Here is a 263,881-nt window from a genome sequence, read left to right as displayed (position 1 = left end):
GAGTTAATATCACTAAAATCACGCCACTAGAATGTATCCAGAGGTGCGGGCGCAGATTAATTTTGCTTTCATGTTTCGGTCGTTTTGGAGGTAGCAGGTACACTGTTATTCCCGAGAACGCTTCGTACATCCTCACATGCGTACATATCTATATTATCCGTAGTGTGCATCACTTTGAGCCGGTAATTTCAGTTATTTCATATTCCACAGCAAACGATACACGTCCAAGTCCGTACAGGAGCGAGCTCCCTCTTCATCGTCACGTAATAATAAACATTTCGTAATACTCCGCATTGGCTAGCTGTTAATTCGCTATTTAACTATTCACCCGGGCCATAATTAAGTTTTGTAAAGCATTCTTGATCCCCTGTCCGCGTCGGGCTATTTGATTCCCCTTTTATTCCCTTGCCACAATCGGAATATTTGATTGAGGAAATGCCTGCCGTACAATTATCTCATGAGTTATTTTCAGAGCAGCTTTTTTCCTCTGTCCATAGGGAGTCAAGAACAAAATCAAGAATGGTCTGTCGTTATTTCGACGTTGAGATTTGCACTGGTAACCGCAGTGATAAATTTGACGAATCCGTTATTTCAAATAAACTCCAAATGGACAGTAAGTTTTCAAATTTTCAACAGTTTTTTATGAGTTTAAATGTACTCAATTCGAAGGTCAAAATGGTCAAAATGTTTGCGGAGGCTGCCTCCGCGGCTGCTATCCTAAATAATGAATTTGAAGGGAGCAGCGTAAAAATGTTGAGCCGTTTCTGCGTGGTTAACGAGCTCCAGTTGAAGGCACGTTCTTTCATAATAATCGCTACAGCCGGGCTTTCGCGCACGGACTTTTAAATATTTAGTGTCGGAAGGTTAGAGGAGCGCTTTGTTGCAAAGAGCTGGCACTACCTTCCGAGAGAGCAGCAAGCATATTGCTTCTTTGGGATCATCAATTGGTCGAACATGATCGTGTTCTCTGGAACTTGGCTGTAACGTATTACCGGTGATTTCACGAAGCAGCATTTAGCCTCGCCGGTATTCGAACTATTTCTGTGAGCGTGGTATTTCTCGAAAGATATAATTTGTTCGAAAGCCTGAGACTTTGAGGGGTTCTTCGATACAACGAAGCAACAATTAACCACAAATTGGAAAGTCAAGTAACTCGCATCCGGATGGAGATATTGAATAGGAGAACGGAGAAGGGAACTCGCGAATTAAAAATGCGAAATATTTCATTGGTGTAAAATCGATCGAGTCTCTTTTTCTCTCTCTCTCTCTCTCTCTCCCGCAGTGATCGGTGAGCCACGCAGAAGAGCCCCACCCCGTAAAGAGCAACCCCACTCGATGCTCCAGGGTGGAGCGTGGAGCCGAGTAGTCCAGTGTGCTCGACGGAAGGAATAGGAAAAGCGAAAATACTGCGAGCGCCGTATAGATAGAACTACATTGTCCGCCCGGGGGTGAATCACGGATGAAAAGCCGCAGTGCGGCTTAGACCATAGTCCCGGTCGTCTATTTACCATGGATTCCGGACGTGAATTGCGGTCTCTCATACAATGATCGCGGTCCCGGTGGATTTTGGCCGATTCTTGGGTTCTCGCAATGGCCACGCGTGAACGGACTCCGAGAACGGTGAGAATAATGGATAGCATAATTCGAATGAGGCATGAATCGTTTGGTCATTGGCTCACTTGCCAGCAATTGATTTTTATACGTTTTCCCGCGCGATCACGAGAACGAGAACAAGACGAGTCGCGACTCGTCCTTAAGATCATCGCTCATCGTAAACGGGCGACGATTGAGATCCCGCGTCTTGGAACCGGCAACATCGAGCTGAGAAGGCACTTGGCCTAATTTCGGCAACTGCATTTCTGCCTGCCGAATGCTCTTGGATGAGCTCAAATGTCATCCAACATTCAGAATACTCTCCTTCTTGCCGGTTGAATCATCTCGGAGACAAGCAAGTCCGCGACCGTACAGTGCCAAGTTCGACGGCAAAAGCCATAGTCAAATATCAAGTTGGAGCGGAGACTTCGAATTGGCCTTCTCCCCTAGTGGTTTCATTGTGCCAGCCCATTCTCGAGAACCCGTCAAGCAGCATGTGTCGAGCTTGCGCTCTGTGTCCTATGTATATAGTAGCTGGAGATATAAGCGGGCGAGCTAGGAGCTAACAGGAAATCGATGATCCCTCACGAGCGACAAGCTGCCGAGATGTAGCCCTGTGCAACAGGCCGTATAAACGTAGGATTAGCCGGGTTTCGACGGAACCTGATATCGGTGCTGTGTATATCGACGCTGACGACATGCTTGCGATAAGGGGCTGCTTCCAACGCTCCCAGATACACACCGAATACGAGAATGATCTTAACTTGAGGGGGCCATCAGCGGTAGGGTTGCATCGTAGATTGATTAGGCGTGAAAGTTATTCCGGTCCGAAACGATTTAAGATTTAGGCACCTGCTGCGAGTTTCAGAGTAAGCCGAGACCCTGGCGAAGTTTGCCTTTCGAATTTCCAATTGATATTGCACTCGAATGATTTTGCGTTTTCAATAGACTCTTGTTCCTCTTGTCTCATTGCGTGCGGCTACTACACCTTCGAACGTACCTTCGAGCTTGAACCTTCACCGTCGCCTAAGCTTTCCTCGGATACTAAATTCCTACGGGCGCGTGTATCCCGCTAACATGATATTCAAATCTGGTTAAGACAGTGAATGAATTCGGACAGGTTTAGTATAGTGGGATCGCTCGCTTACACGACATTCGGACACGATAATCAATAACAATGATTAATTAAATAGCACAGCTGTCGTGGAATGTAAATGTTTACGGGGAACGGGGACGGAGCGATTGAAACGTGCATTATGCGGCTAACGCCGCGTCAGAAGCGATCAGACGTCGTTGATGCTTGCGGGCTTTGGAAAACCGTCAAGTGTCACACGAGAAAATTCCCTAGCGAAATTGGTTGCTCGGTCGAAGCAGCGATCGCGGTTTTCATTCAACAGCTACATAACCAACCCGGTGATTGAAATAACTGATCGCTGCTAGGGATACGCAGAGCCGTGCTTGCCTCCTCTCCATTCCTGGATACGGAATGGTCCAACCAAACGGTATTTCTGTTTCCGATATATCGGTGGTCAAGGGCCCTCGCCTCGATCAGACTGCGATATCACCGATGCTTTTCCAACACCAAAACCATTCGCTCGGTCCCTTCGGAGCCCGACTCTCGCTCTGCGGTCTCTCTCCCAACTCCCAACATATCCTCTTTTTCTTTCTGCCAACAGGATTTCCCCATAGTTCACCAATCTCAGAGACATGCCCATGCAACTGACCGGGACCAGCTCCCGTGGCAAATTCATGACCTTTCCCTTCTCCCGGTTCAATATATCAGCTCGCTGTATAAGACCTTGAACAATATTATTTCAGGTTCCGAAATCGATACGAAAAGCGAAGGCTCCTGCATGGTCCCATCGGTGATCCACCCTTCCTACGACCAATAGCTCCTGACATTGGGTCCATTTTGATCTGTATAACTCTTCAACCAGACTCGAGCGATGACTAATCGAGGCTTTCCGCAGCGACGAATTATTTGGTGGTAACTCGGGTCAAGCGCCAGAAAGAGAGATGAGATACAACACGCAGCTTTATTAGCTCTGTTTTCTGGCTGTGTGTCGGACTGTGAAACAGTTTTCGCTTGTTCACCCGTAGCAAATTCTCTCCCCTTCCCCTCCCCCCCCCCCCCCCGTCCTCCCCGCTCTTCGTCCTCTTTCTCGCTTCCGGTTCTCCTTCCTCTCTTTCCGCTCTCGCCGTTATACCGCAACTCCACAGTAGCGAGATGCCGCATGGGCGATTAACGAACAATCATTAAGCCAGACCCTTATCGTGGTAATTGCGCGGAATAAATCTACCACGAGCTCGGAAGCCCGGCCACCTCCGTATATAAATGTACCTTTGTGTATACATATAGAGACAGTTTCACCTCGGGTGAGAAAGAAGGATTGTACGGAATGAGAGCAGGGAGAAAAACGAAAGAAAATCCACACCGAATTAGCGAAGCAGCGATAGTGGCGAAAGCCGAAAAGTGGATCCGGCGAGTGAGTTGTACTATCCGGAGGTGGAGAGGGCTACGTCCCGCTAATTCGGGCCAGATTTTCGGGCGGAGCCGATACAAAATAAGAGAGAATCAAAGTAACCGGAAACAATTAGAACGCGAATTAGTGTGTATTTCGGAGGGATAAACTTTATGAAAAAGTTGCTTAACCCCGTTTCTGTATATAGTCAATAGGAAAAACTCGGATTTCCTCGGCGCTAACTCGATCTCCGCAAGCTCGAATACGAGAGCTAATCCCGATTCGGATCCCGACCGCGAGCTTCTATTCCATAGATTCTATGAAATAAGAGTTTATATAAGCTTTCTGCGAATTTGCCAAACATTCAACCGGAAATAAAAATACGAAAAGAATAACGTTGTCACAGCGATAAGTTTCAACTGCACACAGTGCTTTTCGATCAAAGAAAAACGAAACGCCCCAGGTTAATGGAGAGACCCTGCGCCGAGCTACCGTATAAATACCCTCAAGATCGAAGAATAGCGAAGTAATATTGCGAACAGGAAGACGCGACGAAAAGAGAAAAGAAGATGTGGAGATAGACAGATGCAGAGAAGGCTCAATTTTCCAAGCCGATGGAGTGACGACAATTCCGTTCGTTCGTCTCCTCTCTCCGAGGCCTCTGTGTGCTCACATTTCTCTTTCTCTTCAGCCATGAACGCTTTCGACATCCTGCTGCTGCTGCTGCTGCTGCTGCATGTGTAGTAGAATCCTTACCTACCCGGGTGGAGCCTAATCGACAATCGATGAGAACGTCGCCTTCAAAACGAAAGAAATAAAAAATATTTAAAAAACCTCAATGAATAAAGAACCCAGTGAGAAACCCCATGCTTCCTGCTAGTTAAGGTCGATCCCCTGCGACAGCCCCAACCAAAAATTATGTACCGTTTGCGTATTAAAAGGGTTGATAATTCGTTCGGATCGTAATCAATAACTTTGTAAAGAGCCTATATACGTACTCGGTGCCAGCAGATATAGTACAAATATCATTTGCTTTCGTAAAATTTATTCTAAAAGTATTTTTGATCTGACATCGCGAGTAAATTTTTTGACGGAACTATCCGGGCTACGCTTCAACATACAGAAAAGGTTTCCTATACAGACGACATTCGCTTGCTCGCTTGCAAAATATATCGTATGCAGCCTAAACCTTCGTACTTCTCGAGACTATATCTGTCAAACTAGATGGTCAATCACCTTGATTTTTTTTCACAATATCTGTGATATCCTGCTCTAGCTCCTCCTCGTTTTTTATAAACTTCCTAATTTTAGTACTAGCGGTAGAATTAATAATGTACTGTTTGCCTATGCATGGTCCATATGTTACGTGTTAATTGAGTCAACTTCAATTACATATATCTCGGGTTCGGGATGGTGAAGCTTGTTAAAATTTTATAGAGGTGTTGTTCATATGTTAAACAATACGTATGCCAAATTAAAAAAATTTCCTAATTTAACTGTCTCGTGGAGGAACCACCTTAAACAACAAAGGGAATCTTCCCTGGGCTCGGCGATTAATTAAAATAGAGCTTGAAGTTTGAACAAATTAAAGCTGTCAACACTTTTGACTACTTCGAACGATTTGAGCTCACTCCGGATCACCCTGGCAAAGTTAACTGCGGTGAAGAACTCCTCAGAAATTGCATAAAATTACTCGGAACCGTGCAAAACAGCTTTCTCGAGGATTCGGCATAACTTATTATCGCTCGTAACTAATATTCTCCAACACTTTAAACGACTTACAACTGCTTGCGGACACTTGCATTATAGACTACCGTGACACGTTCTCCACATTTTTAGATCAATGAATATTATTCAATGAATTCCCCACCGATTAGGTCACCGTAATGGTAATAATTCCCACTGGCTGTTCCTCCGACCACCGGATCATTCTCTCGAGGCCATCACGTACTACATCCGTGATACGCCCGCTTACCAACCCAATACCCAAATTGTCTTCCCCCCTCGCCTATTCTCTCTCTCTCTCTCTCTCTCTCTCTCTGTAATACTGTAAATTCCAATGGAATATGTTTCCGATCGTCGATTACCGGATTCGCGGTTCAATTCGTTCGCTTGGGCTCTCTCGGATTTGGTGTTTGCTCTCCTTCACCGTTGTTTGAATAATATAATTCAGCAACGTGCGTAAATAGATCGATTCGGGGCTCGTCATATTAGAAAAAATGTGAACTCTACGAAATTAGTGCACGACCTTTTGACCTTCAGCAATAAACTTGGGTTGACAATGGTGGAGAGATTGAAAAAAAAAACAATTTATTGCAATTTTTAAGCTCTGGTAAACAATGCATTTTCTAGGACTTACTTGGGGTTAAATAAGTTTTTTATGCCCACTCTTGTAGTTCAATTTTTCCGATTATTATTATTTTTGTTTTCTCATTTTACTTAACTTGCAATCTGACACACTTTTTTATCGTCAACGGTTAAAGTAAGAGAGTTTTTGCACCAAGTTTTTATGGTATACACGAAGGGTGCTGTTTTTATTGGTGGAAAAAAATGAAATTTATAACAGCTCCGCGGCTAACGTGACTCCGTTAATCTGATCGCTATCAACGATTATAGCAGCAAGCCTCGCACTAAAAGCTTCATGCCTCAGAAAAAAATGGTTATTATTACGAGCTCTATTACTCTCAAAATTTTCTTTCCATATGACACAGTTTTTAGTTCAACACCGATACCATTAAGATTCCAAACGCTAATAAATCAGAATTCTCTCAACCGATTTCGGTTTCATTGCCCGGTGCTTTCGCAAGCTCCGAGAGAGCTGACTTGGTAAATTCCTATTGATTTTTCAGGATTACGATTCTTGTATGGCTCGCACCGGGCTCCGCGAGTAACATCCACGAAAACTAATAATCGTTATAGTTCTTCCGAACGCTCCACTCGGGCATTCCCCCCCAATGAATATTATTGATCCCCATGAAACCACTTTCATTACGATCTTCTAAAAATCTCGAGCAACACGAGTTAAAAATTGACACTTTTTTCAAACCGGACAACCGGATCACAGCAGCGACTATTGATAATCATTTATTTTTAATTGACGTCGAAATTAATTCGAGTTCATTGGTTATTCAAAACGCGAGACGTTCCTTTTTGAAATTCGGAGTGCAGACGCTCTTGTCCCCGAGATTTAACGAAGAGGAAAGAATTATTGCCCGCTGCTCATCTCGTCGTTCATTCGACCGTCATCCCCGCTCCCAGTCTTGGCGTTTCAGGTATTTTTATTTTATTTTTCCAACCCTTCCACTTCTGATGATCTCGACAAAAAATACGTGCTTAACCCTCTCAGACCGAGACCTATTTCGCGTTGACGGAAAATGATTCCCTTTATAATTTTATCTCAAAATACTTTCTAGTTTCCGAATCCATTGTGACATTTCGGTTTTTTGTTGGGAAATATGAATTTTGGAATGTTCGCTGCGCGCAGCACCAGGTTCTTGGGGAGCAAAATCAGGAAAATTTACGAATGAATCTAGCACCGAATACCTTAAATACATCATATTAGCTTCTCTTTGAAAGGAAATAACGTTTGGAGTACGAAAAAAAATGTATACCCACTTTTCTTTTGCGATAACTAAAGCACCTTTTCACACAACGCCAGCTCAACATGAAACGCCGACTTCATATTGATATTTCGATGAGTTAAAGCAGTTTATCTCTTGGTTTAGGAGTATCTAAGGTGCAATCTAACCTTGCTTCATGGAAATAGGCAGTTAGAACCCCGACCTTACTGACCGATGCAGTTTTATTGGGCCTGGAAGCGCGTGTTGCGTAGAAGCAACATACGGTCCGAGAGGGTTAAAAATGCACAATCTATTTGGATCGAAAAGTTAAATAACGAATTTCTATTGCCAATCAAAATTGTCAATGTCATGGGAAAACGAATTTATCGTAAAAATAAACGCAGTTTTTCCATTTAAATATTTTTTTATTCACTTTATTCCCTTATCGATTTTATTTTATAGTACGTTTATTTCGACGTGAAACAATGTTTTACTGAAAAATTCAATTCAATTCTAATTGAGAGAAAAAAATGGTGAGCTTAAATTTTTTTAAAAGAACATATTTTATCGATACCCGTCCATTTTTATTGTCAGCGTGATTTTCACCCTTAACCTTCTTTTCACTCTGTCATCCTACTCGCTCGAACACCTATACAAACATCTCGTTTATCGGTGGCCTCGACATATTCTCGCCAAATTTCTAATACGATATAGAAGGAACGAAGGTATATATGGCGAGGGGTGAGCAGAGGTATAGACAGAGGGGTTTTTAGCAACGGATCGATGGGGTGACTGAACGGTGTATAAAGTCCCAACAACTGAGCAAAGTCTAAGGCCGTTGATTCCAAGTGTGCAGAAACGGACTCTACTCTTTTTTTTCACCAAGTTCAAATGATCTTCGCGAATTGTTTTTTAACCCAACGAAATGACAATTTTGGACACGAAAATTCAAGTACACAGTTTTGGCTGAGGAACAGAAGGAAAATTCTTCAAAATCTCATGTCGGGGGTTTCCGAGGGTGCTCTTTCAGAATTTGACATTTATTTTGTAAAATTAAATCAAAATCTCTATCGTGTTTGCGTTTTTAATTAAAAAGTCAAGAATTTTTGACGTTTTTTTCTTCCATATCGATTTTCGTTGTTGTTGCTGCATTTGAATAACCATATTATCGACAGAAACGGTGTTTCCAATGTCTGACCTTTCCAGAACACTGATTATGAACTCTTTTTCCCCCTCTCAGTTGTTCCAAAATAGTGCTTTTTGCAAAAAAGCATGATATAAATTTCCATGATTTTTTTTCTCAAAAAGTATCAACTTAAGGAAAAAATGTTTATGAACAAAAAGTGTTTAGAATCATCCAAGGAACACGTGTGATTTTTTTCAAAAATTTTGTAGCTATTTTTCAATTTTTTAGTTTCGAACAACTTTTTGAAAAATTTCAAAAAATCAAATCGTTAATCGACTCGAAGCCGTTCCCGATAAAGATGCGCAAAGCTGTCGAAAGGTGACTGAAAGGACATAAATTTATTGTCAACTCTCGAAAGTTAAATACCATGATGGAAATATGCTTAGTAAATTTGTACAACAAATGTTGAAACAATGGGTCCATCTTTCGAAAGTCAGCTTAACGCTTTCGGTGAGAGCTGGATAAACTTTCGTATACTTGAGGCTTGTTGGAAATGAATTTCCAAGAGAAGTTAAATTGATTGAAAAGTTATTCAGACTCAGACTTATTCATTCAAGTTAATAACAGTTTACGTCTCGAAGACGAACGGATTTACTCGAAAAGTAAATAAATAAACGAGTGCAAAATAAACTTTATTTTGTTCATGATTTTTCATGAAGAATTATCGATTAAAGATTTTCAATATAGCTTTCGAGATCGCTTACTTGCAGATTTCGATCCCATAATGGTTTCATCCCCCCCCCACGAATAAAGCTGAACACCTTTTTTTATCCATTTTCATCTTTTTGGTTTTTGTTGTTTTTGTTTCTTTAATATATTTTCTTGTATCACAAAAGACGTCGTGCAAGGTTTATAATACATATTATATATTTCATCATAATAACGTAAACAAGGTTATAAGTTTTTATACAAATAGAGCATTATATAAAAATGATGCTTGTTTCGCCAAGTTGACATTGTGGAATGGCATCACAGACTGTATGAAATATTTCGCAATTCTTTAACCTCAAAAATCAATGGTAATTAAGATGCTACACCTGCCCGAAGCAGGCAGGCTCTGCACAAGCAGTATCCGGGTTAAATTTCATTTCTGGGAGTCGTTCGGTCCAAAAGTTACACTTTTTTTAAACGTCAGATTACATATTTCGAGAACATTCAGAAAATCATCAAGAACCCTAGGGAGCAAGACAAACGTGGCATTTTTCGGAAAAAAAAAATACCGTTTTCGAAACAAATGGTCATAATTCCGTAAGGATCACTTGGTGGAATGTAACTAAATTTGAAGGAAGTAGGATGAGTTCTTTTTCTCAGAAACAATATTTATTCGGCGATTTTTTTCACAGATTTCACGTGCTCGAATCTCAGTTCGTCGGGACTTTGTTTCGTCAAGTGATTTTACGAATCGGCGATAATCAGCAGTTCGCGTTAATTGTTGACTGGGAAAGCTCGTTTGAGCCGCGTTCAATCGCCTACTGGCGGTTAACGCCGTTTTTCTATTTTCTTGTATTCCTTGGTAATTTTACATTCGAAGGCTTCCAAATTGCATCCTCTTCCCTTTAAAAATGTGTTTTATTTTTCCTGAACGTTTTCTAGAAAATAATTCGGAATTAGATCATTCTTTTCGAGACCTCGAGGCGAATACAGTATTTTGAGATACAAAAAATAAATAAATTCAAACATCTCTCATTTCCCTGATGAATATTCCTCAAACTGATTATACGTATTGACATGTTTAAAGAACTTGACTTATTTCGTGCAGCAGGACAATTTCTTTTTATAAAACTAACTGATTCAATAGAAAAAACTATTTGGAAAAATCGAAGGATCGATGAGAATTTGATAAATAATGAATTTACATTCAGGTCGTTACTGAATCACAATCGTACACAGCTCATTTATATCTTTTTATCAACGAAGAAATACGTCTAGTATATTTGAATGCAAAGAAATATTGGAATTCTCAAAATTTTACTATTTTTTTTCTCATCGAAAAATACCCGTAACATTTTAATAACTGATATCCACACATTTTTGTAACAGTTGCCCATCGTTGAATTTCAATGAAAAAAAAAAAATGTTCCAACAGTCTCTCCGCATCTCGAAATCACAAATTCAAATATCGCAAAGTCGGTGCACATTCGAAATTGGGCAAATCCATGAAAATCACCGCACCAAAATATTAGGAAACGATTTTCGTAATGAAATTTTTTGTTAAATTTTTCTTCCCCATTTGTATCATCACCGTTGATAAGTGGAAGTCTCCACTCATCGATCAGCCATTTTGTTTCCCATTTTCTTGCCTAAATATCCAAGAATCGTTATCGAGGATTTTGAGATTGCGTGTAAGTTTATGAGCTCAATTCCATCTGATACGAACTCGAACGACTGTAGCAACATAAAAAAAAACCTCTTATCCGACATTTATGTCCTTCCCTTATATTCCTGAGAAAATAACACATATATCTCACTTTATATCGTATTAAATCGTACAATTAGCTTTGCAACATTATTATTACGAGTCCCTTGTGCTTTGAAAAAGAATAAGAAGAAGAATGAGAATAATGTGAGCCAAGTGAGAGAATAAAAAGAGCATCAATAGGTTGAATTCCCTTGGTTTTCCTGTCGCATTGGAGTTTCATCCACGCCGAGCAACAGTGGCGCCAATTCCTCGTTCCGTCGTCGGGGACACTCTCTCAGCATCTTCTTTCTCCAATAACTCTCGGTTTAACTCCTGCCAGGAGACCGTACATTAAAACGAAAAAAAAAACGACACCTCATTTTTTCTCTTAATTTTACGTTTTATAGACTATAACAAATTTTTACGACATTATCATCGTCGTCGTTGCCCCTCCCCTCTCTTCCCCCTTGCCCCTTCCTATCTTCGGAATAACTCCGATACGATCTCACGTTTTCCTATTTTGACCGCGTCTCGACAAATTGTCTCATAACGAGAAAACTCAAGTATTTTTGGTTTTTTCTTCTTGTTCCTTTCCACATGGCATTGCGAACAAACTTTTTGTACTCGCAGAATGCGAGACAAGTATTTATTGTTTGTCATATAAAGAAGCGACGATGTCTTAGCCATAAAAAAATGCTATTCGATTATTCTCGCATCGTTGAATCTCATGAGAGTGATAGAACTTTTGAAATAAACGATCGCAAATATTACACTTAAATACGACAATGGCAATTATATTTTCCGATAACATGCCCGAAAAATGAATAAACTTAACGCCCAACAACTTGTAAACACAATATCTCTTTGCTTAATTTTATAATTAAAAAAAAAACGATTCCGATGGTTCGATTATTGCGTTGTTCTCGGTGAACTTTGCGAATCCGACCCTCCCGCCCCAACACATTGCACTCATTTGTTCAGAATCGGAAAAGAATGAAATACGAAACGGTTTTGTAAAAGAGGCAGATCATAAATTGTGCGCTGTCAATAATTAATTGCTATCTTTGGAAACAATAATTGGAAGAGCTCGTTGTGATAACGGTCGCTTTCAGGGTGATCGCGGATCTCGGAACTTCCCCGACGAGGTTCTGCTGGACATTGCAGCGAGCGACATCCAGTGGTAAAGCCTTCGGAGCTTTTCGCACTCGACGGTGCCGCCAAAGCGTGTGCAGCGCCAATGACGCCTTAGTGTGATACGGTTTCGAAGATTGTGCTCGAGCTGGCGCGTTCTCTGGACACTGATAACACTTCAAATAATCTTTGGTATTTTTATCGTTATCACGCGAATCTTTCATCGGCTGAACGCGTGTTTTCTTATTGTTCGTCGTTGTTAACAAGCACGTCGCATCCTCGTCGTTTTCGTCGTTGTCTTCGACCAACACTTTCCTCGGTGTACTCTGCTTTCTTGACCTTCTCCCCGAACTGCCGTTCCTGCAGTTTTTCGATTCTCGATCGTTGCACATCCACACCGGCTCACCATCGGCGAACCAATCGTCGTAACGCAGACTCGCCTTCGTCTCGCTCAAGCCAATTTTTCTATTCGAAACAAAAAACAAAAGATATTAAGATATTTCGAGGGTTTTGGAAAACATTTCGGAATTTACGAAAATTCCATTTTTCTACAACAATCAATGTTTGCTCCGTTAGTTCTTTCCAATCCCAAACTCAATTTCATCACAAGTCAAAAATTTTCGCAAACTTTTTTTTTTTTTTTTACTTTGATTAATAAAAATTGTTGATTCGTAATGGAGACACGAATTTGAAATGTCGAAACAATTTTCTCACCCAACGTTTGTTTTAGCTGGCTAGTCATAATCGTTGGCGTTATCGTTGCTGTTCTCACTTGTTGTTGTTAGTTCGAGGGAAATGGGGGAGGTGGACAGAGGACGGGAGAGTGGGGGCGTAGAGTAAGAGAGAGGGAGCTGCGGATGTTTACCATCTCGAGGTTGCGATCACCGCGGCTCTGCACTCACGAATTTTTAATTCTCATTAATGATCATTTTCATAAAAAAATGTCCCTTTTGGAACAAGAAGACACTGAATGTTTTTGCACTATTTACAAAGTGGAGAAAAGATTCCGATCGATCGCAAATGCTACAATTTTTTCAGAATCTCTTCTCAAAACGATGGACACAAAGAAACCACAGATTTAATCTCGTAATAGCGTGCAAAAAAATAAAATTCGAGGATCCGAGGACTGGAGTTAGTGGAAAAAGAATGAAAAAAATGGAAATAAATGGAAAATTGTTTGACGATTGTCAAAAAAATATAAAATTACGTCGCACACTTATTGCTACATAAAACGAAACACACACGGCGTAAATTTTTCATTCGCCCATAACAAATATAATGGAAAATATGTAAGAACAACAACGAAAAACATAACGAGTTAAAAAATAAAATTAACGAAACGATGAGAGCATGGGAGAAAGCGTGCGATAAATTGTACTGAAAATTGAAGATTATCACACGTGCTAAAAATTTTAACTGAAATCATTGGCGTTCAATAAACTATTTTTCCACTAATAATTTCAATAAAACTATTCACTTCTCATATCAATCTTTTAGGTATTATTATTCAATTCGTAATTGCTAGTTTGTTTTTTCTAAAATAACGAACACACGACCAAAACTCACCCAAGTATCGTCGTCGAGGGTATGACCGAAGTTGCCGGAGCAATCGTAGGTGAAGAGGCCGGAAATACAGGTGGTCCTGGGGGCGGTCGACCTCCTCCAGAGGGGCTGCAAATCAAAGCGAAATTTCATGTGAAAACTCATCATTTATCATTTGAAAAAAAAAAAAAAAAAAAAAAAAAAAACAAATTTCCATCGGTTATTCCATTAAAAATTTTTCTATAATCCTTCTTCAATTAATTACAAAACAAGATTGATCCTACTGTTTTTTCCTTTCAATTTGCCATACTAAATTTTCGAATATTTCTCCTTTGAACAATTTTATGAAAATAGTAAAATGAATATTTGAAAATTCGGCTTGAAAAAATCATGCTCTGAATGAATTCGCAATTGTTTCAGTCCTTATTTCGATAATTTTGAAAAGGCATAATTCACTGGCACAATTTTCTGATTTTTCTGACATCAAATAAAATAATTATTTAATAAAATTCTCACGTTTAATGTTTCGCTTGAATGACGTATTAAACTTACTGTACTGGCTGCTGTTGCTGCTGCTGCTGCTGCTGGTGTCGATTATTAGCAGTCGGTGTTTGTTGAGTGGTCGAAGCTGGCGCACTGGCGGTACTAACCCTATGCACGTGCAACTGATGTACCTGTAATTGCGCTGCGTCCTCGCCGAGGAAAGAGCACCTCGAGCACTGTCTCTTGTTGTGAACTTTGAATACATGAGTCGCGAGCCTCTCCGCTCTCGCCGCTTTGTACTCGCACAGTGCACATGCGAATGGTTTTAAATGGGTGTTTAAATGGCGCTTTAAGCACCAATTATCCACACCACTCCAGGAACAATAACAACAGGTGTACCTGAAAATTACAGGAACCAAACGGATTGTGAAATCTCAATATTCTATTTTCTTTTCATTAAATGATGAACTCAAAAGTTTATTCATTCCCGTTAAAATTGTTACATTTTTAGATTTTTTTTTCTTTTTCGCAACGATATTTTTCATTTCCATAATTCCGGTGAATCGATCGGATATTGATAAGAAAAAAAATGAGGAATTATAAAACAAGTTTGGCTTTCTAATTCAAAATCTCGTGTATATTTTTTTTTATAAATATTTCATTTTTTCCCTATTTTTTTGAGTCTTTCTTTTTGCCGATTCTCGGATTCTCTTTCTAAGAAAATTTAATACTTTTCATCACTTTTTCAATTGTTCTTGTGTCACTTTTGTAGCTTTTTGTGGAACATGATCCCATCTCGATTTTCAACTTCTATGGTTTAGTCCCTTAGATTTATACAATTTTCATGAATTGAAATATTTCAATAAAACATTAATGAAATTCCGTTTATTCGAAATATACATTCAATCGATAATTCATTGTATCTTTTTAATATGTATTTATAATTTTTTTAAAGTGATTTGTATTTTTAAAATTGTTTTATTACTTTTTTTTTCTTTTAAATAAATTCGAAGCTTTGATTTAAAAATTAAATAAAGACTGAAAGAAAGTACCTGCGTTCTTGCGCGCCTTTCGTGCCGCCTTTGACATGACTTTTACTGTTGCAACCGCCGTTCTGTATTCTCCTATTACCAGTGGAGCAATTGAGGTCATTTTGAGGGATGCCTGGAACGGGTAAGTTGGCAACTTGGTAGATGGCAGCAGAGGTGCCGTTCGAGTTTTGTCCCGTTTGAATTTGATAAGCTTTGTTATTGTTGAAGCTCGTAGCGTAATTATTGTGGGCTACAGCCGTGGAATTAGTGTTTTGATTGGTAACGCTGTTAGTGTCGGTTGGTAAGTTATTTTTTTGATTGGTATTTGGTGCTGGGGTTGAATTGGGATTGGGGACAGCAGCGCCACTTCCGCTGGTGTTGGTCGTTCGCCGTATTCTCGATAATTCGTAACCGTGTTCACGATGCATTCGCAAAAAGTGTTTTTTCACATGATCGGCCCGATTGAAAGGTTTGAAACAGACGTAACAATGGAACGGTTTTTCTTCTCGATGAATGTTCTCGTGGCGTGTGTAAAGGTCGCGCCTGTCAGTCCCGTATGGACAATTCGGGCACGTGTATCGTTTCCCGCTAGATGTCGTATTGTTTACCGTTGTTGCCGTCGTTGTCGTCATCGTCGCCGAGTTCTGTTGGCATCGTAACAATCCCATATTGTTATTATCAATGATTCGAGACGATTACCATTTTTGTTGACACTCGCAATAACAGAACACTATTTCATTAATATATTTTCTTTCTGATAGAGTTAACAACATTTTACAATTTCGATAATACAGCTTTGACGATGAAAACTTTTTATTCAAGATCAAAAGAAAAAGACGGAGCTCGACTCTTTTAACGCTAAAACTATGGGACCGTTTTCAACTAACCTTTGAACAGAGTGACATTTTGCTAGCTCTCGTTAAAAAGTAGCCGAGTACACTTTGTTTTCTTACGAACTCAAACGGAAGTACCATTCATATAATTGGAAGGGACGCCGAATAAGTTCCTTATAAAATGTAAGGAGAAAAATTTTCGCGAGTTAAAATATCGGCAACACGGGAGTTCCGGACGCTCCGGCGTTTCGGAAATAACTGAAGAGGGTGGAAAACGAGGAATATGTTGATTTTTACCTGCTGCAAGTGTTGCTGCCCCGTAGGGCTGACTGTCGGTAGTTCCTGAATGAGAAAGGTCGTCGTCACAGGTAGCAAAGCCGCCGGGACCGTTTGGGTCTCCTGTGTACGACGCGACGGTGGCGCTCCTCTTTCCGCTCGGTCTCGCACCCTTTCTAAATACGAGACAACCTCCTCCACTTTCAAATCACTCTGTAGATAATCTTTTCGCGGCGAATGGTGATGATGATGATGATTCCGCGCTCGAGAATCCTCCCCGATTATTCGCGACGAATGGAGCTCCACGAAGTGCTCAGCAACGTCCCTCGGCCCGCCGCCCATGCAATCACCTTTTGTTTCGTCGTTTTTCCATCAATTAAACGCTTGCATTTCATAACTTTCGTAAAAATCCTCAGAAACATTTATTTACAACGATAAACTGAAGATCTTCGTTTTTAAATCATTTTCACTATTTTGTGACGAACTAATTAAATATTCGTTTAAGAGGATGGATCAGTTGGTATATCGCAACCGTGAGTGCGAGAGAGATAGCTGCAAATTTCGAAATCGAGATTCTTTGACACAGTTTGACCGATTAAAAAAAAGGCTCTGTCAGTCGATTTTTGCCATCTTTCTGCGTAGACTGACACGCAGCCTTTTCTTAATTGATCAAACTGTGTCAAAGAATTTTGATTTCGAAAATTCCAAGTCAGATTAGTCGACTGATCCATACTCTTAAGGAGGGTGGATCGCGACGATACAATGTTGCCATGCTAAGTCATGTTAAAAATATTAAGAATTTCAAAATGATAAGAATTTCATAAAATTTGGTAAATTTGGTAAAAAATATATAAGTCGATATACATTTTTTTAGATTTTTCTACCACATAGCTCTCGAGTAATTGAACGCTAAAGTCCACGTGTATAAGCATACAGTTTACATACGTACAGTTATACATCTCGTGCATAAGAAGTTCGATTTAACGCTCAATTATGCGATAACCATGTGGTAAAAAAATTTGAAAAAAATTGTATTTGTATACTTGATGCCAAAGAATGTTGTCGCCAAATTTTATAAAATTCTGATTATTTTGATTTCGTGATCCACCCTCCTTAACAAAGAATAGGGCTTCGGTTGTACACAGTCTGATGTTTTCGATGGAAAATTTTGAAACGCGGATATACGTGGGTCATAATGACATTCACCGGAGATTCTTCGGCCCCCGATCTCTTAGAACGTTCAGTGAAAAATTCGAATTTCGCGAGGAACGAGATGACGATTCTTCATTTGAGAACCAAGCTTTGAGAAGTTTGAGATAAAAGGATAACTCACCACATTCGTAACATCGCCAGGTAGTTTTTCCTGCATGATAAGCAGCTATTCTGCTACCGTCTGTTCCCTTTAAGGGCTCGTCCTCGCAGGTCCAATTACCATCGTCACTCCCATCGGTACCATGATCTGTATCGTCTTCGGTTTTGTACGATACTGAAGTCTCGAATTCGTTCTGTACGCTCGAGGCTATTTGGCAAAAAAAGAAGCAGAGTTTTTCGCTTTAAAATAATGCGCTTAGCCATTCCAGACATGAACGGTTCGAGCTTGGCAATTCGGTGATGAAAAATATGGAGAAAAAACGAATATTATTCATCGGCACATCCATGAGTTATTGAGATTAAAGAGAATCGAATGAATCTTTTGAAAATCTTGATTGTCGTTCAGCCTTACTTCGATGATCCGGATCGTCGCCGTACAATTTTCTTGTTATTTCCTTGAACATGTCCTCGTAGCAGTCGAGCCTGCCGATCCCGGCACCGCTGCCTTCCATCTCTCCGAATTTTTCTTTTATTCACCGTCAGTACAAACGCTCTGAGGGATTTAAGACCCGAACTAAATCCTGCCACCCTCGGCGGGAGGGGCGGCAATTTTAGGGCCCTTCGCGTCCTCCTCCACGGAGCCTTCGACTCCACGTACCTGCGATATATATTGCCTCTCAATACCGAGAACTTTTTTCCTTGCAGTGACGTGGAAATTCTCATTTTCACATTATTTCCATAAACAAACTAACGTCGGCAACATTGCACTTTGTACTCCGCTCAATTTCTCATCTCATTAAAGTCTCTTATTAAATAAACAAGAGGAAATGAATTTGAAAATTCCCCTCGGGGAAGAAAACGGATTCGCACATTGCTGACAGCCATTTCCGCGCATATTTTCCACAAATAAAAATAACCAACACATCCTCGCTTAGAAAAGATAATATTGGATTTGGCAAAAAACTATAAAATAACTTGAGCTCTATCGAACTGTATGTGACAGAATATGAGAGTCTTCATCGTGTTTTATAAAATTCTCAAATGACGCACCATGATGGGAGGAAAAGAAATTTAATAAATCAAAAATACTCTAGCACCCAAAACAATTACCAAAGTTCCAAATGAAGATAAATTCGATACCGTAACGAGATACCGGGAATAAAAATGAAGAAGAAAAAAAAACCTAAGAGACAAAAATGTTTCATAATATCGTCGAGAGGAAATTAAACGACGATTTATTCGAAGGAAACATTGCATGAACATGACAAAGAGGCAACTAATTCCATCGTGATGTTCCGAGACGTTTAAAAACTTATTATTTTTTCGTCTTTATCGTTTAACCAGCGCCATGGTGAATACCTTCATATTTCCACTACTCTTGTTGGACGAATGGAGCGCAAGAGCACCCGTTGCAAAATTCAATATGATAAAATGCCTCGAATTTCGTCGGGAAGCACGATATTCTACAATAGGAAACTATGCATGGGACGTTATACCAACCGGCAAAATTTCCCCGGAGTATATTTGCCAGTTATCATCGAGCCAGGCTCTCGACTATCTATACCCTCAAATTAAATCCCTGGGATAAGGGGTTCGTCAGCTTATTTTACACAAAAAATGCTATGGCCTTTTTTAACCCTTGAGGGTGATATTTATTTTCGACGTTTTTTTTGCTTTCATTTTTCGGAAACAACTTTCGATCACGAATGATGAAAGTGCCACGCCATGGGAAGAATCGTGGCACTTCGAGAAATAGAAGAGAAATTTTATTATATTTGTGAGAGTTGCGTCGAAAATTGAAAAAAATTGATGGGCTTTGATCTCTACGCGCGTGTTTATCTATTTTTTTTCTCAAAGTCGCTAGTGAATATGTTAATTCTTCTTAAAAAAGTGATTATCTCAAAATTTGGGCCTTCCAAAACAATTTTTAAGAGATGTCACCAGCGACTTGGGAATTATTTATTCTGATATTTTCGTGAAAAATTGATGATGAAAAAATATCGATTTTTGGGTGTCACAACAAAAATAGTTAGCACTTAGTCAATAATTGATTCCTTCAAAATTTGAGCTTGGGAGAAAAAAATTTTTAACTCGTTCCAACGGCTTTTCTAAACGTTTTTTTTTTTTTTTAATTTCCAGTAAACATCTTAAACATCTTGATATGAAAAAAAATGATTCTTGTTATGTTGCAGGTCGATATGTTAGATTTTAGTAGGAAAGTCTTTCTGGCAAAATTTGAATATTCTTAAAAATTTCTAGAGGTGTCTCCAATGATGTTCAAATATTTTTTTTCACAATTTTAGGTAAAAATCAACACATTAAAAAGTAAATTCCCGTGTACGAAAGTGCACATGCCGAAATTTCATGGAAAATTAATTTCTCAAATTTTCAACCTGAAATAAATTTATTATAGGTCACACTTAACGTTATGATTTTCTCAATTCGATTAACTTCGGCGTAAAATTCTCGACAAATAAAATAAGAAATAATGAATTAAATATTTTTAATAATACACTGCCCAAATGAGAGGGAAAAAAGTATGAGAATTTAAAGAAATTCAGTGACAGTTTTATAAATTATGGCACAGCTTTCGTGTTGATAACACCATAATGCGTATAGCGTGGCGTAATAAATATTTGTTATTTTGTTGGTTAATTTTATTAATTATCTCGATTTGCAATCGGAATTAGAAAAAAATTAAACACGCACTAAGATATGCTTTGAAAATTTCTCAAGTAGTCTTAATTTTTTGGAGATATCATCCACGCGGTAGAGTGTTTACTCTATTGACTTGCGAAACTCAGAAATTCACTTCAGCCGAAGTTAGAAAAAAATATCTCAAAAATGATGAGATCCGCTATAAAAATTTTTTCAAAGGGGTAAAATTTTGTAAATGTTACTTTTTCACTCATTAGTACTAATATTTTTTAGTTGATCCGCAAATAAAACTAGATTATTAAATGTCATAATTTATGGCCGAAATTATAGAAAAATATGTGAGCTCCGCTGGCGGCATGGACCCTTAAAAAATTTTGCGGTGATTAAAACTTTGGGGAAATAATGTTTTCATGAAATGCTAACATATCAATCTGCTGCGACACAAGTAGAATCATCTTTTTATCTCGAAATGTTTACGCGAAATTGGAACAAAAAATTTTAAGCCATTGGAACGACTTCTTAATTTTTCCTTTTCAGCTCAAATTGTGAGGGAATCAACTCTTGACTGAGTGCTAACCATTTTTGTTGGGACACCGAAATATTAATATTTTTTCATCATAATTTATCACTAAAATAAAAAAAAATAAAAAAATAGTTTTCAAGTCGTTGATACCACCACTAATAAATTTTGTATAAGGCATAAATTTTAAGACAGTCACTTTTTCATGAAGCATTAACACTTGCGACTTTTGCAAAAGAATATATTTTTTTTTAATCAGCCTAATGTTTGTACTATATCGAAGGTACTTTCCTAACTTAATTAAATAGTTGCTCACTCCATTCACACATGCCTCACCCCATGATTATTTCATACTCTGCTTCTATCCTATTCACGATTCGTTTGCTCGTGCATTCATAAACACAAAATATTCCCAGTCTCGAAATCAGATCAAATGAAATGAATTTAACTAAACTCCATGAAGTCAAGCTTCATAGAAATTGATATTAAATATTTCGACATAAATCATTTTCGCTTTTTCCATATTTGTCTACACATTGAACTAATAAATTGTTTTGTATCGTTGCTTATCTGGTTTGAACGTAAATAAATTATTCGAATTGAATAAAAAATTTAATTTACGAATGTTCGTTTCGATTGAAATTCATTTTCGCCAAGTTTTCTAGTTAATCTTCATTTACGAATGTTGAAAATTTGGAGTAATTCATTGGAATTTATTAAATTCTCCTGAGACTTATCTAATTTGATGCTATTTATGTTGGGCCTTTGATTCGATTGGTGAACTCTGCTAAGAATTCTTATAACCACACACGAGGTTACAATCGGACATTGTAGCCAAGTCAAGATGAATCGTTGAATCCCACTACAGGACAAGGTAAAGTACCAGTACTATTGAACCTAATGCACTGTGCACAATAACGTCGATAATTTCTATTAGAATTTTTCGATATCTCACTAAATTTCTTGCCCCCACACTTCAATTCGTACGATATCGATCGTAAAATACACAGGGTGAATAATAATTTGTCCGAATTGAAACAGAGTTAGTTTGTACAAGTGAAGGTTTAGTTCAATTAATAGAAAGTTTGAAGATTACAATTCCATTGAATTAATGTTAATTTCATTAAATTTGATTTGATCCTACAAAATTCGATTAAATTTAAAATGAACTGAAATCGAATTCAAATGTTGAGAATTTAATTGAATTTTGAGTGAATTGGATTGAGTGTTAATTTAAATAAAAATAGCATTGAAATTCATTTCATTAAAAAATTTGAGATTATTAATTTAATTTTCAATTAAAGATAAAAATTCGATTAAAAAAAATCAATCGTGACGAGTAAACAAAAACGTGAAAAATTCGAGGAAAAATAATGTAGTTTTAAAAATTGCCTATTCCGCGCTGTTTTTGTCGAAGGTCCTATTTTTTTCTTCTTTTTATTAACGCAAATGGCTACTGAAGTATGAACAAAATGCATATTATGTTACGCTACATGAAGAGAGCTAGTAAATCATCCGAAGTACTTCACTGCGGATAAACTACGAACACAAATGCTCAACACTCGTCCGGTACATTTCCACCCCGACCCCCGCCCCTCCTGGCTCCCTCCCTCTTGCCGCCTTTTCATCCCTCGTAAAATAAAACTAACAGCCGACTATAACAGCTACTTCGAGAAAATAAATGTGAAAAAAGCCCGACAACGTTTTCTCCAATATTTTTCGTCCTTTCTACATTCCACTTCTGCCTCATTCGTTTCCCGTTACTTTGACGTCTTTGTTTTTTTGTGCTGTCGTTTCTTCGAAATTTCGATTTTTTTTCGACCAAATGGTGAATCAAAAGATTGATTGTTCATACGACTTTTCAGATCCAAGTACAATTTGCTATGATTTGTTTGTTTGATTTTTTTTTCATTAATTTCAAACAGTTTTAACGAAGCGTATGTATCATTATGCAAATAAACTCAGAACGATAAACTGTTGCACGCGAAAACAGGGAAAGTATAGAGGAACTAGAGAAACGACTCAAGGCGTTGGTGTATTGATCCGCAGCGACGTTAGCTCTCGTAAACTCTCGGGCGTACCAACCCCTACGAAATTGCGCACGCATTCCACCTCAGAACACAGCGATAATAAAAATATTGGATGAGAAATTTGTGTTATACAAAGACCGAACTAGGATACCGCCAATACTTGTTTTTACTTTATTTTCTCAACAGGGATTTCGCGCTCATACAAATGTTTTAACAGTATTATCATTTTGATCTTGGATTATGAAGGTACAAAAACGTATTTTCCACTGAAAACGGAGGAATCAAAGGTATAGATAGGCATAATAAAAAAGTGGAGCATTTAGAGATGGTAAAATGTTCTTGTTGAAGCAGCAGGAAACCCGAAGCGTCACGACGATTATTCGATCGTTTCCGTCAGGTGGGAGGAAAGCGGTCGAGAGTAGCAGAAAAGTGTGAGGGTCGGATGAAAGTCGTTTATGCGCTTAAGGAAGTACCCTCGGTAAATCAATTAACAAACAGAAAATTATAAAAATTTGTAAAGATGTCAAAGTCTTTCGAAAAATGACTCAGTTTTAAAATTTTGTGACCTTTGGTTTACTTTCAAAAGAGATATCAATGATTTAATTTGAAGCAGTTAACATGGAGTCTCATGCGAATCTGTGATTCAGACGCACTTTTTAATTTATAACGTTGAAGTTAACAAACAGATTTTGATAAAATTTGGAGAAGATATAAACGAATGTCCACTGAACATTTTTCTTTTTGGAAAACATGCAAAGCTTGCTTGTGTTCTAAGAAATGACTGGAAATAAGACAAGGTTTTTGAGCAACACGCAAATGTGGCAACACCGCAGAATTGTAGGTTATGACGCTTCATTCGAATATAAGTTACAGCAGTACTTTCGAAATCGTCTGAACATGCGCAAATTGAGTCAACGATAGAAACACAGTATTGCAAAAGAAATATTGTACATTTGTAGCGAACATTTTGTGTGTTTCATGCATCAATTATTTTCGGAAACAATAAGAAATAGAAAATATGAAACGAAGACACCGTCAATTTAATCATTTTTGAAGTCTTCTTTGAGGTTAGGGATGTTTCTTTTCTCGTACACACTTCGGATTTCTTTACCAACTGATGAAAAACGTAACACGCAGAAGCTGGGTTTCCTATACGCGACTATACGTAGATTCAATGCTTGTACGTGAGCACGTACACTAACCCAGGGGCTACGGTGTTGCCGAAATACATACTACGTTACCCATATTGAAGACTAAAACTCTCTGACTCACTATACGTACCGAGGGTACTTCGTGTAAAATTAATGTTCGAGAAAGAACATTAATTTTCCGACGTGAACAGAGGTTGAGCTACATCTTATCGCGTATTTAGATGACACATTGGAAAGAAATATAAACAATGCCAGTGTCCAAGAGAAGAACTTCTTTGCGGCTCTTCATTTTGATGATCCCGCTGAATTTCCTATGTCGTAAATCGGCTTAGAATCAGTAAAAGAATGGTAAATTGACCCGAGGGAGCCATACGTTTATTGTGCGGACCGAAATTTTTTCATTCCGTCCGCTGGTAAAGAAGAATCTGAAAGATTCCTTCGAGTTGGGACGGTTCGAGAGCGCTGGCGCGTTTGCGCCGCGTGAATAAACGAAAAGGAAAATAGCGAAGTGAGTCAGTCGGTAAAACAGAAGTCTTACAGCTGTAGAAAGTGATCAACCACGGGCTGGAAGAAGGAGAGGGAGGGGGAAAGATTTACGACGCGGTGGGAAGGGCAGAATAGTTGTCGGGGCGAGTGGATAAATCAATATTTTCCTCCACCGTGCCAGAAGAGAGTGGTGGTGGAAGAGGGTGTACGGTTAAAAGACGCTCTTTCCTCAACCCAAGTCGTTCGCTACACCGCCACCACCACCCCCTCCCCTCTCAGTCCCTCCCCCCAACGGTCGAACGACAGATGTTTCCAACTTACAGACATTCCGATTATCTCCACATTTGTCGCAAAAAATGTTCACGACGAACTTTTCGTGCGTCATGACACTTTTGTGGAAAGCTTAAAAACGAATGTTTGTTTGGAGAACGAAAAAGCATACTGTTTTGTGCAATATGGGATGGAAGTTTCCTTTTCGTAAGATTTAGATTGAGAACCCCTGGGAGGCTATTGGCGCCATTGAAATTCGTCAGAAAATCATATTAAGACAGGCTCAAGGACACCGCAGGCCCGCAGGTATCCTAAACCATCCCGAGAACCATGCGCGACTCTTCAGTTCGATCGGTCTCTTTGTTTTCCTGAAGCTTTTCCTCTCTGTCTCTCCGAGTCGTTGAGACGTCAGGAAGACGCTACGTAAATTTCTTTCTTCATGAACGACCATACGCCGTTGCTTTTCCCTCGATTTGACATTTTTTTGTTCAATTTTTTGCTCGTGCATGTTTTTTCTCTTTCACCCGTCCCCCGCCCCCCCCCCCCCCCCCGTCCGACCACTGACCGTTCTATTCTTCCGTTCCTCTCGCTTGTGTTTTGTCTCCGAAGTTTCGTCCCTCTGGACGAGCAAGGGTTGGGAGGAAAAGGGTGGAGATTATACACACAGAAGGAGAATCGTGTAGGAGAACTCGTCTCCTCACTCTCCCTTCGGGGCTTCCCCTTCTCCTTCTCCTTTACGAGCATCTCTTGTGTAGCTTGTAGGTACAGTAGGTACATAAATTCGCGTGAAAGACGGAGATGAAAAGTGCTAGGCAGAAGAGAAGCATAAAGTAATACACCGGGTTTATACCACGCAGAGATACAGTGCGGCAGATGCGCAGACGCACAAACCTACGCGTGCACACTCGGATCTTCGTGCTTCGTAAAATGTCGTTTCTGTGTGTGCATGTGTGCGCGCGTGTGTTGTGTGTGTGTGTGTGTGTGTGTGTGTGTGTGTGTGTGTGTGTGTGTGTGTGTGTGTGTGTGTGTGTGTGTGTGTGTGTGTGTGTGTGTGTGTGTGTGTGTGTGTGTGTGTGTGTGTGTGTGTGTGTGTGTGTGTGTGTGTGTGTGTGTGTGTGTGTGTGTGTGTGTGTGTGTGTGTGCGTGTGCGTTCGTGGGAGCACGAAAGAGGGGGGAGCAGTTGAACCATTGGCCAGTGAAACGAGACTTTCACGAAACTCATTCGATAGAAAATGACACGAGTATAACGGGGTACTGTATTTCCTTGTAAACGTCGAGCTGAAACATAATTATGACGGATACAAGATTCTTTACGCTCCATCTTGTACCAATTGCATATCTACAAGAGATACTATTTTTCACTTTGGGCATGTTTCAGACTCTCGTTTGTCAAAAATTGCTGAATCTCGGACGCGCGGTTAACGACTCATGTTTTCGCTTCGTCGTTGCATGTCGACTGACGAGAATTACAGCTGACGTTATAGTTCGGTCACAGTCTCCTTCAACGACATTCACGAGGAAATCGATATTTCATCATTTTTATGAACATTGAGAGTCGGACGTAAACGCTAAATTGGCAGAATGTCTGCTATTGTTCTTTTCGAACTGAACTCTTCAATAAGTCGAACGGCATCGTCATTCTGACCTCTTCTTCGAAAGGCGGTAAAACGACAATAAAATGTAAAACTGTAAAAAAAAAAAAAGAGAGAGAAACTCCCGGTTGACGCGCCATTCGTCCCGCGAAAGCGTTTCGATGAGAATTTATCAAATTCAACATGGTTCGGTGTTTCAGTGAGAGTGAAATTTCATCGTCATTCTCTCACTTTCCTTCGCGTATTCGCGAGAAGCCCTCTCCTCTCAGCGAACGATCGGAGTGTTGCCGACGTTGCCGACAACAGTATGTGTTCTTCTCGTCCCTTGTGACGCACACGAGGAAGAAGACGAAGCACTCGTACAAAGTGGGAAAGAGAGAAGAGAATAGCGGCTAAAGGCCTCCCTCGATACGACGAAAAACCTCACGCGAGTCGGGATCGAACACGCAAAGAGAAGGAGAGAAGGAGAGCAACACGAGCACGAGTCACATACAGGCAACACATACAGAGTGTGTGTGTGTGTGTGTGTGTTGCGAGCGTTGCGAGCAGCATAGCGTCGTCCGCCAACCCGCGCCACCCAAATCTACCGGCCGTAGAGAGGAGAAAAGCGAAGCGTTCACCACACTGTGCGTATTCGGCACGACGATGTAGCATCGAGAAGGCCTCGACACGTCGAATCATCAGAATATTCAACGCGAGGTTATTATTTTATCCACCGTATTAACCGCTCGAGTTAAACACGTGTACATTGATGTCGTAAAAACGAAGAGAAAGAACAAATAAATAATCGCGAGTGAGTAGATCGATATGAGAAACCGCGGGAAACGAAATAACCCGTCGACCGAGTTTATGTAATAAAAAACATCGTTCCGCACATCGAAAACAATAAAAACGACGGCCAATCGTGAAAAGTTGACAGAGAATGCGCGCTTCAAATCACAGCTGCTCGTTCGAGGGATGCGATTACGTATCGTCACCCCCTCGTCGTCCTTATGACCTTGTCTCGTTTCGAAAGAAAATGAAGAAGAAAAAAGAAAACAAAAAACAAAAACAAAGTACGACTTACCCGCGTTTATGGACGCTGATCAGTGCTGAGTCTTCCAAGATCGACGATCATGATTAAGAATCCTCTTTATGCGACGAAACGTCGATCCAACACTTGTAGGCAAACACATGCACAAGACACTTTAAGCACCAAAGGACGAGAATGCGAAGAGACTGAGAGAGCTCGCGTTGTGCTTCGGAAGAGTAACGGTAATCGCAAACCTCAAGTAATCCGGAACAAGTTATAACAAGACAGGGGATTTTAGTCGAAAAAGCGTTTTTGACGCGACACACAGGCTGATTCGGGTTGCAGGTTGTTTCCTCGACGGCAGCCGGGTGGCGAGTGGGTGGGCAGGCGGGGTGGAACTGTGGGTGGGTGGGTGGTGACCGTGTGGGTGGAGTGGGGTGAGAGGGATCCCCCAATATCCAACACCCCCACACACCCCCCACCTCTCGCCCATTCAATCCTCCGGCATTAGGGGAGACGAGGCAAAGAGAGAGAGCGAACGTTTACTTGACGCACACAACTCTCCTCGCTCAACCAGCAGGGCCCTTCGCAATCTGTCTCACTCGCCCGGTCTAGGGTTGTCATGCCTCTCCTTCTTATTCCCCGTTTTCTCTGGGTATCTGTGTGCAGTGCATGCGTGTGTGCGCGTGTAGGAGCTACCGGAGCCTATGCTCGCTCAACGCCTGTGTGTTTCAAGGGTCGTCCCGTCTTTGCGCGTATTTCGATCTCTCTGTGTGAGTCAGCAGGATCTGTAGGAAGAGCTCTCCTTCGTTCTACGCTCTTCCAAGGGCTCTCGCATCCTCTTCGTCGTTCCGTGTGCATTCGCTCGCTCGTTCCCGCGTACGTCTGCGTGTGCGTGAGGGTCTGCCGCCCCTCTGGTGCTGCTAGCTCTGTCCCGGTGCGTTTCGAATCCCCGTTCCTTCCTTTCTTCGCGTCCCTTTCGTGCGTGCGTCGAGTCCAACCGAGCCAAGACCGAGCACATACGTCCACTCCCACTCACGTGCAGCTATTTGGCTCGAGGACTCCTCTTAAATAGCTCAGATACGTGGCCAGGTTCTCGTCTTCTCTTCTGCTCTTTTTAAAACTCGTAAGAAACTAATGAAAACTAGTTCTAGCTGCTGCGAGGAGACACTCCGACTCGGACGAAATTTCCGGTGGCAGAACTATCCTTCGGAAGGTTATCGTCACTATGTTGCTGGAGCACTCTTGGGATAGCGAAGGATTTATGATTCTCGTGGTAAAAACATCACGAGATTTTGTTCCATTTTCGTCGCGACGATCCACCCAAATCCCTACAGTTCGAAATAAAAGAGGGAGAAAAATAGAAGTGGGAGGCTCTCCAGCAGGCTCGGTAAACGGCCGAGGGTCGACGGAACGAGGAAAATGTGTTTACGCAGGGGAAGCAAGTCCTGCTACGAGAGAAACACCCCACGATCTTAAGAACACGTTCGAGGGTCGAAAAATCGAGCTTGTACGAACACGTTCGCTCGAGAGAAAGAGTTGATGAAAAATATTGCCTAACGAATAGAGGGTTAAAGGAGAAATAAATATAACCCTAGGGAAAAAAGGGTTGGGACAAGTACATTGATGGTCCCTTGTTTCTAAATGGAATAGAAAAAAAATTCAAAACCAAGAAAAAATTTATCTAACTAAAAAACCCAAAAAAAAAAACAATCGGAAAAAATTCTATTAAAATATAAAAAAAGTAAAATAAAAAATTTTTAAAATCAATTGAAACGAATTTCCATCAAAGTTACGTCCAGCATTAAAACTTATGATATGAATTCGAGGCCAAGTATTTAATGATGATTCAGAATATTTATTCCTACGGGTACCATCAGGAACTTGAGAAAGTTCTTATGAATAAAAAAAGTTATCATTTGAGTTACGTGCGGCACTATAATTTATTATATTAATCGGAGTATAATAACAATCGTAATAAGATGGAAGAAAACATTTCTTTTGCCCCCTGAACAGCGCAATTACAAACATCGTTTGGTTTCTCACGTTTAGCCTTTTTTCAAACCGTTTTTATTATGTGTTGAGAATTGATCTCGCATTCTAGGTCAACGGGAAAAACACGGAAATATGGAAATATGATTGTATAAACGTATGTGTGAGTGTGAACGCTTGATTGTGATCGGGAATAATCGGAGATTACCGAAAGTAACGAGAGCAATTGAACAAGACACATGAACGTTAGTCCGATCCGAGTTACGAGAAGCAACACGTATATTTGTCAAGAGTTCCAAATTTTTCGTATCGCTGTGCAAAAGAAAATTTTCTTCTCCGACCTCCACATAATCTTTTCAACAATATCAGTACTTTTTCTTGTGTCGTTGATTAATGGCACTGGTCGAATAAAAACTACCTCTCCGCTGGTTCGCTCGAACTTTTTTAGGAATTTCAGCCCTTTTCGATTTCCGTAGAGTTCATCTTCCTCCCGAAATCTTCGTGCCTCTCGTTCAATATTTTCACAGAGTCATAGAAATTAGTCAGCGCTGATCTCGACAGGGCCAGGCGAAGTTTAGAGGGGTCGAACAAAGGCACGAGATTCCCCATTTTTTTTCTCCCATAAGTTTGTTTCACCTTCCTGTTTTTTCTCCTAGAAATAACGCTTACGAAAGTTTCGTTACTCCGCATTTTGCCCTACTCACCATACTCACACGAACGTGCAATTAAAAAACAGCTTTCAAATGATCCGCGCCATATTAAGCTTAAAACTAATTAGGAAAGTAACTTATTAATCGAACTTCATGACTCGATACTTTGAGCCGGGTTTTCAATTATCATTTATCCTCATGCAAGTGATGGCAACGTCAACCGGATGATAAACGAGCAATGAAGCATTGAACGAAGCGTTCGGTGCTCCCGTTTGGCAAGGTCGCCACCAAAATCCACGAGGGCAGCACTTTCTCGATCTCGCAAGAAAACTCTTCCTGGTTTCCCAAATTCAGCGGAAATTATAATTACCGCGGATATAAATTGAGACAAGTACATTTTCGTTAGCAAAAATTATTCGACATAAATTTACGATTCCTAATGTTTCTACGATTCCAAACGTTGAAATGGTGTTCCGAAAATTCCACGACATTCTGGAAGAATAAAGCCTTTTCTCTGAAATTCAGACTATTTTAAAAAGTATTTTTCGAAAGATTGATGTTTTCGGCTTGCACTTTTTTCAAAAAGTTTTCATTGCGAATGGAAAAGTGACAAATAGTTTTCCATGTCTTCGTGACGACATAGGTTGAAACATTCTTTGTTTGAGTTTTTTTTTCTTTTTTACAACAAAATGAAGTTTTAGTCAAAAAATTATGTCGAATGCCCTCAGAAAAAATTTCGTTCATCGAACAAAATGTCGTAATCGTTAGCCGAAAATATGATGGATTCAACGATTCCATCACCATTAAAAATAAAAAAAATATAAAAATTCTGACCTACTATTTTTCTAGTCTAAGTGAGTTGTTTAAGGAAGTTGAGGCTGTATAGTCATTTTTTTTACCCAAAAGTTATGACCTGTACCTTTCAAAAGTTAGGCCAGTTTACAGTTTGGCAATGTTACATACACTTTAAAGAAATGTTGGGAAAAAAAAGACGAAAAACTGGTGAAAGCTCAGTCGAAAACACGAACGGTGACGATCCTAGCCTCAAAAAACTGCGCGGGTAACAGATTATTATTAATATAATCTCAGCAAATCTCCTAATAAATCTGAAAAAAATTGACATTATTCAGCAAGCCTTGCTCATGTTGCCCAAAAAATCTCATATTTTTAGCATCATTTTTAACGGAGATATCACTGAATGTGTCTTGACTTCCATAAGATTACATGTTATTTGGCCCAAATTGTTATTGATTTTTCTCGGCAACGACGCTCCTAAACTGTCTGAAAATTTAACTGATTTTTTTTTACACTTCACTTTATAAGATGCAATCAGTTTAAAAGCGATGACACCATTTTCATTCTAATGCCTCAACTTCCTTAATGAATAAATGATTTCTTCAGTGTCAAATTCTTGCCCCGTTGAAATAATTCGGAATCGAATCGCTGCGATCAGTGGATGGGGGGATATTCCTTTATCAATAGTTTTCTCGAAAACGGTGATAATTGTCTTGACCAATTTTTTACATAACTTTCTATGTATGCCGGACAGTGTTCTTATTTGTAGTACGTCTTTTATGTTTATTTAACTTTAAGGTGGTTCCTCCGCGAGACAGTTAAATTAGGAAATTATTTAAATTTGGCATACGTATTGTTTAACATATGAACAACACCTCTATAAAATTTTAACAAGCTTCACCATCCCGAACCTGAGATATATGTAATTGAAGTTGACTCAATTAACACGTAACATATGGACCATGCATAGGCAAACAGTACATTATTAATTCTACCGCTAGTACTAAAATTAGGAAGTTTATAAAAAACGAGGAGGAGCTAGAGCAGGATATCACAGATATTGTGAAAAAAAATCAAGGTGATTGACCATCTAGTTTGACAGATATAGTTTCGAGAAGTACGAAGGTTTAGGCTGCATACGACATATTTTGCAAGCGAACAAGCGAATGTCGTCTGTATAGGCAATCATTTCTGTGTGTTGAAGCGTAGGCCGGACAATTCCGTCAAAAAATTTACTCGCGATGTCAGATCAAAAATACTTTTAGAATAAATTTTACGAAAGCAAATGATATTACATCTGCTGGCACCGAGTACGTATATAGGCTCTTTACAAAGTTATTGATTACGATCCGAACGAATTATCAACCCTTTTAATATGCAGACGGTACATAACTTTTGGTTGGGGCTGTCGCAGGGGATCGACCTTAACGTTACGCACCGTTTGAATATATCGCAAAATGACCATATCTCGATCATCGCCTACTTCACACCGTTGTATGTTGCTAGTTTCACTTCGAGCTATTGTTTTGAAGGTAAGGTTCCAACTCGACAGCGGCCAAGTGACAAAACGTGTCAAAACTGTCAACTCTACATTATAAAGATACGCGAACAATGCGGCGGTGATTTGTTTTAAAATATTTTCCTGTAGGTTTTTTAAAATTCATATCTCTTTAATGAAGCTCCTTGCTAGAGAGCAACCGCATTTTAACACCAAGTATTGAATAATAATTTTTTAAACGACGAAGAAAATTAGCGCCCCAGAACATTTCTTTTAGAAGATTTCTACTCAACCATTTATCTGGTAATCGGAGATCTTGAGATGATAAAACAGGCGATCTCCAGATAGACAGAAGCTGTATTATCTATCGCAGATTGTCCATAAGAATCTATCTCGATCGGTAAGGAATGATCGCAAGGGAAAAACTTTGCATGATAATGTAGATGACATGTGAACTTTGACCTTTTTAATAAATCCAATGTGACAAATTCATTTATCGAAGAAATTTTTTTTTTTTTTATTTAAAAATCACCGATTGAAAGTTTGGTTAAAAAAATGTGTGCCTGCCATTACCGATCGAGTACCGTGTACTGCACCGTACAAAAGCTCGAAGGCAGATGTCAGGAGTCTCATAGTTCCTTCCCTTGAGCGGCATACCCTTTGAAAAAGTCAATCATGTAATTAGGTCCTCGGAATGATAACGATTTTTCCAACGAGTGAAGGAAAGTGTGAGGCTCGATCAACGACGCTACCAGATGTTAGCACATGATTAATAAGAGGTAAAAAGCGTGTGTTTATTTTTTAAAGTCGCTTCGAATCCGATTTGCGAACGCCTAAGTGATTGTAAAGTCCGGTTGATTGTCATGAAAGTAGAAATGATACGGGGTTTGATGTTGCGCAAGTGTATACGAGAGTGAAAAACATCCAACAGCTTGTACTTCTTGAAAGTCTATTTTTAATCGAAGCATATTCTCTTCGCTGATTTTCAGCTCTCGGATATATCTCCACAGAGAATGGAATATGGAAGAATCTTAGGATTAGTCGACTTGAAAATTATTCTGCTGAGCGATTAAATAAAAAACATTTTTTTCTCGAGAAGTAAAAAAATTATTATTTGAATTAGAATGTTTTAAATCTGAAAACTGATAATAAATCATGTATTTACGTTGCAGTTGCATAGTCTACAAACACATCAATCTTCAAATGGGTTAAATAGTCGAAGCGCGCTGTATGAGTATTCATTAAAAACTGTTCAAAGGCCACTGTAGGAGAATTAGTAACTTCTGGGACGTGGGATAATTAAATTTCAAGGGGATAAGATGATGACGATAATGAAACTGCGAGGATGAGAGTTACGCGATAGAGAAAGAGGTGGCTGGTGATCGATTTACTCGAGTAACTCGAGTATATATCTCGGACGTGATTACGTCGTCGTACTTGTCGAGATAGCACGAGAACTTTTGTCGTCTCTGCGATCAAGCGACTGCTGCTTACATGCATAACTGACAGTGCTTCTTCCACGGAATTGGAGGTTTCATCGACATTCACATTTCTTCTCTCATTTAACGTCGACTATCCGCAGTGGAGGAGCTAAGAGTACAAAACAACGAGAGAGATGAAGACGCAGAGGAAAAAGGAAGAAAGACGAGAAAAGGACTAGAGAGGGAGAGAAGAGTCACAGGACGTGTCAAAAGCGTCGAGGATACGCAGCACCGGGGAGCAAACTTATTCGGGGTTGTCAGTGCTCCGAGGGTGGTCGAACCCTTAAGGCTCTTGGGTCCGTGACCTCCCGAACTCTCAACGGGTTTAGCCGTCTTCACGCAAATCCTCTTTATAACGTCGTTCTTTGACTAGCTTGTTTGCGATGAAATTAGAGGAAGACTGGCCGAGCAGTACCGGTCTTGAGGTCACGATTGAGTTTGTTTTATGATTTAATAACTTTGGAATAGTAACGAAAAGTAATCGTGAACGCTGATCCAGCACATGCAAATTAATCAGAATGTTTTAAGGAACAAGTGTGGTAAAGTGCTTTTGGACCAGACAAGGAAGAGTATAAGATTCGGTTGGTCAGTGATAGTGATGCTTCAACACCGATGAAAATATAATCCAGTGATGAATAAAGTTTAACTCGGGCCGAGGCGAAACGCCGAGGCTAAGAGCGCGTCTCTCTTGGCTTGCGAGGTCGGCCGCCCGCCAATCAATACGGCACGGCCCGACACTCGTTTCGCCTCGAAAGCCCCTTCGTACACTCCCGCAAGCTTCCTCCACTACCGCCATCACCACCGCTACCACCACCACTAGCATCACTGCCCGCCGCCACCCGCCATCATCAACAGGACCACTGCGCCCCCTTCGTTCGAAAGTCTATCAACGGCGGCGGCAGCCAGCCAGCCAGGCAGCACCAGCGCGCTTTTCGCCTCGTCGTGCTGTTCACACGTACACCGAGGTACCGCACAGTTAACCGCCCGAAACTCTATTTTTACTCGTCTCTTACTACGGTGGCTTCTTCTACTACTACTGCTGGTGCTATTGTCGCTGCTGCTGTTGCTGCTGCTGCTGCTGCTGCTGCTGGTGTTACAAGTTCGATGGATCGTTACCATCATCAACAAGCGTTCGGTTTCCAATGAGACCACGAAGAACGTGGCCAACTAGGCGCGAGAAGTGACTGCCATCCGAAGACGCTTGGCAAGACCCAATCGAATCTAACCTGAGGTCTACCCGAAGCTACAAACGACCGCGAATAGAGAGTGTTGGAACTTGAATGACCCCGAAGCAGTATAGCAGATCAGGTGGATGGTGATGGATCAGCCTTGGTCCAACTCAGAGCCAAGACGCCTACGAACCAAGTCTCATCAATTCCAATGACGGCCTTTGTCCAACCATAATGGGATTAAAGACCGTGGCGCCTCGATTTCATTCGATGAAAAACGTTGATAAAGGAACATGGACACTGAGGACAGCATAAAGGAACTGAGGTATGTGCAAGGATTTTGAAGGATAGGAATCCTGGGAGTTTCAGGCTGGGCCAATCAGTAGGGGTTGCTTCGAGGAAGAACCAAGTGTTGAAGGAAGAAATCGTTATTATAGTGGAAGGGAAGTGGATTGTTTGGCTGTCGTCGGGATTCAAATATTGAGGGAACGTCAGTTGAGGCCCTACGCGCTGCTGCGTTGCACTACATGGACGAATTGGGAATCCATAAACGCGGGAGCTTCGTATGATCGTAGATAGATAGTGTGGCCTTTCTCCGGTGTTTGTGAGCCTCAGTGCGAGTGTGGATAGGTGTCTCGCTGTCTCTTTTTCTGTTCAATGTGTCTGTGCTAGTGCGTGAAGCGTAGCGCGAGCAGTTGAAGGGCGAGTGTTTCTGCGGAGGGTGAAAATGGCACATGAGCGACACAGTGGAAGGCGGGAAATGAAGGAAGCATGCGCAAGTCCGGACATTTAACGGTAACGTCGAACGGGCTGTAGAGTAGGAAAAACGCAAGAATAAGCGCCCTCGCTCTCACTCTCCTCCCCCCCCCTCCCCCTATTTCCATCTCTTTCTCTGTCTTTACCTTTCTGTTTTTCCTTAGTGTGTGTTCCCATAAGTAGCAGAGGGTTATTTGACGTATAAGGGTGCAGGACGGTGTGTAGGGGGCGGGTGGGGGTGTTGGTGAGTCAGGAGGGTGAATCGCGTTCGGTGGCTCTTCGTGGTGTGTATTTTTTAGCGTCAGTGGTTGTGCAACGTGTGGATATAAGCTGAGGGGGTGCAGAGAGCATGCGGGCTTCGGGCGAGGCCCGGCGAGGTCGCCTCGGAGGACCAGGCTAAGGATCTTGAACGGTCTCTCACCACCTCTCCCACCTGCACCACCTGCTAATCCTGCTCCATAATCATCCTCGGGGAAAACTTCTTGGCACGTTTACGTGCGAACGTAAAGCGAGCCAGACTCGCTTACAATCGCATGGATCATGATAGAGGTGAGAATCATACAATTCCCAATCTCTAATTCAATACTCTCCCGGTCCAAATTCAATCCCCTCGTATCTTCGTCGTAAGTCGTACCAATTCGATGCCACTATTTTGCCTGGTAATGAGATTATGCTCCATCGGGTTGTCCAACTTCCTCAACAACTGTTGCTTCATGACGTCATATGAGTTTAATCCAAGTGGAATCACAGTGGCATCTCACGGACTGGTTTAACTGATCACGCTCGTAACGCCACCTCATTTAAATTCAACGACAGTTTGCTCATCAAAGCTCCTCTTTACTAGCTATCATTTCCGGATCTTTCAAAGCCTCATAATCCACTTGGAAGATCCTGTAAGCGCTCGAGTACTCAACCATTTTGGAAGTAGTAACAGCTAGTCGAGCACAGCCATTTCTAATTTCATCGAGGTTTACCGGGTAAACTCACACTCTGTTCTGCGGAAATTATCAAATATTCCAGTCACATTGAGGCCCCAAGGTCATTCCTGTAAAAAGATACCTCGGTCTATTATTGTAAAATTGGATATCGGATAATCCATGGAGCATTATTTCGTTTGAGGCAGCTGGCGTCATCGGTATTCTACATTCGTACAAACACGCCTCCGAAATTCAGTGGTGTGGAAAAATGAATATCAAGTGGTAGAACAAGCCCAAAAAATTCCTTTTCAGATGTCGAGTGGAATCGGTGCAACTGCAATGGGAATCGGCGTTAGTCACGGAGCCGAAAGTAACGAAGGTGGTGGCTGTAGACTGAGACAGAGTATGACTCAGGCTTCTAGCACGTCTCAACCGTCTCAACACACTGGCAATACTCAAACGCAACAGCAGACTTCGCAACAGCTTCAACAGGCCTCTCAACAGGAACAACAGCAACAACAACGACAATCCGGCATGGGTCTTGCTGGTCGTTCTAAGAAGGACAACTGTTGCCTCTGCTGGTGCTGTTGTTGCAGTTGCTCGTGGTATTGGCGTTTTTTTAAACCTCATTTTTATTCCATGCTGAAAAATTATTCACAATATTCGGTTTTCAAGCTGTTACCATCGACAGAGAGTTCTATGGCTTTGAATAAAATTAACGGAAATTAAGTGCTTCTGAACTGCTAAAGTTTGGTGTTGAAGAATCGAAAAGTTCTCTTTCTCCAAAATTCAATCATCTCTCTAGATTTTTAATGACAAAGACTTCTACTCACGAGTAGTTAGAAAAAGATTCGCCAACTTGTTGGTTTGCCTGAGGGAAATTTGCACTCGGAACTTTTTCTCTACAGAGTACACACTCTTTTTCTTTTGTTTCACTCTCTTCGTTCTCCTCTCCGCAGCGACTAGACGGAAACGCCCCCCCCCCCCCCCCCCAACTATTTTGACGATCAAACAAAAGTGACCACCTCCGACGACGTACTGTGGACTCGGATACTGCACTTTTTCGAGGTCGCGAAAGATCGTTGGGCAACCATTTGTATTTACAAACAATAAAGATTATAATTAAACGTTCAAGTGATTCATAGTCTGGTATGATAATTAAAAAAAAAACATTTTCTCCTTATCCGAGTTCAGTACACCAATAATTGATTATTTAGCTCCCCTCGGGCTCGAGGTTTTGAAAAAAATATCAATTCGACCCTTTATCAAGTTCAATTTGTTGGGCAATTGAAACTTTTCGAGTCGTTGAAGAATCTAGAAATCTTTTTTAAGGTCCACCAACTGGTTTTACAGGACTTTTCGGCAAGCGGTAGTTTTGCTATTAGAAATCTTTTTCGTAATCAGTTGACAGGAAGATGATAAATCTATCCGTTTAGCTTTTCTTCATAAACATGAACCGTGCTGACTAAATGGTAATTGAAGCTTCGCACGTGAATGGTCAAATCGACGACCACGAAATTTTATGATGAAAATGGGTTGAGGTCTAAGAAAATTGAGGACAGTGGGACAATAAATTTATCATAGAAGCACGAAGTTGAGGGATATATATTATGTGGCTCAAAGAACAATGCGATGAAAATTCCATAACGCATATGAGTAACGTTGAAAGTTGCACGACTAACTTTACGACCCATTTACACCAGGAAACGTGTCCAGGCACATGGGCACCAATATTTTCTATATGTACATATGCACTTCAAAGTAGGGGAGACCGGGACAAAACGTGATACCGGGACAAAACCGGGCGGGATTGAAATTCCGAATTGTGAGAAATCAGAAGGCTCTAAATTCCGAAAATCTAGCTGGGACTCGAAATATATAGATATATCGCACTAGCGAGATTTTCGGACTTTTGTGCCTTCTGATTTCTCACAGTTCCGAATTTCAACCCGGCCCCGAACATGAAACATATTTTTTCCAATCTATCTTGTTTATTTTGGATTTTAATTTTTTTTTCAAAAAATTCGTTTTTTTTTCAAATTCTCTTTTTTTACATCACTTCCAAAGTGAAAACGTTTTTGCACAGATATACAAAAAGTATTTGTATGTTTGCGGACCATCATGTGTGGTTACACCTACACATGAATCATGTGCCCACTCCGCACAATTTTGGCACTGAATCCGTGATTCAGTGGATAAAGAATACAATTTTTTACAAAATAAATATTGACAATCTTCGTTATTATTTATATCATTAATTTTTAATTGAATTACAGAGGGTGTTGTAAGCGTTGAGAGCGCTCACAGCGTGCGCTCGACTTACGTTTGAGCGCTGTAAGCGCTGAGATCGCTTTCAACGCTTACAGCGGTAAGTCGGAAGCACTCGGTTACGGGTGCAAAATACACCTAAGGTGCATTGAATTAAAATGATAGTAAAAAAAAATTCATGAGTTTTTGAGAGGTACCCCTTTTTGCCTCGGAATTTTCTTTTTTTTTTGAAAATTGAAAAGAATTCCATTACATTTCTTAGTTTTTGGGAGTAAAAAATAGACAGAGCTTCCCAAACTTCTGAAAAATTCAATATTTCCTCAGGTATCCCGTTTTGCCCCGGTCTCCCCTATAAGAAATTCCAGGCGAAATCGAACGATGCACGATCTCGGTTGCCTGTATTTTCATTACTTCACTTTAGGAGTATCGCCCTATTGGCTCAGATTGAGCAAAAGTTACTTGAGCTTCTTCAGGCTAATGGAAACGTTTGAGCACGTGTTTCATTGAGTTGAGATTTCACGTTATTGTCTTTTTGTTACACGCTGCAAAAGCAGGAATAAATGGTAAGGGGAAAGCGAAAATCAAGTCATTTCGTAGTCGTAGACACCAAAATTTAATCCTCCGCCTTAAATATCATGCATATTTTTCTACAATTCTTTTTTTCTCCACGTGTGCTTTTACATCTCATAATTTCATCTGGTATACGTGCACGCGTGTTTATTATCTCTCGTCTCTCGTGCTCTTTCACACATACATTATGAAACGTCCAATTCCTTCCCTGTTCGCGCACACCGCACGCTTAGATCTCGATGAAAACGAGGCTACTCGTATAACACGTGTTTCGAGTACCTCTCGTGCTCTTTCTACTAGCAATATTTACTTGGAAAAATTCATGGATTTTCTTGGACCGGTTTTCAATGATTTTTTATATTTTAATTTCACAGTTGTTTCTACCAGTCATTATTCTCATTACTTTGTGCATTTTATTCACCAATCCGATACGAAATTTCTTATTCACCTAGTGAATTAATGATTTTCATTATACACTGTATATTTATAGTTATTTATTGATGCATTTCGAATGAGTGTAGTAAAACTAATCTAGCAATCGAATTACGAAAAAGTAAATGAGTGTCTTCTTGAGATGATTTTCGAATGTTTGAATGGTAAGAGAATATGGGACAAAGTAGCCACTCACTTTTTTGGGGCACTTTTGAATTTTGGAGCATCGTGGCCACCCACGGAATTTCGATTTCTGGAGCACAAGACCAGCAAGAATCCTTTGTTTTCGAGAAACTTGTAGCTGTTTAAGACAAAGAGTTACAATCATTGTGCGAATTACTGATAAATGTCTATTTTATTTTGATTGACGAAAATCGCATTTATAACTGATGTCATCTTCATCAACACCTCTGCACGAGGAATGCGAATAAAGACGATGGCAAAAAATGCAAGCGACGTCCTTCGTAGACGAAAATTTTTCTGTTTTGGTGGTCTATTTTTTGTTTGCTCACTGAATTTGCGCAGTAATAAATTTGGCTTGAGAAGCCCAAAATAATTATTCGACCAGATTCGTGAATAAAAGAATGGACAAATAATTTTAGGACTCAACAAAAGTCAAAAGATCATTTTTTTCGATCAAGTGGAGCGAAAGTTCTATTTTCGCATGAAAAAAAAAAATTTATCGAAGGTTCTCCCTATGTCTTGTTTCTTTTCGTTTCATCGTAGCTTTCAATATTTTATGCGGGACTAGTAAATCACAACGTTTGTTTAGCGAGAATTGACAATTATAAATTTTTACTGAATTTCACAGGAGGTGGCCACTCTGATCCAAACATTTTTTTTTTACACAAATCGCGTTGAACTTTGACTTAGCAAAATATTCGTAAGCCACCCTCTTTTGTCCCTGGACCATTCTCGAAATGTTTTCTTTTTAAAAATTTCATATGATCCGGTGCCAAATCGTACATCGCGCGGTGGTTAAATGTTCAAATAATACAAGCTTCTCAAACTTGTAAAAAGAACAATATTTTCCTCAAAAATTTCCCTACAAAGTACAATATATCGATAAGTACTCCGTGTTGCCTCGGCTTTCCCCATTTGTGGATTCAATAAGGAAGGAAAGACGTTTGGTTAAAACATAATACATTGTTTTGAACGACTTTTTAAACACATGGATCCAAGAAGGGGAAAATTCTTCATATTTGAGTCCGGCGGGATCTAATATTTTTTATAATTTATGGTTTTTTAACGGCAGAATAACAACCGTCCTCTTTATGTCTCTATTCAAAAAGAACTCTGCTCTTAAAATTTTTACTCCGAAATTCATAACATCTCTACGTCTACTCATGTATAATCCATAATCTTTAATATCTTTACTCATGATGAGATACGTTCTGAAATCATCATGAGCAGAGATATTGGGAATTAAATATCACACCGGAGTGGATATGTTAAAGAGGGTAGACGTTCTCTACTCAGATCCGCAGTTGTTAAGGAGCGGAGTTGTTATCGATAATGGCTATCGGTAGCTTTGAGCAGGTATTTAGAGGAGAACTGTTATTGAATACATTACTGAGAGTAGAATTATTGTTGACTTGCTGCAACACAACTCGACTCTTACAAATCTACTCGATAACATTTCCACTCCGAAGAGGTTTATTTTATGTATCAATTACGTTTCTACTCTTTAACATTTCTAGGCGGATAACACAGAAAATTAATGACACAAGAGGAGACATATTGATTTTCAAATTTGAGAGCAGAGCTGTTAGGAGTAGCGTTGTTTTTGTGTAGAGCCCTAAAGAGGACGGTTGTTATTCTGCCTTTTTTTAACTAGTAAATGTAGAGAAGGTCAGGGGGTGCTACGAGAAAGTACGGATCGTACTGGCAAAGCGAGGATATAATTGGCGCAAGAAATCACCACAGATCTACTAGCTCGGGTTGAAGTAATAATAACAGGAATTGTATTTCTCGAAGATATATAATCGAGTTGAAATCGTATTGAAGAACGCCTTGCAATATTAAAATGAAGATCGTGTCAAATTTCAGATGATTATTCGATTGTTGCTTCAGCAGTACGCTTATTTTGTCTATTACTTAAGGAGGGTGGCTACCGACGATACAATGTTGCCATGCTAAACCATGTTAAATACATTAAAAATTTCAAAATGATAAGAATTTAATAAAATTTGGCGAACATATTCTTTAGGGCCAAATTTGACAATACAAATTCTTTAAGATTTTTCTTCTGTACAGTTAACGAGTAATTGATCACTAAAGTTCAAGTGTATAAGCATAGCGTTTCCATATATATAGGTATACATTTCGGGCATAAGAAATCTGCTTTAATGCGTAATTACTCGATAACTAAGCAGAAGAAAATTTTGAAAAAAATGGTGTCTTCGCACTTGACGTTGAAGAACATTATCACCAAATTTGATCAATTTCTTATCATTTTGACGAGTGTAGCCACCCTCCTTAAATATGTAATAAAAGTGGAAAGACAGAATATAAATAAATTAAAAATTTGGTACAGTTTGGCAGGAGTGGGTAGCGGAAACGGTGGTGGAACGGGAACCGGAAGTGAACAGGGAAGTCGCAAGGGCGGCGATGCCGGTGGCGGTGGTGGTTTAACCGGTGATCTGTTGACCGATAGTGCGGGTAACGGCCTCGACGGTCTTGACGGTCTCGACGTCGCTATAGAGTGTTGCAACCTCGAGGAGGTCAGGGCCTGGGGTACCTCGTTCGATCAACTCATGAGATCACCGGCTGGCAGAAAGCTCTTTCGTGAATTTCTCGTACGCGAATGGAGCGCCGAAAACATTGCATTTTGGCTTGCTTGCGAGCAGCTTAAGCACGAAAGCGATCCCGAAAAAATCGAGGAGAATGCTCGATTCATCTACGAGAACTACATATCGATACTATCCCCAAAAGAAGTGAGTAATACGAGAAAAAAATTATCACCTCATATTTTCAGTGCAATTCAACTATTTTTCATCGATTTGTCGGACCGGTTATGACTTCGCTATTATTCATTAGTCATTCAAAAACACCGAGATCAACATTTTTCTGCACAAAAAAAACAAATACTAGCTTATAGGCAAAAAAATGAAGTCGAGATAGAGGGGAAAGGTGGGAAGTGATTGATTCGGGAATCCCTAATTCAACGTTGCAGATGGTCTGAGGAAAAGTCATCCTATACATGATTTACAGTATATTTTTGTTTGTATACTCGGTCTCGGGACGTACGGTACAAGTTCCCGTTGTAGATACTCCGTATTATGTAATTCAGAAGATACGAAACGTTCCACGTTATTCCACTCAAACGGGACACTTATCATGTTTTAGATTTTTCATCTCACGTCTCTTAAAAAAAGAAAAAAAACAACTCGGAATTTGCGAGGTTCGAAAACATGCAATAAAAATTTTGATTATCCGAAGGAAAGTTCAATAAAAAAAAATATGGGCCCCTTTAATCATATCAGCATGAACAATCGCGAAATTGGCCATGCTATTGAATTTTAGAATTTTATAAAACTAGAATTTTTCGGAAAAAATTGCAATTATTCAAGTAAAGAAGAGAAAGGTTTATACTTCTGATGCCAAAAGAGCGTTGACAACGCCGGTCCATTCTGTTTCTTCTTTTCTTTTCTGAATATACAAATTATCATGAAAACAAATCGATGCGGTGAAAATTTTTGACAAGTCAATTGGAGAGTATTTTCTAGAAAAATTGTAAAAGAATTATAAATTGTCGAAGTCACGGCTGAACGAAATGACGTGGAATGCCTCGCATGTTGTATGTTAAACGTGTAAATCCGTCGAAGCACATTGAGCGAGAGCACGTCCACCAATCTCTTTCGCAAAGTAGGCCACACGGATGGCAAGAGCAAAGTTTTTATTTTGTAGATTTTTTTTTTTCATTTTCCATATTTTTTAGTTCACCCTACTGAGAGTCGCGTACAACCCTCGTCGATATTCCAATATCCCGATTTCTGTTGTCGTATACACTCACGTATATATATATACAATATAATATGAATATTTGTATACGTGTATTTTCAATTCTATTTCGAGTTCTCTTCACTCTCGCTTGGTTGTCCTTCCGCCTCCTTTCTCTTCATTCCACGGCTACTATAACATCCCGGCTTTCATTGCACATGCTGCAGTGCCCTCTTTAGTGCCGTGCTTCTAACGTTTCTTGTCCTCTACCACGAGCGTTTGCTCTCTTCTCTTTTTTGGATTCTACTCCTCCATTCCACAATCCGGACGTCAGATAAACGTCCTCGCAGCTTTTGTTGGCGATGACCCAAAATCTCTGCCACAAGTTCGGCCCGAACATACCTTCGCGATGAGTCTTGAATCTATCACCATTTTCTGCCCTGAATTTCCTTGCTCTGGCCTCGAATTCGTGATCAGGGACCTTGAAGATATCACCCTACGTTTGCATTTATCGAATCTTTGTGTATTCGACGATTAGTAGATACGGCAATTTTAAGTTTTGATGTTTAACCTTTGTATTCGCATTTTGTCAATACCGATTCTGTGAATTCTTGACAGAAAATCCTTGGATATTAGTATCCATCGTAACTGACATGAGAAGTTTAAAGAGAAAAGATGACTCTGCCATTTTGTTTTAGAGCACTAATTTTTCACTTTGTTGCTAATCGGTGCTCTCCGCCGACGTTCGTTTCCTAACCTCACACGACTGATGATTGTTCTGACCGTCAGGTGTCGCTGGATTCCCGAGTACGTGAGATCGTGAACAGGAACATGGTGGAGCCAACGCCTCACACGTTCGACGAGGCGCAATTGCAGATTTACACGTTGATGCATCGCGACTCCTACCCTCGATTCGTGAACAGCGAGCTTTATCGTAAGGTAGCGAGGTTGAGTAGCGATCCACCGAGTCCGACGAACGATGATCAACAGCAGCAACAGTTGGAGCAGCCGAACACAGTGTCAACGGGAAAAACTAAATCGAAGAGATCGACCACGAAATCGTTAAGTTAAAGAACCTCAAAAATAGCGAGTGGCCGTCGTTTCTTTCAGGGCGCAAAAATCCAAATACTACGTTATATTTATTTATTTTGCTTTTCTTCTTGTACGAAAACGAGGTCGCGAAGTGAACAAGTGTTATTTTATAACGGGAGTATGCGAGACACACTAAAAAAGACAATCTACGAAGCCGTTGAATAGAGCAAAAGAAGTAAATGCAATGCAGATTCACGAAAGCAATGGTGGTGAAAAGACCAGACGAAAGCACAACAAAAATAACAAAATAAACCGAATTAATGTCGTCTTGAACGCATGCGTGGTGTAAGAAGAAACGCGGCGTAGTCGATGCTCGAGCGTCAAACTTCTCTACATTATCGGCTGATGTGAGACTCGAAGGATTGAGCGGTTCAATCGAAAGACATGAGATGGTGTGCCATGATCGCGCCAAACCCGCGAAACTATTGTTCATTTCTCGCCATGGTACGCATTCCGTTCCAACGACGCAATCAAAGTCAGCACGGGGCCAGAACGCGCTTTGTTAAAAGCGATTTAACAGAAACCAGAAGAAAACATGACACCTAGATATTGAAAAAAAAACGTACAAGAAGCTGCGAAAGGAGCACAAAAAGAATCACGAACGAGGAGCTAGAAATATAATTGTCATCGGATTTATAATTATTTCGCACAGTCGCAAAAAATGCGTGAATATCAAAGGAGACACGACGAAGCGTGATGACAAGAAAATCAATAAAAATAGGCAGAAATAATAAAACGCAAGCTCTACGACGCGGCACAGTTGAAACTACAGTAGAGCGGTGAATGTCCGAGGGGAATCCCATTTTAATTAATAAAAAAGCCAACAATGGCATGAAGGAACACGCACGAGTTTCTTCTTTTAAAATAAAATAGGAAGGACTTTGACGTATCGATCGTTCAAAAAGTTACAAATACTCGCCCATTTATTCGCACAATTAGTGCGACACCTCGCTCGATAAAGTAGTAATCCAATTATCTCGCGAGTAGTAATAGTGCGAGACAGAATATTTTTTTCCTCCACCGGGGGGATGGTCGTCCATCGTACTTGAATTTTTATGGACCCCTTGACTGAGAAAGAGAAAAAAACGAGCTCAAAAGTATGTTCCAAGGCTCTCAACAAGAACAAACGATTATTACGTTCCATCGCTCTTTTTTATCACTCTCGCATGCATATGTATATTCATTCTCATTATTATTATTCGAATCGAACGGGAGGTTGTTTTTTTAAACTTTTTTGTTTTCTTTTCGTTCGCTTCATCGGTGCATCAGCGTGACCAACGAACCGTGTCTAGGAATTGAGCTCACGGAACCGGAAGACGGATGATGGAAGCGACTACGTTTTTTTTTTCAAATTTTCACCTCGCTGCATTTTAGTTTTCATTCCGTTTTTGTTCTTTCATTTTTCATATACTTTTTTCTATTCTCTCCTCATTCATCACACACGGTATCCAGCACCAACGAAAGAACTTTCTATGCAACAATACATATATATTTGTTTATATCCCAGTGAAAGAAATATACAAATGAATAATATATTAATTTACATCGCGTCAAATATTACATATATTGATAAATAAATATTGCATTTGTACGAATTTCTGAAATATTCTGAAAAAGTGTAACGGATACGTTTTTCGATTAAGTTAGATCCGTAAGACTTTTTGGGTTTTTTTTGACCCTTCAAAAACCGATACTGAAACCGAACTCTGAAATGATCTCGTTCTCGACCAATTTTTTATTGATATCTGAAATCCCTCGATTTCATTCTTCAGGGAAAGAAATTAACTCACTTACAGGTTTCGCTTTTTTACTCGTTTTGAGATTATAAATTAATGAAATAACAGTATATTATATATAATGCGACGACGCATCATGCTCTGGGTGAGATCCAGCAGAAGGAACAAGGGCTGATCCACCCTTCTGAACTGAATAATTCTCTTAGCGATTAAAAATTAATAAAATTTAAAAAAACCAAACAAACAAATTGAACTTAAAAAATTTTTGAAAAGGCCTAAGAGTCTCGAAATGATTTTGAGAGGATCCTCGAATTCGCGTACTCATTTTATTTAGCCCGTGGTCAAAAGGGTTACGCGGTCAAATTCGAATAGTGTTTGTTTCATTTTCAATGTCAAGCATTGCAAATAATTATTATTGATTCATATATTTATTTGAATAAATATGTGGAAAAAGATGGGCAAATTATTATTAGTTGATAAATATAAACGCGTTGAAATGAATGAATTTGATTAATTATTTATCATTGTTTAGAGTTGGAAAAAAAGTAACGGACGAATTGTCTCGAAATGACTTTTCTTTCGTCGCTCGATGATTAATGTTTCCCCGTAATGAATTCAATCGTATCGCAACTTCGTTGTTCCAATAAATGCCCATCTGTGATACGAGTTACCAATCGGGAATCAATCGACCCAATATATTTAAAAAAAATTTACTTCACGATTAAAAAAAAACCTTCGAGGTGGAATGTTATGTCGAAATATTTTGAGATTGTGAGCATTCGATTGGTGGATTGAGAGAGGCTGTTGAGTGCTTAGAAACGAGCAAAATTGAGGAGAAAGAAACGATGAATAAAGTGAGCGATCCAAAAATGAGGCAGAATAATATTAATAAGAATTGCCTGGGATTTTACAAAGATTCGACATAGGCGTGCAGGGTACGAATCGCTGGAGCGTTCCACGATACTACGACCCTTGAGCTCTTTTGTCACGGGGAAGAATCCAAAAATGCAAAAAAAAAAGCGTCACGAAATTATTTTCGATAAGTCAGTCACGGTTGGGAGAAAAATCCTACACGTCGATACTTTACCGGCCAAAAGTGACAAACGGATTCTCATGGTTGACAAGAGAAAGAGAGAGCAGAGAGAGAGAGAGAGAGAGAGAGTCGGAAAATAGGCGAATGGAAAATGAGGAGCAAAATTGTTTGAAAATGTGGGAATCGATACACTGCGGAAACAGCTCCTGCTACGACCTTTTTGAAAAGGAACAGTGAATTCAGAAATTGAACGAAACTTATACGGACTTGAAAATTCCGTAAAGCGAATGATATGAGAATTAGAAAGGAAAAAAGAATGATCAAGGGCAAAGGAAATAATGAGATGAGAAATGAAAAGTCGAGCGCAAATGGGAGAATATCGGATCGATAGCCACGATTGCATTTTTCGTTCATTTGAATAAACCAAAGAAACCAAAAACCGATGAATAAGAAGAGAAAAAACAAAACAAAAATACTAACCCTACGTCCTCGTTGAATAAACGCACAATTTTTCTCAACCTTCGACCCTATCGCTTCTTTAATTATTTATTCACCTCATGCATTCTCATATACGTGCGGTTTCGAATACACAAACAAATCTAAAACGTATGTTTATAAACTTGAAACTTTTTCGTTGCAAATTTTCGCAACAAAATGAATCGCAATTGTTTCTACGTACACCCTAAAGCGAAAGATCCTTGAGGAAAGAAAAAAGATTATTCCTACCAGTTGAAGAGGTCCAATTCTAAGATTTTCTACAAGAATCTTTATTTTTGAAAAAAATCTATCAAAAGTGTGACCCTCGCAGTGAATGCGCATACCCTTCAATTTTTAAAAAGTCCATTCCATCACGTGAAAGTGCCCATTTTGTGGAGTGCAGTCAATTCTACAGTAACAATTTTTTTGATCATTCACTTTCCGACAAAAAGCTTTCACCATGCAAATTAGTGGCAAATTCGAAGATTTTTTGTTCATAAGTTCTCATGAAAATGGGCGGTCGGCACTAAATCTAAGTCTATGCTAATAAAATAAAAGAATCGGCATTCCCGTCGCAAGGTAAGTGTCTATCCATTTTGATTGTTCCTCTGTTTGTCACATTCGTTGTACCCTGGCCACACACTTGACATTTGAACACAAATTTCCACCTCCTTGTCTCCGAAGGGCACTCGACTTTTCGACTCAAAGCTCAAAGAAGCTTCTCTTTTCAACAGAGTGTCTCGAACAAAAAATGCAATTGCAGACGACAAAAACGAGGGGAAAAACCACAAGGCTGATAATATTTCCTACAAATAGCCTCCGACTAAAATGTAAAGCCTATAGAAACATTCGTTCCAAACTTCCTCACTCCATTAAAAAACAAAATCATCAAGAGAGAAAAAAAATGTATCGCACGTATTGTAACGCAATATCATCAATCGGAACAAAAACAAATTCCGTTAAACAAGATAAGCCATCAATTAATTTTATATAATCAGTGGACATTGCTCGATCGGACATTCGAATTTAATATATGAGTAATTTTAATAGTAATCGATAAAACAAATAATACTAAATAAAAATAAACGATAAACACTACTTATCGTATTATGAATATGGATAGTCGAAAAAAATAAAATAAAAAACAAAATATGCTGTACACAGTATTTGAAATAATGTGACAGCCAGAATTTGTATATGTATATGTGGAAGTTGTATATGCATATATGAATTTGTTGTTGCGTGCACGCTCTTGTATACATACATATATATATATATATATATATATATTGATAATAGAATTATTGTATAATTCAAAATCGTATCCTATATCATTGATGTAGGTGGTATACGGGTAAGTGGGCCATGAAGAAGCGCCTACACTTTGTTCCAGTGAGAATAGCGTAAATAACGAACAATTAAATAAATTCAAATAAGAAAAAAGAGGAGAGAAAATATGGGGCAAAATGATGATAGGATGTCGAACGACGTTCCATTGCGAAAGACGTTTACACGCAAAAATTATTGTTAAATTGTTAAAAATTTGTTCTTAATTAGTTAATAATCGTTTTTCTTTCGCTAGTTCATTAATCTGATATACGTTTCCCAATTTTTATTTCTTACGTTTATGTTACAGCTAATTGACCCATGCATTAAAAATTATCGTATAAGTAATAAATGAATTGAAAAGAAAATGAAAAAAAGCAAACGGTGCGTACGCTGCAGGAATTGATACAATCGATTTAAATGGATGACGTGTACAGTAGAATAATCGAATATTTGTAAATATTCATAATTTTTCGAATGTAAAATGAAATTGCTTCGAAAAATTACTGATATTACAGATTCATATATAAATGTGTGTATATAAATATCTATATTCGAGGATGATAAGAACATGGGGTTTCTTATATTATTTGACCCTTCGAGATCGTTTTTTTAAGAAAATTTTGATTTTTTCTATACCAATCGATTTTTTCCCCTGAAATACTACCAGGCAAGCATTTCGTTGAACAATACAATTATCATAAATTTTGTTCTCTACCAACTCCAAATTATGTGAAATATTCATATTATTTATATATACGAATAAATAATATACGATACATATGAGTATAAATATTATAAATAATATTAGTATTGTGTAATTAAGTAAACCAATAAGATGACTCGATTTTCAATCATAACGCTACTCTTGCTGGCATTCATCTCATCAGGGATGACGTAAGATAGATGAAAAACGATCGATGCGACGGTCGGTATTCGTCTCGATACAATGGAGCAGAACAAATGCGAAATAGAAAAAAAAAACATTAAAAACAACGGGAACACCTAAATCTAATTTTAGTAAGCATTAGCAAAGGGGGTGAATGACGTTCTACGGTGAAATGAAGCGTAAATCGGTTATTCGTTGTTGATAAATATAATTAAATTTGAATAATTGTACGAAATGATCGATCGACTAATGAATTTCTTTTTGTAAGTATATATGTAAGGGGTATTAGAATAAATCGAATTTACGAGAGAGCACAACCGAAAAAAGCGACGTTTCAAAAGGAACGTAGACATTTAATGAATAAACAAATTATACATAGATATATATGGGGCATTTCAGGCCAAATCGACCACTTTTGAATCCGACCCCTTTCGATTTCGCGGAAACATTTGATCTTTTTCTACTCTACTAGAGAAATTTTTCAGAATTTATTCAAATTTTTTTTCCCGACCCAAAAATAGTTGTGAATTTAAAAAAAAAATGGCATTGTTTTTGTTCAAAGTGACATAACGCTTTCGAAAATTGACTTATCGGGACGTTTTTTTTTTAAGTTTTAGCTTTGAATCAACTTTTCAGAAAAAAATATCAGAAAGTCATAAAAATCCGTGTTCAACGTTTTTTTTTTGATAATTTAGCTAAAAAACGGAATTTCGGGATTTCCTGTTTTCTTTTCTCCATAAGAAACTTTTACATTTTCTACGAATTCTCTGAAATGTTCAAAGTGGAATCTTTTCGCTTTTTATTCTTTTGAAAATCACCACTTTGAAAATCTTCTACGATGTACCGAGGATCTTAAAAGTTAAAAAACAGTGATAATTATACAAATTAAAATCGGCAATCATTGGAAAAATTTCGAGTTAAAAAGAAAAATCATAAAAAATTTAAGACAGCTCTTAATATCTTTTGTATTTTGCTAAATTACATTTGAAAATAAAATAAAAAGAAATAAAATTTATGATTTGACCAATTTCTGGTCAAACTATAAGCTTTCAAAATTTTAGGAGTAGGTTAATCGTGATAAAATTCATTTACATTTTTCCCTGTTACACTCCACGCTTTTTTCTTTTATATCATAGATCCTGTAGTTAAAATTATTCAATCCCGAAATTTTTCCAGTGATTACCGGTTTCAATTTTTATAACAATCATTATTTTTCAACTTTTAAGGTTCTCGGTACATCCTAGAAAGAATAAAAAGCGAAAAGATCCCACTTTGAAAATTTCAAGGAACTCGTGGAAAATGTCAAAGTATCGTATGGAGAAAAGAAAAAAAATCCAAAAAAGGCAATCATTCCAAAATTTCCGTTTTTTATCTTAAATCTGAAAAAAAACGTCCCGATAATTCAATCTTCGAAAGCCACTTTGAACAAAAATAATGCAATTTTTTGAAAAATTCATAAATATTTTTGGGTCAGGAAAACAAATTTGAAAAAAATCTGAAAAAATTCTCTGGTAGAGTAGAAAAAGATAAAAAAGATTCTCCGAAATCGAAAGGTGTCGGGGGTTCAAAAGTGGTCGACTTGGCCTGGAATGCCCCATATGTATGCGAAAAAAAGTCCCATCGACGTTTATATTTATTTATAATAAAGTTTTTCACGAATATTCGCACAATCTTTGGCACGATAAGATCACCATGATTCGATTCAGGCTGATGATTGATTACTGTCGAATTGTGAGAGAAAAATCTACGTTATTGAGTGTTTTAAAAAACCTACAAAATACCACGAAAAGAATTGTATCTCCCTCGGATAAGCAAGCGAAAATCGTAAATTTAAGGATTCAAATCAATACGTATTAGTTGCGGGTGTGTCACTTCTATAAAAAAATGATTTGAAAAAAATAAAGAATGCAAAAAAATGATGAAATAATTATATAATTATAGAGTAAAGTTGAATGAAACCATAAAAAAAATGTTAATGACGTTCAAGACAAAATCGACAGATTCTGAGCCATCCAAATGATAGCACAGTTCTTGCTTTTTTGTCGGCCTTGAACGTTACACAGACCTTTCTTCAGTTATCATTCTATCCACCTGTAGAGAAAATCATCTTTTTCTCACATCCCTGTAATTGAAAAGGAGTCGGTAGATCGCAATCCCTTATATCGACGAATGATCAATCGTCGTTCTATCCTACACAGGCCCAAACATTGAAGATTCTACTTGAAGATGGCGCTGCGGAATTTTTCTCGATTCCACACAAACAGTGGATGGTAAATGGTAAGAAAACCATTCATCCCGGATCCGAATTGTAATCAACGAATTACTAACTGTTGGATTCCTCAAGTGTAACATTCGACCCGGCGCCAAAGACGATAAGGGAACAAAAACTAAGATGAATGAGTAAAAAAATATATGAATGAGTAATATATGAATATAAATATATGAAAATAAGATGAATGAGTAAAATAAATAATAAAAATGAAAGCCTCAAAACAAGGAATAGAAAGTGATTGCAAAACTCAAGAATGGTTATTAATATATTTAATTCGAAATAAAAAAGATTATCTTTATTTATTCAGGACTGCATAGATAAAAGTTCCAAATACGAAAAAGAGCGCAATGTATATTTGTCGTTTCGATTAAATTATTTAATTTCCACTGTTATTTGTAACTTTACATTGTATATCTCGCGTTCCTCAACGATCGAATATCTCGAGGTGGAGGGGAATGCTCTCGGTCATCATCTCATCACCGCGGGAAACAATACTCACGAGGTATTGGTGACATATAAAGGAGAGCAGGTAGTGAGAAGAAGAGGGCTTTTATTCTTACGCATGTGTGTTTGTGAATATATATTTATATACAAAGCGATATATATATGGGTCGTTCCACCAATTATGGAATTAATTTGCACCGGAGTTTCTGAATTATGGGTAATGGTCATTGCTTTTCAAAAGTACGAGTCACCGTGAGCTTTCATGATTTGTTTTCAAATTTTTCTGTCGAGCCGTTTCGAAGTTGTAGAGGTTTCGAAATTTGAAAATTTTTAATTCTTAACTTTTTGTGTTGGTAATGTCGAACCTTTGAATTACTTTTTGAAACATTAAACGTAGTGATTTTCATGTAAAAAATCTCAGCTTTTCGATGAAAATATTTTCAATATTCGCTGGTATTCCGAATTTTTGAAATTTTTAAAAATATTTTTTCCGAAATGTTTTTTATTTACATATTCAAGTAAATAGCCACTGAATATGATGTTATATATATCGAGATCTTTGAATTTCAACGAATAAATGACGCGAAGACCGTTGCGGCAGTATGGCACATACCGATATGATTCATGACACAACTTTCAACTTAATTGTTTTATGGTTGATTTTTGAAGAATCCCAAAAAAAAATAACCCTGTTCCTTTGTAAAAAAAAGTCTGAACTTTTTGAAAAAACTATTTCAAAAAAGTTTCAAAAGTGATGCATTATTAGAAAAAGCAATTTTAAAGTTATAATCGCTTTTTTCGGGATCTTCCTGATATCGGAGAAAATTGAAAATATTTTTATCGAAAAGCTGAGATTTTTTTACATAAAAATCACAACGTTCAATATTTCAAAAAATAATTCAAAGGTTCGATATTTCAAACACAAAAAGTCAACAGTCGCAAATTTTTTCATTTTCAAACCTCTGTATCTTCGAAACGGCTCGACAGAAAAATTTGAAAAAAATCATGAAAGCTCACGTTGACTCGTACTTTTGAAAGGAAATGACCATTGCCCATAATTCAGACACACCGGCACAAATTAATTCCATATTTGACGGAATGACCCATACATAGATGGAAAAGAGTCTCTTCTGTCGCGTTCGTAACCGTAACCGATAAGCCGTAACCATGTATCCATTCCCAGGGCGAACCGCACGCTCGAACCACCGGTGTGAAATTCGATGCGATATATATCGAGATACCGAGGGAAGCCGCGAAAGAAATTTTTTTATTCTCTATTTTCTCCCTCCCATTTTCCTCGCGTCGTTCTCGTGTTTATGTTTGGCATGAACTTTCTTCCATCGGCAGCCTCGATTATGTCTTCGTCCTCCAAGCGACCTCTGAAGGTTTTTTCGATATAAGTTTCTTCCCTGATAGCTTTGATTTTCGCTAATGCTCTTTTCATTTAGTTTGCTTCGTGTTGTAAGGATTGTGTTTTACGAGTAACTGCGAAGGGCTAATATATTTCTTGGTAATCCACAGCAACCGAAGAGGGAAAAAATTTTCTTTCGTTGGTCGGCAACGAAAGAATCGCTGTAAGTGAATACTCGAGAAATATGAACTTACGCTCTTTTCTCCGTGTCTTTTTTTTTTTCATTTATTTATCTCTTTCACTCAACACACGACCCGGGAACAAAGTACGTACACGCTGAAAACACGACCTTGCCTTGAAACATTATATGTATACATCTCAAGCAGAGATACAACTTGTACACTCGGTGCAATAACAGAGTTCCGAGTATCATGCGTGTGCTCTCTGAGTAATAAGAGCACGAGGACTTGATAATTTTTTATTTTTTATTTTTTTTTTTTTTTTCAATCCTCGTTCGATAAACAATTCCTTTTAGTTATTCTTATCAGTAGTATACAATTTCTACCGAACGGATACGATTTGCGGTATAGATATGTTTTAATAATAGAATTTGGAATCGCAGTTGAGAATAGGTTTGATTGATTTAGAAAAAACTAAGCCAATCTTCGTGACATTGGACCACGGGACTATTGTAAATTTAGCCTATTTTCATTGATGAAACAGAGGATCGTGTGAAAGTTCCTTGATTTTCAAAGTAATGGACAAACGCTGCAATAATAGTAGCCATTCGGTGATTTCAACACTGCAGAATGGATCTCAAGTAATTCCGTAAGTTTCGTTGATTCCGGTTAATCCTGGTTAAAAAGAATAGTCTGAAATTGGCGGACAACTCCATAGATGACTTTAATGGAAATAGGACTAAACGAAAATCAATGAAGTATCGAAAACTTCTCGTGATTTCGGAGCGTTTAATTAAACCGGCATCGAAGAGGGAGGTGAAAATCCGTGAACTTTGTGGATTGTCTGGGTTAACGTCTCCCACACGATAGCAAAGATTTATGCATACATTCATTCAGATTCTGTTGCGAAATTACGGCGTGAACGTAGACGAGATATACGATCCATATCTTGAGCAAACGTATATGGTTATCTTATGGAGCCACATGCATATCGATTGGAATGGAGTGCCCGTGCGTTTGTGGAGCATCGTGAATTCGTGATAAATGTCGTGAAAGCTTTAGCGAGAGGGTTATAAGCGATGGCCTCGCTCGTTTCTCCCGATGTAAAACACGTACAACGCCTTCTCCGCATCTCTATCTCTCTTCGTCGTCTTTCCCCTTCGCTAACTCTCCCGCTCTTTCGTTACTCACGTTCGATATACAGAGAATCACTGTAATTACAACTCTCTGTGTCTTGGGGGTCGTTTGCCAATAGATGACTTCGACGCTTTCTTCTTTTCAATTAAAATCAGCCGGTGGACGGATACAACAAGAATGACCAGGGTCGTTAACGATCATATACGAAAAATCATCCGCAGACACTGGCGATGATGATCGAAAAACTAAGAAAAAAAAACTGCAAGGCTACTTTACCGGTCGAAAAGTTAACGGCCCTCGTATCTCAATGAGTTCATTTTTCATAAATTTAACCTCCGTATAACTTGATCCTTAATAAATCAAATGCTTTCTCTCACTCTTTCAATACAATCTTAGAGTCATAAGTCCAGTTCGGCGTGATCTAATCAATGCTTATTTTTTGAAAAAGTACTGAAACATTCAAACTTCTGGGCAATAAGCGGTAAGCTTCCCCATTTCCATTCACTCATAATCACATGACGATGAAGATTTTTTTTCCAGTTTTCAATGTCACTGTGCTCAAAATGTCCTAACAATATTTTTTGGTACATTTTACCATAGAGGTGATAACCATACGTGTATAGTAGCAGTAACCACTGCGTTTTTTCTCAGTGAACGCGCGCGCGTGTGTGCGTGCGTGCGTGTGTGCGTGTGTGTGTGTGTGTGTTTATGGCACTGCAAAATTCAAACGTTTATAACTCGAAAACGATTTGAGATACAGGGCTACCGTTTTGCATAGATATTAATCTGAACAAGCTCTACATTCTCTGATAATTTTGGCAGAATTAAAAAAAAAATATGAATCCTACGATGTTTTGAAATTTTTTAAAAAAGGGTGTCGACGATCTAACTTCCGGAAATTTTAAGATTTATTATTAATTTTTTTTTTATAAATAGATTATCATAATAACAAAGGTGGTATTGAATTTGGAAAGTATCGGTTGAGTGGTTTAAATTTTATGAATTATGGAATTTTACGAAAATTTGAGTTTTTCGAAAAATCCGCTTTAATTTTTGGAAATTAATTTGGAAAAGTTAAAAGTCGATAAATAAGTTAAAATTTTATTTAAAAAAAAATTAAAAGTAACAAATTGCTTTCTCAAGCTTTTAGAACAATGCTTAAAGCTTCCTCTATGAGGAGGCCAAAATGAAAAATACAGCACCTCATAGAGTAAGCTTTGAGCATCGTGCGTCTTGAGCACCGTGCATATTGACCATCTTGATGAAGCAATTTGCAAATTTCAGTTTCCAGCATTTTTTTAAATTATTTTTCAAGCGCATTACAGACTGTGAAAAACGGAATATTTGTTGAATTAAAAAAAAAAACTTCACAAAATCAAGTGCAATCTCGTATACTATATATCTCTGAAGGAAGTGATTTTACGGGTTCCGTTCAAAGGACTTGTTTTTCGACAAAGTTATTGTATCAATGTTTTCTGAATAATCAATATTTTAGGCGGTAGACGAATTTGAATACAAATATTCATGTAAAATTGATTTTAATCATTGGTATCTACGAAATTATTTGATTTATAAACTCGATTTAATGGAATTTGTCGTGAAGCATCAACTCTGCTATGAGAAGTCGCTTGAAAAATATTACAGCATAGCAAATCGCAAGAAAGTAATAGAAATGATGAAAAAAAAAAACAATTTTCCAATGTTAATCAAATACAAAATTTCATTAGGAAAGCGCAATCTTTAAATGATTTTCAACGGGGGTCCCGTTTCGAATGTTTTTGTTTTTGGGTACCAATTGGTGATTTTTGGGGGGTTACCGTAAATTTAAACAAATGTCGCCCAGAAATGACACATCCTAAAAAATACATTACAACTTTGTATTTTTAAAAATATAATGCTTTTTCATGATTTGTGATTTTTTTTCGAATTGTTGTGTTGAAATTATTTACAGTTGGATTAATAATTTTTTTTTTTAATTTTTCTCGATATAATCAGAAAACAAAGGACTATCAATGTACTTGTCCCAACCTTTTTTCTCTAGGGGAATTTTTGCGATTTTATATCATGTGTTTTTTCTCAAAAGTTCTGCAATCCTGTTTTGCGGGTTAAATTGAGCTGAACTAACCACAATCACGCTGAGTTCAGAAAATAAAAATAAAAACTATATACTCTACGATTAGAAAATTAAAAATTCGATTGAAGCCATCTTTTAAGAACTGTTCACATACGAGTCAAAAGTACTCGTCACATCGATATATACTTGTACTTCCTTACCTATTTGTTTTGCAAAATTGAGAACAAAAATTGGCTATTTGTGGGCAAGAATTTCAACATTTTCAATAAAGTCGTAATAGTAAAAAATTCTTTTTTACCTCATGTAACTTGCTATTGATGATCTCAAGAACGAAAATCAACAGAGTGTGGAATGCGAAATTGAAAGATTGGTTGATCTATCGAGGATTACTCTGTCATATGCTGGAATGAAATTTTCGTAAATAATGTTGTTCTCATTTTCTTCAAATAAAAAATCGAAAGCCGTATAATGACAAATAATTATAGTCAATAATTTAAACCATGAATGTTTGTTTGCGTGTCCAATGTTTGAAATTTGATTTAAAACTCTTATTAGCGTTGAAAATACGGCATGATCGGTATATTAGAAGATAATATTATCCACTAATGTTGTAGGATTGTAATACACTACTGGAAACAACTAAAGGAACAAGAAATTTCCGTCAATTTTTTCCCAATTTTTGAAAGGCTGTATCTCAGTCAAAAATAGTCATATCACGATAAGTAAAAAAGCATTTTAAAGCTTTGTTCTTTGATTTTAAAGATATCTCGCCATTTTTTACTTAAATTATGAATACTCAGGAATTTCATAAAACAATACCTCGAGAGAAAAAATTTGCAAGTTTTTTTTTTCACGAGTGTGCACAATCTTGAGAAAATTTTTGCAACCCAAATCAATACAAGCACGGGTAGCTTATTCATTTATCTTCAATTTTGTTTTTTAGAATTCTCCATACGATTTTTTTTCCGGGGATATTGATGGTCGAATAAAAAAAGACGTTTTCGTATTCAATCATCGATATCTCAGCGAAAAATCATCGCACAGTCATTCCACGGACGGTTTTGAAAACGTAAATGGACGCACTATAAAATGCTCATCCTGTTTATGAGGAAATTTCTCTTGTTCCATTCTCAATATTCATTTGAAAAAAAGTGACAAAATGGCTTTTTACAGTTGTTCCGAAAATCGACTGCAAATTTACGAATATCAATGAAATCACTCATATGAAACATAACTTTTACAGCTCGATGTATCCACAATAACTCTACCAATTTGCAAGTTGATTGGGCGAACCGTTTTGCTGCCCCGAGAGATCAAAGTGTTGCAAAAAATTAAAGGAACACGATTACCGGGGGTGAAAATGACACAAGCATCATTAAAATGAAAAAGACGACATTTCGTTTACTTTTCATACAACTTCACATCAAATATCGCCCAAATTTAAAAAACAAAGAAACAAAAAAAAACCAAAATTTCCAAAAAAATTTCGATTTTTTTTTCAAGATTCCGTACATTTGAAAATGCACGTTTGGCCCGTTTTTCATACGATCTTAGGTCTTGTTGTTCCTACCGTTGGCATTTGCGTTACTCAAAGCGTACCGTGAGAGAACATGTCAAACAATTGCTCGATCACCCTGACGAGATTTTTAAGGATGTTTATCTCTCACACATGCACACACATGCATGCACGCACGCACGCACGAAGCGTAAATCCGACCGTGCAACCTCCTCGTGGTACAGGTAACGCAAAAGCCGGCGGTAGGGACAACAAGACCGAATATCGTATGAAGAACGGGCCAACCGTGCATTTTCAAATGTACGGAATCTTGAAAAAAAAATCGAAATTTTTTGGAAATTTTGGTTTTTTTTCTTTCTTTGTTTTTTTAATTTGGGCGATATTTGATGTGAAGTTGTAGGAAAAGTCAACGAAAAGTCGTCTTTTTCATTTTAATAATGTTTGTGTCATTTTCAGGCTCAGTAATCGTGTTCCTTTAAGGAGTTTCGGTACAGAAGTCTAAATATTAAAAAATTGATGAAATTTGGTGATAATGTTCTTCAACATCAAGTGCGAAAACACAAATTTTTTCAAAATTTTCTTCTACCTAGTTATCGAGTAATTACTCATTAAAGTAGATTTCTTATGCCCGGAATGTATACCTATATATATGGAAACGCTATGCTTATACACGTGAACTTTAGTGAACTCGATAACTGTGTAGAAGAAAAATCTTAAAAAATTCGTATTGTCAAATTTGGCCCTAAAGAATATGTTGACCAAATTTTATAAAATTCTGAACTTTTCGAAATTTTTTATGTTTTTAGCATGGTTTAGCATGGCAACATTGTATCGCCTGTACCGAAACTCCTTAATTTTTTGCACAACTTTGATCTCTCGGGGCAGAAAAACAGTTTGCCCAATCAACTTACAAATTGGTAGAGTTATTGTGGATACATCGAGCTGTAAAAGTTATGCTTCATATGAGTGATTTCATTGATATTCGTAAATTTGCAGTCGATTTTCGGAACAGCTATAAAAAGCCATTTTTTCACTTTTCTTTCAAATGAATATTGAGAATGGAACAAGAGAAATTTCCTCGTAAACAGGGTGAGCATGAAAAAAACTTGCATATTTTTTCTCTCGAGGTATTTTATGAAATTCCTCAGTATTCGTAATTTGTGAGTAAAAAATGACTAGATATCTTTAAAATCAAAGAACAAAGCTTTAAAATGCTTTTTTATTTATCGTGATATGACTATTTTTGACTTATATACCGCCTTTCAAAAATGGAGAAAATTTTGATTGTGAGGTGTGAGAATATTTTTTTAAATTTTTCGAGGTTTAATGCGAAAACGGGTAATCATCAATGTATTTGACCGAATTTTTTTTCTCCGAGAGAGGAATTTTGCAGCTTGATATCAAATCTTTTTTTTTTTGCGGTAGTTCTAAACGATACAAAATATTTTCAAATAAGGTTTTTAAAAGTTTTTGAATGTTTTTGTGTGATGTTTAAAAAAAAAATTCTTAAATGATCATGTGTAATACATTTTCATATTTAAACTGCTCTAATGTTTACGATTGTATTGAATCATTCCGGCGACATCAGAGTCTACTCCCTAATTAATTATACTCTTATTTTTCCATATATAGCTAGAAGAAAAAACACATTTTTATTTTTGTAAAATTTTTCGAACTTTTTGTGAAATGAAGCAGCGGGAAAAATGGGTAAGAGGGCAACGAAATTGATGGTTTGGTTTTTTCCACGTCACAAGGTAAGGAATCAGTTTGAGGGCTTGGGCAATATTTATCTATGTACATGTGTGGGTATGTGCACACCCGCGATTAGACCGTAATCAGGCAAGGCCGCTCTAATTTTCTTTGAAGCCGAAGGGAGAAGACGAGTATCTCGCATGCACGCATTCGTTAATTCGTTCGAGAAGATGAAAAAAAAGAGTGAACATTTTGCAATCAAGAGACTGCACTTATGTAGTCAGGATCGGAATGAATATTCTTGAATTACCTCGTGAACATTTTTTTCCAATGGCGGATGTTAATAAGAAACTTGGAAAAAATTACTTCCAATAAACTCAAAGTAATAAAAAATCAAATTCGGGGTATTTGAGAGAATAAAAAATAATAAAAAAAATATATAATAAAAGATGTTCGTAGAATGACGATGATGGCCATAATGACGGATAGGGAAGATAAGAGAATATCGATTCGCAAATACAGAATGGCCCGAAGGGGGATCTTCGGTATTTCTCAGTTCCCGAGGGCACTGAGTAAAAGGGAGGGGAGAATCTTTAAGGTTCGTGAATCGTTGCAATAGTACAAAGGAGCTTGATATTTTTCTCTTTCTCATTGTACCGTTTTTTATCATTATCTCTCTCTTTCTCTTCGAGTTTAACGAATACGAGAGACCTCTTTTTTCGTAGTTTCCGTTCTTACCTCGAATCGCGACGAGAGAACCGTAGCGCGTGACTGGACTACCGATTTCTCGTCGACACGGGCGAGCTCTGGCGGTGATCGAGAAAGATAGAGATCGAAATGGTGGTGGAAATCGCCCCGAACATTTTTATGAGGCGGTCATTTTTTTCATCTCATATATGATCTCGACTTCAGCTCGAGTTGACCAAAAAGTTTTCAAAGTTTCAGGTAGTTCTACAAAATAGAACGCTATTTTGCTATTAATCCGAATCCTATCAATCAAGTTGAAAAATAATCTGCCATTTAAATACGTTGCAACTTATCTAAAGCTATTAAAAGCCATTGGGAGGCATTCCAACAAAAGCAGAAGTAAGTAATAAATCAGAAGTATCGCTAATTACAGGAATCCCAGGGACAAGTAATTAACGGTGATGATGGTTATGGAGACTTGAAGGAAAATCGATTATCGCAGTCTCATAAGTATAAGGATATGCTACCACGACGAGAAAGGGAGAGTAAGAGAGAAAAAATGATAGCTAACTAAGAGCTAATCCTAGAGAGTCGTGTCGAGAGATATAAAGCACTGATATAACAGAAAATTGCTGCGATATCTACACTTTCGTATAATTCAACATTGTTTTATATTTTTCTTCAATTATTATTCTCCTATCAAAATTTAGGTCCAAGCAGCTTGTTGTTCAGAGGCGAGTGTTTTATATTTATAGTTATAATTTTTGGTTAAAAAAAAAAATCGACGAAAATCCGGAAATCTTATCATGTTACCAGGTTTTTTTTACTTTTTATTTTTTAGAATATGATTTTTTCTCCAAAATCGTCACGAAAAGAAATGACTACTGAACTCTCTAAATACGTCGATCCATCTTGCAAGTCCGTTCTACTCGGATATTACGGTTAAATTTCAGATTTACACTGCATATACATGTCTATTGAAAATGAAAGAGAAAAAGACGAGTTCGCATAGATTTCCGAAGCCTTCCATGCTCTCTGTTTTTCGTTTTACTTATCTCCGTCCTCTATTTTTGATGGGACCTCTTCAAGTGCATAAGACGGAGAGGGAGAACGAGAGAAGGAGAAAGAGGCAGAGAAAGAGAGATGGAGAAATCTCGTCGAGAATGGCGATCGCGTATCTCTCGGAGCTCGCGCACCATCGAGAGCTAATTGCCGTACGCGTGTCGTCTTTTTTCTTTTTTTTTCTCCATGCATACACACATACATACATGGAGAAATACACAAAGTATATACATATATATGTGTTTTCCTGGTCGCCATCGTGCAAATTTCTTTTTAATTGTCGTTCGAGATCGACAAGACCCGTGTGTAAGCGCATGCGCGCGCCACGCTTGTCAACTTCCACAGCGTCCCTTCAGACGGTGCTGCTGTCGCTCTTCACGGAAGTAGTGCCGTCGCAATTGATAAAAATGCTTCGTTTTTTCGGTTCTCTTTTTCTAGAATTCATAATGTATAGTAAATTATTTTATAAATAATCATTGCGTTGAAGTAAAAGGACCCGTTCTGCTGTGCAAACGTGACGTGAAATGGCTACTGCTTCTAAGCGAAATGAGACCAGGGTTTCGTGTCGAATATTCAAATACGAATTCTATTCCCTTCGGATGCGATTAGTTAACTGTATAATTATTTGGTGTGTTTTTAAGTGTTTTATTTTATTTGATTTTTTTTTTTTTTTCATTCCGCGTTCGTAAATGGGAAGAGGGAGGAGAATTCGCTGAACTGGTCGGACGCGAGTCTCCACGCACCTAAGATGATTCTTGATCGGGGAGGAGAAGAGATTCTCGAATGCCCCAGGTTGCTTGTGGTTTTTCCTCGCTGGAGAGCATCCAGCAGCGCGACAGAGTCAACAACCCCTCCCCCTGGTCCCTCGCCCCTTTCATTCCACCATTGCTGCTCATTACATGGATCGATTCTCACGTACAAATGGGCTCATGTTCTTAACAATTATGCAGTGCGGGATACGACGTTACGCCCTTCCGCGAGAGACAACTTTGTGTGTGCGGATCGATAGAAAGAAGACGGTTGCACGGACTCTCTCAGCAGGAGCACGTACATATCGTCCTGAGTATCATCGCGCACGCATGACCAGAGACCCCGCCCGAGACCATCAACGTCTCTAATCGGTTGTTAAACTCTGGAGAACCCCTCCGGACAGCCCTGAGTGAAGAATCAATGCACTGATACGACGAGTCGAGATTCTCGCGATGCCTAATAACGAGAGGTGTAAAAAAGTCGAGAACAACAAGCCTTGGAATAAATAAACAGCGAGCTGCTTAATGAACGAACAAAATGCTTCGAATATTCGTATCGAATTCTCGGTCCAACGGCTAATTTATTTCCTTATCATTCAAGCGACTATTGTCCAAGATCAATGTTCTCGAGTGTGCTCGCTGTCATGCACATGTTGCATAATTATTCGTTGGCCTGTCACGCTCTTGGCAACATGGATACGCGTTTGGATGTAAGAAAAATAAAATGGCTGCAATCGAAGCCTGGTCACGGGGTGATCGAACGAAAAGTCTAACAGTCGAGTGAGAGAGTGAGAGAGGGAGGGAGAGAGAAGGAACAGAACGATATATAAATGTCTGGGTAGCGGTATAGAAAATGTTCAAGCGATAGTGCGAGTCTAGTTGGTTCGATCGCATTGCGATACACGGGAACTACTTGTATTTTTCATCTATAAAACGCACGCCGTATACACATTGCTCGTACACATAGACACTTATGCACAGATAGGTGAGAATACATTTAACTATGATAATATCACGTTATTTGATTGGAGAGTGTGCGAGAAGCAATTATCTCTGGAGCAGCGAGTAGCTTCGTCGTGCGGTCGGCGTTGTCGTCGTCGTCGCGGTTCGCGACTCTTAAACGTACCTGCTTGCGTAACGAGATGACGAGGTGGCTTGCAGGGGAATGATAACGAGACAATGACGAGTATATACGTATATTATCACTCCCCTGTGCCCCCCTGCTGACTGCCACGAGCATTAACCGATGAAAACTGCGACTTACGATACTATATATTTCACACTTCCGGCATGGGTTCAAAAGTATTCATTTCAGTTTAGTTAAAAGTTAAGCAAACCGCAGATAGGATGGAATGAGGAATCTTGAAGAACTGTAAGATTGAAAGACTCGAATTGTATAGTGACAATTAGGCTGAAGTGAACCAGAAAGTTGCAGAACTCACTCAGTGTAACACAAATATTTTTTCATAGCTCAAGAGGAAACAATTGTTGCTAAAAACTTGCTTATTCAACGGAACAAACTGATTCAACGGCAATACAGCTCGTTAACGAAGGAATTAAGGTGGGACTATGTAAAATTGTGTTTCTGTTAATTCATATGAGGGCCAATTTCAAAGCCAACTTCTTAATTATTCCTTTATAATGAGGATCGTGTCAGTTAAAACGGCAGATGAATGAGGATTAGAGAAGAACTCTTCTAATTATGATATTCGGCGTTTTCGAAGGATCAAGGATCAGGTTGCATGATCTTTTACCAGCGATCAACACAGTGTACTGTACGGAAACTGTAAAGCTGGTACACCACCGTACATAGTTGGTGAAAGCGTTTGCGAAAAGAGACTTGGACGTTGTGACGTTTTGAAAGAAAATAGTCTTAGCTATTTAAAGGCAACATTCGGGTTCGAGTGACAGCGCAGAAGTTGGCGAATACATAGGATTCGCTTCATCCGTTGAAGCTTGAAGCTACTAGCGAGTATGAAGATCGAAGGAGAGGAAAAGAGAGAGCAGTGTGCCCGGTAGCTGTAGCGTCTTCTTCACGCGGTCTCGCATCAGTTAACTGCCACGCGCAAGTTTCCCCCACCTGGTAGGTAAGCCGCGTAGTCCTGAAGGGAGAAAGGCCAGGCTAATGTGGAGATGAGTACATGCTGGGAGCAAAGTAATATTGAAGGGAACGAAATACCTGGCGAGGCTAGAGCTCTGGAGTTGGACTATCATCTCAACTGGTTGGTGGCTCTTAAGGACTTGGTTATGTTGGTTATCGCGTCTGTGTGAATTCGTTAAGGGGCACGCGATGCACTCGTTTTCGTTTGCTGCTGATACCACTGGTAGGTGAACCGCGTTTCAGTATCAACAGATCCAACAAGAGTAAAAGATAGAGAGAGAGAGAGAGAGAGAGAGAGAGAGGATGAAAGAAAAGTCGCGTCAGAGCTCACGCGCCGCGAAAGAATGTTAAATGATGATTGGTCATCGCGGTGGCCAATGGGTCCCCGGCTCTTCGACAACCGCGGGACGGTAGGTAGGCACGGTGTATGAGACGGTGCCGCCTCCTGGAGATCTCACCAGCCTGAGGGGCCAGACGCCCGAACGTATATATAGCTTCTCTTCAAGACTTTTGATTATAGTCAACCACCTCTATGTATACGCATATGTATCGGTATATAGTGGGTATATTAGTGGGTACATGTACTCTGCGAACTTGGTGAACGCATCGGACGTGCGTCTCTTGCAGCCGAGAGCCTCTGGCATATCAAACGATAGACTATTCCAGTCTCGTGTTGTATTCCTTTCTCTCTTCTTATTTATTCCCCCGTCGAGTTTTCTTCTTTTTCTTCTTGCTCTTCTTCTACGATTCCAGCCTCCTCTTTGGTGCTTTGGTACTCGCGTTTCTGTTGCTTCGATGTACGGTAGTCAAGCATTTTCCAGACGTTATCGACCAGCACTAAATAGAATGCGTCGATGAACTCGAAAGGACTCCATTCGCAATCTTGTGTGCTCTTGGATTTTAACTGGAATCCACAGATTTGTTTGGTCATTTTTATGAGTGATTACCGGTTGGACTTCTGTTGATTAGTTCTTGTTAATGACGTGCCATTGGAAATCTTCAGATTTCATGACTTTTTTTTTTTTTTTCCATTCAATCTTCTTAGGCTTCTTTGGCTCTGCGAGTATTTATTTTTGGTATCCATTATTCGTTTCCGTATTATTTAACCCCAGTATTTTCACCGAGCCTCGCAACCTTAACTCAGAATCAAGGACATCGTGTATGTCTCTTTTTTCTCTTTATCTGGATCCTTTTGATCTCTCCATCTTGGTCCATCATTGTTTCTATTGCCCGTCCTATCTGTAGTTTCGATCATCCAAGGATGAGAGCTAGTTCCTATAGTGACCACTAGGATGATCCACGTGTGGCAAATAAATGGTGCACGATAATACGAGCTTAAGACGATTCAGGAGATTTTCTCGCGATCACAGTTCACCCGGAGAGTTAGTGAGCTTCCTCAATGTCATGTCTACGGAATGACAAAGTCCACTTTATTATTATGGGCTAGAGGAAAGGGATCACTCGTGATCTGGGTATGGGCATATGAGGAGATACACGAATCGTGTAATGCCTTTTGGTACGTAAGCAACTGGCCGAACGATCTCATGGCTAAACTCTCCCGTCGCGCGATGTATCAAGGAGAAATGCATGTAACTATGTGCTCCCATGTGATATTCACTCGTAGCGGGAACGATATAAGAAGATTAAATTCTTTGAGAGCCACACGCATGATTCTCAACTGTACAGAGTCGCCCAAAAGATTCGTTCGAGGCGTTTCGAGGCATTTTCCTTGGGGATAGACCGTTAACGAGATATCGATTCGCAAATGATAGCTCATCCAACGCTACGTGAAGCTGTAGGGAGCAAAACGTAGAGAAAACAACGTTCGCTGTTTGGCCACACCGGACCGTTGATAGTTGTTTTAAGATGGGTCGTAGAACGAAGTGGTAACGAATTGTTCTCCTCGGAAACTCTGAATACACATATGTTCTGCTTCTAGAGGCCAACTTTTGAAGCTTCGTGTATCGACAACCAAAGACATCTGCACGTGGGTAGTTTACCTCTCGTGTTCGAGACCACGGCTTTGCTCGCGTGTAGAAAGTACTCCCGTTGAGAAATGTATATCTGTATGGGTGTATTTTTGCTAGAGTGCTTGAGGGCCCTGATACTCTTGTGATACTCCGACCCCCCGATACACCCAGACTCGATCGACGCGGCTTCTCTTTCCAGGCCTCCTTCCTCTCGCCGTACGTGACGGTCATTCGGGATCGACCGATAAATAATTACCGATGGCTACCTCTTATGCCCTCCTCCACTTCCAATCCACCCTATCTCTCTCTCACTCTTTCTTTCTCGCTATTGCTTGGTTCGTTCCTCACCAAGAATGGGTCCTCTCTAACCAAGCCGCCGTCGATGAATCTCAAGACTCTCGCGTCCTTCGCATCCTCCTCTGAAACCACAGACTCTCCAGGGCCTCAAAAGCTATTATGCACATACACTTAGCTTCCATCTACACATATATGTGTATAATAACATTATACGATGCGTACATTGGGTCCGTGGACCACCCGAGACTCGAGAATGTGTGCTGCATACACCAAAGATTCTCCAGTTTTTTTCGGAACCAGTAGCAATCAGCAATCGAAGCTGTAGGCGAAGAAAGATAAGGAATATGAAGAAAAGTTTTGTAGAATGAAAGATTTGTCGTCCATCGATGGTCTCAAAAATTGAAGTTTTTTTTTTTTTATTATGTATCACGGTAACTCGAATAATCTTGACACCAAAAAATAAATTATTTTCGCGTTTAGTAGGGACAGTTTCTCAGTCGACGTATGAGGTCAAAAAGTTCAAATCCCAAAAAATCAAGCGATCTGAACGAGAACCGGTATTCCGAGAGAAATCTGACACTGCTTTTTGGTATTTTTATCCAATCTGACTCTTAATGAACACTACGAAACCACCCGAGACTTTTTAATTGGGCTCATTAAGAAGTGAACGATTTGGATGTTTAATAATCAGCTCGCCTCCAAGCTCATTCAACCGTTGTCTTTTCAAGGGTCAAATTATTTGGGCCCAACTCTTTCATGACTATAAATTACGAGGCAACAAAGCATAATTGTAACTGTCATTGAAGAAAAAACAGGATTTCGTCGCCATATTGAATTAAATGGCTAGACCCAGGGGCGAACACTTCGTTTGTGGAATCTCTTTCGTTTTGCCGGTTTTCGAATTTGAGCGTACCATAAGGTCAACTAACGATGAGGTAACGCCATAACCGCCGATATACACAAACATGCGTTCCTCGGAACGTAAATGCGAGCAAGTTTATTTAACGTTCGCATCCTGCAAAAAAAAAAATAGAAAGAAGCGAAGCTGGTTTTCAAGACAGAAAAAGAAGGATTCTTAAAGTTGTCCGTTGTGCTACGCAGCATTTTGCGAATAAATTAATAACTAGGAAGGAAAAGAAGTAACCGTTTTTCGGAGCGCATGCTATAGCTTTCATCAAAGTTCCGTTTGACCGGTATGTCCGGTAAATCTGGTTTCCCACGATCGTTGCGTCCAGAAAATAGTCTTATTGTCCGTGTTGGCCGATGAGAAACGAAGACTCGTTGTTCTCTGCTACGCATAATCTTGGAGCCAAACTGGAAATACAATTTGACGGTTTGGTCGCAAAGAGATAATGGTAACGACAGCAGGCATTGTCGTTAATAAATAGACAGCTGATCTTATGTAGCCATCAACAGCACGCAGTAGCTGAAAAAACGTTTGAAAGAGTGACCAATCGCCAAGAACTTTAACCAGATCCAGTGTTGTTGGACGAAAGTGCCCTCCCGAAGTGCGCGAAGGAGCCGTGCGAATACGTGCGAATAGACGCGACGGACACTCCATGCAGCTTCGTGAACTTTATATTCACCCCCAATCAGGTTTTCGTTCCCACAGTTTCACTCTTCTTGCCGGGAAAACAACTAGCAACCCCTGTTTTGGTGGTCATCCCGATGGTCATCGTTCTTCCCGGAACACATGACACAATACGACGAAACTCTTGTGAATCAAGACTCGGACAATCTCCGAATGAGGCGAGTCACCCCAAAAAACCTGTTCTCGTCTCCCCAGTTCAGATAGCCAACCCCTCGACCCTTCACCACTCGTAGAAGAGGATTCACCAACTTCGATTACCACTTGCGTGAAGCAACAAGTTCTTCGGCATTGCTCCAGAACATTTGGGGTGCAGGTGCTCCGAAAAGGAGGCTAAATTGAAATGGCTCGTTCAGTTTGGACACACCCGCGACCCTACCACTATAGAATTGGACTAGCGTTCCGTACGCGGAAGTCAAATTGCTAGCCCACTGAATATATCCATTGACAAATGTATGGTGTTTCACGTTCCGCTTTTCCCAAGCTCCTCGTCGCTTGGGTCATCGGTTCGTTTTATTGGAGAAACCGGATTTCAGGATCTCGTCATGGAGGATGCCAGCAGGTAATTTATGCGGATGGTGATCCGCGGAAGAGTCGGGGGAGATAGAGCAGCAAGGGGCCTAGGGGACGAAGAACCCCAACTTGCCGGTTTCACGTGTAAGAGAAGGATCGAACATGAGCAAAGGCTAAGTAGTCCAGTTGGTAGGGAGTCCTGTCATCAAGACCCGAACGCAACGCAAACAGGCCGCTGGCCTCTGCATTCTTCTACGGACATAGGTCGTAGCTCGTGAGCAAAGGATAGATTCCCCCGTCGAAGGGTGGAGAAAAAAGAGACAAACTACGGGTAGACCCAAGCAAGGAGCAAAGGGCATATGTAGGATGAGAAGGAAGAAGCAGGAGGTAGGAATTAGCCCGCAGGCTGGATGACCCCCGGAATCCGGAAACTTGCTAAACCGGATCTATTGGTCAGTTTCACGCGGTTAAGAACGGACAGTCCCGTTTTACACCCTTCGCTTTATTCCCGTGAGGTTTGGACCTCGTCTTCGTGCGTGCGTGCGCCTGTGCGTGCATGTGTGCGTGACTGCGCTACGTTGACAATCACAAGGGCTTCGTTCCAGGTTCGTCAGTCGTTTGAATTGCTACGTTGGGACCTTTTGGACCGACGGTTCAGTGGCATTCGTCTTGCTCGATGACTGCCACCCGAAGCGGATTGTACTGCTTCATTCTAGAGCCAAAAACACGAGACCCGAGCCCTTTTGCCGCTAGCGATCAATATCTAGGCTTCCCGGAGGCTTCATCAAATTTTCAGGACGAATTAAAAGCTCCATCGTTGTTGTCTTCTTCCTGTATGGAGCCCATGCACAGCCGACCAACTGAGATCGTACTGGTCAACCCCCGAGCCCTTGGTGAGAACTGGACAGTGACTGAACTCTCAGACTGCTATTGAGGGCTCGAGCAAAAAGAAGACTCGCCAGTGGAGAGGAGAGAAGGAAAGAGAAGAGTATAGCGGTGACCGTAAAGACGGACATGCACCTTTATGATATTGCAATAAGGAGACCAAGGAGGAGAGACGCGAAAAAATATCTCATTGTTGTTTTTTCAATCCACAACTTGTTTTGTAACGTATCAAGACTGAATTTGATGGTAGTATCATGTATCTCGACAGTTGAATCAACGGACGCGCTAGCGATTCGATGCCGAGTCCCAAAAAAAAAAACAAAAAATTCAAGGGAATATGCAGAAAAAATTATTCATCGTGCGCTGTCGCGTTCTTGGATCCAGCAATATGAGATTATTCCTATAAAATAGTAAAAATGACGGAGTCAAATGGTCCCCGATGAATTTTCCAACATGAATCATCGCTGGAACCTGAAGTCTTTTTTATGTAAAAAAATTGAATAATTATTATTACGGATGATGTGTTTAATAAAAGATTATTGATTGACTATTATTAAAATCGTTTTCTCGTGCATTTCGTTCAGTTTTTCTATTCTGTAACGTTTCTCCTCTTTCGTACGTATAGCACCATAACCACAACCAAACGCGTTTCGGGTAACACACGTGAACGATTATAATTCTCTTGACGATGTATAAATCGCGCAAGTTATAGTCTTTTAAAATTTATTGCTTTGTAGCAGACACTTGTGACTGAATCCTCGAACTTTTTACTACAAGCTAATTTCGAAATATCTACATGTATTCACGTATTAAAAAAAAAAAAATTATAAAATTATAACCAGTATTTACGTAGCATTTACGAGAAGAAAGATAAAATTAACTCAACAACACGGAAAAAGGAATAATTAATAAGATAAAGAATACTAAGAATTTAGGACAATGTGCGAAAATGAAAAAAGCAAAGTACGGGTGAATTGAAAAAACATGAGAAAAACAATGAAATAATATAAAAGTTTTCGTCGAAACTAAAGAGTGAGGGGGGAGAGATTTGGAGCCATCGCGTTAAGTCAGGTCATGTTATGGGCTTATCTTCGAGAGATACTCCGAGCACAAAACACTTTCGGTCCTATGAGAATAAGATTACCTGAGAGGTTGAAAGAAAGAGAAAAAAATAGTTTTTTTCAGATTTTTTTATCTCAAAAGATGCTGTCCCATTCAATTTTTTTTCTGCTTTTTTGTCTCTTCTGTTCCCGAAGTCTTTCCCATTTCTTTCTACATATTTGTATGTATATATTTTCAGTTTATTTTTTTTGTGGAAAGGGAAGCAACACGAAGGATTTAATTTATGGAACGATTTTAATGCCTAAAAATACAGCGCAACTCGACGAATACGACGACCACGAGAGATTCCAAAGTCGCCTCTGCCACGCACGACTCACCGTCTTCTTCTCTTCGTGTGATATAAAAAATCCAATTTAATCGAGGTCCCGGAGAATATAAACGCGAGTCCAACCAACGACACCCGGAATATCACTTATGGGGAATTCCATTTCGAATCCACGTGCCTATATACCCCATCCACATTTCATCTGATTTTTACCAAATTATCACAAAATATACGAAAAAAAAGTGGATTTTTTCGAAAATAGGGTTGAGAAAGGGATAGTAGCCAAGAATTTGAAGGAGCCTCGAATATCTGTATAACAACAACGAAGTACGAAAATAATCTCAACGGAAATGACGAAATTCCGATCTTCGTACTTCCGAATATCATTTAATTGTTAAATTTTTACATTTCCATTGAAACAACTATGGTGTATATGAAAGGCTTGATAAAGAAGAAAACTCGTAAACGATGATCTTAGAAAGCCTCGTATTTGTGCGACGTTGGTTAATTTTTGGTTTCGTACATCCACGAATCTCTTCATTATAATGTAGCTCGATATTGGCTCGGTCGTTCTCTCCATCGCAGTGGATAATCTTTTCGCCTCAAGGCTAAATTAAGAAAAAAAAACAAGAGGCAGAACGAAAAAAAGCCAACACACATCTCCTCACGAGACACTTTTCTCTCGTTCAAGATCGAGCTCGGGGCTCGCGACATCGGATTATAATTATCACCGGGAGGGACAGTTTCTTAAATCTATCCCGGAGATGTTTTTTTTTGTGTTTACGCCAATATTTTATTTATTATTATTGTGGTGTTTTTAAAACGATTATTTTTTAATTATCTACAGGATTTATATATACCTTATCGCGACCATAATTCATTGAGAAAATTTCTATGCACACATTTTTCTGTCATAATTCAAGAAGCAGAGCTAGTAGAATTATTGCGATTATTTCAATCTCAAATAGTATGGAATATAATAACTTCGAAAATTGTCGATTCCTCGATGAAATTTTACGTGAATTAACGAAAATCCCAATCAACTCGCTTCATTTTTTCGTTCCTATATATTATTTGTATTGATTGATTTTTTTTTTTAATTTCTTAACATAAATCGAAGAGCGACAAAGGAGCATTGAGATATTTGCATAGAATAATATAACTTATGGAAATAGTGGGGTTGATACGAGGCACTCGTAAAGTTGTCGACGGCTACATCGAATCGACGAGCATAGGACGACCAATCCGATAAATAATTGATTCGAAGTTGCTCTAGAAAGAATGAGCGAGAGGGAGCGAGAGCGAGTTGAAAGCGTGAAAAGAGAACTCGAGTAAATCGGCAGTACGCGCTCTCTTCTATATGAATATATAGCTTATCCGCGTTCTTACTTTTCTCTCCCTTGCCCCCTCCTTCTTCTTCTCTCTTTCCACCGATCTCAGTTCTACAGAATTGCTCTCGTTGTCCGGGGATTATACGGAGGCTTGGGTTGAAGATATGTGCAAAAGGCGCGACCGGACGTCGCCTCGATCGCATTTTACACCTATGGGACTTCTCATTAATAAAAACGTATAAATATGCACATCCATTTTGTCGATAAAAGGAGGAGAAAAAACAAGTCGAGCTCCGTACCGCACGAAGTTACTGTTCGATCAAAACGATCATTATTTTTATGAATCAACAGCACTTGGACTAATAATTATTTACGACACTCTGCCATCTATGTAACCGTTCACCGCGTTGGTTGCTAATTTTTTTACTACGCAGTCACACTCCGTAGTATTCTCATTTTTTATGTTATTTAATTTTCGTTTTTTCAACATCGTAGAGATCGATCCATGCAACAGATAAATTATTCGCGTACAGCACAACCCAACTTCGGTAAAATTTCGAAAAACTGAAGAAACCTTTCGTAAATAATGGTGAAATGTTAACGGATTCTCATAAAATATTTCAATATTTTATCGAATTTTTCATGAAACGTCCCATAGGTATATCCAAGATGTGGAGTGCGTGAGCGGAAAACGCTTGCACCTCTTAGGTGTAGGTGATAATAGTAACGGAGGACTCAAGAAGCTCGCCGCTCAACATATATCGGAAAGGTGGAGTCGAGAAAGAACGAGAGGACAGGAAAAAAGGAAAAGCGAGAGAAAGAAAGGGGGAGTGAGATGGAGAGAGAGAGAGAGAGAGAGAGAGATTGGAGCGCGGAACGGTTATGCTTTATGATTTACGCTCTCTCGCGGATTGGACACGGCGCGTCCCACCTGCGCATGCGCCCGGTAATACCGGCATCGTCGTCCGCAACCGATGGCAATTTGCAGCGCATATTCATACATAGATAATAATAAAATACAGCTACATTATAATATATAGTGTACGTGTACGAAGCCCATGCCCATTCCTCGTTTCCCTCGTGCCTCTTCTGCGCATATTATATCCTTTGGAATCTACTGCGAAAATCTGTTGCGGAGATCTACCGCACATGTCATGAAAGATTCAAACACTTATTTGAAAAAAAGCTACCTCTATTAACGACGATAAAAAATAATGATTCAAATGATTATCAGTTTTTAAATTTGGTGAAAGCTTTTGAGGTATAAACTACTTCTTCTTTTTTGACATTCCAATGAGCGAAATTGATACACAATATTTTAAAGATAAGTTGAAATATATTTAAGATTGGATAAGTACGTTTGAAAATTATCACGTTCAAACGATAGTCGTAACTTATCGATTCGGATCGTGATGTTCATTGGTCTCCGACACGATTTTCTGTATCCATGGGGCTCTCGGACTTCAGTAACGTCCATGAGATTGCGGTAAGTTGTCGCTGAACTGCGCTACCAGAACGAGCATAGCAAAAGGGCGAGAGACACAGGGAAAGAAAAATACAGTTGCAATCATGGTACACAGCTCGAGTTGTGTCCATATAATCTATATAAGTATTTACATACGAACAGTCTCAAAAGGCATATTTAAACTTCCCAGACTCGGATCATTCGATTTCGAGGAGAAAAGTCCTCAGGATTATTTTTCTATGCGATACACTGATAAGAAAATAATAAAGTGCTTGCATTGATCACTATGGTGCGGTGCTGCGGAAGGTAATGAAGTGGAAACGGGGCGCCTTGCTTTTCGATATGCGCGCAAAATAACGCTTCACATAATCTCCTCGATAGTCGGTGCTTCGGATTGGCTATCGATAATCGATTTACATCTCGTGAACGATTATTAATCGTGGAAAACATATATTGGTAAAAGACGTTAGAATTTTGAAACCTGCGTGTACCTCTAATTTTGAGTTGGACCTTCAGACAGCCTGTGCTTTTTTTAATTTCAACGTTTCGTGCTCTAAAAGTGGTGGTATAAAGGAGGAAAAAATAGTTATTGAATAGTTTATGGCAGGGTGGTGTCTCGGTCCATTAAATTCCCTCACTATCTCACTACCATTCTTAATCCAACTCGACGATGCTTACACCCATCTCTACTTTATCCTACAGTTTCAACCAAGTCGATTCTTCGGCAATTCATGCAAATCTGTCCGTATATAGCTGCTGTATAGGCGATACGTAGGTCAGCGTTGGGCCTAGGGCTCCGAATGAATTTTCTAATTTATTTCCCTCGGCACCACATATGAAACGTCGAGAAACACACGCCTCGGGGTTCCCGATCCCACCGGACGTTCCGGAGATAAGAATCGGAAAAACACACCGTTCCTAAGCCAGAGACATGCGTGCACAGTTTTCTTCCAAATGAGCTGAGCTGTCACTTTTTAAGAGGCACGAAAGTTATTGGCTTATCGCGATCGTTTGGGGCCCATTAAGATATTTTCGACTCTGCCAGCACTTTTCGGGTGTCATTAGAATATTTCATGCTTTATTAGCATCTTCCAGGTTCCATTGGTGATTTTCGAGTTCCGTTGAAAAACTTTTGGTTTACCCAAGATTTTTTGGGAACGTTTGCATTCTTCTATTACGATTTTCGCTTCCATGTTTTTATTCATATTTTTTGCTCATCCCAGCAGGTCTGCTCATTAATCTATAGCTGCTCTTGTTTACAAGCCTCACCGCTCAACAACCAATAAATCCCAGGAGGAGTCTCACCACGTGTGGGATTATTTTTCGTGCATACACACGCCACCATTTCATTTTGCTTCTCTTTCTTTCCTGTACTTTCCTCTCGTTCTGCTCTTTCTCCGGCCTTTCTGACAGTCCTGTTGGCTCGTATGCTCTCGACTCACGCTGCCGATATCTCGAAGTTCAGGAATTATGATCGGTAGCCCAAGACGAAGCTTCTCGGAAACGTGAACTCGAAGAGAAAGAGGAAGAGAGCAGAAAAACGGGGAGGGGAAAGAGAGACAGACGTAAATAGAAAACGAAGCAGAGGGGAGCTGTACTGAATCGTCTCGCATGCTTGATCATAATTAATATTGCGAGGGCGCCCACAAAGCTGTCACCCGTGCGCTCCCCCCTTCCTCTTTTCGTTTTGTCTCTTTTCTCAGTGGCAATTTGCCCTTCATGAGAAGCCCAAAGAGAATCATCACCACTTTCCGATGCTGCAGACTGAGATCGATTTTTGCTATTTCCTCTTTTCCTTGCTCTCTTTTACTTCATTTATTCATTTTTTCATTTATTTTTCATATCGAATAAGCAATGTAACCAGGCATTTGTAAACTGGAGACTTGCTCCTTATGTGTTCGTTTTAACGAGTGATAAACCAACTGCGCTACCACATGAAGCGATTACGCGCTCAGTAGCCATGAACAATTGTGCAAACGCACTCTCCTCACATTCAAACGTCCATAAATGTACAAATAAAATTTATTTGAAAAGATAATGCCACCGCGATTAATCGGAGTTGAGGCGAAATGATGATATATTAAGGAAGTTGAGGCTGTACAGTCATTTTTTTACTCAAAAGTGATGACCTGTACCTTTCAAAAGTTAGGCCAATTTACAGTTTGGCAATGTTGCATACACTTTAAAGAAAAGTTGGGGAAAAAAAGACGAAAAACTGGTGAAAGCTCAGTCGAAAACACGAACGGTGACGATCCTAGCCTCAAAAAACTGCACGGGGAAACAGATTATTATTAATATAATCTCAGCAAATCTCCTAATAAATCTGAAAAAAAATTGACATTATTCAGCAAGCCTTGCTCATGTTGCCCAAAAAATTTCATATTTTTAGCATCATTTTTAACGGAGATATCACTGAATGTGTCTTGACTTCCATAAGATTAAATATTATTTGGCCCAAATTGTTATTGATTTTTCTCAGCAACGACGCTTCTAAACTGTCTGAAAATTTAACTGATTTTTTTTTTACACTTCACTTTATAAGATGCAATCGGTTTAAAAGCAGTGACATCATTTTCATTCTAATGCCTCAACTTCCTTAAAAAATAGATGAATGAAATAAAGAGCAACGTAGTATTTCAAGGAGAACGGAAAACCGTCAAGACCATTGGGATTCAAGAAAACCTACTCAAGAGTCTAGATATTTTTCTTCATGCTAGAGAATTCAAGGTTGAAGGAAATCTTCGGGAAGAAAAAATTATAAAAAAGTTTTTCGATATCGAAATTGAAGCTCTTCGTGTGCTCTTTGTAAATTCCACATTAGTGAATTGTGAGAATGTTCGTGATACCACCAAGTATTTTTAGGTCAGCTTTTATTTTATGGGAAGCTGAAGAATAAAATTGGTATATGTAAATCAAGTAACTTATCTGGAAATGGAAATTCAAAAATAAATATTTCAAGCATAGATGTCAATTGTGATGTTGGAAATTCATTCCATCAGATGTCTACGAAGAAAATGTTGCAAATTAAAATTTGCAAATTGCTTCCTCAAGATGGTCAAGATGCACGATGCTCAAATCTTACTCTATGAGGTGCTATATTTTTCATTTTGGCTTCCTCATAGAGGAAGCTTTGAACATCGTGCATCTTGACCATCTTGAGGAAGCAATTTGCAAATTTCAATTTGCAACATTTTTTTTTGTATACAAGGAAATAATGTATTTTCTCTACCTTCTTTTACGAACTTTAATTTATCTCTTTGTTTAAATTCATAAAAACAACTGAATGACGAGCCATCTGAAAAAAAACAGTTTGCAACTTTCAATTTTCATCATTTTTCTATTTTTACATTGAAATTAAATAATTCCGACAACTTTGCTGGGAAATATAAAAACTCATATTTTCGTAAAATTCAAAATGTCATAAAATTTAAACCGCTCAACCGATATTCCCCAAATTCAATAGCAACCTTCCTATCATGATAACCTATTTATAAAAAAAAAAAATTATTAATAAATCTCTAAATTTTCGAAAGTTAGAGCGTCGACACCATTTTTATGAAAATTTCAAAACGTCGTCATATTGATATTTTTTTCAAATTCTGACAAAATTATCAGAGAATGACTTGTATAGATTAACATCTGTGCAAACCGGTAGCCCTGTATCTCAAACCGTTTCCGAGTTATAAACGTTTGAATTTTGCAGTTCCATGACACACACACACACACACACACACACACACACACACACACACACACACACACACACACACACACACACACACACACACACACACACACACACACACACACACACACACACACACACACACACACACACGCACGCACGCACGCACGCACACACACACACACACACACACACACACACACACACGCACACACAAACACACATTCTCACACATCCGGACATTTTTTCTAGATATGATTTTTCAATGTTTTGGAACATTTTGAGCACATTGATATTGAAAACTGCGGAAAAAAAATTTTTCATCGTCACAAAGCTTCCTCTATGAGGAAGCAATAATCAAAACATTACGATGATAAACTGGATTTGTGGGTTCAATAATACTCTTGTAAACTGTTGGCGATACTCGCAACATATTTGAAGAAAGAAAAGAGCATCGAGCCAGTATCTCTCAAAAATTAAACTTTTTGCAACTTAGATATGATTATAGTATTATTTCAGTTGTATCATTTTTTATTACTGTTTCATTCAAAATTAATTTTCATTTCAATTTTTCACTTGGCCTTAATCCTTAAAGTGATTCGAAGCGAATATTAGTAGATATTTTCTTTGTGATTTGTACAAACACTTTTTACAACGCGTGACAAATGACAATGATGTGCATTGGAAAATCATGTCCGATTTTATTATATTAAAAAATTAATGTTGGATGAAAAACAACGGAAGATTTTTTCTCCGTTGTTTTGAATTTGTTTTTTTTTTTTGTGAAAAGAGCTTTTCCAACAGAAAAACACCTGCATCCATTTTGACTAAACGCTTGAAATTTTTCACACGAGATTTTTTCAGATTTTTAAATTTGGGCTAAGAGTACATTTTTTAATGAAATTATCAGTGAATGAGATTGCACCAGAAAAATCTATAAAAAAAACCCTGCGTGCTTTCCAGAAGTAGCACATACCCATAAAAAATTGTGGGCGTAATTAGAGAGGTGAAGGGTCAGTCCCAGGTTAAATCCCCCATGCGAACAACCCCGTCCGGCTCACGAAAAATGCAAAAATAGATTTGTTTCAAAACACACTTATTTATATATGTATACAAGTATCGACGGAACTGATTCATAGACCGGCTTGGCTACTTTGCCAACGTGTCTGTCTGGTCTTGAGATGCACGCTTATCATTAAGTGTATTCGAGAATAAGCGAAAGAAATGAATGAAAACAAGACACTCAACCATTCATCTTTTTCTCCGATCAATGTATTGAATTCCTTTCGAGTTTTTCAAGTATTACTTGCATTGTAGAAACTACTTTTTGGACGAATGAAAAATTAACACAAATTTAAGCAATAGTAGTACGAAAGAATAAGAAACAATATTTGTTATAAGCCAAGCTAAAAACCGACACATCATTAACGAAAATCACTGTCAAGCAGATCCCATAGAATTGAACCTATAAAAATGTTGAAAATACCTTATAAATCTACTTTTCGAGATCGAATTTCATAGGTGACGTATAGATAGAAGGATTTAGAGAGGCTTTAAGAACCCTGGGGTGTAAAAATGAAAAGTCAAAGGAAAAGAAATCGTGGAGAAGACTGAAATTGGCCGGTGCCGTTATTTATAATGCCCGCACCATTGATGCACTTGCCGCAGGGATCGTAAAAGAGGAAGCGTGTGTGTGTGTGAGAGAGAGAGAGAGAAAGAAATGAAAAGGGAGAAGAGCTCAGTTGCGGTAGTTTATGGGGGTTGAATAGTGAGACACGAGGAAAATCCCTTTGAAGCCGGATTCTTTTGGATTTCCCTTCAGGTAGGGCCTTTAAACGTTCTGAAAAAAAAGGAACGAGAATCGACATTTTTTTCGAGGATTGCTCAACTCCAGTCCCAGATCACGAGAAAAAGAGACGAAATCTAAAAAAAGGGTGTGTTTTCTCAATAGGTGATTCCACCAAATCCGCTTTAGAAGGTCCTGACGCTCACGAAGACTTTTCGAAAATGCAGTCGTTTGACTAGAAAAAAAAACGCATTTCCCTATCGAGATAATTTAAAGAAATAAGCTAGCAATGTTCTTATAACATTCTTGGACACAAATTATTTCCGACCGCTTATAGAATTTTTAAAAATACGAACCTTTTATGCGAAACGTAATTATGATTGAAAAATAGTGTGCTCGGATAGTGTTTTCGAAAAAATTAATATTTCTTGGAACATGAAAAGTATACAGTAAAAAAGTTAATTGGAATCGTCCTGAGCCCAGGCTTTGGCCCAAGAATAATATAATTGCCATAGAAACTTCATTTTGTGTAAGATTCCTAAAAACGCGGTCCCTCTGACGATCGAATTATTTATGCTTCTGTAACTACGAGCCCTTAGGGACTTTAATGTGTGTATGTGCTGGGAAAACGGACTCCATATTTTTTCGTCTCAGAGCAGGTAGCGGCGGGAGTTGTGATATTTTATTAGATCTTACGCCCGAGGTCGGAGGACCACTGAAGAAAAAGGAGAGACATATTTTCCTTTGTCTCCTTGGCGACTTGTGACTAAAAATAATAGCATTTAAAAAATGAGCGTATTTTATAGTATTCGACAATAGAAAAGTACGGACGAATTCGAACCGATATGGAAACACGTAATAGAGTATAATAAAAGACTGGAAACAAATTTGAATCGATAAATAAAGTACGTAAAAAAAAATCAGAACAAATTTGCATCGACATAAAATACGGGGAAAAAAACCAGCACCGTCTCTCAAGAGAGAGTCTCACAAATCTCGTGTGTGTATTACATTTGCCTTTTTTCATTGAGCGTAGCACGAGAGAGGAGCGTACGTAAAGTGATCAATCCTCGCGTGCACACGAAGGGTCCTTGTAAACTCGCATGCATTGCATTGCTCCACCACGCGCTCCCCCTTTACTCGTACGACTTATGAACACACAATCACATTTATTTTTTCCCGTCTTCCTTTTTTATTTCACTTTTTCCCCTTGGGTTGCAATTCTCTCGCGACGTCAGAATTTTGTTTAATCACTTGCCCCTCTATAAGACACTAGAAATAAAAATATCATCGGTTATTGAAGGAAACAAAGATAAGCTGAAGAAGCAACGATAATGTTGAAAAAACATGGTATATTTTTTACATTCGAATAATAATAATAATCAAATAATGGTAACAGTTAAAATAATATTTAATAAATGATAATTATAGTAAGTAAATTGTTCGACGGATGAAAAAATGGGTGTATTCCACACCTTTTGGCAAACAGTCGGTGACTGTCCTTCATTCTCGCTTTGAGTTAACGGCCCTGCTGTAATGATTTTGCGATACAAATATGTATGTATATAAATACGTGTGGAGAGTGTAAGGGTATAAAGAAACCCGAGGGCACGACCTTAGATGGTCGAAACAGAAAACCTTCTTTGTCCAAAGACGGACAGACTCAACTAGGCGTGCCCCGAGACTGCCTCATTATTCTCCCAGGGGAAAAAGTTTTTTTCCTTCGCCCCTCCCAGACGATACACGACATCGATTCTCACTTATTCTCAATGGAAATGCAGCTTTTTCCTCATCGGAGTTCGATACGCTCGTCTCCTCAAGTGAAAAGCGCGACGATACAATGTTGCCATGCTAAACCATGTTAAAAATATTAACAATTTCAAAATGATAAGAATTTCATAAAATTTGGTAAATGTATTATTTAAAAATATATAAGACAATATACATTTTTTTAGATTTTTCTACCACATAGCTCTCGAATAATTGAACAGTAAAGTTCACGAGTATCAGCATAGAGTTTACATATATACAGTTATACATCTCGTGCATAAGACCTTGGATTTAACGCTCAATTACTCGATAATCATGTGGTAAAAAAATTTGAAAAAAATTGTATTTGATGTGTATACTTGATAAAATGTGTAAAATTGTATACTTGATGTCAAAGAATGTTATCACCAAATTTGATCGAATTCTGATTTGATTTCGTGATGCACTCTCCTTAAAAATAAATGAAAAACACTAACATGAGAAAGCCTCGTACGCTAAAACGTGAGCTGCGATCGAGCAATGGATTTTTCTCACGAATGTAACCGGATTTGATCATTTTTCATATTTTTCAAAAGAGAACGCTCGAAATAGCATCATGTGAACATTTTTAGGAAGATTGGAAACTGAAAAATGGAAACTGAACTCGACTTCAAACATTCGCGGTGTTTTTAAGTTCTTCATTTCATCATTTTGAACAGTTGCCGGTTGCAAAATGTCAGGCTTACAGTTGAGCGATACAAGACCAATTATTAATTCGGTATACCATTTCTCTGGCTCGATAAAACGGCTACCTTTTTACACTGATAAGAACAAATATCTTATGATATAATAGTAATTATAAAACTTGGGGTGATTACTTGAGAAACATGCTTGATAAATTGATTTTCCAATTGAGATTAAACTTTCACGGTTGTCACGCAATAGTATTTTATTTTTTCAATTATACTTAATTGGATAAACGTATTTTGAAAATCTTTGTATGCACGAACAAAATTAAAAATCATAATTTGAGAAAAAAAAATCGGCAAGTGCAACGGCCAATGTTTTTTTGTTTCAATTTTTTGTTTTACAATTGTTTTTTCGAAATTTCTGTGATCTTAATGTTTTTGATCGCCATTTGTTTTCGTAATGTTTTGTGTTTGTATTGTCTGTGGTTGTAATGTTGGTAATTATTTACAATACATACTTTTGCTAAAAAGCATGCCAAATTATTTTTTAATTAAGTATTATCACTGATAAAAAGTGATACCGCGATTAATTTTACGGATGGGGAGGTAAACATTTTATTAAAAAATATCTTTCTGAATCTGAAACAAATCACAAAGGGGAAGGTAGGAAAATCAAAATACGAATTAAGGAAGATGTTCCGAATCCACCCAACGATACCGCACACACATCGAAATCGTTCGTAATTAATGGTATCGAAATTTTCTTCTTTCGTGATTTTTTAAATTCGTAATCCGATGTGCTTGGCAACTTTTTATTTATTTAACGTTTTTTTTCTCGAGTTAAAAATCTTACAACCGCACTGATTTCCATGATTTTACATGTGTCTGCCCTAAGGGTATAAAAATGTACTCGCCTATAGTTTTCTTACACTATTCATGCTGTATTTTAGGTTTATTGGACGACTTTTTGTGCACTCTCAATCTGGAATTTTATGGGAAAATACAATACATTTTTATATACGGAAATCTGAGGATAACACTGGCACACAAAATAAAGCAGTCTACACATTCGTGTACACCCATCTTTCACGTTTTGTATTTTTCGAGGCGCGAAGTTCGAATCCAGAGAACGTTTGTTCCCCCTAAAACCCTCAAAACTTTGGGTAAGTTGCAGAAAACCACTAAAATGTGTACAAATTGTGCAAAATCGCCGTTGTGGATATGAGAATATCTTTTTTGATTAGTCCATGGATGTTTTGCATGTACCTCACGAAATCCGAATTGGGCGTCGGCTCATCTCAATAACGTATACGAGAGTGAAATTCAGCAGCGATAGAAATATCGTGAGAAAAGCACTTCATTGATCTTCTTTTCTTTTTCACACCGCTCTTCTTTTGTAACGCACTCTTTCATCTTCGAATGACTTATGCAGAGGATTCCTCAATCTCTTTCTCTTCTCTCTTTTAATATCTCTTTTGCTTCAACAATTTACCCAAACAATCAAGACATGAGTGAAATGGAGAGTCAGCATCAGGGAAAGTGGAATATCAGCATGACAGCTGATTCTGCTGGATGCTAAAAATAAGTATAGAGAGAAAATGGAAAGAGGTAGAGAAACCCGCTGCATAGGTCATTCGAAGCAAAAAGAATGCGTTACAAGTGAAGGACGGTGTGTGATTCATGAAGCTCTTTCCTCGCCTCATTTTTATCGCTACTATTGCATCACACTCTCGTATAAGTGACGAGGACTAACGGAATCCGAATCATATGCGACTAAATCCATGAAAAAACGCACTCGTAATCACGATTCTCCGAATTTTTCACCCATTTCCACCATTTGTTGAGATCTATTCAACTTTTTAAAGGTGTATGAACAATCTAATACTGGAATTAAATTCAGCGCGTCAGTATACACAGTATCGGCTCTAGTCAAATTTACGGACCTCTTTTTTTGTGTGACAATGTAACGATCCGAGTGAAAAATATACAAAATGGAAAGGAGTCTCAAATTTAACAGAAAAATGTTCAAAACCAAAAATCAACTTATTATCGAAATCATTCATGAAATTCTCTGAATAGTTTGCTCGTCTTAGTTCGTCGAAATAACTTCACTTGAAAATTTTGATTGGAATTAGGGAAACACTAATTGTCTGACAGCGTCTGGATTTGGCATCTAGGAAGTATTTATTGATACTTACTATGTTGCAAATAATTACGGTTATAATTCTAAAAATGACGACGGTATGAATTCATGAATAAACACGGTTTTTCCGGTTTTTTTTCTATCGATAATCAATCGCACGGAGAAAAATGGTTGGGTCAGAACAGCAAAACATCATTTGATAATGGTTTTTTAGTTACAGCAGCAATAACATTAGCACCAGTAGCATAATTTTCCTTACAACAGCATAAAGACACTTGCTCAGGAAACGAAAAATGCAAATCGGTGATAGATTTGTCGAAGTAGCAAATACTGTGCTGACGTAACAAAATATTTGCTACGGTTACATATAAATTTGGCTACGCGAGCACTCTTACGGATAGGCAGTTAACAAACTTAGTATAAGTGTCGATATGCTGTTGCTACAAAAGTAATTGTTGGCACAGCTACAAATGTTGTTCGCTGCAGTTACATTTTCTGCTACATTTTCGTTCGCGCTACGAATATCATTGGATGTAGGTAGAAAATTTTAATCGACGAAATCGGCTACCTGTTACTCAACAAGTATCAAAAACAGTCAATTGTATGATATACAGGTGAAAATAAATTTTTTGTCATTGTTTTGCAATTAAGAAGATATTTTCTATACATTTATTGTCTGACAAGCGTAGAAAAAAAAATCCTGAGTAGAAAAATTTCTTTGCTTATTCAGCAAAAATTCTATGCTCGCCCAACAAATGCGTGTGCGGTCATTACGCATCATTGTTGTTCGGGGAACAAACGTGTGCACTAGGGTGTGTCGAAAAAAATCGATATTTTTTTTTCGGGCTCCACAAGCATTTTTCTTCTTATTATGCCAGACGATGAAGCTAGCCGAAAGGACAGCCCGAAATAAAATTATTTCGGCCGGCCCACCGCATACTTCAATTTTCCATAAGAATAACCCATGAAAAAAAAACTTCGGTGAACATTGTTCCATATCATGTTTAAAAAAAAATGCACAGATATTCTACTTACGTATTTTTGTAGAGAATTAAATTCCCTACAAAAAAAGTCTTTAGAGTCATTGGCCTAGAACCAACCGTTCAATGGCTACAGCAATTTGAAGTTTCTAACGTCACCTAGCCAGATTTCGCATGTATCATTTCTTATTTTCGAGGTCGCTCCCTTTAACGGTGCTGTTTAAATTGGGCTAAAACCTATGTTTTTTTATATTTAAAAAAAATTAAGGCTGAAGCAGTTCGGCATTACGCCAACGTGTGCGCTTACAGCGCTCAAACGGTTCGATATTACGCCAACATGTAATTATAATAAGTTAATCAATTCAATTGTAAGCACGGGAAATAAATTGAACTGTTTTCTCTCTCTCTCTCTCTCTCTCTTTTCCTATGTATATTTGTATCTGTGCATTTGGTTTGGTTAATTGAATTTCATAATTTATTCAAACAAATAGTGGAAAGACAAACAATTTATGTCGTTCGTTCAAACAAATGAGAACAGTATGTACCCGATATTTTTGCCTAGATAACGATCCTAGAAGCTATTTTTGAAAAACTATACTTAAAAATAGTTTTCAGTCCAATTTACACAGTACCATTAAAAGGAGCGACCTCGAAAATAGGGAATGATACATGCGAAATCTGGCTAGGTGACGTTAGAAACTTCAAACTGCTGTAACCGTTGAACGATTGGTTCTAGGCTAATGACTCTAAGGACTTTTTTTGTAGGGAATTCAATTTTCTACAAAAATACGTAAGTAGAATATCTCTGCAATTTTTTTTACAGATGATATGGAACAATGTTCCCCGAAGTTTTTTTTTCACGTGTTATTCTTATGGAAAATTAAAGTATGCGGTGGGCCGGCCGAAATAATTTTATTTTGAGATGTCCTTTTGGCTAGCTTCATCGTTTGGCATAACAAGAAGAAAAATGCTTGTGGAGTCCAAAAAAAAAATATTGATTTTTTTCGACACACCCTAGTGTGCACGCTGCGAGGGCAAAAGTTCTTTGCTCATGCAGCAAATCACACGTCAACATAGAACTTTTGTCACAGTAGCAAATAAATTTGTCGTCACTATATTAACAAAAAAATTTGTTGCGGTAGCGTAGCGTACACTGTCCTGACGCAGAAATTTCTCTCGGCGCGATCAGGACGTTTCCGCGCTGATCCCCTCCGTGGAACGGAAAAAATGCGTTTACTTCCTTCATTAAAGAATGAAGTTCAAATTATATTCAATACACCACTGACACTGTAAGAAACGGGAATCCATGAACATATCGAGATATCTGTAGTCATAACTTCATCGCTACTATGGCTCTAGATCATTTTCTCCGTTGAATGGAAATAATGCGTTTTTCCACTAATCAAAAAGAAAAATTGAAAATTTGAGTTGAAATAACATACCGTGACTTCTTATCATTCTCTTCGTTAAATAAAAAAAAAAATGCTGCAAATTGGAATTTCCAAATTGCTTCCTCAAGATGGTCAAAATGTACGGTGCTCAAGATGCAAGATGCTCAAAGCTTACTCTATGAGGTGCTATATTTTTCATTTTGGCTTCCTTATAGAGGAAGCTTTGAACATCGTGCATCTTGACCATCTTGAGGAAGCAATTTGCAAATTTCAATTTGCAACATTTTTTTTGTATACAAGGAAATAATGTATTTTCTCTACCTTCTTTTACGAACTTTAATTTATCTCTTTGCTTAAATCCATAAAAAAAAACTGAATGACGAGCCATCAGAAAAAACAGTTTGCAACTTTCAATTTTAATCGTTTTTCTATTTACATTGAAATTAAATCATTCCGACAACTTTGCTGGAAAGTATAGAGAAAGTATAGACTTATACACAATATCTTACGAAATTTCCAAAAATTGAAACGGTTAGACGATTTTTTGAAACACTCATATTTTCGTAAAATTCAAAATCTCATAAAATGTAAACCGCTCAACCGATATTCCCCAAATTCCTCCTATTATCATAGTCTATTTATAAAAAAAAAATTATTAATAAATCTCTAAATTTTCGAAAGTTAGAGCGTCGACACCATTTTTATGAAAATTTCAAAACGTCGTCATATTCGTATTTTTTTCGAATTCTGACAAAATTATCAGAGAATGAAAAGCTTATATAGATTAACATCTGTGCAAAACGGTAGCCCTGTATCTCAAACCGTTTCCAAGTTATAAGCGTTTGAATTTTGCAGTGCCATAACATACACACATGCACGCGCACACACGGACACACACATCCAGACATTTTGAGCACATTGACATTGAAAACTGGAAAAAAAAAAATTTCATCATCACAAAGCTTCTTTTATAAGGTAGCAAAATACGTTTTTTCCACTGATTAAAAAACAAAATTCGAAATCTGTGTTCAAAACATCTGTAACACAGTAATAGATGCACTATGGGAATCGAAAAAACATATCGGTGAGCCCTCACATTACGATCAAGATATAGCGGTCGGAAAAAAAATATTAATTTTTCCTACAAACTTCCGACAATTCGTTTCACAAAACTTGAAATAATTTTTTTCGAATATAAATAAATTACAATCCATTGCTCAATTTGCATTTTACGTATGCTACGTTGGTAAAAAAAATACTTATGTATATTGCAGAATCAAACACAAAATATAAGCACTGAAAAAAATGAAATAAAATGAAAAGAAAAAAATGAAATAAATTAGCATAAATACGTAAAAAGGGCCAAGGCTAAATGGGATAGTTCAAAAATTGCGGACATAATTATTTTTTTTCTTACAATTTGGTACATTTTTCGAGAAAAGAATAAAAGGAATCGTTGCAAAATTAAAAAAAAAATTAAAACGGAAGAAAAAGAAGGTATTTTGAAAAAAAAATAAAAATTGCAAAAAAAAGATTAATTTTGCATTAATTATGATTGCCTTTCGACTACTTTGTAAAAAAACAGTGGTCAAAGTGCATTGGATTGAAAATTGTAGGAAAAAAAAAGTTTCACCAATTTTTGAGGACCCATTATTGTGCCCCGAGAAAAATGATTTTTTTTTTCGAAAATTTCAAAAACTTACGTTTCTCTAAAGATTCTTAAATCTTCAAAAGCGAACTTTTTCCACAAGCACCTCCTTTTGCCCCGATCTTCGTAACTTACCGCGGAAAGCACTCATTTGTTTTAGTGTTTCTGATATAAACTGCGGTAATGAATAAATAATACATTGGATATATACATTTATTTTATGAAAAAATCGGTTGGATGAATTTATATAAAACTTTGTACACAAATTTTGTATAGTAACAAGTTTCGAAAAAATAAAAAAAAAAAAAACATTTTTAATGATATATTTTTGCACAATGGTGTGTTTAAAATAACGCCCCTGAAATTTATTCTCAGTGACAGCAGTTGATTAACATGAAACATTCGAGGGGTAAAACCGAAAAAAATTCTTAAAATATGTATATGTTATTGGCTACAGTCCGAACGTGAAATTATATAGCCTAACGCATTGAAGATTTTAATAATTTATATTTTCGTTGCATAAAAAAATTATGTATTTTTCCCATATATTTTTTATGTTGATTTATTTATTTTTGTACTCTCAGTTCAGTGACACTAGTAGGGGAACATGGGGCAAAGTGGCCACATGGGGCAAAGTGGCCACCCACTTTTTTGGGGCATTTTTGAATTCTGGGGCAAAGTGGCTACTCACGCAATTCCGATTTCTGGCGGGGCACAGAATCAGTGAGAATTCTATGTTTTTTGAGAAATTGATAGCTATTTGAGGCAGAGGGTGAGAATCATTTTGTGAATTACTGATAAATGTCTATTTTATTTTAATTGACAAAAATCGTACTTATAATGGACTTCATCTTCATCAACACCTGCACACAAGGTGTGCGCCCATTTTAGGCATGTTTCGCAGCGAATTCAATCTTTGGAGGAATGCGAATAAAGTTGATCGCAGAAAATACACGCAACGTCCGCCGCAGACAAGAATTTTTCTTTTTTGATGATCTCTTTTTTTTTACTCACTAGATTTGCGCGATACGACAGACTCGTGATAATGGCGGTTTTCCCACGATTTGCCCCCGATAAGAACGGGCTTTTGCCACTGGTAATGGCAAAATTTATCGAAGTATTCCGACTAATTCTTTTTTCATCCCATCGAAGGAGGGTACCTACTATGCCTCGTTTCTTTTCGGTTTATCGCGGCCTTCAATGTTCCATGCGGGAACAGTCTATTACAACGTCTATTTAACGAGAAGTGACAATTATCGATTTTCACCGCATTCGAGGGGGTGGCCACTTTGCCCCAAAAATTTTTTTTTTCAAAATTCGAGCAATAAGGAGGTGGAATCAGTTTGGGGACATAAAAATAAGTAAATGACCATGTGCTACCCGACAAAACTCGTTAAATTCCTTAAGTGGGCCACTTTGCCCCATACTCCCCTAATTTTGGGTGATTCACAGGAATGACGAATAGACTCTGTACCTGTATATGGGGGTATTCCGTATCAAGTGGATCACCCAATTTCATTCACAGCTGAAAATTTGAGAGGTTTTCATTCTTCCTGTTTACAAACCACAAAAAAACTAGCGTGATCGCAAATCAGTATGTACAGTGTGTTTTTGTGGAATAAGCTTTTGATTTTTTTTAACCCTTGTAACTTTGGAAATAATGAATCAAAATAATTTTTTTTCTAAATCTTCGGTTTTTATAGCACTTTTCGAAAAAATGCATGAAAAAATAGATGATGTCCATCTTCTTGACTGTTCTTCAGCGTGAAGCAAAAAAATATCGATTTCAATGAGAGGGAGATTTTCAATTTGTTTAAAAAAATCGTCTAACAAACTTTGACCAATTTAACTATTTTTGAGACTAGTTCCATCATGGCAAAATTGTTTCGGTGACCGACCATGACGGAAAGGTTTAATCATAATTACATCTAAATCGGTTCGAAATACATAAAAAGTAATGCTGTAATTTTTCCGATTTTTAAAACAATGCTTAACCCTCGACTACGGGGGTTGATCACAAAAATGAAACTGATCGAATCCATGCTTATTTTATACCCATGACTTTTGGATGTAATTATTTTTACCGTCAAAATTTTTTTTAACGTTGAAGTATTTAGAACATTTGTGCGATTGGGAATCACTGCAAAATCGAAGTGGAATGCTTTCATCATTATGACTTGCGATAAAAATCCTTCATTCTTCCTTTTTACTCTTGAGAGTCGACTTGCAGTTGACAAATTCTCCCCACAAACTAACCCTTCTCAAGAACCAAAACACTCTCTTAATTCGAGCCTATAAAAACAATCCAAAGTTCAGTTAAAAACTTCACATGTCAGGGGAAATTGCTCGTTCTCGAGTATAGATACCTGCGCTTCCCGTCTTGACTTGCCTTGCCAAATTTTTTTTTTCAGTTGGGATCAATACCCTGCGGGGTCTCTAGGTCCTCGCAAAAGATTCCATTTTATAATAATATAAATTTTTCAAATGAACTATGGAAGCAGTCCGAGGGAAAAATTCGATGAGAAAAAGCTAACCAAGTACTTCATTCGGATTTTTCTCCAAACCTTTTTTTCGTATGAAATTTTACCCTGAATATTCGTATGAATATACCCTGAATTGATTGAAAGTTTTGTCAATAAAGAAATTCAATGTATTTGAAATACTTTCGACACGACTGTTTGAGAGAATAAATATACTTGTCTCACTTCTTTTCCCAGTCTTTTTGCTGGTTTGCCCCGTACCACAATAGCCGGATCTCTAAGGAAATTATTTTAAAAAATTGCTGATTCAAACGAGACTGAGTTGGGTTAACAAATTTTGTATCTGAGAGTATTTTTTCTCACGAAAAAATGTCAAAACTCGTTACATTTGGTCAAGTCGTGAATTGCTCTCTCTCTCTCTTTCTCTCTCTCTCTCTCTCTCTCTCTCTCTCTCTCTCTCTCTCTCTCTCTCTCTCTTTTTCTTTTTCCTTTGCTTAATGTCCTGCGAGACACCGGAATATCTGCACCCGTTTCTCAACGTTACGTAGTATTCCGGTTTCTCAACTGTTCGGGCGGGGGTGATGGAAGCTGTGCGCTCGCTGTATACTCATGAGTGTGTATTTAAATTTCGTGAAAGTCAAAGAAAGTAAAAAAATAAAGTGAGATGATTCTCAAATAATTTATAAAAACATATTTCGCAAATTCATTCACGCATATTTATCTATTTTTCCACTAATTTACATTCATATTTTTTTCGCATTATTTTTTCATCAACATACTTTCGTATATTCCCGAAGGTATGGAGAACTCGATGCTCTGAATGAGCACAAGCGCGATCGCCAACCCATCTTCTAGTGAGGGAGAAAGAGCGAGCGAGACGAGAAAGAGAGAAGGAGACTTTACGAGCTTAGCGCATAAATCTGAGAGATTTCAATGCTCCGTGTTGTTCCGAACTTCAATGCCAATCAGATCTTATTTAAAGATTCCTGTAGTCATTCTGACGGTCCTCAAATGAAATAAAATTTTATTCCTAAGGGTGGTGTCATGAAATAAGTTTACCATTTATAAAGAAACAAGTATAATATTAACAGAGTTCTGAGAAAACGTTCGCTGGATATATCTATTGTTTTTTTATTTTCTAGAATTCATTTTTCGTAAAAAACATATTTCGACATAATGATTTTTAATTTCTATAATTTTTTAATTTATAAATTGAGGCACTCACTGAAGCGACTAAGGTTTTCTGCTATATAACGAGCTGAAAAAAAAATAGTATATTTGACCTCAGTACACGAGTGCAGGGGTGATTATTTGAAGTCCGTATGAGCAGGGCCATGAACGAGCCGCCTCAAGATGACTAGGAATATGAGCTGAGCACCACAGCAGGAAGCGAGAGATGGGCCCATGAAAGTTAAGGACTTGCCTGGCGATTCGTTAAATCGAGAATCAAGTTGGAGAGACACTCTCGTATGGCGTCCGCGACTAATTAGTCGAAAAGCAGCGTCTGGTTGCTCAAGAAATTCACGGGAGATAAACACCTTCCCCTTCATTTGCCCTTCAAGGGTTTTTATAGTAGAAACACTCGAAAGTGACCGAAGATAGTGCATTGTTCTTGAATTTGTATTATCCTTATTTGCAGCTTGGAAGAAAAGGTCGATCCTGTAACATCGCCGGACATTAGAGCATAAAATGTAACGTCTCAAAAACTCAACGAGCGTATCGGTCGACTCGAGTCCGGAGATTAAATAATTAATGATAAATGAAAAATTGAAAGAGAAAAAAGATATTGGCTGTACGTAGACAAGTTTCATTGGAGTGTATTTTATAATGATTTCGATAAGGCGACGCAATCATTGAGCGGAACGCTAATCTAATGGACGATGATGACAGCCGGACTGTGTGGGTTACTCAACAAACGCGAACTTTCTCCAGGAATAGTCAGTGAGAAAAAAAAAATTGGTGAAACACAAGAATATATAAATCCACTCATAAATAGCTTATAAATTGAACACTTGCTGCGGACTCGATTCACCCACGCATCGAGGTCCACTTAATATGCAGAAGGAAATAAATCGACGTTAGATGACGTAGAGGAAGGAAAAAAGTGAAGTTAGGCAGCGCCCGTAACGACGCAGCGAGAGACAGTCCTCGTGGATGTGGAGAAAAAAATTAAAAGTCTGCTGGATTATGGACACGAAGTACGAAGCGATGGTATAAATTGCAAAGGTTATATTACGGTATGGAAGTTACGGTATGAACGACGTTAAGGCCGAAACACTTATTGATACGGGAATGGTCGATAATCGTTAGGTTTTTGTTGCGTCACATATACACACATTTCGCATACCGCGTATCTACCATTTGGAACACTCATTTTAGACGAGAAAACAGCGTGAATGATCTCTCTTTTCCATACGCCACCATCCATCTTGATTAGCTCATATATGACTCTCTCTTTTTCTCGGCATCGGATATTCGTCTCAAAAATTAATGTTCGCGAAACATAAATTACTTTCGCGTTCAGATCACCGCCATCATCTCTTTCGTACTGACCTCGCGTTGGCCAAAGTCCCATATAGTGGAACCCTAACACAGCTCATCTCGCAAGACTCAAAAAAGCAATAGTGAAACCTTGAGAGATCCACGATCATCTCGTCGATTTTCCCCGAGAGTGTAACCACAGAAGCAGGCGACAAAACCGCGCCATGCCTTGACCTTGAAAACTCATTTGCAGCGGTCATCAATCGAGATGTAACTGGATATCTTCATGAATGAGGAGGGAGAAAAGTACCAGAGCCATGTTCATGAAAAGAATATTTTCTTTTGGCTCAGTTGCTACAGTTTATGGTCTCTTGTGGCGAGGGGTTATCGTGAAATATCTTTGGGGGACGCGGATATAAAATTAGTTTAATTCCATAGGAATTCAAATTTTTTTGACTGTCTTTAATTACGACCGACTGGAATCGGACTCATCAGATCTGAAGGAACGAGAATCAGAACGGAGACTTGGCAGTTGCTATCACCTTCCTTCCAATTAAAAATTTTCCACGCTCTTCATGTCCGCGTTTTCATATGTAGGCTCTACGTCAGTTGGGTTTCGATGTAAGAGGGTCCACGTACAGTGGAGACATGTACCAAAGAAGCTGAGACCATGCGTGGTCGGGTTATATCGTTTGGATGCTTTTCTGAGGAGGGTCCGCATTAGGGCGGCATAACTCGAGGCTATCCGCTCTCTTTTTCTCTTTCTCTCTCCCTCTCTCACACGCACACACACGGATACCCATTTTTCACGAGTCCCTTCCTTCTTTCCCTCTCACTCTCATTCTCCTGCAGCTCTCGTCCAATCTCACTCCCGCTACCACTCCACCTTTCCCCCTTTCTTTTCGTCTTTTTTTGATTCCATCGGTGCTTCTTTCCCCGTCTTCTTTTTAATCTCCACGAGCTGTGGCTTCACGCACTGTCCGAGTAAGGCAGTCGCCCTCAGTCTTCCTCTTGGTCTTCTTCTTCATCATCATCTCCCTCTCCTTCTCCGTCATCATCTTCTTCTCCGTCGTCATCATCTCTTTCACGAGCCTCTCCAAGATCATTCCCTTTCTCCAACTTCCAGCTCACCTAGCACACAGAGTCTTGATGGTCCGACGCCACGTTTCCCGTCTATCTTAGCTCGGTTGCCCTCTCTTTCGCGCTCGAAAGACTCTTCGCTTGAGAGAAAAGAGACTTTAGTCAGAAGCAACAACAGGTAGAAATGAAGAAGACCTCGTGGCCGCTTCGGGAGAAAGAAGGATACACAATGACGGAACGATAATGCCGGGTGGCCAGGGTCCAGGACTCTCGAAGCTACGTTTGTATCGGTCCCTCTCACCGGACTCAATATTCTCCGTTCTTTTTCCGTGTCTACTGAGCCATCTCGCTCTCACATCCACTCATTCGCCTCGGATGTTGGTTTCTCCTTCTCGAACCCACTCGGCCGAACGATTCTTCTTTATCTTTATCGCTTCTGTCTCTTCTCTCAGTTTTCCAATGAACGCTCTCATTTCTACCAATCTTGTGGCTATACCTGTGTACACCTTCGTCTTTTCCATCCTCTTTGCTCCGCTATACCTGCGCTTCGTTGGTCGTCGCACTGGCGCGTATAAGAAGCTCCTTCTTCTTCTTCTTCTTCTTCTTCTTCTTCTTCTTCTTCTTCCTCCTCATCTTCGGCTTCTTCGCCGTATCAACGCAGCCTAAGAAGAGGCTTATCCAGAGGTTCTCAACGAAGAAGCATCGGTCTGCGCAGGCTTCGACCGACGCGCATGCCGGACCAGTGAACCAGAGGGGGTGTGCTATACAGAGAAAGATAGAAAAGCAAAGATAAGAATGGCGCGATGGAAATTCGCTTGTGTTGGACAAAGACGACTGTGTTCGCAGGCAAAATATAGCCGGTGTCGATATGTGGTTGGTCAAAATGAGACGGCAACTGTGTTGATAGAGCGAGCAAGAGGATGCGTAGTGGATGAGAGTGCGACGAACAAAGAGCAAGATCAAATGACATCCGCGTGGCCTGAGCCAAGAGTTCGCAGGTGCGAGTAGGAAGGAAAATACGTTGAAGTGTTCGCTAAAGTGATAGAAGCCGTAGAAGGATGGACGGATGGAATTATCCACAAGCGAGTCCAGGACGGAAGATTGGTGGCAGAAGAGTGAGACGAAGGAATGTACAATTGAGGGAGGTGAAGAGGGAGTAGTGATCGAACACCGTGAGTGGGACTGTGAGGCATGATAGACTCTGGCCAGAGATCAGTGTGGAGGAAGAAGGACAAAAGAGTGGTGGGAGAGTAAGAGAAAGCGGGAAAGAAAACGAGCGGTTTAAGGGGGCGTAAGAGAGATGACGGGTAAGCCAAGCGAAAGGGAGAGCGTGGTAGAGAAGGATGGAGGAAGATCTGAGTGGGGCAGTGAGAAGGAGAAGAGACTGGCGCGAGGGAGGCTGTAGGTGAGACGGAGATCAGGTACCCGGCGTTGGTGAGAAGGAGAGATCTCAGCGAAGCGAAGCAGTGCTGTACCTCGGCGAAGCACGAGATAGCGCTAAAGCAGGACCCCAACATCGACAAACTCCTAAGGAAGAAGAGAGATCGAGAATAAACGAGGAGACAGGTAAGCTCTTAGAGAGGAAGAAGGAGAAGATCTTTCGAAGGCCGAGCAGGAGGCGGAGTGGAGGAGAAAGAGAAAAAACCGAGAGAGAGAGCGAGAAAGAGCAAGAGATGGAGTAAGAGAGAAAGGGGGAGGCGGATTGCTGCTGGATGCTGGGAGGCGGCCATGTTGCCTCTATCTCGAGGAGAAGAGAACTTCGTGGTCCGTGAGACGAGAGGATTTCGTTTGTCCCCTTGCTCGCGCTCCTTAAAGCGCATGAAAACTTTTGGGTGAACAGTGCCCCGTAAATTCGGACTAAAAGCCGTGGATGAACATTAACTACGACGAAAGATAAACAATAGAAGTGCTGAGCTACTTTTGGACGCTTAACGGCCTGCTCGCTAACTCGGTCCGCGCACAAGAAGCATCGCTAGTGTTACCCGGTCAAGGTGTGCATGTGTGTGTTCGTGTATGTGTGTGAGAGTGCGCGCGCGCGCGGGCTCCGGCGAAAACAGAGCGTTCGCGAAAAACCGGTCGCCAACCGGGAACCGCATAAGTGTACCGGCGGAACAAGTACACAGGGAAAAACAACCGGTGGGGTACATCAAAATAAAGCGGAAAAAAGTGTCATTTTTTCATTGTAAACAAAATAGTGAGGCCTCGTATCAAGAATATTTGGCAGTCCTGTGTTATTCCGATCTTTACTACATTATTTCACTAGAAACGTGGCTTAGTTTGGGTTCGGACGCAAACCCCATCGAACCTTTCGCGAATCCGGGTTCGACGCTTCGCATTTTCGTTGGATCTTGTGCGGACGCGCCCCGTGAAATAAGAAACAGTGTTTTTCGGAGCTTCAATTTCTTCCCCGAGATCCAGAAACTCCTTATTACAGACGCTGGTTTTATTTGGGGCCCATACATTCGCGATCGGACTACGCAGTGCATTCCGTATCTGGCCAGTTGTTCTGCAGTCTATCGACATCGCCCGGAGTCCTCGCCACATTCCCTCAACCTGCCAGAAAAATAAGTTCAGTCCAAGACAAGTTCAGCGGTAGTCTACGCGGCATCGATGAAGTCGTCGGTCCAACGAATGACAAGAGAATCTAACGACCTCTGATTCAGCGTTTTTATCTCAACTCAAAGTACTTACGCGCCCTTAATCGATTTCCTGGCATCGATGATCACTCCCTGAAAGCTGGAACGTAGATTCCTTCATACAGGATCTTAATTGTGGTGAATTACCGCGTGGGACGTATTCGGAATAGTGATATAAGTGCGGAGGCCTCGGAGGTGGCCGATGGTGGCACCAGCCGCGGAAATGTGATTCGGAAGGACACTCAGGGTCCCTGGGTAGTTTGTAGTCATCCCTCCCTTTCCTCTTCCATCGCAACCGTAAAGTTACACCAACTGCCAAAACATTTGCGCTCACTCGCAATTGCCACGCGTGTCGTCCAACCAGAACGACCATCTTCGACGATATCGATCGCGATTGTAACCTGTCAATATCGCACCACTCTCCCGTATTTCCCGCCGGGCTCAATTCGAACATAATATTCATCCAACATCCTTTCCATTTTTCATAAATGTGATGAAATATCTATTATCTCGAAACACCAATCTCCTAATGCAACCACGCAAAGTAAGTGTGATATTTTTTATTTCTTTTCTAGTTTATTTCAAATGTAGTTATCAAAGATAAGGCCAATTCAGTTAATTATTTTACATACTTTTGTATCGTTCTTTTTGTTTTCTGCGTCGACAAACAATTGATGAACATACCATTTGGAACGAATTCTCATTCCCTAATCTGTTCATCATAATGCGATGAGGTCAGACTAAATTTGGTCGCTTTCTGATGCTTTATGTTACGGAATTGTTTTCAACGATCAATACAATATAAGCATATTGTATGTGTATTTTTTTTCCAATTTCACACGCATACGCTGCTCGACCTGTAACGTAGTGAGTTAGTTTTCTCCTTCTTTCATTCTATAGTATATTCCGGGATACCTGCTGGAGACTACGAGCTCGCGGCAGGTGGCGGCAGGTAGACGGGCCGTGTCTCTTGAAGCCTCGTTGCGAGGACGTTCCTCCTTTTTGAGATCCTGTCCGTTGATGTGTGCATGCGTGTATACATGTGTTATATACATGCACGCTTGTGCGCGCGGGTCGTCTGTGCGCATGTGTGCGTGTGTATGAATATTTTTCTCCTGGTCCTTATTCCCATCCCTGTCGACCGTTTAACATCGTTGAGAATCTCTCGAAATCGCAATAGGGTGCCTTCAATCTTCCCAACTTGACCGCAGGACTTATCTCACACACGTAGACTTTCACTAACCTCGAGAATAAATTTGCAGATTGTAATTCTGGTTCGAGAAATATATTTAGAGGCAGAATCCTTTGCGAGATTAAATTTCAGTAATCCTGATATTTCTGAACGACAGTTCGATTCTTCTTTAACTTGCCACGAAGATCAGTGCTCTCTCTCTCTCTCTCTCTCTCTCTTCGGCAGTACGTTAGTGCCGGCATCAATCGAGACCTCAAGGTCTCTACTTTTGAGACTCAGTTTCAGAGCGTGCGTGTCCTCAACTTGGAAAACATTTTGACTTGGCACTTTCACCGCGCGTTTCGTCATGAAGGCTACGGATCGAGACTTCAGGCTGTCGCAAAAAAAATTCGTCAGCGATGGAAAATGTTTGAACTTGCGGTCCCAATGAATATTCATCGTTCTTACGTCTCTCCGGAGTGCACGATGATGGATTAACCACTCATTCACGAATACCACTTAGATTCTACGGTACTGAGAGATGTGTGGAGACGGATATTTTTCCTATCGAGATTGATCTCTTCACCCGCTCCTCATCACTAATAGTCTCCACCTTGTCCTTTTTCGCCGTCCACCTCAGCGTTCTGACTCTCTCTCTCTCTCTCTCTCTCTCTCTCTTTCTCTCTTCCTCTCTGCGTACTAGTTCAGGTCTCACTTCTAACCGATTTCGTGTGGTCGTTACTTTCTTGCTGGTACATACAAACGAAACGCGGCGCTAATTGGCTTCCGCTGATAGTGAGCCCTCTTCTGACCTCACCTTCTCCTCAGCCATATCTCTCGCCTCTGTGTTTCTCGACGACTCTGTATACTTATATGTCCAATGAAATACGTATTTCTCGCAGCCTCCTTCGATCTTTTTGTTTGTATCAGCTTCAGACTCTTCGCGATGCACTATACTCACTCCTCACTCTCACTCTCACTCTCACAAATGTTCTTTTCTCTCGTTCACAAGAGAACATTCACATACACTCACAGAGCGCCACACTCGTTTCTAGAGAATCATATCCCTACGATTGGATATGCCGCGTGTCAAGTTCACATACTCTCTTCATTCGATGCTCTCCACGTGTCGTAGTTTCTTGTCCTCGTCGTTGCTTGCTCCTACGACCAAAATGTATTAGCACCCTTCTCGTTTTCTTAATCAGATATCTCCACGTTGTTTTGTCTGACCTTGGGACGTGGCGTGAGTTCCCAGAGTTCCTCTGCCCTTGTTCTTATTTGATAGGTTATAGATCAAGACGTTGCGATCAGCTTGGACGTCATCGAGAGTTGATTTTTGAAGGTTCTGGTTGAAGCCTCGGATCGGATGAACCTCACTTACCCGCAGATCAATCGCCCAAAACAACCGTTTTGTAATGTTACACGGACATCCGCGGAACTTGAACTCATTCTCGTCGAGCACACGAGAGCTCCGAAGCCCAGCAACCAGCGAGGGCGTTCAGCCAAGCTAAAGCCGACTCTCTCGGGGCACCACTCGGATCAACCGGGTACTTGAAATACAAACGGAGGTGGGTCCAATCTGATGCTGTGGGTTCCTTTGAGAATCAGGTTAGACCGGCCGAACCTGCTTCTCAGCTATGTCCTCCTCCGGCTCTCCGCGTGTGTACACAGACCCAGACCAGACACGAGGAGAAGTCTTGGGACTCCCCGGCAGACTCGTCCGGTAGTTGCCCGTTCAGCCGACTCACCTTGTCAACGTCTTACAACCACCAACAAAACACACCCTGTTCTTCCTTTCTTATACGGACCAACACGAACTTACGCTCGCCTTTAACCTTCTCTCGTCTCCTCACGCTTCCGCTTGTGGGCGGATTCGCTCTCCTCGTGCGACGTACCTAATACTCCTGCAACCTCAGAGTTTGCTCACGAACTTGCATTCTTGAATATCTCCAATGCACGCAGAGGTTGATCAGATTCGGTCCAGGGTCTGTTGCATCCCCCCTTTCCATCAACCGGCTAATCATCAACGCCATTACATGACAAGTGTCCCTGTCAGTTCAAGGCGATGGAAACCACATTGACGGTTTTTGACCGTCCGGCTCGCACATTGTCCTCGCAAAGTAATCATCAACACTATCCAGCATTTTTCTCAGTCACCTACAGGTCCATCATCACCCGAGTCTTCCTTGAAGCTCGGATTCTTGATTCCAGGCCATGCTGCCTCGGAAGCTGATTTCCCAGTCTCGGTTTCAGGTTCTCCGGACTCGTTCTCTTTTCCTGCGGCTGCTGCTGGTTCCGCGGATCTTCGTCCCGTTCACCGATCCCCCAGACAAGCCAGAGTCAAAGTACCCTCAAGATGGATGAATGTCCAACCAGTACAATGAGAGAGCGAGACGGAGAGTCGGTGAATGAGAAAGAAGTGGAGGAGAAGCTTGTGGAGGAGGAAAGAGAAGGATGTATAGAAAGAATGGGAAAGGGAGAGATGGTATAATACCTGGTCAGGACCAGCCGGACTCACGAGCCAAGCCGGAGCAGACTCCACTCTCGATCACTCCCGGCTTCCTCGTTACACGTCTATTATTACACCTGTCTGTTCGTTCCTGGCAATATGCCGTGTTGCTCTTCTGTTGTGGCGCCTTGGCCACAGCCAACTCAGCAACTGGTATTCTGGACTCCTCAATTCCAGTTACACCACCGCCATTCCGGAATCACTCTCTCACTCCCATAACAGCCTGTTATACGGGCTCCCATGGACTCTGGTTCCGGAATTTTTAACCCTGGCCTCCCCCCGTCTTCACCTCTGTTGCTCCTCCCGCAATACAGACTGGTTATTACCAAACACTGTGCCGCGACCTTCACCATCCAAAAGCCTCGTTTCCTCTTCACCCGAGACAGGATTTACTAGATCTGATCATCATCGACTCGTATCCATCTTTATCCGGTCGTTGAGCTGCTCTCGACGTCTCAGCACTTTCATTTTCCTTTGCTTTTGCTCCCGTCATCATCTGATTTATGATTTCTCGATTATCCCATACTCCAGGTCATGGTCATTGAATACAATTCAATTGTCCCACTAGATCGTCCCTTCAAGTTAGAATTCAGATTATTTTTTGCTGTAAAACAGGTCGAGCCACTTCTTGGCAGCTACAAATTTCACTGAGGATCGAATCAAGTGTCCTACCACTTTATTTTTTCTTCAACATTCATAAAAGCTCCGTTGTAACGAATGAAAACTACTAAAAGGCAGCTTCGCGACATTGATTATAAAGTCTTATAGAGGTCTTTCTTTTGCCTGTAACCGAGAAATAATTAATTTATGCAAAGTTTATATAAATAATGATAAACTTTTGGTTGTTTCGTGTTGTTTATCTATACTCTTATGAAACAAAGTGTTAGTACCAAGTTCATACATTCGAATAATATCATTATTTTAATTATAAATACCGTTAATATCAGATTTGCAATTCTGATTGCAATTTCAAAAAAGCGTGCGAAAAAAGAATTTTGTTCCCTCACTATAATCTATAAGAATATTTTTTCCTCAATTTACAGATACGACGTGCCATACTTCGAGCTCTCTGTGATAAATCGTCCCTCATCCACGCTCATACCTAATCACGTGGTGTACACGAGCAGTAAATTTTTTGCTAGTAAAAAGAAAGCGAACTTTTAATGCAGAAAATTGAAGAATAAATCAAAAGAATTGTCTGAAACGAAAGAAAGCAAGACGAGTAATCAGAACGTTACATGATATTGGGACATTTCCAAGAAGGACCAAATAAAGAAGACTTGTGACGAGAACGTCGGAAAAATGTCGACTTGCACGGACGAAGCTGACAACGCTGCAATGCACATGCAGGAGGCTCTCTCACCGGTCAGTCCAACATCTCATTTGCTTTTTTTCCTGTTTTTTTCTTTACCTTTCCCCCATCATTTCCCCTCTGCCCTCTCGGTTCATCCATCAATCGAGCCAACAAGATTGCAATTCGTTAAAAGCAATTCATCCTCCTTGATTCTCACGATTTCATCGGATGAATACATTTATATATATTTACGTTATTATTCTTATATATTTTTTAAGTATGCCTTTATTCATTTGTTTATTTACTATCATTGCGGTTATTCGTCGTCATAAAATATTGAAAATTGCATTATGTTTTTTTTTTTTTTTTCAATAAGGTTTATCAAAAAATGATAATAAAATCCAGCGATCTATCGGCATAGGAAAAAATTTGGATAACATTTTTTGAGGATGAACAAATACATAAACATGCATGAATTACAACTCTAAACGATGTTCGTAGTATAAATAATTAGCAATAAAATTGTGCGGCAACATAATCAGACTTGACCAATCCTCGCATCATGGGTTTATCAATCATTTTCAATGACTCTTAACGAATCATATGTCATTGTACAACGTGACAACGTTTATTATCGTGGTTTCGTAATCTCCCGAGAAACAAATCGTTGCAGTGCATTTCATTGAATAACGAATAATTTTCAAATTAATCTATCGTATAAGTGATTAAAAGTGAGAATTGATTTTTTTAGTTTACCACAATCTCTAGTATGGCAAGGTCAAATCATTCACACGTGTACAAAATTTTAGATATTGATCTATCTAATATTACGCCAATTTTGAATATGTTTTTTTTTCCTGGTTGAGCAAATTATTGAAAAATATCTGAACGGACGATTCACGCGAGACTTGGGTAAATCGGCAAATATAAAATATCCAAGACAGTTTTGCGATCACAAAGTGCAACGTGCCAAGACCTATGGAACTCTCACGGCCGCAGGGCAACTATCTGCTCTTCGAGAATGAACAATTAACTGTTATTACGAGAGATTTCTTGCCGTATAAACTGACCGTCTGCTCAACGACTGCTGACCGTTGTCTCGTCATTTTTTTTTCATTGTGAACATTTATCATTACTCGGTGAACGAAAAAAAATCTGTAGGCCCGTTCATATATTTATGTTGTACACAAATAATGGGGGATGCATAAAGAGTGGAATAACGTGTCCAGGTGTATTAGAAGTAAAAAGCGCAGAAGCGACATCGCGACTATTTTCCCCGTGACGTTTTCAATTACAGAAGTTAATGAAAGCCTCATTAAATTCTTACAGAATTTAATACGTTTACGAAAAGATAAAATGACTAAAAAATTAAGCGGAAGCAGATAAAAATATTCGCATTTCTGAGTAAAAAATAATGAATGAGATAATCGCTTTGATCGAGATTTCCGTTCTGTGATGACACCCGACGGATCGTAAAACGAGTCTCTCTTCAGTGACTTTCCGAAGTCCCGGTGGAACGAGTAATTAAAGGAAAGCCGACGGGATCTTTCAAGTTCATAAAAATTGGAAATACGTTTTTTCTGATTAATCGTTTTTTACGGGGAGACATTTTTTGAAAAAATGTTGGAAAATTCTGGTAAAAATTGCCAAATTCTTCAATGATGGGTGCACCGATTTGGAATGCGCATCGATATTGTGACAATAAAAAAAAACGATGCTTTAGTTTTGATGGACCAGGAAAAATCCGTAATCCATATCTCACCATTATTTTACAATCAAAAAGATAGCATGGTTCATGTTCCAATCGGTTTTTCGTCTGTAAATTATTCTTTACAATTTTCAGCAATAACACAAAACATAACCGACATCAAATGATGACGAGAATTAAAAAAAAAAACACTGCAAAAATTTTGTAGCAGGCGAAAGATATAGGGGAGACCGGGGCAAATCGAGATATCCGAAAAATGAGAGAAATTGTTTTTGTCTTTTTTTTTAATTTTTATTCTAGTCCGAAAAGAACATAAAACATATTTTTTCCAATAGTATATTACACACCTAGGGCAGGAAAATAAGGGGGCCGGGTTGAAATTCGGAAATGTGAGAAATCAGAAGGCACAAAAGTCCGAAAATCTCGCTAGTGCGATATATCTATATATTTCGAGTCCCAGCTAGATTTTCGGAATTTAGAGCCTTCTGATTTCTCACAATTCGGAATTTCAATCCCGCCCGAAAATAAGGAAAGTCTCAGATCACATGTAATTGTCGGCCGAGGCGAAGCCGAGGCTGACAAACATGTGGTCTGAGGCTTTACTTTTTCCTGCCCGAGGTGTGTATACGATTTTTCTGTCCGACGTAGGCGGAATGCGGCAACTTCGGCCCGCGCAGCGGGCCGAAAGTTGCCACTTTCGGCCCGGAGGACAGAAAAATATCTTGTTTTTTTTTGGATTTTCATTTTTTTTTCGAACAATTAGTTTTTTTCAAATTCTCTTTTTTTTACATCACTTTTAAAGTGAAAACGTTCTTGCACAGATATACAAAAAGTATTTGTAAATCTGCGATTACTGCCTCGCAAATTACTGTCTACGACAGTAATCACAGATATATGTGCCCACTCTGCACAATTTTGGCACTGAATCCATGATTCAGTGGATAAAGAATACAAATTTTTACAAAATAAATATTGGCATAAACATTGAATGACAGAGGGTGCGTTCGACGTACGTTAGAGTGCTGTAAGCGCTGAGATCGCTTTCAACGCTTACAGCGGTAAATCGGAAGCACTCGGTTACGGGTGTAAAATACACCCAAGATGCATTGAATTAAAATCATAGTAAAAAAAAATTCATGAGTTTTTGAGGAGTACCCCGTTTTCCCTCGGATTTTTTTTTTTTTTTTTTTTTTGAAAATTGAAAAGAATTCCAGTACATTTCTTAGTTTTTGGAAGTAAAAAATAAACAGAGCTTCCCAAACTTCTGAAACGTTCAATATTTCCTTAGGTATCCCGTTTTTTTTAAATATCTACAATGCAAATTTTGTATAACGTTTATATCAATGTCTCCAATTTCGCTTAATAACTTTTTCGGTAAATAGATTTTGCACCCTGTTTGCAGTACCCAGCATAGTTTTCATTTTTCGGTGGAATATTTCAGTTTTACCTAGAAGTGAGAAGGATTTTTTTTTATCGTAATTTATTACTGGTTATAGCCTTTTTATTGAGTTTGTTAGTTTTTAAAAAAAGGCTTTTAAGTTATTCATCGATGAATCTTTTCCGAACTCCTGAAATTTCAATCAATCCACTCAACTTTTTAATGGATAACCAAAAACTATTCATTTTATCCAATTGTGTAAATTTCCTTATTTTATTAGAAAAAAAATTTTTACTCAACTTTTGAAAGCAACAGTCGAAAATAGAAGCGCACGCGTTGGTAATAAAAAGGACTTGCAGGATCTTCGATGCTTCGCAACAGAATATCACAAGGCTCGCAATTACGAAACTGTCATCAATATTTATTATTATCGTCGTGTTACTCCGGTGCGAGCTCCTCACGAAGCTCATATTAGATGAATCAGATTTTTGCTTAACGCCTTATCTTGAGTAATGATCGAGAATATAACCCAACTATCGTGCCTCTCACTCAAGAAGTTGAACGTAAGCGAACAGCGTTTTACTATGATACGCATATCGTAACACACCTCGAATATTCCGATCAATTGACAGAACAAATATCTCTTCACACAAACTTACAATATTTTTCAACTAAATTCACCCTCGAGCTTTTCGGCGTTTTTTGTTAATCAATTAAATTAGCAATTAAATTTCTAATTACGAAATGAACGCGCGCCATTCATTCGTGTTTTTAAAAAATTTCGGATTTTCACGACTGACAAAAATTCAAATTGAATCTTTGAATGAAATGAGTATTATAATAACAAGAAGGATCGAAAATCTTGAGCCCATTGTACAAATTGTTTTTGAAAAATGTTCAATGAGAAATCTTGAAATTATAGATGACATTTCTCATACGTACGCTCACATTTTTCCTGTAATTTTATTTGAACACACATGAGCACGTGTATGAGTATCTGTGTGAATAATTAATTCAGAGCTCAGCAATAAACTCAATGCTAATGAAGATTTTTTTCCCGCAGCGATAATCGCTTGAGTGTCAAGTTTTCCGTACAATCGTTGTGAGCTTTGAGCGAGGCCGCGATAGAAGATCGATTTTTTGATAATTTTTTAAAATTCCTTGGAAGCGATCAAATTGAACGGTGAATAGAAAATATCAAATTAAATATTTTTCATATCATTCTTATGCGCCATCTTTTTCGGCTCAAGCTATCAAGGCTGCAATAGCAATGACAAAAAATCATAAAAGTAACGTCCTTGTGGCATGTGCTCATTATCGTTTCAATCTCAAAATTAATATCTTACCACATGTTGGAATTTAAAAGAAAAGTCTTAAATATGCAAGCGACGATCTATCTCACGATTATTTTGCGACGTATTCTCAAATAGATAAATACATTTAAATGCTGCAATTATTTAAACGGGAATACACGATATTTATCGTAATGGTCCCTTTGCCTTGATCAATTCAACGATTAAATGCGTTTATATGATGCGTAGGCGTAGGTGAGTTTGCAGCAGATCGTTTTTTTTTCACCGTCAACATATATTATAAGTCTAGCATTCCGTTATCCCGATAAGGTCGACCAGCATTCAGTAGCTCATCGATAAGCCTGCACTGATACTAATAATAGTAATAATAATAATAATAATAATTCAAATGAAATTCACACTGATATTAATAATCGAATACAAGTAATTACAAAATGAAAAGACAGTTTGAGTTTATTTGTGAAATAAACGAATTTCAAAAGAGGAAGCTGGCCTTAAATTTCTAGTCAATTTTTCGATCAATAGTCAATAAGGCGTATCCATAGATAAATAAATAAACAGCAAGGAGATGAAGATAGAAAGCAATATTCCGCGAGGCATCAATTCCAAAGTTCACGCATCGCTCGAATTTACGACCATGTTGCAAAAGTCATTTATATCTCGAACCTCCGGCATCATTGCACGTAACCTCAGAGAGTAGAATTAAAAAAAAAAAATATTACATGATACACAAAAATGTGTATATCTGTGAGTAATTTTTTTTATGGGCTATATATACGTCACTGTGGCGACAAGCTACGATTTCTTTGGCATACACACACACACACACACACACACACACACACACACACACACACACACACACACACACACACACACTCACCATGAAGATTTCCCTCCTTGCCTGGCAGCTAGAAAGTCAAATGAAGTAAGGTGCTTAAGACTCTTATCGATGCGTTTGATCTTTACCTATTGGAGGAATTGCTCGAAGTGTTCCTCAAAACTGTCGATTAATTATTACGAAGAAGTGCCCGACACAGTGTCTCTTACGCGTACAACCTCACTGTGAGGGTTTCACAGCATCCTATAGCGTGCGGAGAACAAAGCTTTAGCAGCTCTATTAACCTCCTGGTCGATTGTTCATTATGATACAATTTTTCTGAGCTTTGTAGCGACCATTAAGATTTTCGTCTGTGTGGAATCTGTAAATCTACTAAATATGCGAAAATAATGGATATGCGAAAACATGGGAAAAGGATGGCATCCAAGATGCTGCGCTTTCGCAGTTCGAATTTCAAAAACGTTCAGTTATAAAATCCAAAATCCGAAAAATTTCGAAAACGAAGCTAATTGGGTAAATGCTTATTCCCGAATCCTCACGAGTGTCGAATTTCAACACAAGCAAAATCAGATAAACAGCACATGTACATCTATATAGAAATCTGCTTGGATCGCTCATGGGTCAGTGAGTCATTCTCAATGTAACTTGAATAACTTTAACATGATTTCGAAGGATTAAAGAACAGAAAGGAGACTGAATGGTAAAAAATTTTTGTCGTCACGACCCCGCGTTTAACAGGTTGATCAGGGAATCTTCGCGATATTGCACACACTCGGCACAATATAAGAGCAAGCGGGCTCGCGATTAATGCGCGGTTCCTAACAGCATAATTACCATGCGACGCATAATTATAGGCCCTCAGGGTCTTTTCCCGGCAAAAGCTAAACGCCTCACACGTATGTACAACTATCGGGCACTCGCTGTTATACGCTCGATTATACCTCGCAAATCGTTGGTTTTTTTTCTTTCCTGCCATATACATGTTTCCCTCTCTCCTTCTTCTTCTTGGCTTTTCGTTGATTAATCAACGATAAAGCGCTTGAGCACGATGTATATTTTCAATGCATCTTCCGAGATCGAGTCTCATACGTGTGTCTACGCTAAGTTAAAGCCATCAGGTGTTTAGGGGGCTAGCGATGCGTAATTAATGCACTCGATGATTGAGATTCCTCGGACTATTCGCAAAGAGGCAAGCATCGACGAAATGAACATCGAAAGGCGGAAAAGAATTGAAATTTTTATTTTATTCTCATATTTTATTAATTATATATGCATCAATTAATGCAAGCGCAACGGCCATCGATAATACGGTTTATAACGGTTGATCAACCGGCACGAGCGAAGATATACTCGTAATACGAGTCTTGTATTAATTCTCCCAAAGACACGGAGGATCAATACGAGGATCCGTATTAATTTTGCTGGTGGAATTTTCCAGAAAAATTTACACCTCTTTCACTCTAGGCCCACGAACAATAAAGTTACGTCGACGTGTGATGCGCAAGCAGTTTACTCCTATAAAACTTCTTTCGAAAAAAAATGTTAATTGCCCAATGAATCAGCGGCGCGGATCATCAACGCGAGTTGTTGAATCTCAACATCGGTCGAGACGAGAGAAATACTTTTTGAATCATTCTTTTATATCACATACTAAGAAAATACGTCAAAGAACAATAAGAAATAAGAAAGAATCCTTAGAATGAAAATCCCGACGAATGATTTCTTCAATGCTGTTTTTACAAAAAGAACGCACTCGTTGTTTCGTAGGTGCAGGAGGATCCGATCTCACCCGCGTCTTCGTCACTGAGCAATCAGAATCAAAACGACAACGAGCAAGTGTTGCTGGCAACAATGCAGCCGGTAAACGTGCTTGACCTTCACGAACCCGGGGCGGCACCGAGTCTCCATCACAAGTACCACCACCACCATCACCATCGTCATCATCATCATCATCACCATCATCACAATAATCATCAAAACAGTCATCACCATCATCAGCAGCAACAGCACATCCAACAATCTGATCAGGATGAACAGAGAGTTCAGGAGGAACAAAACGGTCGAGTCTCACCGGAATCGGCGAACGGGAACCCCAACCTGGCCGTCGCAGGACACAAGATGATTGATCTCATATACAACGATGGCCAAAAGACCGTCATGTATACCCACGACAAGGAAATCATTTACGAGAGCGAGGCTGATCGAGTTCAAGTTGTAGAGTATCCTCCACCCCCGCCATCACCTTCACCACCACCGCCACAAAATTCCTCATCCAGATCTGAATTACTTGCGGGCAATTGCGTCTCCGGCCGGACGAACGCCTCGGTTCTTCATCTTCATCATTATCAACAACTTCATCTGCAACACGAGGATGAGCTGCCACGTGGCGTTGTCACGACAGCCGGTAATCCAGTAGCAAGCAACGCCACGGGTCCTATTATTGTCCTTTCGGAATTAGTGCCCGTCGATCCTGATGCCAGTGCCGTCACTGCAGAACAGCTCAGCCTGACCGCTGCCTCCCTACGTGCCGGGTGAGTACTCACTTTTTATTAACTTACCTGCTTTTACTATATATACCACTACCAAATATTCGAAATGTCACGGAGACCTTTCATTTTTCTTATTCTGAAAAATATCGCAGAACATTTTTTCGAATACTTGGTTGAAGCTCCCGGTGTCTTATTTGAGGATTTCACCGTTAAATTGTGAGATCACTTCAGTGCTCCCGAAGTTCGGCAAGAGTGAGCGGTAAATTTGTGAAGTAAGAATTGTAACAAACACTTAAAAGGAGGCTCGGTCGCGAATGTCTGCGCAACAGAAAAAAATAATTTTTTAATATCTCATAGTTAGATTATCAATAATGACATGTGCGAAATTTCAGATGGGGTCATCGACCGTTTAAGAACGAAAAAAATAGTGAAAGTTAGGATTTTTAACACGGGTCTTTATGGAAGAGTCACTCTCAAAACGCGTGTTCTAAGGGATATATATGCACTTACGCAACAGAAATAAACAAAAAAATAGAGTATTGTTCTCCAAATCGTAAGGATTCAGAATATATCAAAAAAGTTTGGAGTTATCGGCCTAACTAAAAAGATATTGACTGTTAAAATGTCTACAAACTCGATGTTCTGAGACGTTTCGTGACGGTGAGACGATTCCGCAACGTCGCAGAAATCAAATGTTCAGCACAGCGCTGAAGCGCATGCGCGATATTTGAAGTATCGACTGTCTAACCTGGAATTTGTAAAAAAATACACGCACGTCCGGGCGTGTGTATACGCGTACATAGAGGTTAAAAAAACGAATTAATTGTATAAAAACGACAAGTTTTAACGATTAACACAATTTATATACTTATTTTCCAACAATAATAGATAATGTTATATATCACAGGTAATGAGACCGAAAAAAAATCATAATAGATCGTTGAGTATTTCTGTATGAAATCAAGTCATTTTTAGCTGTTGAATTATTTTCTATATATTTCGATGTTGCCACTTTTTTGTGAGCAGGATCGTAACGTCAAACTGTACCTTTTTTTCTGATCTTTTTTTATTGATGTGTGACTGATTATTTTTGTTTTAAATGATTAATAATCGTTTTATAATGCATTCTGGTAATGCAAATATGCGCATTTAAAAAAAAACGGGGTGCCCCGTTCATGCACCCACAGAACCCGGCCCTACGCGACCGAGCTTCCTTAACATCCGTTATACCATGCATAGGATTAAAAGATGTCCGTCAGGTTAAGAACAATTAAGGGATAGTGATAGGTCCGATCAAAACTCCACTTTGTCAATGGGTTTTTTCCCTCAAAAATTAATGTCCCAGCAACAACGAAAACCATCGATGTGATAATCTCTGTAATCAGAAACTGTGAATGCTACATCGTTTTCTGGACCAATGTTTTTGGTGTGTACGTTTCATATTTATCATAATGTATCATTAGTCCTTCCATTTTCCAATCATTCGTTATGAAGGATTTATACAAAAAATAAGAAATTACTTTTTAGTCAATAATAAATAAGGGACGAAAAAAAGTCTAAACATGTGGAATGGTTTGATCGTTTATTGATATTTCTTCAGGCTGAGTATTTTATATATGATCAGTCCTCGTAGCTCTTCCATAGCAGTGTTAACAAAGAATAAAATGACAAGTTCCAGAACAAATCCTGCTTCACTTACGGTGCCTGTGACATCAATGTTATATTTCCGATATCCACATGCGTTCCATCTACGATATCCGTAAGCGGATCGTAAGGCACTTGCGAGCTTCTCATAGCTTCCTGAAACTTTTTAAGATTATTCTACAGGTACAAATGAAATTTTCCGGGCGACCTTCATCGGATGGTTCTAACCGAAGGTTCGGATGGCTCCGCCAAAACTGCGAGAGCCATTAGTTCCTAATTATCGAGAATTCCGTCGAAAACCTGTTCTTGCGAATGTCTGTTGACGAAAGCGGAAGGCTCAATTAGCGTTGCCACTTTTCACAAACTTTGCTTCTTCTCTCAAAAGCTTTATTATGGACTCGAATGAGCCAAACTTCGTCTCCCAGATGACCAAAATATCCGTCAATGAGTTTCCCAGTCTCGTATTTGCAGATTTAATTATAGCGTCCAACGTGTTTATTGGAGAATGAATCAGACAGTTTATTCAAGAAGATTCCGCACGCGGTGAAATAATGACATCTCGAACATTATATATGTCTATCTATACGTCATGCTCCTACATTCAACTGAAGAGTGTAAACGTGCTTGTAATACCCGGGGAAAGCGCCCACGCTGAATAAGTCAAGGGTGTGCTCGGTCTAAGGTCGTTCCCAAGAGCTAAACGAATGAGTGAAATGTCAGGCTCAATGGCAGCGACTCACATGAATGAAGATTTATTCTTTGCGCAAAGGCTGATTCGCTGCACATGCGTCGTGCTCTAGACTATCGAAGGGCATACTTACGGTAATGAAATAAAAATACCAAATACCGAAAAATGCAATCGAGCTTACATTCGCGGTACGAACATTCGTTAAATATATAAGTAGTACACTTTTGCTTCTCGACATCAACTTTGCCATTTTTTCGTCACTAAAAAGTGGTTTATTTTTCATCAAAAAATAAGAAATCAATCAGTATTCATTTGAGGCTTCCTTCACTTTATTCTGACGTAAAACAATTGAAGTTAAATAACCATTGCAAAAAAAAGATGGATCAATGATCAGCCACGTGGACCAAAGTATTTATAGAAAACGATTAAGTTCTAGTGAATCGTTGGATTTTCTGCAGTAACAATACTCGTGTCCAACGGAATCGTGGATGGGAATGGGTGGCGGGAGCAGGACGTGAAATCAGAAGATCAGTCTCGGAGCAACGAGAACAAACAGAAGGTGGATGAAGCGCAGACTCGCGTACACCTCGCCCTCGTTACTAACGGTATCGAGGGGAGACGAGATGCTCCAGACTTTAACGGTCCATCTTTCTCGCTCTTTCTCTTGCAGTCTGGAAGAGCCCGCTGGCAGAGTTCGCAGAAAACCGGGCAATCTCTCGTGTTTTATATAAACGTATATACAGCTATATAAAGGCGTGTATAAGTCCACTTGCCCCCCTCGGGAAATAGGAACAGTTATCAATTCATCAGGCTGATCTATGGATCAATTAGCGTCTTACAACTTCGATCGTACAGAAAATCTAAAATACAAAAAAGTCTTAAAGCCATTGGCATTCGATCTTGATAGAAAAGAAGACAAGGCTCATCGAAGAGGGGTGCGTGAAAAATCATTGAAAAATCGCTTTTCGAATCATCGTTGAAAGTCCTCGTGAGCTGTAATTGGAGTTTTATTATCTTAGAATTATTCCATTATTATTATCAATCCAAAACTTATTATTTGGTTATTTCTCATTCTTTTTTGCGTCGACAGTATTTTCCCATTTTGTTTCAACGAGTGGAACGATGAGGTTACTTGTTTCATTGAATGTTTGTGATACTTGTGCACGCATGAGATTATTTGCCATTGCCTTCAATAATAATCAACGCGTGCCCGTGCATTCTCGGGGAATAATAATCATAAAACTAATGATCGATTTATTGCTTTCATTTTGCTTACGTGAACTGTCGGCTATTGAGAATTACGGAATCACGTGACTTTAATTAATAAATCATGAGATAAAATAGAAAAAAATGTTCAAGAAACTTTTCTATTCGTACTGTTGACTTTATGGGGCAATAATAAGCGAAAAACGCTCGACAATTAGACTCCGGTACATTCATTTAATTACTTGTTATGAATAATATGCTTGTGAAAGCACAAAATAAGAAAATCGAAAGGGGAAGCTAAATAAGAACCGTAGATAATAAAAAGGTTGCGCTTCAAAACAGTGGAAGGTCGAAATTCAGTGGTTTTTTTTTTTTTTTTTTTAATTTATGTGCTCTGTAATAGCCCTCGGAAAAGAGACAGCTAACGAGGGGAGAAAAAATATGTGCATACATAGTCATATTTATATCACACAGTCTTAATTCAGAGGCTTTCTCAACGGATCTGAAGAACGGAGAACGTGAAGAATCAACGTCGAAGGAGAGTATAGGGACTACAAGTGCGGTCAGAGACGGCCCAATTCGATGGGATTCGATCAGGAGATTTTTTCTCTTTAATTACACATTTGAGGCGGAATAAAATTTATCGAAATTTTGTGTCTAGAATTTATCTTCTCAATCTTTATAGTGATAAATCACATTTTTTTCATTATATAAGAGAGAAAAAGCTCGTGAACTTTTCAGAAATAGATAAATTTTGAAAACATTAATTACATGATTTTTTTTATGAACCCCTATTTTCGAGGCGTTAACCAAAACGTCAGGTGACAAAAAAAAATAACGAGAGACGAAGGAAGAGAAGGACGTAGAAAAGAAAGAGGCGCAAGGAGGATTTATGTAGTTTTGATCGACACGCGTGAATCGTAAATCTCTCTGGCGTGTCTTTCGAGGTGAAATAAGTAGCTTATTTGAATGCACGACCCGATAGACAGCACGCATAGAATGCGCCAGACCGAACGTTTATCAGATGAAAAGGAAAATAGATTTACACGAAATAATGTATAGCGAAGCTTTAAAAAAGTTGAATTGTGAAATCTGATACTTCGATCTGTACAGTTAAAATGATGTCTCAGCAATAATAATCATGAATACATAACTTATTTAGAGCTTCAATTGAGTTGAACAATCGTTAATTATTCTAGGATTTAAAAATCAGTAAAAAATATTCGTTCCATAAGAAAAAATGGTTGATAGGATACATGTGAGAATGCAATGTATTGCGATTAGCTGAACTTAAGCTAGCGTAGCGAGCGAAACGATATTAGCATCCCGTCGTACCGTTGAATCGTAAAATAGATACATATATATATAAGGATACACAGACGCACAGGCCACTTGTGTACATTACGTTCGCGAAGTACTTATCAAAGACATGTTTAAAAGAGAAGAAAAAAAATGCGTAATACGCGAGAGCGAAGCGCCCTCTATGTGCACGCGTGTTGAACCTCGAGTTATTTACACGAGAATTTTAAGTCGCCGCGTCGAGAACGCGTGGATTATGTATATGCATGTGAGCAGACTATGTGCGAAGACTGTTGATATAAACATTCGGATTCAGGAGCAAGATAATCGGGAATTCCCAAAGACGATGAAAACTGCTTATTTGAGGTTATATTTATCGTAGGAAATAATTAACACGATTTTTTCGAGATTTAAAGGCCGAAAAAGCATCCACGGTTGTATTAGCCGCATGAGATAAAAAGCAGGCCTGGAATTGAGTCATGAAATTCGTCACTCTTTCTCACTCGGTTCATTCGATCCCAATTTTTTCGACTTTTTATGTCATTCGAATGCGCGTGACCTCTAAAGTCGAGCAACGGAAATACATGTATTTTTTCTTTTCAAGCCTTCAGCCGCTGCACCAAAGAATGCTTTTTTATTTGAAGTTGAGTTTCAAGTTTCAGTCAGAGAAATGTTAGAATTGCTTGGAATCGAAAATCTTGGGGCGAAGAAGAGAAAATCTTGAGCGTGCATGATACCTCGAGGCTTGCTCTTCTTTTGCGAGGAAACTCGAGAGCTCGAGGACAAAAACACGCGTAGGTGAAGACCATGATCCATACAAATATATAATAATATATATGTATAGGCAGCTGCTGGCAGTTTTCGAAAGGAAAGACGATACCGGCGTGTACACCTACACATTATAGTCCACGGACTGGACGGATTGGGCTCTTGCTCTCTTGCGGTGGTTCTCGGGCGATCCGTTGGTCGTCTCTGTTGAGGAATCAGCATTAAGACAAGATGGCCGCGGCGCGATGCTTCTCTCGAGAACTCTCGAACGCGATCGGTCCTACATGTGGAAAATGCCCACGGAGACCCTCGCTAAGGCACTCTCATTCTTTATCTGTTCGTTCGTGTTGCTTCTTTCCTTTTTCTCCGTTGTTGTTATTTTTATTTTTTTGTTATTTCCATTCTATCTCTCGCTCCTTTCCCTCTCACACAACCGCCATCTCCTTTTAATTCCCACACTGTACTTTCGTCTCTCGTTTCTTTCTTTTTTTTTCCATTCTCCGCAATCTCCTTCGTCCCCCCTCCGACTTCTCTCCTACGTCTTTTTCAACCTCGTCTCTTTCAGAATCTGCTCCCCACTTCGGCACTTCTTCCGCAGTGAAGCCCCAGCATCCTCTTTTATTTCTCACCATGAAGCTTCTCATTTTATTGACCAACAAACACCACACACACTGTTTCTCGGTGTCGAAATGGAACTCGCGCATCACCGGGGGTTTTCAGCCCATGCGTATATGCGACGGTATCACGGTGAACACACGCCTACGATATCGATCCAAATAATTCGCGATATATTTGAGTTTTTTTTCTCAAAAGTCTTTGGTGAACGGTGGCTAACGCATATATGCTTCGCTGTTGCACGCACGATCGACATTTTCCATCGCATTGCGCACTACTCAAGCGCGGATAGATCGTGAAATTTTGAAGAAAAATGCGTTGCTGTTTTTTTTTTTTTTTTTTTTTAACGCCTCATCGTTCACGAGATATCAATGGGGAATTTCGGTAGCGAATAAATCGCGAGCAGGTTTACCGATCGCGTGGAGTGAGAGGAGCGCGCTGGATTAGTCGTCGCGAATCGATTCGTATCTTGGGACTATATTAGTATCGTAGAGGAAAAGGATATGGTCAAGGACTTTTGTATTTAGAATTTTACAAGCTGAAGACCGATCGCAGTACCGGACGAGAGTTTTCAACCGTTTTATGAAATGAGCCCCCGCGCGCGCGCGGAGAATGTCCGCATGAAAAATGAATAGAAGTGCGAATAACGGCTGGACGTCAGTGACGTCGCGGAATCAAAGATTCGTAAATTTTTATCGAATTAAGCAGTGGCCTCTGAGGACTTCTCCCTGTCTCTATCTTTCTCCTTTACATGAGAAACCACAGTCCCGAAGCTGATAAAAGAAAAAAAAAATCATCGATGCGTACACGTAATGGCCGAGGGGCGTGCTCGTATCTGAGGCGCTCAGACTCAAATGGAAAATAAGAAAATAAAAAAAGTTGGGAGAGAAAAAAAATGACGCATCAAAGGTGGTAGGGGTAAGAGATCGCGGAGCCAAATGCCGCACACTTTTTTCCCCGTGCTGCGTTCTACGTTTCGCCCTCCGCAGCCTCTCTCACCGCGTGCGCATGTAAGAAAATTACAAGGCTCGCAATCGAGAACCCGAGACTTTTAACCGAGAAACTTGTGGCGAATGTGTATATGTACTCCTCTCGTCTCTCGTGCTGGAACATGAATACAAGGTAAGGAGGCAGCGAGAAAAAAAAATGAAAAAAATAAAGCAAGAAAGATGGGCGAAAGGGAGAAGAAAGGGAGAATGTAAACGAGGCGGTGAGGAAAGAAGTGTTTATAACTCAAATGGCGCAATGCCGTTTCACTTGATTCATCAATTCTCTTCTTTACTTTTTCAACAATAAAAAGTCGATTCGATCGTTCAATTAAATGTCTGATTTTTTTCATACTATTCTTGTTTATTCATTTCTGAAACAATTCCCCCCCAAAATATTGTTAGCTCCGTGAAGAAAAAAGTTGACAAAATTTCACCATATTTTGTATTGTCTTCCGGTTAGTCGCTACTGTTCGCGCTCGTTGCAGCGGTTGCAACAAATATTCCAACCGAAGGAAAACCTTTTTTTCATTGATAAAACGAGCATCAGGGGATAATGGCGCGCATTAATTTGTATCGATTCGCGCGACCTTAAGGGATATGTATAATTATATAGTCGACTGCCGCGGCGTTTATCTGGAGACTCGATCGACACTGGTACACGTCGCGAGCTCCTACCTTTCCTATAAGGAGTCTGGCTTCTCTCTTTCTCTTTTTTTATCATTCTTTCTTGAGTGTGGCGCGCGGGACGTTATTGCGATCGCGAAAGCTACCGCTTCTATCTTTTGCCTTTCTCCCTCTTTCTCGCGTGTGTTCACGCACGTAATAACACCTTTTAATGCGAAAAACGTATTCGAGCGTCGTTTTACGACGTTATTGCAAAAGATCGTGCATGCGTGTGTGTGTGCGTGCGCGCTCACTCGCAGCGTGGCGTCAGTGTGCACTTCGCGCACCTTTGGCGCCCGAATCGTATACACCGTCGGGTATGACTCGCCGCGGGTATACAGGCGCACTAAATACGCTTCGCGAACCGAGTTCATACCTCACTCCGCTGATAAAGGATTTCGATTCGGTTGACTAATCGTTCTAATCGATATACGAACTTTATATAATTGACAGTTCACATAGTGATGAATATCACTATTATTGATAATAACAACAACAACAACAACACCAAACATAGTAACAAAATGTCGAGTACAAAAACAATGGCAATGGTAATAAGGGGAAAAAAATATATTTTCACTAATGAAATACATAAAAATATTGATTTATAGAAAATATAGTTCGAAGCGTGGTAGATTGAATAATTATGGCAAAAGTCCATAATCGTGCGTGAAATCTTGGTCTCCGTATCGTGGAGAATCGCGTATAATGTTATATGTTAATATATCATGGATATACGTATAGATATTTAATAAACGTATCCGCATGCAAGTTTTCATATCTCCGGGTAAAAACATAAATATACATTAAGCGAGGGGAATATTGAATCGAATGTCCACCGCGATTAGTCAAGCGCGATAAGAGGTCGGGGGGAGCAGGCAGAAGGGGGAAGTGGAAAAATATAATTTGTTGCAGAAGCACTTTGTCATACCGTGTACGAATTGGACACGATAGTTCGATACCGACTCTATTTGCTTACGTGCGTCCGCGCGCGTGTGTGTGTGTGTGTGTGTGTGCGTGCGCGTGTAAGAGAATATTAGCGAAGGAGACGCCCGAAGGTTATTACGAATTGTTTATAAATTATACGTATTGGCATGATAAACGAATAAGAAAAAAAAAAGAAAATGGGAAAAAAATAAAAAGTTAACGCCATTTGGAATTTTATATCTTACAGAAGCAATAAATTAATCGTGAGACACTAACACGCGAGTTTATATCACCCAAGAGACGAGAGTCATATAGTAAATGTAAGGATAGTTCTCTGATCACTCATATATATGTATATGTCGAGGGGCAATCGGATCTTCATGTTCCAAGATATTTTGAAAAACCAAGAGAGTGTAGAAAAGAATAAAAAAGAATATTCGACACTCCGGGGAAGATGCAAAAGAGTGTATAAGAGCTAAAAAGAAAAATACGCTTATCGAATTCGCGAAGAAGTCCGAGCGATAAACTTCCATGCTTTCGCGAGCAGCGTTGTTGTAAATATTCGCAAAAAAAAAATAAAAATAAAAATAAAAATAAATGTATAAAAACTTAGTGGCAGGATCATGTCATGAGACAGTGTGGAGTGTAAAAGCGAGGGAGAAAGAGCTTGGTGACTCATCGTACCCCCTAAAATAGAAATGATGCGGGATTTGGCGACTAACCTTGAATAATCCAACGTTCCACACTGGTGAATATTGATTCTGGAAATGTTGGGGACGTTGAGCACCGCAAAAAACGGATCGTCAGAAGCAATGAGCCGAAGGCTTGTCAGCAGCAAACTGTCGGGGTGGAAAGTGATCCTAAAAAGGTTATTTCACGGTCAGATGGTCTCTGGAACCTTTAGATGATTTAAGAGCTGCGGCGCTTTCTACGAGTCCCCCGTAAGACTCTATTCAGCTTTGAACACTTTACGTGGAACAATGAATTAAAAAATGTTCAAGAAAAACATAAAAACTCCCGACTGAAACACTCGTGCACTTAAGAGAAGAGTAATAAACTTTAAAAAGTGGGAAATGAAATAGATGTCGGGATTTTCATCGAGCGATGTCTCTAATCGAATCATTGAATAAGAAGTAATGACATCTCTCGATGAAAATCCCGACATCTATTTTATTTCAGACTTTTTAAAGTTTATTACTCTTTTCTTGAATGAAGAAGTTTTTCAGTCGGGAGCCTTTATGTTTCAACATTTTTTTATTTCACACTTTTTAAAGCTCGTCATTTTTTTTATGAAAAAAATCCGGCAGGGTGTCAACTCGACGTATATCACTATATATATTGTAAAGTTGACACACTTGGCCGCTTGGGACCCTACCTTGAAAACAAAAGCTCGGAATGAAACTAGCAACATACAACGGTGTGAAGTAGTCGATGATCGAGATATATGGTCATGTTGCGATATGCTCAAACGATGTGTAAAGTTAAATAAACAAAAGAATTCGCGATGAATCTTGACATACCCTACATAGATAAGAACATTGTTCGGAATATATAGAAAGTTATGTAAAAAACTGTCGATGAAGGAATATCCTCCCCCACTCATTGATCGCAGTGAAACGCACAAGTTCCTTATTTTGGCCCTACGGACAGTCGGGAGTTAAAAATATCAACTGGCTGAATGTAATTTAGCCGCAACTATTTAACATCCCGTCGCCTCGTCTGAATAGCCTCTGGAACATTCACGATCCCCGGGTAACGCCTCCTTATTTACCAACTAATCAATTAGTTCGCTCATCGAGCTCTCGGCCGTGCCGTGAAAACAGCCACTTGACTACACCTTTGATTTATTTATTGAGCGTTCAATTGCACATTTGCCATGTGCAATAAGTCTCGAGATAAGGGCTTTCTTGACCTCGAGACTACCGAGGAGTCGGTAATCTCGAATGATCAACTCCGATGGAGACCGGCGTGGGTCACCTTAGAACGGATCCCATACCGTCCGAGCTCTTTTGCTAGCCTGGTCAGCACGTGATCTATTAACGATAACTCTCAGCTTCGGTATACCTTAAGTAATTCAGCCAGCTCTGGGTAATCAAGTCGAATCAACTTTACTATCATGAAAATACTCTCCCGATATCCTGCTACTAAGTGCTATTTACTTCATTTCATTTCTTTAGAGCTTAGTGCATTGAGCCAACGTTGATGATTAACTTTATTCTCTGCTTTGGATATCATCGCCGTCATCTAATTGCCCATCTAAGCGACTTTGAGGATATTGAGTGGTGAAACTTTACGCTAGAACTGCCCAAATTTCGATATCAATTATAGTCATAAGGATCCAAAGAGTTCGGTAGGACGTCCAAAATTGCTGATCCACTGTCAAGTAGTAGTGGAGTTATCAGGCAGCCCATCGCTTAGTACTACGTCGTCCGGAGCGCGGCTTTGGAAGAGTGGCTGATGAATGTCCGACCGATGAGGATACTCAAATTTTTCATGGGACAGTATCGATGACACTCGTAGTCACAACGACACGCTCATATGAGAATAATTCCTTTTCATATCCGGAACCAGACTGCCAGGATAGCTCAGGGGGCCACGTGCCTTCCGCGAGTGCGATGATTTCCCAGGCAGTCTGCGAGAGACGTGAACTAATGAGTCTCTTTCTCTCTCTTTCTCTCTCCGGTGGAACTGGCGTGTAAGCGAGCCTCGTATATAATCGTGAAGCAACGGAAAGACGACGACGACGACGACGAGTTTGGTTGATCTCGTGTGCATAAGTAAGCGAGATGCGGAGTATATTAGTGGAGTGGTGAGTGTTCGGTAGGATTACCTGTGTATGTATATGGAGTACATAGACATATGTACAGTTGGAGGTAACTCTCGCGGAGTTGGGACAGCACTGGCGTTGGAGAAGTGGTCCCCGGAGCTATGTTAGTCGAGTCTAAGCGCGCGCACGAGGCAGGACCCGCGGTAAGCAAAGCAAACGACCTTCCGTGGAATCTGGACAACCTGTCTGCCACGGTTTGTTCGTATGTATATGTATGTTTGTGTATTGCTGGTTGCTGGCGAGACCAGCAGCCGAAGAGCCAGAGCTTAGCAAACCGGCAGCATTACTTGTTCTCTTTTTTCTTATCTCTCCTTCAGCCTTCTTTCCATCTCTATCGCTCTCCTCATTCCGCATCTTGTTTCAATTCTCTATCCTTTCTTGATGTTCGTGATCTCCTTGTTCAATATCCACCTCCTCTCTCGCTAGTTCGAGCGAACCAATCTAGTCTCTCACTCACCTTCTTTCTCGCTCCTTCGCACTTCCTAGCTCTTGTTGCAGTACTTTCCCCGGATAACTTCTGTAGACGGGTCCAGTAGAGCCGGTACTTTAACGTCCTCGGTAATTCCACCAACAATGTAACGATCTTTGAGGTGGTCTTCCTGTGCCCAGTCCTCCACGGACGTATCAGAAGCGAGTTTCAAATTAACCCTAGAACGCATGACTGGGGTGTGAGCACACCCCACGCGAACTTCAAACTACGCTCCCGTCCTAACAAGCGACATTATCGACTGATTATCGACGGATTTTTTAATATATAAATTCAATTGAAATTAGTTTTATCGTACATCATTCTTTTCGTTATAAAAAAACGAAGAAAATGGTGTAGGATAAAGTCAGTTTAGCATCGTAGGACCGGATTTATAAGCAGAAAAAGAGTGGGGTGCGTTCAAACCCCGGTCATGAGGTTGAGGGTATGAAAAAAGGCACATGAGGTGTAGGGTTAAAGGATTGGCAGATCATTACGATAGCTCGAACCCAAACTGCGATTTCGTGTCATCGCGCGAGATGCCCCGCGATTGAAATCTACTTGAGGTAGATCTGCCGAGAGTTCTTTCGTCGCTCGCTTGTCACGTTTACCGGCTATTCCTTAAATTTCGATAATTCCTCGCTCGATTAATTCTTATTTGTAATAAGACTTGTGCCCTCTGTTGTTGATTTTCGAATTGAAGTAATTTCTAATGGTACAGCCCCTTCGTAAGATACTGCAATCAACATTCCACAGTTTGGGCATTAGAAAACCTTTCCGAGGAGACGCTACAACGATAACGAGCCTCCTATTAACCCAACCCAGATTTGCAGCATTTGTTGGTAGGTCACTGAGTCTGGTTCGAGTGAAACCGCAATCGTAAAGACGATTTTCCTCAGAATCAGGACAGTTTAGCCCTCGGCAATTATCCATTGCTTTTGCTAGCTCCTTTTTGCCTTCCATCGAGATAAACCTGTATCGACCCAGGTTTCTTTTACTAATGGATTACCCAGAGAGCGAAAGAGAGAGTCTTCGAAGACGTCGATGCATTTTACGTGCTCTCTAAAGATATATCTGGGTGTGGTGGCTGTTTACAATGGAACTGAGGAGCTCGTGGAGGGTTTAAGGAGAGACACCGGACGCCAAGTTTTCTACTTGGACTCCACTCGGGTCTTCAGCCTTTAAGGTATGCTGAAAAACGAACCTGAGCTCTCTGCCCACTGGAGAAAGCTTATTCTTCTCGCTCCAAGTGACATTTCGGATAATCCGTTTGATGATTTTCTACGATGGTAACTATACTATTTCTGATCGCTCTTGTCTCCGACGGGTATCAAAATAAACGTAAATTTCTCAGAATAAATACTCCAATCAAGCCTCAAAAACGGTCGGCATTTTTTTCTACGAATAACTCGTCAGTATCTCGTCGAGTTGCACAGTGTCCTTTCATTTTATTCATTTTCTTTCCTTCCGCGCCTCCGTTCGTTTTTTATTTTGTGACAAAACCGTCACAAATTTTATAAATATATCGTTACCCGGCAACCAAAGAGTCGTTTTTTCCTTGGAGAGGAAAGCAACAGGGAGAATTGAAGAGAAGAAAAGAAATCTGTATGGGAGCACAATCGTCTGAATTAGTGGGGTCTCGTGGCATCGTTACATTGTTCGCTACTTCACGTCTTCCAATGGCGGCCACACGTGGTTAACTCGACTGAAACATTACATATAAATCTGTATATATATTATTTTTATACATACGCGACCGACGAGTTTCGCTGAACAATGAATCAGAAAAAAACTTAAATAAATAAGTGACTCCGAATAGAAAAAAAAAAAAACAATTCTGCATTAATTATAATACGTAGGAACCAAAATGTCGAGAAAGTATTTTAGAAGTATCGATGCTTCGGATACCGATAAAAATCTTTCTCTTTTTGGGATCTTATTTTCAGCAGCTCCAAACTTTGTAAAAACAAGTACCGAGTATACCTTGGAATCGAAAAAAAAAATACGACAAAATCGACTCGATTCGAAAAGGAGGTTCGGTCACGAACCATTATATCTGCGCATGCAAAATTTCGAATGCGGTCTTCAATCACATGCAATAAAGCAAAAAAAAATGATTGGAGATGAAATGTTAAACACAGCTCTTACGAAGGAGTTACTTTCAAAACGCATGTCCCATAAGTGATATCTTCATACAATCGTGCAGCGAATACACTGCATCGATAACCGGAGTGAAGTTCCTCGGATTGTGGGAATTTAGAATCTGTCAATAAAGTTTTGAGTTATCGACCAATCTAAAAAAAATGTTAATTATTGGTGTCTGAACACTACTCGACGTTTCAGACGTTTTATGGCTACCATACGATTCTGCAGCATCGCAGAAATCGAATGTTCAGCAACAATCAATTATATTGTTGTAAATTAGTGTATAAAAAAAAAAAAAAAAACGAGGGGGCAACTCGCTTGTGCGCCCTCGTAACCTGGCCCTACACGATCGATTCTCCTTAATAAATAAAAGTGCATACACGTGTGTTGGATCGTATAAAAATGCGTACGTGTGTTTATAAATGAAAAGAGAGGAGATTTATGTATATGAAGCTTCTCTGAAGTCTCTGTGGCGAACAACCAGGAGGCAACTGTCTTTCTTACGTCAGTGGGTGGAACTGGCTTGATTTACGGCGCGTAAACGCTACTCGAGCCAATTGCACCTTTGCAACTTATCTCTCATGCTCTGCTCTTGCTCGCCAGCGAGCGCCCTCTCGCGACAGCTTATGTAACCTGCGTTTATGTGCGTAACTCTCTTCTTTCCTCTCTCTTTCTTTCTCATTTTTCTCTCCTTCCCCTTCGTTTCTCCCTTTCCCATATGAGCACACGTGGGTTACGTGAAAATGCAGCCAGGAATATTCCAATTTGAAATATACGAACGTATTCATATGCTTACGTAACGGAAGGTTTCCAGGGGAGTATTTTGTTGAAATACATAATAAACGAGAATTCGTAAAGGCGTTACAATTTTTTTTTCCCAAAAAACTCGTACATCTCGATGAGCCTCGTTCCATTTTGTTGTATTTAAATAAGCATCTATAAGAAAATTATTGAATCGAAATTATTTTTCACAAAAAAGTTAGCGTGCAACGTTTTGTGATAAATATAACTGAAATTATCGTCACTTATGATGCACTTCCTAGTAGATATTTAACTGTATACAAGCATGGAGAAGTGTTTTTATAGAAAATTGAAGACTTCGAAGCCTGTCAAATAACGCGACCATATCATCTTCGTGTTTTATATTAATTTTCACAGTTGACAAAAAAAAATTGAGCCTCGATCATAACCGCCCTCGCGAGATCTATCGACTAACGTTCATCCTCCATCTTTCACGCTAAATATACAGAGAATGTAACGGATTATAGTCGCTCGATTATTACAGCTCTTGAGCTTTTGCCTCATCTCGTGAGTTATTGAGGACGTAATCTTCCGGGCACGATCTCGTCTCCATTTTTTTTTCACTTCGTTTACATGCATAACAAATTCACATGCTCTCCATTCATTTTTATTTATTAATAATATTTATAATTCTTAAACTTCGTTTATTATTTATAATTTTTTTTTTTTTTTTTTTAAAGATATCCGTTATCGATAGAAAAAATGGACGTACAAGGTCATTGCCACGCCATCGCATTCGAGCCATTTCCGCCGTAACATATCGATCGATTCTTGTACGAAGCCTTTCGTATTAAGCAAATTGAGAGCCATCATGGCCGGCCTTATGCCCCGTAAAACGATATTTTAACTCGCACATTCAAGTCATTTTCATATATGAAAAAAATATTTTTCAGGATTGCAAGTATCGCGTAATTCGTTTATTGCATTGCGACATAAATTATCACTGATTATGTGGAAACGATTCTTCTCCAAGTTGAAATATTATTTAAATAAAATATAAGAGAGAACGATGGAGTTCACGCACTCCAAGGTGGAACCGAGATACTTTTTCTTCTTTTTCTTCCATATTTATTTATGATCTCGTCTAGGTGAAGAGGAAGTATGCCTTATAACCCAACCCAGACCATCCATCTCTTCGCCTTGTGAACTGGAAGAGCACGAGAGAGAAAACTCGAGCTCTCGAGAGGTCCATGAACGGCTCACAGCCATAAGAGCGTTGCTTGTCGTAACCATATCTGTACGACAAGCAGACTACAGAAAGCTTCAAATGTGATCCCATTCGAATTCAAAACAATAACATACTCCTTTTCAAGTATCGCTCCCCCCTCATCGAAATAATTTGCGACTTTTTTTTGAATTCGTCCTCACCGAAACCACTCAACAGTTTGATTATAGCGAAGAACATATGTTATGGGGAAACTATGGGGAAATATTTTTCAAATGTATTAAAATTCTCAAGGAAAATTCAAGACAAAAAAAAATTATTTAAAAATTTATCCAGTTTCCAATAAAAAAAGATTCACATTCAACGTCATGTTTACTTTTTGTCTAGTAAATATAATAACGAAAAAAAATCGATCCATTTTAAATAATTGTCTCGAAGATTTTTTGCAACAGCCTATAGATCGTATGTATATGTATTTATAAAGAGAGAGAAAGAGGATAGAGCGGAGACAGGGCGTGGTCCAGTCTCGCTCTTACTTATAATTATACTTATTCGCGCTTACTCAATGTATGTATGAACGTATATACGCTATACACGAATCGACTACCACATTATTCACGTAGCATGAACATAATACACACATTTTCTAATCATTCGGATAATAATAACAATTATTATTATTATTATTATTATTGTTGTTGTCAATTCTAACAGTACTGAAAATCGTTTGAAGAATGCAGTTTTCGTTAAAAATTCCATGATATTGAATATTATTTCCATTTTCTATAAAATGTATTACCACAAAACAATCAGGAGTTTAATAATATAATCGTAAAAAGTTGTAAATGGCCCGTTCGGGGAATGACTAACTTGTCGTCGAGTCTCGAAGATCAAATCAATATAAAATTTATTATCAACTAGGAATTATGTTAAAACACTCATTACGAACTCTCGGTTTGTCCCAGCCACAAAACTGCCCATACAGACGTCAGTAAAGTGTAAACGAAAACTCAAATAACCAATTCAAACGAAGTCCCGCATTTCGACCGCAAGTAAGCTTGAAATATGTATTCGCAATGGAATTATGAGAAATGAAAAGTAATTTGAAAAAGTGAACAAAAATATTTGCATAATTGTTTATATTCGATGCAACAAAATTTTATAGTTTATCATGACCTTGAATTTTTATCACCATTACTGATACAAAAATGATGTTTCCGATGGAATTGCATGGGTCAACGATAAGAAGTATGAATTTAAAAAAAAAGCCATGCCTCGCTTAATGGGTAACAAAAATTCAAAAATCCTTTCGGAAATCGCGGAGTCACGTTCGCGTATGGGTGAAATAACAATAAGAATACAGAGGGAAGATGCAGCGAAGAGCAGATCGAAGAATAGAAAATTTGAGCATACATAGAGACGCGGAAACGACCGAGGGATGGCCCTTTCAAAGGGTCATCGCCTCTCAACACTGGCCTGACCATCCAAGCCCAAACGAGCATCGATCCCAGCAACTTTCGTCCCTTTTTTTATCTCCAAATTTACGTTCTCTCTCAGTCTCGCTCCTCTTCTCAGAGCCCTTCGATTTTTTTAGGCCTCCGCTCTTCTTCCCTCGTCTCGGTTACCCTCGTAATCGAATGGGCGAGAAAGCGAGACGAACCCCATCGAGAGACGCGGTAGCGGCTCGACGCCGAATATTAGAAGAAAAAGCCATCGCGCGAGCCCTGCTCCACTCGTATACACGCCAATGTGCTGGATTTTTATGTGACGTCATATACACTTATACTTATATGCATGCAGGTATATAGAATCGTATGGGTTCGTAAATATGTATGTGTGTGTTGGATTTGTACCCGTGCCCATATGATTATACGATAGAAATTCACCCCTTGCACAAAATGGGGTACGTAAAATCGTTCACTACAGCTGGCACTCCCTGATACTCCAATGACGTTGTCCACGGCAATCGTTCATTTCTTCATGACTCTTTTCGTGAGTTTCGGACACGAGTCACGTCAGAATGCGTTTTTTTTACCGGCTCTTTCGAAGTATTTTGTCTGATGGAGCGACGTAAAGTTCCGGCAGCTAGCGTGCTTTGCACTCTTCATTGCTCGGAATATCACTTTTATTTGAGAACATTGAAAAAATTCATTTCGCTTATTCCGAAACGCTCATTTTTCTCAGAGAGCGAAAAAAGGAACGTTTACGTGGCTCGCATACGAGCAAATGTTTAGCTTCCGGTTTGGTTAGACCTCCGAGAACGACGTTTCACAGAAAAATCAAAAGACGATCATTTCCGCCTATCTTTGATACGCCTACAAGCGGAATGCTTGATTGATGCATTCGAATAAATTATTTTTTATAAATACTCATATCAAAGAAAAGTCGTGCTTTTTTTTAACTACGCACTCTCGAAAAAAGTGTTGCGCCTTTTAAATTTATTTCTTACGGAGTTGAAGCATCGATACTCTCCCCCGATAATTACGACGGTAGCTACAAGTTGTAGGTAATAGAGGATTTTAACAAGGTCATTGATTAGCACTCGTGATGTTAAATAACTGAAAAAAAGTTTACAATGTTGTGAAAAAAAAGGAACGAGTGAGCGAATCCCCGTATGAGACTCGTGGCATGAAAAATATTATCGTATTACCAAACATTCTTCCTTCCCTTTCTGCAACCCAGCATGCCCCATCGAGCTAACAACTCGCGCAATATTTTTTATTTTTATTTTTCATTCGGTTCTTTTTTTCATTCATTTCATTTTGTATCATATATAAGATGCACGATCATTTATTACGTGTGCTTACTGCATCGCTCATGGGAGTCTCATTAGCCTCGGTGTGTATCTCTGTCCGAAGGTTACGTGAGGTATTTAAATAAATTTTCTACACACGCACACAAGCGCGCGCGCGCATATTCAAATTTATATAAATATATATAGGTGTTATAAATGAATGTATATAAATGTGTTTATTTCTGTCTTGTATTACCGCCATCCTTTTTCCACTCGTATACATACACCATTCCCTCTGCTCATCGATAAGCAACGACAGAAATATCGTGCCAGGACTCTCGGGCACAAGAGTGATTGTATAATCACTAATTAGCCAATCACTCGATTCAGCCACCTCTGAATTTCATTAGAATACATTTTGAGAAGAATAAGAATTGGTTTCGAAATTCACGGGAAGACTGGCTGGCGGGATAGTAATTTTTCAATATTCACCATGCTGGTTTTATCATAATGATATTTGCGCGAGTACTTCAAAATTTTCTTTTTGATAAACAATAATTTAGCAAACTCCGCATTGACAAAAGATATTAGAAGGCGTAAATTGAGGAGAAATTGTAAGCTTCCCTATGATAACGGTCACTCACGAATGATCGAAATGATAATTAATGACATAAAAATAATGAAGCCCCAGCGTGTGCATAAGGAAACATTATGGGGACACACGTCGAGGGATAATTAAGTGGATGCCGGTTGACTCTCTGCTCGCGCGTTTTGCTTCCATCGTTGAGCTCGTTAAACTTCTCTCGTATTTGTGCTTTTTTTATTCGCGTTTTTTTCACTTACGTCTCAACTTCGTAACGTGTAAAAGAGTCTCGTTCACCAGAGTCGGTATTTGCTCTCGACTCTCTCGACTTTTCCGCGAGAAGTCGCGCGTACCATCGACACTTTTAGAAAACGCTCCTGCTCCGCCTTGTCCCATTGGCATGCGCGTATACGTGCCCGGATTAACTAAATGGGAAAATGATCTCGATATTCTACTGCGCTTTCTGTCGTTTTACTTTGACTATATTCGCGAAGAGACACTCATCGGACCGAGACTTCCGCGGATCATTAATCTTCGAGTGGAAGACGCTTTTCCGAAAGCAATCGTTGAAGCTCGCCTGGCATTCCAGGAACGTGCTAAATTTGTGTCTAAAATTCGGATCATCATTCGACTTGCCAGCATATCGAGGCCCCGCAAGCAGCAAATCCGAACTCTGCGGGAGCAGAATCGAATTCCGATTGAAGTTGAAGATTCGAGTCCACAGATACCTCGTTCAACCTTAAGGTGATTAATTGTGAGAGACAGAACAATAACGTAAACCTTTCTAAAAGTCCTTGTCTACTTATACCACGAGCCAGACAGTTTCTTCTAGAATTTGGCGAGAAGCATGCGCAGTAAAGGTCGTTCGCGAAATTGAAAAGCCAGTCTGTCCGCAATCGGACGACTTCGTTAATACGCGACGAGGAGACATTCATACCACACATCTTATCCGATATACACAAAGTGAAACTCCGGCCTCGCAAGATCATGGGTGGACAGGTTTCATGGGAAAACGAGATCACTCACAGAGACGCCGGGGATGTGAGACGCCCAGAGCAACAGAGATCGGGAGACGAGCCTCGCCCGTTTTCCACGCCCGAGGATCTCTCTCGTCATATACGAGGGACGATCGTCGTACTCGAATTCGATACGTTCGATATGGACACCTGTAGAATGATACGTAGGTGAGCGCGCGCGCGCGCGTGTGTACGTTACGAGTCGGAGCTCCGGGTTCGATATACCCATCCGTCCAACTCTCCCTTCGCATTTAGATGAATTCGTCGATGAGACTTTCTTGACGTCCTATCGCATAGAATCACGCACAGATCATTTGGTCTGGTTTACGGGATCGTGCGACGACGCTTTTGCATTATTTTTTTATGACTTCCAAGTTTCACCGCTACCGAAGCAATAACTAATGATGAAGCTCTTTCGAGCTCCACCACTCGGTGCCGCGCTGTTATTTTCTTCTCCGCTTTTCTAAACTCGCATTGACAAGCCATATTTAATAATTGATTATTATAAACTCGGCAGATTCGTCATTAGTAGTGAGTTGGTTATCGTTCGCCTCCGGTATGCTTCTGGCAATCCATAAATTTCAACTATAAACCAATCGGTGCAGCAGTTTCCACGATTTAGATCAAAACACGCAGCGATTGATTCTGAAGCTTTTTTATTCCAAATACTTGCGATGATACTCCAAAAGGTTCAAGACACCCCCGCATCTCGCCTTCGTGTCAATAACTTGAGCCCACCAACAATCGCATCCTAACAAGTTTCGCGGGGCCGGTTCACTTTCCATTGTGGCAAGTCCCGAAATGTATAGGAAACCCACCGCACCCTTCTGGGCGTCCGGAACGGGGCAGGCTGTACATACCGAAAACAACTGCAGGTCCTGCTCAATCATTAAATTATACTCCGACATTCCAGTCACTGCGCACCTTTAAAGAGATTCAACGTGAACTGGAAATCCAATTGAATGAAGCGTACCGTGTACTGCTGCTGGGCTCTTATTCCTGCGTTTACCAACTGCAACGGAGTAGTCTCACGAAAATAATTCGAAAAACCATCGGGCCTGCGTATATCGCGAAATGATCCATCCCCCCGCCGAGCGAATTCAGTCGAACCCGATAACTGGAATCGCTTTCTGGTATCGTGGCGTTTCGCGTATGCTGGAGATCGGAATTGCATTATTATAATGTTCGCCTCTTGTTCGCGCGACCTCCAACCTGCGAGACAAGCCACCCACCGGTGTCATCAGAAATTCAGATATCGTGAATCTGATTTGGAGAAGCCAGAAGACGTATATGTTGTGTTTATACACCGGAGTGAAATATCTAGCCCTCGCGGGGATAAAACGGCTATGCGAATATGCTTGCCCGAAAGCTTTGACGGACGGGCGAGTCCACGAGGATTGTGAGGCGCGAGAGCTTATCGCTACCGCGTATGGCTGCCGTCGGCTTTGAGAATGCGAGCTCCGAAGCGCAAGAGTAGGGGCCAGCAGCGCGCGGCAAGTTAAGGTAGAAGGGGGCACAGTAATGGGCGGGACAACGTTCGCGTTTGCCCCCGAAGAACCTCAAGGAACGGGGAACGCACGCACGCACGTACGCAGGAAAGAAGGGGGCCCCCTCACGCACCAACTCAACGGGAGAAAACGAGTGGTGGCACGCACAACTATATATCCTGTGTTTTACTTTTTTCTCTCTCTCCCTCCCTCCCTCGCTATCCCTTTTTTCTACACACATAGGAGAAACGGGAGGGAAGAGGGGGAGGGGCGCGTGCGACATCACGCACACCATTCCAGAGCCCGGCAAAACGATGAACGAAGTGACTACGAAAGACTACGATGAGGAGGACAACGACAACGACGGGTGGCAATACGCGTGGCGGGAACGGTGGCGGCGCTGGCAACTCTACGAAGCTCACACTTACCTGACAAGATGTAAGCTCGGAAAGTGGAAGGTGCCACTTCTGCACAGTCCAATACAAGACACCGAACCGGAAAGTTCGTTCGAAATAATACATTGTTAACCTTTATTACGTTCGGTTGTTCTATCTTAACCCGGGAATACCAAAAAGCCGCATTATCTGCTTGCCACTATTATTTTGAGACTCCTCGATCATCGGTATCAATAAGTTCCGGTGCTATCGGCACTCGCTCAAGTTCCAATAGCAGCGCTCTCCTCCTGGAACGCGTTCCGAGGATTTCATTCGACCACGAACCAAATGTAAGAGCGTCGATGATGTTAAGCTCCTCATGGAGGTCACTCGGAGGAGCGGAGGTCAAACGAGCCCTAATTATCGACGCCTAATTAAGTACCGCAACAGAGTGGTCGCGGTGATAAGTGATAAAAGCTCCGAACTATCGGAAGAGTAAACAAAACAGTGGGACGCACGAAACGAGAAATAGAAGGGAAGGTAGAGAAGGAGGTGACTGTCGATTGTCGTGGTGGAGGGAACGAAAAGGAAATAAGCGGAAAAAGAAGTGGGCAACGCACATACCGGCGGTAGAATTCGCACGGTGACTGTCACCGCTATTTCTTCGCACGTTTCTTGACGACAACTCACGCTGGAAGAACCACCGACCCTCGTTACTTGAAAACCACTTTCTTCGGACACGTCTGATCTTATTGGGTAACTTTCAGTGACATTGAAATCATGGAAAATCGTTTGGACCGTTGAAAGTGCAAGAAGGAACTGGATATTTGAAAAAAGTGCGGGAAACTCGAACAGAACATCGTAGAGTGATGAAATTCATTATCGCTACGGGTACGCAGACGTTAATCCGAAAAAAAACATCTTTCTCGCGAGCGGTCAAGTGTGTTTTATAGTGCGACATAATTTTAGACGTGATTTTTAACTTTGAAGTGTCCCTGACGGTGGCCGCATGAAAATCTACCGGGCGTGCTCAGTTTCTCCGTTTTATTACTTCTTCCCCTTTCATTCCACGGCCTCAAATCTTTTTCTCCGAATGAAAAAAAAATTCCGATGATACGAAGCTGCCTTGAGAAGCGAAAGAGACGAAAGAAAAAATATTTCCTAACTGGTTGAATCAACGAGGGGAGAGAATCAGGGAGAAGAAATAATAATTGATAATCCCCAGTGTAATAATTACCCAAAGTGCTCCAGCGGCAAGGACGCCAGACTTGATCACGTATCAATCAACATAAAACCTTGAGAGACCGAAAAAAAAAACATTGTAACAATAAAAAAGCAAAAGTATCGAGAAAAAAACACACCTCTAGAAAAATCATGCTCTCGTGCTGGGGAACTTTACGTCAGTAATTTGTCCGCCACCGGAATAACTATTAAGGCCTCGAGCATGATCCGTCCTGAAGATATCATTAACTTGTTGCCGACGAGCAGCCCTCCTGGAAACTCAAAAAAGCTTGGACCCTTACAGTAAACTAAACGAACAACTGAAAATCTGTGAAATTCGTGAGTTTCATTCTACTTTTTCTTTTTTTTTCACGCAATAATACCATTCAGAAATGTAGTATTTATTAATGGAAAAATTGATCACCGAAACGGACGAACTTTTTATTGATGGAAAAATTTTTCACGCATTACCTCGTACTTTATAAGAACGATCATTCTAAAAATATATGTTTTTTTTTTTTTTTTTTTTTCAATTATCCCGTATTCGTCGCAGACATTCACGCAGGGTCATGATTCGTGATTCGAAGATATTATCATAAAACGACATTTGTCATGTGACATTTGAATGACACCGATTTTGCAAACGTTCTGTTCAGTTCAATTTGAAAGTGAGTGCATTCCCCTTATTGATCATGGGAATTTTATGGAAACTCGATTTGAAATTCTGAATTAACCGAGTTCATAAAATTCATAGTTTCAAAAAAATACTTATTGCAAAATATAAGGTAACAACTTTTTCGAATGACAGACTATATTCGAAAAATCGTTCTCACCGAAGGAGACAGAAACGTTTGTTGGCTTCTCGTATAGTCTAAGGATCGAGTAGGTCCGGCGGTCATAGGTCCGGCTTACGTGAAGCCTCATTGAATATTTTTGAGGGTCCGAAATATTCCCATGACCCGATAGTCCGAGAGACAGCTAATTATGACCATGGGACACAAAACTCGTGCACATAATGGACATTTTTCCATTGGACATTAGCTAAGTTAACCCTCTTTTATGCTAAGTGAGAGAAAGAGAGAAAAAAAGGACAGTAAGAAAAACGTAAATGACCCTTCGAGGAGCAGAGCACTGAAGGTAGAAAAAAATGGCCGGACATCGTCACGTGACCCTCCGCAATATTTCCATGCGATTCAACCTCATCGGGGTTACCCCGCTCCGAAAACATTTTTACAACCACGATGCAAGGGGTGTCTCTCCGAAATTTCTTCTCGATCGTGTTTTAAACCAATTTCTACTCTTATGCCCTCATACAGATTGACCCGCAATCACGTGAACAACGTGGTAGAAACGATAAAAAAAAAAAAAAACAACAAATGGACAGTCACATTTTTTTGTATTCCGCAAATGAGTCTTGAACATCCGAAGAATATTTATTATTTTTTGGTCACCCTGTGTAGCAGTTTTGCGCTACACGGAATCCGTCAACATTCCTTTGAACAGTAACAAAGACAGAGAAAAAATTCTCAGAAATTCCGGAAGGGAAAAGGCAAAAAAATCACGTTTCCGGCACGATGAAAATCGATCAAAATTAGATTGATTATACGGAAAGAATTATATTTATCATTGTTGTTATTATTATACTGGGCTAAAGTGAGTGAAATAAAAAAATCTTTTTGAATTCGGTGCATACGCGCGAATGAATAATACGCGTCGCTTAATTGAAGTCTCAATAAAATGTTAAAGCTACCCCTAAATTTTGTGGGAAAATAGGCGTCAAATCTGTCAAAACGGTGAGAGCCACTGGAATCCAATTGTAATTGAAAATGAGCGGGATCGTTATTGGCGTAGAAAGTAGTATTGAATGAAAATAATAACAGTACGAATTCGTACGTGTTGACATTCAACCCCCTTGAATTTTACGGTGCACACGTCACAGCGGGATGAAAGAGAGTTACAATATGATAATTGCCACTCAATTTTTGTCGGCAAGCCATTTCCACTTAGGCTCATTCTCTACATGGGGCCAATCATGCGTGAGATAAAATTTCCAATTTGTCTCGAGATCCAACAACATTTGTTCATAGAGCTATTCACAATTTGTAAATAATGCAATGAGAATATTGATGGAGGAATCTGTTGATAAGTTGTAGAAAAGATTGATAATACTCAAAATTATTTTAAAGGTATAAATTGGAAAGAAAAAAGTGCACTGATTCATGAATTTCAATCATTTATTTTTTTTAGAAAAAAAGAGATAAAGAGGGACGAGCCTAAAGAGAAGAGTGAGGTGGGGGGAGCAGCGTTGAGTCTCGTTTTGAAATTTTCACGTGATTGTTCCATATTTTTTTTTTTTTTTTTTTTTCCCGAGACCTCTAGAATATTGTTCCTCGGAGTCTCGTTATCGTACAATGGCGATATAATGCTCCGAGGCTATTTCACATTGAATGCCCGTAAGCCAGGACGCTTTTATGCTCGAAAAAAGGGCTGCGAGGAAGACGGTTTGCTCAAGAGTGAAATAAAGGCTTCTTTCCCGCCGTGGTATTGTGCTCATTGCACACGTCTATATATTCGAACTATAGTGAAAATGACAGAGTAGACATACCGCTCTAATTATAATGGTACAACTTTCGAGTCGAAAAATGATATATGAAAAAAAAAAAGAAGTTGGGACGAGCATTGGCACTGGCAGGAGGGCGAAAATGCTGCAACATTGAAAATATTCTAAACTCGTCACAAACTAATTACGAAATGCGACATTATTGGATTGTTTATTATCGAGTATTTATTTAGTGTCAAGAGACATTTGAACGCGTGAAAAAAATGAGAAAGGTAAGAGCAATGAAATGTATGATTTACAAAGATCTCATGAGATTGCTGTATGAATATTCGCGCGTCAACAAAGTCGCGCGTAACTTCATCAAACGGAATAGAAATATATTACCGTTAATTGGACATAAAAATATCGTATACGAATTTACATTCATGACATTTCTTCGGATCTCATCTTTTACTCGTCCGATAGTGTAAATCGCAGTCATACGGAGTAGGTTACTTCACGTTCGGTTATAAATAGTAAGCTGTGTCTTTTCTTTTTTTAATTTATAATTCGAGATCTTCGCGACACTGGATTAAATAAAAATTTATTAAAAACCGGATTGAGCCTCATGATGACAGTGTTTTATACGTAGCTCAATCTTTTATTACTGCATCGAGCCCAGAGTTTCGTTTATTTTTTCTTTTCCGTCTAGGGAATCAATAGTGTTAAAATTTTCAAGTGGAAAATATCCATGTAAGACATTTTTTTCGGAAATTTTCTAAATTTTACAACCGCTGTTGAAAAAATCGTTTTTGATAATATTAAAAATGATTGAACAACCAATGAATTGAATGTTTGGTGCAATATTTCCATATCGAGGAGAAATAAATATAAAATGAATATACGTGTATATGAAAATACATATAAAGGTTCAGGTATTTACGACTAATGCGGAAGTAAATAAAGGTAAAACCTCCGTCACCACTTTTTTTTCAATATCATCGCATATAGGCGCGCGCGCGCGTGTGTGTGTGTGTGTGTGAGTGTGTGTGTAGAATACTCGACAAATCATTCCTTGTTAAGCTTCCTACGAGACATTTCGCCAAGGGCTTATTCGAATAACAATTTCTTTTACATATATGGATAAATATATGTATTTGTGTACGATAAATGAGCACTTCACCGCGAACTACGAGAAATACTCAGCGTCTGACAATTCCGGATAAATTTCTTTCTTCTTCCATGTCATTTGACACGGGAGAGGAAAAGAGATGGAAAAAGAAAGAGAGAGAAAAACGATTACTGATCATTTGCAAAATTTCCGTGGCATTAAAATTCGTGATTTAAAAAAATTATTGAGTCCCGTTTGATGTTAAAACACAAAAATTAAATAACTCAAAAGATTTTGGGACGATTCGTATTTTTTTTTTTTTGTTTTTGCAGTTATGTACAATTGCGCATCATTAGTAAGAAGCAAATGATCGTCGAATTCTCTCATAAATTTGGAGTTTTATTGATTTTTCAATATTTCGTTCGCCTTGATCGCCACAATACGTAACCGCGTTGTCACCAGCTCTGGAAATGAATATCGGAACATTCATATTTACAGTGTGCAAATAAACGTGAAAATAATAATAATAAAAAAAAAACAGATAATTCCTATACATGCAAATAAATGAAATGAAATATTCAGCAAAAGCATAATTTTCCTCACCACCTTTTGGATGTCTCGTACGTCACGCGGAGATGCGCAGGGGAATTTTTCCTCTCCTTGGATATCTAACCTCTCTCGCAACAAATCATTCCTCGTTAAATCCCCTGCAAGAGGTTTTCATTTCTGTTTTCTTCTTTTCCTGCAATTTCTTTTAGTTTTTTTTTCCCCACGTACAATTTTCCTGTGACGTCTCGGACTTTTGCCAATCGTATGAAATATCAATTTATTTGCCGGTTCCTGGTTATCCTTCTCGCCCTTCTCTCTCTCGAGAAGAAGAAGAAGAAGAAGAAGGTACGCGCCAAGAAAAATAACCGCATTAGTGTCCAGGACAAGAATATTCGCTTAATCCACCGAGTCTGCATCGAAAATATTCTCCTTCAGTCCTTTCAACATTTTTCTTACTTTTTTCCAACTTTTTTCGTTCTTCAACAAGTTATTATCGTTACAAACGATCGTGAAATTTATATTTCCCAATGGTTACTTCTATATAATACTTGAAAAAAAGTACACGAAAATGTGAAGAAATGAATCATCGAATTTGAGGAAATGAGAAAAAATGTATTAAACACGAAACAAACTGTACTAAATTATATCACTGGGTACTTAGATATTGAAAATAAAAACTGAAATCGCTCGAAAAATATACATCAGAAAGAAAAATCGGTGTAATATATTTACACTTAGATGCCCGGTTATGATAGTATGTTTCTATGACACCGAAGGGATTCTCTTTTTGATGATTCTTTGGGATAAAATTCTTCCTACGAGTATGTGGGATAAGAAGGCCTTAAAGCAACGGGGGGGCGGCACGGCTGTTGCTGCCGCCAAGATACAGACGAAACAATCTCAGTAAACGACTCTCTTCGAAACTCACGTAAAATATTTACGTTGTCCAGAGAAATTGATAGAGAGGGATTAAGAAAAACGTCCAGTTCCTGTGGCTCAGAGTTATTTTTATTTTTAGTTTTGTACTCGCATTTTTCATCCTAAACGAAAAGAAATAAGAATAGATAGCTCTCCGTATATAATAGATCCCTACACGAGGACTTTTAGGCTGTTTCGAATCCTTTAATGTATCACCCGTTTGACCACTTGAAAAAAAAAAACAAATACCAAATATTTTGACTCTATTTTGACATTCAAAAAAGTGATGTACTTCATATTTGTTCATTAAAGTAAAAGTTTTTATTGTGAATAAGAAAAATTAAAAAATCTCAAGTCCGATTCGATTACAACAATCGCTCGAACATTCGAAATCCAACTGATGAAAAATTAAAAAAAAAAAAATGGATATGACGTCGATGATGATACAAAATAAATGAAAATAAATTTAAAAAAAGGCTTAACGTTCGAAGATCAAAGTCTCACGACGTTTCGGTAAGTCGAGAGACGGGTAGACGATCCGAGAGACGATGAATTATGCGTGGAATCGGGCTAATGGAAGGTCGCCATACACCAGATTAGTTAAGAAGCGATTCGGATCGGGCTCATAATGGCTCGTCGAGATCAAACTGGTTTTGGCGCCTGGACCCACGGAAACACCTTTCTTTAGTAATATACTGAAATATACTGCATGAAGATATCGATAATTTTCCATTATTCTCGTAATCTGTAGCGCATAACTCACGAAGAGCAGATTTCGAGAAAAAAAGATATCACAATTCTTGGTAGGGATTTTTTTTCATTTTTTTTTCTTGATAAATAAACAATTTTTTAAATATTTGATCTGGTAAACAGTGAATCTCGATGCGAATTAATGAACAGTAGAAATTGAGGAATCTCGCTGGTTGACAAGAATAAACGACTAAACAGTATTCGGCTATATGTTTGTTTCTCGTTAAGTAAAATATCGCAATTTTTATTGATTGCTCAGAGCCTCGAACAAGCTTGGATTTATTCGAGATATCCTGTGGGAAATGTTTTGCTAAACGAGATCCCGATCCTTCGAGCTTATCAATAATTCCTAATTGGTATTATAATTGGAATTGTTCCAGGTCGGGAGTGAAGCTTAATTTATCGACTAAACTGGCGTTATCTATGATCGTAATTTAATTCGTGTAGCTCAGACTCCTCAGCAGACAGAAAAAAATGCCTCGTTCGCTCCTTTTTTTTCTCTCTTCTCCTCCTCGTTTCTTCATTTTTTTGGCCGATGAAATAACGCATAAAATAAAAATAAAATTGAAATTATTCTCAAGGATATTCCTGGGAATCTTGGGCTATACTAAACGGTCGTTATATTTCGTCACTGCAAGCCTGTGTCTCCCGATGTCCAACAAAAATTATAGTCCTCTCGAAATATTCAAGAATCACAAGTGTTTTTTTTTTTTTTTTTTTTCTTTTGGTTTTAATGAAATAAACGTTTTTTCGTAAATATTCGAACGCAATATTTGCGGATATATACGTTTTTGAAATGACGACGACCACATGATTTTCATTTAATTCAGTAATACGAATGAAAAAACAACGACCTGGATTTAAAAACGATCTTAACTTCGAGCTGCGATGACAGAGTCGAACACATTCGCAGGCTTCCAGAACCGCAACGAGTATACATTCGTATTTAAAGAGTTTCGGAAAATTTTCGTTTTTGCGGCGTCCAGATGAGCTCTCGGAAAAAATGAAGTAGCGTCGATACGAACCGTGAAAAATGTGATTTCCGCTCATATCTTTATCTGTGGTTGGGTAATAGCGAAACATTGTAGATCTGAAGGGGGAGATTCGAGTGAAAAGTCAACGAGCCGGGTAAACACCTGTGTCATGGTGGCCGACCTCGAGCCACGTGAATATGACTTTATCCCATAGTTGGTAAAGCGTTGCACTCGTCGCCGTTTCGAGTGCAGCTAAAGTGGCCCCGCGTGTGCACCTGATTAAAATGCCAAGTGATTCGAGTCGAGGGCGGCACGCGGGCTGCACGCTTGCTCTACATACACATGCGCGCGTATATGTGCATACACACGTATCCGCATATATGCATATGTGTCTTTCTTCATTGACCAAAACTCGTATTATGTCCACCGGGAAATGTTCTCACGATCAGTGCACTTATCTTCGAGTCCCCTCCATCTTGTTCTTCGGATCCATTCAATACAAAAAACATGATTCTCAGCTATTCAACGAGCATCCTATAAAATACCGGAACTTCCAAAGGGGCAAGAAAGTTAAGCCGAATTCATTGATTCGCGCGTTCACTCTTGTTTTCATTAATTCCAAATTATAATTCCAAATGTACATCAATGTCGTTCATTTCAACCGCACGCTTCTCGTCGTCGATCGAATCGAACTGAAAACACACGAACGAATATATCTAAATCCTCAAATACGTTTCGTGTACATACATTTGCCGATGTAAATTCTATACGAAAGAGGCGATCAACTGTTATACTCCACGGGTTTCTCTAATGGGTATGCAAGTTGCGAAGCAGGTTTCGTTCATTCATGTACAGAGTAGTTTCAACGGTTATACGCGTGTAAGCAAACTTATATACACATATATACATATGCGTCCGCGTTTCCTTTTGTCTCGTCTCTTTATTCCTGTTTTTCGTTTCAATATCAATTGTGGGTGGTAGCGAATGAAAGAAAACGCACGAAAACATCAATGAAAATCAGTTGATGATTAATGTATCAATTTTTTTTTAATTCTTCAATGAAGAACACACAACGCTCTCGTATTATTGAAGAGTACTATGTGGCAAAAGTATAAAAACAAAAAGTTTTATTACAAACACTAATCTTGAGCCGCTAGCTCATTATCAGAGTCATTCGGTTTTATTAAAAAGCGTAAATATATGCACGTAAATGCGTGAAATCGAAACCACCCTCGTTTTCCTTATTAGGAATATCACCCGATACCCAAAGACATTAGTTTTTATTATTATTATTTTCGTTAGATCTTTTCACCGATAGTTGGTTTTTTTTTTTTCTCTTTCTTTTCTTCCTTCCAAGTCCTCTCGCTTTTATCCAGAATCTTCGTTACGATCCTGTGAGGCAAATACATTGTAAACTTTCCTGGCCTCGTCGTCCTCATCAATTTTCTCCCCATATCTCAACTACCACGACACACGCCATATACAGTACATATTATACGGCCAATTTATGCATTATATTTGCAGCCAGATATATACGCGAGATACCGATACGCGCGAGACTGCATTATATCGAACGATTAAATTTCTCATTTAATAATAAAATCTTTGTTGTTCTTATTATCATAACGAGTATTGTTGATCTTATATTTTTTTATATTGGTAATACGAGAAAAAGTAGTTGAAATGTTTGCTTAGAAGTCAGATATTGATAGAATATTTTGAACGGAGAAATATAATGTCGAAAAAAATCAGCATAAATAAAATTTTTTGAAAGAAAAAAAAGAAGGTTCACGTAATTCGATACTATTAGGTAGGATGTGGATGTACCGGACACAGTTTATATCCAGCGGTTAACAGAATAATTCAAGGATCACGCGAGGGGGCGAAAGACTCTCAACAAGTACTCTCCTCCTGTCTCTTTCTCTTCCCCTCTCTCGCTCCATATTTCTTTACAGACTCGTGGGATTCTGTGGACCAGGATGGGAGTAAGAGAACACTCAGTCTGGTCGTTGCGATAACGTTCAACGACCAGCTACATTTACACGTTAACCACGAGCCATTAGATCGATCCGGACTAACGTCTCAATTTTCGCATCCAAAGCCCACGGTAAAACTCTGAACTGTGCTCATGTACGTAATTTATATTTGTTTTTATTCGCTTAGCGAATAAAAAAATGAAATTTCCATTTTTTTAGTCCGATCATAGCTGCCCTTTCTACTTGAATTTCTTATCTGTGAGTCGTACGAGCGAGGAAACTCGTCGTTCGAAATCTCAACGAGGCTCATAGCTCTTCCACAATTTTCTAAATGTTTCTTCGGATGCATATACATTTATTCTTGAATTTCTTTCTTACTTACTCTTTCGATACGTATGCATATATATTTGCAAGAAATTTGCAGTTTCGTGTGCAATATTGCAATCTTAACGCGACCAGTTCGTTCGTCCGCTCGTGTATGCATTAAATCTCCTTATCGTTCTTCTCTTGTCCTCTCTCTCTCTCTTTCCCACGATTCCCATAAAATCCTCACCGGTTTCTACCGATACATTGCTCCGTTACTTTTCGGCAAGGAGCCAATCGTATTTCGTTGCGATTAAGATTTCTTTTTCTCTTCTTCTTCCGTCTTCTTCATCCAAGAACTTGATACTCTTTAATAGACTCCACGTATATTCGCACTTAATATTCTTCCTTATTTCGTACTACGAACGCACCGTTATTCATTTTTTCGAAATATAATATTTTTACAGACTTTCTGACAATTTTATCATCTTGCTGCTGCTGCTGCTGCTGCAAAAAAAAAAACAAACAAATGTGAACAAATTCATAGGGAAAAGTATATCCGTAAAATCTCAAAAGTAGAAGTATTGATTTTTCATTTTTTTTCTTTTGAAGCCATCTGAAAACAATTAGCAAGATCAAGTGATGAAAACAGGAAAATTGATAAACTGGAGGTTCTACGAACACGTGGTTTGCCACAATCGACTAGCGCACCCTAATTATTGTCTTTTTCTTTTCATTCTTCGAGTGGAAAAAAAAGAATTATTAATAAAAAGAGCTGATTATAATATCAAAAATAATAATGCCCCCCGAGGTCACAAAAGCCTCCCGTGGCTTAAGAATCTCAAACAATAGTGTTTTCGTGTCGCTGCTGTACCAATTGTGTGATCTTTTCGCGTCCCAGAGAGCAAAATAAAAGAGAGACGCGAAATGGATCGTTCATAGAGGTGCACAGAGGTGTGAAAAAGGATAATAATATAGTGTTACTTACTCGGCTCTGTACCAGACACGCGCTGATTTAGCCTGTACACCGATATATGGGCCGTTTCGTCACAAACCTGCTTACACCTCAGTGTCGCTGCATTGCAATTCAAATCTCAATTTTTTTTATTCGAATCAACACCACACGAAAAATCCTCTTGATTTTACTTTTTCATTCGTGCGCCGTCAACAAAAATGTTAATTACAAAAAAAAAATGTTTTGTTCCTCCCTTTTTTCCACTTTTTTTGAGCAGTCCCAAAGAATTGGGTTTATTTTTCGTTTTGAGCGAGTACACACGAGAGTCGAATTTTGTATTTTTAGATTTTCTCCATTGCGGTATTTCCGCGCATGCCGTTTCAGAAAGCCCTAACAAAATCCATTATTGAAGAACATAAACCTAACTTTCTTGAAATCGGATGAATTATTTACGATAATGATAATTCTTATAATTTTGTGTAAAGATTTTCAAAATTGACTCCGGGCCTGTGGTATCGCTATCTTAAAGGCGGAACAGCTTGAAATTTTTAAACGCCCTATATGAAAAAAATGTTACGTCACCATTGCGCTGTAGTGCGAGCGTGACATTGTTGGAGAAAAGGTACGAGGTAACCTTCTCCTCGCCTCTTTTCTATATCCTCTTGTTCTCCATTCCACCAAACTTCATCTTCTCTTATTTCCTGCCTCGACCTATTCCTCCTTACAGAATCATCGCACGGTCCACCGCCCGCTTTATTCCCTTTGATGCGCGTATGCCCGCACGCATACAAGCACAAACACTCGTACAAGCAAGCCACATACGGGGCATTTAATTTAAAATGTATAAAAAATATATGTTCTTATCCAGCACTGCATAAATAATTATAAACTAAGAACGAACTCAAAAAATTCATACTATATTCGTAATTGAAACAATATTCATCAATATATTTCATTTGAACAAACTATTCCTATTCAAATTTTGAAAAATAAAATGGAAAACAAATGTTATATTAACTAGCAACAACGCTGGTGGTACGCCCCCGCTTTAAAGATGTAAAAGCAATTCGTACTAGTCTTTGACCATATTTTTTCAAAAAAATTATCACGGGCAATCATATACAGCACAATAACGTTATTAACAAATCTTGTAATCATTTTTTAATGGTAAATAATATTTAAGTTAATTTCATTACGAAAAGGATTTTATACAGAGTTGTTAACACCACTCGGTAGTGCAGTGTGAAAAGTTTACGTCTGACAACATCGGACGTAGTCAGTTGACAGCTGAGGTTAAAGCTTTTACCATAACGACAAAAAGTTCCATAGAGTATTGTACAAATGTTTACATTTATTGGTTGTGCGACGTTGCCACAAATTCAGGGGGTTACGAAATCCTGAGGTTTCGTGAGCATTTGTCGTCTTTAACTTTATATTTCTAATTCAGATGTCCGTTGACCTCCTTTTTTTAACGAACCGTTAAAATCCTCAGGGTTTAATGCATATAATAGACGTTTTTTATGACTGATATCTGATATAAAAATACATCAAATTTTGAGTTATACAGGCTTCGAAGTCATTGTGGCTGACAAGTAAAATTGTGTTCTTTTGACTAAAAGTATTTTGATTAAACAGTCGTTAAAGGAGCTTGAAATTTCACAGAAATTAAGTTTCAAGCTTGGGCTATAATATACAAAAAAATTAGAGTGCCATCTGAAATGGAGCCTAGTGCTTACACATCCTGAATTGTGACATCTCAATGATCGATGGTAAATCGCAACGAACAAACGAAACCATGCCAACGAAGGATACTCGCCTATTCACAACTGTCAAATTGACAGTACACAACTGACAACAGGACTCCGAATTTGAAAGCTCCAGCGACCAAACACAGTACGAATGAAACGACAACGATGACCCCCGTTGATGATTAACTTCGGACATTAGTCACCAACTTTTAGAAGGGGATAAAAACAAAAAGGATTTGAATAACATTTGTTTGGAAATTTTCAACTTTACTTCGACTGAAATAATCAATTGTGATGAATATTTATTTTCATCGATACAATTACTCGAATGGTCGCTTTGAATGATAAACCCCATACACGTGTATGCATATACTTTGCCAGAGTGTCTGATTCTGCACTCAAGCTCATCTCGCGCCACAGGGGTTCTTCTTTCTCCTCTGACTAAATATTCATTTGATGATGGTATATACGCATACATATTCGATTGGTCAGGTCTTATGGTGAATGTCGACACAGAGAAAATCAACTCATTATTATTGCTCACCGCGTGGCGCCCTCGTGTTAAATGTGTGAAAAGTCATTTAGCGCATGTAGTCATTCTTGTAGACCCGGAAGAAGGTTTCAACCATGGAATAAGTTTTCATCGACGTAACGCGAGATTTTATTGGTTTGTGTTCGTTTCTACCTGGCCGAGGATATAATTCGATTTTTTTTTTTTCAAGTCATGAACAAGAGTACGATGAATAAATCCGCTAAAAAGTGCTAATAATGGGTAATGAAAAAATGTATACACATTGGTTTCATGTCAGCAGTGATGGAATAATCTCGATCGAGCGGCAAGTGATCGCTCAATATTCAGCAACATTTGCAATCAATTAAAATATTCGTACAGCTAGTTTTGTGTGAAACCGAATGAACGAGCAAGCTCGAACGATTCTTTTTCGTTTCGCGAAATGACGCCGCCCAGCCGATTTATGAGATTTGACAGTTGAAAGAAGGAGTGACCGGTAGTTCGACTTTCTAATCGGCTACCAGTGTCCGGGAGAAATTTTAATCAACCCCCAGAAGAAAAAAAGAGTTCCCGAATGTTTTCGATTCGGAGTTAAGATTCGTGATTAGGAAGTGCGTGCAAACGACTCCCACGCCTGTGTTGGCTCGTTGTTGGTCGCTTTTATCGGCTCTTGTCTCGCAAAATCGAGCGTGCACGTTCGCGCGAGGGTGTTCCATTAACGGTTTTCCTAGCCGCTTAATCGCGTTAACAACCTTTTCAACCTAGCGGAATGTTTTTTTTTCTCCCCACACCGATACACTCGAAACTTGAACGCGCGTATGTCGATGCTCCACGCCGCTGTGCTTCGTAAACTCGAATGTTTCTGTATGCGATCGTCGATATACACGCCAATTTTCATATTTAAACGGTCTCATAGTTATATGCATGAAAGACCCACATATGTGTGCTGTATCTGCTTTTAAAACGCGATGTAGCAACTTCCTTATAGGCTGAGGCAGTATTTTTGTCTTATCCTATCGCTGTCATGGTCGGTAGTCCACGTCGTTCGAGCTTATTTCACGTTCACGTGAGTTCCCTCTTTGCCCAAGCGAGCGTACTACAACAAAAAGACCCGAACTCGCGTGTTACACATGGACACACACGCGCGCGCGCGCGCGCGCGCGCATTGCAATCTTCCACATTAACGACAATGACGAAACTATAAGCGTTTATGCATATCCTCGTGAGACTTACGTCGGAAGCTTGACAGATAAGCTACAGCTCGATGTTAACGCCATGCTTCGCCGGCTCGCACGGTTTATCGTTCGTTCCCGAGAATTCTCTCTCTCTCTCTCTCTCTCTCTCTCTCTCTCTCTCTCTCTCTCTCTCTCTCTCTCTCTCTCTCTCTCTCTCGAATGCCGTTTACGCTTTCGACAATCTACTCGGCCAAAATCTCCTCTCCTTTCCACCTTTCAACTTCGTTTGTCAGAACATGCGAGCATTTCTCATTGCAGACGTCGAATCAATTATTCCGTTGGTTCGATGACACATTTTCATTGCCAGTTACAAAATTTCGTTGTGGTACGATCGAATATTTACGGGTTTATGTGATTTCGGACTTGTTTAAATGAATATCGATTTGGAAAGCTTAACAATAAGTCGTTGGGCCCGAGATTCACTTATCCAATCGACAAATAACCTGTCTCGATTCGTATTTGAGCGAGTATATGAGCAAAATCTTTTCGACGGTTTGGGAATTATTTGAGAAAAAATTTGAAGCGCGCAAACATCAATTACAATTTCGGAATAACTTTAGACTTATGAATGGCAGTTTTTTGGGGTCCGCGACGAAAAACGTTTTGTTGTGAATAAGGAAATAATACCATGAACTATCGTCAGAATAAAATGAACACGTACAAGCTATTTGTAATTGCATGGATTACCCAATCCAAACCACTTCGGTGGAGATAAAAACGGCAAAATTTATATGAAAAATCAATTATGACGGAAATGAGTGGTGAAAATAAAGAATAATTCGATTAAAAATAACGGATAAGCGATACTCGGAGTGACAACTTCCCAAGCGTGAAGCTGGAAATTTCGATGTTTGCTATCGGACAGGTTGACAGATAAGACGGGAAATACGAGACGCGATAGTTGAGAGAATTATGTAAACTGTATTCGGCGTTAACCGGTTGTCCCGCGAAATTAATAAATTGTTTAATTTTTCGCGATAATGGAGAGACTGGGCGCAGCAAAGACCTTTCTAAATCCTGCTCAAACGGTCTGCTTAACGTTTTTATTTACGCAATTTTCCCTATCACGAAAATCAAGATTTCATTTGAACCATTCAGTTAAGATTCGATTTTACAACGAAATTACGATTCTAATTTAGCGGAACAAAATAACATTATTTATCTCACAACGAATCATAGTTTCAAATACGAATGCTTCAGTTACCCATGTGCTCTAAAATTCATTATGAAAAGAATTCAAATTCTCGCGTTGTCCTTCCAGTAATATGATTTTCAAACTATGTTAATTGATGGGACGGAAAATTGATCGAGCTCGACGAAAAACTTAATTATTATTATTATTATTATTATTATTATTTCGATCTGTTTGATAATGCACGCTCCGAAAGGGTCGTGTGTTGTTGATTTTAGTTTGGAATAAAGCCAAGCGTGAGAGAGTAACCTGTCAGATACGGAATTATCTTAAAAAAAATAAAACAAATACACATACACACGAGTCTATGTGTGTTTGTGTGCATATGAAAGGGATCGAGAGTGAGGTGAAGTGACGGGGCCCCCATGGAAAAAAGGTATGGCGGGTTGACGGGCTCTTCGATCCATCAAAGTCACTGGGTCGTCTTTTCTTCCCTCTCCTTATTGCTGCAGCCCTTCTATTTTTTTCTTCGCCCCTCTCTTTCTCGCTCGATCCCTTTCTGCCACTGGGCCGATTATATTTTTACAAGCGTGTCCAATGTCCTCGAAGAATATATTAGGCCTGCCAACGGTGAAATCTCGAGATTCTCCCGTACATATAAGAATAATAAGGAGAGAAGGAGCACGCTCGAAGCAATAAATTTATCATTGTATTATCGATGAGAGGACGCGCAACCTCATTCGAATCGAGAGAATTCGCGAAAACTCCATTATTAAGTTTTCTTTCCAAATCTCTCTCTCTCTCTTTCCATCTCGGAAATAGCGATAAAAAAATTCGAAAAAAGTATTTCCGAGGAGAGACGAGATCGAGTTATTTCTCGGCGTTTCGTCGCAAAAGACTTTTCTGAAAAAAATCTCCAAAACATCTGCATGAGTGTCTCATAAAAATGACGAACCAAGCAATACAGAAATAGTATTTTAAAAAAACGTGTGTTCAGCATTGATATTATTAGGACACACTTGAGGAAAATTTGTCGAAACCGCTGAATATCGAAAAGAGTTTGATGAAAGCCATACGGTACCCCTCGTCGGTAGAATTCTGCAAGCGTCCCAGCCGGAATCGCCCTTACAGAAGCAGCAGCATCAGCAGCCGCAGTGAAGACGTGAAAACGGGCTTATCATCTCTCGGTCGCGACGTGGTTAAAAGGTTTCCGCGTTCAGGGACGTCGTAGAAATTCATAGTAACCGCGCGAAGCGGAGAACAGAAAAGAAAAGAAAAAAGGTATGGTAGGACGAAGAGATAAGGACGGCAAGTTGGAGGGTACGTAGGCTGAATATTCCGCCGTCTCGCGGGACTTGAGAAAAGAGAGAAAGAGGCCCACGCCCTTGCGAGACCGGCTACCTCGTCCGTTACTACTTCGTCTCTAGTTTTCTCTCTTTTTTCTTCTTTCTCCCTTATTTTTTCCCTAGCAGCTCGCAATGCCTGTCGCCGGAAGTGAAGGATTATTTATGCACACGACTCGCTCGAGACGAGGAGGAGAGCACTCGGAATATACGGCAACGAACACGACGACCACGATCACGACGAGATCTCGGTTGTAATGTCTCCAGTGCGCTATATAACTCGAAGATTAATTAGCCCGCGTTATTACAAACTCCGATGGAGTTAAGGGATTATAAGTCGAAGAGGAGCAGATATAGATCCACTAGCGTTATATCACGTGATACCCAAGTAGCTTCTCCGCTATTTCCATCATTTTTCTCCTCAACGATATATTATCTCATTTGAGAGTATATATATAATAATATATACTTGAATATACATAACTATAATGTGCATTCGTTATACAGAATTGATCTAAATATCAATGATAATTATATGATAAAAAGAAAATAGTGATTGAAAATATTGAATAATTACGATAATCGTAATGAATCAGAGGTATTCACCGAGAGATATATATTTTTGTGGACCGATATCTCAAAGATGTCCCGGGCCCCTCGAATCGGCCACCGGATGAAGTAGGCGTTTGTCACTTTTTTACCCTCCTCTCTTTTATTTATCGTCCTTATTAACGTCTCTCGTGAGAATATTTTGTCAAACCCACTCTTGATATTGGTATCGGTATATGAATTGGAAAAAATGTTGTTACGCATACTCTACGCGATAATAAATCAATGAATTGAGAAACAACGTAATCGTAACGAGGTCCAAAAGACGAGGGAGGAGAGAAAAAGAGAACAAAATTGTTAATTAAAAATGCTTTATTCTAACCGCAGTAGGCGTCCGAGTGAATTCTCATACCAGATAATAATCAGACATGTATTTATCGTGGGACAAATTAATGATAATTATCCAGCACGACGTACAAACGTTATTTACGAGCGAGGAAGTCGTGCGAGTCTCCTCGGACGTTCGATATTCGTATTTTTTCCATTTTCTTTTTGGATACGTATTTCAATATACTTCTTTATTTATGTTTTTCCTTCGCTCTTCACTTGTTCCTTTTGACGATTGAGTAAATCGTGCGGTTTTGTAAATTCTCGTGTTACCGCAGAGATAACGATCTGACTAATGAATCGCATTTTGAATCTCCACAAGGGCTAATAATAATAATTGTGCCAATTAATTTGTTTCGCTTCTTATCGAAATGAGTCTTGCGAAGAAGCAACTGACACTTCTCATCACACCGCCATTAATTTTCTTGCTTCACGATTGTTTCGAAAAAATATTGAGCGTGTATTACAAACATTATTAGAATATCTAGGCACCGCTTGAAATAGCGATGAGATTGAACCACTGAAAGATACTGTTCCGACTGGGATTGAAAAAAAAAAAAAACATGTGACTATTGCGCCTAAATTTATTCACCAAAAGTTTCAATCGTTCACAATTTGGATGCTATCGAAAAATAACTATTCGAATAACGAAAAGTTGCGTGAATTAAGGAGTTTCGGTACAGGCGATACAATGTTGCCATGCTAAAAACCATGCTAAAAGCATAAAACATTTCAAAAAGTTCAGAATTTTATAAAATTTGGTGAACATATTCTTTAGTGCCAAATTTGACAATACAAATTTTTTAAGATTTTTCTTCTGTACAGTTATCGAGTTATTGATCACTAAAGTTCACGTGTATAAGCATAGCGTTTCCATATATATAGGTATACATTCCGGGCATAAGAAATCTGCTTTAATGCGTAATTACTCGATAACTAAGTAGAAGAAAATTTTGAAAAAATTTGCGTTTTCGCACTTGATGTTGAAGAACATTATCACCAAATTTGATCAATTTCTTAATATTTAGACTTTTGTACCGAAACTCCTTAATGTAGGAAAAAAATCTTTCTTTATCGCTTTTCTCCTCGATAAAAATAGCAATTTTTCAAACTGGTCCAGGCATTTCCGCGGTCTATAATCTCCCGAGATTCTGTACGAGGGGAAAAAAAAAAAAAATAGCGGAGTGAAAAAGAAGAAAAAGGGAAAACGAGGAGGCGAGAAGCGCGAGGACACGAAGAGGCGGCTTTATTCAAATGGCCAGTTAACTCAAGGGACTAGAGCGAACGGGTGGGGGAGAGGGGTAAATCGCGATGAGTATACAGCCTGTATGTATATATGCAAGCTATACGGTCGCGTGGACGACACTTCCATGGAATATTAAACGTACGGTGCATACTTTTCCTTGACTCGTGTACTTATACACAATTATACACGAAAGCAGTACTGAATTTTTTCGTTCTTCAAAGACGGAAAGAGTTCTTTGCGTCTGGACATATACGCGGCAATTGAAAACAAAACAAAAATATAGTCATTTAGGAAGAATTCAAACGTGGATAAATACGTTTACGTAAAAAGTAAATAAATTCATCAATTCATTTTTGTGCGCTAGAAAAAAAAAAAAAAAAACAAAAATTATATAATCCTTTGATGGACGATATCAATGATTACGAATAACTTTTTTGATAAATTCGCATTCGCTTGTTATTCGAGTCTGATGATGGCAAAGCTTTCTAAATGAAAAAAAAAAGACACGCACATACAAAATGTGAAATAATAATGAATAGAATAAAAAGAATGGATGAATAAAATATTTCTCGCGAGGGGTGAGATTTCGGAGTTTGAAAGATCGTTGATACGGTATATACATGTATATAAATGGCTGAGAGGTTCACCTGGGAGCGTCGAGACGAATGATAGATCGACGGACATAAAAAAACCATGATATACGTATAGATATATGTTTCATATATAAAAATAGGCGAGACGATCCTGCATACGATTATCGGATTACGGTGGGGAATTTATTTACGATTAAAAAACACCATAATAAAAATAATGACGATAAAAATTGAAAAAATAAAATAAAAAGATTTTGTCGAAAAAGATTCGAGCGTCTCGCAGCCAAAGTCCGTTAGGTAGTGAGAATGGCTCGAATAAATTTTGTCGTCCAAACAGCCGCGAGGAACATTCTCTTCTCCTCAAGCATCGAAATTTCTTTTTCCTTGTTTTTTTTTTTCATCTCTTTTTACTTCGCACCATCTCATATTTTCTATACAGTTATATCCATCGGACATTCATTAATTACGCACGTCCTTATAATCCTAAAATTCCATCATCCTCGAGGATTTTACACACTCAGTCTCGACAAATGCTTCGCTCAAGTTCCAAAGGAAGAATTTCTCGCTCCCTCTCTCTCACACGCAGGCACGTACACACAATCAGCTCACTCTTGCTATAACGTTGCCATACTAATTCGCACGGTAGAACATTTTTTCCCTCTTTTCAATACCCTCAGTTCCGCGAGCTTTTAGGAATGCGGTTGATAAAAGAACGAAGAGCAGATCAGGATAAATGAATTTTGAAAATTCGACGAAACTTGTTTCTAGAGTCAAGTTGTGTTGGGAATACGGCGAACTGAAAAGTCTTTGTTTTTCATATCAACGACGTTCAAAATTTAACAATCCACATTTTTAATCGAAGATCCTACGCGTCGTTTTATTTACGAAAAATATCATGTATCTTGCAGGATGTATAATAGAGCGCGAAGAAAAAATGAAAAAGAATCTTATTTCATGCGACGGGCCTCAAAGGGGAGAATTCACTTCATTGATAAGTTCATATGCTTTATAGACTGAATGCTCATCACCTCTGAGAACGTGAAAACCCTGCGAGAGAGAGAGAGAGAGAGAGAGAGAGAAAAAATAAAGAATAAATGAGAGCAGAAGAAAACCGGATGCGCAGGTGAACTACCGTCTATAGAGATCTTGCTTGCACTCTTGTTTCTTTCCTCTCGCGTCATCAGGAGCAGAAGCAGCAACAGCAGCATCCGTGGCAAAGAATCTCTCGGGTGTTGGGTTTGTAAGAATACCGCGCGTCTCGAATTTACATATGTATCCGTCTCTCGCGTTTGCGAAGCCGGGATTTCTCGCGTGTTCCTCTTTTCTGCACGCACTTAGATACACTCGCTCATTTGTGTGGGACTTTTTGTACGTGCACGAGTGTATTTGTGTAGCGGGAAAATGAGAGAAAAATATACGTCTGTTGCGAAGAGAATTCTGAGTCCGTCGTGTGCACATATAGAGCCCCTCCGGCATTGACAAGATTCTTCTCAGCTGTACAGTCGGATCAATAGAGAAAGAAATGTGAAATAATCGTTGACAACTATTTCCCCGGCGCTCTTCAAATACTCTATCACATTTTTCGTTTCGAAAGTTTTTCCGAATATCGAGCAAAAAATATAAGAGACTTCGAAACAGCTCGATAAATGGCGCTTTAATTTGAATAAAATATTCAGATTCTCTCTCTCTCTCTCTCTCTCTCTCTCTCGTCGTTGTTGCAAAATGCTGAATTACTTTCCATCGTTAGTGTTTTACGAATATTTTCAGAATGATTGAAATTTGTTGGAAAATGTTGAAAAAAAATCTCAACAGAAAGCACGATTCGAAATGGGAAAACTATTCGTTATAACTGTTAAGAGATGCGATGGACATACTTTTTAAATAGAATCGTCGAAAAATAATGCTCGTCGAGAAATACATTAAAGAAATGATGATTGAAACGATTGGAGTAAAAAATGATGTTTCCGATTCGTCAAACCCACTCGCGGGCATATTCTTGCCACGCCCTGTCCACTCGTTTATCGAATGCATTTCGTTTTTATCGATTTTTTGTACCGGAGGTTCGTGCAGGCTCGGTACAGTGTCGCGTTTATATTTATGCTATCGAATAAAACTCGAGTACCCCCTACACACTGAGAGACCTTTTTTCTTGTCTCTTTTCTCTCTCTCTCTCTCTCTCTCTCTTCGTCTCGATCGACAGACGCTCGATTTACGAAGCCAACGTAACACACGCGAGCAAGAGAATTGAGCGCGTGGTTTTTTGCGGGGATCGCGAGGAGCCTGCAGAAACGATCATTTCTTTGGTCCTTTGCTTCGGCCCTTTTGCTCCTCGTCATCTCGCCGCGAGTCACCGATTAAAAAAATTCATCCCATATGGGGGACGTTCGATATCTGCTCTCGCGGCTCTTTCTCGCTCCCCCGTTCTCAGCGGATGTGCAAAAAATCGCCGAGCCCTTGGACGATCGTCGCAGAGCCAACAAACGATTCGCGATTACGCGAACCCATTTATATATTTATAAATTATTGGCTCCAAGTCGATAGGGCTTATCCGGTGTAATTTCACTGCAAAAAAAAAAAAAAAAAACAATCCTTTTATCATTGACCTTTGGAGTTTTTAAGTTTCGATCATTCAGTATCGAAGAATCGCGCCGTGTGTTTCAAAAATAACGCGTACGGAACGTCAACCCCTGTTGACCTTGCGCACCTCGATTCCCAGCACATTTCCTGCTCTCGCAGGCACTCGAAGAACCTCCGAGAATGACTCGACGATCGACAAATACCCCCTCATACGCCTTTTTTATTCTCATCTCCCGATATAAGGACATAAATTTATAAACGAGCCGACTCGCGAGCTCCGGAGCACTCAGTGCCTATGAATTTTGGAATAATGCGAGCACGTATGCTTTACGTGAGGCCGGGATACGATTACGTGACTCGTGTACGGAGCGAGCACGCTTTTTCAGCCTCCGGCATTTTTTATCCTTTTTCCTTTTATTTCTACGCGTTCACTGTTTTTCATTGACTTTTCTAGAAATATTTCCCCGCCAAAATTATCTTCTCCTTCCTTCGACATTTCTCATCACCCGGGTATTGATATTTTAGGGGTTGAAAAACCGGTTTGGGTAATTAACAAAAATGTCTATCTTTATTATGTACGAGTTTGAATAATCGCGGGAACGAGCGTTCCCCAAAGATCAACAGAAGCCCGGTATTTCCGAGTGAACGATTTCGAAAAGAACGTATTCCTACATTCAACCCCTACGTAAATTGCTTGCTAACCTTCTCCAGAGTTATTTCTTGCTCAAGCTCATTCGGCGGATCGAGATAATTCGAAATCAAAAGTAAGCGAGCGGCTCATCCGCCGGCCTGTGCGTTTTGTTGAATTTCGTTTTCGTCACAGGCTGCGTGCAAAGCCTATGCAAATAACAAGCATGCGAGAAAAATATTTGCACAGGATAACCGGTGGCCTCATTATCGGGTCTGAGCGATGCAGTGCTCGCTCGGAGTCTCAGACCAACGGTTATGTGCATCCAGGTGCAGATATGTATATTATCCGTAGCCAGCAGTAGTTTGCCAGACTGAGGCTGCGCCGAAGAAAATATATTTGTATTGAGCAGGGAGAGAGCGAGGTGAGGGGAAATGTGGAGCTGTTGGAAGGGAGATTGATTCGACATGCATAAATTAGAGTGCGGGGATGAGCCTTCGTTTCACGTGCGAGGCGGGGCGGGAATTTTGATTGGAATGCGTCCATATGTGGATACATGTAGCAGGGCTGTAGCAGAGTGGATAAATTCGAGATTATCGGTTATGACCACGAGAGACAGGTATGACGAAGGCGTAGCAGAATTAATTGAAAAGACAGAAAAATAGACGAAAGGAGGACAGTAATAAGGGTCGCGCGAGAGATCACGAGAGGAAACCGAGTCCGGAAGAGATTCGAAGAAAGAAGAAGAGACGAGGAAGAAAAGAGGCCACGCGATGGGCTATAGAAAGAAATACAAAGTAAAGAAGGAAGAGACGTGCACGGAGGGTAGTCAAGATCACGAAGGAGACAGTAGATGGAAAAAAGATGAAGGAATTATACTCGACACAGCGAGGGCATATATAAATTGATGACTGTAGGGAAAAGGCAAAGGGGTCTATAATAATTAATTTCCGCTCGTGTATATAGATACGCTCGTACCTTTCGCTACATAGCCACCAAACATCGGGACACATGCATCAGATATTACGTACCTGATCCCCCTCGACGCACTACCAATCTCTCTTGCTCTCTCGGATCCCTCCCCACATCTGCTTCTATCATTTTTTTCCCCGTGCAATCCGGCATGAAGCCACCAACGTCGAATCTTTTTTTGTTTCTACGTTGGATATGGAAATTACTTGGACGAACCAAGTTCCTAAGGCACACGCAGGAGTCGAGCTTCGAATCATTAATGATTAGTGGAACAATTTTTAATGGAAATCTCAACGTCTCTTGTGGCGCGTCTATAACAGTTTTCAGGCTCTTTTCAACAATTAATACAAAACACCGTATGCACATACTCGTAATTTCAAAATTTTTTCATTCAACGTATATATTCATTGGTGGATTTCTTCGATCCACTTTCAATATTCGTTCTAGAGTATAACACACCGTCGCATATTTACAGAAAAATGTAGCCATCGTCCAAAATTCAACAGCATATCGGAACTTCAGTGTTTTCAATTACTAAAAAATATGGGCGGGGATAAAATGTTGGAATGACTAAAATTTCGAACAGCTGAAATCTCGAGTTTATAAACTTGGAATGATAATACGGAGACAAATGAATTCGACTAGAGCTTTGAATGTTGAAAATAAATAAAGTAGAAACTGCAAGGTTCGAAGCACGTGTTTATAAGAATCGTCCGTAGAATGACGACTAAAATGTCGATTTCCCGAAAATTAACGCGTAACGCTAGAAAGTCGATGAAACACGTAATCTGTTAAATAGTCGGAAATAAAAATTTCGAATAACTTATTTTTCTTCAATCTCATATTACAATTTAAAAAATTTCGAAATATCGACCGTTCTACGATTTGGTTATTTGACATATTGAACCCTACTAAAACATATCAAATTTTGTAGCTCCCACGGTTAAGCTTTGAGCTCATACTCTTTGAAATATCTGAACAATGTGAGAATTACTCTCATTAGTCAATTTCCACGTGTGTAAATAACCGTAAAAAAAAGTGTTATCAATCAATGACCAATGAGATAATTGAAAGAATTCAAAGGTTTTTACCGAACATTGTTTGTAATTGAAAAAATTGAATTTTTTATTTAGAAGACGAAGTCGAGGCGAGGAAGAGGCCGCTGGCGTGGCCGAGGAGGGCCAACAGCAGGCTTACGGTGGACGGGAACCCGTGGACGAGGAGGAGGAGATCGGTAACGAGGAAGGACAGCAGCAGCAGCAGCAGCAGCAGCAATCATTGCAAAATCCCCAAAGCGGAAACGACGTTACGACGAACGGCGGTGGCGAGGATCACGTCGACGTAAACAAGAGGGTTGCCGCCGTGCAGGTTCAGGTACAGGGCATGGAGGGTGATTGGCGTGCGTACTGCGAGCATCCATTGTCGGTAGCGACCGCTGCGATGCTCAATCTACAACAGCAACATCAGGTCTCGGCCGTGGCCTCGCACGCCGACGATCCTGCTGCCTCCTACGTATACGAGTATTACAAATTACCGGACAAAGCTGCCGATGTCAAATTACCACCACCCCATGAGCTCTGGTCCGCGTAAGTATATTAAGAAACTCACAATTTATTTCTCGTTATATATTTTCCATCCGAATTTCGTACATTCACCAAATTCCAAACATATTTTTGCCCAATGCCTTTGCTTGTTGAATCGGTCGGCAATTTTTTAAATAATAATGTATTTTCATCAATTTAAATTGTTATGTGCGGGAATTTAATTCAAATGGGGAATTGCACGATAATTTTCAACAACCGCGGCTCATAATTATGATCGTTAAAATATTTTGTCGACGAATCGAAAGTTTTCAGAGCAGGAATTATACAAATCTCAAAGCTTCAGCGCAGGTGCTTGCAGTTCATGTTACGGCTGCAAGAAATCATTTTATTCCGGGCCATTTGCTCGGTTTGCAAACTAAACCTCATGGGTGGCCATAATTCTTTCCAAGTTCTTCAAATCACAGAAAAATCTATATCTATATTTATATATATTTCAATGGTTGGGAAAAAAAGGTTGTGAGGCAGATAAGTTTGGACGGAATGTTTTGGGACTTGGGCCCAATTGTATGAGAGAAAGCAATGTATTTTTGCCTGGAAAACGGTCTCACCCCAATTCGAAAGGGTTATTTTCTTCCGTGATTTTTTGGGGCTCGTTTCTTTCTCGCTCAACCTTCTTGCTGCCCTGTGCGACACATTTCCCTTTTATTTTTATTTTTATTATATTTTTTTTGTACGAGCGACAGGGGTGGCCGTTTCGAACCCTTCGCTCGCGCGGGTAAGGGCTCCTCGCAGTCCCACTTTTGATTTATATCGGACGCTTAGCATATTTTGTAATTTACTGTTGAGAAAAGAAGCCCGCAACGTACACGCATTTCAAAAGGACATTTTATTTCGGTTCTTGCAATTTGTATCTCTTTCTCTCTCTTTTTTGTCTTTTACCAAAGACTATCGCAATATGTATTTCAAGACACGTCTCGAATTTATTGGCAATACTTTCGACCGTCAAAGTTGTTCAAATTGTAGGTCAATTGTGAATATTTTAATGAGAAATTTAGACAAGTAAATTTATGTTTAAGCACCCAGAGACTTTTCACAGGAGTCATCGCATTTCCAATTGTTTTGAAAAAACAAAAAAGTGTCTTTCTTTTGAAGATAATCGATAAAAATGACGAAAGTAAATTCAGAGGCAAGCATTTTGTTTGCGCCACAGTAAAAACGGACAAAATATCGTCAGGGTGCCATTTTTGCTGAAGGTGCACACGCGTGCGCGAATTCGAGCAAATTTATCTGCAATGGGTTCTGTATATTTTATTATTTATTTTTTTTCTCTCTTTATCTCGAAAAGATCTCAGCCAAGAACTGAAGGGTGTATAGAAAAGGACGCTCCTCTGTAATCTTCCCTCCAATCTTGAGCCCAAGCCGAAGAGAAAATGAGGGAGAGAGACGAAGAGAAAAAAAGACGACGATAAGATCTTGACAATTTGTACGAGAGACCGGATCGTTAAAAATTCTCAACTCTTTTCATCCGTTTAAAAGCGTGAAGATTTTTTCTGTGGCGATCACTCGAGCGAAAAACTACGATTTTAATCCAATTTTCATTGTTATATGCGATTCGTGGGTTTGTCCTCGTAATGGGATAAACTTTTTATTCGTATTTATTCATCCCATGGGCATATATATATATTCTATTCAAATCGCATATATTTCTACGTTTCTCACGTGATTCAGGTGGTCGACCTTGATAAATTTGATCTCTGATCGATGTAATTTTCCATCCTCAACTCCTTAACAAAATTCCTACTTCAAGTTGAATTTTCAACTCTTTCATCTTATTCTGTTCAATGTGCTCCAACATTTTGATCCATTTCGATGGCAGACCTTTTTCGAACGCGCGCAACGCCTCGTACATGTTTATTTTTATCGAAAAATACGTGTGGGTTATAATCCATGCTCCGACACGAGACTACCCACTCCTGGTTTCTGTCTTGGCTCGAATTTCTTCAACACACTCCGAATCTCTCGACGCACTACGCAATCTCACATTTGTACGTCTCTCCAAGGATAATGAAGGAAGATATGGGAAGTGAAGGATAATAATTTTTCTGGAAAACGTTTCGATTTGAATCGCCGCGTGTTAAACGAGTTAAACAGAGTCATTGCGTTCATTTAATCAATAGACAAAAATCTTGTTTGACCGCTATTATAACATTTGACCTGAGAACCGCGAGCAGTGTCACGTCATATGAAGGAGCCTCGACCTTCCACAGCTCTCTCGCTTCTGATTCCCGTTGCATGATAATTTACCGGAAAATCAAGACGCGGGAAAGGCGATTCCGTTGGAAAAAAATAAAAATGTTCGTGGCCCTGCTCTGTTGAACCACTCACGTGGCTGCTCCTAATCTTTCTCTTGTAAATATATATATTATGATGTTTTCTTTGCTCGTTTTGTCGCCGACTTATGCCTGACACGTAAAGAGCATCAAGAGCAACAGCATCACGTTCTCGTTTATTCAAATTTACGATGATAATTTTATTACTCGCTCGCGAGACACGTTGACAATCCGGACTCTTTATAAATAATAAGCTGGTGGACACTGACTCCGTTTGTAACGTGCTGTACATCTTACCACTCGTGAAGCACAGAGTACGAAGAAGTCGGGTCACACCCGGCAATGACTCAACAGCCTCCGTCCTGCCTCGTCCCTGGAATTCAACTCGTTATACGCGCTTCTTCCGTGCGCATTTTTATCCTCCAAACAATCATTACGAACCTCTGGTACGTCGGTGAGCCCCCCTTTCATGAGTTTCGTCTTTTCCTTTTCACCGCGATTTCGTCGATTTTTGGCCAAAGACTCGTGCAACGAAATCGATCGAAAATTATTGCGACAAAGTTATTTCTTGACATATTCGTCTCCGATCCACCGTTCGTCGCGTATCAATGCTTGTCCGATGATAGACTAAAATGAAAAAGTTCAAAGAGAGCGAAAAACGGAGGATTAGATTTGGAGAAGGAGAAAGACTCATCGAGCATATCGCGAGGAACTAATTTGAGTCTCGGGAAAGATGCTAAGAAAATGGTGCGGGAACAGATCGATCTCGATATCTCGATCCGAGAGAAAAAATGACGTAGTCGTTATACATTTCGAAGGTCGGGGGTAAAATATGTCGCTGGAAATATTTAATTAGATTTATCCGCGATCTCCGCTTATCGGTGAGAGTCGAGCAAGATAAGATACGTGTTTCGTTTCACACGAACCACACGGGCAAACGATCCACAAGGGGTTCGGGATGCGAAGTGCGTGATGGCCCTAAAAAAGGCAAAACGACCGCATCGTTATACTCCTAACCGTGAACTTGCAGGACTTTTAGATGGTCTCGAAAAGTTTGCCAGCTACCAAGTACTTGCCTACCCCCATGGGTACGTTGAGTAGTGAAAAATCAAGATAAAGAGATATATTTTCTCAGCAAGTACCATAATGGTGATGAAGATGGAAGCCCGTCCACTCCGTCCAGAAGTATAGAGACGAGGCAAAGATCACACGGAGCGTGTATACGAATGTCAGGTCTCGTTTCTCGAGTAAACTGTACGAGTCCCGGGAATCATTGTTTGTTACACTCGTGTAAAAAGAGCAGGGGCATCATGGAACCGGAGCATCCTGGGGGAGGTCACAAACGAAGCGTGCTCGCCTCAAGGGTCACGTTGCCTCGTTGCGCACGCCGCGCACAATCTACAATCCACATCCTCTTTTTCTTATACTTTTTAGCAGTTAGGCTTGTCACTACGTTTTTACGACATTTCACCCGATACGTGTATACGTACGAACGGTGTAGGGAAGACCGGGACAAAACGGGATACCTAAGGAAATATTGAACTTTTCAGAAGTTTGGGAAGCTCTGTCTATTTTTTACTTCCAAAAACTAATAAATGTACGGGAATTTTGTTCAATTTTCATTAAAAAAATCCGAGACAAAACGGGGTACCCCTCAAAAACTCATGAAATTTTTTTACTATGATTTTAATTCAATGCACCTTGGGTGTATCTTGCACCCGTAACCGAGTGCTTCCGACTTACCCCTGTAAGCGTTGAAAGCGATCTCAGCGCTTACAGCGCTCAAACGTAAGTCGAGCGCACGCTGTGAGCGCTCTCAGCGCTTACAACGCTCTAACGTACGTCGAACGCACCCTCTGTAATTCAATTCAAAATTAATGATATGAATAATAACGAAGATTGCCAATGTTTATTTTATAAAAATTTGTATTCTTTGTCCACTGAATCATGGATTCAGTGCCAAAATTGTGCAGAGCGGGCACATGACTCATGTGCAGGTGTAAACACACATGATATGGTCCGTAAACATATATATATATCTGCGATTACTGTCGTAGACAGTTATCTGGGAGGCAGTAATCGCAGATTTACAAATACTTTTTGTATATCTGTGCAAAAACGTTTTCATTTTAAAAGTGATATAAAAAAAAAGAGAATTTGAAAAAAAAATCAAAATAAAAAAAAAACAAGATATTTTGGAAAAAAATATGTTTCATGTTCTTTTTGGACTAGGATAAAAATTGAAGAAAAAAAAGAAAAAAATTTCTCTCATATTTCGGGTATCCCGTTTTGCCCCGGTCTCCCCTATAACAACGGAGCACGTAGATTATTTATCGGACTGTTTGATAAAAATTACGAGAATAGACTCAACCATTGGGTCGATTTGAAAACGAAGACGGATAGACTTAAGAGGATGGATCAGTCGGTATATCGCAACCGTGAGTGCGAGAGAAATAGCTGCAAATTTCGAAATCAAAATTCTTTGACACAGTTTGACCGTTTAAAAAAAGGCTCTGTCAGTCGATTTTTGCCATCGTTCTGCGTAGGCTGACAGAGCATTTTTTTAATCGGTCAAACCATGTCAGAGAATTTCAATTTCGAAAATTCCAAGTGAGGTTAGTCGACTGATCCATACTCTTAAAAGACGCTCCTCCCGCTACACAGTTCGTCAGAATCCATTGCAAGTTTTCTCACGCACATGCGCAGTTGCATGAGAAAAGGCCCGAATACCGGCGAAAGAAATCCACCCTGATAGAAGTCGCTGAATAATTGTTGATATCCGACGATTCAACCGGAGTGAAATACTTCACTGAGGATGCATCGCTCGATTTTATTAATTCTCTCGGATCGAGGACCCAACATTTTTCTGATCGTTGCTTCTCGAGATTTTTAGCGACAGGTCTCTCTCGAAAAAAACGAGAGGGAAAGAAACGAAATCACGAAGGATTAGCATCACATTACCCGATCGAGCATGCAAAGGCTCAGCACGATAAAGTTTCTCTCTCTCTCTCTCTCTCGAGCAATCTGTTCGAAGCTGTGGATCCATTTCATTTAAGCCGAATTCATAGGGCGAGAGACCCTCATAGCCTGGGGTTATGACGATCTCTCGAAACGTTTGGAATATCATTTTTTCCTCTACTCCTTTTACTTTTAACGCACACTTATTTAACATACCAAAAAGGGAGGGGATAAGATTGGATGAGGAAAGGAAGGATCAGGTATCGAGAGGAAGATAGGAAAAGGGAGGGAGAGAGAAAAAATGTTATTGTCTCGATGCATCTGACCGTAGGTAAGAAGAAGGTCAGGTTCACCGAGTGCTCAACAACTAAGGGCGTACATAGCTCGGAGAAAAAGAGAGACAAGAGATCGAGCCAGAAGGGCTAAATTTCACCTAAGGCCTTTTATGTATATACCTGTGTATATGAGTAAAAAAGGGAATAAGAATGTAAAAAGATCACATATACCGAAAGCGTTGGCAGTTTATAAGGGTAGACGTCTTTGTGGATACGCATTATCATGCTAAATATAACATGTTAACTACTTCACATAATGCCGAGAGACGCGTCTCTTTTGATCCTCGTGTAAGGTACTTATACGAATAACGTATCTAGCACGAGATGAGCTCCACTGCATTCGTTTTATATTTTTTCTCTCGAATCTTTACTTACTCTCTCTCTCTCTCTCTCTCTCTCCATCGTCTTCCTGCTCAGAGCCTCGCGAGGTGCAGTAAAAACGTTTGAAAAATTTTTATTGCCACTGTCCGCGATATTGTCTCGACCGTGGTTTGTTCTTGAGATCAAGCCTAATGTAAGGGTATGAGGAATTTCAGAAGTTATGTTTATAGTTAGTTTGTCAATTTTATTCATTCGCAGATGTTGAATTTTCGTCGCGATAACCTCGTGCTTTTTTTCGTTTTGCCGATAACTTTGGTTTCTTTTTCTAAACGGCCACTTTTGGAGGAGCCGTCGGTTAAAAGATGTCGGCGACGCGGTCGCGCCGGAACGAACGATTCTTATTTTTTTCACTCTCTATGCTAATTCACAACTGTTTGCGCTACATTTTTATTCATCGGGTTAACGCGCACACGAGGAGATTGAAAAATTCACATGGAAGCGCGATCTAAATAATGAGGGAAAATTTTTTCGCTGGGACAATCGCCGCTCCCGAAGGGGGTAACGCGACACCCTTGCGCGTTGACGCCGTTAATTCGTCGCGCCTCTTTAAGCCCTCTTCACGAATGAGAGATCGATCGATCTTTCCCCTCCGCATTTCATCTGCTTCTCGAGAGGACACCTCGAAATGCCAAGTAATTTGAATATTTCTTGGCAAATGTTGAAGGGGTGTGATGGGCCAAAAGCTACTGGTGCAGGAAGCGAGTCAAGCCTCAGGCGGTTCGAATCGCATGGAGAACAACGAGGCAACAGGAAACGGTGAATTGCATCATTTTCTTCACCAGTACAATCAACAATCTCACAGCCCGGGACAAAGTCTTCAAAGTGCCATTTCTATGCCGTTGAGCCCGCAGTCGTTGCGTCACGATACTTCATCGGGAGGAAATAATGGGGGCGCTGGTAACACCGGCAACACCGGTGGTGCCACTGGCATAACCGGGGTCAAGAGAGAACCCGAGGACTTGAGCTCGTCCCGCGGAGGTCAGCAGTCCAGCAAACGGCACAAACAGGCACAACCGGATAGCCCAACGCCGCCGGGAATGTATCATCATCAGCATCAACATCAGTTACAGGTAACGGACCAGCTCCAACGAGTATATAATGGAAATTCACATTTGTTACGTTTCTTCGTTTCCTTGTTTGCCAATACGTTAATTCGTTGCATGCAGCGCGCTTCATCTTTTTTCTACACCGCATGAATATTATAATTTGTCTATTATCATACGAGTCCGAAAAAACGTCCAATTTGACTTGAACGAATTAGAAAAATCGATGGAGAATCATTTTGAGCCGAGACGAGACCGAAAAAAAAAAACAATTGAGGCCAACCCCATGATATTTTTGCCTTCAGGTCCAGCAATACGGCAGCCCTTATGACCCTTACTCGTCATGTAGTCCGAGGTTACAGTCTGCAGCGTACACATCTAATTCAGGGAACGCCGCTTCAAACCCATCCAATCAGGCAGCTCTCCATCAGGAAACAACCGCTGTCTACGTCACCGGTGATACATTACCGCCATTGGCCTCTTCGAGCGGCTCCTCATTGCCAACCACAACAGCCTCCTACACGAGGTACGAAGTCGTCCCCAGTTCATACACAACGACACACGCCATACGCTCCTCGTCGAGCAGCAGCAAAGTACTTACCGTCGATTTGCCAAGTCCCGACTCCGGCATTGGAGCTGATGCTGTCACACCCAGACAAGATCACCATCCACCCGCTGCACTTCATCAGGTTAGTTCCATTGTTTTTTTCGTTTCGAGCAGGCGGCAGACCAAGACCGAATGGGACTTTTTTTCTCGAATGCCTGATACGGAAAAACTAACCTGTCTTCCGTATCGATCCACGGGTCATTCGACTGGACAGGAGACTGGCTTTCTCTAGCACTATAAGACCCTTAGAAATATGAAAATTTGGGATAGCTCTCAATTTTCTAGGTGTCCGACGACAAGACAAATTGTTTTGACCATGATTTTAGCTTGATTTATCAAAAAGGTTGAGAATCGTCGTGAGAAAAAATTCAGTGGGCATTTCACGGGAGTCCCTTTTCTCGAACCTGACCCATTGCAACGACATAGTAAAGAAATTCCAATGTTTTTTACTTGGAAAAAAACGTTTGTTTTTTGCCCCTCTATTAAGGAGTTTCGGTACAGAAGTCAAAATATTAAGAAATTGATCAAATTTGGTGATAATGTTCTTCAACATCAAGTGCGAAAACACAAATTTTTTCAAAATTTTCTTCTACTTAGTTATCGAGTAATTACGTATTAAAGCAGATTTTTTATACCCGGAATGTATACCTATATATATGGAAACGCTATGCTTATACACGTCAACTTTAGTGATCAATTACTCGATAACTGTGTAGAAGAAAAATCTTAAAAAATTTGTATTGGCAAATTTGACACTAAAGAATATGTTCACCAAATTTTATAAAATTCTAAACTTTTTGAAATTTTTTATGTTTTTAGCATGGTTTAGCATGGCAACATTGTATCGCCTGTACCGAAACTCCTTAAAGATCTTTGGGTTGATGAGAAATTTTACGATAAGATTTGGTCTAAATGATTCTGCAACTTACCATCTTCCTCTCTATCTCTCTCTCTCTCTCTCTCTTCCTTATCCATAATCGAAGAAAATTTACTATAATGAACGAGGAACATTTTATGCCGATGAAAAGTCCGAGTCGTTTTTATCTCACTTGATGGGTTTACATTTAAATAAATGAGTTTGGGGGTTCGGAGTTGACTTGTGCGTTCATCATTCATTGGACAAATCGACAAAAATTCCAGAGGCCGAACTTCTAAAAGATATCCCTTCCCACCGAAGTTCCAGAGCCGACCTGTGATCGCTTTCGATATCGAACTAAAGGATGAAAGCTTTTTCTTATGGGAGAATTCAGTTGCTCGGCTAGACTCCGATTAGTTTTCTCTCACTCGATTATAAGCCCAATAAGGAGGAAGCGTGGCAGGCCCCTTACGTGCCGGTCACACTTTGCTAGCGAGGACTATGCCTGGTAAAAAATTCGAAGCCTTTAAGGTGGTTCCTCCACGAGACAGTTAAATTAGGAAATTATTTAAATTTGGCATACGTATTGTTTAACATATGAACAACACCTCTATAAAATTTTAACAAGCTTCACCATCCCGAACCCGAGATATATGTAATTGAAGTTGACTCAATTAACACGTAACATGTGGACCATGCATAGGCAAACAGTACATTATTAATTCTACCGCTAGTACTAAAATTAGGAAGTTTATAAAAAACGAGGAGGAGCTAGAGCAGGATATCACAGATATTGTGAAAAAAAATCAAGGTGATTGACCATCTAGTTTGACAGATATAGTCTCGAGAAGTACGAAGGTTTAAGCTGCATACGATATATTTTGCAAGCGAACAAGCGAATGTCGTCTGTATAGGAAACCTTTTCTGTACGTTGAAGCGTAGCCCGGATAGTTCCGTCAAAAAATTTACTCGCGATGTCAGATCAAAAATACTTTTAGAATAAATTTTACGAAAGCAAATGATATTTTTACTATATCTGCTGGCACCGAGTACGTATATAGGCTCTTTACAAAGTTATTGATTACGATCCGAACGAATTATCAACCCTTTTAATACGCAAACGGTACATAACTTTTGGTTGGGGCTGTCGCAGGGGATCGACCTTAACGAAGCCTCATCGAAGAACATTGCAAAAAAAGAAATTACTATTCTCATGATTGAAATTACTCATTTTTTCGTAGTTCATATTATTTTTGTATTTGGATTACTCCTGATACCGAGATTCCATCGAATCTATAGCTATCAATTACTATTATATGTAAATGACACAAATAGAAAGATCGAAAGCGTAACTGCATGCCTATCGAATTATAATATATTTTGACTGTACCGCTGCTCTGATAATATTTCCGTCTTGATCCAGCTTCAATTTTCCATACTATGGTCTTACATAAACGAACGTAGCCGCCTCGTTAGATCCTGACCAGGGATTAGTCCAGCTGACGTATTGCGAGAATCCGTAATAGAAAATCCACATTGAAATTCTGCCTTATCTCAATTTTTTTTTAGTTTATCGTTGCCCTCATAAAGTTCTGCACAAATAACGTTGAACTCATGATAAGACTTCGAAATATTGCTTAACCTTCTCGGACCGTATTTTGCTTCTGCGCAACACCGCGCTTCCAGGCCCTGAAAAACTGCATCGCTCAGTAAGGTCGGGATTCTGACTGGCTAGTTCCATCAAGTAAGGTTAGATTGCACGGTAAATACTCCTAAAATGAAAAGCCGGCGTTTCGTGTTGGGCGAAAACGCGCTTTAGTTATCGCAAAATAAAAGTGGGTACACATTTGGTTTTCATACTCCAAACTTTATATCCTTTCAAAGGGAAGCTAATATGACGTATTTAAGGTGTTAGGTGCTAGATAAGTACCTGGTGCTGTGCACACCCAAAATTCAAAATTCGTAAACAAGAAAGTATTTTGAGATAAAATTATGAAGGGTATAATTTTTGTTCAACGTGGTGAAATAGGCCTCGCTCTGAGAGGGTTAAAACAGCTACCGCGTTTTCACTCTTCTCGTATATTTGTTTAAGAAAGTAACGATTTTGACATAAGCCACATAAAGGCGTTGTAAAAATCAGTGAAGTACCCTTCCCATTGGACACGCTTCATCGCCAGTTAAGCTCGGTTAACAACAATGGTGGCTTCGGCATTGCGGTGCGCGACCGAGCATAGCCGAACGTTGAATGCGTGGTTTCTTTTACGACACCGCAAACCTCGTTACCCTTTTACTTTTCCTCGACGTATACTTCGTTACTTGAATAAGTTATAATGAAACTTCGAGCCCCTTAAAACTTCAGCGACTTCGCGGCAAATGCCAGTTTCTCAATTCTCGATAATGAAATTCAAGGTAGCGAAATATCGTAACGCAGGGAACGTTTTTGCAGCTTCGATAAAAACGCGTTTTCACCATACGTTGGTTTTTCGAAGAATGTCCATTCATAAAGTAATAACCTCGAAATAATTCGTTGAAATTATTTGAATTTAGTCGTCTTTCGACTACACGGAGCTCTGTCCTGGTGGTACGAGCACGGGCACGGCAGTTGTACTCGACAATGGTGCCGTTATTCATCATCAGCCGTTGCAGCTTCAATTGCAGCAGGGACACGCACAGGCTCAGGTACAACGCGGTGGTCTCGTGTCCGGTGGTTCAACGACGAGCAACGCGAGTCCTAATCCGCCGAGATCGAGACCGTGGCACGATTTTGGACGACAGAACGACGCCGATAAGATACAGATACCGAAAATGTGAGTACTCGTTTATTCCATTTACTAATTTTTCATCGATATTGTACTAAAAATTAAATGAAATAGTAACCGAAGACAAAAATAACCAATGGTTAATCAGAACTAGAAATAAAAATATATGAGGAAACTCATTAAAACCCAACGATACAATAAATTTCAATGGAAATTCATTATTATTCCAATTTTCGATGCCCTATAAATCGATCGAGAGTGAGTTGACTTAAGAGAGATTGGGATTAAGAGTCTGTGAAATCGAAATGTGCTGGATATAAATATATATATATATACTCGGTCAAGCATTCGATTTATAAATGTGCACAGACATATTCGTATGTGTGGTACAAGTTATTACAATAAAAAGCTGTGGTAGGCGTCGAGCAATAGCTGGGCGTTAACCCGTTGCAATGTCCTGGCAAAGCTGAAATGTGTTCCGTTTCTTTTTATTTCTTATATTTTCATTTTTTGTTTATTTTATGCCCTAACCGAGGCTCGCGATCTCTCGGAGCCGTTATCAACGTCGAGTTTCCGAGTTGACCCCATTAAAATTTTAAAATACGAAATGCTCGCACGCCCTCGTTATTTATATGCACACGCGTTTATATTTGTGTGCATACAAACTCCTCGAAACAATTGTTATAAGTAAACAACATGATAGAGATCGAAATGGATCGAACGACAAAAAGTATTTACGTATTCAATCGTTACGTTCAACATTTTATACTCAAAAATATATCGAATTTTTTCGCGGAAATTGAAATTCATTAATTAATTACCGCGGGGTTCTCAAAAGTAATAAAAAAAATGTTGATTTTCCTCGTTTTTAGGTATGTGTATGCTTAAAAACATGAGAGCACTGTGAAGTTATCTTGAATGAGATTAAATTGTAGAACTATATATTGCGTATGTGTCATATATGTACGTACATGTTTTCAATGATAGTAACAATTTTACCATTTAGCCTCATTTCATTAGGCCAAGCAATTTCATTGATAAAGAAAAAAAGAATTTTTTGTTTTCTTGAATGCATTAAGTTTTTAACGCGCATGTACTCACATCAGTCGAATGATGAAATTTTGCAATTTCCCAATAAGGGAAAAACATTCTGAGTTTTTCAATTTCATTGAATACCTTAGAAGATGAATAATTCGTATAAAATCATCAACTGAATGCAAACATTGGGAACGTAAATTCATCGATTAAAATAAATTTATTTTGGAGTAGCAACCCAAATTAAATATTTTATTTGAATAAAATTCTCGTTGAATAAACATTTGCTGAGTTAACAAATTCTTTTTGTCAGAGAACGATTGAGCAGAATAAATAAACAGGAAAGTGTGCCTCGGTGTTTCTAGCTATATGGCATTATCATGTATTGAGATAACCAAGTTCCTTTGGATGGCGTGTGATGGTCTTGGTCGTGTTGGCAAACGTTATTTGTCACGCACCTTTTTACTGGTTGTTGCTTCGTGTTACTCTTTTATAAAAAAAATATGGTAACGAAGCTACTCTCGATCTATCGACTACACGCAATAATCTTTTGCAATGGCTGGCCCTCGCGGCTATACATCTTAAGACAAAATTCCTAAAAAATTTAATTATATACTCAATTTTGTTCACTTCATTATTTTAATAATAACAAAAAATTATCTTCTTATTTTATTATAATATTTTTATTAATTCCCGCTATTGCAGCTATTCGGCGTACGGCTTTAAATACCATCTTGAATCGCCGATCAGTACGTCACAGAGACGCGAGGACGACAGAATAACGTATATTAACAAAGGACAATTTTATGGTATCACACTCGACTACGTGCCTGACCCGGACAAGCCACTCCTCAAGGCCGGTCAAACTGTCAAGGTAAACATTTGTTATATTAATTATTTGGAAATAACGAGAGCGATAATAATTCTCAATAGTTTCTTCATGTGCGGTTTGGAGATAAATTAATGATGAGAATAAGAAAGATATTATTCCGATGTATAAACGGACAAAATCAAAGCACATCTCGCGAAAGTAAACAAGAGAAAAACGAGTCGAGTCATTTATCGCTCGGCAAGTCTTATACGTTTAACGTTTGAGTTGACCGTTATGTTGAATCGGTATCATTTACCGGCGCCGTTGCATTTGTTGCTTCCATTCTGATAAAACCTCCCGCCGCCAGCCTTATTATATCATTTTTATTCTTAGCGCCATGTCTTTCTTTCTTTCTTTCATTTTATCCTTCCACCAGTGTGTGCACGTCCTTTTTTTTATCTTCGTGTTGCTACTAAGCGCGATAACGAGTTACGACTTCCTCGTTAATTGCTAATCGAACACGTTTGCTCAAGTTGACTTTTAGACTCTTTCATTTAACGCCCGAGTACGTAAATAGCCGATAAACGAAGGTGTGGAGTTTTCAGATGTCGTGTCGTACTTGGAATTATTTCAAGCACTTTTTTCAATAAATCATCAATTTTAACAGTTTATTTCCCGGAGCTTTTCAGGCCGAGTTCCGTTATTTACATCTTCATGAAAATTGACGAAAAATACTGTTCAACGTCGATTTCAAATGATTGATTTTATCGCGTTGCCTTTCTTCGTGTTCATCTTTTCAACGTTTTCAATACTTTTCCTTATTGGTAATTACTGCGAATTCTATGAATGCTTGAAAATCGTACCACGTGCGTTGAACGCGCTGTACAAATCTACGACCATTCACCCGAAACACGAAAAATTCATTTCTCTATCGCCCGCTTCTGGCGAGTACACAGCAAAGCCATATATCCTCAGACAAGAATTATATTAGTGCACTATAGACCAGTAAATAAGCACAGCAATAAGGTGCTTCAAGAGCATTTGCTATACGACGGAGACCGGCGTCAAACTCGAGCATAAATTATGCTGAAGGCAAAACTATTTGTCACGTGTCCGAGTTAAGGATCGCTATGAGGGAGTCAGGGAGAATAATCGATTTATTGGAAAGCCAAGAAATCATCCAAAGATCCAATCGAACGTGCACTTTGGTATTTTGCCATTTTCAGTTGAAAAATTTTTCTTTCCTCTCAAGCAAGGAGCGTTGTTTCTTTCTGGGTAAACTTGAGAAGAGAGCAATTCGTTTTCTCCTCTCAACGAATTTTAAAAATTGTCACGACGACTTCGAAAGTGTATCGAGTCCAGAAAAAGTGATAAACTTGTGTGATATTATGAAACTGCAATCGGCGAGTTAACTTATTTACTTTCCCAAACTCTACAACAGCATGTCTCGAAATCGGTTGAACGAGATTGCTGCTATGGTTGTTCGGAAATACTCGAAATTCGTGGTCTCACTTTTCAAGCACCAAAGTACCGTCGAATCATCTCACTGACCCAATCGCTCCAAGATCTCCAGAATTACGAATTTTTAAATCGACATACTTTCGAAAGTCTCTTGGGACATGCCAGACTTTATTTTATATCAAATAAATTGATCTCCGCCCGTAAAGTGTTGGACCGATGAATTTGCGCCTTCGAACTCGCACGAAGTACTCGAGGTGAAAGTTTTTCGGCTGCTCGACTTCGATCGCTTTATTAATTGGAATGATGGAACGAGCATGGGCTTTTCATTATGAATAATCCTGCTTCTCAACCGATCTGATATTTATTATTATTATCATTATCATTTTTAATATTTATTTTATTTTTTCTTTTTATTTTTCATTGTTAATAGAGTGTTGTAATGCTGATGTTCCGAGAGGAAAAGAGTCCCGAGGATGAAATAAAAGCGTGGCAATTTTGGCACGGCAGGCAACATTCCGTCAAGCAACGCATTCTCGATGCTGGTGAGTAAAAATATTATGTTCCCTAAATGTGATGAGAAAATGAAATCAGAAAAAAATCCAAATTTCGTGAAGCTTTGGTTTTACTCGTGCACACTTTTTCCGAATTCAGTTCTTCATGAATATACTTTTTTGTTCATGCTGTCAGAAAATTTGTTTCACGGTATAGCAGATATGGGATTTCGGTAAGACGTAAACGATGTTGGTTAATTTATTGAGACAAAAAATAATTGAAACGTTTATTTTTGTTTTCTAACATCAGTGAAGAGATATTAAGAACAAAAAATGTCATACGCTTATTGCAGATACGAAGAACAGCGTTGGTCTGGTCGGCTGCATCGAGGAAGTTGCACATAACGCGATCGCGGTATATTGGAACCCTCTTGAGTCGTCGGCAAAGGTATCGGAATCGTTCGAAACACTTCCAATGATTTTTCACTCCATTTTACATATTTTTTAATATTAATTTGATTTTTATAGCGTTCGTTTTTTTTTTCTTTCATTCCAATCCTACCATCGTTCTGTAACTTTTAATATTTCGGATAACAGATAAATGTCGCAGTGCAATGTCTAAGTACAGACTTTTCGAGTCAAAAGGGCGTAAAAGGCTTGCCGCTGCATATTCAAGTCGACACATACGAGGAGCCGCCACCGCATACTCATTCTTACACACCGCCTTCACATCGCGGTTATTGCCAAATCAAAGTTTTTTGCGATAAGGTAAAACTTTTATCGACTGATGAAAGATTCGCTCAATTTGAGGACCGAATTTGCAACACGCTATAGAACGTTACGTCTTCAATTAATATTTGACAGGGTGCTGAAAGAAAAACTCGGGACGAGGAAAGACGAGCTGCGAAGAGAAAAATGACTGCAACCGGAAGGAAGAAGCTCGACGAGCTTTACCACTCGGTCACCGAGAGAAGTGAATTCTACTCGATGGCGGATTTACACAAACCGCCCGTACTTTTTTCACCACCTGCCGAACACTCCATCGACAAAGTGAGACAAGCTTCATATTTATCTAACTTACAAATATAAAAGTGAGAAAATAATTAAATCTCTGACCGAGAGTGAAATCTCATGAGTAACAATCGACATTTAAAGTGTTTGAACTATTGACCCGAGTAATAAATGTTATCCAAAGAGCAACGAAGAAATGCGCGATTGTAAAATAATTCGGTTGCATATGAAATATCGACTGAAAATGATAAAAATTATCGAATTTCAGTTCTCGACTATGGAGCTTTCGGGTTTCTATGGCAGCGGGGGCGGCGGTGGGGGAGGGGACACGGACACATCGTCGCTGAGTAACGGCGAAGGAGGAGGAATAAAAACTGGTGCGAGTAGCCCTTATCCGGCGTGCGGAAGACCGAGTTTGCCTGCGCTCAAGTTTCACAACCACTTTCCGCCCGATAATATGACTTCGCTGCACGACAAAAAGGACTCTTTACTGATGCAAGTCCAGGAGCTTCAGGGCTCCGTTCTCCAGGGCATGCAACAAGGCAGCCTCAGCACAACCGGCGCGATCGTCACCGGAGTCGGCAACCGGCTTCATATTCAATCCCAACATTTACGTGGCAACGACCCCGAAGATCGTGTGATGCTCTACGTCAGGCAGGAGTCCGAAGACGTTTATACGCCTCTTCACGTAACCCCACCAACCGTCCAAGGATTGCTCAACGCTGTGAGTATCTTTTGTCCTGCCTTCATCTCAATTTCATAGGAGCCAAAACATTTCACCATTTCACCTCGACTTGCAGAAATGCTCGTTCCTCCATTGAGCGAAGTAGCTTTTACGTTATTCTTCCTCGCAATTATTCGATGATTGTCTGACGGGTTGAACTTTATTCGTGTTGGAAATTTGTTTTTTGGGAATGCGTTACTGAGCGGAGTGAATTTTTTTGTCATTCGAGCTCCATTTGAACTTCGACGGTATCTTTCAATCGCGTTTAGACACTCAATCGATAACGGAACAAAAGTTTTCTCGGGCGGCTGCATTTCGTCTTATGATTCAAAAACTAATCAGGAGCTTCGAATTTCATTACCGGCTGACAATATTCACAAAAAAAACGGTACCACTAGAGAAAATAAGCGGAATCCAGTCGGAAATATACTTTAGATTAAAAACAAAGTCAATGAAAGTGATAAATAATTAGAATTTTGATAAATGGTTACTTGGAGCTCCGAATTTGATTGTTATGTGGGTTGGATTTTTCTGTGTGCTCATCGGAAGCAACTACTTCCGGCTTAGGATTTCCAATTTAGGTGTCTACTTGCAACTGCGGTTAGAAAAAATCTACTTTCCTCTTTGAGCGACACGGTAAGTCGTCGAGTTCGTCGAGGCACCATTGTTCATGAATATGTGCAATTTATTTGTTTTCACATCCATCCTTGAGTTGGGCTCAGAATGAATATTAAAAAAGTGCTGAAAAATGAGGGGTCTGTAAGTTGACGGAAATAGGTGTCAACGAAGCCGGATATCTCTTCAATTCAAATTAATTATCCATTATCGCTTTCTTTTTATTGCTCATTTTACATTTTTTTTTCTTTTCCATTGTTTCGTGTCATTCTATTTGGAAAAAAATATTCAATGTTCATTTATACAAAAAAAAAAAAGATTATTAAACTAGTATTTGAAAAAGTAGTGCTGGGATTTGGTAGAATCGTCATTAAAAAAAAAGTTGCATTGGTTCGAACAGGATTAATAAGAATTTTGTTGAATTGTTTTTTGTTTCAAACATCAATTTAATCTCTGGTAGCCGAAAAATTGTCGAAAACTGTGAGAATATACAACACTAATGAATTTTATTTTAATTGAAAAGATATGCGCACGACCTCGCCGGTAGCTTTTCCTGTAAAGTCACAAACTCCAGCTTTTTGTTTATTCATCCGGAGTCTAAATTCGGTCGGTCATCAATAATTTTCTGCTTTCCATTGAAATACCACGAAAAACTCATCTCATGCGACTCTAGAAATTTGCAATTTGCGAATGGGTCACCGTATAATAATCTCCAAGAATGACGCTGAAGTTTCCAACGTTGGAGTCCAACGAAATGATCGAAAAAAACTCTCCAATAATTCCAGTAATTCTCCTATCTTGTTCCCTGCCAAATTTGCGATTCGTAGTTTTTCAAGCTACACCAACGATTCGTGAAATAAAAAATTGGTGAATTACAAACGTTTTTTTCGTTCATTTCGTTGGACTCCAACGTTGGAAACTTCGGTGTCGTTCTCCAAGATGGGTTTTCGTAGAAAATCGTACGCTCCACAAAAACATATGTACTGTCGTTAAGTCAAAAATATACACTTTCAACGGTTGCCCATAGTCAAAGTTCAATTTAACTGTAAATTTAACTGTAAATTTAACATTTTTTGTTCCGTTTTCCAAAGAAACTTTATTAGATTCAACAAACAACCCGGCAGAATCTTTTTTTAGAGATCATTCCCATCAAAACTATGTCATAGAAATATATACGAGAATAGCCAGGCTCGATAATTTATTGCTTTAAAAACTAAGTTTTTGTCAAGAATTTTTAACGTTTTTTTTTCCTTCCAATGGATTTTCGTTATTATTGCTGCACTCAAATAACCATGTTATGATTGGCAAAGGTGGTCTAAATGTCTGACCTTTCCAGAACACTGGTTATAAACACTTCCTTCTAACTTAGTTTTTGCAAAATGGCGGTTTTTGCAAAACAGCATGATGTAAATTTGCATGATTTTTTTCTCGAAAGTCTCAACTTAACAAAGAAAGGTTACAGAACAAAGAATCATCTAAAGAATACTTGTGAGTTTATCCAAAAATTTTCTAGGTACTTTTGTATTTTTCGATTTTGACAAATTTTGAAAAATTTTTTAAATTCTGAAAAAAATCACACGCATTTTTTAGATGATTCTAAACAATTTTTTTTTAAAGTTAAAACTTTTTGAAAAGAAAATTATGAACCTATTTTTTATGTGATGGAATAGTATATTACACACCTGGGGAGGGAAAGTATGGTGATAAGCACGCGGTTTGAGGTGGTCTAATTTCACTCCCGTGGAGTATAAACTATTTTTCACCACACACGCACCGAAAATTCAACCTTCCGATTTCGGAAAGTTGAACTTTCGGCGCATGTGTGGTGAAAAATAATTTTTTTTTTCAAAAAGTTTCAAATGGGGTGGGGCTCAAAGGTTAGAAGGCCTAAAATAGCGAACAGGCATTCTGTATATCTATATATGCATGTATACATGTAGATATACAGAATGCCTGTTCGCTATTTTAGGCCTTCGAACTTTTGAGCCCCACCCGGAAAAACTGAGTGAGAAAGAAGAGTTCGTAGCCAGTGTTTTGGAAAGTACAGACATTGAGAACACCTTTACTAGCAATAACATGGTTATATAAGTGCAGCAACAATAACAAAAATCGATTTGAAGGGAAAGAAAACGTCAAAAATTCTTGATTTTTCAATTCAAAATGCAAAAATAATAAAGATTTCGAGTTAATTTTACAAAATAAATGCCAGATTCTGAAAGATCACCCTCCAAAACCTCCTACACCAGATTTCGAAAAATTTTTCTTTTGTTCCTCAGTTAAAACTGGGTACTTGAAATTGAGTGTCCTTAATTGTCGTTTTGCGCATTAATTCATAAGGTGATGCTATACAACATTTTGAGGGTAGGAGTTTTGAAAATTTTTTCCGTGCTTGTAGAGTAATTTCTGAAAATTTCAAGATTTTCCAAACGTATTGAGGCCCACAGTAAAATCGTGACCACGAACGCAGAAAAATTACATGTATTTTAAACGGAAAACTTCAACCCCCGTGGTCAAGGGTTAAGCATTGTTTTAAAAATCTTATTCTCATTCTCATTTTTTTTTAATCGCTTTTATTCACTTAAATGTTACGAATGTGTTCTTTAACGCTTCTATTAGTGTTGGACATAAACTTTAAAATAAAAGAATACATCAGCCCCTTAATTTCCCAAAGGCTCGTTCAGTAGATATCTTTTTTTTACACAATTTTTACCGAATTACAGAATTTACAGAACAAACAATTTTTTACAGAATCATTCGCGGTGAAAATTATGGGAAAAAATTGTGAAATTTTATAGTCTCATTTTCGGGGTTACCCATCCTAACGGTGCCACTTGAATTTCGCAGAAATTCATTTTTCATGATCTTCTGGCACTATGAAGTAAAAAAGTTTTTATTTTTTGTCGTATATTTTGAAAGTCGCATTGTACCACTTTCCAACGACGAAATTTAGCGGATCCACTTTCAAAGTGAGAACATTTATATAGTGGGAAATTTACTATAAAAAATTTTTCAATTATCTTAATTTTGAAGTATTGGGGTTTCGAGTCTCTAAACTTCAATACATTACACATTACAAAGTTTTTTGGCTTGGTGAACAAAAATCAAATTTTATTTCTGCAAAACTAATGGGTTTCAAAAAATTATGACAATAAATCGAAATTTACCAAGGCCCTTCCCACAACTGTAATCTACATATAAAAATTCGTAAAAAATATTGACTGGAATAAACTCACACTACCCAGTACAAGATCCGTATGCTTTAAAGGTTGAGCGAATTTTTGTTTGAACGCGACGTTTGCCGTTATTGCACCGAAGTAAGTGTAAGATTAGCCTTCAGAATTGGAAATCGGTACTTTTTATTTTATTTTACACAAATATAATGGAAAAAGGAATATTTACGGAATTCAAATTTACCAACGGAAAGAGCGACTTCGAGAATGGTGGATGAGATACGTGACAATTTTCTTTATCATTTTTACCATCGATAGTGTCCTGTAAAAATGCAGATTACACACGATCTCACGTTAAGATATTTGGCAGTATTGTCATTTAGGCGAGGCTAAAGGCATTTGTAATTTCTTTTTTTTTCAGGATTGTTTCCAATAAGCTATAAAAAATTTCCATATCCAGGTTAAACAGTCAATTTAGGAAATGATAGATTTTTCTAATGTACATATATCGAAAGAGACGCGGTAGCGGCTCGATGTCAAGCAGTATATTAAAAGAAAAAACTAGCGTGTAAAAGAAAAGTCAGCGCGAGCTCTGCTGCATTCTTATAGACTCGAATGTGCCGATTTTATAACGTCGCACAGAGTTTTAAACGGCCCTCACGGACAAACCATTTTATTTAAAAATCTGAATATTGGTGACGAATTTTTTTTCGATTTTTCCCTTTTCACTGGTCCTTGGCTCATCCTCATCTTGGACGTTTTCCAATTTCTATGCTCTCACCGACCCAAAACAGTGTGCCAAAGAAAAAAACAATATTGCTTCCAAGAAATAATTATTACTATTCAATCATCGCGAGAGGTTGTACACGAATTGGAGTATCTTTTTTCTCGTTCGACATTCGTTAGCTCGTAAAATTTTTTAACTTGGCGCATGTCTGATAATAAGAAATGAATGTTAGCCGTATGTCGTATCCAAAATTTGTCTCAGTGAAAATCCATTTTTTTTCCCGAATAACCAATAGCCATCAAAGACAAACACCGATCAAGTTCCAAATTTTCCGTAGCGCAGTACTAAATCGAGCAAAAAACATATTTCATAGTTCGTCGAAACTCCCACGTTAATCAAAAGGAGAAATTCAATCGTTTGGAAGCAATTTTTAGAAGCATTTAGAAGCAATCACCCTAAATACATATGTGGGTGTGTGTATACCTAAATGTGGCCATGCATGAATCAGCATTGATGTAAACATTGATTAATATCCGTGCACTACTTCATTGGCTAATTAATATTAATGCGCATGATGTCCGTCTCATAATCCACCCCCATTGCCATTCAATCATTAAAAATGAACACAAATAAGTTACACGAACGGACGATTAATAAAAATAATATTAATATTGAAAAGTTTCGATGAATGGAAACTCCGGAAAAGAGATTGAGGCAAATATAATGGAAAAAAACAGCGGGGGAAATACTTTTCTATTTTGCATCGACGTATACTCTGATTTTAGAGACGATTCAAAACAAATAATTGTCGAGTTTTTTTTTTTAACTTGAAATATTAGTGACATTATCTATACACGAGGTTTACCCAGAGGATCGTGACATGAGAACAAAAGAATAATAAATTTCATGAAAATAAGAGTAAAAGAGCAAGAAAAGCGGGAAGCCAATGTCAAAATTCTAATGTTCAATTTTTTTTCTTATTTTACAGATTGAGTCAAAGTACAAAATTGCATCCTCGAGTATTAATAACCTCTATCGCAAAAACACAAAGGGGTAAGTTTAGTAGAGTGTCATCTTTACTCGTATGCACGGCTACGGTAGTGCATGAAAAAAAAAAAAAATAAATAAATAATCAATGAAGAAAAAACCAAAGGAGATTATTCCAACGGAAAATTTGGCCGTACTCTATTTTTTATTCTTGATGGTACATTTACTACATTTGCCTCTTGGACGCGAAGCGATATATTGTTTCTTTACTTTTATTGATCGTTTTCTTTTAATTCAGGTTATTTTATTGGATTCGTAAAAACTACGGAATTTATTTGATAATGCTTGAAAATATTTTGTAGTTAGGGATACGACCTACAACTGACGCTTAAGATCAATCACTTGACCCTTCATGAGTCACAAACTAATCCCACTCTGTAACATATCTTCGCCGTAACATCTTGTTATTCCCACTACTCGCACATGTTTGCCTCACAAGGGGTCAACTGTGAAGAGTGTAACTTATGGAAAGGTGCCGAAAAAACAAAATATTCTTTCTTTCCTAACGTGTTTCCACAGCTTTTTCTTCATTCACGTTCTCCGCATGCTTCCGGTGTCTGTCTCGACTTGTTTTCTCGTCTATTAATCTTCTTCTCTCGTTTTCACATTTTCTTTTGTCTTTGTTTCCAACAATTTCATCCATGTTGCCATGTTTCATTTGCAAAACTATTTTGCTCGTATGGAACGATTTTCGAATTGTTAGTCAGTCATTTTGAGCACGAATGCAACTTTTTCTGAATTATGAAAAAGTTTATTTGATGAATATGAAATTTTACCGCGACTTAAATCCTGACGCTTTTTGCTGATCTTGTGTTTCAGAATTACAGCGAAAATTGACGACGACATGATTCGTTACTACGTCGACGAGGATCTGTTTCTCCTCGAGGTGAGTCACTCGAGAACGAGTCCTGAACAGAACGTTGATCGAAATACAAGCAATCCCGGTTCACCGGGCGACCCGGATGATCCGAACGAAAACATGACTATTGGCTTTGATGTTACCTTGATCGAACTGCCGTCCGCGCAGCCGCAATTGCCACCATCGCCGATCGCAGTAACGCATTCACATTCCCACAGCCATTCGCACGTTCACGGGCATTCGCAACACGTTCACGAAGTCGCCAACACGTGAACATCTCGACGATTCCTCGAGCGAGCATCGAGCTCACTGCGATTTTCATATCATTTATTATTTTTATTTGTGTAAATAGTACTTAATCAAGTTGAAAATATGAGAAAGAATGAGAGCTCGAGATTTATACAAGCATTCTAATTTCTCTCACAATCAGAAGACTCGAGCAGGTTGCGCGTGAAAGAAATCTTGCCGAAAGTCTCGAGCGTATAAATTCTGTAAGCACGACGTGGCGCTTCTAGCGGCTAAAGTTTGTACCATTCAAAATGGTGTCTGCATAGAAGCACAACATCGGAAATTGAACCGCGTTCGACGAGCACTTATCAAAAATTCCCATTTCAAGCGGAATATTGACGAGAAATGAAGGGAAATCTTGAGACTCATCGCGGAGTTTTCAAAATTTTTATATAATGCACGATAAAAAAAAAGTTGGATCGTTGAATTCTCGTTACACTTAGACGTACTTTACTTTTAGCAAACATAAAGGTCCTTTTTCGCCTTCTGCGAACGCGCGACTCCCAGGAAATCCCGGTTGTAGGGTGATACTCGTATTACCGTGAGTAAAAATAAATAAATCGGTCAAAAATCAAAATAACTATTGCCGAATTCACATTCGCCAAGGTGATGTTGTAAAAACAGGAAAATTAAGCTATCGAACCGAAAACAAAAGTCGAGACGAGAAAAGAAAGAGGTATTGTTTAATTATTTCCCTGGGAGCGAAGCTCATTGAAATGGAAATCGTTTAGAACGATACTCCATCAACATCACTTAGATAAATCAATTAAAATTGATTTAAGCTCATCGTTATACAAACATATAGAACATATAAATATATATATACATATATACATAAATATAAATAGATATATATCAAATTATAATCATTACTATGAATGCATATAGGTATTACAAAAAAACTTTCCCCGTCCCCTAATTTTTTAAGGAATTAATCTGTGTTCGAGCACATGTACGAGAGGAAATAAAAAAGAGAGAGAGAGAGAGAGAGAGAGCATGAGTGAGTGAAACATTTTAAAAGAGTAGCGGAAAAGGTGTGCGTAATTGATATTATATATTATATATGTGAATTCTAAAAAAAATTCCAATCGTTCATTTAAAATCTTGCCTTTGAAACGAAAAAAAGCACAGTAGGTGACAACGAATCGAGGAAAGTTCAAAAATAGCCCGAGTTAGGCATCCCGTTGAAAACGAGCATTTACTATTTTATTCGCTTATTTGTTTTTTGGAAGAGATTGCCATAATTGAAAATATTTCACGGAGACATAAAACTACGAAGTTTTTCCTCATTTTTAAAATGTGCTTTAATCCATTGAAATGGAATAATACAAAAGAATGGGAGAATTTGTAACGGGAAGATTGGAATCGTTAGTCATCAACGGTTCTGTCTCTGCGGTTTGTTTGAAAAGAAAAATCTTTGCGGAATATATGTCCGAGATGATTGTGTAGTGATGTCGGTTCATCGAGGACAATACTATAAATGCAACTGTTCATAGAATTGTATTAGTAAAGAATGAAAGAAAAAAAGGAAGAACCCAGCAGTGAAATCACTGGGTCAATTAGATTTTTAAGAAATAAAAGAAAAAATGTCGTACCGATATCAAAGCAACGATCAAAATACGCTTGTAAAATGCATATTATTATTGATTATACTATATTTTGTTACATTTATTGCAAACAGCATATAGATATTATAATATTATTTGATTCTATTGATTAGAGCCTACGTAATACGTCTATTGTTATTTTTATACACATGCGGACGAAAGAGAGGATTGAAAGATTAACAAAACACACGAAAGACAGTGCGAAAGTATAAAAAATATGATGTGAACGAGTGAAAGCGAGAAAGAGAGAGTGAAATTCATATTTGGAGCCTTGTTGTTTTGTTCGCAGGCTTGAAACATGTCATTCGTCAATTGAATCTGTCCCAATTATCCAAATAATTGAAAAAAAAAAAAAAAAAAAAACAAATCATTTCTATGTGTACTTATCAAAAACAAAAGAATACGCTTGCTAATTTGCCAAACGTTGAAACAGCCGGTGACGGAGTTCAAATTTAGGAAAAAGACTGCAGCAGTACACGCTCACTGGTCATAAATCCGGCCAATGAGATTATGTCTGTGAAGAATAAAGATTCTGGAGATGAAAATTTCATATTTTCTGACCTAAAACAATTTTTAATTTTTAATTCGAAACAACTGTCACGTGAACTTTGGACCAAAAACTTCATCGCTTTTTGGCACTGTAACGTGGCAAATCGGCGAGCCTTTGATTTCCTCTCAACCGTTGATCCAACGCGTGGTACGATCTAAGATGGAAACGCGATGGATATTGAAACAAATAAAACGCGAAATTCCCGGCGTAGACTTAGACGATATTTAGGTCGTTTTTTTTTAACCATGACCTCCTCCTGTTGCAGAGACATTTATATATTTGTTTTATCTAATTACCATCGCGAACTATATTGGACGGCGAGCGTTTGCGTTTTTTTTTATTCAGTATGATATGAGTTGATGAGGGGGGAAAACCCAAAAAAAAAATAAGTGTTTCGAATGATGTTTTTCTGTTTCTTTTTGTCGCGACGTCTTGCCATCGTGAGATTGTACCAGAGGTGATATTATATGATTACGATGTTTATTACTACAATAAATATTATATTAGTACGTTTTATAAATTATCATGATTATTATTGTTAATTAGTTTGTAGTTTCAACTTCTTTTATCTTCACGTTTGATCAACGTTTATTCCCCAGCTTTTTTTATCGCTCCGTTGAAAAATAACGCCAGTTTCGTTTATTTCAACAAGGGTTTATTGCCTCTGCGAAAAATGATTGTTGGATTCTTCCAGGTGTTTGAACATTTTTATCGATAAATTATGTTTCACGAATTAGATAATGCGACCAGAAGCCACGCGAGCTGAGCCCAACACATTCCTAGGCAAGAGGAATCGGTGAATAAATTATCGAAGTTGTAAAACACAGTTCGTGTCGATTTTATGCATGTCCACTGTCTCACGTGCGCTGGTACGCGCTAAAACTGCGAATACTCGGATTGACTCTCGGCTCGCGGAAGTGCACAGCTCGAAGAAGATCGTCGCGGAGAAAAAAATAGTTAAACTAACTCAACGACGGATAGGAAAGTTATCTGAGCGCTTTCGGTCCATAAAATTATCAATTTTAAAATTTAGCTAGGAAAATATCTGAGAAACTTAGAAATATGTACGGTAAGGATGTCAAATAGAGATTTCAATGAAACTTTGCAAGTAACCTGATACTACAGAAAGAGAGAGAGGGAGAAATTGTTGCGAAATTTTACATTCAGCGGGTTGATTACAAACTATCGATTATTTATCGGGTTACGATTAACAGGATATGAAAAGACCGGGCTAATGAGCCTGGTCTTTGATGGAATTATTTAAAATATCACGAAACCGTGGCTCCGCAATGAATAAATTTCGTATGAAAGTAACAGAGACAATCAAATAAAATTTTAGAACTTCTTCTTGAAGTATTGACCAAGGTATGGAGTAAATTTACAAGATTTAGGAAGTAGAATGATAGGAAAAAAATATCCCACAAAGAATGAAAAATGTTCATTTGGTGTCGAGAAAACTTAATGATACGTTTATAAATCGCGTGGCGGAGAAGCTTAATCCATACGTACTGCGTAGATGATCGTGAGTGAATAAACTATACGTCGAAAAAGATTGACAAAAGGCAGACATTAAAATCATGCAGAATCAGATGGTACTCCCGTCTGTATTAAACTTTAACTTTTAGGAGTGTCGATCCCAACGAAACATCCTTAAATTCCATACAACAGACAGTAAACAGTAAAATGCATGACCATAATGCGGAAGATCCAGAATCCAGAACGAATCGATTCGAATACTAACAGCTGAGAGCAGTAAATGAACAATGGACTGCGCATGTGCGGCATATTCGTTTCGAAATCGAAAAAAAGGATAATTAGGAACGTTGACGAAGGTATCATTGCAACGAATTTCACCAAGTTCAATTAGAATGCAAACAAAATTCTGTAAAAAATGTCGTTCATATATAACGGAGTGATTCTAAAATGTTATATAGACGTTACCACCTTTCAAATAGGGTATTATGGGGCAAAATGGACACTTAAGAATTTAAGCAAGTTTCATTGGTGAGCATATGGTCTTTCAACTATTTTTGAGTCCCAAAATTGATGCCCAGTTCTTGTTTCCCGAATTTCGTAAAAAAAAAAAAAAAAAAAAAAAAAAATCGGGGCAAAACGGACACCGCCCCTTAGAGGCATAAAAATCGAAAAACCGACATTTTTCGAAATACAGTCGTTCTAAGCGACTGTTCCCGAATAGAATGTCAACTCGGTAATATGGGAAAAGAAATGGGACCACTCAGGCTCCATTCCTTGGATGTAAATGAAAAAAAATGAGTCACATCTTATATCCCATTTCTGTCATGTTTTTGAGGAATGCAAAAAATCAACTTTGGGTCCATCGTTTTGGGGTATATTTGGTGTTCGCACTATATCGGAGTCCTTTGATTCATGGTCCTAGTTTCCCGAATTTCTTCAAAAAAATTTTCCGGGGCAAAACGGACAGCCTCCAAGAGGCAAAAAAATTGAAATACCGATATTTTTCGAAATGTAGCAGTATAGCTAGCAGACAGAAAAAAAGTCATCAAGACAAGCAAACCCTCGTGTTCTGCAGACGTTACTTGCATTTTTTGCGAAGGGTTATATTCGTCGTCCTCTGAAGATTGGATTTACTGTGTAACATGCAAAAAATGTCTTCAACATCTTGTGTACAGGTGTTGAAGACGAAGATGTCAGCTATGAGTGCGATTTTTGTAAAAAATGAATAAAAAACCTTTTTTCCTTATTCGTACTTTGATTACTATTGTGGTTTTTAAAAGTAATTCAAAAAAGCGAATGGATAGTGAGAAAGTAGTTTGGGATCTATTTTTCTCTGAAACTTGAATTTTTTGGGGATGTCACCGTGGAATTCAACAATTTACCATGATTTATGATCAGGACATGAGTTGGAAACAAAAAAAAAAATTTATGTATTTTATGAAATTTCAGTATCGGGAAAGTCCGTTTTGCCCCATATTACTCTATAATACAAAAACCATTTAAAAGAGAGTAAACAAAAGTATTTTTCGTATAGAAAGCTTCCCCACTGTGTCAATACCATATTGTGTTAATACACGCGATTTATTTATTTAATTAGAATTTCACAGAATATCACACTAGATCTCCTTATATCGTGAGATAAACCATAGATGGTAGTGTGTTCGTTATAGGAACGCAAATTCGTCGAATTATCTTTTTTTTTACGCACAACGCACGTATATGTTTTTTTTTTCATCATTGCAAAAAAACTGAAGCTATTAAAAGAAATTTTTCATCTCTTCACACTTCGCCCAGTTCAATGAACTGTTTGGGTTCAATGTGATCATTTAAAGCCATAATATCCTCCTACCAAACTGTTTGCGAACGCGGTCAGCAAAATCATATGCCACGCGGTTATTCGTGCGTCTCAAATCATGTACGATCGATTATAGTGTAGTCCATATATGTCGAGTGACCTTCTATCTACGAGAAATGACTCCACTCATTTGATGTCTATCGTTCATGTATTCATGTATTCTATAAAAATTGAAGGCTGGATCGTATACAGAGCGACGTCTCAACACCTGAAGTTAAATTGGGATTGTGCCAAAGGCGTCAAATCCAATTGAGTGAAGAATATTACGAGAGCCGAAACTGCGTACAGCAAGGAACACAAATGAACATTCCTTTTGATAGCCAGGTTCGCTCACGTCAGGTCAACAATCTCACGCGTAAGAACCAAAGAACTTTGACGTCGTGCTCATCAACACACCTAACTCTAACGCGCACCTAGGTATGTAATAGATATGACATGCTGGTAGCTCATGGATGCGTGGAATATCCCGTTGCATTTCTGAACGAGAGACGCCTTCGATCGATTGCAAAAAATAATGAAAATGGAAGACACGTTGGTACCAGAAGGTAGCTTCCTTCTTGCAAACGATTAAAGACGATCGCTTGTTAATTATCCTCGAGAAGGCCACTATCAAGATTAATCACCGGATACGCAAGGAAGAGTTTGATCGCGTGATCCAAAAGCCGCTCGTTGACGTCATTGATCCTCACGATCCTGCTCGATGCTTTGTTTTTGCCAACGGGGCAGAGAACCCACCCAGATTTTTGTTTCACTACCAGAATAAAGCGAGAACGAAGATCATCCCCCCTATACAGGTATTATCGGCGAACCCGAGGCGATGTTCGATGAAAAAAAAAAAAAAAAAAAACATTATCCAGCAACTTTTTTGGGTATTTGGGGACCCTCTGGTCGGTAATCCGGTTTGACGGGTTGCTTGTCTTCCCTTTTTCCATTATATGGCGTTTATATGGTACTGCGTGTGTTCTCCGGGGCACTAAACACATTAACCAACATGCTATCTCACCGGTCCACCCTTTCTGCTCTGCTTGCCCTCTTAATATTTCCACTAACATCAGCCACTCAGGCTTCCCTTCTGGTGGCGCTCTTTTGCAGTAGATGTAACGAGTGCATTCCTACGTCGAAACCCTCTCGATACTAAAAACTCTAAAACTCTTGACACATGGAGAACTTTGAGAATGAGCCAACGATCTTGTTTGCTCACATTTAGATCATTAGAAGGCGAGCAAACTTCAAAGCAAAATTTCGTCCTCTCAAACGAGAAATACAACTAATCTTCGTATGAATCAGAGTCTTATATAGAGTTCAGGAAACTTATCGGAATTACGGAATATCGTGACATGAGATTTTGCAATGTTCCCGTGTAAGCAGATCGTATATAAACAAGAATGATCGCATTGAGTGTAACCGGCTTCACCGGGGCTTTGAACGCCATGCAGAGCAAGTTCATGGCCGTCCTTACCTACAATATCCTCGGGCCTTTTGCCAAGGCCAACAACGATGATCAGTAGTTGAGAGTATATTAACCGTCGAACCGACGGACACTTTGACTCGTCTTGATCAACTACGCTTTGGTTTTTCGCAGAATATTGCTGTACTCCTGGTACCTGTCTACGTTAATTCCTCCAAATCGAATCCGTTAACATCAGTCCATTGAACCTACAATGATCAACTGACCTCGACTGCTTCAACGCTGCCGGTTAATTTTTCAGCATTTGCATTTTACAGCAGTCAAAGTGCGATTCGAGATCGGATCTCACAATCGAGTGATGTAAACGTTTCCGAACGTTCATAAACATGAAAATTAGTGATCACCGATAAACTTTTGTGTGAATATATTGGGACTGGCGTAATAGATAGGATCATATTTTATGGGGTCTTTGTACTTTCTTCGCTCTGCCTCGCTCAACGTCGAGAACAATATTACAATGAGCAATACAATCTTACCAAATTTTATCAACAAGCATCGGCTTTACTAGGGTTATCAAAAAAAATTGTTCCGTAATTTCGAAAACTTCCGTTTTCCCGTCATCTAAAATCGTCGCTCACATTTCGTTATTAATTAGCTCAGCCTGAAGCCTTTTGGCTAGGAATTAAAAACCCCAAAAACCCTAACAAAACCAATTGAATTCTTGAAAAATATCCTTGAGTGCGAATTTTTTCCCCCCATCAAACCCACAATCTCAGCAACGCAAAGAGACCGGCATACAAAGTATCCCGCGAGAATGGAATACGTAAAGGAAAACGGCGAAGAGAAGAAGAAGAAAAGGCAAGAACGTCGCGGACGGACCTACTGGGGGGCGAGTGAGTCGGGAGAAGGGCGAGCCCGTTATAAGATCGAGCTCTGGCAGTTCGACGACTTAGTTCAAGTCTTTCGGAGACCACCTTGGGAAGACCTTGACGAGTATACGTTTACCTCGGTAAAGTTTCGTGTGGAGTTTCGTGGCGTTATTTACCGCGTGCTTGGTGAACAAAACGGAGCACGGTCATGGCCGTGCGGCTTAATAATAAGTTCCAGATTTTTGTGACTATTTTCTTAGTCATTGGCTGCGTTACCCAGCAAGCCGCGGCCAGAAAAGAGAACGAGCATGACAGCGTTGTCGTCGAAGGTAAAAAAATGATTCTTCGAAATTCTCAAATAATCCTCCATCATCAATTTAAGCTTCAAGTATTCAGTTTTAATTATTCTAAATAAATAATGACTTTAAAAAAAATTTCGAGGTCGATTCAATGCGTATTTTTATACCGGATGAAAAGAGAGCCCATTGTCAAAAAATTATTACTAATCCACGAGCCAGTCCCCCGATCAATCCGCTAAATGATGCGAATAGTCTCACGTATTCGCAGCACGATTTGCTGACGCGTCCTGATTCGACAGCGATCGACACAAAAGCAACATCATATCTCTCGCCACTTTCACCGAGTAAACTAATTTTCAAAGATGTACCGCATCGATCAAGCACCCATTTTTATATCGAATCAAATAGTGATTTGAAAATAAAAACAAACTGAAAACAAAAAAATAATAATTTTAAAAGATTCGAGAAATAATCTTATATATATTTTGTAGTATCTTCAATATTACTGCAAAGTTGAACGAATAAACAAGACATTCCCACGGAGGCGGCGTTTCGAGAAAACGGAAACTCCTCTATAATTATAATTGTCATATTCGACGAAACAAGAGGGAGGGTGACTCTCGATTTTACACAATAGTATATGCGTACAATATTGGAAAAAAAAACATGAATACATTTGATTCGAAGCCGCGGAGAGCATAGTTCCGAATTCATTGACAAGGGAAGGTCGAGGAGTCTTGTGGAACGAGAAAGCCGGAAATGGTGCCTGCTTAACGTCCAAGGGGGAAGTCGGCTACTGCACGACTTTCAAAGAGTGTTATCCCTATTTCAAGATCCCCGATCTGGGGGCTCTTGATGGTTGGGTCCTCGGGGTGTACGACACTTGCAGTTTCATACGAGAAGATGGTCGGATGGGTTTTGGGGTATGCTGCTCTTCGAATCCGCTGACAAGTCCACCCTCTTTCCCAGGCAGTGGTCCAGTGATCGAGGATACCCAGGTAAATGAAATCTTGAAGAAAAAAGTATAAAAGAATCGTGATGCATGTGGAGAAAGTGAAAAATTTTATCCGATTATATCAGGTCAATGGGGACGACTGCGACGATGATTCGACTCAAGTTGTTGGCATGAAACCACAGAAGCCTGGCAGCTGGCCACCACCATTACCCACTCACTCCCCTGACAACACGATACCTCCGCTCCCAACTCACCCACCTCTCTCCAAGCCGACCAACGGTAAGCCTCTGGCAACTTCCCAGGCGACTTCTAAAAGACCAAGCGCAACGACTTGGCCAACGAAGAAGCCCGCATGGTGGCCAGGCGCGACAACTCAAAAACCTTCCCAAACGACCGCCACTGCACCACCAATTAACAACGCAGAGTGCGGAGCCAAAAATGGCAACCAGGATCAAGAACGCATCGTCGGGGGTCAGAGTGCTGATCTTGGCGAGTGGCCTTGGATCGCGGCTCTTTTCAATTCCGGACGGCAAGTCTGCGGAGGATCACTCATTGATGACACCCACATACTCAGCGCAGCTCACTGTGTCGCCAAGTTAGTCCACCTTTTTCCTTATACAATTCCGTTATACCATCTTTTTTACTGGGAAAGAATCGAACTATCTCATTTTTACTGTTAAATCAACTCCATCATCGTCATTCACTCAGCCCATTTATTCGTAAGCCATGAGTTTTTGCAAGTTGCCAAACATTCACCTCGAGACGTGATAAAGCCAAGTATTAAAGATAATTTTCAAACAACAAAGCAGCCATCACATATAGCGTATATATTTCAGAGATTGGCCAAATTTCCATAAATTTTTCAAATGATTCTGTAATAGATGGTCAACTTTTCAAACTATTGCTTGTAAATAAGGAACTAAAGACGATTACAAAAACCAAATGATTGTTTCGAATAGAAGCAACCTTCCTCTATCTCGGATAAGAATTAAAATTTTTAAATGTGTTAAATGAAATGGGTTATTGAATCGCTTTTTTGATGAACCGTTTTCGTGTCAACCGACCCCACGGTCGGGGCAAGTTGACACAAGCATTGAGGCAAATTGACTCGGGTAGTATTTTTACCTAACAATCAACTACTTATTAGTTAAATGAATAAAAACATACATATTTATTAATTTTATTTATATATAGAATTAATAAAAACAATCGTTATTAATATTATTTATTTGATGATTCGAAAAATGAACACAAAATGTCGAGATAAGTGAATGTAAAGATAATTTTTTAAAGTGATAAAAAGGAATATTTAATCCTCATTTTCGGCATCACAATCGGAATTACAGTTTCTAAACTCATCGAATATTATGGTTTTACTGGCACACATTGAGTGGGTTCACTTGGAGCATGCATGTACGTCAACCAACTCCATACCACTGTTGGCTTACTTACCCCACACTGTTATTTTAGCAACAAAACTTTCTACCAGCAAATTATAGTTATAATTGAGAAAAAATACTAGGCGCAATTATAGTTCATTATATGAAATTTCATGTAGAAGATTATTGTAATAATTGGAAAAAAATTTTGAGGCAGTAAGAGCTAAATAAGATTGACGCCAAAATTTGGTTTTGTACCTGGATTACTGAAAATTCTTCACTGTTTCTAAACGACGTGTCGCTTCAACGCGTTGAACCAACTAGCTAACTATGTTTACATTCCGTAGTTTGGATATTATTGTTCATTAGTCAACTTACCCCGTTAGCCAACTAGCCCCAGCCTTCTCTACTTCATTTTTTCTGGAGACAAAAACTTGCGTTGACTGGGTTTTTAAATTCATGTTATTCACGTATGGCTGAGCATTATTATTTAAACGGATATCATTTGAAAAATTGCTTATTTTGGAAAATTTTTATTTGAACTCAGAGTTCAATTTGATGATGACGATAAAAGTTTGTCTTTTATTCATTCAGTAAGGTCTCCCTTTTTATAAAATTTAGTCGTGACCCTGTTCACCGTCATCGTTTTTCTACGATTCTGATCGATTCGTTATTGGCGATCTACACTACTGATGGTGGCGCTCGTGTCCCGCGGAAAAATGAGGCAATTTGAGTGCAATTTTGTCAGTTGTGCAGAATTTAGCATTGGAAACATAAACTTGAAACTTCGACAAATTTATGAATACGTACATTTTTGCTGAAAACTGCTCCAAAAACCGCTTAACGATATTAATATTACATGACAGATCGCCTGCTTTGCACTCCAACAGCAGTTTAAGAAAAATCTGCGAGGTGTCGAATGCTTAGTGTGCATCGCCAATGACGTTGCATGTGGTCTTCACCTCGTTTAACATTTCTATAACAGCTCTGTGATACGTTTTTGGTATGTCGCGGATATAGAAAAACAAGATAGTAAAGGAAAATTGATTTCAATAGATCTCTGTAAAAAAAAGACTGATTTTGGAAGATTAAGAAATGAATGAGGTATTCCAGCCTAAGTATGTAAGCCCGTGACCCTGACCCTCTCGGATTTCTTTAATTTTTTTATATGATCACATTGAGTCTAAAAAACACCCTCATCATATTTTTAGAGTGTTTCGAACATCCCTCATTTCTGAGAAGCTTCAAAATGCTTTTTTATTTATCGTCATAATACTATTTTTGACTGTGATACAGGTTTTCAAAAATTGGGAAAAAATCAACGGAAATTTGTCGTTCCTTCAATTGTTTCCAGTAGTGTACATTGAAAATTTCAAAATGATAAGAATTTAATAAAATTTGGTGAACATATTCTTTAGTGCCAAATTTGACATTACAAATTTTTTAAGATTTTTCTTTGGTACAGTTATCGAGTACTAAAGTTCACGTGTACAAGCATAGCGTTTCCATATATATAGGTATTAGGGTGGTCCTTAAAAGGGGTGTTTTCGAATTTCTTTTCTCCCAGGGGCTCAGATGCTTCCAAATTAATGAAAAAATAATTCCCTGAAAATTTGAGCTCTTAATATTAACTCTAAGATAGTCCGCATTCCAACTTAAGATTCTTATGTTAATAACATTAGAAAAATTCCTTTCGTTCTTTAGTATTTCATAATTCTGGGACAAATGAATTCAAAATTTCGAGACATACATATGTTCATAGAGAATTTGACGTTCTACAAAAAAGGTCTCTTATGATTTCTATCTAATTCTATTTGTTTAAGAGTTATTTGAGCTCAAAGTTTAATTTTCTTTCTCATTATCAATATTATCAAGGATATTCATCAAACCCTTAAAGGAAAAAAGGTTGGGACAAGCACATTGATGCTTCCGTGTTTCCGGATCATATCACTAAAAATCTAATAAAAATTCCTTAAAAAAATTATGTAGCCAACTGTAAATAATTTCAACAGAAAAATTGGAAAAATATTTCACAAATTTTGAAAAAAACATTACATTAAAAAAAAATACAAATCTGTAATTCGTTTGTAAAGTGAAAAAAATTCAAATAAAACATGAGAAATAAAAAACCGAAATATCGCGCTTGATAACATTTTGAAAAACGACGCCCATTTTTCTTATCTCATTCCAACAACTAAATCAATTTAAAAAAAAAAATCCATCCAAGTTACGTACAGCATTAAAATTAATAATATCAATTCGAGGCCAAGTATTTTCTAATAAATTGAAAAAAGTTGCCATTTGAGTTACGTGCAGCACTAAAATCTATGATATCAATCGAAGGACAAGTAATTTATAAGTAACTCCAAATTTCAACATTATGGAATTGTTCTAAGAAGCTTTTAAATCTAAAAAAATCATATGCAAGCTAGTCATTTCTTACTCTATGGTGGCAGAGACTTATAAGAAAATCGATGCTTTTCAGACTTTCAGGATCTTCTGGTATTATTCACAATATTCGACGTCGATTGGATCGATACAAATTATGTTTAAATATGAGTTAAAAGTACTTGTCCGGCCCATCACTTTCCATTAAAATTGTTTATTCGAATAAAAATCAGGGCTTTTCTAGAACTGATGAAGCGCAAATATTCATGTAGAGGAAATTTAGAGTTATCTTCAAGTAATTTACCCTTAATTGCCCTAATTTTATAAGAATGGAAACGAATTATCCTGTAATATACAAGGGATGTTATTGTGCATCGACAAATAAAAAATATTTTGCATATTAAATATGTTCAAGCTTCCAAAATAACTCTCCAGTTTGTATTACAATGACGGCAATTTTTACTTCTCACTTCTTCCAGCGAACGAATTCCATTCGGTATAACTAACCTATACTATTATTAAGAACATTAAACTAATAATAAATCGCATTTCAATAAATTTTTAACCGGATTCTGCCGTACAATTTCGTTTTTTTATCATTAATTTTTATTTGAATGAATAGTAATGGGCCGGACAAATACTTTTAACTCATATTTAAACATAATTTGTATGGATCCAATCGACGTCGAATATTGTGAATAATATCAGAAGCTCTTGAAAGTCTGAAAAGAATCGGTTTCTTATAAGTCTCTGCCACCATAGAGTAAGAAATGACTAGCTTGTATGTGATTTTTTTGGATTTAAAAGCTTGTTACGTAGAACAATTCCATAATGTTGAAATTTGGAGTTACGCATAAATTGCTTGTCCTTCGATTGATATCATAGATGTTAGTGCTGCACGTAACTCAAATGGCAACTTGTTTCAATTTATTAGAAAATACTTGGCCTCGAATTGATATTATTAATTTTAATGCTGTAAGTAACTTAGGTGGATTTTTTTTTAATTGATTTAGTTGTTGGAATGAGATAAGAAAAATGGGGCATCGTTTTTCAAAATGTTTCCAAGCGCGATATTTCGGTTTTTTATTTCTCATGTTTTATTTTAATTTTTTTGACTTTACAAACGAATTGCAGAATTGTTTTTTTTAATGTACTGTTTTTCTCAAAATTTTTCAAATTTTTTTCCAATTGTTCTGTTAAAATTATTTACATTTAGCTACAAAATTTTTTTTAATGAATTTTTATTACATTTTTCGTGATATAATCAGGAAACACGGAAGCATTGATGTACTTATCAAGAGACTCGGTAGAGTCTCGGGACAAGTACATTGACAGCCCTGACGTCTGCTGGCCCGAGGCTCTCACCGAGACTATACTTTCTCTGAATATCCCAACCTTTTTTCCCTAAGGTTTTGATGAATATCCTTGATAATATTGATAATGAGAAAGAAAATTAAACTTTGAGCTCAAATAACTCTTAAACAAATAGAATTAGATAGAAATCATAAGAGACCTTTTTTGTAGAACGTCAAATTCTCTATGAACATGTCTCGAAATTTTGAATTCATTTGTCCCAGAATTATGAAATACTAAAGAACGAAAGGAATTTTTCTAATGTTATTAACATAAGAATCTTAAGTTGGAATGCGGACTATCTTAGAGTTAATATTAAGAGCTCAAATTTTCAGGGAATTATTTTTTATTAATTTGGAAGCATCTGAGCCCCTGGGAGCAAAGAAATTCGAAAACACCCTTTTTAAGGACCACCCTAATAGGTATACATTCCGGGCATAAGAAATCTGCTTTAATGCGTAATTACTCAATAACTAAGCAGAAGAAAATTTTGAAAAAAATTGTGTTTTCGCACTTGATGTTGAAGAACATTATCACCAAATTTGATCAATTTCTAATTATTTAGACTTTTGTACCCAACCTCCTTAAATGTGATTGCCCAAAAAACATAAATACACGTCTCTAGTTTTGTTACAGCATTCATGCTGTATGTCAGGTTCAAAATATACTTCAAGTAACATGCCTTCCTTCACGCGCACGCAAACTACGATGAAACCTATTTCTCATCAATTAATCTCACTTAATAATCATAGTGTTATCGTTAATCGTATTAAAAGTCAAATTTTTTATACCTATTCTAAAAAAACATTAAGAACCCCAGACGCTATATCATGTTGTAGAGCATTATTCAGGCATCACGTAGGCATTGTTCTCATTTAAAAGTTTATAATCCGTATTCAATTATTCGAAAATCACCAACGAAATTAATTTGAGTACTAAAATAATTCAGTACTGGCTGAAGGTGAATTGCTTGAGAATTTTTTGGAATTTTGAGAACGTTAATAGCTTTTAAAACTTTAAAAAATAGCTTTTAAATAGTTTTTTAGATTCAATGTGAGCATATAAAAAAAATCAAAGAAATCCGAGAGGGTTAGGGTTACGGGTTTACACACTTGGACTGAAATACCTCAAATGATCTTTCCGTAGACGCGCATTAGTAGTTGTAGTACTAAACTCGACTGAACTTATTCAAAGAGTTTTCAGAATTCACCCCACTATTTTGATCATCTCTCCATTTGTGTCATATGATAAAAAATATTGCTGGCAACTACTGATTTCAGTATTTCTCATTGAGCTCAGCGAGTAAAGCGCCTAATTATAAGTAAGAAACCCATAAATTATTACACGTAAAGGAGTAGGTTTCTAAAACTTTTTAAGAGCCGGAAAGTAATTAATGTGAATTTCGTATCGTAAGACCCCGCAGTAAAATCCTAGGCCCATTATGTACGAAAATTAAAATAATATTCGAATAATTTGAATTATTTTGAAATTTATTTTAGCATGAACTCGTGGGATGTGGCGCGCCTTACCGTACGGTTGGGCGACTATAATATCAAAACGAGCACAGAGGTCCGTCACGTTGAAAGGCGAGTCAAACGGGTTGTGCGACATCGAGGCTTCGATCCAAGAACTCTGTACAACGATGTTGCTATACTTACCATGAGCGAGCCGGTCGAATTCACCGAAGCTATAAGACCGATCTGCTTGCCTACCGGATCGCAACTTTATTCTGGAAAAACGGCGACAGTCATCGGCTGGGGATCCTTGAGAGAAAGTATGCAAATTCGAATGAGCGAACATATTAGGTTTCAAAAGGTTTCAAAAACAATGAATGTTACACCGCCAATGGTCGTCAATTTTTCTAGGTGGTCCCCAACCAGCGATTCTCCAAGAAGTCTCTATTCCAATCTGGTCAAATGCAGAATGCAAATATAAATACGGATCCGCAGCTCCGGGTGGCATTGTCGACAGTTTTCTTTGCGCAGGACTCGCTGCAAAAGACTCGTGCTCGGTGAGAATAATCTTAACAATATCTCCGAGTGTTGGCGCAACGAAACGTATAACTTTGTGAAACGTTGACAATTGAATTTTGTCATTGGAAAGGAACAATAATTTTCAGGGTGACAGTGGTGGACCGCTGATGGTGAACGACGGTCGTTGGACTCAGGTTGGAATCGTAAGCTGGGGCATTGGTTGCGGCAAGGGACAGTACCCAGGCGTCTACACAAGAGTCACGCACTTTCTGCCGTGGATAAATAAAAATCTGAGGTAGATGCTCAGAGACGAAAAGGATGATCCAATCTCGGATAATTATAGTGCGATCAACTGCATCTTCAACTTTATTTTCTTTTGCTCGACTCTCGATGCTTTCGAACCTGCTTATGTAAATTCTTTGCAGGAAGACAGCTTTGAAGCGAGCAAAGAGATCGAAATGGTCGATCGAAAGGAAAGCGATACATGATCGATTCGAAGATTCGAATCCAATGACTTTTTTTATTAGTAAAAAAAATGAGCAACCCCATAAGTTTGAAGCGTCAACATCATCACCGCATGATGGAAAACGAAATGTGCGTCGAAATAAGTATAGAATTAGTACGAAATTCATATGAAATTTCATTAAAAAGTGTCAATAAAATATACGACTCGTATATGACGTACCACTTGGATGTGATTTTATCGCGTATTATTGTCGTGCTTTTTTATCTTTGCATGTGATTATATCTATTTCCCTTGTTGATGTTACTTTGACTCGAAAACGACTTATTGTCGTAGTGATTCTCTTAAGGTATTCCATTCGCACTCGAATAGACACTCAAAATTTGGACTGATTCCTAACCTCCTCTGAGAAGTCGCGGTTATATAGGAAAAGCTTCTCCTGCTGCGATTTTTTTCCAACTTCTATTGTTAATATCTCTTTTAAACATTCGGTAACCCTTTATCTTTATCATCGCTATGGATTTCTTACATATTTTTCTATCTGTGAGACAGTTTGTATCAGGAATTTAGAATTATTTAGTATATAAATTATTGAATAGAAATGTGGTGATGATGGAATCTCCATAAGTTTCCGTATAAATTTTACGACTTTTAAAGTTTTAAAATTCTTCATTAAATGTTCGATAACCTGACCTGAAATTTCGCCAATCTATTCACATATACTTTTATTTTACAGTAATTTAAAATCAGTTATTTGTAGAATATTCAGGTTCGTAAAAAGAATACCTTAAACGTAGAACGTTTTTCATTATTGATAAATAACGGAGAGTATAATGAAAGAAGAAAAAAGTGTTTTGTGAAAATGCGAAAAAACGATATAAACTAAAAAGTATTGGGATCGTCTTTAAGCCCTTTGTGTAGGTGTCAGAGAAACATTAGACTCCCGTTACAAAACGTAAGAAAATATTTTATATCACTATACATACGAACGTGTATAAAAAAGATTTGATACATCGTGGATAATTCGAGATTGAGAAACTTTCGTGGATTCCGTATCGTAGTAAAAGGCTCCCGCAGGTTCGGTGGACGTTTGACATCTTGATTTATTGACGAACAACCTCCCGAGGACTAGGTTTCACAATTGCTGACGTTAAGGTGTTGCAGAATGTTCCTCGCTGAAAAAAGGCACAATTGATTGGAGAAAGATGCATCGACGGTGGTTTAGAACTGGGAAAACAAGAGAGTGTGCCATAAAAACTAACCTTGAAAATAACAAGTATCATAATTATCATCAGGCTGTGGAATGAACGGTGGAGTCGCTTTCTGCGGTTCGTTCCACGGGAAGTCGTGGAAAAAGCTCATGTTCCGAACTTCATTCGCCGAGGGTCGTAGGGTTTGGTCTAAAGTTAAAAGCGCGTCGATTGCGTTGACGGCAGCTTCAGAGAGCATCTCTTCTCCTTCGGGCCAAGGTAAATCGCGGGCTAGTATATTGGCGAACACCGCCTGCGGTGTGTCATCATTGAAGGGTGGAACACCCGTGCAAAATTCATAGAGACATACACCGAGAGCCCACCAATCTACCGCTGGTCCGTGACCTTGGCGAAGTAACAATTCTGGGGCGAGATAATCGGGAGTCCCGAGAATCCGATCGTCCGAACGGTTCATTCCACTTTGCGGCGGTCGTCTCCTCACGGATTTCTGTGTCCTGTACGGAGTGTAACTACTCGAGGACGGAGCTGGGGTTTTGATAGGCGAAATACCTTGTGGTGATCGATGTTTGCCAGTCGTAACTTCTGCATGAACATCCGGCGCCGAATGTGAAGTATTGGGAGGTGGTGGCAGATCGAATCTCGTGGATTTAATGAGCAGGGGCTTGTCAGCTTTGATAAGCTTTTTAATATCATCGCGGTTACGTTGCTTGATGGAAGAAACAGGAGTGCTGAAAGCGACGCGTCCACCCGAGCCGGACTCTTGCTTCCCATCGGCTAATTCTGTAGCCGATTTGTCGATTTTTTTATTGCTCAGATTCTGAGAAGTGAGTCCTGGGCTTCGATTCGTAAATATGTTGCCGCAATTCTTACGCTTCGGGGTCCAGCTGCTTTCGAGCTCCATGATCGATATTTCCTGGGTCAAACCCGTCGCCCCGGACATCGCCGCGCGTTTTCTCTTCGTACCCCGAACGAAGGAAGTTGCACATGTGCTGAGAGGGCTGGTGTGGCAGATATGAGGCTGCGTGTTGTCCGCTTCGAGGGTTGACTCTTCTTCAGAAGTTTTTCCGACCGATACGCTTGTCGTCGATTGTTTCAGAGATGAGGCCTCGCAGGTATGAAAACTATCGGTCGTGTCGCAAACATCGCTCTCTTCGGGAACGACGATGTTTTGAGTTTCCTCGTCGGACGAAATCGCGTGGCAAATATCTTCCGCCGAATGGAAAGGCGTCACACCAGAAACACGAGAATAATTGGGCGATGCTGCATCCGTTGATGCTAATGAATTTAAAGACAAATGGGAATTATGATTGGAATTAAATTGCAATGCTGGCAATAAATTAATTGCTGGGTTACTGCGCTCACTCGAGTCCTCCAAGAGGTTCGAGTTGCTCGTCGACTTTTGGCCGGAACCAAAAGACAAGTGAGACGTTAACGAGAGCAATTGTCCAGGTGTTCGTGCCAACAGACTCGGCGTGCAATTAACCAAATCCGAAATCTCCAAATCCCTATGCATCGTTGATATTTTACTCAGACCAAAATCCGTCAATTTGACATGACCTTCGTGTGACAACAACATATTATCGGGCTTCAGATCCCGATGGACAATCCCGTGCTTGTGAAGATATTCTAAGGCCAGACACACTTCTGCCGTGTAAAAAGCTGCCATTTTCTCCTCCATGTAACCGTAATATCCCAACAAACTTTTTAAATCCCCCCCAACCATATATTCCATTACCAAATATATGCAACTAACCGATTGCAGCGAATAAAACAATTGTACGCAGTACGGACTTCGTGTCAATGCCAGCGCATTGCGTTCTATCACCACCTGCGAAGCCATGTTTTTGTGTATCATCTCATTCTTTTTCATCACTTTTATGGCGTATACTTGGTCCGGATTTGTTTTTTTATGACCAAGAAACACCTTGCCAAATGCTCCTCTGCTTATCGGCTTAACGATCTTAAAATCATGAATCTCTGGTACCTGCAACAAATAATTACGAGTTACCCATGATATTTCATTTTTTTCTTTCTTTTTGAGTAGAATGAAAAGAAATATTTGTATTAAAATTTTTATGAATTTAACGATAACAGAATTAGAAAAAAAATCATTCGGATCAATTGATTAGCGTTTCTGAAAGCATTTTATTATCAGAGAAAAGATTAGCTTCAACGTTTATGATAATTTGGTTAGCGCTCTAATTATATTTGAAATGTTTATAAAAAATGGTATTTAATTCGAGGTTTATCTGGAATGAAAAAGATTTGCACAGTCATAGTAGCTTTTTTGATTAAAATTAAATTGATAGTCTTATGTTGAAAGATTGAAAATTTTGTGTCATTTCAATTATGGTAAAATAAAAGAAGTTGATCCGGTACTGAACAAATCAAAACTAACAGCATGAGTGATTATATTATATTCGGAAATTTGCTCTCATAATATCTCAAGAACAAAACTTTTCAACAGAAGATCTTGTTGATATTAATGACTATATTCAATATTATTTGTAAAAATCTGTTAATTCGATTACTAGATATACCTCCTTAATCGTAATAGAAATTAAATAAAATTGACATACCTTAGTAGCAGGATTAACAATTTTCGAAATAGTGTTGAATATGGAATTGTCGATGGGTCTATTTTCCGATGCATTTTGAGGCGTGCATTCACCGTAAGGTATTTGCGATTCGTTATTAGCATTGTTGTTATTATTGTTCGAGCACAGAACTGCTACTTCGTCCTTATGCGAATTGGATGATTTATCACCTAAATTTTCCATTTACGAGGCTTAAATGAATGTCTCGTAGGTTAGAAAAAAATTCGGTTCGAAGTACGCTTGTATTACGATTCACTAACATGACTCGCGAAGAGATCTAATTTCGAACTGTAATTTTACACTTTCATTAGCGCAATTTATTATTCTATGGATTTTTATTGTTTTACGAATTGACTTTACACTTTACACTGTTTTGTTTCCAATTAGATAACGGCTGACGGGCTGACCGGTTCTGATTTCTGATTCTGACATTGTCCCGCCACAAGTATGTCTCTTTAAATTTTTGATTTGTTGAGTGCCTTTTTGGTAAGAGCGTAAGGGTAAGTTGTTGGGGCAGCTGGGGTAAGCAATCTATTTCTATTGGACATTCTTCGATGCTGAGATCCGATTGGCTTTTACTGCTCATATACGCATATATAACTCATATGTTGTAATTTTTCTGCTATGAAATTAGAACCGAGTCTCTTTATCCTGATTTTTTTGATAAAATTGTAAAATTTTTTTTTTTCACCCTATATCTCTTTTTAAGTAAATACTATCTAATCACGTTGTACTATCAATTAGAGAAACTGACAATTTCTCGCGTCCAATCAACGCCCTTATATACAGTGCTTTTCTCGAAATGCTTGCAGCTTGCTAACTTGCAGCCCTATTTGTTACACGTTTAAATAGAAAAATGAGAAAATGCTTGCACCGTCCGTGTCCATTCTAGCGAGGGATAAGAAACGATAATCCCTTGCTAACGAAAAAAGTTGGCCAAAACTCGTCGAGATTTCAATGTTATCCCTTTGCAATATATTACCGGCCGGCCAAAAATACGTTGAACGTTTTGATAAAACCGGAAGTTGAGAGTCACTGTTTCGGTCTTTCGTCAGCCAGATCAGAATCAACGCCAAGATTCCACATGGATTGTTGACATATTTAATTACATTTGTCCTGTAACAAGTGATTCCAAATAGTGTAAATAATCATTACAATAATCACGAAAATTAACCTCAAAATCAGGTATGTTGAAATTTTGTTATAAATGCTGATTACCTGGTCTTCGTGTCTTCTAACCTCTTGTTTAACCTCAAAGAAATCAGGAGTCGAGTGAGTTTGCATGCAAAACCAGAAAAAATCGCCATATCGTAACTTATGATTATTTATCAAATTTTTTTTGATCATATTTATCGGTCATTTCAGCCAAAATGGTTCTCTCGTGTCGATTTTATAAAGAAAAATATCCGGAAGTTGAGGATGTTGTAATGGTGAACGTACGGAGCATCGCCGAAATGGGAGCTTATGTGCATTTACTCGAATACAACAACATCGAAGGCATGATTTTGCTCTCTGAATTATCCAGGAGACGCATACGTTCCATTAACAAGCTCATTAGAGTTGGTAAAACTGAACCGGTCGTTGTCATTCGAGTTGACAAGGAAAAAGGTAAATATCCACAAAAATTGACCAATAAATATATTTAGCAGAGATTGGATTTCATTAAAGCTCAGTTCTTAAAATTCATTTTTAATTTCAAAGTTTTCTTGCTCCAGACTTGAAAGATATATCCCACTGCTAATGTCGAAGAACATAAATTCACACGATAATTTTGTATTTTGCATGTCGGACAGATTATCTAACCTTTATTATTTAATGGTGACTAATATAAACTGAACTTTGGGTAACACACACCGCAAAATGTTAAGTCAATTTTGAAGATACATCAATTCTTCTCTCAATTCTCTCGTTGACTGCTTCCTTGTTCTTAGTCTATTTTATAAATCAATCTTTGAAAACAAAAGAAGCCAGTGTGGACCACTAGAATTATAATTTCTCCAACATATATATTTATATATATATATATATATATATTGATGTCGAGCGGTATCGTTTGTCTCAACAATAGTACCGTTACAATATATATAATGTGAAGCCTTAAACTCTGAAAAATGATTATTCATTAGTATTTTAATATGCAGGTTACATTGATCTAAGTAAACGTCGTGTATCAGCCGAGGATATAGAAAAGTGCACAGAACGATATGCCAAAGCAAAGGCAGTCAATTCTATACTCAGACACGTTGCTGAATTGTTGCATTATGACAATGATGATCAATTAGAAGAGTTATATCAAAAGACAGCATGGCACTTTGAGGAGAAATACAAGAAGCAAAAAGCTTCGGCATATGACTTCTTCAAACAATCAGTATTGTGAGTATAATTAGTAAAAGTATTGTGAGTTGAGAAACAATGAATAAATTAATCATAGTAGTTTGTCTGGTACCGGATAAGTCATAATAAATAGTTGATGTGACTGGCATACTTGGGTCAATATATTCAGAGCGTTCAACCTCTTAAGCTCAATCTCCTTCAAGACAAATTGATTCTTTTGGAGCTTCGTAAGAAACTATTAAATAGATCTTATGTAATCGAGCAAACATTCTTTGAATATTTTTATAACAACTATAAAAGTTTCTTTTGTTACCATTCGTCAGTGGTGCTTGGGAATTTTGCCAGGAGACATTGTTGATATTGATAACTATTAAAATTTTTTTTATCAATATCTGTTAATTTTATTACCAGATGAACTCCCTTAAGAAGCAACAAGGATAATTACTTCTGGAGTAAATATTTTTTTAAATACTGGTTTAATAGTCAAGTAACTAAAAATCAAAGTATCCTCAAACTAATTTTTCAAAAACATACAAAATATGATCAATTTTTTGAATTCCTATTACCCCTTGAATACAATCGAAGCTCACAAAAATTGTCATTTCAGGGATCCATCTATTTTAGCAGAGTGTGGTCTCGACGATCTCACCAAAGACGTACTTTTGAACAACATCAAGCGCAAGCTCACCTCGCAGGCAGTGAAAATCAGAGCAGATGTTGAAGTAGCTTGTTATGGTTATGAGGGAATAGATGCTGTCAAAACTGCCCTCAAAGCCGGTTTGGCACTCTCCACGGAAGAAATTCCTATCAAGATCAATTTGATCGCTCCTCCCCTTTACGGTGAACACTTACTCCTATCAATATTAATCCTACGACTGATCTGCAAAATTACAATTATAAAAAATTAATTGTTGAACAGTCATGACAACATCGACTCCTGAGAAAGCTGATGGTTTGAAGGCCCTCAATAACGCGATTGAGGTCGTACAAATGAAGATTACATCGCTGGGTGGTGTATTTAACGTTCAAATGGCGGTAAGCGATATAGCTTTGTTTTTTAATAAAAAAATACTTTGCCATCTGAATTCTAGCCATCTTCCTAGTTTATGATCAATTCATGAGTTTCTCTTGAATCAAGTTACTTTTCCATTTTTTCGTAACAATACTGAACGCACTTTTCCTAACTCATAGGATTTTCAGTCCAATTCGTAATTAATTACTCATAAATGTGACCTCATAAACCTTTGATCTCTCTCTTAATCTCTCTAAATCATTGATTATGAGGAACTATTTCAAACAACAAATTCAAATGATTCATTGCATTGAAAAGTATTAAATTATTTTAATCGGTGTTAAAAATTCGATAAATTTAATTAGCCTAAAGTAGTGACGGCTACTGACGAAGCTGAACTTGCTCGACAAATGGAACGCGCTGAGCTCGAAAACGCCGAAGTCGCTGGAGATGACGATGAAGAAGAAGTCGAAGGAATGGGCGATTTTAGTGGGGGTGAGGGAGACGATGATTTAAAAGCAGATGACGACGGCCCCGCGGAGGATGATTAAATCGCCACTGCGTGTTTTTTTCTCTCCCATAAATAAACATTTACACATCGTGGTTCGTGCGCGGTTATCTATTTTTTATTCCCGCTCGAATATTTTTCATTCCTGTGGTTATAAAAAACTATAGTGCCGCTGAAAGGTCTGGATCGAATGTATAACGCAATTTTACAAATAACAAAAACTTGTAAAAATAACAGCACTCGTATTATTGAGAATACCCATCAAATAAAAACTTTTTCAAGATGATTTTGAATGATCACCGCTTTTTCGAATCAGATCTGACTTTTCTGTTAGAATGTTTAACTTTTTTCATTCAATATTCTTTCTAGATTCGGATTAAGCGACCCCAAAAACCTATATCTCCAGTAGTTTCAAAATTCAACGGTTTTTCTCAATTTGACCTTGTAATAACCTTGAACCTGACCTGCTGGGTTTAAACAGACAGTTTCATTCTCGAACCTGAAAATCGATTTTTGTGTGGCTGTGTAAGTTTCGTCGCCCAACAAAAGTTTCTTTTCCATAAAGCTGAAGTATGCACTCTAATTGGAAAGCACCCACTTCGTCACTCGTTGTCACTTGCTGAAAAGCTCCCAATGACGTGTCTTCGGATAATGAAATCAGGCCAGGAGACGACAGAGCTGTCAATGTACTTGTCCTGAGACTCTACCGAGTCTCTTGATTGTTCCTACGAAAAGATTTACTTACTGTTCTTGTTTACTAATCAGCTACCGCTTCCACGGGTATTTAATATCAATGGCTTAACTGAAGAATATTATATATATCGTTGGTAATAATTGACGTCGTATCTATGATTTTCAACGTTACTCTTGTTTACACTCATTTACGATTAGCAGACATATTTTATACCCTAAATTCTGCAAGGAGGTGGCTTCAGTTTGGAGATTTGTTGCGGTTTCTACCTGCACATGAAATCCAACTTGTGTTAATTAAAAAAATACATTGGAGCGTCAAGATCTTTTTATTTATAGTATAAAATATTTTGTTACGAAGAACTAAGAATTTACATACGCCAAAAAACGATATAATGCATTATATCGTTATTGCATATAATAGCGATATGTTATCCAGAATCCGTGCTGGTGCAGCTATAGTTAGAGAGCCTACGACCTAAACCATGTGCGACAACAATACGGCTAAAACTGTATTGAATCGTTAGATTATATTATTCTGAACCCGACTAGACGGGTAGTAGCGGTCAAAAGTGTAGCAATTGCGTGAGAGGCCATTTCTGCTGTGTCAAAAAAAAGGCCGACGTTGTCATAGCAATACATCTGATAATGGAAATGTACACTTCCGTTCAAAAGTTTGGGTTCACTGGTCGAAATTTTTACCCACACTAAAAGTTCGATAACTCGGTCAAAAATCAACAGAATCAAATTTGATAAACATCATTTTGAAGGGGATAAATTGAGCTTCAATTTGCCGCTTCTTAAATTTGTTTACGATTTTTTCTTTAGCTGGCAGGCGCTTTAGAACAGCGCCGTTTTTCGACAAATTTTTGGCCTTCGTAATCCGGCTGCCAATGTAGTAGACATTTTTTTCGCTACTTTTCTCCATGACAGTTTTGAAGGGGATAGAAAAAGCTGCATTGTTGTTTAAAAAAAAAAATCGTAGGATTTTTTTTCGCACGGTTATCTTAATTTCAGCAAAAAATGAGGAGTTTCAGAAATTTTGGCGTATTTCGAAAACTTTGGGGGTTTCGAGGAAATGTCAAGAGGGTAAAAAGTTGTGTCGGTTTATAATGAACTTGTTTTAATTATTTTAGATTTTCTTCTTGAACATTTTTTTTTTATCTTTTTGATCAGGTCTCGACTGAGAGTAACTCGAGAAATACGGGGTTTGGGATAAAATTTTAAGAGGGAAGAAAGTTTCAATTTGTAATTTTGAACTCACTAAAAATTTTTCAAACTTTTTTGTCAATTTTTTTAAAACAAGCGAGGTACTTTTTTTTAGATTTCATTGCAATCCCCATATCATTTCGATAGAAAACATTATTCTCTTAGTTTCTTACTTTATTTACACCTGTTTCTTATCGAAAAAACCGCCTTTGGCTTTGAGGCCTGTGTGACTAGTCGTTTGAAATAATCAAATATGGGGACAACGGAGGTCCTGTGTTACCTATGCAACGCTATACAGCAGTCGTTTCCGCACGTGATCCCAGCGCCGCGTGGTGTCAATTTTTAACGAAAGTTTTCAAGCGGCAAGCACACGTCCATGTAGAAGGAGGACAGGAAGAAACACGTCTGTAAGCGACCTATTTTTTGTTGTACAGTAATTTTTTAATATTTTTCTATGCTGTGTAAAAAAATTTTCTTCCAAATTTTGATACTGTGCGTGATCCTATTAACTAATTTCCAACAAAAGCTTAACTAACGATTTACATCGCAGCTAAGTTCACGAAGGTCCAATATCCAAGATCCGAGGAGTTCTTGATTAATATTGACGATCTACACTACCGCGATGACGGCGCTCGTGTCCCTCGGAAAAATGGCACTATTGGAGTGCAATTTTGACAGTTGTGCATGATTTAGCATTGGAAACATGGACCAGTCGTATTTAAAACTCCGACAAATTTATGAATACATACATTTTTGCTGATAACTGCTCCAAAAGCCACTTAACGACATTAATATTACATGACAGGTCGTCTGCTTTGCACTCCAACAGCAGTTCAAGAAAAATCCGCGAGGCGTCGCATGCTTAGTGTGAATCGCAAATTGTTACAAACTACGAACCACTACGTACGAACTACGAAGAACACAGTACACAGTTCTGAATCAGAATAAAAATGATATGGCCGCTTTAGTGACATGGATTATGAATTCGTTGAAATAAAAAAAATAATATGCAACGATTTAGTGGATACATATTAAACATTCCAGAAACCGCACTTTTTAAATGTTTATCTATCGTTAGCTATTTATTACGAAAGATCGCGCGTGTTCATGAAATAATTTAACCTAGGTCAAATCTCAATCTGGAAGTGATTACAACCATTCGTGCATTTTTATCATTTTTCGGTTAGCCCGGAATTCCATTATTTTGCAGCTTCTAGCTAGAGTTTCATTACTTTCAGCAAAATATTGGAGAAACTTGAGTAACTAGTGAAATTATTGAAAAAAATTCAGGTTAATTACGTTAAGTCTAAGAATGACCAGCACAATGGGTAAGAACTCTACCTTCACTAAATGACAATTTGCATTAAAATTTGACGAATAAAAACAAGAATTGAAAAAACTTGATTACACGGTGAACGAGTATTGAAATGAACTTTAGTTGTCGAATGGCCGAAAAAAATCTCAAATGGCAGAAGAAAATAGTAGTGACAGACTCTTACATGCCATTGGTATTGATTAGTCAAATAATTAACTGCAATGCGATGATAATTGAGGTATTATCCTCAAACGAATATTTATTATCTTGGGAGACAAAAGCCTCATCGGATAACAAGAATATTTTACAGTCAGATTCAAGTTGTAATTTTTCTACAGATACCACTGATAGTATAATGGTCACCAGAAATTATCAGTGCGTAACATGCCAGCGTATTTTCCAAAATGAGGATGTAAGTAAAGTTGCTCAATTATGAAAATGCATTTGAAAAATGTCAAAATTTTTCTTCAAGCGAATTAGTTATCTTAAAGAAAGGATTGATTACAGATGCTGAGTGATCATTTGAATGTATGCAGGGAAGAAGATGATAGTACAGATATTTTGGAATTGAAAACTTTCAATGATTATGATTCAGATAGTTCGGAAGAATATGATGATTCTGATGCAGGTTTGTTGTAGTTGTTTCTGTTGATGTTTTCTGTACTTGAGATTTGTTTTGAATCAAACACTTTGCTCAGTTTATTCTTGCAAAATGATATTTTGATGCACTTCTGTTAAGAGTAGGGATCAGTCGACTAACCTCACAAGGAATTTTCGAAATTGAAATTCTCTGACACAGTTTGACCGATTAAAAAAAGGCTCTGTCAGCCTACGCAGAACGATGGCAAAAATCGACTGACAGAGCCTTTTTTTAATCGGTTAAACTGTGTCAAAGAATTTCGATTTCGAAATTTGCAGCTATCTCTCTCGCACTCACGGTTGCGATATACCGACTGATCCATCCTCTTAATTACTAAACAATAAAATTACAGCTTGTTAAATATGACGCTGCAGTTTGCAACGTTAGTGTTCAATGAAATGAATGAAAAGAACATTTTGTAATTCTCCAATTTTTTCCCGTCCCTAGACGATCATTTGCAGTTTTACAACAAATATAAATGATTCGTGGAATAAATAATTGAGGAATTGCAAATGTTTTTTTCCTTGACTGTGTTGGATTGTTGGAAAAAAATGTTTATATGAAAATCATGCTGCATTGAGCCTTATTGCCTTTTTGCTTTTTGACTTTCGTGCCAAGAGTCTTCAAAATGAATAAAGTTTTGGTAAACATTGATTACGAGTCGATGACTTAACAATTATTGTCAATTGAATAAACCATAATTCGATAATGGAATTCTCAGCAAACCAAAATGTGGAAGATACTGAAGAAGCAAGTGGTGGGAAAATACAGCCGGTTGCAGAAAACGAGTGTCACTGTTGTGGCGAAGATTTGAAATCTGCACATTCAGGTGGTCAATTCAAGTGTTCGAATTGCGAGCTTTCTTTCAAAAAGCGTTCTTCTCTCGAGAGACATACAATCGTAATTCACTGGGTGATCGAATCATGCAGCTGCACAGAATGTGGTTCAACCTTCCGTGACAAAAAATCGTTAGATAAACATCGTTATACAACTCATTCCAATGCTAAGATTTACAAGTGAGTTCATATTATTCCAACCTGTATAACTTCTATCATCCACCTTCACTCTAAAATTTATCAATGCGTTCGAAATTGGATAAAACTCTTTGAATCATAGGTGTGAGCCTTGTGACCGGTATTTCACTCGTCGTTACCACTTGAATCGACACAAATTGCAGTCTGGATGCCACGGAACTCTCCGTAATTTTTATGAGTGTCAAGTAAGTCTCGTTTCCAGGTGTTTCTCCATTCGTTCATGATGAAAATTTCAATTTGTTAATAACCATTTTCCTAGGTTTGCAACAAATCATTCACACGGAAAGATAATCTGCGTGAACATTTGAGAACCCATGCTGGAGTTCCACAGCGCCAGCAAAAATCATGCGATCAATGTGACAAAAAGTTCAGCACCCCGCAACAGCTTTTGATCCACAGTAGAGTCCATACCGGTGAACGGCCCGTCAAGTGCGACTTGTGTCCAAAAACTTTTTTGTCTGCACTAGCTGTTAAGAAACACCGGCGAGTTCACACTGGAGAAAAGCCATTCCAGTGTAAACACGTAAGTATGAGGAAATTTTATTCCTTTGAATCGACCTCAAGGAGCTCAAGGTCAAATTGACAATTAGCTAAGCTGGTAACTTCATTAACTTCCTCCATTTTATTACATGCAAGGATTCAATTTTGCGTTACCGTAAGTATGAACATAATCTAGACAAAAATTCTGCTCAAGGACGCGTGCACCTCTATTTAACTACTCAGACAGTTTATAAATGAGAACATTCTTTTAGTGTCAACGCAAATTCGCGGCTCGCGAGACTCTCAACCGTCATCAGAGAACACACACTGGCGAAAAGCCTCACGTCTGCCAGTATTGCGCTAAATCTTTTATTCAAGCTGCTCAGCTGAAAGCACATTTATTTCATCATACCGGCGAGAATGGTTTCACTTGCGAAACTTGTGGTAAAGCATTCAATCGCAAGGCCCGTCTTAATCTGCACATCAAATTCGCGCACGAAGGAGCGCCCGGATTCCAATGCGACATTTGCTCGAAATCTTTCACGCGCAAGGAAGACTTGACCAAACACACCCTTATTCACACAGGAGTCAAACGTAAATGTTAAAGTTGATCGACTTTAAAGATATAATTGGATGAAAAACTCAAATTTATCCCTTTCCACAGCGCACAAATGCGACAAGTGCGAAAAAGCCTTCGCGACTAAGTCCTCGCTCCAGGCTCATTTAAATACACACAGACGCGAGCCACCCCAATCCTGCACCGAATGCGGACGCGCCTTTATACGTCATGACTGTCTCATGCGACACATCAGAGCCAAACATCGTCACGTCCTCGAGGATGTTATGGCCGAAGCTGAAAAACGACAACTCCAGACGCAACTCCTCGACATCGCTTCGTCTGCCGCTCTCAAAATACAAAGTGGCGAATCCAGTGCCCTCTCCTCGTCGCAACTACTCAAAGCTATTGCTGATCTTCTCAAGATTCTCATCGAAGAAGAAACTTTACAGGTAATTTTGAATTTTTATCGGAACCTTGTACCAATATACGTAAATAAAAATTTGTGTCAAGTTCTTGCTCCATGGCCGGAAAAAAAAAACAAAACATTTATTTTAGAATTTTGAATTATTACCAAATACAGTTGCATTTTTACGTTCGTTAAAATGTAATTTTCCAATCTCATTTTCATTTGTATTTTTCTAATACTCCACCAGATATTTGGGTGGCCCGAAGCACCGATCCAAGACGTTTTGGACGCTGTTATCAGACGTTGCGGTCATCAACCAATCACGGTCGAAGAGAGCGATTTGGTCTTTGAAGAACGTTTACGCGAGAATGTTAAACTTTTATTCACGGTCGTCATCGATGACGACACCGTCAAATCGTTACTGACCACTCAAACTGTCGACGAGGTTATTTTACATGTACTGAAAATATCGAAAACATGATTCTCGAATTTGTCGGTGATATTAAAGGGCTATTCGCAAAAATTCATCATTCACAGATGAATAACCTTTCATTTTCATAACGCTGATCTTAGTTCTTATTATTTTTTAAAAATCAAGGAAAGCTCCGATAGTAAGGATAATCAATTTACAGTATCAATTAGAACTTATTTTCAGTTGTTTTTTTTTCTTTCTAATGATGTTAATGACCGCTATCTTTATTTCGACAGGAAATATTGTTTGTTTTTGTTTTGATTTTTTTTTATTCCTCGAGTTCATATTGCCGTTTCTAACGTTTCGTTATTGGCGTATATACTCTCGTATATTTCTCATTTTGTTTCTTTTTTTCCACTTATATTTCCGCAATAATGCTTTTTTCGGGGTAGACATATCGCGAACTTTTCTTCGATCTTTCATTCGATTTCGAACTCCCTGATTAGGGTCGCTAGATCCCTGCGAATTAAACAAAAAATATTAACTCACAAATCATTCTTTCGTTTAAAAATTCATAATGAATTAGTTATTGGGGTAAATAATTACTTCGCTTCTACTGCATCGTTCAGGTTGTACTTATGCATCAAGGATAAAACGAGCCGCAAGGTCGACCATATCGTGTCCGACATTGCTCCGGGATGACCTCGTTCACCTTCGACTCCACGCCCAGCGGCTTGTTGATTCAGAGCAGTGAGAAGATGTTCCGCAGCCTCTCTAGACACGATATTATTCAATGAAATCACAGACCTTTCTAGTATTGTTCAAATTTCAGACATAGGATAATGAATTTATTTTTCAATCATACTTGTAAACCCCAAGATTAATGCAAGATATTCCAAGATTGTAACGAGCCCGTATAAAACCTGGAGATAGTTCTAAGGCACGGTGATAAGCTGTAACCGCTTCCTCTGACCTTTGACCGTTTGCCAAGGTCGCGCCATAACGATTCCACAATCTGCAATCCTGAAAAAAAATATGCAGAGTGGTTCCGCTCAAAATTTTCACACATCAGAAACTCCGAATAAGCATCATAAACGGAAGGCTTTACGATCTTCAAAGCTTATCGAGAAATATTAAAATTTTAGAAATTATTATTTGAAGCATGAAGGAAACTAAGGATCGAATCTCGTCGCGTAAAACGGTGAAGAACCCATATATATGGTGGTAAGAAGAAAAACAACAAAATCGGTTATATCGATGTACTCACATTTGGTTGAGCGTTCAAAGCTGCTTGAAAACAATCTGCTGCTTTGTCGTATTCGCACGACAAATTAAATAAGACACCTAAACCGCTTTGAACATCTGGATCTATGCCGTCTCGCGGATTTATTCTGGCTGCTTTGATGAACAAATCTTTAACCTCGTTGTGCACGTCGCTAATGAGAAGTAAAGATAATTATGCAAGATCTCGAAAATAATGCATACGAGAGACAAAAGGGATAAGAAATGATTACGACGAAGTAAAAAGTCGTTAATGTCTTAAGGATCCTTAAGAGTAAAATCAACCTCGTACAATCGTGAAAATTCCTCTCAGACTGTTCTTGGCATATTCGATCTCAACCCTCAATCCGTGAATGTTTTTTAGGCACCCTATTTTCGTGAACAGGGTGTCTTCGAGCTGTCACATCCGCAATTATCAATGAAAAAATATGAAAATTTTCTGACTGTACTTTTGAAGCGAGAATATAATTTTTTATTTTTTCTTATTTCAGTAAATATTTTTAATATGCTTTTTTTTCATCAAATATTGAGCAAAGTGCCACACTCGCTGAACGAAAACGACCCCCGTTCACGGGCTGAGGGTTAATGTCGAAACTTTTAGTAATGAATAAAGTACAAACTTGAACAAAATGGTTGAAACATCAGATTTGGAACGGCGATGTGAATCACTGGAACTGTCGACGAGATGTTTATATTTTTCGTGTTTCGAGAGCCACTCTTTCAAGGTGAGACAAGCCTGATTTTGATAAGATTCGTTGGTGTAGGAGATTGCAAGAGCCATAAGAGCCACCGAATTGGTTGAATCGATCTGCAAACAATTTTTTAACGCGCAAATTGCCATTGGATCCTGTTCATTTTCGGCCTGCGTTTTTCCTAGAATGAGCCAAGCCTCAGCATTCTTCGGATCCTCTTGGACAGCAGCTTCGAAGCACAAAACTGCACTTGGCAAATCCCCTGCCTCTAGCCTTCTTTTGCCTTCCTCTAGCGCGTTGTTGATACTCCTCATTGGATTGTTCACATTAAATTTGTACTCGTTAAATGGATCGTAATATTTCTCGTATTCGGGCAGCCATGGATGAGCGTCGACCAAATTATTCAACGACGATATTTTGTTCCATTCACCTTGCAAACGGGCCCAAAATATTGACTCGTATTTATCAGGATCTGTGCATCAATTATTCATTGATTTTTTTCATAACATTTGTCGATTATTATGCTTGACTACTGTTAAAGAGTTTAATAGTTTTTAGTTGGAGATAGCTACATTTTTGCACACCAAGTTGTTACGTTAAATCAGATTTGATGAAACGAATTCGAATTCCATATTTCTATTGAAAATCCTAAATATCGATCTATCAGATGCTTCTTCGTATTTTGGCATTGCATAATCCAATTTGAACAGTGGTCACAGCAAAGGCCACTTCCGTGTTACGGATTTCCAGTAAAATTGTTAAATCTTCTTAACTCTTATGTTTTACCTTGAAAAATGCATGTTATTTTTTTCGAAATGAACTTTCATTTGTATAGAATCATTTTTTAAAAACGTTTCTATTTTATGTACTATATATTTAGTATAATACTAAATAAAGAGAGAAATAAAAAAAATTGTTAGTCGACTTTAACACTGAGCCTTTGATGAATCAAAGAATTACCCATAGTCATTGCGTTTTCCTGTTTGAGTTCATCAGCCCAAGCCTCCGCACTGCCAATTTCGGTGGCACCATTTCCATCAAGAACGCTATTGCCGTTAGTCGCTTCCTCAATCCATTTTTCGTAAGAATCGCTATTGCCATCTAATTTCCCGTCCAATTTTTCGGCTTCCATTTCACTTTCTTTGCTGCTCATATATTTCATTAATTTCGAGTGGTCAGTTGTATTTTTTGGAACTTCAGTATCATAAGTGACCGGGTCGTTTTTCGTTATGATATTATTATCTAAATTTACACTGTGCTCGAGATACTCGTCAGCCCACAATGGACCCAAACCCAACTCGTTCGTGGTATTGCCCTCAAAAGCCAATTTTTCAGCTCCATTATTGACAACTTCACTATACGACGAATTCCAAATGGCATCTGTATGATTTTCCTGTATTTGCCAAATTTACAATCATTGATATTCCTATCCATTTTTAATTAAATAATTAAATATTGATGTACTAGATAATGTTCGTTTATAAAAGAAATGAGTCAACAGAAAAGAAAAAACCTCACTAGTAAATAAGGTAATGTATCAACAGAGAAGTGAAAAAAAAATGAGCAAAAAGAATATCTGGATAAATTTTTGAGCAACTGGATGAGAGGGAAAAAAATTCATTTCTCTATGCGGTTCTACTAAAAATGGTGATGAAGAAGAGAAAATATTTAAAAATTGATGGAAAAACTTACAGCAAAATGACGACCAGACGCAAGGTACTGGCTGGCCCAGGCAGCATCGCATCCAGCCATTTCTGAGTGTCTCTGGAGGTTTGCTCCAACCACTCGTGGATCATACTCTATTTTTTGCATTTCCCTAAGAATATTGTCCATTTTGAAGGTCTGTGGCGACGCGTTATTGGTCTCTTCCAGAAATTGTTCAACAAATTGTTCTGCGTTAGGCGGAACATGTGGCTGTGGAAATGTGTGAGCTCGTTGCAAACCTTCTTCCTGGAATCCATGATCCTGGATGAGATGCGAAGTCAAACGAATAAGTGAACTTGGCCCAGCACACTCTCCGTCAACCAAATCATGCAGAGACATTTTTCACTATCTGTAAATTAATTGAATCACCATGTAAATCACATTTCTTCTGACTCAATCAACTTAAATAATAGCTCCGTTGACTTGGGAACATGTTTAACTTATCTTTAATTCGGTCTACATAAGGAAACTAAGCTTGTATAATCTAACGGTTCATTCCAAAGTTATCAATTTGGTTAGGCTTAATAATCAAAAGTTATCAAGATAATGAACTTATATTTATTGAATGCTTATTCTCTCGTTGTGATTATTATATTTTAATGGTTACAAACTAACCAATCAATATTTGTTTTCTTCAACATTAATCTAAGTTTGACAAGTTTGTCCTATGTTGAAACTATATTTAAAAAGTTGAATTCAAACTACATTGAAGAAAATGGCTCAAATTTTATCTTACTGCTCTACAATTGTGAGTTCAATACTTCGCAAGATTAATTCTTTTCCAATTTTTCCATTTGTCATGCCCTAATTTACATCAGGATTGTTTAAAATTGTTTGGTTTCATATATAGTATAGTTAACATATTCCATTCTTTTTCGATCAACACTGATTCGTAAACTCATATATACTTTGGTTGACATATCTATCAACTTACAAACAGTTATCGCTGTATTTCTTTGTCAGGTTTTGAATTATTCACTGATTTTTTTACTCGTACTCGATTTGTTCGCGTTACGACTCGTTTTTTTTTCACTTTTCTCATTTTACTCTCATTTTGTAAAACTGTGAAGCCATTTCTGGATTTATGAGGTTTTTCGTTAAGTTGTTCTTTCTCTTAGTGGTTTATGAACTTATTTCTTTGCTGGTTTATCGGACTGAAATCGCCTTTTGTTATTGTCGTATTTCCTGTAATGAGAGCCCCTGCACTGTGGAATTTTGTCAACTGATCATAACCTCCTCTGTTTACGTACATCGACGTACAGTGTTGTAGGGGAGAGAAAAAAGATTATCTCAAAATATGGTCATCGCCATTACCAACTCTGACACTGCTGCTTCTAATTGTCACATTTGGCACGCGAAAAAATATGTCATCGAGGCAATGAAAAAGAACATGGCTCGGACACGAGATAGAAACAAAAAATTAAATACAGTACAAGTAACGTATGAGATACAATGATTGTGTGTGACTCAATGATGCAGCCCATTCTGCCCATTTGTTTTCAATGTAAAAGCCACGATTGCGACGCTTTAAAAAGTATACTCATTCATCACATTTTTTTTAACTTTCGCCGTAGACACCACTGACAGCGAAAATAGCAAACTCGAGTTTTCGTGCGCCAGTAGATTTATAACGAGGGCAGAAAACAAAAATGACTTCGAATTGACGAAGATTTCAATTGTACAACACTCGCTGAGCTCATCATTTTCTTTTCAACTAGTAATTACGGATTTTTGGACTCATTGAAAGAACAAAGACTCAAGACTTACTGTAATAGCGTAACACACATCCAGTCACTAGAATTCCAGGTTGAAGTTTGTACTGCAAAATTTTTTTTTTCACGATTTTTTTTCCTCCTGTTCAACGCGAATATAGCCATATGTGATTCCAATTCTAGCCATTCCTATTGGTAAAGAATCCCCACCCTTCTTGGGATCCTTGGGAGTGTGCTTGGGAGTCAATTTCTATTGGATCTTGACAAAAAAGAATATATATTTATATAGTCAAAATCCCCATTTTTCACATCGATTATTCGATTTACTATTTCTCGAATAATAAGAACCACTGATTCTAATAGATATAAGCAGATATAAGCTTATTATATTTACGTTTATCGGTTGGAGCCACGCCCCTCGCAGTAATTAAATTCCTCAGTTTTTGTCAATTTACTACTACAAATATTTGCAATTTTTTCATTCCTCAATAAGAATAATTGTTTCTTTAATAAAATATCTCAAAAATTCAGCATACAATATGTCCTTTTTCGGAAGACCGCCCCCCTCCCCCACCGCCGTTCGCTTCCGCGGCACAAAGTCAATTGTATATATGTATATATAATTCATCGATTAATCGCCATTCGATATCTCAACCCGAGAGAACCACTGTTCCATAGCCAGTTTCGTGTGTATCCTAAAATACAAGACTCGAGGCTCTCAATAATGTTCTCCAAACAATTTTGACTTTAATATGGATCACAATGACGATGGCGAGATGGAAGAACGTAGGTCCATTCGCGATCCAAGTAGAAAACCTAAAAAATACGGGAGCACCTCCAAACACATGACACGAAATGAAAATTTGGTTAAACACATTGTCTCAAAGTGCGATACCCTCCAAGGTATAGCCCTCAAATACGGAGTTACGGTGCGTATTACATCGTGGTTATCATTATTTTTTCCTCTCGAACTCGTGACTTTGTGATTATATTTTTTTTTTCATCATACACTGTCAACAATGACAACTGCTTTGACCATTGTCAACTTTTGGCTAATCATTTCTATTGAACCAATCGCCCGCTCATTATTTTAGCGCGTTTAGAATATTGAAAGATGAAAAAATGGCTTGGGAACAAAAAATTATCAAATATCAAAGGCACATAAAGAAAAATCGTTGAATTGATCTCATTCTCAAATAATACAATAATTGCTCATGTGAGTCGAAACAATCAATTTTGAGGACTTGTTAGAGATTTATTTAAAAAGTGACGACAGATCGTTCAACCGAAAACTTATTTGGGCTATATGTTTACCGGATATTTGTTTTTCGAGGTTAGATTTTTTTAATTGAATACGAAACCCGTTTATCAGTTTGAACAGAGGACGTTTTATTATGGTCGTGATACTGATAATAATATTTCATTTTTTATCGATCCTTATGTAATTGTTTCGAAAATCGAGGAATATTGAATGATAAATGATAAAGTTATTGAGGAATATCATTTGAAGATGAATTTCTTACATGTTTTTCTCCCAAAAATTTTGTCTTATTGTGTTACAAAAAATAAGTTTGATAATTTTTTTCTATATGGCTCATTTGTTGTCAAGTTTATCACGCAAACATCTTGTAAATGTTTTTGTTATAGGATTCCAAGTCATTAACAGCAAACTATGAAACATTGAGCAATTAGTTTCACACAAACTGTTTAAAAAAAAATTTTAATCTTTCCATTCTTTGCACATAAGAATATTTTGAGAACAGTAAAAATATTAATAAAAAGTAATATTTTATATTTATCTATCATAGACTGAACAAATTAGAAGAATAAATCGATTATGGGCATCAGACAGTTTGTTCCTGCGGGAATATTTATTGGTTCCCGTTCCTGCGGACTGTGTTTCACCTATGAGCGGAGCGGAGTCTCCAGCTTCAAGTACAGATACAAATGCTGCTCTGTCAAATGTGCGTGCAAAACTCGATGAATTCTTTTCTCAGTACTGGAATTCATACAAATTTTCAATTCAACTCTATTTAAATATCAACCGTATTCTTTCAGAGCTTTAATTCGACACCAGTAACATCGCCCAATGAGGACGGCGCATCCATTACAGATTTTTTAGCAAAAATGGATTGTTCTATTGCTTCAGTTAAGAATGAAGTGCGGCGAGTACAAGGCAGTAGCGAGTGAGTATATTCTATAGCTATGAATTCATTTGATTAATTACTCAATTACCGAAAAGAACACAATTGATTCTAGCATACCAATTTTATTCATTAGAGAACTAATTTTTCCAACACATGTTGAATTTCGGAAAATTTGCATTTTCGAACTCATGACCCACGTTTTTTTAACAATCTTACAACCAAGATCGATTTGATGAATAGCAATTTGATAAAATTTTGCTTAAAATTCGTTTTTAGTTTTTTTTTCAACCATTCTCATTGGTATTGAAAAAATGAAAATATCTCAGAACAGCATGGACCAAAAATCGATGAAAAAAAAAGTTTTCATGAATTGCTATAGATTTTGCTATGACGGAGAAACGACGCATGTACAACGTCGCAAAGCAACCGCGCGTTTGCGAAATTCCCATCCGGTAACCTCGAGCACGATGTCAGAAAATACAGAACAGTTGAGGCCCCTGTCGAGCAACGACGTGCACAGCTTACCATCGGCGGTCGTGATGACTCAAGGTCGACGAGTCAAAACGTCTCTGCAGAAACTGCAGCAACAACAAGACGAAATTTTTCAATTGTAGCATCAATTTTTTTTTTCACAAGAACGTTAGTTTTTCTACTATTCAAACTATTTTTCTTTATTCTTTCACTCCGAGAAGTTAACGGATAACGAAGATAAAATAATAACAACAACAACAACAACGCTGATCAGCACTATACACGATAATTAGCTATAGGCGAAACATTTTCTTCTTTCAAAACTTATTGTTTTTTCGATTATTTATTTTCTTTTTTCTTCGCGTTATGCCAGACGTGCCTTTACGGGTGGACGCTCACGTAATCGAATTCATTTATTTTTCAATATTAGCAAAGTATTCATTTTACTGAAATTTTCTCCTTTCCAAATCATTACAGGGTCATTATACATATTTAGCACACAGATATGCACTTTTCATGTTCCTCTCTCGCCTTCAGTGGTCGTTGACGATTTGAAAGGAACACGAAAGCGAAGCCCACCGAATGAGTTGATTTTTATTTCATTTGTACTCTTTACTCAGAGTTCACGAAGCTTGCGATGATAAAACTTTAGAGTTCGAAGATCCCAAAAAATATATTAAGAGACGTGATGCTCGTGGAAGAATTTATTTCGTCCTTGATCTATTGTTCGATTAGAAATACGTTTTTGCCAAAAGTTTCAAACACAAAGTCATTAATGATAATATTTGCGAAAAAAATATTTCATGACGAATATTCTAGTTTATCGCATTATTTAATTGTAGGAGTGATTGTACAGTAGAAATATTATTCGATCAAGGGTTTGTTGTGTTTTGAACGGAACGCTTTTTTTCGTGATTCATAGTGAACGTGGAAATGATAGTAATGGCGGATTTTTCGAGATAAGAGAGCAGAACGACCACTGAGAAATTTCAAATTTTCAAACTGTTACTGTACTTCCTTTATTCTATTCTATTTTCGATTCGCTAAAGAGAAGAAAAAGTTGAATGAAACGTCGAAACGAAACGTAAATGGTTATATTTTTTCGTTCGTTCCCTTCCTTTATTGTTCGAAAATGAAACGAACAAACGAACACTGAAATGCCGAATGTGGAATTGTCTTCAATTGGCGCCCTCCACGTTTATTACAAAGATTGTACATTTGCCAGGTGGACATGCATACGAGATAATGACAATTTTAAATATATATAGATATATGTATATATTCAGGATTGTTTCAAGTTATATAAATGATATATTATTGATGATCGATGAATATTCTATGGGCGCAGGTGCTGACGCGAAATGGTAGCAGCGAAAAGTAAAAATGCTACCACGAAAGTGAGATCGTTCGACTGAGTTAAGAACGCAGTTCGTTATTTTAGTTTTACTGTTATGGCACCATCATGAAAATAATAAATCAACTATAATTGTCAAGTAAAATCTCTCCTTAAAGTAAAACTCAACGAAATATACACTATAAATAAATGTACCTACGCGTAAACAACAAATCACGAAAAGTATGAATCGAGGTTCTTCGTATTCATCAACTTTTCAATATGGAAAAGTTAAGTTTGTTGATTGACAAATAGACCGAGAGGGAAACGAGGAGGGTGAATGGCAATAAAAAAAAACGTAATTAGACAATATAAATGTTAATTTTTGTGTGTTTTATGTGACTCAACTCGATCGTACCTTTTGGACCTCCGATATTGTAAAATAGTATATTACACTACAAGGGCAGAAAGTTTGATATTCCTGGACTGCGCGTGTGGTGTATACTATTTTTCTTCACAGCCGGTCGAAAGTACGTTTCTTCCGAAATATGCATCTATCGATAGAAGATGTTTTGATGCCTGCCCCGACATTTGCTGCACGAGCGAAGCAAGTGCTGCTGGTCGGGGGGGGGGGGGGGGGGGGGGGGCAGGCATCAAAAGAACAAGATTAGCAAAGATAATTTATATGAATATTTACATTCTTATGAACCTGAAAATAGATCTTTACGAGAACTCATCGGAATCGCGGAAAAGCGAGGATAATGAACAGCTAATTCACGCGTCACAACCTTACTTTATGAAAAGGGATTCTGAACGACTATATTCATTTTATCAGTCTGGTCACTTTATTTTTGGCCTTCGCATTGATTTTATCTGGAAGGATAAATGTATGTTATTCGTTCGGATTTGTAGCAGTATAGTGCTGTTTTGATAATAGTGCTTGGAAATAATATGACATTTCCATAACATACTTCCTAATGAATAACATAACCTTATTCGTACGGTTTGCGGATGACTAGGCACAACCTTTCAAAAAATACGTAGGCAATATCGATTCAAACGTCAACGTCAAACCTCAAAAGTCAAAAAAATAATGACGTCAACCCTTTCGGAATGCAGAAAAAAGTCTTTGCTTCCGCTGAGACAAATGAAGCGCGTGCAGTTTTGACAGCGCAGAAATGTTATACTTTCGACACTGAAATCGGTGTCGAAAGTACGTATTTTCGACCGACTATGAAGAAAAATCGTTAATTAGGATTGCAACTTCTTTTTTAATTGAACGCTTTTCATTGGTTATTCGTTTCATCAAGCTCCTCGGTGATACAGGAAAGATTTGCTTTAGCGTATCAAATTCGTTATCGCTTTCCTTTGCTAAATTTTTCCTTCAAATTATGTAACGAATATTGGTCGAATCCCTTAAAAATTCGGAAATGCGGTGACTTAACAAAAGCACGTTCGAAGCTTGTAATCGTTCGAGAGTTTGAAAAAAAATAAATAAAAAGTAAACAAAACGAATTACAGTTACCAAGAGAAGACCGCAAGCATTGAGAGAAAAATGTGACCGCGGGTAGGGTTCAATATGTTGAATAAAAAAATTTTAGAACGGTCGATATTTCGAAATTTTAAAAATTGTTATATCAGATTGGAGAAAAAAAAGTAATTCGAAATTCTTATTCCTGATCGACTATTTGGCAGATTACGCGTACAATCGAATATTCCTTCTTTGAATTCGTATTTACTCAAAAATATATATTTGGATAGTTTTCATTTCGAGTACAGTTTTAACAGACCATACGAATGTCAAAAGTTTGTTTTTTCGAATTCAAAATGGAGACTAGTTGTTTTATAGACAAACCAGAATATAAAATAGCAAAAAATTGAAAGTGAATTTTTCGAGCCTGTAAAACTTGGATATGCAGAATAGCGATGGTTTGAAAAGGCGAAAGTCAAAATGGCGATATTTGAAATTAGAGATCACCAGTCTGAGTAAGTGAGTGAGTGAGATGCGGGAATTTTGAGCTCCGCTGCATGTCTTTATTTTGATCAGTCGACTTTCTAACCTTTCGCTATTTTGACTGTTCGAATTTTTGGTGTTTCATTATTTCAATTTTAGTAATATTCAATCTTTCATTATTATATTTTCGAAATTGTGAATATTCACAGTATTGCTGACTGTAGTAGTTTATGAATCGAAAGAATGAACTCTAATTTTCGGTCAATCGATATTTTAGTCGTAGTTTTATGGGCGATTGTTACATTCTATTTTCAATGTAAATGTGCTTCGAACCTTGAAGTTTCAACTTTATTTATTATCGACGCATTCAAAGCCCTAGTCGAATTGATTTGTCTCCATATTATCATTCGAAGTTTATAAACTCGAGATTTTATCTGTTCAAAATTTTAGTTATTCTAACGTTTTATCCCTACCCGTTTTTCATGGGGTCCGAGAATGTTTAATCAATAAAACAAAAAATTAGCGATAGTGTTCGTTTTGTAAAATACGAAGGGTGCGGAGCGAGTGATCAACGGTCCTCAATCGAGCGTTGATTTTTGTCCTTGTCCTGTTTTGGCGCGCTCTTATTTTTTTTGCGTAAGTAATTTCGCCTATGAAGATGGCAACGGCGATCGCGTGTCCGATGTACAAAAGGGCGAAAGCCGTCTGTAAATCCTTCAAATTGAACGGGCCTCGTCGACCGTTTGTGGCGGTCGTATTAGCAGTGGCCGAAGCGATGTTGATAAGTCGAGCGATGGTCACCGAATTCCACAGTTTTGGAAATCCTGCTTGATGCAAACGACTGAGAATGCAATTGAGTCGTTTGGTATAAACGGATTTACGGGGCATGACGTACGACAAATAATAACCACGGGGGCACTCCGGTACGAGATGAATGAGACTAGCGCCAGTTTCGTCGACGTAGCGATACTTGGTGACAGCGAACGAGTGACCTCGGGTCAACGAGGCGACGTTTCGTTGGTAGGCGGTTTTCTCAATGGTCGGAGTCCCTTCAGCCATCGTGACCTTGATCTTTTTCCGCAAGCTTTTTATTTCGGGCGGATCTTCGGCAGATTCGTTCAGACCGAATACGTCCTTGAGATTTGGTGAGGCGGTTTGTATGGGAATGCCCAGCGCGTCGAGTTCCTTGAGGGTTGCGATTTCGTCGTAGTACATTTCGGTGGTGAAACTGTGGTAGAGCGTCCCGGTAAAAGTCCCCATGACGGTAACACCGAGGATTAAAAATGCAGCGAGAATTATTTTCTCGATTTGACTAGGTTTTATGTTGACCGGTGCACCGATGAAGAGGAAAAATGTTGTACAAAGCAGAGTCATATATCCCGGAGTCTGACTCTTTCTTTTGCTGGGAATGCTCCGATAATTACGAATGAAATAGCACACGAGGGCGACGATTAAATGAGTGATCACGAGACACACCCATATCGCGGGGTGGAAGTAATAAAAAGTGCGTAGCCAACGTGGAACCTTACCAGCTCGGGGAACCACGACGCACAAGCGATCGGAATCAATCGGGGTCGAGAATTCAATCGCTTTTACATAATCGTTATCCTGTGAGTAGATTTTCAAGTACATCGAGTTGAAACCGATGTCGATTCTGTGGTAGGCCGCATCTCCTATGAAAAAATACCAATGTTATTTATAATAATTTTATTCAACTGCCTCATGTAAACGCAAACACGTTTACGGCCATGCGCCTCATGTAGTAGTAGCCAAATTGAATACGAAAATTAAGAGTATGAATCAATCGACTAACCACACTTGAAGTTTTCGAAATCGAAATTCTTTGACACAGCTTGACCGATTAAAAAAATGCTTTGTCAGTCTACGCGGAATGATGGCAAAAATCGACTGACAGAGCTTTTTTAAACTGTGTCAAAGAATTTCGATTTCGAAATTTGCAGCTATCTCTCTCGCACTCACGGTTGCAATATACCAACTGATCCATCCTCTTAAATAATTTGTGAGGGGGCGAGGATTTGTGATTTGAAAATTTAGGTGCTGCTCTGCGCTACTGGTTGAGCCTTGATGGCCTTGACTTTTGTTATAATCTTTTAAGGCCTTAGGCCACCTGAGAAATTTTAAAAGTCGATTTATTTATTTTTGTTTTAAGGTAGTTCTTCGTGTACACATACGAGTTAAAAGTTTGGGCGGCGGCGTACAATAAAATCCAATGCTTATACGGTGCTGCCGGCTACACGGTTTTATAAAAGCTTGTACACTCTGGCTGTCCTACACATTGCTATAGGGTCGAGCATCAAAATGTTGTTCATTTTTCCCGAAATTTTATTTATTCGTCACGAAAGAAGTTAAAAAGTATTCAAATGGCAATTGAATCGAGAAAGGTAGTCGAGCATTTGAGAAAAAAGTTTGCATATTATTTTGTATTGTGCTCATTAGTTCGCCGAACTATACACTGTTGCCACTTCGTTACAGCTGGTCGTGCGCCCGTTCCGCGTCACGTAAAATTAAGGTATTCCTTTCACGAACCCGAATATTCTATAAATAACTGATTTTAAATTACAGTTAAATAAAAGTGCATGCGAGAATAGATTGGCGAAATTTCAGGTCAGGTTATTGAACATTTTATAAAGAATTAAAATTTCAAAAATTTTAAAATTTATACGGGAGCTTATGGGAATTCCACCATCAACACATTTCTATTCAATAATTTAATACTAAATAATTTTTAATTCCTAATACAAATTGTATCGAGGTTAGAAAAAAATGTAAGTTATCCACAGCGACGATAAAAATAAAGGGTTATCGAATGATTAAAAAAGATATTAACGATAGAGAGGCAGAAACTTTTCCTACTCGCTCTGTACGCGTACACATACTAACTTTGAAAGTGAGCGTGTGTCGTGTATACGTATAGTTCTGTATGACTCCAAAAACGCCGGAGTCCCCTTTATGGTGGCGCTGGCAGTATGCATGAATACACTAATACTATTAGTGCAGTAGTATTAGATTTTTTGCTCCGCCCACGCGCTCGGAGCGAATATTACCGCGACTTCTCAGAGATTAGGAATCGGTGCAAATTTCGAGTGCCCCAATTTGCACCACCAAAAAAATATGGTCATACGAAAGGAATACCTTAACACGGTTCATCAGTCGATATCTCCGAAACTAGATGGACAAAAATTTCCATTTTTGCTTCCTCATCGAGGAAGCTTTGTGACGATGAAATTTTTTTTTTCCAGTTTTCAATGTTAATGTGCTCAAAATGTTCCAAAACATCGAAAAATCATATCTAGAAAAAATGTCCGGATACGCGCGCGCGCGCGCGCGTGTGTGTGTGTGTGTGTGTGTGTGTGTGTGCGTTATGGCACTGCAAAATTCAAACGCTTATAACTCGGAAACAGTTTGAGATACAAGGCTACCGTTTTGCATAGATGTTCATCTATACAAGCTCTTCATTCTCTGATAATTTTGTCAAAATTTGTAAAACAATTACGAATCCTACGTCGTTTTAAAATTTTCATAAAAAGGGTGTCGACGCTCTAATTTTCGAAAATTTTAAGATTTATTAATAATTTTTTTTTTTTTTTTATAAATAGACTATCATAATAGGAAGGTTGGTATTGAATTTGGGGAATATCGGTTGAGCGGTTTAAATTTTATGACATTTTGAATTTTATGAACATATGAGTTTTTCAAAAAATCGTCTAACCGCTTCAATTTTTGGAAATTTTGTAAGATATTGTGTATAAGTCTGTACTTCCTCTATATTTCCCAGCAAAGTTGTCGGAATTATTTAATTTCAATGTAAAAATAGAAAAACGATGAAAATTGAAAGTTGCAAACTGTTTTTTTTTTCAGATAGCTCGTCATTCAGTTGTTTTTATGAATTTAAACAAAGAGATAAATTGAAGTTCGTAAAAGAAAGGTAGAGAAAATACATTATTTCCTTATATACAAAAAAAATGGTGCAAATTAAAATTTGCAAATTGCTTCCTCAAGATGGTCAAGATGCATAGTGCTCAAAGCTTCCTCTATGAAGAAGCCAAAATGAAAAATATAGCACCTCATAGAGTAAGCTTTGAGTATCGTGCATCTTAACCATCTTGAGAAAGCAATTTGCAAATTTTAATTTGAAGCATTTTTTTCAAATATTAATACCACAATAGTACTAAATGAATTGATTAAAAATTTTAACAGTCTGTCTATGAAGACTATTATTATATCATATTTAAATTTCAGGCGGTTCTTTACGATTTCAACAAAAGTATAGAACTATCTTAAAAATGGTTCCGTAGAACCTCAAAAATGCGATGTCTCAAAAGATTATGGCCGGGAGAAATCTCCGAACACTCGCATACAGTGTGCGTGTGTGCGCGTGAATGTGCGTGTGTTGGATATAGCAACAGATATTGCAGTTTGTACGTTTAATAGAGATTTTTTTTCAATTCCATGCATAATGGAAGCAATGCAGCTACGAAATGTGTCTGAGATCGATAAATAGCACATAAAGCTGGTAAAAAGATCGCTATATCGGACCGGGTAAAAGATGTAAGAATCGTTGCTAGATCGAGAAGAAAAGAAGTGGAAGAGCAGAACAATAATCCGGAAGGCCATTTGTATGGTGCAGGCATCGCAGATTAAAGGTATTGCAAAATTCTATTCTCAAAACTTTAAACGCGTTTATCTTGAAACTGCATTTTTTGAGTTGGTCAAAGATAACTCGGACAATTTTCAAGCAATTGAAAGTTGGCATGTATTTCGAAAAATACATTATCTGTGGAAGCCGTGAGATTTTTTTTCTACATTGCATGGTTCAGTTTTTATGAAAAATGATGTGACAATTTTTTAGGAAAAGGGTCTAGCCGGGTTTGTATCAGAAATCTGCCCTTGCGCTATTTTCGACTCGCATTTGGGGGATCGTTTTAGTATCAAACAAAGATAATTCAGCCAAATTTTCAGCTGTTTATCTCAAATGGTTTTCGAGATTTTCAAGAAACCCTCATTTCTTGATTTTATTATTTTTTTATGGTAAAAATGAAAACTAATGGGTGGGGATTTTTTTCCCAATTCTTAGGAATAAAAGACGTAAAAAAAACACTTTTGTAAGGACTCCCAAACCAAAAGCCAATTTTTGGCGGACGAAATAAAATTTAAACCTGTTTTTAATGCTTTTTTCAAAAGCAAAAATTTTGACAAAAAATTTTGTCAAAAAATGTGTTTTATACTCCTCTATACTCACGAATTTTTGCGATTTATTTGGAGTGGTGGAACAATATGAAAAAAAATTAAAAGTAATTTTTTTCTGTAATCTTGCGTTCAAACAATTTTATATTTTTTTAATAATAAAGAAATGTATAAAAGATTGTTTCTTCGCCAAAAATAAGTCCACACAATCAGCTATGCAATCAGCAATCCATTTTTGGACTCCTTCATAATGTTTTAAATGCTTGTCTTCTAAATCATGCTACATCGATCGAAACAGATGGTAGTCCGATGGAGCCAGGTCCAGAGAATACGCTGGGTGAGGGAGGGTTATCCATTCAAACTTCATGACTTTTTGTTTGACCTTCAAATTAACATGAAGCCGAGCGTTATCATAAAGAAGAATCACTTTTCGTCAGTTCGATCCAATTGATAGTATGTTTTTCATCAAATTTTTGTACAAATTCTCCAACAGCTATTTATAACGCTCAGCGGCGATTGTTTCATTCGGCTTCAACAATTCGTAATCGACTACTCCTTCCATATCCCACCAAATACAGAGCATTATCTTACTATAGCGCAGATGTCCCGCTTTGGAGTCGATGTTGTCAGTTGGCCAGGATCAACCCATGATTTTTTTCGTTTTGAATTCTGAAAATAAATCCATTTTTCACCTCCGGTCACAAAAAGACACAAGAAACTCTTCTTGCTTTGCTTTGCAAGTAATGAAATGCAGATGTTTAGCCGATTCGGAATAGCACTGTCGGTCAATCGATGTGGCAGCCATTTTCCTTCTTTTTGTATTTTCCCCATGGCATGCAAACGTCGTGATACAGTTGATTTATCGACTCCAAGTTGTTGATCAAATTCTCTAAGAGATTGGGCGAGATTATCGTTCAATAACGCTTTTAATTTCTTATCTTCAAATTTTTTCGGTTGGCCTGGCCGTTCTTTGTTATAAACATCACAATCATCACTTTTAAACCTTCTAAACCAATCTCTGCATACTGTTTCGGATGGAGCAGATTCCCCATAAGTTTCCACGAGTAATCGGTGAGCTTCAGCCTTACTTTTTTTCAAATCAAAATAATGCAGAAGGGCACATCGAAAGAACAACTTATCGCGATCCATTTTTTACTGTATATCAAATATCACGTAAAGAATATAAAAATGCCGATTGTTGATTGGATTTCATTAATACACTTTCAAGTTGTAAAAATTTACTTGTCACAGTACTTATAGTTCAGTGTAAAAATTGCTAGCCACATCTATATGTGAACAGCGGGAATTAATGCAACCACATAATAAATTAAAGTGAGTTATCTAGATCGTTAAAAAAATGTTCAAACGATTTTAAAATTATATAATCTCTAATGGTTTGTATGGTATAAATTTGCAGTAAAATGATAAAAATTTTATTTAAGTAATGTATTAATTTTTCGGTAAAAAAATAATTGTTTATACATTTCTTTACCATCAAAAAAAATATAAGATTGTTTAAACGCAAGATTACAGAAAAAAATTACTTTTAATTTTTTTTTCATATTGTTCCACCACCCCGAATAAATCGCAAAAATTCTTGAGTATAGAGGAGTATAAGAAACATTTTTTGACAAAATTTGGTGAGTGACACTTTTGAAAAAAGCATTAAAAACAGATTTAAATTTTATTTCGTCCGCCAAAAATTGGCTTTTGGTTTGGGAGTCCTTACAAAAGTGTTTTTTTACGTCTTTTATTCCTAAGAATTGGGGAAAAAATCCCCACCCATTAGTTTTCATTTTTACCATAAAAAAATAATAAAATTAAGAAATGAGGGTTTCTTGAAAATCTCGAAAACCATTTGAGAGAAACAGCTGAAAATTTGGCTGAATTATCTTTGTTTGATACCAAAACGATCCCCCAAATGCGAGTCGAAAATAGCGCACGGGCAGATTTCTGATACAAACCCGGCTAGACCCTTTCATATGTTTCACTTTAGAAGTGCGCCATTTTGACAAAAATCAATATACCGGAAAAATCCTACGTAATTCTAAAGCAGTTGCGATATAAGAAATCCATTAATTTTATGTGTTTCCAAATTTGCAGGAGTTGTTAGTCCGGCCACGGATCCAAAAAAAGGAAGTCGTCTTCGCAAAAACGCTGCACAACCAGCATTTGAAAATGAATCGATTTATAAAAATTCGTATCAACAGACATGAATAGATGAATCATATGTTTTTTTCGAGCTTTATTTTATAAAATATCTTACCGATCGTCCCCACAAATGTCCCGTTTGGATGAACCCAACCGAACTCAATTCCGTCCGTTGGTGGGATGATCTTGAAGGTGAAATTCATGTGCTTAGCAACCGCTTCCAACGTCAGGCCATCCATTCCCACGTAGCCTTGTGACTTTTGAGTGAATGGAAGCGCATAAGATTCGATAGGATCGTATTTAATGGCAGCTGGGGAGGCTTCGAACATACCAACGTTCAGTTGGTAACCGTGGAGATTATAAAAGCGATTGACGCTTGGCATGCTTGAGACTTTGCGAGTAAAAATCTGGCCTCGTACACCAGTAGTTACGTTCTTGACGTAGGGATCGTAGAACCAGACTAAATGCCCCATTGTCGAAAATGGCGCAGTGAAAAAAATATTGAGGACACGGTGCTCGTTCCACAATCTTTGCAACAGGATTATGAAAGTATCTGCCAGCAATTTAGATATTTGCGGGGTCATTTTTTTCTTAGTAAACATTAGTACAATAACGTGGCGCTGATTGTCCCACTTTTTGAAAACATTACCATGCATGAGGACACGAATTGAATCTTCCATCAACACCATAAGTATCTCTACGTCCCGTTGGGGAAAAAGATACGTTTCGGTAGCCATGAAACTCGCGTTATCCGGTTCCTCGATGGTGACTGTTCCTCGTATCAGTAATTCTTCGTTATCCCCGTCTCCGAATAAACTCAAATAACTCTGATCATAATTGTACTCGAAACTTCCGTAAGATTTTGTTCGCGTCGTTGCACCGCATTTCGCCTGAACATTTGTGATCAACTCGCCGAAAAAATCGTGTAAACGCCTGGACGGATCGTTTTCTGGGATCTCATGCACGCTAAAAACTCTTCTTCGTCCGGCACGACAGGTCACGTTGCCCCAAAATATCACCTCTTCGTTCCATCCCTCCTCCTCCTCGCGGACGTTTATCAATATTTCATCACGATCTGCGATCCCGATATTCACCAGCATCAGAGATAGCACCGCCATTAGCATCTGTCGACAGAATTGCGTCGAAATAATGTGGGATTGATTCCCATACGAGGTAAGCACGGGAAATCAAGCCCTGATCGCGAGCTTTCGCAGCTTATTTTTCACCTCGACGAAGAGCGCAAAAGATTATTATCAGGGATTTCGTATTTTCGCCGTGGACAACGATCGAAGAGTCTCTTGATGTCGTTGCTTGTATCTCAGCAATTTCACCACTACATCGACAAAGATCCCTATGCTTATCAGGCTTCAGACTCCAGCAAACACTCGTCCATTATTTCTCAACATTGAACCACGATTATGTACTATTTCTTATCGAATATTTAATCCTTGCAACTTCCGTTTCATCTTTATTCGTGGCGCGCTCCAGAATAACATTGTGTATTCATAAAAGGTAATTTGTGGCAGCTTGCTAATAACCTAGTGTCTGATAAATTTATACTGTAACCCGCCCGGGACCGAAGAAATAGTAGTAATTATAGTCATCACTCGTAAATTCAATTTATTAATGAGAAACCCGATAGAACGTTATTTCACAGGTGCCTGATGCCGAGTCCATAAAACCGAAATGTGATAAAAAAATCAACGGAGATTTATACCAAGATCGCTACCCGCTTAATGGTGGCTGGTTTTTTCTTTCTACTGTCGCTATTTCAATTTTTCCGCAGCCACAAAGAGGGCGCAGCAGCGGGAAATGAAAAATGTTCGTGTTCGGTCGCGATTAATGAGGATGCCCCATGCTGCGTTAATATCTATTCAAGTTCGCGATTAATTGGGACAAAAACGTGACTAATTCAAATTTTTTATTCTTCGGTTCGTGGAAAAAAAAATGACGAATGAAAATTTACAATAACTCCAGTAGGTGACGCGGAAAATAAAAGAACTTACGACACGGCGACTCCCAAAGTATTTCATTTTCGAGAATTTTCACTTCAGGTTCAACCTCACTCTGTCCCAAATGAGCTGTCGAGTCTGACTGGCCGAAATCACTGAGACCATTCCGATTTTCAGGTGAACCAAACGAGCTCTCGTCAGATTGATTTTGCTCAAGTGAGACCACTCGTAGTCTCTGTTTGAACCTTTGGTACTTGTGCCAGTTTACTATCTTACATATTTAACCGAATGTCGTCGTACCTGAGTCTTTTTCCCACAATTTTATTCTCACGACATTAACTTCTGTGTGAATCACATCGGGTGTCCTAGACATATTGATCGAGGAACTAGAAATTTATATAACCTCTGAAAGATTGAGTTGACGTCGATGCAAATTTGTTACAAAAGATAGAAAAAAATACTTATCGGTAAGTTGGATATAGTGTGTACCAACATAAATTTGCGGACATTGAAGACACCAGCACGGATAAAAGCGTGATCCGGCATTTCTTGGTTTCCAAAGAAAGGAACAAAATAAAAGAGGCATCATTAAATTTTTTTCCAATTGGTCCTTTCTGACTCTTCCGGCAACATATACTTAGAAATAATTCGGTCATATACCAACGAGACGTTCTTCCTTTTTCAATTTGTACGGCACACCTTGTATTCTCGCCTTATTATGTCATTGTACGATGTGTAAACTCTTAAATACCATTACCCTAGCTAGGTAAACGTTTGCTCGTATGGCAGGGACGTCAAAACAGTAATCGCCCTTAAACAAAAATTACCGCTGTCACGGGTAGCTCACCTCAGCCATTCGGAGAACGATATAGTATATTACGACCCTAGGCCCGAAAGTTGGATTTCCTGGCAAGTGCTATATGAAGGCCGAGGCGAAGCCGAGGCCTTCATGTCCAACTTTCGGGTCTAGGGTCGTAATATACTATTGACCTTGATTGACCCCGTTCTTCGGGTGTTAGACTTTTGTCTGGATTATTGGATCGTAAAAATTTCCTCCTAATGACACATACCCTCGGATCTTGTGACCGCGGTGAAGGAGCGGCGACAAATGCGGGGAAAAGAGAGATTCAATTGTGGGAAGACACCTTATGGCGAATCCCTCTTATCTCTCTGGCTCGAAAAATAGAGGGTCAAATTGATTCGATCGTCGATCTGATGGTTTTGACACAAGCCATTGCGCTTTATTCTCCCAACCTTCAAAAAAATTTCTTTATTTCGTTCTTCATCCAAGCTTGTGAGCAAACTTTTGAGTTTTTTGACCATGTGGGGATCGGAAGGAATTCGATCTTTCAACTTTCGAATACTCGCAACTCTAAAATTCTTGTGCAAGCGTTTTTTTTTTTTATTGATACGGGAAAACAGTGAATCGAAAGTGAATCCGAAGCAAATTAGTCATCAAGATCGTTTACACTCCATTGCGCGGCTTCTATTGTACTTAAAAATAAAGGCAAGTACAAACTATTGTTCAATAACTATTCGTTATTAAGTGGTAAAACCACGGCAACGGCCGCAAAAATACCTTTTTTCACCGTTTTTTTTTATTGAATAGAAGGCAAGGCAATGGATTAATTAATAATATTCGAGGAAGTTATAACTTGCTTCATGAGAGAGTCAATGTTTTCCAATCTGTTATGTATGTATAGTCGTACAGTTTAAAGTGTATATTCGCGTCAATGAAATCAATTCCGTCACGAAAAGAGAGTAAAATTATTGGGTGGGGATCAAATGTTGGAATGACTAAAATTTCGAACAGCTAAAATCTCGAATTTATAAACTTCGAATGATAATATGGAGACGGATAGATTCGACTAGAGCTTTGAATGCCGAAAATAAATAAAGCAGAAACTGCAAGGTTCAAAGCACCTTTACATCGAAAATAGAATGTAACAATCGCCCATAGAACGATGACTAAAATATCGATTTTTCGAAAATTCGACTATCACTCTTTCGATTCATAAATTACTATAGTCAGCGATACTGTGAAAATTCACAATTTTGAAAATATAATAACGAAAGACCAAATATTACTGAGGTTGAAATACTGAAACACCAAAAAGTCGAATGGTCAAAATAGCGAAACGTTAGAAAGTCGATTGATCAAAATAAAGAAATGCAGCGGAGCTCCAAATACACGCGTCTCACTCACTCACTTACTCAGACCGGTGATCTCCAATTTTAAACATCGCCATTTTGACTTTCGCCTTTTCGAGCTATCGCTATTCCGCATATCCAAGTTTTATAGGCTCGAAAAATTCACTTTCGATTTTTTGCTACTCTATATTCTGGTCTGTCTGTAAAACAATTACTCTCCATTTTGAATTCGAAAATATGAACTTTTGACATTCGTACGGTCTATAAAAATTGCATTCGAAATGCAAACTATCGAAATATATATTTTCGAATAAATGCGAATTCAAAGAAAAAATATTCGATTAAAGACGATATAGTCGATCGGGAATAAGAATTTCGAGTTACTTATTTTTCTCCAATCTTACATGACAAATTTATTAATTTCGAAATATCGACCATTCTACAATTCGGTTATTCGAAATTTCGAACCCCACCCAAATTATTAAGGTAAAGCATGCCCGTAGCATCGTATTTTATGGGTGTCTAAATTGGGTCGTTTTTACTTCCTAATTAAAGATATCGTCACTCTAAATTAATGTCAGAGTTGTTCATTCAAAATTGTAATTGAATGAACAACAGCAAACTAATTAAGATTTCTTGTATAATAATAACAACAACAACAACAATAATACCAATAATAATAATAATAATAACCTAGAGACGCGGCAGCGTCTTAACGCCAAGTATTAAAGTAAAGTGTAGGCAAAAAGAGTCGAGACGGGCCGTGTATCTTTTAATAATATACAGATTAGTCATTTAATTTTTTCGACTTTATTAGTTAATCGGCTGAGTGATAAACTTTTTTGAGTTTTCTTACCAAAATTCGTACGAGCTAATAAGTTATGGAATTACATGAATTTTTGTTTCCGGAGATTTTACGGTTGTGTACCAAATTTGGTCTAAATTGGTTGAGAATTAAAAAAGTTATTTCAATATATATATATGATACAATACCAGAATGGACCCGATATTTTATTTGGAGAATGTTAATGCAAAAATAGGAAGTAGTCGATAGTGATAGATCCCTCCCGAGAAATTAGGCGAAATCCAATGGATTTACTCATATATATATATATGTATCCATATATAGCTCAACTATCTGACGGATAAAGAGATGATATATCCAATAGTTGAGAGTACGATGATATATTATAACGCAAACTCGTATATAGAAATTATGACTGTGAGCACGAATGATTGCGAACTGTTAACAGTGAGACGGTTCAAATTCTTCTACCTTCATTTTTCATCAATCGTACGATCGAGCGACGAGGTCTAGATCAGCGTACGAAATTGGTGGAAAGGGAATATCCCCACTTACGAACACACCTTACTATAGGTGGGGATGGTCGTCTATTACATGGTGGACCATCATTTGTGGTCACACCTGCACATACATCATGTGCCCACTCGGCACAACTTTAACACTAAATCCATGATTTGGTGAATGAAGAATACAAACGTTTATAAAATAAAAACACACCCAAGGTGCATTGAATAAAAATTATAATAAAAAAAAAATTTACAAATTTTTGAGTGAAATTGCCCCGGAATTTTTTTTTTTTTTTTTTTTTTAATTATACAATTTCATTTCATTTCTTGATTTCTGAAAGTAAAAAATAGACGGAGCTATTTATACATTTAGCTATTATATATTTTGTCGTAGGGCGAGATGTCGGGCAGCCAGAAAAACACCTACTCCAGTAACTTATGGCTGACGAAGTACGTCGGAATTTTGAAATTATTCACTTTTATAGAATTGCCGAGTGTTCGAACTAAGAGGTTCAGTTTTATGATTTTTGGGATATCGTCGAAATTTATATAGAAAAATGAAAACTTATAGAATTATGCTGCATGCGATTTTATGAAAACTTTTTGTTTAAAGAAAAATGCGTTTGAAATTTCGAACTTATAGAATTATGCTGCATGCGATTTTATGAAAACTTTTTGTTTAAAGAAAAATGCGTTTGAAATTTCGAAACGTAGTCAAAGCAAACTGTCGCGTACGCAGGGAAACCTGAAATTTCAATAATTTTTTTAAATTTCAGGTATGAACCATTTTGCCTAATACTCGTATTTTTTTAGAAGATTCAAAGGAAATTCGAAGCCAACGAGAAAAAAACGATTTGACGAAAATATAACAGTGGTTTTTGTCCTGCTCAATATTTAAAGTACGAACATCTTTTTCTGGGGAAGCTCGAAGTAAAATTTTTTCATGTCAAGGGGCTATTTACCTGTGATATATCGAGCGAAAGCTCGTGAACAAGATGCAACTGATAGGATTGAGATTATTTCGCAGATATATAGAGACCTCTTTTTTATCTGTGAAACTATGACTTTTTAAGGTGAGGTCATCTCCATCACTATTCGAACAACATATGGGGCATTTCACGCCGATTCGACTGAGTTTTGACCTCGACCCCTCCGATTTTGTCTGCAATTTTTTATGAGTTAGTACTGTTTCTGAAAAACCCTCAGAATTTTTTTTGGGATTTTTCCGGCCTAATTGCATTTACATATAATTTTTTTTTTTTAATGTTTAGCCCAAATTTAAAAATTTGAAAAAATTCACATAAATCTTATTTCACATGTTAAGAATTTTGGGCAGAATAACAACCGTCCTCTTTACAGCTCTACGCAAAAAAATGCTGCTCCTGACAGCTCTACTCTCAAATTTGAAAATCAATATGTCTCCTCTTTTGTTATTAATCTTCTGTATTATCCGCCTAAAAATATTAAAGAGTAGAGATGTGATTCATACATAAAATAAAAATCTTCGGAGTGGAAATGTTATCGAGTAGATTTGTAAGAGTCGAGTTGTGTTACAGCAAGTCAACAATTCTACTCTCAGTAATGTATTCAATAACAGTTCTCTAAATACATGCTCAAAGAGCGGAGTTGTTATCATGTAGAGCTGTGATGCATATAGCTGTTAGTTAACAACTCTATCGATAGTTATTCTTGATAACAACTGCGGATCTGAGTAGAGAACGTCCACCCTTTTAACGTACCTACTCCGGTGTGATATTTAATCCCCAATATCTCTACTCATGATGATTTCAAAACGTATCTCATCATGAGTAGAGATATTAATGATCATGAGTAGACGATACATGAATAGACGTAGAGATGTTATGAATTTCGGAGTAAAGATTTTTAGAGCAGAGTTCTTTTTGAATAGAGCCATAAAGAGGGCGGTTGTTATTCTGACAAATTTTGAACGTCGAACCAAAGTCTGTGCAAGTGTCCTTATTCTGTTGGAGAAAAGCTTTATTAACAAAAAGAAATCGAAAAATATAGAAAGAACTCGACTGGACTGTTATCCAGTAAATCTAACAAAATTCCTGAATGCTTTTCCTCGATAGAAAAATGATTGGACAACAGTCCAGGTCAGTTTTTTCTATATTTATCGATTTTGTTTCTTGAAAAAGCCTTTTTCCAACATAAGAACACTTGCGCCCACTTTTGTGCAACACTCAAAATTTTTCATATAAAAAATAAGATTTATTTGATTATTTTCACATTTTTAAATTCGGGCTCACAATTTTTTTTTTCCAAAAAATTATACGCGAATGAAGTTGCGCCGGAACAAACCAAAAAAAAATCCTGAGTGCTTTTCAGAAGTAGTACTAACTCATAAAAATCGAGTCAAAACCCGGACGAATCGGTGTGGAATGCCCCATATGCACGTATGTGTTCTTCATGAATAAATCAGACTCCTTTTTCATGACGTGCACCGATCCAAATGGGAATGAAGATCACACGTACGAGTACAGTAGCTAAATGTAAATGATTCATAATGAAGAAAAAACGAGTTTGTTATTTGTAGCGATAAAAATAATAGCAAGTACGAAAGGAAGCTCGTAAAATCGAGGCAATTTTCAATGTACATAAATACAATAATTACCTCGAAATTACAGGGTACAACAAGCCTGCGTCATCACACTTTTATTTTTCCACCTGTAAATTCAACACCTGCCTTTCAGTCAATCGTCGTTTCGTCGTTTCAGTTCGTCGCCGTCTCGTGGCCCTCTCAAAACGAAATACCTGAGTTTTTTCTACCTCGAAATATCTTATCTTGGGGAAGACGTTTGAGAAGATATGCGAACTTATATATTTTTATCCGCAATTTAGTGATTAAAAGTTACCGAAGTCTCAGGTGCTTAGCAGATTTTTCAGACTGTTTACATTGATTTATTTGATAAGTTTTTGCGAACGTTTCATTAATTATTTCCCGTCTCCGCTTCCCAGTGATTACGATCCTTATTAGTCTTCAAACTTGGAACCAGATCGAACCTGCCAAAATAAACGGTCCAGACGAATCCTCAAGTATCGCTTCGTCGCAAATTTATGTTCTGATAAATAACAAGTTCTGTGGGAAAGCTCACTATCGTAACATGTGAGGAAAGCACGTACTCGGACACAACGTTATCTCCCGAATCGCATCACCTGATCAATTTCTCATACAGTATTATTCCGTTTCTTCATTTTTCGTATTTTCAACAAGTTTATGGACGACCAAAAAAAGTTTGGTGAATAAACGATCATTGTGAATACAAGAAAAATGTTGGCGTTCGAAGCATCGATTCTAACATTCCTGATGGTATTAATCTCGACCGCAACATTGTGCATCGGTCAGAATAGTTCGAACAAATCGGTGCAAGTGCTGGAAAGATTTTCGATCGTCAATAAATCTCCCAGCAAAGATGAATTGCCGATTGAAAGTTCCGAAAATTTTTATCGTGTACTAGACTCCGTGTTAAGTTACACGGATTTCGATTATCTCGTAGTTGCCATCGGCCGCTTCGGCTTTCAGAGTAAAAATCATGAGATCGCGATGGAATATGTTCACCGACGATTTTTCGATTTCTACCAGTACGATGTTGAGGATTTTGCGAAAGAATCGAACGATTTACCGGATGGCATGACCTGGATCATTCTGATCGACGACCACGAGCTTCTAACGGCTAGGATGAAGGAGATCGAGAATTTTTGGCGATCGGAAAATCGGTATCTGATTTTTTGTTTGAAGGATAGTGAAGGATCGGATGATTGGAAAAATTCGTTGTTCCGATACGTTTGGAATGAACGAAGTGTCAGCAGGATCCTCGTTTCATCTTTGAAAGAAAAGTTTCGCTATGTCTACCGATATTTACCTTTCGAAAAGACGGGTAACGAATATGGAAGAGTCCAAAAGTTGGATTTGGAGAGAGAAATTTGCGACGATCGAAGATCGTTTGACGAGCTCCCATGTCCCTGGAATCGGTCTGAACGCGGCACCGATGAGAGACTCATATTCGAAGATTTTATAAATTTGAATGATTATCCGATAGACGTTACGGTTTTTCCATCGCTTATGATGAAAATTAGCAAGATTGGGAATAATAAAATAGTTTACGAAAAGCTGGATGCAAAAGTTATGAAACTTCTCGAGGAACGTTTGTCCGCTGTTTTCAACATCCTCGTACTACCTACGAGTAAAACCGATCGGTTCGAAGCGGCGATCCAAACCTTCAATTCCAAACCGAAAGCGGAGGTCATATTTACTAGTTACTTGACAAAATTCTACGAGGGCCGTTACCAGTTCACCGCAGCTACATTGGAGGACAAACTGTGCGTGGTGGCCCATTCATCGAAGCGGGTGCCGAAATATTTTTTTCCCTTTTTGCCATTTACTACCGATCTCTGGCTTCTGCTCATAGCTTACAACTTTGCAATTGCTCTTTTATGGCTCCTGATTCAACGACTGGATGCTTTATTCCGTGATAATAAGTCTCTCGGCAGAGTTGAACCGATAATCGAATTGTCGGCTAATATGAAGTCAGAATCGGACCCCCGGAGATTCCGGTATTTGGGCTTCGACGCTTGCGAATCGTCAGGATTAAGTAAACGCTCAAAAATGACCGTTTTGGAAAGACTCGATCGAAGGAGAATTATTAAGAAACCACCGGAGCTCCCTAAAGGATTACTTCAGATTTGCGATCTCTTAATACTCGCTGGATCGCCGCTGCGAGGTGGAAAAACCATTGTCGAGAGAGTTTTTCTCTTTGGGACACTATTTTTCGGTCTCATCGTTATCGGTCTGTACGAGAGCTATCTGGTCTCAAGTTTGAGCAAAATTCTTTATTATCCACAAATTCAAACGCTCCAACAAGTCGCTGAAACGAATTGTTCGATCGTTACGAAATACGTTAACCTGATGCATAGCATACCGACTGATGGTTCACCGACGTTAGAAAAGATACGAAGAAAAGTGGAATTTCTGGAAGGAGATACGAAAACATATGATATGGTTGCTTACAGGTAATTTCCGCCCCTCATATTCATCACTAATCACATTATTCGTTGCTTAACAAACTTCTCGTCAACGATAACTCATTATTTGAAGTAAACAATAGGGCAGTAATGATATGAAAGATCGAGTTTTCAATATTTGAACGATTCTCGATCTCATCGATTCCATCGATGATCGTCCAGTGTGGCAGTACTTTGTTCGATTTCACATCACTCATAATTGGTGATATAAACAGAATTACCCAGATATATAGACGGACGTGCTGTCAAAAATGAAAAATCGAGTATAAACAGCAACAAGATTACAAGATTTTGTTTCTGAATTGAATTGCATGCAAACTGTAATGCTGCACGACAGTAAATTTGACAGCACAATTTGAAAGAATTATTTTATTGTCAAGACGCCAGAGATACGCATAAATAGGGTAATGTGAGGCAAAATGGACACTTAAGGATTTAAGCAAGTTTCATTGATGAACATATGGTCTTTCAATTATTTTTGAGTCCCAAAATTGATGCCCAGTCCTTGTTTTCCGAATTTCGTAAAAAAAAAAATTTCGGGGCAAAACGGACACCGCCCCTTAGAGGCATAAAAATCGAACAACCGACATTTTTCGAAATACAGTCGTTCTAAGCGACTGTTCCCGAATAGAATGTCAACTCGGTAATATGGGAAAAGAAATGGGACCACTCAGGCTCCATTCCTTGGATGTAAATGAAAAGAAATGAGTCAAATCTTATATCCCATTTCTGTCATGTTTTTGAGGAATGTAAAAAATCAACTTTGGGTCCATCGTGTTGGGATATATTTGGTGTTCGCACTATATCGGAGTCCCACCATCGATTCATGGCCCTAGTTTCCGGAATTTCTTCAAAAAAATTTTCCGGGGCACAACGGACACAGAGCCTCCAAGAGGCATAAAAATCAAAATATCGACATTTTTCGAAATGTAGCAGTTTAGCAGACAGAAAAAATGCTCACCCAAGACAGCCAAGTCCTCGTCTTTTGAAGACGTTTTTTGCATTTTTTGCGAAGGGTTATAAGGGAATGTGGGGCAAAGTGGGCACCCTAAGCGATTAAGCTACATGTATCGGTTTACATATGGTCTTTCGTCTACTGTTGTGTCCAAAAACTGAATCCCCATGCTTATTTTCCATATCCTTAAAAAAAGAAATTATGGGTCAAAGTGGGCACCTGCTCCGAGAAAAAAAAATGCTCAAATGACAATTTAAACTAATTTTCACACATGTACAATCAAATTGGAAGAAATTTGAATTTTTGAAAAAAAAAATGAAAACGGGGCAAAATGGGCACTTCGTTGCGAGGAAAAATTTTTATGCCCACTTTGCCCCTTTTTTTTTATAATGAAATTTTGGTAAGAGGAAGTTATTAAAATTGTGAATGTTCGCGCTTACCTCCATTTGGCAAAACGCAACTCACATAGTAATCACCCGTCTCAAAATATGAATTGTACCTTTCCATGTGCGTAGTTGATTTGAAAATTAGTTTTAAGAATAAACATCATCCGCACTGTTCAAAATGTTACGAAATCACTGGATCACGTCACCTGGAAAATATTGAAAGAAAATGAGAAACCAAACACTGCAAGGAGGAGAACGCAGCCCCGATCCAATCTCACTTTCGATTAAAAATTCCAAATTTTTTGCCACTGGACCCATTTTTCCTTCCCTCATCAGAAACTTAGCTCTCAACTCTAAATATCCTTCTTTCACAGAAAACTATCTTTATCCCATTTCTTTCTTGACTATCTCGTACAAAAATTGATGAAAAAAAAATTAATTCACTGGTGGCACGCGAAATTTTCTTTTACAATAAAAAAAATCAACAAAATCGAGAAAACCGAAGAAGCCCGCTAAATTTTTGCCATGTGCAGGTGTCGACGACAATGACGTCAGTTACCGATGCGATTTTTGTAATTAATACAAAAAAAATAACCATTTCGTAAAATTACAAATTTGACAAAAAAAGTAAATTTTTAATTTTTATATTCAACATTTTCCAAGTTTTTCGTTTATTATCCCAAATTAATTGAGCAATAACACATAAAAACTTGTAGAAGTGGTTATGAAACCAGAATCTAAGTTGAAAAAAAAAATGTTGAAAATTATTTTTTTCTTCACTTTTGGAAGTGCCCACTTTGCCCCAAAATGTACAATTTTTCAAGTGCCCACTTTACCCCGGGTGTCCACTTTGGCCCACATTCCCATATTCGTTGTCCTCTGAAGATTGGATTTATTGTGTAACATGCAAAAAATGGGCACACACCTTGTGTACAAGTGTTGAAGACGAAGATGTCAGCTATGAGTGCGATTTTTGTAAAAAATGAATAAAAAACCTTTTTTCCTTATTCGTACTTTGATTACTATTGTGGTTTTTGAAAATAAGTAAAAAAAGGGAATAAATAGTGAGAAAGTAGTTCGGGATCTATTTCGCTCTGAAACTTGAATTTTTTGGGGATGTCACCGTGGAATTCAACAATTTACCATGATTTATGGTCAGGACATGATTTGGAACTGAAAAAAAAATTTTATGCATTTTAGGAAATTTTAGTTTCGGGAAAGTCCATTTTGCCCCGGAATTCAACTTTATGGGGCAAAATGGACAATGTGTCCGTTTTGCCCCATGTGTCCATTTTGCCCCATATTACCCTACATATAATATCTTACTGGTGCTGGCAAGTAACTGACTACCAAGATTTAGCAGATTCATTTTTTTTATTCACTACGTTTGAAATGGTTTTTTTTTTTACCTTTAGTATAGATATAGAGAATAGATCAAACAACTTCTTATAAATCATCGTGTATTTGTTTTTTGGACTACATGAGTGTCACATAGGGTTTCACTGAGACTACTGTCCAGGTGACATAAAACATAAATGTACTTGTCCCCATGTTTCTTACTGTTGTTGGCAACAAACAGGCTGCATAAGGTGAAATTTTAAGGAAGTTGAGGCTGTACAGTCATTTTTTTTACCCAAAAGTTATGATGATTTGTACCTTTCAAAAGTTAGGCTAGTTTACAGTTTGGCAATGTTGCATACACTTTAAAGAAAAGTTGAGGATAAAAAGACGAAAAACTGGTGAAAGCTCAGTCGAAAACACGAACGGTGACGATCCTAGCCTCAAAAAACTGCACGGGAAACAGATTATTATTAATATAATCTCAGCAAATCTCCTATAATAAATCTGAAAAATTGACATTATTCAGCAAGCTTTGCTCATGTTGCCCAAAAAATTTCATATTTTTAGCATCATTTTTAACGGAGATATCACTGAATGTTTCTAGACTTCCATAAGATTACATGTTATTTGGTCCAAATGGTTATTGATTTTTTCAGCAACGACGCTCCTAAACTGTCTGAAAATTAAACTGATTTTTTTTACACTTCACTTTATAAGATGTAATCGATTTAAAAGCGATGACATCATTTTCATTCTAATGCCTCAACTTCCTTAAGAATAAAGTCCTAATAGCACAACGTGACGTTCTGTAGCTATCTCAATTTTTTAATTAATTTTCTGATGGTTTAGTATCCATGTAATTCGATCACCCGAATGCATGTATATAACAGATTTAACATAGAGTGATTAGCACTTGAAAATATCAAAATACTTCGATAAATTGAGCAGAACCAAAAATACGATTTTTTTTTCAACGTTCCAATAACTCATATCCCATTCTAAAAAGTTGGTGAGTAGCGCCTGAAGTTGGTCACCAACAGGGGGGGGGGGGGGGGGGGGCAATGTTGTCGTGTTTTATTCGTACTGTGATTGGTCGCTGGAGCTTTCAAAGACGGAGTCCTGGCGTCAGTTTGACAATTGTGTACTGTCAATTTGACAGTTGTGTATATGCGAGTGGTTATAAGCTTTTCTTGGGTGCTGCAGCGCGCAAATAAACCCCTATATGCTTTTTTATAAAGTAAGGTTGTGACGCGTGAATTGTCATCGCTTTTCCGCGATTTCCATTAGTTCTTGAAACACGACAATTGTGGGGCTAAATTCATTCAGAAAAAACAACGTTTTTTCGTCCTGTCAAAATGACAGCTTGGAATTCAAACCATCTTTGACATTTTGTCAATATAGTTTTGCTCGACACGATTTTTCGAAAATTCTTCGAATTGGGAATTTTTTCAATAGTTATTAATGAGTTGAAATGTGAATTGTTATTAATGAAAGTTCTTAACGAATTGAAATTTGGAACTTGACGTATTTGTTGTTTCGCGTACGAAATGGATGTTGAAACATTTATTCTTACATACATTCCCGCTCAAAAGCTTGGGTGACCTGTCGCTGTCGAAATTTCTGCCCACAATAAAGATTTGACAGCTCAATCAAAAATTACAATAAATCGAATTTAATGAACTTTACAACAGAGCCGTTTACCGACAAATTTTTGGCCTTCGTAAACTGGCTGTCTATCTATAGAAGGAATTCTTTTCTTCACTTTCCTCCATAACAGCTTTCAGGGGGATAGCAAAAGTTTTATTTTCGTTTTTTATAAAATACCGTACGATTTTTTTCCCAAAGCTATTCTGGTATTAACGAAAAACGAGGAGTTTCAAAAATTGCGGCGTTTCTCAAAAACTCAGGGCGTTTAGAGGAAATGTCAAGAGGACAAAAGGTTGTGCGGATTCTCGACAACTCGACGACTAAGAGAAGCGGTGTAACTCCGCTTGTTAGCGGGAATTATGGAGTTTGGGATAACATATCAAAAGGGAATGAAAGTTTCGATTTATGTTTCTGAATTCACTGACATTTTCTCGATTTTTTTATTTATTCAAAAATCAACAAAAGATTTTAATCTTGAAGTTAACCCGACAGCGGAAACTCCACCTTGACTCAATATTTCATAAAAATTAGGTCAAAAATTGTGTTTTTTTTAAACCCATTAGATCACTGCAAGCTTGAAGTACGCAAATCTGACTTCTGTCAAACGTTTCATGGATTTTCACTGTACGGCCCATTCCCCACCATTCCTGGGCATCTCATGCAAGGTTGGAATTGACCGATGGTTCCCCTGCTACCCGATACAAATCAATCAATACTCGGTGCATTGGGGAAGCAAATTCTATCGAACGGGGTTCACAAAATCGGGGTCGTGGTTTATCTTTCTATAGCAACCAGAAAACGGCTCTTCTTATGTACCACCCTGGGGATCTGTCACAATCAATACTGAATTTTCGTAAGAACAATAAATAATGATGTTCGAACACTGGCATTAAATTTTTGATTGTGTATTCTTATAGCCATCATTATAGGATTATCTCGAAAGCATTTTTAAGCAATGTTTGCCTTCGTTTTAATTACTTGTTATTAAAAATGGAAGGGACGATATAATAAAGCAGTTGTTGTTTTCTGTTTGACGTGTTGTTACAGGGAGAAGATGTCGTTAGCACTTCATTCTTCGTTTAAATTGGAGAATTTGACGGCGTATTATGATCCGGAAACAAATAGATTAATGCTACACATGGTAGAGGAATGTCCAGCGACGTATTCCGTCGCCTATCTCGCCAGATACGATTCACCCTACGTGGAGAGAATCGATCGTCTCATTCTGAGGATGCAACAGGCTGGTCTCATTATAATGTGGTATCGACAAATGCTTGAGACAGGAAAAATAGTTGCGAGTCGTTTGGAACTGAAGGAGGATAAAAAACATTCTAGTTTGACCTTGGGTCACATATCGATGACCTTGGCAGGCCTTGGAATCGGCTTACTTATCAGTACACTTGTTTTTTTCGGAGAAATATATTTCGCTGTGAAATTTAAAAAACCCGTTTCTCGCTTGATGTTGAATTGATAAATTCTCACCATATACGAGGGATTCTCTCTCAAACCAGCCACTTTCTTCTCGACCATCTCAGATCTACTTCATAACTGATTATATCAAAGTGCTACTAAACGGCACTCTATGTGATTTTTTTCAGATTTTTAAATTCATAATTTTAGAAAATATTGTTTTTTTTTTCAAATGAATATATCTCGGAAACTTGAAGTAACTGAAAAAAAATGTATTTACATAAAAGTTGTAGTTTCGTGTTAGCTTTCGAGTGGATGACTCGAAATAATTTTTACGTTCTGGTAACGATGACTTTTTACTAAAAACGGGGAGAATTATTTTTTTATTCAGAAACAGGCATTTTTTTGGCTGAAAAAATTACAGAGTCTTTCAGTATGTTTGATGATCTCGTAAAAAAATTGCCAGAGTGGTACGGATCGAGGTACCAGGTATGAAAAAATTAATTTTTGTAATTTCATTTTTTTTACCCTAGAACCTCGATCCGTGCCACTCTGGCGATTTTTTTGCGATATCGTCAGACATATTGGAAAACTCTGTAATTTTTTCAAACAAACCCAAAAAAATGGCTGTTTCTGAATAAAAAAATAATTCTCCCTTTTTTCCGTAAAAAATCATCGTTACCAGAACGTAAAAATTATTTTGAGTCGTCCGCTCGAAAGCTAACACGAAACTACAACTTTTATGTGAAAACATTTTTTTTCAGTTACTTCAAGTTTCCGAGATATATCCATTTGATAAAAAAAACGATATTTTCTAAAATTATGAATTTAAAAATCTGAAAAAATTCACATAGAGTGCTTTTTAGTAGTACTTTGATATGATCAGTTATGGGGTAGATCTGAGATGGTCGAAAAAAAAGTGACCAGTTTGACAGAGAATCCCTCATACGTGCTCTGTACAAATTATAACACGACTTTTTTAATGTTTGCAATCTTATTGATCTTGATCCAACAATTAATGTTTTTCGCCGTCATTTCTTATGAAATCATTTCATTCACGAGACAAAATAAGTATAACTCAGGACCGTAAAACAGATCATTGCGTAACGCTCACGTGGTTCACACTACAAGCCACTTCTTTGTTCTGGATTTAAACAAACGGATTTGTGATCGCGCGCGTGAGATTGCACTTAGCCAGGAAATTGAGATGCTGCGAAGATGTACGAACGAACAGAGTCGACGGAAACAACGGGCCAGGACGAAAAATTAAATTAGGACACCCAAGGAAAAAGCATTTCCTCTTGTGTACATGCGTATATAAAGTTACGCGCGTGGATTGCTTATATATAGTGCATTTCTTCCGCTGAAATCTTCACGAAGATACTTCTCTCCAGCGAGCTCCAGGTGGGAGAAAAACTTACAGATTGCAAGAACAATTTTCAACCAAAATGAACAGTGGTTGGATACATCATACATTCTTTATCTCGTCCTCAAATTTGCTGATCTAAACTATTGTAGTGATAAATACGTCCCCATATGAATTTGTGTCATTTCATCGATACATCTCTGGTGGCAGCTCAAATCATACACATAAATTACGGTTTTTCGATATTCAATAAACTAGGATTTCATAGTGGAATGAACATACACACATAGATTTTTTTTGCGATAAGTTAATTTTGAGAATAAAAATACGTTCATGGCTATAAAATTTTGGAACGAAATTTTCAATCCTTCTGGTGTTTTGTGGCCTGCTGACGTGAAATATATGTTTGTGTAACTCTCGGTGTAACTGCATTTTGATCTGTACATGTGATGTTTCTTTTAGGTACTAAATTAGGAGGACTTTTTTTCAAAATATCTTTTTTGTCTTTTGAACCGACTCTAAAATAAACGGACCTATGACACGCCGTTGTGGTATTTATTTATAGTTGAATGTTAAAATCTTAAATAAAAGTACAAATAAATATGATTTAAACTGAAACCACGAGTTGTTGGAACTATTTCAATTTTATCGAGAGTAAAAATATTGAATTAAAATTGAAGAATGAATTAAAATGAAGTGTAACAAAATTAAAATTTTACGATTTCATTTTGATTTAATTTTATGATATTATTTATATTATGTTATTTAACATAAAATTAAATCAAGATACACAGGGAAGGGTACAAAAATCGTAAAATTTTAATTCTGTTATACCTTAATTTTAATTCATTTCTATTGTGTTATAACCGAATATAAATCTATTTTTCTTCAACTTGATAAGCCAACTTGAAAAGGTCAAAATTAAATGAGCTATATAATAACTCAAGAAATTAATATTGTGGTACATCACACGCAATATTGACTTCAAATGAAAATTTGTTGAATAAAAATTAAACTCTAGTAGTATGAATATGGAAGCAACACTGAATTGCAATTCACATTCTAATTCACTGAATTAAACAAAAATTTTAATTCCGTGGTATTTTAATTAGGTCTAGACAAGATATTAATTTATTTAGTGGATAATTTTAATTCAGCTAAATTTTTTATTGATGCATTCAATTGTGAACATACTTTGGAATCTGGAATAAAAAATCGAATGAGTCAACATTTGGATAAAATTTGAACGAATTAAATTTTTTTACATAATTTAAATTCATTCAACTTTTAATTCGGTCAAATGTTAATTTTCGAATTAAAGTTTGAGATATCAAAATTATGTAGTAAGTTTCAATTCTTGAATGAAAAGTTCGGAGTCTTAAAATTATGTACCGAATTTTTATTCTGATCGATGGAAACCAGCACCCTAAATTTCAAAAGATCCGTATAATGGCTAAGTATATTGAAATAAGCGTTGCTCTACCACTTTTGGTGACTGGGAAAAAAATTCATTATTTTAATACATTTTGAAAAATTGCCTCGAAGTTATGAACATTACTCCTGAGACAATCTTTTCGCACGGTTATTGCATACGAAAAAAAAACTGCACGCGCCATGATTTTTTTGAGAGTGTATCTTCATTCGAGTCAGCAACTCATGAATGGAAAATAGATGCGCAGGGGACTAAGAAATCTGAGGAAAAAAGCACGCGGAAGCCTTTTGTTTCGACGATCTCGAAAGAATAGAATATTCCATTTTTTAACAGAAATCGACAAGATTCCTATTCATGTATGCGCGTCGAAGTATCATCAAGTCGAAAACATTTTTTTTCATCTGAGCGCTCCTGTATTATGAAAAAACCCATTTTCTCAGTGAGATATTAAGAAAGTCAAAATTTGTAAAAAAATATCATACAATTGCACTATGAAAAGAAAAAACCAATAACAACGAGCACGGAAATCCGGACAGAAAGAAGGTCAATCGATGTTTTATAAAGTCATTGACGAAGGAGAATTGTTTTCTTTTTCATCTGAGATTTGCACATTTTTAGAGTCGCGAATACAAATGGAGCAGATCAACCAGAATAATTAATGGGGAGCTTTCTAAGCGTAGAGCGTAGAGATAGACAACATAATTTAATTATCATCAAACGATAATTAAACGAATCTTTAACGATACACTAATGATAATAATTATGAAAAAATGCACGTATGCACGTATAGCAAACGAGTTCAATTGGAAGAATAATCATTGTAGGACGATGTCGATGTCGCTCGACTGCAAAAAACTGAATGTAAAAATAAAAGTCTTCTCACTGATACACGGCTTGTCAATTTGCCGAGAAATAAAATTAACAAATAATGATTGATCATGAAAAAAGATAAAGTTCAAAATGGAATTCGAAAGTTTTCTAAACCTCGAATCTAAGAGAGATAAATGTTTAATAAATTTCCTAATAATTATCTGAGGGTTTGTTGATACTCAACATTTTTTTCATTTTCCGCTTCGTGGAAATCTTCTAGCGGGTTATAAAAAGGAAACATCAAACATAGGATATAAAAGAGAATAAGAAAGACAAGGCGGAAAAATAAAAAAGAGAAAAAAAGACGAATCTCGTCAGGAGTCTAGGCACGTAGTTCATTTCACGAGTCACGTCACATCGCTAAATAGAATTTAACTCGGTATTGAAGAGAATTAGGCAGAAAGTCTTCGACAAGTTTGAGTTCTGGTCGGAAAAACGAGCTTGAAAATGTTTTTTTCTTATAAAATTAAACATTTTTTTTCTTTCACTAAGAAAAAAAAGTTTACTGGAAAGGTTATTTTTCATGATATTCATGAGTCCATTGTTATTTCAGCAATATTGGCTATTACAGAATAAAGATTGATTTAAGAATAACACACGAATCGAGAAGTCTGTGTTTGGAAGATAAAAGTAAAATAAGGTATCCGTATTATGCATGGAAAAGTCGTTATAGTGCAACCAAGGTGAGACCTTATAGCCTCCGGTGGGATTTGAAGAACTGAACTTTTAAATTGATTACGTGAAAAAATATTTGAGAGTACATTTTCTCCTGATAGGATGAAACAAAGCGCTGAAGTATAAAAATCAACCGAAAAAAGCTTACTTTGCTCGATTATATTATTTGTGCTATGAAAAGGTTTCTTTGATCATCAATCAAACGAGGCGAGGAATCCGACGTAATCGCTAGACAAATGCGAATATTGAAATCTAACAGAACCTTCAGATGTTGTGTTCGAATTGAAATTTCCTAAATTTATTATTTTGTTCATAGGAAAATAAAGTGAAGAATAGAGCTGCAAATTTTCAATCGATATGTCAAAATATGATGTTACCGTATTCGAATGAAGAATAATGATTTAAAAAAATTTTATTTGCGAACAAAGGCCGTTGCTCAACGACGAAAGTAGAAACACGGGGGTACTTCCACCGAGAGTTCAGCCCATCCCCACCTTTTATCGCTGTTCTTACTTCTTTGTTCTCGCAAAAGGATACATCTCAAGGTCATCACTCCGAGAAAAACATAGATCGATGCTCCTCGTGTATGTTTCGTAATACCTTAGGGGCATTCTTTTTATTTACGATACTGAACGTTCGTACAGCACGTATCAAAACAATAATAACATTGAACATTAAACATGAGCCAGCGAAATCACCCTCATCGAACGGGGAATCTCGTCTGTCAATTATTTACGGACCTGTCCCCTTAATTCAGAGTTTATGGATGATTGGGCTTCGATAAGATAGAGAATTTTCCTTATTTTTCGGTAAGCTTATTCGGATATCAATGTAATCGAGACAGTGATCGATATATTTATGACCTTATTAGCCAAATAGACTGAGCATTTTGCTTCGAAGCGGAAAAAAAATAAGTTTACAGCAGGAATCTGTTTATTTTCTGCTTCTTCTAAAGGTATTAAGTTTCCCCCCTTACCCGCTCCTTGAAACAGTCGGCATTCTTTTAAATTAGCAACGAAAAAATGAAATTTCCTGTCGTAAATGTTGAGTACATTTTTTAAAATAAAAAAACAGCTCTGGAGCACAATAATTTTCATGTGAAATTTCATAATATATATTTTGTTAGCATCTTACGAAAAATATAAGTTTATTTCGCTATATAGAATAAAATCTTGGATGTCAATTCCAGCCCCTTCGTAATTTTCCGAAATTTGCGGCAAAAGTATATTGAACCGCGTTTAATCCGGTGTTTTGTACATAAAAATTTCACCGCGAATTCACTCAAGTTCTATCAATCATTCGCATCTTCCTCATATTTTTAATCGGTAGTATTCGGGGATCAAACAGGATAGAGCCTACTTATAACCTTTATACGCCCGGGATCTGAGGCTTAAGGGGGTTGTCCCGTCTAACAACCGGATTTTTTTGCCATCTTTTTGCGGTAAGAAAAAAAACATAGGCTTATGAAATTTTAAGGATTTTATTTAAAACTACTCCACAGGAACTCATATGTTTCTTCATAATCATTTTAGAAAATTTAAATTGTGTTTTTGAGAGTGTGATAATCCTTCAATTTTCGATATTTTTGTATGAATTTAGTTCAGGCGCTTTGGTTTTTTTTAATCTCAGATAAACTATTCCCCCAGAATCGTGGAAGAACATATGGGTTCTTGTGAAATAGTTTTACACCAAATCTACCTGAGATATCAGAGTTAAAAAATGCAATTATAGAATTAAAATATCAATAATAAATAAACCCTTTAAATTTTCTAAAATCCATGTTTTTTCCTAGCCGTAAAAAAATCACGAAAAAACATCTTACTACCACACACGGTAACCCCCAATTAGTCCTTGAAGTGGCCAAATTAGTGTCTGGTATCATGTATCGACGATATACAAAATTCATATCACAGGGCGAGCAGATATATCGATTTTCCGGTTCTCTAGAGGTTAAAAAGCAAAATTATACAATGGTATAATAATCGAGTCAATAGGAGCCTGCTTCTCCAGGAGTCGTAGCAGTCTCCAGTGGTTTCAACGGAACTACTACCGGATACGTCAACAACAGCGAACTAGATGATAAAACAGCTCGAAAGTAAAGAAGAGCTTAGAGCCCTCGCTCGACATTGAAGAGAGAAAAAAAAATATAAAGTTAAGCACGGTAACATTAAAATAAACCATCGTTCGTAAAAAAAAATTCGCATACGAAAATTGACAGTATACAGAATGATCTTAGTAAAAGTCGTGTGAATTTGACAGAATCGCAATTTGTCTAACTTGTGCTCCTGCATAGTATATTACGACCCAAGGCCTGAAAGTTGGATTTCCTGGCGTGTGTGATATAAAGGCCGAGGTGAAGACGCGGGCATTCAGCACTCGGGCTGTGAGTTGTATACTATTTTTCTTGAGCCCCTATTCGCTCCGTGCGCGTACACATACTACTTTAAAAGTGAGCGTGTGTCGTGTATTGGAATCTGACAAAATTCGTGAGACATCTGGTGTCAAATTTTGAACTACAACCGGGGTGCAACATGGACAACTAACACACGCATAAGTCACTCGAAGATGTGACACATACATGTACGTTGCACCCCGGTCTGCGCCATTTTTAGCTTGGCCACGCCTCCATGTCAGATCCCAATACGTATTCCTCCAAAAACGCTGGAGTTCCCTTTATGGTGGCGCTGGCAGTATGCATGAATACACTAATACTATTAGTGCAGTAGTATTAGATTTTTGGCTTCGCCCACGTGCACAGAGCGAATAGCCGAAAGTACGTGGAAAATTACTTTTAATCTTGACGATATTCATTTTTATTGGTAGTCCCGCGAATCGTAGTGAAGCTGCAGTTTTTGCGCGTGTGGAGGTGGGGGCAGGGGGAGGGGGCATTTAAAACATCAACAATATTAGTATAAGATCAATTTTATAAACGATTATTTTCTGATTTTACGAATTTATTTTAAACAGTTTACGAACTTATATATCGTAGTGATTTTGATTGTTGGAATTTTCATCGTTTTTTATTCTTTTACGTGTATAGGCGACTGAACAGTTGCTTAATTTTTGAAAGGTAGTTTTATTCCTGGCTTAGAATGTGTGGTTTCTATTTTTTTGTTATTCGTTACTGTGGCCGAATTGTCGCCAAGCATCATTAGCTGCCGCTGAGCATATGACAGATGTCAAAATTAAAGCGGGCGCGTAGTTGCCTGGGGGTTAATGCTAGTATATATGCGCATTATTATGTATTTATCACCAGGCGCAAATAGTATATTACACACCTAGGGAGGGAAAATAGACTACTTCAAACCGCGGGCAGAATTGTCACCCGAGCCGAAGGCGAGGGTGATAAGCACGCGGTTTGAGATGGTCTAATTTCACTCTCGTGGAGTGTATACGATTTTTCTGTCCGACGCAGGCGGAATGCGGTAACTTCGGCCCGCGCAGCGGGCCGAAAGTTGCCACTTTCCGCCCGGAGGGCTGAAAAATCCTGTTAGAGCGCACTGTAATTAGCCGGCCACGGAAATCGCTCTTGATGGTCTAAAATACATCCGGAAAGTGCGTACTTTTGGGCAGGAGAGCAAGAATAGTATATTACACACCTAGGGAGGGAAAGTAGACTACTTCAAACCGCGGGCAGAATTGGTTTGAGGTGATCTAATTTCACTCCCGTGGAGTGTTTACTATTTTTTACCACACATGCATCGAAAATTCAACCTTTCGATTTCGGAAAGTTGAACTTTTGACGCATGTGTGCCTAAATTCAACTTTCCGAAATCGGAAGGAGGAACTTTCGGCGCATATGTGGTGAAAAAAATATTATTCCTACAAAAAAATAGTGCACAAAATTATTTCGATGAGAAATATCATTATCATCATGTGTAATCTGAAACTTTTCTGCTGTAAAACCACTTATTGTTAGATCCCAGATATTTTTGTCGTTTTTTGCTTCCTCATAGAGGAAGCTTTGTGACAATGAAAAATTTTTTTTTCTAGTTTTCAATGTCAATGTGCTCAAAATGTTCCAAATCATCGAAAAATTATATCTAGAAAAAATGTCCGGATGTGCGCGCGCGCGCGTGTGTGTGTGTTGTGGCACTGTAAAATTCAAACGTTTATAATTAGGCAACGGTTTGAGATACAGGGCAGATACAGATGGTAATCTATACAAGCTTTTCATTCTCTGATAATTTTGTCGGGGAGAGTACGATTTCCGAGGCGCCAAGATTTGACGATTGATTCTTCATATTTCGACCATTCTAAAACGAATTACAAGAATAAAATTTTTGCGAATTCGGCTTCCTTAAGGAGTTATGACCATTTGAAGTTGAAAAAAAGTGTTTTTTTGGCTATTGATGATAAATTCCTAACGCACGCGAATACGTGAGGGTATTAATATCTTGCGTTGAAATGATTTTTCGAAGTATAAAATAGTATTTTTAATAGTGTTTCAATGCCGTATTAAAACATTGCGCCTTGATTTTCAAAATGTGTGCGCTAAATTGCGGACTATTAGCGTAACCCGGAAAACACTACGTGGAGGTTGTCTTGTTGTGTTGTTGTGTTGTGTTGTTTACCATGTCCTGTTTCAATTTGCGTTCATTTGTTTATTTGGCAGTATAAGCGAACATTGTTACAAAAAATAACTTCAATTCATTGGGGAAAGTGCGATTTCGGATGCGCCAAGATTTTACGATTGATTCCGCACACACATCGAAAGTGCTTCAAACCCACCCAACGATTCCGCGCACACATCGCAGGTGTTTCAAACCCGCTCAACGATTCCGCACACACATCGAAGGTGCTTCAAACCTACCCAACGATTCCGCACACACATCATAGGTGTTCCAAGCCCGCCCAACTATTCCGTACACACACCGAAGGTGCTTTAAACCCACCCAACGATTCCGCACACACATGAAAGATGTGTCGAATGGAGAAATGAATTTCAACATTTTTATAAATTAAAAAAAAAACGCGCCTCATCGTTACAAACCCTATTGAGTGATGTTCTGGACCCACCCAAAAATCAAAAACAGTATTTCTAACGAGTTTTCGACAAATTTTCAAAGGATTGTGATTCGATGAATTATGATTTGACGAATTGTGATTCGACGAATTGTTTTCGACGAATTTTCCCCAAATCACCGTTCCACCCCCTTAAATTTTTTTTTTTTTTTCAATTTTGATTTTCATTTTACTGCAAAGTAGTATTATTTCCGATAAAAAAAAGGGCGCTACATGGTCCAAATTAGGGAGCATACACATCATAATGATACTTCAACTTTCAACCCCCCGTTTCACCCCCTTAAAGGCAAAATTTCGATTTTTTTTACTCTTGAAAAACATCTTATTTTGGGCTAATTATGAAGACTGCATGGTCAAAACTTGGCGCCTCGGAAATCGTACTCTTGCCATTTTGTCAGAATTTGAAAAAAAAATACGAATATGACGACGTTTTGAAATTTTCATAAAAATGGTGTCGACGCTCTAACTTTCGAAAATTTAGAGATTTATTAATAATTTTTTTTTTATAAATAGACTCTGAAAATAGGAAGAATTTGGGGAATATCGGTTGAGCGGTTTAAATTTTATGAGATTTTGAATTTTACGAAAATATGAGTTTTTCAAAAAATCGTCTAACCGCTTCAATTTTTGGAAATTTTGTAAGATATTGTGTATAAGTCTACACTTTCTCTATACTTTCCAGCAAAGTTGTCGGAATTATTTAATTTCAATGTAAATAGAAAAACGATTAAAATTGAAAGTTGCAAACTGTTTTTTCTGATGGCTCGTCATTCAGTTGTTTTTTATGAATTTAAACAAAGAGATAAATTAAAGTTCGTAAAAGAAGGTAGAGAAAATACATTATTTCCTTGTATAGAAAAAAAATGCTGCAAATTAAAATTTGCAAATTGCTTCCTCAAAATGGTCGCCAAGATGGTCAAAGGAAGCCAAAATGAAAAATATAGCACCTCATAGAGTAAGCTTTGAGCATCGTGCAACTTGAGTACCGTGCATCTTGACTATCTTGAGGAAGCAATTTGCAAATTTTTATTTGCAGCATTTTTTTCAAATTGGCCGCTTCAATCGGAATTTTTTTTCCGATTAAAATCGAAATCAAAACCCGGACCGCCCGGCTTAAAAATAAAAACTTTTCACATATTCGCACCAACGTCGATTTGTCTTTGAGAAAAAAGACTTGAAATCCTAGCCACGCACCTAACAGTGGTATTTATTAACAGCATCTTGTGTAAATTGAATTTCATGTGAAGAATTTGTCGAAAGTATTGTACACGAGTTACCGCGTTCGTGATATCCGTTTGTGCTGCACGTGTTGATGATGGATCGATATTTTTTTTATTCCTTTCATCGTATACTTTTCACGGCGACGATTTCTTTCGAGAAATTCTATTGTAAATGGAAATACGACTCTTCTGGGACGACATTCTTGACGTTAATGTGTCCTCTCTCGACACAGTGAAAGCTTTCGTATTGTTGCACGTGCCGCTAGTCTCTAGAGAAGTTCCTTCTTTCAATTGGGTTCGCTTCGCTCTAATAAAATATGACTCGCAACTGTAAATAAATAAAACGTAACATCTTCAAGAAAATTTGATGTTACAAATCCTCTTTAAATTCAATTACAATCGTATTCATTAATTTCTGACGTATTCAGTGAATGAAAAATGGATCCTTGAAAGACGAAGACGAAGCAAATATTGCAGATCTCAAAATAATCGGATGTAACATCGAAAAACAATCAATTAAATATTTGATCGACTCGTTGGAGTAACAGTATCGCTTGCAACTGCTTTATCTCAAGAACTGATTGAGAGGTAAACATTCAGAATACAGGCTCCACCTCTGATCGCGTTAATTTTTCATATGCTATTCTAGGCGTTCTCCCGAGCAATTTTATGCATAATTATGGGTGGGGGTCTCTATAATAGTTTCAGAGATATAGTCATTTTTGCATTAGGGATGATTTGGTTTACATAGATGTGCGTACATATATGTACTCTATCAACAGCCCTAATACAAAAATGATTATACCTCCAAAATTATTTATACATAAAATTGCTTGGGAGAACACCCATGCAGAATAACATACGGAAAAAATAGTGCGATTCTCAATATCCTCAATATTTACTGTCTATAATAATGAAATGAGGCAAAGAATCAAGGATGAAGACCTCAATTGAAAATTAATGAACTTCACATGAAACATAATAATATCAAACCGACGCATTTCAAATATCATTTAAGCAGAGGACACCTGGTAAAGCACCGATGAAGAATTTTCTCTCTCTCTCTCTCTCTCTCTCTCTATCTCTCTCTCTCACACACACAAATTTTTCGTGATCTCAAGTCATATCCACGGGGAAATCATGTTTTCAATGTTTCACACCTTCAATAGTCCAAAAGAGCATAGAATCTTTAAAAGTTAGGATCGTTGTCCAAAGAGCCAGACGGAATATCAGATTTCTCTATTTACAACGCAGTCCCGGTGCTAGTAAAATACTTAGTCATCATATTTAATATATCCTTAGATCTAGGTTACCTTCCGGATTCTTGAAAGAAGGCATTTATCAGGTCACTATTAAAAGTAAAGGTGCCCTCATCCCCGTCTGGCACTGGACCAATAGCTAATTTATCTGCCTTTACATAAATTTTTGAGTGCGGTATTAAGGTCGAACGGTAGCATATATTATATAAAAAAACAGGAATTTTGATGCAAATTGGTAGATACGTTTGAAAGTGTTTAAACTATTTGCTCTTAAAATTTTAACGGGTTCGACGATAGCGTTTCTGAGAAAATTGAATTATTTTTGTACATTGGATTTTATGGAAAAGCGTAAAAAAAAAACGTTGAAAACTACTGTTAAAAAAGCCACTTTTTGATGAAGCGAACACCAGTATATGAACCAACTGTCAAGATAACTCTCGCAAAATTTGCAGTGATTTCAAGGTACCGTTTATCTGCAATGTGCAAAAGAAAATGAATAAACGAAATTTGTCTCTCTCTCTTCTGGCGGACACAGCTTCAAACGCGGCAACGTCGCATCAATCAACGCACTCTCATATAGTTATATATAAACAGTGCGACTTACAGCTTGCCCTCGAGCTTGAGCAGAGCAGCCAACAGTCAAAAACTGAAGCCATAACCCTGCATTGCTGCTGTCACAGCAAATGTTTGATATTTTGAAATATAAAACAAGAAGCTTTTTTTCGCCAAAATTAGCAACATTATGATTCAAATAATTATTTTTTCATTTAAAAGTACACAATTATCGTTTTTTTCATGAAAATTGAAAAGCAGAAACTAAATTCACGTGCCGTTTGTAAGAAGAGAGATAATGAATGATAACGCGATTGATAATGGCTTGATTACAATTCTAGTTATGTACGACTTCTCAAAAGCGTTCGATACAGTTTCACACTTAGGCCTCTCAGTCAAATTAAAAGAAATTGGATTTGATTATCATGAGTTGCATTGCACATACTCTTATTTATCTGGTACAAATCAAGAAGTTGTCGATAGTCATAACAATTTTTCGTTTTTTCGACATGGCGTCAAACATCCCAAAGTGTTCTCCAAGGTTTTAGGAGCATTATTGTTCGTAATTTTTATAAACTCTATTTCTCAAAATCTTTGGTATACTGAGCACATCATTTTTGCTGATGACACACAAATCTACTTGTCGTATGATGCACATATGGTTAACAGCGCTTTAAGGATGTTTAGTACAAAAGTCTAAATAATTAGAAATTGATCAAATTTGGTGATAATGTTCTTCAACATCAAATGCGAAAACACATTTTTTTTCAACATTTTCTTCTGCTTAGTTATCGAGTAATTACGCATTAAAGCAGATTTCTTATGCCCGGAATGTATACCTATATATATGGAAACGTTATGCTTATACACGTGAACTTTAGTGATCCATTACTCGATAACTATGTAGAAGAAAAATCTTGAAAAATTTGTGTTGTCAAATTTGGCACTAAAGAATATGTTGACCAAATTTTATACAATTTTCAACTTTTTGAAATTTTTTATGTTTTTAGCATGGTTTAGCATGGCAACATTGTATCGCCTGTACCGAAACTCCTTAACTAAAATTACTTATGGTGTAATTGTCATTCATGATTTCGTTCAAACCAATGGGTTAAAACTGAATGGAAGCAAGTCGAGGATTATGGTATTTGGAAGCAATGGGCGAACTCGTCAGATTTCTCTTGAGCAATTACCTTTAGTATCAGTTAACAATGTGCCCATAACCTACGTGCTGCATGAAGCTGAAATCTATGAGTCATGCTCAACCGAGAATCTGAATAGGGCTACACGGAGAGATTTTTATACGAAAAATTACTATGTAGTCATTGCAGGGTGGAACCAAGTCGTCATTATCAGCAGAAATGATGTTGAAAATTTTGAAATATACTGAAACCTTCTCAATTTTTGCAGTAATACATTGTAATTTTATCACTGCACTATATTAGAAGTTATCAATACGCGAAATTTGCGATTGAAGGTTTCCAAATGAACAGCTTTTAAACAGAAATTTTTACTCCCAACCGTGGTAAAATTTATGTCTAGCACGAACAGAAAGTTATTCATTTGGTTAGTGTAAGAATTTTTTTGTACATATTTTTATAAATAAAACATACTATGATTAAAATTATTTAGTGTTGTTTCCTTTACATCCTACTTACGAATCACCCAAATGCCACGTACCAATTAAAAACAATTTAATCGCAGCCGAAATTCGTAAAGATCTATATAAATTTGCACTAAGCCACAGGATCGAATATTGGTGAAGGACCATAGTAAAATTTGGTACTGGTGAATAGCCAGATTTTATTAATATAAAAACATAGTAAAATTTCCACACGGTGACACGTCAAGTATTTTACTATGTTCGAATAACGATGTTTCCTGAACGACAGATTACTTTCCTCTAAAACTGAGGCTTTTCTATAAATTACTATGTGACATTACAAAAATTAGCGTAATGTCGACATGGTACCGCGTTACCACAAACTATAGTGAAAATTACGAGAAATCGAATTCAAAAATTCGTATAATATTCTCTCCGTGTAGCCATGTTGCGGAAATCTAGAGGAAAGTTTGCTGAGATTTTAGAGAAATAGAGAAGCTGATGTCAGGCACTCAGATCGACGTCCTGGTGCTACTTTTCATATCCCTGAACACGGAACTTCCACCTTCTTGAATGCATTTTGTGTCTCGGGGTGATATCTTTGGGATTCCTTATCCAGTGAAATTACGTCGATTTCATCTATTAGTCTGTTTGAGAACGAATTATTTAATCACCTTCTCACGCAAGAAAGACAACTAAACTAGGAACGCAGGAAAGCATTTTAGAGCTGATAGTCTTTTGTCCGACCAGTAACAATAATATATGTTTTATGTCACCTGGACAGTAGTCTCAGTGAAATCCCATGTGACACTCGTGTAGTTCAAAACACAAATGCACGATGATTTATAAGAAGTTGTTCGATCTATTCTCTCGAAACTTGCTTCAAATGGGCAATTCATTACTAAAGGTTATAAAAACAACCATTCCAAACGTAATGAATAAAAAAAAATGAATCTTCTAAATTTTGGTAATGTATGAAAAACGTTTGATTCAAAGGAACAAAACGTTGTCAAATAAATGCAAAAGTGACGAGTACATCGGATGACGAATGAAAAAAATTCAAAACATAATGGTCTGTAAAAAAAATTACGAAATCAACTGTAAATAATTTCAACAAAACAATTAAGAAAAGCTTTCACAAATCATGAAAAAACATTATATTAAAAAAAATACAAATCCGTAAATATATTGTAAAGGAAAAAAAATTCAAATAGAACGTGAGAAATTCATTCCTACGGGAAGCATCCGGAACTTGAGAAAGTTCTAGATAATCAAAAAAGTTACCATCTGAGTTATGTGCAGCACTAAAATTTATAATATTAATCGGAGAATGAGTATTTTATTAGTATATAATCCACAATTTTTCACAATATGAAATTGTTCTGAGAAGCGTTCAAATCCAAAAAAAAAATAGGATCCCCTGGCATTCACAATATTCGACGTCAATTTCGTATCGGTACAAATGATGTTTAAATATGCTAAAAGTATTTGTCCGGCCCATCACTTTTCATTCAAATTGCTCATTCAAATAAAAATCGAACTAGACGTTAATTCATGCGTTATTTTTATGAAAATAGCATTAACGCTGGCGTTACACGCCCACTTGAATTTGGACATCATTCCAAATATGCTCGTGGTGACAACTATCTCTTCGCAACCATTCGGGACAACCAATAAACAAAACCA

General features: G+C 38.3%; 10 protein-coding genes and 2 long non-coding RNA genes across 25 annotated transcripts; 7 read left to right on the top strand and 5 right to left on the bottom strand.

Annotated features, from left to right (window-relative positions):
* Positions 1-9,650: 9,650 nt before the first annotated feature.
* LOC122412165 (zinc finger protein 658) lies at positions 9,651-27,929 on the bottom strand. 3 transcript variants are annotated; one of them, XM_043421514.1, is made up of 8 exons: positions 27,580-27,929; positions 18,219-18,464; positions 17,829-18,014; positions 16,517-16,845; positions 15,408-16,030; positions 14,425-14,754; positions 13,897-14,001; positions 9,651-12,795 (listed from the first exon to the last, which is right to left on the bottom strand). In XM_043421514.1, the coding sequence occupies exons 2-8, from the start codon at positions 18,316-18,318 to the stop codon at positions 12,258-12,260; spliced, it is 2,211 nt and encodes a 736-aa protein (XP_043277449.1). In that variant the 5' UTR covers positions 18,319-18,464; positions 27,580-27,929; the 3' UTR covers positions 9,651-12,257. The 3 variants fall into 3 exon arrangements, with proteins under 3 accessions (XP_043277449.1, XP_043277450.1, XP_043277451.1); XM_043421515.1 differs by lacking the exon at positions 27,580-27,929 and adding an exon at positions 19,307-19,591; XM_043421516.1 differs by lacking the exon at positions 27,580-27,929 and adding an exon at positions 18,559-18,582.
* A 6,750-nt stretch (positions 27,930-34,679) lies between these two features.
* On the top strand, positions 34,680-52,467 carry LOC122412000 (regulator of G-protein signaling 17). 6 transcript variants are annotated; one of them, XM_043421183.1, is made up of 5 exons: positions 34,680-36,415; positions 37,096-37,385; positions 39,606-39,614; positions 42,590-42,989; positions 44,785-52,467. In XM_043421183.1, exons 1-5 carry the CDS (start codon positions 36,407-36,409, stop codon positions 45,064-45,066), a joined length of 990 nt encoding a protein of 329 aa, XP_043277118.1. In that variant the 5' UTR covers positions 34,680-36,406; the 3' UTR covers positions 45,067-52,467. The 6 variants fall into 6 exon arrangements, with proteins under 6 accessions (XP_043277118.1, XP_043277117.1, XP_043277115.1 ...); XM_043421182.1 differs by having other exon boundaries at positions 39,603-39,614; XM_043421180.1 differs by having other exon boundaries at positions 37,096-37,388.
* On the bottom strand, positions 43,253-44,926 carry LOC122412001 (uncharacterized). Its single transcript, XR_006261280.1, has 2 exons — positions 44,567-44,926; positions 43,253-44,476 (listed from the first exon to the last, which is right to left on the bottom strand). It is a non-coding gene; the product is annotated as an uncharacterized lncRNA (long non-coding RNA).
* Positions 52,468-98,420: 45,953 nt separating the features above from the next.
* Positions 98,421-185,042, top strand: LOC122412166 (protein grainyhead). 3 transcript variants are annotated; one of them, XM_043421517.1, is made up of 15 exons: positions 98,421-98,540; positions 102,720-103,041; positions 109,978-110,741; positions 158,447-158,899; positions 165,526-165,931; positions 166,210-166,593; positions 169,915-170,174; positions 171,867-172,035; positions 173,864-173,975; positions 174,278-174,372; positions 174,522-174,692; positions 174,789-174,974; positions 175,204-175,659; positions 181,160-181,224; positions 182,038-185,042. In XM_043421517.1, the coding sequence occupies exons 2-15, from the start codon at positions 102,979-102,981 to the stop codon at positions 182,348-182,350; spliced, it is 3,897 nt and encodes a 1,298-aa protein (XP_043277452.1). In that variant the 5' UTR covers positions 98,421-98,540; positions 102,720-102,978; the 3' UTR covers positions 182,351-185,042. The 3 variants fall into 3 exon arrangements, with proteins under 3 accessions (XP_043277452.1, XP_043277454.1, XP_043277455.1); XM_043421519.1 differs by lacking the exon at positions 181,160-181,224 and having other exon boundaries at positions 182,038-182,188; XM_043421520.1 differs by lacking the exons at positions 98,421-98,540; positions 102,720-103,041; positions 109,978-110,741 and adding an exon at positions 113,948-113,966.
* Positions 185,043-190,224: 5,182 nt separating this feature from the next.
* Positions 190,225-199,502, top strand: l(2)k05911 (lethal (2) k05911). Of its 2 annotated transcripts, XM_043421874.1 has the most exons (7): positions 190,225-190,459; positions 191,117-191,427; positions 191,510-191,979; positions 198,004-198,278; positions 198,370-198,515; positions 198,624-198,819; positions 198,903-199,502. In XM_043421874.1, the coding sequence occupies exons 1-6, from the start codon at positions 190,339-190,341 to the stop codon at positions 198,774-198,776; spliced, it is 1,476 nt and encodes a 491-aa protein (XP_043277809.1). In that variant the 5' UTR covers positions 190,225-190,338; the 3' UTR covers positions 198,777-198,819; positions 198,903-199,502. The 2 variants fall into 2 exon arrangements, with proteins under 2 accessions (XP_043277809.1, XP_043277808.1); XM_043421873.1 differs by having other exon boundaries at positions 198,624-199,495.
* Positions 199,503-199,886: 384 nt separating this feature from the next.
* Positions 199,887-203,636, bottom strand: gwl (serine/threonine-protein kinase greatwall). 2 transcript variants are annotated; one of them, XM_043421618.1, is made up of 4 exons: positions 202,731-203,636; positions 201,514-202,135; positions 200,203-201,426; positions 199,887-200,115 (listed from the first exon to the last, which is right to left on the bottom strand). In XM_043421618.1, exons 1-4 carry the CDS (start codon positions 202,929-202,931, stop codon positions 200,069-200,071), a joined length of 2,094 nt encoding a protein of 697 aa, XP_043277553.1. In that variant the 5' UTR covers positions 202,932-203,636; the 3' UTR covers positions 199,887-200,068. The 2 variants fall into 2 exon arrangements, with proteins under 2 accessions (XP_043277553.1, XP_043277552.1); XM_043421617.1 differs by having other exon boundaries at positions 200,203-202,135.
* Positions 203,637-203,780: 144 nt separating this feature from the next.
* On the top strand, positions 203,781-206,836 carry eIF2alpha (eukaryotic translation initiation factor 2 subunit alpha). The gene is made up of 6 exons (XM_043421619.1): positions 203,781-203,933; positions 204,114-204,356; positions 204,890-205,121; positions 205,690-205,922; positions 206,002-206,117; positions 206,460-206,836. Exons 2-6 carry the CDS (start codon positions 204,119-204,121, stop codon positions 206,643-206,645), a joined length of 1,005 nt encoding a protein of 334 aa, XP_043277554.1. The 5' UTR covers positions 203,781-203,933; positions 204,114-204,118; the 3' UTR covers positions 206,646-206,836.
* Positions 206,837-207,023: 187 nt separating this feature from the next.
* LOC122412213 (uncharacterized) lies at positions 207,024-208,086 on the bottom strand. The gene is made up of 3 exons (XR_006261307.1): positions 207,672-208,086; positions 207,510-207,562; positions 207,024-207,327 (listed from the first exon to the last, which is right to left on the bottom strand). It is a non-coding gene; the product is annotated as an uncharacterized lncRNA (long non-coding RNA).
* Positions 208,087-209,407: 1,321 nt separating this feature from the next.
* On the top strand, positions 209,408-213,462 carry LOC122411967 (zinc finger protein 2 homolog). Its single transcript, XM_043421124.1, has 9 exons — positions 209,408-209,829; positions 210,155-210,228; positions 210,324-210,444; positions 211,178-211,472; positions 211,573-211,675; positions 211,750-212,013; positions 212,243-212,564; positions 212,635-212,978; positions 213,183-213,462. Exons 1-9 carry the CDS (start codon positions 209,814-209,816, stop codon positions 213,414-213,416), a joined length of 1,773 nt encoding a protein of 590 aa, XP_043277059.1. The 5' UTR covers positions 209,408-209,813; the 3' UTR covers positions 213,417-213,462.
* Positions 213,463-213,762: 300 nt separating this feature from the next.
* On the bottom strand, positions 213,763-218,938 carry Pex5 (peroxin 5). 3 transcript variants are annotated; one of them, XM_043421121.1, is made up of 8 exons: positions 218,792-218,938; positions 217,013-217,373; positions 216,281-216,713; positions 215,249-215,792; positions 214,615-214,783; positions 214,213-214,370; positions 213,954-214,121; positions 213,763-213,866 (listed from the first exon to the last, which is right to left on the bottom strand). In XM_043421121.1, the coding sequence occupies exons 2-8, from the start codon at positions 217,361-217,363 to the stop codon at positions 213,827-213,829; spliced, it is 1,863 nt and encodes a 620-aa protein (XP_043277056.1). In that variant the 5' UTR covers positions 217,364-217,373; positions 218,792-218,938; the 3' UTR covers positions 213,763-213,826. The 3 variants fall into 3 exon arrangements, with proteins under 3 accessions (XP_043277056.1, XP_043277058.1, XP_043277057.1); XM_043421123.1 differs by having other exon boundaries at positions 215,249-215,750; XM_043421122.1 differs by lacking the exon at positions 218,792-218,938 and adding an exon at positions 217,959-218,739.
* A 442-nt stretch (positions 218,939-219,380) lies between these two features.
* LOC122411968 (LysM peptidoglycan-binding domain-containing protein red) lies at positions 219,381-223,069 on the top strand. Its single transcript, XM_043421125.1, has 4 exons — positions 219,381-219,665; positions 220,545-220,700; positions 220,795-220,922; positions 221,263-223,069. Exons 1-4 carry the CDS (start codon positions 219,489-219,491, stop codon positions 221,495-221,497), a joined length of 696 nt encoding a protein of 231 aa, XP_043277060.1. The 5' UTR covers positions 219,381-219,488; the 3' UTR covers positions 221,498-223,069.
* A 17,634-nt stretch (positions 223,070-240,703) lies between these two features.
* LOC122412386 (uncharacterized) lies at positions 240,704-248,319 on the top strand. The gene is made up of 2 exons (XM_043421860.1): positions 240,704-242,442; positions 247,831-248,319. Exons 1-2 carry the CDS (start codon positions 240,704-240,706, stop codon positions 248,252-248,254), a joined length of 2,163 nt encoding a protein of 720 aa, XP_043277795.1. The 3' UTR covers positions 248,255-248,319.
* The last annotated feature ends 15,562 nt before the right edge of the window (positions 248,320-263,881 follow it).

This window comes from Venturia canescens, chromosome 6 (genome assembly GCF_019457755.1).
Source record: "Venturia canescens isolate UGA chromosome 6, ASM1945775v1, whole genome shotgun sequence".
Taxonomy (NCBI): Eukaryota; Metazoa; Arthropoda; class Insecta; order Hymenoptera; family Ichneumonidae; genus Venturia; species Venturia canescens.
Note: the sequence above shows the minus strand (reverse complement) of the source record. Positions and strands in the feature narration are given on the sequence as shown.

Bases quoted from the DNA above. Each gene is read 5' to 3' on its own strand.
- LOC122411968 (XM_043421125.1), top strand. From the start codon at position 219,489: ATGGATCACAATGACGATGGCGAGATGGAAGAACGTAGGTCCATTCGC. The intron at 220,701-220,794 runs GTGCGTGCAAAA...GTATTCTTTCAG, and splicing joins CAAATGCTGCTCTGTCAAAT to AGCTTTAATTCGACACCAGT. The intron at 220,923-221,262 runs GTGAGTATATTC...GAATTGCTATAG, and splicing joins CGAGTACAAGGCAGTAGCGA to ATTTTGCTATGACGGAGAAA.
- eIF2alpha (XM_043421619.1), top strand. From the start codon at position 204,119: ATGGTTCTCTCGTGTCGATTTTATAAAGAAAAATATCCGGAAGTTGAG. The intron at 205,122-205,689 runs GTGAGTATAATT...TTGTCATTTCAG, and splicing joins TTCTTCAAACAATCAGTATT to GGATCCATCTATTTTAGCAG. The intron at 205,923-206,001 runs GTGAACACTTAC...ATTGTTGAACAG, and splicing joins GATCGCTCCTCCCCTTTACG to TCATGACAACATCGACTCCT.
- LOC122412000 (XM_043421179.1), top strand. The intron at 42,990-44,784 runs GTGAGTAATACG...TCTGACCGTCAG, and splicing joins CGATACTATCCCCAAAAGAA to GTGTCGCTGGATTCCCGAGT.
- LOC122412165 (XM_043421514.1), bottom strand. From the start codon at position 18,318: ATGGAAGGCAGCGGTGCCGGGATCGGCAGGCTCGACTGCTACGAGGAC. The intron at 14,002-14,424 runs GTAAGTTTAATA...TTTGATTTGCAG, and splicing joins CAGCAACAGCAGCCAGTACA to CCCCTCTGGAGGAGGTCGAC. The intron at 12,796-13,896 runs GTGAGTTTTGGT...TGTTTCGAATAG, and splicing joins CCCTCGACGACGATACTTGG to AAAAATTGGCTTGAGCGAGA.
- LOC122412166 (XM_043421517.1), top strand. From the start codon at position 102,979: ATGTCGACTTGCACGGACGAAGCTGACAACGCTGCAATGCACATGCAG. The intron at 166,594-169,914 runs GTTAGTTCCATT...ATTTGAATTTAG, and splicing joins CACCCGCTGCACTTCATCAG to TCGTCTTTCGACTACACGGA. The intron at 175,660-181,159 runs GTGAGTATCTTT...CTTATTTTACAG, and splicing joins TCCAAGGATTGCTCAACGCT to ATTGAGTCAAAGTACAAAAT.
- Pex5 (XM_043421121.1), bottom strand. From the start codon at position 217,363: ATGTCTCTGCATGATTTGGTTGACGGAGAGTGTGCTGGGCCAAGTTCA. The intron at 215,793-216,280 runs GTAATTCTTTGA...ATTGATGCACAG, and splicing joins GGAAAACGCAATGACTATGG to ATCCTGATAAATACGAGTCA. The intron at 214,122-214,212 runs GTATGATTGAAA...TATCGTGTCTAG, and splicing joins ATTAATCTTGGGGTTTACAA to AGAGGCTGCGGAACATCTTC.
- LOC122411967 (XM_043421124.1), top strand. The intron at 211,676-211,749 runs GTAAGTCTCGTT...CCATTTTCCTAG, and splicing joins GTAATTTTTATGAGTGTCAA to GTTTGCAACAAATCATTCAC. The intron at 212,979-213,182 runs GTAATTTTGAAT...ATACTCCACCAG, and splicing joins TCGAAGAAGAAACTTTACAG to ATATTTGGGTGGCCCGAAGC.
- LOC122412386 (XM_043421860.1), top strand. From the start codon at position 240,704: ATGTTGGCGTTCGAAGCATCGATTCTAACATTCCTGATGGTATTAATC. The intron at 242,443-247,830 runs GTAATTTCCGCC...GTGTTGTTACAG, and splicing joins TATGATATGGTTGCTTACAG to GGAGAAGATGTCGTTAGCAC.
- gwl (XM_043421617.1), bottom strand. From the start codon at position 202,931: ATGGAAAATTTAGGTGATAAATCATCCAATTCGCATAAGGACGAAGTA. The intron at 202,136-202,730 runs GTATGTCAATTT...TATTTGTTGCAG, and splicing joins TTGTTAATCCTGCTACTAAG to GTACCAGAGATTCATGATTT. The intron at 200,116-200,202 runs GTTAGTTTTTAT...GCCTTTTTTCAG, and splicing joins TGATACTTGTTATTTTCAAG to CGAGGAACATTCTGCAACAC.